A 288,358-nucleotide genomic window follows, 5' to 3' on the forward strand; every position below is an offset into this window, starting at 1 on the left:
AACAGCTGTGGGGTGATGACCAAAAGAAAACATAAAAGCAGTCTAAAATGGGAAAAGAGAGAAATAAAACTATTAAAATGACAGAGAAAAAAGAGGCCAGCAGAGTGAGAGAGTGCCAAGGAAAGCAAGTGAAATGCAAATAAGGAAGGAAAAAGGAAGCATGCAGGAAAAAGGGTACAGATGAACACAGGAAATAACGAAAAAAAGGTAAAAGAAAAGGAAGGAGGAAAATAAAGAATGAAGGGTGGAAAGAAGAAAAGGAAAGATCAAAGACATAAAAAAAATGTAAATGAAAGAAGAGAAAGAAGAAAAGCAGTCAAATATAATGAAATAACAAGTAAGTAATATGAGATGAAAGGATGGGGGATTGAAGGAAAGAAGAGGAAGAAAGAATTAATGAATTTAAGGAATACAAACAGAAACAATGTAAAGAAGGTGTTCAGGAATGCCAGGGGCAACATAAGAAAGAACTGATGTAAGGATGGATAGAAAGCTAGAAAAAAGGACGATGCAATGAGGGAAGAATTGACAGAAGGAAAGAAAGAATGAAATACACATACAAACAAAAGAATTAACAAAAAAGCATTAAAAGAAAGAAAGAAGATGGAAAGGATGAATAAGAGAAATAGGTCCATACTGTTAAATGTGTAGTTTCTGGCCAAATCCCTTTAAAAACATGATATAATTTTAATCATTTTGCACCATTATCTGCAAATATTAGGTTACACTCCTCATAACTAAGGGTGGGCGTAGTTCGCGAAGTAGCACTTCGCGAAGCTACGCAAAGTGAAGTTCGCACTACGCGAGCTACGCGTAGCACTTCGCGAACTGCGTAGTAACATGTTCACACTGTGCAAGATGTTGTTTTCAATGATTGCACAGTGCGGACAAGCAACCGGCACAGTGCAATCATTGAAGATGGCATCTTGCACAGTGCGAGCTGTAGTTTTCTGCTGCTCGAGTAGATTTTTACTCGAGCGGCAGCTTTCTCAGCGCGAACTGGTAGTTTCTCATCGCGAGCGGTCGCGAGCATACGCGACCCCTCGCAATGAGAAACCTGACCTCCTCGCGTTGGGAATCTCGCCGGGAGGTTTATTTTCCATGCTCGCGATCGCCAACTTGATGTTGCTGATCGCGAACAAGGAAAAAGTCTCGCCGGGATGTCATTTTGCTTGCTCACGGTCGCCAACTTGACGTTGAGGACCGCGAGCAAGCAAAAAATGACCGCAGCACTACGCAACACTAAGCTACGCGTGTTCGCACTGTGCTACGTGCAGTTCGCGTAGTGCGAAGTAGCGCGAACTTCGCAAACTACGCGAGCGTAGCGTAGTGCTTCGCCCAGGCTTACTCAGAACACCTCAAAGGAAGGGTTGAGATTGCTCATTTTACTCGCACATTAATTGCTATATATGGGTCAAAGTGGGGGGTATTTTATTTTTCTATACACTTCCTTGTGAGGCAGTACAGGTGTTTTGCAAGGTATGTAAGACTGCTTGGATTTGTTCTTACTACAGGCAATGTTTGGATAATATAAGGGGAATCAACAGTAAAAGCCAGCCCAGAAGAGCAAAAAACAAGCCCACATATAGTCAAAAAAAGTCCCACTCACTGCCCTGTCAGAGCAGCCATTTGGACACTGCTTTACAGTTCTATAGGCAAGTCCAAACCGAGATTTCAGTGTAATTGAGGATGATTTCCTCTTCTGATTATTGACCTCATCAGATCTTTGCCTATGGGGCTGATTAATATGTCGGTAGGAAAGGCTCCGACGGCATTCGGTTCATCCGAATCTGTGTCGGACCTATGTTTCTGACCTACTCTGTAACATTTCTGACTGACCGATTATGATACAAAGTGGTCAGCCGGTCATTCTGAATCGGTTCTGATTCTGACCGGCATTCGGAGAGTCTGAGTCAGTCGAAGCCGATTCGTAGAGCTCTATGGGCCTCGTTTTTGGCCAAATGATTACAATGTCGGATTCCAACAGCCTTTCTGACTCGGTCTGTCCTACACAAAAAGGCTGTCAGAGACTGACTTTGGGGGCTGCTAGCGGGCCCCCCTCACCCGGAGGTCTCCGAATGGACCCGTGGGGGTACCCATGGGACCCCTCTTTACGACCATGCACAGTGTGGCAGGCACCATTGGAGGCCCGCACAGGGTGCAATGTTTTCTGGGACAAACCCTTTTTTCAATGGGAGCCTGTGTTGTCGGTCAGAACACAGGCTCTCATTTAAGTCAATGCGAGTCAGACCGAACGGTGTTCAGACGCATCGTAATCGGTCGGTCGAACTCCCTGCACCCGAGTTGGTCGGAAGCATTCTGAAACCGAGTGCCGACCAACATCGTAATCGGCCCCTATGTGTCTATGAGTGTAAATAATAACCTTATTGAAGCTTCTGCATATGCAGGTCTACAGTAGAAGCTTGGGAGGGTGTTTCACCTGCAAAAATATTAAAAGAGGATGATGCATGGTACATGCTGGAACTCACATGTATTTTCATGGCAAAGGGTTGCTGGAACCTCATAATGCATTGTTATGATAGTACTATTTTCAAGTCTTTGATATTTTTTGACAAACATGAATGTGGAAAAAGACTTAGGGATGTTAGTATATCATAATACACAGAATGGCATTAGGAGCACATGTTGCTTATTTATCTTTTGAGGTTTTTGTAGTATTGGTGAAAAAGGTTTCACACTTCTTGTGCCGCAGCTTTTTTCAATTCCTGTTAATCTGCATCACTTGTATTTCTTATGTTCCTACAATATCGAGTATGATCTTCACCAGTTCCTCATAGAGGTCAGAGGCACTGCCTGGTGTGTGCCTCAATCTATTTCCTTTCAGATATTGCTGGATATTTTGTTAGTATACCCGCTCAGGTCTTGTCACTTCTTCCACAGTTCTTCAACATTCTTGTAGGTACCGCCCAAAAGAGTAACTTTATTCTGCATATGGATACAATTCTACGGGACTGTTTTGGTATTCTCTGACATTTTGTGAGAGCATTTTCCTAATAATGTTTTTTGTCCTCTGTGACCTCCTTAAAAGGGATATTTAGCGCATCCCTGTACATGAGTTAATTTTTTTTTCTGATCTTCTTTGGGTGTGAGTATCTTCACCTGTGACTTTATCTGCTAGGTTTATGCTTTATAAATCAATGTGCCCTTTGGGGTACTTTCATCTCCCTGGGCCTTCTACTGCTGTCACTATCTCTCCTTTAGCAGTTAGTGAGCATTCCTGTGGCCTATAGTGTTTTGAAAACTGTTAGATCCTGCCTTTAGTAAATTTGTTCAAGCACACAAAAGTTGATGGGAGTAATGCTTGCAATAAGTCTAAACACAGGACATCTCTTGGGGTAGCACTCCAACAGTAGGGAAAGCATTGGATTGCGAAGGGGTAAAATGTACTATTCCCCCTCCAGTTTCTGCAATATTAGGAAAAGCATTGGACTGAGGAGGGGTAAGATTTACTATACCCAGTCCAGTCTGTACAACAGTGCGGAAAGCATTGGATCACGAAGGGGTAAAAGTTACTATTCCCCCTTCAGTGTGTGCAACAATAGGAAAAGCATTGAACTTCAAAGGGGTAACATTTACTATTCCTACTCAATCTGTGAAACAGTATGCAAAACGTTGGACTCTGAAGGGGAAAAATCTACTATTCCCACTCTACTCTGGCAACAGTAGGGAAAGCGCTAGACTTCGGAGGGGTAAAATTGACTATACCCATTCTAGTCTGTGCAACAGTAGAGAAAGTAGTTCACTTCAAACCCATAACATATTTTAATAACTCTATTAAGGGACCAGACAATGTACATAACTATTTTTTGTTTTAAATAATTGATATTAAATGCATAAATAAATAAATATTCATGATTTAATTTAATTCCCACAGCATACTCCCACAAACCTTGCAACACACAATTAAAATATAATAAAATAAAAAAGTATAGTATGAGTAACATATTAGGCAATCAATAAAATAATTATTAATAAATGAATAATTAATTGCTAATTAATTATTGTCTAAATGACTGCCCAGCCTTTTCCACTACAAACACAACAATCTGCACCGAATATATAACACACAAAATATAATTATTAAATAATTTACATAATTATATATGAATTTAATATTTCAATAAAATGGCATAATTAAATGGTAATTGATTATGACTTAATTAACTTCAAATGCTATACCCCTACAAATCCAACAACCCTCACCTAAAATATAAGTTAAAAAAATAAAATAATTAAACAATTTACATAATTATTCATCAATTAAAAATATTTTAATCAATTAATAATTAATTAATAATCAATAATTACTTAATTTACTTCTCAGGCTATACTTCTGTAAACCCAACAACATGCACTTACAATATAACTCAAAAAATATAATTACACAATGTATATTATTATTTTCAGTTAAATAATTCATAGGTAATTCAATATTAATTAGTTATTTCTTAATTAACTTCCCAACCTATGCTCCTACAAACCGAACAATCCATGCCTAAAATATACCTTAAACAATAGAATAATGACATAATTAATTATCAAATAAATAACTAATAGTATTTAATAATTAATTAATTATACTTAATTAACTTCCCACCCTATACCCCTACAAACTGAGCAACCAACACCTAAAATATACTTGAAAAATATAATAATTACACAATCTACATAATTCATTATCAATTAAATAACTAATATGAATACACAATGATTGATTAATTAAGTATATTTAATTAACTTCCCACCCTTCACAATCTGCTTGGACACTATAAATTACTATTAACAATTAAATAAAAAATTATAAATAATTTAAAAATAAAAACTATATTTATAAGTATTAACAATTATACAAACAATATATAACATCTGCAATTAAAATAAGATCTAAAACGCTTAAAGGTAATTAAAAAACGATCTTTTTCACAACTATAACATTGTGAACGATATTAAAAACACAGATATTCTTGTAAACTAGATTACTTACCTAAAAATCTATATTTTTGACTGCGATATTTCTGCATCATGATATTAATGTGTCACAATATTCATGTAGCTCGATATTAGCGTTCCGATATTATGCCCAAATACCAGTGGAACAGGGCATTATATTGGTAAATAAATAATTTCTGCGAACTTCGCTGTAAACAAACCATTAGTACTAACAGAGTGTGAACACCTCGGATGGGGATCAAAGCATAACATGAAAGCTCCCAGCATGTCTTTAAGTAAAGCTGCAGGGTCCCAGGTCTCTCCAGCAAATAAAAGGGCCCTGAGGCATTGAGGCACATTTCAGTTGGAAGGGTTGAAGGCCTTGATGGCGCCACTGAAACCAAGCTGTCCGAGGCCATTCTCCTTGCTTGCATGAGGGCCAGTGACACTCTTGCTGAACAATTTTTTTCACAGCTACCATGCATGAGATCTGAGGCATGGGTGTCAATTAGCAGAATCTAACCACAGAAGCTGCTTTTTCTAGCTTAGGTCTTAGGAGGTCATACAACAAACAACAAGAATTTAGTACAAACTAAGGGGCCGACTACAATGGCGGACAGACCGGAGTCCGTCTGCCATTGTGGTGGTGGCTGGGACCACCACCTTTTTATGCATGCAGACCGCTCCGCCAGGCAATCAGTCCTATTGCCTGTGGCGGTTCCGTGGAGGGCAGTCTTTCTGTCAGCCACGGTCGCAGTCTGGATCCCCCCACCATCCAAATGTGGCTGGGGTAAAATCATGGTCCGATGGTGGAAGGACCGCCACCGCATGGCTGGCGGTGGCAGTCCTTCCGCCATCGTAATCGGCCCCTAAGCACTGTGAGCCTTGTTTGACTTCTGTAGTTTCCACCCCATGATCTCTCCCTGTCCCCGCAACAGTGACTTGGAGCATGTTAGAAGGCTACTGGTGGGAGAAGGTAACAACCCAGTGATGCCAGCGGCATGGGTAAACTGGTGAGTGTTGTCACTTCCACCACCCTGGTATGTTTCTATTGACAGCGATGGCGTAACTAGATAACTGTTAGACTCGACTAGCCAATTGACCCTAAAATATACAAGTGAAAAATACTATTAAAAAATCTATTGAAAGTTTCACATCTTCACAAAAAAAATGTCAGAATTTTACCATTCCTGTCATGTATGGTCACTGGCATTCCATTAGTTTCTGCTGAATGGGTTCAGCAGCAGAGTCCCTCATCATAATTCTTTCAATCCTCAGTGCTGCAAGGCTCCCGCACATCTCATTAGCCATTGCACTCAGTGTAATCAGCAGCGTTTTTAATATGCCTGCTACATATTCTAATGTGGCAAAAGTGCAATGATTGATTGGTAACCTTGGAAACCCACAGAGCCATGCATGCTAAATCGTTTTGAAATGCCAGATTGGAAGAAGGCTGAAGCACAATCCGCTTTCACAGAAGAACAATCCGAGCAGGTCCATAACCTTTCTGTTAGGAAACTACCCTCCATGCTGGATGCATCATAAATAATACAATTGGCTCCTTTAAAGACTCCCACGGTTAAATGAGAACGCGGCTCAACGTGAATGCTGAAGCGCTGTCATTTACAAAGGCAGAGGAGAGAATAATTAAGATATGAAAGATAATGGACCGTGCGTTATGGGGGATTACTCCGCAATGAATAATGAAGCAAAAGGTCAAAGGTGGATTTGTTTCAATTATCTCTGAAGCCCAATAAATCGTACAAAGCCCAGCCTATTTTAGCTAAAAGTTGCAATCCTATAATGGCAAAAGCCTACACCGGATTATGGAAAAAAGGCCACGCATTGTTTCTCTTTCTATGTTCCGCTTAATATTAGCACTAACTGCTTGCTATGTGATATAAATTATTGGTCGCTCTGTTTTATTTCAGCTAACACTGTCACACATGCTTAACCTATTTTTTTGACTTTTTATAATCTGTTTTGTCAGTATTTCGCATGGTCGGTTATATTGGTGACTTCAAAAACTGGGCGTGATTCTGACATGTATTTACAAACTACAGTTGCTCTTTGGATAGTTTTACGTACAGGGAAAAATGAACCAACATTAAGCAATTTTCTGAGTGAACTGATCTTACTGGGACATTCCATCAAACATTCACATTTTTGGGAATTCACAAACCTTCGATACACGCATTCCCTCTCTTAATAGGTTCACTGGAAACCTAAAGCTCCTCTGGCAAAAAATTTCCACCATCCCCTTCTCACGAGACCTCACGTAGATATGGCCTTAAGGACATGTTTAGATAATGGCAGCCCAAATGGCACTGAAAACAGCCCCTCATTGTGCAGTCCACCGGGAAAACATCAGTGACAGAATGGTCAGTTCGGCCCTGAAAAGTGGCATTTCTCACTTTAACTATGTCCATTGAGCATTTGGTTTTTGTGCAGACCTAGGCCCTACTCAGTTTTTTCTCTCCAGAAGATGGTTTCATGGGTTGATCCACTAGGAGACCGAAACACTGACTTAATAACCAACATAAAGCTTTACAATATAGAAACAAATACCACATGTATTCCAGGCATAGAGTCCTTATTTATTTTATCATGCCGAGTTCCTCTGTGGGGAACTTTTCCACACTTGCCCAAAAGGCGAGGACGCACTCGAGCAGCAGTTGACTTAAAAATAGCATTTATTCACTGAAACACCTGTTTGGAACCAAGCCTATGAATAAGGAGCAGGAGCTCTGAAACGCATCAGGCTGCATGAATCATCGAAATGCGACTGTTGGCTTTTCAGAGAATAAAGGCTGCTGCTCGAGTGCGCCCACGTCCTTTGGGCAGGTGTGTAAAAAACAAATATTTTATTATATAAAACATTTAAAGCTTGTTTTAAACTGCCACTGCCCGTTGGTTTTTACCTTAAATTTAGATCGCACCTTATATTTGTGCTTTCTTTGTTTTTAAGGATTGTTTTACCAACTGTCTATCAATGTTCGTTACTTTTATGTATTTTACTAAAAGTGAACTACGAATTGTCATGTATAGTATTTCCAATATATTTCTTCCATGTCTATCACGCCATTTATGCGTTAGCCAATCATGTTCGTTACATACTTTGCAGTTGCACTTTAAATTGCCCCTGCTCAGCCTCGGCGTCATGTGATCAAGGCCTTTCGTAGGCTGAAACGCGTCATGCAGGCATTGCTGTAAAATGAAAATAAATTAATTTTCTCACTTGCATCCTGGGTCAGTTTTCGTCTGTTCCTGCTTTCCCTCAGATTTCTGGTGCACAGGAGCACTCTTGACGAAATACTCCGTTTTATATATATATATATATATATATATATGATGACAAATGAACAGCAGGAGCCGTTCATCTATTATTCACTGCTTCTTGCGAAGAACGCCCCTTAAAATATGCTTTTTGGGGCCTCGTGGTGTCCAACAAATGGAGCAGAGGCACCGCCAAGTCCTTTTTCTAATGTTGTGGGGGGCTGCAGGGAGTGCAGCAGTCTCCCAGCAATATTAAAAAGTAAATCTCCTGGGTCATTAAATTCATGACCTCAGGAGAGCTTACCATATGTTTTTTAAAGCACTCTTAGCTGGAACTTTATGCTCTTCAGCTGGAGTGCAGAGGTTTCTTGTGGTTGGTTATAGAGCTGCAATTTGCAGCTTGAAACTTTTTATAAAAAGACTCAAAGACATGCTGATTTTTTAAATAAAACGTTATTACAATGTTTTAATGACAAGCACTTTTATTAAATATTGCACTGTGTAAAATAATGATATACATTTGATTATATAATTTTTGTTTATTTTTTGACAAAGATAAGAGGTGAGCTTTACATATTTTGATATGCAGACCATTCCTAATTCAATAGGCCCCCTTTTTATATCCTGGTGTTCTGACCCATTGACAAAAACAGTAAATCTGCCTTGCTAAAAATGACAACCTTCATATTGTTACATCACATAGCCAGCCATGCACACCTGCAAGGGTTTGGGAGTATTTGTGCCAGGCTCTGCGTCCAGACCCCCCCACCAGCTTCAACCCCCCACCAGAGGCCAGGCTCTGTAACCAACCTCCAGCTGTGCATGGCTAAAGGGCATGTGTGGTGTGGGGTTCGGTGCCATGTGGGGTTGGAGCAGGCCCTGTTCACAGCCATACACAACGTAGAGCCAAAGGCCATGCATGGGTGGGGGTTGTCTGCCTGCGTGGGCTGGCCCGAGCCTAAACTCAGGCACTGGGCCTGGCCTGCAGTTATAATTATCTCAAGTAACTATAACTCCTGCCCCAAAGCAACCATAACTCTAGCTCTGCCATGCACAGTGTTGTCATCAATTATGTAATTTCAGATGTTGCAGTGATGTTATCAATGAAAGTCATAGAGCATGTAATAAGTGATGTAATATGTGAGGTCATGAGCAGTGCCTGGCAGGGGCACGAGTTATATTTACTTTATGGCATGAGTCATAGTTACTTGAAATAAATATAGCTGGTGAATTTTACCGCCAGACCGTAGCACCAATTACAAATACCTGGGATGCTGGCTGGATGATCAGGGTGGTCACTTCACAGACTTAAGCTGATTAAAACCTAAAGCTGCTTCACTCTAATCTGCCTTCTACACCATCATCAATTGAACAAAACAGCCCTCCTTGGAGCCTCTACTGAAGATTGTAAAAGCTAAATATATTCACACTCTAGTTTATGGCCTGGAAGCTTTCCCAGGGATATTGGGCTCTACGGCCCAGAGCTCTGTTTTTAGATCATCATTCAATCTCCCTCATCAGAACTCTGCAGCCCAGAACAGAATGGAGTTCATGTTGTGTAATCAACTTTTACGTGTGGCAAACGAAAGTATTCTGAAGAATGTAATATGGCAGGAAGTTTCATCAGGGACCAATTTGCATCCCAAAGCCCCTGGAAGTTTGCCCTTTTGGATGACTTGGAGCTTAAAAATTATGCAACTTACTGGAACCAAATCCTCCCTCGCATTATAAACTTCCTGTAAACAAAGGGCTCCATAAAGAATCCTTTGAACAGGACAATCAGACTTTTAAGAACAGAAAGCATGCAACCCTTGTTTCAGGGAGCTGCGATAAAAGAGGTGTATAAAAATACATCAAAGATACATTCTCCATCCACTATAAAGCCAAGTCCTGTTCTATTCGAATGGGCAACTTCTCTGTGTTAGACTTGCTTCTACCTTGGTCAATATGCCCCTCCGGCAATAAGCGCCACCTTTGTGGTCACTTACAAGAGTCCTTACCCCACCTGCTGTGCATCTGCCCTGCACTAATCGACAACTGCAGAAGACTGCTCTATCATCTCTTTGTCAAAAAAGGGATTCAAACAATTCATGCAGTTTTGAAGTTTTTCTGAATGAAGAACCTCCTCAAGCAATTACTGGGGTAATAAACTTTCTGGAGATAGCCCCCCAAATGATAAGAAATCTAGATCCACCTCCAACCACTTCAGAATTGTAGGGTGCAGCGATAAGAATGCCTGCAGAATGAACTCGACCTATGAGCTTGAGTGTGCAATACTCTACCTCTGGACAGTGAACAACAGTATGGGTTGGCTGCTAGAAGAGTTCAGCCAGCAGGTCAGGATCATAAACTTTCCCTGCCAATTACTTCATGCTGATTCTATGCTGAAACTCACCTATTGAACCCCTTGATATCTCTGGCAAATGTGATTTGCCAGTTTGCAATTTTTACTTTTCCTATATTAAACACAATGCTCTTTTAACTTTAGCACAAGGCACTTTTTCTCACTCTCGCTGCTCTAACCTAAACTTCAGTGTTTTTCCACTCCTGTTTTATTCATGCGCTAATCAGCCGAACTTTCTATCCCACATTAAACTAGGATAATTTATACCTTATTGCCAACAAACACTGCCCCAGGTCATTCAGAGCACTTTGAGATGTATCAAACTAACAGACATGTGTGTAGGGCCCTACATGTACGACCCAACCTGGTCCTTGTAGGCTGTTGTACTCATATTGTCACAATAGCTGAACACTTTTTCAGATTTTTATCTGCACCGTAATGCCACATGCTATTGTGCCTTTAGGTCTAATCCTAATTATATCTGCATTATATCTGCATCACATGGTTCTCACTTTATTGTGCTTAATTGTCTAAATAAATTATTACTAAACTTGAAACCACAAAAATAAATAAATGCCACCCTTATGAAGAACAGTTTCAAATGGACACAACTTGAAATGTTGTGAAATAGAGACAGTGAGATAAAATGCCACTCCAAAAGGAATTCACAACACCATCAGCAGGAGACAGGAGCTGTGACCTGTGATTAACATGGAGAGCTGGTAGAAAGTGTCCTGCTATCTCATCAGACTCTAAACACAAAGGCAACACCAAAGTAGTAAAGTAAAAATGAAAAGACTGTCACTGAACAGAACAACCTTGTTTGCTGATTTGCTTCTTGTGAAAGTGGAAAATGCAGTTACTAAAAGTGAAAGTATCCATTGGCTGAAGAGGGTGGACTCCCTGTCCCAGGCTGTATGCTGTAGTAGGGGGAAGCAAAAGGTGAATGATACACCAACAGGGGGGCGTGGCTTGGAGCCCGGCGGTGATGGTGGTGCCGTGGTGAAGCTCCCGGACCGGAGCGGGAGAACATCGCCCATTCCGCTTCAATCTGGCCAGTCCGTGGAGTGTAATGTGGGTGAACTGATACTCGCAGGGATGCTGTGGCAATGGACGCGCTCCCGGTAATTTTCGCGTCTTTTTTCTCAGTCTGAGCGCATTGGCGGAGTCGCGCTATGCCGGCCGCCATTTTGTTTTTTTTTGTTTCTATTTGCCACGGATGACAGAACCCGCGTTTGCAAACCAAATGATTATTTTCCATTATATCTGCCTTCCTGAGCCTCAGTCTGGCCATTCTATCTTCCTGTGGTGGCATGTGGTGGCGCAGCAACCTAGTTTCACCCCGTTTCTTCTGGGCGCTGTGGTGATATGGATGTAGCCGCCATTTTGCCTTGCTTGTTATCCCTTCTGCGAATGCTCCTGAATCGCCAAGGAAAGCTCCGCTAATTTTAACGGCTGCTTCATTTACGTTGAGAGGTCAGCATATTTTCACTAACCAGTGACTTTCCAACTTAACAATTACCTCCTCAGGCAATGTGGACCTTCTCTCCTCACATATTAAATACCTCACACAGTCTTCTCAGACATTCAAAATATCATCCTGCGTTGGTGACTAAGTAGACTTCGGATCAAAACCAGGTCCTACTGCTTATTTTTATCTACTTTTCTTGTATTTATTTATTTATTTTTTCTTCCATTGCTCACCTCACGGTTCCTCCATATTCCTCGAGGTTTGGGTCTATATCCTGTATTTTTACCAACAAAGATTTATGGGACGCACAAAAGGTACCCCCTCTGCTACTTCGAAACCTAAACGCATTTTCATTAAAAATTCAAAAGTTTTTTCAGAACTTTCTCATTTGACTACTTCAGGTCTCCTTGCACCTGATTTGTGTAACGCAAGTATGGAACCTACACAGTCCGCCATCGGAAAGGTTAATATGAAGCGTCTAAAAAGAGATCCCCCGTCACCACCTAAACCGAATTCTCCGGTTTCCATGGAACTGCTGTTGCAGGAAATCCGAGCCCTCAGGCCGTTTATGGAGGAAACCAATACTAAATTACAAATTCTCTCGGATAATTGGTCACAATTGGACGCCAGGCTTACAACAGTGGAACAGAATGTCTCCTCTTTTCAGGACACTACCAAATGTGTTACTTCCTTACAATCTCAGGTATCCACGCTACATAAACAAGTTGAGGATCTTGAAAACCGAAATAGAAGGAACAACATGCGCATTTATAATCTGGCAGAGGGGATTGAAGGTACAGACCCTGTCGCTTTCTTCAAGTCCTTTCTTCCGAAGGTTCTCCATTTACCAGAGGACACCATGCTGAACATACAACGTGCTCACAGGTTGGGTTGTGTTGCCTCTACAACAACGTCCTCACAGAAACCGAGGGGTGTCATTCTCTACTTTTTGGAATACACAGATTTGTTAAAAGTTCTAGCTGCTGTCAAAGCTCGTCAGAAGATTTCCTGGTCAGGAGCTACATTATTTTTTGCGCAGGATTATTCCAGAGCTACGGCGTCGAGACGCAAGGCCTTCCTGGACATGAGACCGGTTCTTCGATCCATGGGCGCTAGGTATGGTTTATACCACCCTTGTCTGTTCAAAGTCACCTACAACAACAAAACCACTTCCTACGAGGATCCAGTGCATCTGCAAAGCTTCATCAATGCACACAAGATAGACTTAATGGATTCTTCGAGACCCTCCTCCTCACATGGAACTTGATTGGTTTGAAATCTCTTGTTAAGACTGTTCTCTTTTATTTATTTTGTTTTTTCTCTTGTTGATTGCAGGAGCTATGTTTAAATAATTACGTATTTTATTCTTATCTTAGAAATGGCTAACTGATTTCTTAATTTTCATTGTTCTTCCACAGTCACGTTTACATTATGGCGTGTTTTCCCATGATTCCGGTTTGAGCTTCACCGGATGGCCCGTCTGTTTCTTGCTGCTCCACCTTCCCCCATCTTCTCGTTCCCTAATTGTAGGTATGTCTTTTGTTTTGTCTTTCGTCTTTTGTCCAGTATTTCCATTTCCCCTTATTTTCGCTTTTGGTGTCCTATCTATTCCTATTAACTCTTATTTTCTGTCTTACTTACCTTTGTCCACTTTTCTACATTCTATACTTTCCCGTCTCTGGTCTCATTATCGTCCCCTTATCAATATTATTTTCTACTCTTTCCAGATTTTTCTCTTTTCTCCAACATTCATGCATTCTGATTATCCTTTTTGTCTCTTATCTAAATTTCATTCTTCTCTCCAATTCTTTTTATTCTCACTCATGTATATACATTGTTGTATTAATAGACTGGTTGTGTGTTTCACAGGTTTGGACTACTATTTTTTAAATTACTTATGTCATTGAGATTTATTTCATGGAACGTTAGGGGTATGAATTCGCCCATCAAAAGGCAGAGAGTTCTCGCTCATTTAGCTAAATTGAATGCTGACTTGGTGTTCTTGCAAGAGACTCATTTAACGGACATCGAGTCATCAAAACTTAAAAGAGGGTGGGTGGGGGACGTTTTCTCTTCTCCAGGTGATGGGAAGCGTAACGGAGTAACGATACTTTGTCGCAAGTCACTTCCAATCTCACAATTGTCGCAAGAATCTGATGGTGATGGCAGATGGTTGCTTGTCAAATTGTTATTAAAAGGAGTCCCAGTATCTCTTCTTAACGTTTATGCCCCTACTTCGGGTGAGTCCTCCTTTTGGTCCACATTGGCTAGACAGATTACACACGCTATGGAGGACAATTTTATACTGGCTGGTGACTGTAGCCAGGTTTTTGACCCTTTTATTGACAGGAATTCCAGATTCCCTTTTGTTCCTACCAAACAGCATAAGTCCTTTGTTCATACCATTAGCCAACACAAACTTCTAGATGCGTGGCGTTTGTGTAATCCTACTATTAGAGAATACACTTTCTACTCTCCTACCCACCACACCCAATCAAGGATTGACTATATTTTTGTATCCCATAACATCTCGCAAACACTTATACATGCAGAGATAGGCCCTATTTTACTTTCAGACCATGCTCCCGTTTTGATTGGCATTGATATCTTACCCAAATCCTTAACCCCTAGAAGATGGCGCTTTAATAATGCGCTTCTCTTAAACCCAGAATTTACTGCTTCTTTCACTGCTTTCTTTAACGACTATTTTCAACTCAATCACATTGACTGCTTATCGTTTTCAACAATATGGGATGCATTTAAGGCTTCGGCAAGAGACTTTATCATCCGTTTTGTTGCTAAGAAACTAAGATCTGCCCGTTTACATACCAAGAATCTTCTTCAAGACATCAAAAAGTTGGAACACTCTTATTACACATCACATTCAAAGCATTGTTTAACAGCTCTAATTAACGCTAAATTGCAGTTCAACAAAAAGTCGACAGATGATGCTTCCTTGTACTTGTTGAAATTTAGTGCAAAGTTTTACGGTGGCAAAAATAAGGCTGGGAAAATACTGGCTAATTACTTAAAAGTCAAGCAAAACAAATTGAACATTGATTCAGTCTACGATATTAATTCCAATCTAAAATTTAAGGATGTAGAAATTTTAAATGAACTCTCCCGTTTTTATCAATCTTTATATTCATCGGAAACGCAACCCACTGCGGATTCCCTCTCACACTTCTTTTCCACTATATCAAGACCAGACCCCTCTTCTCTGGATCTGTCCCCTTTGGAATCGGACGTTATGCAACAAGAATTGACATCTGCACTTCAACACCTTAAAAAACGATAAGGCGCCTGGCCCGGATGGTTTTACAGTTGAATTTTACCTCCACTTTTCCAAGATCCTTCTGCCCAAATTGTACCTTTTAACAGAGTCTTTTAGCTCTTCCAAAAAATCCTCTTGTTCCTTCTCTGAAGCACATATTTGTCTCATACCCAAGGAGGGTAAGGATTCTAAATTGTGTAAAAATTATAGGCCCATTTCCCTAGTTAACATTGATTACAAAATGTTTTCAAAAGCTTTGGCTATTAGATTATATTCTTATTTGCCAAATTTGCTGGGGAAGGAGCAGTCTGGCTTTGTTAAGGGATGTTTTATCACCGTTAATACCCGCCTTCTTTTCAACATTTTGTCTAAATCATCTCGGTTAACGCACTCCCTAGCAGCAATAGCATTGGATGCGGAGAAAGCGTTTGATAGGGTTGAGTGGACTTACCTGTTTTACACTCTTAACTGGTTTGGTTTTGGTCCTAAATTTATTTCTTTGGTTTCTCTCCTTTATTCTAATCCTCGTGCCGCAGTATGTGCTAATGGTTTAATTTCCTCCTTCTTTGATTTGGGCAGAGGAGTTCGTCAAGGATGCCCCTTATCCCCTTTTCTGTTCAGTCTTGCTTTAGAACCTTTCCTTTCCAAATTACGCCATAACCCAAACTTACACGGCTTTCAAACGTCTAACTTTCATATTAAACTGGCAGCTTATGCTTATGATATTTTGCTTTTTGTTTCTAAACCAAAGGAATCGATTCCTGCTTTTCTAGCTGAAGTCCAAGCATACTCCCTTATCTCTGGATATAAGTTAAATAATGACAAGTGCGAGATTTTACCCCTAACCAAATATACTTTCAAACCAGATTTTAGTGATTCCAACTTCACATGGAGCCCCAAACACATTAAGTACCTAGGATTGTATATCACACCTACTATTTCAGACACAGTAGCATTGTGTATGAGTAGGTGCACTCAGAAGCTTTCAGACCTGACCACTAAATGGCATCCCCTTTACTTATCCTGGTGGGGACGTTTAGACACAATTAAAATGATGCTTTCACCTATAGTCTTATATACTATATCCAATATGCCAGCTACGATTCCTGTTAAATCACTTAATAAGATTAACTCTATACTAGTTTCCTTTTTATGGAACAACAAAAAGTCCAGAATGTCCTTGCAACGGTTAATTCGCTCCAAAGATAAAGGGGGAGTTAATTTTCCGGATTTCCGAACGTATCACCAAGCATTTCTTTTACGCCAGGCATCTCTTTGGTTGCTTGAGTCCACGGGTGATTGTCCTTTATGGACTTCAACCGAACGTCTTTCTATATCTCCTTTTTCTTTTCAGGAATACCTTGCCTTCTCGCGTCCACCGCAGTCTATTTCTACTCCCATAATCAAACTGACTTCTAAACTTCTCCATTTATTGCATCCCCCTGCACAACTTGCTAAGGATTCCTTCCTCCAATCACCCATTTGGCATAATAAAAATCTTCTCATTCGCAATAGACCCTTTTATTGGAAGACTTGGAGACAGAGAGGATTACTCTGGGTTCACCAATTATTTTCCCATTCCGTCTTTTTATCTTTTCCCTCGTTTAGCCAACTATTTAACTTACCTTCTTCATTCATTACTAAATATAACCTTTTAAAGGAAGCTGTGATCACTGCTTACACCCAATTTCCCGATGCACCTAATCTTTCCAACAATCCTGATTCCCTTTCACAATTTCACAACATGTTAAAGAGTACTCCTAAAGCTTCTGCCATATATAGTTTTTTGCAGGATAATCACGTAATCAGGCAATAATCAAAACAGCATGGGAACATGATCTTCACACCTCTTGGCAAATTCCTTTCTGGAAGAGCATATGGATTAAGATACGTAAATCTTCTAGGGCTGCCAATATCACGCAAACATTGTTTTTTATATATAACAGGCTCTTATTAACACCGCATGCCTTAAATAAAAGTTTTTCAGATGTATCGGATGCATGTTGGACGTGCTCTTCCCCAAATGCTGATTTGTTCCACGTGTTATTTTCTTGTACGCATGTATGTGATTTTTGGAAACAAGTTTGGACTCAAATTAATCTAATTTTTGGCACTACATTTTCTTTCTCCTTTACTAATGTCTTCCTCGGCAGTCTTTCTCCTGTCTGGGAAAACATAATGTCCAATGTTAAAATTATTGATTTGTTAATTGCAGTTGCTTTTCAACAATTTACTATCAATTGGAAGGATTCTACAAAAATCTCCTATAGAGCATGGTGGTATGCTGTTTGCCATAACCATAGACTGGATACGGCTTTTGTTTACCCTGCACATTTGGCAACAAAGCGTCTGGCGTTATGGTCCCCTGTTACACAATTTCTTGATATGAATGCTAAACAGTTTTCTCAAATGCAACCATCACAACAAGAAGTTCTCAAACCCCCCTGAGCCCCTAACTGTTCCAATTTTTTTCTATAAGTAATGGATACTCAGATTTTATGTGTATTATTAATTTCTCATTTATTGTTATTCATTTATTAGTTTGTGTATTTCAGAATATGCTTATCTGGATCTGTTGATATGAGGCAAATGTTATGTATTCTTTATGGACACCTTTATGTTTCTTAATAAAAAAAACATTTTGAACTTAAAAAAATGATACACCAACAGAACAATGAATGAAGGCTACTGGTTGAAAACTTCTTTGATTGAGTATAAGATACAGATATTGTTTTGGAATATCAAAAGGTCTTAGCTAACACGAGAAGTACAAAATGCTTTCTGGTGCCCTTCCTGTTCCTGGGGCACCACCAAGCCACAAAAACTCAAAAAAGCACCTGCATGGCATTATGAAGCGCTCCTTTAAAGGAGCAGTGAATAATAAATGAGTGGCTCCCATCACTCATTTATTATTCCTTTTGATGTCTCGGGGCCCACCTAGGACACCCTGTTTATATTTATTAAGGGGGTGCAGGGCCCTTTGCATGTCACTGGGAGTGTATTTTTTTTTAAAGAGGAGGAGAATACACGGCCCCCCTCCCCGAGCCTTTGCAAGCTTCAGAGACCCTGTCCCCCGGGGCTACATGTTTTTTTATTAAGGGAGGAGCAAGGCCCACCTCACCAAACCATTAAGGGTCCATGGGACACCATTCCCCTGAGCCTTTTTTGTAGTTACGGGGAGGGGCCATGCGGCCCTCCTTACTTAGCCAATTGTTGTCCATAGTACTACATTCCCGGGGGCCAAAACATATCTGTAAAGGGGTTGGGGAGTGTGGCCTTCCTAAGCCAATACTGGCCTCAGGGACCCCATTCAACAGGGCCTTAAGTAGGTGCCCCAGTGCCCACCCAGGGCACCCATAGCACACTATGTTGGGGTCTGTGGTGGGAGCCCGTGGGCCCCTTTGGCCCCACTGGGTCCCCACATGCACTCATTCTGAGGGCTAACAGAGCAGGCATTGCTCCCGCCAAGCAAGAGCAGCTGTTTTTGCTTGCTCACAATTGGACAGAAAGCTAGATCTTTAGGCGTGTGTTTTGTGATTTGATGTATAGATATCTAGAGACACATGAGCCAGACAGATCAAAACATAAGAGCTGCCGTCAACATCAACAAAGATGTTTGGCAGTCATTTAGGACTCAGGGACTCAGTGCCCTTGTCGTAGAAATAAAAGAGAAAAAATATATGAGGGGCAGGATAGAGATACCATGACTGCCTGGGACTTATGAGAGATTGTGTTTTAAATATTATTAACCAATTGGGCGGTGGACATCCATGGGTCCCTCTTCCTGAACTTTAATATGCCCCTGAGAGCCACAATTTCCCTGGAGGCTGCTACATTATGAAAGGGACCTGGTACCTTCTACCCAGGACTTCATAAGCGGTAGCGGGGGTGTCCCCATGCATGTCCCACATTGCAGAGTGACCTCCTACTCCCCGTCACCGGGGCAGCATGGTGCAGAAAGTAAAACCATTTCCCGCTCACATGAACTGGGCAGGGCGCGGAAATGTGCTGGCTTATGCCCCAGCAGTGAGTTTTCTGGCAATTGGGGAGCTGGCTTGGCAGTGCAGGAGTGGGCTCCCAGTGCTGCCGCTATTTAAAAAAAAAATATATCTGGATGCCTCTGGTGGAACCCGGGGCACCCAAAATAGAAAGAAAAAGAGGTGCTGTAGCAAAGGAATGGCTTCCTCAGACTGCAATAAACAAATTGAGCTATGAATACCCCCGGGTGGGATCAGGGTACCCCGAATAAAACAAAAAGAAAATTAGTCGTGGCCATGCTGCTTCAGTATTGAAGCGGCGAGGCCGCTCATTTAATATTAACTGGGCTCTCCTGGAAGTGCTCCATATTGCCCTGCATGGATTTTGTTTTTAAATATTCTAGTTGTTGTGGTGTGCAAAGAAGGGCACACCAATTTACAAAAGTGTTGTGGGGGCTGCAAGAAGCACAGCAGACCCCCTGGAATGTTAAAACAACTGTAAGACTCCTGGGCATAACACCAGGAGAGGTTACCAATATCATTAAAGCATTCTGAGCAGGAACTGTATGCTTTTCAGCCTCGTGGTTGATCCTATGGGTACATTTTGAGGCCATAAGAATCTTTAACAAAGACTTAAACAAATGTATGGTTGTTTTGAAAAAAAAATACTTTTTTGAAATATTATTGTGATACTTATTATTATTGAGCATTACCTGGTATGTTTTAATAAGGAATATATTGGATCATGGTTATTGATAAATTACTCTGGTGACTTTTTGACAAAGCCAAGAGGTCTGTTTTATACAAGGCAATAATGTTCTGATTGATCCTCTGATAAAGCTGATTGGCCTGCTTTTTATATTGTGGTGTTCTGACCCTTTGACAAAGCCAGTAGATCTGCCTTACTTAAAAGTACATCACTTTATATGGTTATTTTATGTTTAAAAAAGCCTCAGGTATTCACTAAAAAAAAAACAAAGGTTAAAATTACGTTATAGTTAGGTATCGTACTAATACCTTACTTTACATTAAAAAGCCTCTGAAATTCCCTGGAAATGAGAAAGGCTAAAGTAATTTTAGGTGAAAATCTCAGTTAAAGCTTAGCATTACAAAAATCTACCACTGACATTTACCAGTAAAGTAACTATAACTTGCACCTTCACAATGTACAGCTCATGAACTCACATATCGCATCATTCATGGAATTTTCTATGACATCATTGATAACATCACTAATGACATCTGAAATTACATCATTGATGACAGCACCGTGCATTGCTAGGGCACAAGTTATAGTTACTTCAGTTAAATATAACTGAATTCCAGCGGTTTGTTTAGTTTAACTTGTTAGGTTTTTACGAGATTCTCACCTAACTATAGTGTCACTTTAACCTTTTTTTCAGTGAATATATATACACAAAACCTGGAAAGCATCCTGTTGTAAGCTTCACAACCATTTTATCATTATTGCACGCTTTGATCAAATCTCCCCTTATAATCGCCTCTGGCGCAATTCATTATCCCAGCAGTTTTACTTGGCACAAAGATTTTTTATTCTTTCTGAGAAGGTGACCTTTCTGGAGCAGTAGCCATAGGAACAGTTTTTTAACTGCTTACTCTGTGACACCGCTGGTACTGCAAAGTAGTTCAGCTGAGGGAGGATTGATGTTTTTGCCTCGGTCCCACAGACAGAAGATACATAAATATTTAGCAAATTTAAAACGATGGCAAAAAGAAAAAATATAAGACCATGTTTACTGCTGTCCTGGTAATCAGATTGCTATTCTCCTCTCCCACACCCAGCCAGTTGTCATCTCCATACCGCTAGCTGCCGGAAAAGGGAACATAAAAGTGATTACTTATTTTCAGCAAAATTGAAAGCCTGCTCTCACATCGCTTCTAAATTTAAAAATTCAAAGGGAGATGATAAGAGCAAAACCAGTGAGGGGTATGGCAGGGAAAATAGATTTTCCATTCTGATCAGTGGTGGCAGATGTAGCAGGAAGTCCCCTGTGTGCAAGGGGAGGGGGAGGATGACTCACCTCGCATGCTTTCCTATTCATCAGGTAAAAATAAAACTTGAAGAGCAAAAGGATGTGCCCAGTGCTATCACAGGCATGAGTTAACATTGCTATTGAAATCGATTTTTATTTTAAAAGTTTGCACCGCACATCTAAGTCTCTCATTCCATGAACACTTTTTCAAGGAATGCATTTTTTTCTCAGAACCTTAGAATCTAGCAGAATATTAGTTCTTGGTAATACAGAGAACAGTCAGAAAGATGCATAATGCCCTTCTACCTTTCTATATATGTGGTCGAAGAAATATACCTACCCTTCTTTCTCGCTTTAGTTCAATTCTTTTCCTAGTCAAAACCTTAATGTAAGCACTGTGAGGCTAAATTCAAAACAATCAATTTAAAGTGCCAAATTAAATCTTTCCAAGTGAAATACATGATGTTCTAAAACAGGTAAACTCTTAGAGCTCAACCAATACTATGTGTTTAATTTCTGTTAAATCCTTCAATACGTATTGTTTCATTACGAATGACCTGGTTTCCTACCATTGTAATGATCTACTCAAAAATACTGGGCACAGAAAGATTTCTGCAGCAGGTGCCTTAACCCGATAAGACATGTTAAAATGCAGTCTCTTTGTGACCAATTGAATAAGGCACAACAGATTTACAGTCACGTTTTCCCTTATTGCCAATGTCTTTGTGGCAGAATAAAAAAATATATATATGTTTGTCTGTCAAGACTCCACCCCTTGTGAATTCACCCCCTTTCTAATGCCACACCCTGACACCAAATGTACGGGTTCAAGAGTAAGCGCCTTATTACGAGTACGACAGCCCATTGGACTGCCGTACACAGTGTGGCAGTCTGATCACTGCCACACCTCAGGCACAGCCGCAGTTTACGAGTGTGGCAGTCAGACCGTTACAGGACCCCTGCGTCCATCAGGGATATTCAGGTGGTGCTGCTGCAGCACAGCTGAGCATATTCTGAGTTGCCTGTCCACCTTGCTTTTCATGATGGTGAGTCTGTCATGGAAAGGGTAGCGGAGAGGAAACTAAGGGGGCCCTAACAGGGTCCTTTGCTGCTCCTGGGCCTGGGGTTGTATGCAGGGGGGCACATGTTGTGCCACCCTGTAATTGCACCCCTGTCCCTGCATGGTTTGTGCAAGAAAATGCTGCAGGCGCTGTCACAGTGACAGACTGCATGTTAGGCTCTCCTATGAGCCTAACAGCTCACCGCCATGAGACTACTGCAGGACCGACAACCCACCAACCATTACAATTGTAATCCGGTGGGCGGAGGAGGACCGCCAAACTCATAATAAGGCCCTTATTGTTTTCCAATTTCAGCACTGTTTGCTGTAGAAGTATCAGAGTCGTGAAGCTCTGTTTTTCAAAAGCACACATCTTCCCTGTAATTTACTTGTATAAACCTCTATTGCTGCTAACATTATTTTTCACTTTAGCCTCAATTCAGGGGGACTTGAAGCAGGCGGCAAAAAGGCAGAAGAGCTCTGGAACCCAGCCATGTTTCCAAGGGGTTTCCAAGCACATGTAAGCCACATCCTTCCTGACTAAAAAACAATGGCTAACATGCACCTTTAAATTCATTTCAAACATTGCAGTTGGTAGCACTGTTTGTACTATGGGCTCTATTCAGGGGGTCTTGCAGCCAGGGTCGGTTTTAGAATTTGTGGGGCCCCAGATAGAATAGGAACATGCAAGGACCCTCTAAGATGTGACATCACAGAAAGTGACATCAATTGAACATTCATTTTGTTGTCATTGTTGAAGCAGCTTTGCAAAAAAACTACTACACTAGTGTGGATATCAATAAAATGGCTACAACTATAAATAATAATCCTAATAACAATAAGGACATATATTTTAGAGTTCTATTATGTGAGACTACATTACCTTAATCAAACTCTCTGAAAAAACTAGGGCTCCCCAAAACTGATATGATTACTACAATGTTAACGATTCCTTTCCAAATTAGGACATGCATAAAATTAGAAGTTAGATTGTCCCAGAACGATATAGTAGGACTTCAAGTGACCTCCTCAGACCTCCTTTTACGCTAGTGAAGTATGAGGTAAGGTATTTGGTTTTCAGCAGGCATGGAGATTCAACACAAACAGATACATACTAGATTGGGTGAGTGACCTGCAGAAGGAGCAGCAAACAACAGAAAACAGATTCCAAAAAAATAAGAAGACGAGACACAGGTGGGTTGGCTAATATATTGGCAGAGAGAAGCACCAAAGGCTGGTCCACTATCGTACACTGAGCGTCTAAACACAGCAATTACTCACAAGTGCCATTTTTAGGAGATGCAAAGAGATCAACTAGCTAAAGATATGCAAAACAGATGGCTAAAAAGGGAAACCAGGTTCTGAACAGGGATAAAAGACACTGCCAAAGATATACTGGGAGCCAAACACTAAAAGAGATATCTTAAAGTAACAAAACCAAAAGGGCTTACTATAGTAGAGTTTGTGCAGTTTCCAGCTATGTGGAAATGTAATGTAGCAATGTGGAACAGGTAGGTTGGGGGACTGTAGTGCTCGACTTGCAAAATAGCGTTAAAGTAATATCAGAGACTTATAAAACATTTAAATCACATGTCGCTAATATCCGAGAGCACACTTGCCAAATTACAAAGAGGCCAACCATGCCACTCAACTCATGTTTAGCTTAAGAGGTAATAGCAAATTTGGGCCTGCCCTCAAGTAGCAGCACACACTAGTTCAATTACATTTTCCCCTCTTCTACCGCCTTTAGGGATTTTTGCCAAATCTGTCCACTTACATCCACCTCTCTCTAAACATGCTCTACCTTTCACCTCTTATATCCACTTCACCTCTGCATTATCTCCACTTCATTTCTTATCAATCCCCAAGCATCTTACCTTCTCTCTCTGATTATGCCACTCTTACATCCATCTTCACCTCAATGCTCTACTCCTTTCCTCCCATCTTCCCACCCAGCCTCCCACTTTCTTTTGCCTCAACATTTTTGCTTGTTGTTTCCCCATTACATCTGCCACTCCCTTTTCCACGGCGTCTTCTTGCTGGTTCTGCACCTCTTACATCTGCATCTTCCTTCCACATGCTGCTCTTTACCACTCTACCCCAGCCTCTCACATTGTTTCAGCTGTTCTCCTCCTTTACATCCATCTCTCCCCTTACACCCTCCTGCTGTCTGACAGGTGTTTAAATTTTTGCATGGAATCAGCCACTCCTAACATTACTCTCTTGCATACTTGGGTGAGCCACTGAAAACTTGACACAAAGGCCTGGTTCTGTTCAGCTCAAGGTCGGCTTGGAACATTGAGGCCAAAATGAGACAAGCTTTTACAGGAGGCGATGTGACCTTGTGGCTACAACTGCTCACCACATACCTTAGCATCCTGTAAATCCCGGCAATTGTCTATGCTGGAAAATAATTCATGTAGTCTTGTCTGTTGTGAAGCACTCATATGTCCATAGCTGAGGTTCGTGCTATGTAAAACTGTCAAAAATACAATGTGAACCCTACCAGTCACCCTGGCTCTAGTCTCATCCCCCAAGAAATAAAGATAAAGCAGTAAGCTTTAAGAGATACCCACAAAGTGAATTAATTGCTCTGTGGGTAACTGAAAAATCAAGGGAAGTGTTTTATTTTTCAAACCTCCTTTTTTTTTCTTATCATACATCAGAGTGCATTCAAATACGTGCAATCAGTGTGTGTGTTGAATAACACCTCTTGTGTTTTTTGATGTAATAGACTATAATTTTGGTCCACGTTTAATAGGAATCTAGCCCACATATAGAGTACCCATAAAAATCTGACATGCCATTTAGTCAGTGCCACTGGAATTATGAAATTTGAAGTCCCAGTGTTTGCCGCATAACTATGGATTTTCCACATAAGCCATCTGCTGTATAATGTGCACCTTTTAACCACATACAATAATTCCTTTTTTTAGCTCAAATAGATCAAATGGTACTACAAATGCAGGAACACTTGTTACTGCACAGTGGAAAGCCCTCCTCAAAGGTTGGCTGGTCATCTTTCTGTTGCTTATTGCTGTATTTGGCTGTCAGACTGGTACCAATGAGATTAGACCTTTGTCCAGACAGTAAGACATTGGTAAAAATGAAAAAAAAACAATGAGTTAACACTATTACAGAATGTGCCACATTAATTACCTTTTCTTGCTTTGTAAGTTAGTAAACCCTGCAACATAATTTAGTCCTTTCCTGCCACATAATTCCAGTGGCCCTGCTCTTTGGACCAGATGTACAGAGCTTTTTTCTGGTCGCAAACAGACAATTTGCAAATTTGGGCCATTTGCAACTGCAAAAAAGCTTTTTACAATGTACATCGTGTTATTGAATCGCAGTTTGTGTTTGCTACCAAATACCGATTTGGAATTTGGAATGAACACCCCTTCCAAATACAAAATCAGAATTGTATGTATTAATGTTTTACGACCAAATTCCAGTCGCAAAACAGTACTACTTTAGCACCATTTAAAAACAAGAATGTTAAAAAAAACAAAAATTATTCCACGGACCACTGCCTACTATTAAAAAATTAAACTGCTAAGTTTCATGTTTTCTTTTTAAATGCATCCTGTTTTTCTTTAAGGAAAATGGGCTACATTTAAAAACGAAATGATTGCTTTGGTAAAAAGCAATTACAGACATGGTAGTCTTCTGACTTCAGCAGGCCACCATTACTCTAATGGCTGCAATTCATAATGGGTCGCAAATTCCGACCTACCTCATCAATATGCATAAAGTAGGTCTATTTGTGACCCATTAAGAATTGCTAATGAAACTGAAAAGAGTTTAAATATTAGGAATACCGATTTCCTAATAGTGGAAATAATCTTGGAGAGAATAGCAATTAGGAAATTAGTATTTCTAATGTGTATACATCTGGCCCTTTGTTCACTAATACCATTATCATCAGATTGGGGCAGTAATGTTTTAGTTCACGTTTAAAAACTCAGGGCCCAATTCACAAAGGCAAACTTAGACCCGATGTCTAAGTTTAGACCTGAAGTCTAAGGGCCCAATTCACAAAGGGATACTTAGACCTGAACTCTAAGTTTACCTTTGTGAATTGGGCTTTTTGACTTTAGGTCTAAACTTAGACTTCAGGTCTAAATTTACCTTTGTGAATTGGCCCATTAGACTTCAGGTCTAAACTTAGACTTCAGTTCTAAGTTTACCTTTGTTCATTGGTCTACTAAATAGAGCCCAATGCAGTAATATAATCTAATGTACTAAGGGAAATGCTTTTGCTTGTTAAATATGCTTTTTGAATTTTGATGCCACTGTCTCCCATACTACGTAACTAATTTCCATTGGTTAGGGGAATGATTCTGTCTTTATTGTGAGCCTTGCATGACACCCTTCTTTTCATTCATGCAGGGGCAGGGCTCACTTCACACCTAAGGACACTTCAAATACCCATCTAATCAATGTTATAATGCAGATGCAGCAATTAGATTTCTAAAGCCCTTTCAGCCAGTGGCTGCAGGAAGTGAGGAGGGGGTCCCTCCCTTGGGCTTCGCAACGTGGCACCTCTGCTGCTCATTGGGCCTTGTAAAACTTGTACCTTTTGAAAAGTGGTGCTCTGGTGTGGGGCTCCCTCATTTGTGACCAGGAGTGAAGGCCTGGAAAGCTGGCCACCACCCACTCCTAGAGCCGACTCTGCTTGCTCCTGGTCAGTTGAAGGCAGAACAGCCCTGGTACCAGACTGCGTGTACATGGCATGTTGACGTGGACTTAAGCCTCGTCCATCCTTACTACAAAAGAAAATTGCCTAATGTGCACAATAAGAATTTACTTGAACAAACCTTGCTGGCATGTTTTTATGCTTTGGTCTCAATTCGGGGGACTTGTGGCTGACGACTGGAGAGTAGAAGAGCCATGGAGTAAGGTTGTGTTTCCATGGTAAGTTAGACATGGGCGGTGCGTCCATTGGGGAGCTGGGGCATTGCCCCACTAATGCACATGGCCCCAAAGTGTCACGTATAATTAATAAGCAGCAGACGTACAGTATTAGTTGAATTCTGTGCCGGCCACTGACGATCACCGGGCCATGCCCGAGCACTCATCAGGACAAGGGGGTGGTGGTGACGTCGGGTCTAGCACACTTAGTGCGCATGTTTAATTCTGGGCAGGTTATTTTTCTGATCAGCCCGAACATGCGCATTAGCCTGCACATTAGAAGAGTGGGGGTTGCTTCATGGCGCAGCCTCCGGTCTCCTAATGGGCGGGGGAGTACCCCTGTCCAAGCCAATCCTGGCGCTGCTGGAGCAGCGTCTGGATTGGCTTAGTCAGAGAGAGGCACAGGATTTGGGAAGCATTCACTGTAGTACGACTGCTGCGCCACACACACGACGACGAGATGACGATGACACACCTCGTGTTCTGGTGCGAGGGCCAAGGCTGCTCCTACTGCTCGTTGTGGGTGGCTCGAGTCGTGCTGTGCTCCGGTAAAGAAGAGATTGGACGAGACTTCATAACGTAAAGTAGAGTAAGTATTTAATGTAACTCAAAGTTTGAAGATGCTGAGCTGATGACCATATATATACTATTTTCCTTTCACCCGCACCACCAAGCTGATTGTTGTAAGTAATAGTACATTTTAAATTACTTACAGCAATCAGCTTGGTGGCACGGGTGAAAGGAAAATAGTATATTAATGGCCGGCGCCTTGCTATTGGCCTGAGTGGGGCGGGGGGGACTCCCGCTCACTTGGAGTCATCTGAGGCAGTGGGCTTCTAGCCCCCACCTCAGGCACTCCAAGATCTCTCCATGCATGTCTTCTCACTGTATACTTCAGCCTCTTGTCATAAATCAGATATTCCCGGAATAAAAGACGACAAATTAAAGTCTCTCTTAACTGATGGCTGACACGCTTCTGAGGCATATTTGTGCACACAGAATGGTTTATAGAGACACTGCTTTGATTTGCACGAGATTCGTTTACAACTCTTTATATATGAATGTTTCATGGATTATTACAGGAGCATGAACACTCGTCCAATAAATGTAAACTGTTGTGTGTGGACTTTTATACAGGAAAGCGCTATCCGGGAATATATTTTTGATACCACGGTGACATGCATGGACACCGTGGTGCTGCCACACCAAAATAACCCACCAAGAAGTGCCTGTTGCTCTCTTGCTCAAAAGGTGTCCTGACAGCGTGCACACATTCCGCAGTACATTTGAATTGTGGCTATTTTCTGGAGAATGTTGAAGTGCCGTTTTTGCATAATGTTAAATTTTAGTGAGGAAATTTTACTTGGGGCACACGGGCGCCGCTGGTCAAACTCAGAGGTATATAGATATATAAATATTGAATTGATAATGTTAACGTTGCTATGCGCTCTCTAAAGTGCACAATCAAAGCTTGGGCATCTACCTTTCCGGTGTATGCGTTTTATGTGAAGACGCTTAACTTTGGTTATGCAGCCATTGCTAACACAAGAGAAGCTACACAAAACATCCAAATGAAATTAGACAAGAGGACCGATATTGTTACACCCAGATATTGCCTAAACGCAGCAAATCAGAACAACGGTAAATGCCAAATACAAAGTCTTACCATTCCCATTCTGACTCCTATATGATGGGTACCTCTTGAGTGTTAAGAGGCTCTCCATGTCATGGGTCACCAGATGTCAGCGTTATTTCCACATACCTGTTAGATATAAGTAATTTCAGGGCATTAAGTTGGCCGTGTCTCACCGGTGCTGAGCACTGGCAGTTTTTTAAAGGAGGCCTTGAAACTGCTCTGTTTTGTGCCCTGGCACAGGCGGTCCATTTTTTCCGGGCTGCAGTCACATCCTGTGCGCGTGCTCACACTGCTCACTTCTCACTAGTGAAGAAGTTACTGCATGAAGTCATGCCAGGTGAGCGTTGTAGGGGGAAGGGAAATCCTTTAAAGAGAGTCATTTTCTTTCTGGATTTCCCCTCTCTTTTTGAAACTCAGAAGCAGCAATATTGCAGTGATGTCACCAGGGCTTTAAGTGGAAGCTTTTTCAATACTATATACAACACAAAGTTGCTGCTTATTTATCTTCTGCAACTAACACCCATTGGCAAAGCCAATAGTCCAGACTTGTTGTTGGCATGATGTTACTTGTAGTATCGTATATCAGGATGCAATGAAAAAAACAGCAAGATACACGTCGGGCAGCACACCATGCTAAGCACAGAATTTTAGCTTACGTGTTTTTATGCCACGCCCTTAAATACAGTGGCCGCGCCTTTTGAGAGACCCCCATGTTTTTTCATCCCACTTAAAGCCCTGAGTAAGTTGCACATTATGCAAAAGGTGATGGCATGCATGATGTTTATGTACGATAACGTGAGGTCTTGCAACTTACACTCCCTCAAGGAACAATGGGATTCTGTCTCTGTGCGTTGTAGCAGCAAACCTAGCAATTCACATGTTCATCCTTTGCAATTCCATTTTAACATTGATCGTGCACATAACTTGCCCAGCCCATATCTACAAAAAGTGAACAATATGTTGAATGCTGCTAGTTTGCGAACTGTTTAGTTGTTGGTTAAATAAAAAACATCTGTGAGGTACTCAGAAATGCATTGTATCTCGAAGTCTGTTATGAAGGTCTGTGGTTATACTAAATAAGCAGCTACCTATGTTATATGACTTCTCTTTATTAATGTAATAACTGCACTCTCACAATTGCTTTATTTACCTTCCTGCTTTCTCAAATTTGCTTGAAAATGCACCATTTGTCCACTCTTTTTTCAAACTTTTCTCGGGAGGAAACCCCCCCTGAGTCTCCCTTTGATGTTTGGGCTCACTTACTATGCTCGCTCGCTACAGTGCTCTATGAAATTCATTTTCCGCCTCACCACTTCCAAATGTCACCAGCCGCCACTGATGTTAGAGCGTACTTAAGGCTTGTTCAGGGTCAGACTGGCCTATAGCACAATTTGGCAGCTCTCGAAGGGCTGGTGTAGCAGGTCAGTTTGTAGGTTGTTTTTTGGGCATGTTTTATGTCCAACTGGGCCGGTTTTTAGTGTTGATTTTGCTGATATTAAACTGCCCCAATTTGTAAACATGGGCCACTTTTTAAACTATCTAATTCACTTACGGAGGTACTTTTATTCTGGTGCCCAGGCCTATTTTCGGTCCCAGGTCAACCCTTGCCACACCTATAATGACTACAAAGCTCTTGATCCTGTTGATGAGGAGTAGCATCGTAGAACTATGCAAAGTGCATTGAACCCATCATCTGGACTGTTAGGTCTTTAGCCAGGTGGCCTGGTATTGATGTATCCAATGTCCACATTTTGGTCTGTCAGATAAGATCCAAAACACAAGCTGAGCCATCAAAGGATGTAAAACAAGAAATGAATGTCATGAAAAAATATTATAAAGTTTTTAAAATTAAAAAAATACGTTTTTCAAAGTTTGTCCCTTCCTCAAGTGCACACAATTATATCACTAAATTGAGTGACATTTATTATAAATAATATTTTTTAAACATGAAACGTTAAAGAATACCCTCATGCTCTGATGACATTGCCTCGAGTTACTTAATTTGCAACGCTTATTATTGTTATGAAACATGAAGCATGAATCACTGATAAGTGTTTTTTTTGTAGAGTATACATACAATTACTTCAAGGTGCTCTCAGACTGGATTGTTAAGGAAAATGATACATAATGGAATAAATCGATAGGCCATTGCAGCTTAGAGTTCACCAGCGAAGGATCAGAGAGGAAAACGCACCATGTCTTAGAAGATATAATGCTATTCTGCTCTCGCCCTTTCGCACAATGCAGCTCAGCAACTTTTGTCGCTGCACTGCGTTGCAGGATTTTTTTGTAAATCTGGGCCACAGTTTATGTCACTAGAATGAGAAACGACAACAAAACATCATCATCATCATAAAACTTTATTTGTTTTTTTCCAAACCATCAAAGTGTACAGAAAAAAATTATAATTTAAATACTTTTGTCTAACTTCCAATAAAAATAAAATTGTAATTCATAACCTCCACAAAACAATCTTAAATACAACAAACGTTGATGTTCTCTCATAAGAAAAGGTGCTTTGTGCATTATAAAAATAGTTTAATCACAGTTAAAATTTACAACAAAGAATAATGCATATGGCATTGGTTTGTAAGAACAAGCTTTATTAAATCTATTCTGCTACATATTAGTAGCTCTAAAATAGTGCTATTTGATGGGAAATAGTTATAAATAGTTTTGTAACATCTCATCAACACATCTAACTTTGTAAAACTCTAAAATAACTTTTAGATCAGAGGTCTTCAACCTTTGCTGTATTAAGAGCTACTTATGACCAATGAAAATCATCCAAAGCTACTAGTCTTATTAGTGTTCTAATGGTGAAAATATCAGACAAGATGACATTAGTAGCTACCATGTGCAAGATTACAAGCAACATTCTCCTGAGTTCATCAGGAAAAATTGCAGGTAGGAATGTAAAGTAGGCTTTGTCAATCTGAAATGCCGCTGGTCCATAATAGATTACAGCCATAACTGCAATGCCATCAGCTACTTATAGGTGGCTGGAGAGCTACCAGAAGCTCACGAGCATTTTGTTGGAGAATTCTGCTTTAGATACTGGTCTTGCAGCAGATGTCCATGTAAATCTACACCTTTACATATTCCCCTGGGCATATCTGCAGATTTGTGAGGTTTGGGAATTTAATAGCATTCTCAGTAGTATGGTTAGAATGTCGAACCCCTTGCAGGTTTCCAGAAGTTGTATTGGAAATGTTACTATCTCCCCAATGCAGAGCTGTTTCCCCAATGCAGAGCTGTAGGTACAGTACATCTCCATATTTGTCAGCCAATTGTGCAAATGCACTGCTTTATTCTTTTTTTTTTTGCTTCCTGGGGAAGAGAAAACTGATTCCCCCTGGAGAAACCCCATACTCTGCAAGTAAGTGTGTGCCCCGTCCCACTGTGGAAAGAGAATTACTCCACCCTTTTTCTTGTGTAAATCACTGGCCATTTTCAAGGTGAGAGAGGGTTGATGAGTTTGTGAGTGTCCCCAAACTCACTAGGTTGTGGTCGCTCACAAGCTATCAAGGCAAATCACCAAGGGGCATATCAACAAGGGCTTTATCTCTGCTTTTTTGGCTTTAAAAGCCAAAAAAGCAGAGATAAAACTAGCGCCCTATCAACAACAGGGTGCTAACACGCAAATTTGCATGTTAGCACCCTTTTACTCTACGCTTCCCCTTGCATCTCTAATGAGATGCAAAGGGGGCGTTCCAGAGTAAAAGAATAGGAGAAATGTCGCTAAGCGACATTTCTCCTATTATCAAGAATGTCGCTAACCCTGTTAGAGACAAAAAAAGCAGCGCTAACCGCGGTTTACGCTGCTTTTTTACGTCCGCTAATTTCCAGACTTAGCCATGATATCCTATGGAAGGAGGATATCATGGCTAAGTTTGCCTGTCCCTATCAGCAAGGTAACGTGTGATTATCGCTGGGTTTCCAGCGATAATCTCACGTTAGCCTGTTAGCGTGTAGATTTTTATCGCTATTGAGATAAGCGTTGCTAATAGCACGCTATCTCAGTGATAAAAATTCACGCTAGCCGGCGATAATTATCCTCACGCTAAGAGCGCTGAGCGATAATTATCGCCAGTTGTTGTTGATATGCCCCCAAGTGAGCCATCTCCTCCTCACCCTAGCTTGATGTTTCCTTTTGTAAAATCGCACGCTTTTGAGGCGTACAATTATGGAGTAGTAGCACTATTTACACCTGCCCAGTGTCCTTTTGTTGATACTGGACAGGCGTAAAGGGAGCCACGTTCGGTAATAAAAGGAGGTTTGTGGAATGCACGGCACAAACAATGGAACTGGAAGAGGAGACAGTGCTCAGACGAATATATTACTTATAAGAGGCCTTTATGGCTTCCACCTTGACACTGGAGAGGTGTAGTACTCCTTTACAATAGCTAGTTCTATATACAGTAAAACTCTAATCTGTATAGAATAGTTTCTAAATATTCTTTCATTATAAAACACAATCAGTATTCCATTCTTTCCTTAGCAAACACACATCTGGCAACAGACTGCTCTGTAAATCGGATAAATCTCGTGGAAAAGAAAATGAATGTCACGGCATGCAAGATCGGGCATTATCTGTGAATTTTATACTTAGGTATTTATTAGCCGCATTTTCTCGGACTAAAAATAGACACAGTGACGTCAAGCATATTTGAAAACAGCATTTGTGAAAATATGAATTTTAATTAGATTACATACTACCTCCCGAGCTTGGAAGAACAGTGGAATTACTTGTTGCCAGATTCAGATCTATCGTAAATGCAGACTAAGGTGCTGATTTAGATAGAAGCTGTCTCCCACCATAGTTACTGAATATCACAGCAATTATGACAAAAGAAATAGTTCTGCGGATTTTCAGCCGTGGCAGCCTTGTATGCTGTTGTTTATCCAATAACGGGATAAAACTGAAATCAAACGAACTTATCATTTTAATTGTGTTGATCAAGCCAGTGCCACAAGCAATCTAGCCAGTAGCGGAATACCTTTGCGCGCGCTGCATCGCAAAATGCGATGCAGCGCGTGCAACGAAATTCGTTTTATTTATTTAAAATGTGTACTTACCTCCGTTCATCCATATTCCGGTGTTTACATTCCCCCACCCTACCCCTCCCCCGCCCCGCCTCACCGCCCACGGAACTCCCTCCATGGACCGCTACTGAATCTAGCTTCCATTAGGTGGGTTTGAGTGAAGAATTTTCCTGATCGGAGAACATTTTGAAGACTGCATGGCCAAATGGTGCATTTTGGTGCTCAAATTTCACAAAAATTACATTTAAAACCATAGGGTTCCTTCTTTAGAGCACAAATTAAAAATTTCAGTCCTTTTGCGGTATTGTCTTCTCCAAACAACTATGAAAAAAAGTGGCAAAACGTTGGATTCTCCAGCATAATTGTCCTAACGTTTTAATAAAGGACTATAAATACTGCAGGCCCTTTTTACAAAAAAATCACAATGGCATCACAATGTACTTCACATCTTTTCCCGATACTTCATCATGCCTTTGACAAGAAGATTCCAGATACTGTGCCTATAACTGGAGTCTTCTGACTCTTCCAGAAACTATCAGTACAGCCATAGACCATGTCCTGATTTTTTAGGGAAGGGCTTCACTTATAGGGTGAGGGCCTTTAATCATTATCTTTAGGCCAGGAAAATTACAACTCTTTTGCCAACTAATCTCACTACATCAGTGGTCACAGCCTGAATTAATTTCCAAGTAATCTTTAGAAAGATGATCTGTTTGGAGCTACTACTCATAATATAGTGTTATAGCCCACCGTAGAAGGCTATAATGACCATTAAAGGCTCTTGCCAGTGTTAAAGGCCAGAGCCGAAGGGAAGAGTCTTTGAAAAGGGAGCAGGACTTTTATGATGGTATAGCCCAACTACGGAGGGCTATAAGGCAGTTAAAACATTCCTCCACCGAAGGGCAGAATGTTCTAATAAATAAAACAAAGGCCACATGGAACCAGAGTGGATTGAGATCCCCTTGAACTCCATGAAGCCTTTGTTCACAGCAACAGCTGTGAACCACAAACATTGGAATGTTGGAGCTCCGGGCTTCTACCAGCCATTAGAAGCCCGGAGCTCTCCAGTGTTTTCAATGGAGCTTCTCACATTCCAATTTTCTAATAGTAAATAAACGTCAAGCTGTAACCGTTAAACAAATTACACTTGAATTTCAAGACACAGGACCACATTTGTCATATCTGAAGACGTCATGTGTGCTCTTGAGAGAGCGAAGTTTGGGCGACAAAGAATAGGTACCTCCAATCTTGGAACAACAGGGACAAATCCACCAAACCCCAATACCCCAAGAATTGGTTTAAATTGTTTACAGGGCTTAGATGAAGACATAAAGTGGATATCATTATTTCTGAACAAAGAGAACCGATTGATTGATTGACTATGGTATTATTAAATGGTGGTTGAGATGAATTGGCAGTCCTAAAATGCCTATGATTGCCCTGTTTTATTACTGTTAACATAGCAGACCTCTCTGAGGTTTTTGTTGTCATGTATATGTGGAGAGGACGTCTTTGTCTGCAGACTGTCATTTTTTTGCACTTTATGCCCTAACATGCTTGTATGTACAAAATTCTTACTTGCTGATTTTTGTTGCTTATATGTGCTTTCATGGTCAACTTTGACCAAATAAAGATATTTTGATGATGACAGACTAACTAAAGGAGATCGCAAAATAATATAAGGCACGCTGATATTATGCCTAGCTGCCTCTGAATAGAAACACTGAAACATATTTGGTGACAGCTGGGGCTGCCCATAAATAACAGTGCATGTTTACCTAATTCCCTGTTACTATATGGCCAGGTATTTCAGAGTACCCTACCATGAGGTTGACCCCAACCCTCCCCCCCAGAGATCCAGGGTATTTTCCATCCCCCCCTTTTCCCCGAGGCACTGATAATAAATCAACATCCAATACAGATCTTGAAATAGGGGTTGGATAACCCCGGATGTATTTTGTGAAAATTAAAAAACTCATATTTAATTTTTTTAAATCATTTTCTTAATATGCAGAAAACCCACACATATTCAATAACTTTATACATTTCATATACAACGTATTTACACATCTTTATGGCTAACCTTAACACGTATCTAGTACATAGCCATACCTAACCTAAAACTGAAATATGTACAATTTGTTTTCTGCGTATCCTGGATGAGCCTGCGTGCAAGGTCATGACTGGTCATCAGCCGTGTGGTTGAGTACTCCTGGGACATGCCTGGCCCTAATCATCATGTTTAATTTTATGCATTGAAGTACAATCTCTTTTAACAAGCGATGCATCATCCTACAATTAGCAGACTGCTGATTAATGAACTCCACCACTGCCATATCTTCAGACCCAAAAAAAACTGACTGATTGCGAAACTGGTGCGGCCAAATGGTTAAGGCCACCAAGATGGGAAAATAATTTCAGACATCCAATGTTACCTGTTATACCAGTGTCAGCCCACCAAGCTATCCAATGTTGCACTGCCCATTGGCGGCCCAGAATGGCACCAAAGCCGTCACTCCCAGCAGCGTCTGTTATTAGGACAATGTCTGGGCTGGACCTAGCAGGGCTGGGTAACACTACAGTGCCATTGAAATCACACAGGGATGCCATCCAAATCAGCATATCCTGCTTAACCTTGCTGGACAACAGAGTGTGGTGATGTTTCTCTTTCAAACCAGACATTGCTTGTGGAATGGATCGCAAACATTGGCGGGCCATTGGAATGATTCTTAGCACAAAATTAAGCATTACTACTGTCTTTTGCAGTTGGTGTAAAGTGACCTTTTCTTTGCCCAGGCAATCTTCCAGTGCTAGCGTGAAACCCCTTACCTTACTCAGTGGCAGGTGTGATACACCCTCTACTGAATCCAGTCCTACGCACAGAAACTCAATTTGTGTTGCCAGTCCTACTGTCTTTCCTGGCGCCAGGGGGACTAAACTTGTGCATGAGTGCACAAAATGCTTCTAAAGCCCTGCCACACTCCTGGGACCCTGTCGCCCCCAACAACAGGAAGTCATCCAAATAGTGCATTACCCAGTGGTACCCAGTCACTTGCCTGAAAACCCACTCCAGAAAAGATTTGAATTTCTCAAAATAGGAGCAAGAAACAGAGCACCATGTGGGCATGCACTTGTCCATGTAGTACTTCCCCTCTAGCTGGAACCCCGAAAGATGGAAATCTTGTGGGTGAACTGGCAGTAAACGGAAGGCAAATTCTATGTCAGATTTTGCCAACAACATGCCTGGGCCAAGTGACTGCAGCATCACAATGGCCAGATCCAATGATGCGTTTCTCACAGTGCACAGGGCCCAGTGGCGTAACGAAACTTGAGGGGACCCCCTGCAAAGCACATGGAAGGGGCCCCCCTGGCGGCCCAGCCCACCACCTACCACTTTGCCCTACCACCCAGAAATCTAGTATATTTTGATTTGAAACCTCCAACATTTAAATGAAATGCCTCTATATTGTCTTTCTCTAAGTTCTCATGTGAAAGTGGGAAACACTCTTAACACACAAGCTATGCCATTTGTAACAATACTGTCAAAGGCAGATTATTTAACTAAGGCAGCAATCAGAACAATGCCAAGGAGCGATCCTATTGTCTCAGAAACACTATGTCTGAAGAACAAAGAACAACTATGAAGGGTCTGAAATTGAATTGACATTAATGGGCAATAACTTGAAGCTTTGAAAGACTGGTGCAACCAACGCCGGCTAGAGAGTGTAGTGCTGCCTGTGTGCGCTACAGCGCTGATGGGGTCCCTGGAGACTGGAAAGCGGGGGCTGCTGAGGGCATAGCTGTCATGGTTTCGGATTGCCATATGCGACTGTTGTTGATGTATGTTGCATGTATGTTGTAGAATATTTTGACGTGGAGCAAGTGTATGACTTGGTAGTCATTTCAAAGTCATCCTCGTGCATTTGTGTTGGATTAACATAAGTCAAGCATTAAACATGTAACGTCACCTGTAATAACGAGAATAGCAATTCTATAAATAGGACAACATTTCGAATTTTACTGTCCAGCCTAACCTACTTGTATATGCTTTGAGTAATTTACTATGACTCTGGAAAAACCTTTTCCATACTCTAGAGCTGATTAAAGAGTCTGTTTCAAAAACTGATTGTATTAAATTATTATTGTGTGAGTTTCAACTGTTCAAAGTCAAAAGGTAAAGCATGCATTGACTTACTATTTTTCTTAAACATGATGGGCCCAATTCACAGAACTAACTTAAGACAGAATCCTAAACTTACTGCCATTTTGGTATTCACAGAAGGCACTTACTCATTTTGGTATTCACAGAAGGCACTTACTCATTTCGGTATTCACAGAAGTTAGGACTCCTAACTTTAGGATGCCTAAATGCCTTCTGTGAATACCGAAAGTCTTAAAATTAGGATTTTTCTCAAGTTAGTAGTAGTATAGTTAGGACTCCTAACTTTAGGACTCCTAAATGCCTTCTGTGAATACTGAAAGTCTTAAAATTAGGATTTTTCTCAATTTAGTAGTAGTAAAGTTAGGACTCCTAACTTTAGGACTCCTAAATGCCTTCTGTGAATACCAAAAGCCTTAAAATTAGGAATTTTCTCAGTTTAGTAGTAGTAAAGTTAGGAGTCCTAACTTTAGGACTCCTAAACTGAGAAAAATCCTAATTTTAAGACTTTCGGTATTCATAGAAGGCATTTAGGAGTCCTAAAGTTAGGACTCCTAACTTCTGTGAATACCGAAGTGAGTAAGTGTCTTCTGTGAATACCAAAATGAGTAAGTGCCTTCTGTGAATACGAAAATGGTAGTAAGTTTAGGATTTTGTCTTAAGTTAGTTCTGTGAATCGGGCCCGATGTTTTAGTGGTAATATTGTATTATCATGGTAATAATTGAATATGCTTTTATGTATATGTAAGGGTTTTTATCAACTATGCATAAATAAACTAAACTCAAAGTAAAGTATGTTTCAGTAAGATTCCACCAGGGTGGAGGATTTCGTGTTTGAAAATGAATCAGCGATTTTCTCATATCTTGATATATAGACAGAAGGCATGCATAAATGTGAAGTCTTTGTACATCCAGTAATACTAATAGGTTGAGCTCACCATGTTTCTTAGGACATGTTATTTTTATTTTTATTATTAGCTTCAGTGGTACCATTAGACCACTATAAATGGTCCCCATAGGATCCAATAAATAGAGAGTTGGGTCTCTCATTTATTTTGGGTTAAAGTGTGGAGATTGGTCAATCCCTCCATAGATGACAGGTCGATGGTATATTATGGTGGTGTCTCATACATATTCCCTCATCTAGGTTTTCTGCAGAATATACAGGCCATCAGCTTCTTGATGCCATTTTGGTCCTTATCTCAGAGCTCCACTTCACCTATTATAAAGACAACAGAGATATAGAATGCAGCAACCAGTAAACTACTACAAATACACCTGCTTGACCACATCACTCCAGCCATTCAACTGGCCACATGCTCCTCCCTCAAGGCCCTCCGCCTTACACCTAGGACAATCTACAGCACTGATTCCTCCTCCATCCAAGTAAAACCTTGATAATGCTTGTGAAATGTCACCTTGCACATGACTATCATTCCTTCTCACGTCCTCCCCTTCAAGTGGGTATTACTGGTGGAACAGTCTGTGTTCTGGAACTCACAACCAAACACCTGACTGTTCCCTAACAGGTGCGACCCTTATGCAAAATTCAGTGACAGACACTGACTGTCCCACTGGGAAAGAATGAGTCAACCACATACTATGGTAAGTATGAGCAAATGTAGTTGTATCTCTCACCCCTCTTCCCTCCACTCACAACACCAAAACTCTAACAACATTGGCCCCACTATAAACCCACAATCTACCCACGAAGCAATAATGATGGGCATGTATTATCATAAGCGGGTCTGTCTCTCACTTCTCTTTAGGCCACTCTGCGCTTGAGCATAGGCACAACTATGTTTTTACTGAGGCATAACAGGAGATAATGCTTAATTTGAGCCGGTGGTTGCAGGCGGGGCCCACCAGCACCTATTTTTGGGGAGAGGCAATTATTCTTCCTCATCATGTGTTGGATTAGAGCAAGAAAGTGAAAAACACAAGGATGAAGAGATAGACCGAAAACAACATGACAAAGAGAGAAAGCAGAAACGTGCAAGTGATATAAATGGGCAGAGAGTGTCTAGTGGTGGATTAAAGACATTCAGTAGCACTGGCCATTGGTCTCTGAGCAAAACTCTGAGCCCCTGGACTTATTCTTTTACAAATTAAGCACGGACGGGAGCCGCCCACTAGTCCTCGAGCACAGCACCAGCATTATTTTCAAAATGATCATTATAAACTCATGCTCTACCAACAACGTCGAAGGGAGTAGTTTGCTACCTGTCCACCAGAAAGCACTTGGAGGCTTGCCAGGGGTATGATGTGCTTTATAAGTGTAACTGCAATGCAATACAACTGACTACAGAAGTAGAATGTAGTGATATGTGTTCATGCTCGTTCCTGTCACTGTGTATGAAAACGTACTTGTTGTTCTGATGAAGGTCTGGTAGACCTGTGCCACTTGGCAAAATGTTGAAATGTCAACATAAGAAATTGGTAACATATCAATTCCCTCTGGAACAAATCTTAATAATATGCCATCATATAAACACAAAATGAGAGTAAACAGCACATTAATGGACCCAAATTCAAGGAAAAAAAAAGAAAACATTCTTAACGCAAAGACTAAACATATATTTAAAAAAGGTATTTCTTTAATTAAAATTTCATAAAAATCAATAGATTCCCACAGGGACAGTTGTCTCTTGGTACATTCACTCTATTCAATACAAACTACACACAAAAGAGAAAACAAATTGACAGACTACTATCGTTAGTCTTTCTCTGAACACATCATCTAAAACAGTGAATAAATGGTCTGTTTCAAACTTCTATCTGTACAATGACACAACCAAATTCCAATAGAGATTGTGTGAATTAAAATTGCGTCGACGTGTTTCGATGGATTATTTCAACTTTTTCCATCTTTTTCAAGACAAAAGATATATACAGTTTTTTCAATTCTTTGTTTCCTAATTCTGCACGATCCTGCATAAGAATGAATATATAGACAATATCAACATAATGCTATTATTGTTGCTATATGTCATCATCTCTATATAGACTATCTTTTTAGTAACCTAAATGCATTTTCCACACATAATAAAAATATGTAACCCGTTATAATTAAAAACATATGATATCTTATTTAGTGGGCCCTTGTAACATTATGCTTTCGTACAAAAATCATTTTACGCCTATTAATTGACATTCTTTTGTTCAATTTGTTTGTTTGTATTCATATCTCTTTTCTCACTACTCGATACCTATCTAGTGTTTCACTCGCACCACCCTAATTCAGAGATTTGCCTTGTCTGCTCAATCGAGTAAGACCCTTCCCTATCTAGTTTAAACATGTCAAAACCTATTGAGTCGGTCCTTATGACATTATACTTTCATGTCAGCATTATTTTGCACCTATTAATTGCCATTCTTTTATTCAATTTAATTTCTTTATTTGTATTTTTCTTTACTCACTGCTCAATGCATATACAATGTTTCCCTCACACCCCCCTGCCTTGGAGATTTGCCTTATCTGCTCAAGAGAATAAGATCCTTCGTTATCTTGTTAATAGGTTTCTATGTATGACACACTATGCTTCAACTGATCACTCATATAGTTGTATATAGCTCGCCTTCACGTTTGTTACCTTTGTTAAGGGATTTCAGTTCCGATTCTGTTTTTTTACCCAATCGTCTGATATCTTCAATTTCATTCAGAGAGGATTAAAATAAAGACGGAGCTGGTGTGTCCTTGCGGACTCGGATATGTGGGCGAGACGGACAGGGAATTACGCATACGTCTGCTCGAACAGAAATCAGCTATCGGGACTAAAAAAGAGAATGCCCCTTTAATCGAACATTTCACAAAATTGGGACATAGTTGTGATCAATTTCAGTGGTTTATCTTAGAAAAAATCACTATTAATAGAAGAGGGGGTGACATTGAAACTAAAAGGAGATAGAGAGAACAATGGTATATCTGCCATCTCAATACGGTGGAAACAGGGTTAAATACGAGGGAAGATTGGATGAGAATAATAACTAAGTAATTTACAAGACGCAATTGGTGTGATCTTTTATAGTGTGTAGAGTCAAGTGATTAAAGTGATCTATGTGGGTAGGATTTTAGAAACATGCTATTGCAATAAAGATGAATACAGGAACAAGGGCTCAAACCTCAATAATACATCAAAACAATAATATTTTCGGGGCATGGGGGTCAACAAAGGTTATAATGCAGCATAAGACGATCGATATGAGTGATATATATAATTCACTTCATGCTACAGATGAACCATTAGAGATCCTCATGGTATGTGGTCCAGATTGAGATTATGCTGTATCTTAATATGGGTATGACGAAGCGTTTAGGGTTATATGACCATTGGGGTCCTTGAACACACACAATGATTCACTTCAAGTGTAATCTTGGCAGAACGAGCGCATTACAAGCAATCTAGAAAGTATAACAAATGTAAACGAAAATGAGGAAACTTTAACAAACAAGATTATGGTTTTACAACTTTATTTGAATATCATGACTATTGTCGTGTAAGTAAAAAAGAAAAAGAAAATCACCGGGGAGCCGTGATTATGTATCTATCCTGATTTCGTTCGCGTACACGCTACCGGGTCAAAATAGGCAGAGTCAGTACAAGAACTCGATGGGACTGCGACCAATTTTTGATATAACCAATGAGGAGAGAGTTTGTCTTTATTTAAACTCGACTAAATGGATAACCGGTTTGTCGAGAAAACATCACGATAGGAACGGACGTGCAAGACGGAGGCTGCACTTTTAATAGGTGAGTCTAGCAAAAATAGTTCATGGTAGTATAGGCCAATAGTCGCGGAGTGGAGTATTTATCAAAATAGTAGTAGAATTTGGCCCCAGTGTGAATGCTTAGCGATCTCTTCCTTGCTAAGGGCATTTGTGCACGAGTATGACTGATATATTAAGTCCACCACCGAGGGGTGATTGGGAAAGTGGAAATTACTCGTGTCCGGTATTTAAATATGGCCGGTAATTTTAGATAGGAAATTCAACATTTGGTGGTGCCATTACCAAAACAATATCGGTATTTAATTATGGTTGATTACCTGAGATAGGAAAGTAGACATTTGGTGGCGCCGTAACCGAAATTAAACCAGACGAGTATTTGTAAAAATAATCAATAAACTGAGAGCGGATATAACCGCTAAGTCGAAGTAGTAAGGGACACACAAGACCTGGGTTTCACAGTTTATATTTCATCCCAACAGCATACGGCGGAGGTGAATTATTTTTCTGTCTCCCGAGTTGCTCGCTTAACGTAGTCCCGTGAGTTGGAGTAACATCAAACCTTTCAAGGTATGCGACTATATTTGTTTAATCGAGGTTAACATACAAGTAACATCGATGTCTGGGTGGAGGACCCTGGATGTTATTTGATTTCCGTATTATTATATTTTCTATATATAGGATATTATTGAGAACATACAGGAAAGTGAAGAATACCTATACAAATACGGATGGTGAATAAGAATTAGGCAAACTAAAGAATAAGGTATTAATACAGCTATGACCACTACTAGGATTAAGTAATCGTTTTATTTGAAAATTGCAGAGGGAAATAAAAGGGAAATACAATTTCTTTTTTAGGATTTAATGAGGTGCCAGCTCCGTCTTTATTTTAATCCTCTCTGAATGAACTTGAAGATATCAGACGATTGGGTAACAAAACAGAATCGGAACTGAAATCCCTTAACAAAGGTAACAAAGGTGAAGGCGAGCTATATACAACTATATGAGTGATCAGTTGAAGAGTAGTGTGTCATACATAGAACCTATTAACTAGATAACGAAGGATCGTATTCTATTGAGCAGATAAGGAAAATCTCCGAGGCAGGGGGGTGTGAGGTAAACATTGTATATGCATTGAGCAGTGAGTAAAGCAAAAATACAAATAAAGAAATTAAATTGAATAGAAGAATGGCAATTAATATGTGCAAAATAATGCTGACATGAAAGTATAATGTCATAAGGACCGACTCAATAGGTTTTGACATGTTTAAACTAGATAGGGAAGGGTCTTACTCGATTGAGCAGACAAGGCAAATCTCTGAATTAGGGTGGTGCGAGTGAAACACTAGATAGGTATCGAGTAGTGAGAAAAGAGATATGAATACAAACAAACATATTGAACAAAAGAATGTCAATTAATAGGCGTAAAATGATTTTTGTATGAAACCATAATGTTACAAGGGCCCACTAAATAAGATATCATATGTTTTTAATTATAACGGGTTACACATTTTTATTATGTGTGGAAAATGCATTTAGGTGACTAAAAAGATAGTCTGTATAGAGATGATGACATATAGCAACAATAATATCAGTATGTTGATATTGTCTATATATTCATTCTTATGCAGGAATGTGCAGAATTAGGAAACAACGAATTGAGAAAACTGTATATATCTTTTGTCTTGAAAAAGATGGAAAAAGTTGAAATAATCCATCGAAACGCGTCGACGCAATTTTAATTCACACAATCTCTACTGGAATTTGGTTGTGTCATTGTACAGATAGAAGTTTGAAACAGATCATTTATTCACTGTTTTAGATGATGTGTTTAGAGAAAGACTAACGATAGTGGTCTGTCAATTTGTTTTCTCTTTTGTGTTTATGGATTGATGCCTATGTCTTTGTAAAAAAATATTTTGTGAATGTACCAAGAGACAACTGTCCCTGTGGGAATCTATTGGTTTTTATGAAATTTTTATTAAAGAAAAACCTTTTTTAAATATATGTTTAGTCTTTGCGTTAAGAATTGTTTTCTTTATTTTTCCCCTTGAATTTGGGTCCCTTAATGTGCTGTTTACTCTCATTTTGTGTTTATATGATGGCATTCTATTAAGATTTGTTCCAGAGGGAATTGATATCTTACTTGTTTAGAATACCCTATCCCTTTGGTTTTGAAGGGGTCTCTCTCTTTAATTCACATCATAAGAAATTGACCATGATAAAAAAAACTGTGAAAACAGGATTGTGTGGTGGAAATGGTCTGTCACAAATTCATTGAAGTGTTTGTTCGTCACACAATTGTTTTTAAATATTGCGCCTAGAGATGTAATAAGAGATTAGTTTAATATATGTGTATATTGCATCACATCATTTGTATGTGGAAAGTAACTGTGTATACACATATGTGATGGAAAATAAAATGTCTCTTTAATTGTTCATATGCCTGGGAGCTGGTGGCTGGGGAACACTGTCCAGATTGTTTCACACTCGTGGGAGCTTCTCACGATGTAAGAGTGAATGACTGAAGGTATTTTCCATGGGAACTGCTCGTTTGATGTCGATGTTTATGGTGACACAGCCAGTGCCAGGGCTGGGGACCAGGTGATTGATGAAATATTCACTATCATCCACCGCCAGGATCAGTCTACATCCCTATCTGGGAGGCTGTCTCTATTCTTCAATCCACAAATAGAAGAAGCAGAGTGGTTTCTTGTCCTCATACATTAAAGCACAACAGACACACTCTGTGCACACCCTAACCCACACACGCATGCATAGTGCAAATGCACTCTTTGTATATGTTCCCTGCAATCTACCCAGAGGCCCTTACTCTAGCTGTCTACAGGCAGTTGGCTTTATATTAAGAGGTAAGTACTACAGCTAGAAGTTTACAATCCAACATTAACAGAACGTGATGTGGTTAAGACTCTATTAGGGAGGTTTACTGCACTGCAATGGTTCAAACACCAGAGATTAGAACATAAAAAATGAAAAGATTTCACAGTTAATTACATGTTTTTCAAAATGGCATGAGAGGAGCATCCCTTCCTCTTTCCGATTCGTAGTGCAGTGTGCTAATGCTTTACCACCCTAGTTTAGGACACAAACTAGTTTCAGGTTACCATTTTCTCAAAGCAAGTGGTATTGATTTTCAAAGCAGAAGCTTCTCTCTCTGAATCACAGATGGGTCTGGGTGGGAACTTGGAAGGGGAACAGTGGGGCATTGGTTTTGCCAGAGTCTAACCTGCTCCCCCCAAATCCATTTAATGTTTTTTTTTTCTTTTTACCAGTACCTGACCTTTTAAGAGACTGGGATAAAATTTTAAGTAGGCATTCTGTGAATGTGAATGCAGGGCTGGTGCGTATGCTGTCTGGCACATCTTCCTCCCTGAATTCACAACCAATCGCAATGCGTTTTAAAAAGAATCCTGCTTGTGCATATTAATGAGTCCGGATTTTTTGTGATTCCTCGCAGGTGGTGGTTTTAAGCTGCAACTTATTTGTGTATCAGTCACAGAGCAAAACTGTGGCGAGTTGCAAAACCGTCGTTGTTTCAAAGCACTACTGCTTTGCAACCTGTCCTTACACATTGGGGTCTTTGTTCATTGCTTCAAAACATAAAGTGCAATATGTGGAAAAATGTATAGTATGGCAATCCCATTAATCTTCATGGCCCTCCCACATCCCGAATCCTGAAGTCAGGCCTGCTATGAATATTGACCAGTGGAGACACCAGGTAGTGCTTTAAATAGAACGGGACTGAGTAACCGGCACTTCTTTAATTTGAAAGCGGTTGTTAGGGTCCCGTCGGCACCTGTTTTTTAAAACTGCCCGGCAGGACCCGCAGGATGTATCTGGAGCCTGCCCCTGACACTGTAATTACCGAGGAGGCGGGCTGAGTCTGAACGGGCCCGGTCGCCCGCCTCCTGTTTCCTGTCACTCCTGTCCTGGCATATTCTGTGATGTACAGACTTGGGGTGCATACCCCATCAGCACACATTATCTTTCTAACAATATTAATATAGGCATCAATTAAGATTTGTTGATATTATTTAGATGTGAAAAATGCTATGAATTTACTAGCCCCAGCTACAAACACACCTGACTATTACAAGAAAAACGTCCTGCCGGCTGCCTGGAAACTTTTGGCAGTTACACGGGTTAGGTCTATTTGAAAAACATTCAAGTGAGTTTTACGTGTGTCATGGTTACCAAGAGCGAGAGAATGATAATAATGAAAAATAAAGTGTTTTTCTCGTTTTCAGAGCTCTAAATGTGCAAGTATCTCATTAGGGCAGCACGTGAAATCTCACATAAACTAGCTGGGGTGTGCAAGCACTTTACAAATAATGTTAAATAGAAGTAACTGTGCACACTGGACGGCAGTTTGTAAATTACATATGCATAGTTTAGGAAATTCGACACATTTATGATTTGTTGTCATTTCTTGTGTCTTTCAACTGCAATTAAGTGTCTCTAATAAGCCTCTTCCTGCATATTTCTTTTAAAACTGCTGCATTTACCAATGATCTCCTCATCGATCGCACCCCACCACCAGCCTCACTGAGACAGACTCCAGACAGACTCACCTGAGGCCTGGGAGGCTTCAGAGGCAGGCAGGCGCAAACACCTAGCAGGCAACCGAAGAGAGGGCAAGGCTGGCTAGCCAGGCAGCAGGGGCTAGTAATAATTAAATTGTGTCTGGGGGGAGCCCCGCATGGCCACGGTCTCTTTCCGACACTCTGGGCTCTGGCTTGGCTGGGATGCCTCACCTCACTCCTCACGTGCACGCACTTTTAATTGCGCTTCTGCGCAATGCGCATGACGATGGTATGCTCACAGATACCAGCTCCACCCTATGCCTCACCCGCGCAGACAATGAAACATCTGCGTGCGCGGCGCGCGATTAATAAAGAGCCTCAGAGAGGCCTGCCCGGGGTCCGGCAGACAAAATTGCCCATCATTTAATTAATTAAGACGCCTGGCGTGCGGTGTGCACCAATGCTATTTAATTCATTCTGCTGACTCCACCTGTGCTGAGTGAGGGGGCCCCGGGATGACTGCAGGGGCCCGGGGCCAGTGTTATGGCCATGCGCAGCTGCAGCACCTTTTAAGATTCATGAACTAAGAGCAAGCAGCCAGGCTTGCTTGCTCCGTGAGTGAGGGTGCCCCTGGAGCATGGGGGCCCCCCACAACACGGGGGCTGCGGGGGCCTGTGTTACACCCCTGACAGGGCCCCATTAAAAGCATCATTCAGTGATTGACCCCTGGGGTGGATAAGTTATGGATCAAGTGGAACTCCCCCGGGTCTTTTTTGGGCACCACCCCTAGCGGTGAGCAGACAAAATCTTTAACCGGTATTGTATCAATAGTTCCAGCCAGTCTCCCATAACTCAATTTCTTCAACACTTTAGCTAGTGCCACAGACTTGTTATCCCTCACTGATTGCTGATTGTGGCAGTAAGAGACCCCAGAATAGCCAGGTGCAGGAATCCTAAAGCCATCCCTGTAACAGAGTATGGGCTGTGATTGGGCAACATTGTTTATTTAACCAGGGTATCAAAACTATTGTTTTTATGGGTGAGTGCGCCTTGCTAAGCAACAAGCCCTCATTCCTGTCTTTTACACCTCCATTATTTGATTTCTTGAAACATTTAGATTCTGGGTGGGAAGAGTGGCCACAGAAGGAACAGACGGTCCTATTTTGATAGCACGCCAATTGCGCGCCTAGCCCGGGGAACAGTTCCACCATTGTCGCATGATAGTGGAAGAATGCCTTTATCCAATTTACTAAAGTTTCATCGATCTTTTTTCTGGTGGGCCAAATGCCCCATTCCCTTGGATGAGCTCACTCTCTCATCTTTTTTGCCCCCTCCTTCTCATCCTTATCAACTAACAAAGAAAACATGTTCATATATTCTCCTTTCCAGATTTTTTCCAGATTGTTTCCTTCACCTCCTGTGAAATGTGTCTCCCCAGATGCTCTCTGGACGATTGCAGCTCTCCCAAACATAAACTCTTGCACCATACGTGCAGTCGTGCCGTCTTGCATCTTGGCGTGCTCAATTCCTGCAGATTTGCCAGCTTTGGAAAGATCAGAACCACTCTTGTTGCTCACTGTGCTGTTTTGCCCTGTCCCACTGGTAACCCTAACAACTGTCGTCGGTGGGCCCATCTCAACTGATTGTGGCACCCCCTGCTTAGCCCCTTCCACTTGTGCTGCCAACTTCCTAGCCCTCCGAACTGCATCCCCCTCAGCTAGCAGTACACCACCGCCTGCAGAAGGGGTCACAGTCCCCACTTTGGATAACCATGGGAGAACTGCCACTAGAGTGGCTACCACATCTGGTTGTCCAAGCACACTACCCACCGGGGACCAACAGGAGAGTACTACTGGCTGGGTCGGGCCCCTCTGAACTGGGACCCCCTGTTGAGCCTGGTTGGCTGGGGCCCCCTGCACCCCATGGTGGGGTGACACCCAATGGAGCTGCACTATTCACCTCCTCTGGCCCAGATCCCCCTTCTGGGGCTGAATGCCCTGGGATCCCTGGATTCGGCAACCCTGGTGGTGCAGCCACTCCGCTTCCACGTTTGGGTTTAGATCTCAGGGTACTAGAGGGAATGCTACCCTGGGGGCTACCCCCGAATGCCTAGGATTTTCTCCAGCTTCCTTCTGTCCATCTACTCTCCTATGTAACTCTGACAAGGACTGCCCCATAAACCCCACGATAGGGTACTAACACGGGGTGACATTGAAAAATGGACTTGTACTAACTGCTGCTATCGCCTCACATGTGGCTCAGAGAAGAGAGACGCAGATATTCCTCTGAATGTGAGACAGACAGTTGATGCAGATAGTATTGGAGGGCCTGACCCACAAAAAGAGATTGAAGTCAGTCAATCACAAGTTTTAACTTATATTCTTTTAAACGTCCGTTCATTACACAAGAACAGTTATCAAATCAATGATCTGTTAGAAAGCCACTCTCCGGATATAATCTTCTTAACCGAAACTTGGAGCGATAATTCATCAGGTCCAGACTGGAATATCGCTTTACCTAGCGGATATGTGGTCTCCTCTCAAGACAGGATATACAAGAGGGGCGGGGGGATAGCGGTGGCTCATCAAACACACTTACATTTGCGAGTAGAAACATATCTCGATCTCCCAGCAGAAGCACTTTATTGCACTATATATCTGGGAAATGTTTTTAAATTTCAAGGGCTTCTAATTTACCGCCCGCCTGGGCCTAAATCCACTTTCCCCACAAGGCTTATGAGCCATTTGGAATCCCGAATGGATCCTCATCCTTTTATTCTCTTAGGAGATTTTAATTACCATTTGGAACTCATCAATCAACCAGAGGTAGCCTTACTACTGGGGAATCTGGCTGCTCTGGGTTTCAACCAAGAGGTTAAGGGTCCGACTCATATAAGATGCCACACCCTAGATGGCATCTACGAGTAATATGGATCTGGAAATCGTGAACATTATAGCTCTCCCCTGGTCCGACCATAGTGCAGTAGTTTTTAATATTAAAGCGAGAACAGTAGCTACTCCCTCCCGCTTTCGATCGCCAAAGGTAATAACCAGACTCTGGTCTCAGATGAATGCCGAACGCTTAATCACTGCGCTTGGCCAGTCACGTCCCCCACATAGCAGAGACAACTCTGAGGCAGCACTACCTTTTAACAAATGGCTGGTGGCTGCGCTTGATGAAGTAGTGCCTGTCAAGCGGCTTGGTACAAGTAGGACTAAGCCATCTGCTCCCTGGTACAACAGGGAGCTGAAGGTCTTAAAGAGTACATGCAGAAGGGCAGAGCGCCTCTGGAAGGGGGACTATAGTAGCGATGGAAAGGCCAGATATAACCATGCCCTATCTGTATACAGAGATGCAATTATATCTGCCAAAAAGGCTTTTTACGACTCTAAGATTAAGGATGCAGGGAATTTAGCTAAGCAGCTTTTCAAAACAATCACGGCCCTTTCTAAGCCCCTTTCGGATAATATCTATCGGCCAAACCTGTTAATGTGCCAGAAACTCGCCCAGTTTTTTCAAGACAAGGTGCAGGTAATCTACAGGGATCTTCTTAACCTGCACCCCAGTGTAGATAGCTTCAGCCAGTCATTGACAACTGGCGGGGAAGACAGTCCTAGCCTTAGTACCTTCCCTCTCATTACAAGAGAGGAAACATGTAGATTGATTACTCTCACGAAATCAGGTTCACCTAAAGATCCCTGCCCCCCCTGTTGTTATGCACCTTGCGGCAGACCTGATTGCCGGAGAGTTTTGTGCTCTAATCAATCAGGTAATAGAGTCCGGCAATTATCCTACAAGCTGGAAGAGGGCAACCATTAGGCCACTACTAAAAAACCTTCATTAGACCCTCTTACATTAAATAACTACCGCCCAATCGCCGCTCTGCCTTTTGCAGCCAAAATTATGGAAAGGGAGCTAAATAAGTCACTGACAGAATATTTGAGTGCCCGTAATTTACTCGATTCGACCCAACACGGTTTTCGGGCACAGCATTCCACTGAGTCAGCCCTTCTGGTGGCAGCAGAAGAGATCCGCAGCATTGTGGACAAGGGAGGCAAGGCAGTCCTAGTGATGCTAGATTTATCAGCAGCCTTCGACACCGTAAATCATACGGTGTTGATCCGGAGGCTTCGGGAGGTTGGTATCCAGGGGACTGCATTGTCCCTTCTCTCGTCTTTTTTGGAAGGGAGGGAGCAAAACTTGCTTTGGGACGGGCTCCAGTCAGACAGCTTTCAGCTGCCATGTGGTGTTCCGCAGGGCTCAGCATTGTCACCCACGCTGTTCAATATCTATCTGACTCCATTGGCGAAACTAATCAGAAAGCATGGGTTCCAGATAGTTTCCTATGCCAATGATTCTCAACTCATAATTTACGCCGCCAAGCAATCCAAGGACATCGCTTTTAAATTCCATGGTTATCTGTTGGAAATTATGAGCTGGATGCAGCAAAGTTTTCTCAAGATTAACACCGAGAAAACTGAAATTATGGAGTATGGTCATGGAAGTCCCCTGTGGAACAGATCTTGGTGGCCAGCAGGGGCTGGGGAGTGTCCCTGCCCCTTGCCCAAAGTAAGAAATCTAGGCGTGATATTTGACAATCAGCTGAATTTTGCAGCTCACGTCAATAGCCTGGCATCCTCCTGTTCCTTCATCATTAGGACTCTGCGTAAGATCTTTCATTAGCGCCGAAATGCGTAAGGCGGTAGTAGTAGGTCTGGTCTTATCTCGGCTGGACTACTGCAATGTTTTACTGCTAGGGACAAACAAAACATTGGTAGGAAGGTTGCAGACTCTCCAAAACGCGGGGGCAAGGTTATTATTGGATATCCCTAGAGATCACTCAATCTCAGGGGGAATTGCTGCATTACATTGGCTCCCTGTCCATTTGCGTATAGATTTCAAAGCTATCTGCTTGGTACATAAAGCTGTCTTTGGAGGCGGTGCTAGGGACGTCCAGAAGCTGGTTACTCCTTATACTACAGGCCAGCACTCAGAGTCTCATCAAAATCAATCGGATTAAGAAAGCCAGATGGGGTGGCAGAGCTTTCTCGGTTCGGGCCGCAGGGCTCTGGAACACGCTCCCCCATGCCTTGAAATCAATCCATAATCATTTAGCTTTTAGAAAAATGCTAAAGACACTGCTCTTTCGAGAGGTTAGTATGTGAGGAACACGTCTCCCTTTGTGTGGTACTAGCTCCAAGACGCTTCGGCGTTCGTTGCGCTATATAAATACATATCCTATCCTATCCTATCCTATCCTATCAGTCATCGTGCGCACCATCGCCTCCATCCACTCCTCCATCCGAGTGGGAACCTGACCCCTCTTCGCCTTTGGTGCCATCACTAAAATTGAACACACAAAAAACAAGGGTCCCCTGAAGGTATGACTGCTAGCCTAATATATTTTGACCGTAGCATGCCACACAGGTACCCCTAGCCTATGAAACAGCACTCTCCTTCGCCAATCACCTGTGGAATGCTGACTTAACAAATATATGCCCATTGCAACAATCCCCAAAAACTCCAACTGCTATGCCACGAGCCCAAAAATGCCACTCCCTATGCTGATTGAGTTGCAAACTAACCCAATGCATCCCCGGGGCCCAACACACTACTCTAGGTCCAGTTAGGGCATTGCCTAGCCCCTTACCTCCCATCCAAAATAACACCAGGTCCCAGTCTCGGTCGACCGCAAGCACTCCAACAGACAGAGCCGCTCCCACAAGTCCAATCAAGTGGGGCAGGTGAGTATTCACTCTAACCCACGTGCCTTCCAGCTATGGTGCAGTGCAGGTCCACAGAGGAAGGAATAACGAGGGCTAAAGCTGCTGCTCCCGGTTGCTGCCCATGTTCTCCTTTCGATCCAGAAAAAACTGCAATAACAAAGAGAATAACAGCCTGCAATAACACAGAGAGAAGGGTTAGAGAGTTGACCTCTGTTGCGTGGATGGAAGAGTGCAGATATACCAGCGGAGAAGTGAGGAAAAGACCGTGCTGCCCCTCTGTGCTCCTTTTAAAGGAGAGAAAGCCCAGGAATCCAGTTCTAACAGGTCCCGGCAGGATCCGGGACCTGTTCTACATATGTTGCCCCGGAAGCACTTGTTAGGCTTCTGGGGCATTACAGCAGTCCACCAGTCACCGCCCCGGGGGCAGGCGCTGGCAGCGTCATCGGCCGTGCTAACCCCGCCCCCCCAGGAAAAGAGTTCGGGGCACCAGCACAAACCGTCATAGTTGCGGCGGGCCCGAGTTCCTGGTGGTGCCTATTGATTTCTCTCTACCCTGAACAGCAAAGTGCAATTGAAGATCTGTTAAGTCTAAGGGAATGAAGAGTGTAATATATGGACATACAATACTCTGATTAGCTCTGATAATGCATGCCTCACATCAAACAGTTGCTGCTTCAGTGAAAGAATGCAATCAATGTGGCGGCAGCGCGCAAACAAGTTGTTGAAAGGAATGCTTGAAGTCTATTACTTTTCATCCACTATGGCACTCTAGTAAGAGACTTGCCATGTGCAAATCAGACTGGGCCCTGCTTCAATAGGAACAGCTCAGCCTAAACTGCCAGGCCATATCCCTTCACACAGGGAACATGAGCAACACCAGACAGGTCTGGGCTACTTATGCCTTTTCAGTAAGGTACAGCCTGAGTTCCATGGCACAGTGAACATAGGCATACCCGTCACAACCAGGGTGTTGACAGCGACAAACAAGTTGATCGAAGGAATACTTGAAATAATCACAGCCACTAGTGATCACTCTGGACAATATGCATACAGCCAGAGAGAATAATTTCCAGCAGTCCATTTTTATGTAGAATATAGAAACAACAGTTTGTCAAGGTCTGTCACTGAGAAGTGAAAGAAGTGTGGCTTTGACTGAGGGTCAGGAAATGTCTCTGACTAAGCAATATAAAAGCCAGTCCTATAGAGCAGCACATTACTTTAAAGTAATAATAGAATATAAACTCAGACAACTGTGAATGGATTGAAAGTTGCTGTTCACTTTAATAAACACTGATGTTCATAATCAGCTATGTCTAGACTACACGTTTAATTGTTGCAGTAAATCTTAATTCTTGCTCAAGCATAGAACATCTTAGAGAAATATATATGCTGCTAAAAATTAAATTGCCATATTACCATGGAAACATTACCTAGAGATAAAGGTTGTTTTGTTCCTATTTTAGAGATGCAAATGTTGGCTTCAAGTGAGGATCGTGATAAATATTCAATTTTCTCTTATTAGTAATTTGCATTCGTAGAACACTAAAGAAAATGGCTAGACTTTGTTCCTGTATAGGTCTAAAAGCAGAATAATTGCATTACTGTGGAAAGAAGAATATGTCTTGACCTATCAAATTAATTGCCTGCACAGATCAAGTGCTTTTCAAAGAGAAAGGAACTGGAGTCACCAAACCACTCAGCTGGTTAGACCATGTAATGTTAACTAGAAATGCCAATGGAATGGTTCACATCTATGTTGATCTATAAGACCTGGATGAAGGCATTTGGGAAAACCTATACACGCCACTCTAAACTGCAGAAATGCTCCATAAGGGTAGGGACATTAAGATATTATCAATACTTGATATATCTTCAGTTTATTGCAACATTTAAACCATTTAATCGCATACATAAGATCAGATGATGAGTTTACATTTTAGCTTCTGCTGGTTTTTAGCCATATGCTATCTTAAAGCATTAATGTAATCTGTGATACAGATCTGTTGGTGTATCAGTGATTTTAACATATAAATACTTGTGTGTGCAGCACTGTGCTTCAGGAACTGGGATGTACCAAACTGATGGTTAGCAATTTCATACTCTCAAAGCAAGAAGGAACAAGCATGCTGTGTCATGAGCAAAATCTACACCAATTGTATTTGTGCCTGCATTTTGTAGCACAGATAGTGTAAGAAGAGACCTCTGTCATATTTCAAAGGCATTTATTTAATACATGGCAGTTTGTTGACAGAAATAGAATATGAGCAGTTGCTAGTTACTTCAGAACACTATCCACTGTCCATTGCTATTGTTGTACATCATTATTTTCCATCTTTTGTGTTGGTTTATTATAACTTTCTTATTTCACTTAATTTTATTATTTTACTCAGTGAGAAGCATTTTAGATGTGCATGTTTCAATCAAGGCACTCAAGTAGCCACCTCACTTGTTTGACCTGGCACCATTGGCGTGGGTCTACCTTTCATTTATTCACTGTTGCCTCCTATGTTTTGCTATGTTTTTGCTGGTCTAGATGCTTTGGGCAATTTGCCACTGCTATTCAGTGCCAAAGTGCAAGTGCTTCCTATTGTAAATTGTTGTAATTGATTAGTGACTCCATGATTGGCTTATTTGATTTACTTGTCTGACCCTAGCACAGTGCACCATGTGTGCCCAGGGCTTGTAGGTCAAATGCTGCTAGAGGGTATGAAGCACTGATTGTGCCACCCACAGAAGCAGCTTGTAAAGTATGGCTCAGGCCTGCCATTGCAGAGCCTGAGTGCAGTCTGGGACTGCCATGTCGACTTGACAAGTGTGCACACTTGCCAGTCCCTAAACCTTCCCTTTTCTACATGTTGGTGACCCCTAAGGTAGGCCCAGGGTACCCCCATGGGCAGGGTGCATTGTATGTGAAAGGTAGGACATGCCCTGATGTGTGTGGCATGTCCTGATAGTGAATTACAGCCAATTTCACTTTTTGCTATTGCTAGGCTATCTGTTCCCATAGGCCAGAATGGACAGATTGATTATAACATCCTATAGTCATAACTGACCCTAGGAACAACGTAGGAAAATAAAGTTTAGTATGCCTGAACTCAGAATGTTAAAATACATCTTTTAGTGTGGGTGATTTTTACATTCTGTGTTTGAAAATACCACTTTTAGAAAGTAGGTATTTTCTTGCCTAACTATCCAGCATGCCTCTGCTAGGTTTGTGTATTCCATGTCTAGTTTGTGAGTAACAGGGGGCTGGAGAGGGCGTTTTGCTCCAGCAGTCTGATGGGTCAGGGCTGGGCTGAATAGGACCTGCATTGAATAGAAAGTGGGGGCGGAGACTTCCTTTCACTGACCTGAGCCCTCATAGAATAGAGAGCAGAGGGAGGAGATTTCCTTTCAGCTACCTGGGCCAGGTCTGCTTTCAACAATGCTGTCTCCACCTCCTGCCAGAAAGCTGCAAAGAACTGGTTTTGGCTGGGCACAAGCACCCTCTGCCTTCAGAGCACAAAGGATATTGCAGTATAAATATTGAGGCCCAGATCCCAGCACTTTAGATCATTTCTGGGAATCAAGACAAACCTTTGCCAAGAAGAAGAACCAAGAAAGCTGAAGGAAGAGACTGCCCCTGTGCTGTGCTATTTCTGGGGTTGGCCTACAGTGGTTACTTTATTTGCCAAGGAAAGGAGAAGAGGCCTTTTGTGAACTTTTCATCATCTTGAAGAAGAATCTCCAAGGGCTTGAAGTGTGCTTGCCTCCTGCCTGAAGTCTCAGGGATACAAGACTTTACCACCAGCTGCCCTGGATTCCCTTTCTGGGAATTCTACCTGCAGAGAGGTGCCTACTGTTGTTTGGGCCCTCTGAGAAAACTGCGTGTCACTGGGAGCTGGAAGCGCGACACAACGAGGAGAAGCGTGTCGCCGCCGCAGCAGTTGCCGTCTCATTGCCGAAGAAGCGTGCCGCTGCCACAGCTGTTCGCTGTCGCACCACCGACGAAGCATGTCGCATCACCGGAGAAGCGTGTCACCACCGCAGAGGTCGCCATCGCATCACTGGAGAAGCGTCTCGCAGGGCCTGTTGTGGCTCAGAAGTTACCGAGTTCGCCGACCGGCCGTCGGGCGTGCACGCATTGCATCCAACGTTGTCGCATCGCATCAAAGAAGCCATTTTGTCGCATCGCACCGGATCATCGCATCAAGGCGCCATCTTGTCCCATCGTAACCGGAACGCGGTAAGAAACCGACGCATCACCTCCTCTCTGGTAAGGAACGGACGCATCACCTCCCCTGTGCTGCAGTAAGGAACCGACGCATCACCTCCCCCGAAGCAAGGAACCGACGCATCACCTTCCCTGCGACGCTTTTGTTTGTATTGATTGACACATTCAAGGTACTTTGAGAGTAAGGTGTCGAATTTACCATCTACATTGAACTAAGCTATATCTACCATTTTAAAGTCTATTTTTCATTACAGTATTGTGGATTTTTGTCATTTGGTCTTGTGTTAGGTCTAGTAAAGATTACTTATTTTTCTTGGTGTGGTGTCCATTTGTAGTGTTTTCACTGTATTACTGTATGTGTTCACAAATGCTTTACACACTGCCTCTGAGATAAACCTGTCTGCTCGTGCCAAGCTACCAAGTGGGTGAGCAGGGGTTATCCAGGAGTGTACCCCCCTTTCCCTGACTACAAGCAAGGGCCCCTAGTTGGTCAAAGGTACCTACCTCTGCCAACTAGAGACCCCCAATTCTAACATCACTAGTGACAGAAACATTTAAAAGACCATTCTCTTCACCCGTTGCCATTGTTACTTTTTAATTTCTATACCTTGCCAATTCACAATTGGATGTACATGTGGATGAAAGAAATATTCAAAAGCAATGTATTAATTTAGAGTGCTGGTGACTTTAGCAAAGTATTTCCATTTTATTTTGAGATATTTAACTTGAGGGCCCTTACATATACCATGACCCAGTTACATTAAAACTAGAAAAGTGGTCATAATCAAGCAGATGATCCCTAGTCATTGAAATGCCTCTGCCATGGGTTTTCCTAGTGCAGTATCATCTTCAGAAAATAACATAGAAATATTGTCCTCTTATTAAATTGAGAGTAATGAAATACCCCTTTCAGAATGAGCAAAAAGTTCTTCTAAATATATCTTGGCTAATGGAGTTGCCTAACCTCTGGTATCAAGTAGGGCAGGAAGTATCTAGTAACTTGTTGTGAGACTTATGATGTTGGTGTCAATGAAGGTATGGGACACGGACTGCTTACATCATAGAGCAGAGCCCTTATCAAAGATCCTCTACGAAAAAATGTTCCTGTAGCCAAAAGAATCCAATGGGTCTAATGAGCAATCATTGTCTGTTAGGTAGATGAGCATAATGGACTGCAAAGTTTGTTTCTCTTCTAGTGATCTGTACTATAGTGTGTTCATTTCACCTGCGGCAAAACGCTTTCCCATAAGGAATGACTTTGGGGCAAGGTTATTTATGCCTCTCTCTATGATGGTCTAGGACAAAACATCTGGGAAGAGGGAACAAGTGGCATGGAAGAAATCAATGCAGATATAGCCATTATGGATACTAGAGAGGAATCTATAATCATGGACCTTAAGGTGGACAAGTTCCCAGGGATTAATTATTGTAAAGTCTTGAATAAGGTCTCTCAACAATATGTAGGAGGCTTTCCAGATCTGTCAGAAGCTGGTCAACAGGCATATTTCATGAGCATACTGAAAAGTCTTACAAGTAAATCAAACTTGAAACCATTAGGGTCATAAACAAATCCATAGGGTTGCACCCTAGGAAGAGATATTGGCATACATGTAGCCACCGGTTGGATCAGCCCAAGTTTTCACTACAGAGAGGGGAACCAATTTTACCACAGGATCGTTGAACCATCACACCATGATGACTTAGTTGTAGGTATAGGGGAAGGATTGAATGTCTATAGTATGTTTTGACCCAGATGTTTCTCAGTTAATCTGATTCTGAGAGATAAGTCTCTTTAATTAGGGCTATATCTGAAGACATGGGCAAGAGGCTGAAGAGAGCCTTCTCCCACTTGATGTAGTGGGGTAGGCCAAGTGTGTTCAGAGGGACGCAAAATAGTTCCTTACTTAAAGGTGGTATGATTTGACAGCGAGGATGTCCAGCATGAGTAGTTATAGACAGAGAAGGTGCCATGGTCACTTCAAAGACATCCAGGAAGTGTGGAGGTGTGCATGCAGGATAGCAGAGCAGTGAAGTTGCTGATACACCTGGATTTTCAGAACTTGATTTTTTGTGCGGCTGGAAATAAGCAAAATTGCTTGCTGGTGACTACATCCAGATCAGATTATGAGGTGGTGTGCTAGGAGTGATGAGCCTTATAATTTCCCAAGTGCAAGGGATTAAGGAGGTTTAGGCAATGATTAATTGTCAAATATGTGGGCAGTGGGCAAGTAGGAGCAGGATTAGTGGCAGTCTAAGGATGGTACAAAGGGACGGAAATAAGTCACTCCTTAAACTGCCACATAGTCTTCATCTTTAACCGTTGTGGAGCGTTGTCAGCGACCACATCCTGCATTCATATGAAACTGAAGATTGACTAAGGAAAAGTGGGGGAGCTGGACAGGGGTGTATACCCTGATTGGTGGCCAGATTCAGGGAAAGAGTTTGAATCAATTTAGAGTTTGTAGATAACCACGGACTACATTGCTACCCAAATACAGACAGGGGCAGGTGTTGAACAAGCAGTCATCAGGACAGCAGTATCAATATTTGTATTGTATGGTCTGTGCAGTGAGACACAGGCATTTTGCAGAATTTTGGGATGTAATAACAGTTAAAGCGGGAGATGGTTGTGGTGAGTGCACTATTGCCAGACGTGGAAAGGGTTGAAGAGAGAGAAGGTGGTGGTGAGTTCTCCAAACAACACTCCTAATTCTGAGCACTATAAAGAACAGATCAGAGAGGGGACTAATGGATTAGCACGAGGTAGGTTTTGAGTCACATTAAATTAACTGATTGAGGAGACTTTAAGGTAGAGCTAAGTATCAGCATGTAGCTGGCCGTTGATGTTGTAGGTGATTAAGGATTCAAGAGGTTCCATGGAAAGATTGAAGATATAGTGGTACACCTCATGATATGGTAGTTTATGGGGTTTTGTGGTTACTATCTCAACAAACTCTTGGGGGTTGGCAAAGTAGGATGTCGACTGATACAAAACGAAATTGGAGAAGGGCTTATGTCAAGATTTCATACTAAAATATTCTCTAACATAAATATTGTGTTCTAAATATTGTTTAGAAGATACTGTCCCACTCATGGTGGATTTTCTATTATCATCTCTAATTAAGCAATATTCTTATTAATGATATATAGGACATAATATTTATGTCATACAATATTCTGATATCATACCTCGAATGAAGTCCATGCACATTTCCTGGCTATGAATCTCTGCTTAAAGGTTAATTGAGTCAAAGCTTTGAAGAGGTCAAATACGAACAGAAGGCAGGGATCATATCTGTCATTAGTGTGGGAAGCATGATCAGCTTCTTAAGGGACTCTGTCTCTGTGTTACAGAATGGTCTGAATAGCCATATTTGTAGTACTGAAGAAGATTGTTCTTAATTATCTGCTCATGTATTTTGATGTATGCTGCTTTTTAGGTGACTTTTCCTATACTATACAGGTGAGGAGGTGAGTGGGCAAAGTTGCTGCATTTAGGGATAACGTCCAATAATGGACAAACTGTCTTGCTGTGAGGGCATCAGGGAAAGTTCCTAGAATAGATCAGTAAAGGTTCTTAGACTAAATAAGTAAATGGGGAGTTTGAGGGGATGTGAAATTTGATGATGTTTGATGATACATGTCATCTTCATATAAGTGAGTTTCGGATGTTAGTGAGTTCAGTGTTCAAGAGTTCACTGTTCGAGAGGAGATTAAAGGCTTTACAGCTGGAGATGTAGTAGTAGGGAATAGGAGGTAGTGTAGAAGTAGAATTGTTACCGTTGATGTGGGATCTAATTTTGATGATCTTGTCAATGAAGAATTGATAGATCACATTGCACTTTTCGAATGACAGTCTGATGATTTGATTCCGTTATTTGCTTAATTAATTACATTGTTTTAGAGATAGGCTGTGATTGAGGTGAAGAGGTAGCTGGGTGCAGAGTGGATTGAGTTAATTTTGGTGAGAAGCCTGCAATCACTGGTACATTTACATTTCTTTGCCTATCTGCCAATTACATGCTACCTGGAAGAGAATTCATAGCTGTACCAAGGTGCTTCAGGGTTGTGTTTACGATCATGTTTTGAGTAGGGCATAGAGTTCATCATGATTTTCCAGTGGTATTTAGAGTGTTTTGAGAAGTGCATTGACATCTGAAGTGGTCTGGAAGGTTTATGACAGATTGATGAGATGTTCTTCGAGGTATCCAAGAAAAGGTCTTCTAGGGAGTTGAATGAAAGTTTTTGTCTCAATTTGTCATTGATGCAGTAGTGTCTTGTGTAGGATTAGGAACAGGGTGGAAAAGTAAACTCTCTAGCCTGTGATGCAGGGGAAGTCTGCTCCTTATTGATCGTATGTAGGGTCTGCTCCTCTCTATGATGAATGATGTTGCTACACATTTTACTAACCCACTATTGTGGCTCTAGTGTTCACTTCTTAGCGTAACAGTATAGTTCATTTTCAGTGCCAAGTAGACCAGTTCATCATTACATTTTTGTCAAGGGTTCATAGGATTGTGTAGTCTGACTTGTGTGTGACAGTAGAGGAGCCAGGGCTGGTGTTAAGAGGTACCTACATCTGGGAGTTTTATGAATCCATGATTCCTAGATTTCCAACATTTTTGTTTGTAAATCAGGCTCATATTTCATGAAATAAAGTTAGACCCCTGATCTAATTTATTTCCCCCAGGCAACACTTGTATCTGAATTAGGGCCCTTATTTCCCAGTTTCCATCTTTGCTCTACAATTACATATTTGACAATTTGCCATGTACTGCTGACCTGACTTTCCGGTGAGCCATATAAATATTCATGAATGCACTTTGAAATCTGCATAAGTAGTATATTTCCATTGGAATTCCTGCAGCCCTAATCTGATTGCCAGTAATCAGTTTCATGCCCCAGCACCGTGCTATTGCTCAGGGTATGTACAAACAAATCACAAATAACGCTGCCAGCCATTTCATAGACAAGAGCTAAACAGATCACAGTAAAACTCTATGATCTACTTTGTTAATTGAATTTGATTACAAAAATGAGGTGCAAAACAGTGGACAGAGTAAATCTAGGGTCTCTTTTTGACAATTGAAACTCATTGGCATTAAAATACTACTGCATCCTAAGCATAAAAATAAATTCTGCCATTGAGGATGAAAGTGCTAATATTGTACGAATTGTTTAATAGATAAAAGGTGGATAAAAGAGTCAAATCTAACATCAGACCATAAAAGGTGCTTATTTTTATCACTTTGGAGACTGAAAGATGGGCTGAGATCAGAGTTACGAGGGGGATATTAGCAAGGGCCTTATCGCCGCTTTAGCGGCACTTTTTGCCGCTAAAGCAGCGATATTTCTATTGCCCTATTAGCAAGCTGTCGCTAACAGCTGTTAGCGACAGCTTTATGGCAAAAGCGACCGTGTTGGTGCCGCTTTGCATGTTAGCGATATATATCGCTAATGAGATGCAAAGTAGGCGTTCCCAACTTAAAGCGACTGAAAACAGTCGCAAACCCAGCTTCCTCCTATTAGCAATGCCCGTGAAGCGATAAAAATTTTTGCGCTAACCGTGAATATTGCTGGAATCTAACACCTGTTAAAAACCTGACTTAACCATTATAGTCAATGGGAGGTGGATTGTAAGGTTAAGTCCTCACCTGCCTATTAGCAAGCTTTTCATTAGCGCGTTGGATTTGGTTGTTCGTCCGTTTTGACCTGTGTTTTTATTAGTTTTCTCATCAGGATTAGAACAAGGTGATTCCTTCATAAGGAGCATATATGAACACATTGGTTACAAAACATGTACAAGTTAATAAAAATCATCAAAGATGACCCAAACATGTTGAAAAACGCAGTGTTCATGCATGACACCATATGGAAAAGGAACTTGGATATACAGACCGTTCCTATTAAAGTGAAAAAGAGGTCATTTGTAAAGAAAAGTATGATGCAGTGCTTAATTTTTGCCGGTGCTCAGCACCAGCTTTTAGTTCTAAACACTGGCACGTATTTATGACAGCCCACCAAATGGTAGCATTGTGTGTCTTTTTATTTTTTGAACGGAATTTCTCAGTGGAACATTAAACTATTCAATATACTTTTTAATAGCACATAGGTATTGCTCTCATTGGCATTTAGCAGCACTGTCAGGAGCTGTGGGTGTTGCCAGCTGCAGTGGATTCCTGAGCAATGCCTTGGGCCCTGGCACTTAATATTTTATCAAATATCAAACAAGTGGCATGGAAGAAATCAATGCAGATATAGGCATTATGGATACTAGAGAGGAATCTTTAATCATGGACCTTAAGGTGGACAAGTTCCCAGGGATTAATTATTGTAAAGTGTTGAATAAGGTCTCTCAACAATATGTAGGAGGCTTTCCAGATCTGTCAGAAGCTGGTCAACAGGCATATTTCATAAGCATACTGAAAAGTCTTAAAAGTAAATCAAACTTGAAACCATTAGGGTCATAAACAAATCCATAGGGTTGCACCCTAGGAAGAGATATTGGCATAAATGTAGCCACTGGTTGGATCAGCCCAAGTTTTCACTACAGAGAGGGAAACCAATTTTACCACAGGATCGTTGAACCATCCTAGTTAAATTCACACCATGATGACTTAGTTGTAGGTATAGGGGAAGGATTGAATGTCTATAGTATCTTTTGCACACAGATGTTTCTCAGTTAATCTGATTCTGAGAGATAAGTCTCTTTAATTAGGGCTATATCTGAAGACATGGGCAAGAGGCTGAAGAGAGCCTTCTCCCACTTGATGTAGTGGGATAGGCCATGTGTGTTCAGAGGGACGCAAAATAGTTCCTTACTTAAAGGTGGTATGATTTGACAGCGAGGATGTCCAGCATGAGTAGTTATAGACAGAGAAGGTGCCATGGTCACTTCACAGACATCCAGGAAGTGTGGAGGTGTGCATGCAGGATAGCAGAGCAGTGAAGTTGCTGATACACCTGGATTTTCAGAACTTGATTTTTTGTGCGGCTGGAAATAAGCAAAATTGCTTCCTGGTGACTCCATCCAGATCAGATTATGAGGTGGTGTGCTAGGAGTGATGAGCCTTATAATTTCCCAAGTGCAAGGGATTAAGGAGGTTTAGGCAATGATTAATTGTCAAATATGTGGGCAGTGGGCAAGTAGGAGCAGGATTAGTGGCAGTCTAAGGATGGTACAAAGGGACGGAAATAAGTCACTCCTTAAACTGCCACATAGTCTTCATCTTTAACCGTTGTGGAGCGTTGTCAGCGACCACATCCTGCATTCATATGAAACTGAAGATTGACTAAGGAAAAGTGGGGGAGCTGGACAGGGGTGTATACCCTGATTGGTGGCCAGATTCAGGGAAAGAGTTTGAATCAATTTAGAGTTTGTAGATAACCACGGACGACATTGCTACCCAAATACAGACAGGGGCAGGTGTTGAACAAGCAGTCATCAGGACAGCAGTATCAATATTTGTATTGTATGGTCTGTGCAGTGAGACACAGGCATTTTGCAGAATTTTGGGATGTAATAACAGTTAAAGCGGGAGATGGTTGTGGTGAGTGCACTATTGCCAGACGTGGAAAGGGTTGAAGAGAGAGAAGGTGGTGGTGAGTTCTCCAAACAACACTCCTAATTCTGAGCACTATAAAGAACAGATCAGAGAGGGGACTAATGGATTAGCACGAGGTAGGTTTTGAGTCACATTAAATTAAGTGATTGAGGAGACTTTAAGGTAGAGCTAAGTATCAGCATGTAGCTGGCCATTGATGTTGTAGGTGATTAAGGATTCAAGAGGTTCCATGGAAAGATTGAAGATATAGTGGTACACCTCATGATATGGTAGTTTATGGGGTTTTGTGGTTACTATGTCAACAAACTCTTGGGGGTTGGCAAAGTAGGATGTCGACTGATACAAAACGAAATTGGAGAAGGGCTGTATGTCAAGATTTCATACTAAAATATTCTCTAACATAAATATTGTGTTCTAAATATTGTTTACAAGATACTTTCCCACTCATGGTGGATTTTCTATTCTCATCTCTAATTAAGCAATATTCTTATTAATGATATATAGGACACAATATTTATGTCATACAAAATTCTGATATCATACCTCGAATGAAGTCCATGCACATTTCCTGGCTATGAATCTCTGCTTAAAGGTTAATTGAGTCAAAGCTTTGAAGAGGTCAAATACGAACAGAAGGCAGGGATCATATCTGTCATTAGTGTGGGAAGCATGATCAGCTTCTTAAGGGACTCTGTCTCTGTGTTACAGAATGGTCTGAATAGCCATATTTGTAGTACTGAAGAAGATTGTTCTTAATTATCTGCTCATGTATTTTGATGTATGCTGCTTTTTAGGTGACTTTTCCTATACAGGTGAGGAGGTGAGTGGGCAAAGTTGCTGCATTTAGGGATAACGTCCAATAATGGACAAACTGTCTTGCTGTGAGGGCATCAGGGAAAGTTCCTAGAATAGATCAGTAAAGGTTCTTAGACTAAGTAAGTAAATGGGGAGTTTGAGGGGATGTGAAATTTGATGATGTTTGATGATAGATGTCATCTTCATATAAGTGAGTTTCGGATGTTAGTGAGTTCAGTGTTCAAGTGTTGGTGAGTTCACTGTTCGAGAGGAGGTTAAAGGCTTTACAGCTGGAGATGTAGTAGTAGGGAATAGGAGGTAGTGTAGAAGTAGAATTGTTACCGTTGATGTGGGATCTAATTTTGATGATCTTGTCAATGAAGAATTGATAGATCACATTGCACTTTTCGAATGACAGTCTGATGATTTGATTCCGTTATTTGCTTAATTAATTACATTGTTTTAGAGATAGGCTGTGATTGAGGTGAAGAGGTAGCTGGGTGCAGAGTGGATTGAGTTAATTTTGGTGAGAAGGCTGCAATCACTGGTGCATTTACATTTCTTTGCCTATCTGCCAATTACATGCTACCTGGAAGAGAATTCATAGCTGTACCAAGGTGCTTCAGGGTTGTGTTTACGATCATGTTTTGAGTAGGGCATAGAGTTCATCATGATTTTCCAGTGGTATTTAGAGTGTTTTGAGAAGTGCATTGACATCTGAAGTGGTCTGGAAGGTTTATGACAGATTGATGAGATGTTCTTCGAGGTATCCAAGAAAAGGTCTTCTAGGGAGTTGAATGAAAGTTTTTGTCTCAATTTGTCATTGATGCAGTAGTGTCTTGTGTAGGATTAGGAACAGGGTGGAAAAGTAAACTCTCTAGCCTGTGATGCAGGGGAAGTCTGCTCCTTATTGATCGTATGTAGGGTCTGCTCCTCTCTATGATGAATGATGTTGCTACACATTTTCCTAACCCACTATTGTGGCTCTAGTGTTCACTTCTTAGCATAACAGTATAGTTCATTTTCAGTGCCAAGTAGACCAGTTCATCATTACATTTTTGTCAAGGGTTCATAGGATTGTGTAGTCTGACTTGTGTGTGACAGTAGAGGAGCCAGGGCTGGTGTTAAGAGGTACCTACATCTGGGAGTTTTATGAATCCATGATTCCTAGATTTCCAACATTTTTGTTTGTAAATCAGGCTCATATTTCATGAAATAAAGTTAGACCCCTGATCTAATTTATTTCCCCCATGCAATACTTGTATCTGAATTAGGGCCCTTATTTCCCAGTTTCCATCTTTGCTCTACAATTACATATTTGACAATTTGCCATGTACTGCTGAGCTGACTTTCAGGTGAGCCATATAAATATCCATGAATGCACTTTGAAATCTACATAAGTAGTATATTTCCATTGGAATTCCTGCAGCCCTAATCTGATTGCCAGTAATCAGTTTCATGCCCCAGCACCGTGCTATTGCTCAGGGTATGTACAAACAAATCACAAATAACGCTGCCAGCCTTTTCATAGACAAGAGCTAAACAGATCACAGTAAAACTCTATGATCTACTTTGTTAATTGAATTTGATTACAAAAATGAGGTGCAAAACAGTGGACAGAGTAAATCTAGGGTCTCTTTTTGACAATTGAAACTCATTGGCATTAAAATACTACTGCATCCTAAGCATAAAAATAAATTCTGCCATTGAGGATGAAAGTGCTAATATTGTACGAATTGTTTAATAGATAAAAGGTGGATAAAAGAGTCAAATCTAACATCAGACCATAAAAGGTGCTTATTTTTATCACTTTGGAGACTGAAAGATGGGCTGAGATCAGAGTTACGAGGGGGATATTAGCAAGGGCCTTATCGCCGCTTTAGCGGCACTTTTTGCCGCTAAAGCAGCGATATTTCTATCGCCCTATTAGCAAGCTGTCGCTAACAGCTGTTAGCGACAGCTTTATGGCAAAAGCGACCGTGTTGGTGCCGCTTTGCATGTTAGCGATATATATCGCTAATGACATGCAAAGTAGGCGTTCCCAACTTAAAGTGACTGAAAACAGTCGCAAACCCAGCTTCCTCCTATTAGCAATGCCCGTGAAGCGATAAAAAATGTTGCGCTAACCGTGAATATTCCTAGAATCTAACACCTGCTAAAAACCTGACTTAACCATTATAGTCAATGGGAGGTGGATTGTAAGGTTAAGTCCTCACCTGCCTATTAGCAAGCTTTTCATTAGCGCGTTGGATTTATCGCTGGATTTCTTGTGCTATTGCTGGGTTTCACCGCTATCGCTGGATTTTCTATCGCCTTGCAGATAACCGTTGATAATAACGCGTTATCTCCACGATGAAATCCAGCGATAGCCAGCAATAAAATAAACAGCGATAAGTGCACTTTGCGATAATTATCTCAATTTCTTGGTAATATCCCCCTTACTTCCTCTATTGACTTTCCACATCCTCACTGTTACTTTCATTTAGATTCAGTTTCTCCTGTTTGGTTGTTCGTCCGTTTTGACCTGTGTTTTTATTAGTTTTCTCATCAGGATTAGAACAAGGTGATTCCTTCATAAGGAGCATATATGAACACATTGGTTACAAAACATGTACATGTTAATAAAAATCATGAAAGATGACCCAAACATGTTGAAAAACGCAGTGTTCATGCATGACACCATATGGAAAAGGAACTTGGATATACAGACTGTTCCTATTAAAGTGAAAAAGAGGTCATTTGTAAAGAAAAGTATGATGCAGTGCTTAATTTTTGCCGGTGCTCAGCACCAGCTTTTAGTTCTAAACACTAGCACGTATTTATGACAGCCCACCAAATGGTAGCATTGTGTGTCTTTTTATTTTTTGAACGGAATTTCTCAGTGGAACATTAAACTATTCAATATACTTTTTAATAGCACATAGGTATTGCTCTCATTGGCATTTAGCAGCACTGTCAGGAGCTGTGGGTGTTGCCAGCTGCAGTGGATTCCTGAGCAATACCTTGGGCCCTGGCACTTAATATTTTATCAAATAAGAACTGGTGGGATGCCACTTGAAGTGAGAATGAAAGAGATGATTCTACTGGTGACATTTCTTACCGCTTGTCGTAATGCAAGAGATGTTCCATTTCTGGAGAAGGACTCTAGGAGTCGGTCACAAATGTGGATGGGTGATATGGTGGTTAGTGCTTTGGTACACTCAAATTGATAAAGACTCAGTAGATCTGAAAACGAATCACCATTCTGTCTTGACTTGGGACCATCCATTTAGGATACTGTAATCCTGATGATGCCAGAGTGAGCTAATTTATTTAACTCTGTCACTTTGCCTGGACTAGTGCTGTTGGTGCATAGCATCAGTGACGATGAATGGTGAACATTTTATAAGCAGTGCATTTTTAAGGGATAGAGCTGGATGTTTGGAGCTTTTTGTATTTTTTTCATTCAGCTGGGTCAGTAATTTGTAGTTACAAAGGGGGTGGTTTGCAATCAGCCAACTGGTTGATGGCTTTAGTAAAAAATACACATGGCCTGATTACGAGTTTGGTGGACAGGGATACTTCATCACAAACGTGACGGATATCCTGTCCACCAGGGCTTTAAGTGAGGTGAAAAACTGGGGGGGGTCTCTCGAAGGGGCGTGGTCAATGTAATTAAGGGCATGGCTTAAAAACACGTAAGCTAAAAATCTGTGTTTATCACAGTGTGCCGCCCGACTTGTATTTTGCTGTTCCTGTCATTAAGTCCAGATATATGATACAACAAGTCACATCATACCTTCAAGTCAGGACTATTGGCTTTGTCAATGGTTGCTAGTTGCATAAGATAAATAAGCAGCAACTATGGCTTGTATATAATATTGAAAAAACTTCCACCTAAAGTCCTGGTGACACCACGTCAATGTTGCTGCTCCTGAGTTTCAAAAAGAGAAGGGAAATCCGGAGAGAAAATGACTCTCTTTAAAGGATTTCCCTTCATCTACAACATTCACCACGTGCACATCCACGTGCCTGCTGTCACTGCAGTCCAGAAAAAAACACAGACGCCTGTGCCAGGGCATAAAATAGAGCCGGATGGAGACCTGTTTTGAGGCCTCCTTAAAAAAACTGCCCGTGCTCAGACCCGGTGAGACCCAGCCCACTGAAAGCCCTGCCGTCCGCCTATTACAAGTTCCATAGGATTAAATGGAATTATTTTTGGGCGGACGGGATTTCCGTAACATTTGTGATGGAGTAGTCCTGTCTGCCAAACTAATAATCAGGACCACAGTCTTTTACTCGTTCTTGAATCTTTGATTGTTTTGTTTGATTCTGAATTCATTTTCCATTGATGAGCTCTTTGGGTACTCAATGTTCAGGTTGGTATACCTTTTAGAAGTGGAGTGTTTTTAATCTCACCTTTAATTATCAAACACTGTAGTCCTCAGACTGGAGCGTTGAAGGTGGGCACGGTATGGCTGATAATCCAAGCAGTCAGCCCATAGTTAAAATGACTTGGAATGTTGTACAGAAAGGGTTTAGAAAGTTATGGGGTAAACTAGTGTTTGTTAAACCCATTCTCACAAGAGATTTTCAATTCTTACTTATAACACAATTATGCACCTTATCAGATCATTGCAATCACTTCTGCTTTACTTAGTCGATGTACCCACATTCCTGCATCCTTTTACATGCAAATATATATCCTGCTACAATCCTCTGCCCTCTCACAGTTCTCCTCATGCGTATCCACTCTTGCACTGCTCTGTTCAGCCTTACATCCACTATTATCAATCCACCTCTCCACACACATCTATCTATCTATATGAGGGGATATGTAAAGTGCAAAAGCTACTTAATGAGTGTCCCAGCGCAAGTAGCAAGTTTTAGCCTAATTCGCCGGGAAACAGAATTTGAGTCTGAAGAGCCAGGTTTTAAGATGTTGCTTGAAAATCAGAATTTCCACTGTGGTCCAAAGCTTCTGTGGTAGGGTGTTTTAGTCCCTGGCTGCAAGGTAGGAGTAGAAGTTACCACCCCATGTTTTCCTTTTGATTTTGGGAACCACCGCCAACAAAGAACTAGAGGAATGGAGTGATCTGGATGGATGATACTGGGTAAATATTTTGACAGGTATTGAGGGCCGGATTGATTAAAAGCTCTATGTGTGTGGACTAGACCATTAAACCTCACCCGTTTCTTAATCGGAAGCCAATGAAGTTCCGACTGGAAGGGGAGGATATGAGCCCTCCTAGAAAGTTTCAAAAGAAGTCATGCTGCAGTATTTTGAACCAGCTGCAGTCTTTGCAAGAGAAAGGCTGCCAGGCCCCAGTAAAGTGAGTTGGCATAATCCAACCATGAGATATTCAGGGCCTTTACCACTGTTTTCTTCTGTGGGGGAGGGAGAAGGTAGAGAAACATTTTTATGCTTTTCAGTAGGCTGCAACAGGTGTCTACTACACTGGCAACCTAGGGGCAAAGGTGGCAGCGCTATAAAATTTCACCCTGAGATTGCAGGCCACTGTAGAAGGGGCTGATGGGGGTAGGATCCCACTCAGCCAGCTGTACTTATCCCACTTGGAAGGAGGGATCCCAAAGAGCAGGATTTCCATTTAGTCAGATTTGCATTGAAGGTTGTTGTCCGCATCCATAAAAACACCACCGAGTTGAAAGCCTTGAAATTGCTCAGTACATTGGGGACCAATTTGCCTAGAGCAATTGTGTACAATTGGCATCCAAAACTATTTTTGCACCGTATGATTCTACAAGGGTTGCAAGTGGAGTCATATAAATATTGAATAGTGTGGGGTCAAGGCAGACCCCGGGGGTATCCCAAAAACCAAAGGTTTTTGTTCAGAGGACAATGGAGCCATCCAAACAGATTGATGTTTGCCAGTCAGGAAAGAGTGAAACCATGCCAATGCAGTTCCACTGATGCCTATGTTGGCCAAACGTTGCAAAAGTATAGTGTACGAGACAGTGTCGAAAGCTGTGGATAGATCAAGGAAAACCAGGGCCACCTGACTCCCCCAATCCACCGCTAGCTTGATGGTGTTGGCAACCTCCAGCAAAGTAGTATCAATGCTAAAGCCAGGACTAAAGCTCGACTATGAGGGGTGAAGCAACTTTGGCTGTTCTAGAAAACTCAAGAGTTCTCAAATAATAAGTTTCTCTAATATTTTTCCAAAGGCCAGCAGCAAAGAGATTGGTTCTAAACCTAGGGACATTGTTTTTCTACCTACACCTGTGCATCGATCCACCCATTTTCATTACCCACCTTCACCCACACACATATCCATCTACCCTCATCAAAGCTATATATGCACTATCATTCATCCAGATACCATATTTGCATTCATAGTACTTTGCAACCACACCCATCCACTTTCCCACTGACTCACAATTGTATGCAACCAAACCCATCCAATCATCATCAAAATCATCAAAATAGCTTTTATTTCAGTTTTTTTTTAAAAACATAAAAAGCACATACGTCATTTAAAACAGTACAATACAGTGCAAACTCGCATATCGCTACAAAATACTTGCAGGTCAAAATCAACCTAAAATTAAGTGCTACTTGGAATGAAACATGTTAAAAGCACGATAAAAGTCATATTAAATAAACACATTTAAAATTTCAAGCCCTTCTTATTCCATACTAAACTCACAGCAAAAAGATATATTCAAAGGCCAAAAGTTGTGAGCTGCAACATGTCAAATTTTAAGTTTCTCAATGCCTCTAAAAATGTCCTGGTCCCTATGTTACAACATAGTGGTTTGATCCACTTCCTTCTTGGGTTACTAATCGCCAGACAAAAAAACAAGACGTGCAAGATTCTCTTCAGTGTATAAAGGGGGATATTCTCAAGAATGTGCGATAATCATCACCAAAATAGATTAACACAATGTTTCATATCTCCGTCTATCGCGGGAAAATAACTCTGTGTTAACGTCGTATTCTCAACACGGCGGTAATATGCGATAGTTCCCCGATAACGCGTCAAATGTCCACGATAAAATTACTGGGAGGGCGATAAAAATCTAAACCCGAATGTGAAAAAAGTTGCGATGTGCCCAACTGCGATAAAAAATTCAGCGATAAGCAGCACCAGGCCTGCAAGTCCCCCAAGTCAGGTAGGAAAAATCACTATAAAAGCGGCAACAAAAAACACAAACAAAACACAAACAACTGCGAAGCACCATGGAGGTAGCCGGAGCAAGTACTGAGAACCAGCCCACTCTGCTTACGCTTACAGGGGGGACGACAAAGCTACATGACCGGGGTCTTCTCCACTGCCTGAGGTAACATGGTTGTGTCCACTGTCCACAACACTACAAACACCAGCAGTATATGTCCACATGGAAATGTCTATGCTCTGCATACTGAAGTCTGTCCAGCACATCACCGCCACACTTGGCATTATGTACATTCTTATTCATGGGTGACTTGCCTCCTTCACACATACTTGGTTCCCACCTCTACCCACATCCTGCAATTGTGTGGCTGAGGGGCCATGCCGTTTTCGGAGGGTCAGCTGTCTTGTTCTGGTGGTAGTGCGGGGAGGGTTCCGGGGGGGCCTGGGGGTGGTGGCAGTGGGTGTTGTGGCCCTCTTGGGTCTCCGAGCTGCATGATCAGTAGCTCCATGACATGTGTTGGTCTTCAGATGTGGCTCTGGGCTGGTCTCCCTCTCATACTGCAGGTTGTCATCCTGCTGAACACCAGTAAAAGGCAGGTGTTAAATCCCGGCTGCTAAAGCGCCATATCGCCTGTTTTTGGATCGCATCGCAGATCTGGCTGGTCATTGAGAATGTCGCGAAGTGGTGTTTTCATGTGTTTTTGCACGGGAACGCCTACTCTGCATATCATTAGCTTTAGTTGTCGCACTCATCCTTGGCAATGTTTTTTGCGGCAGCTATCGCTGGAAAACTGGCGATATCGTCAGTTTGCTCCAGCTTGAGAGTAGGGCGATAAATCTATCGCCACTTTTGCGGCACTAAAGTGCCAATAAATCGTCGAGAAGTCCTTGAGAATATGCTCCAAAGTGTATAGTGTACAATGTGTTCTCCCCAGCAGTGGGACTAGATGACCATCTGGCCGTGTGTGAATTGATCTGAAGAATATCAAAATGAAACTTCATGAAAAGCATCTTTGGTAGTTGCGGTTGTACAATGTCCATATAAAGTCGCATGCTTGGAAACGGTTTAAAAGTTAAAATTTGCGCTGAAAGCCTTCCTAAACTAGGATAATAATGGATGCTGTTTAATATGTGTTCCCAGTAGGTTTGTTTCAAGACCTCCTTGGAATGGATTGTTAGTGAAGTAGGGTCATTTCAGAAGCAGCTCAAAACTAGCTTGTTAAACCAGGTCTGTACATGGTGAAACCATGGAAAAGTGACATGCATCAAACTCCAAAAGTTCCCTTAGTTCCTCCTTATACAAGTGAGTTCATGCCTGACCCAGAGTCTTACCCAAAATAATAGGGGTCTTAATGCAGCTAGATGTTCTAATCTCCTGATATATGTGTTGTATACTGGTATCATTGGTGTGCACTTAGGGGGGAAAGTAGCATCCCTACAAATTTATTTTCGCCCACAGTGATTGTATCCATATTATACCCAACCCACAGTACCGCCCCATAAAAGGCTGCTGTTTGGTCCCTATATTTGTTTACCGCCAAGGCTGGTGGCTATGCCTTTGATTTGGTGGCTTGGTCCTTTTTTACAATGCCATGGAATTCTGGAGCATAACTAATTTGTTTATTTGGGGCTTTCAGGACAATTTTGCATCTATTGTAATATCCAGATAACTAAAACTAGTCACATACTTCTGTTGTTACTGGTGGACAGCATTATTATTTCTAAAGGTCTTGTGTGCTCTGATGGTCATATATTTTGTCTTATTAGAGTTGATTTCTAGACCTTTTAATTCACAGTAATCTTTAAAGCTATCTAATAGCCTTTGAAGCCCCTGTGGTGTCTGAGATAATGAAATAGTATCATTCACCGGCACAATAATGCAGATATTGGGACCCCTGGTTTCAGAGACTTGTGATTGCACTTCTGTAAATATTGCACAACGTCAATGACGTATAGTGTAAAAAGAGTAGGTGCCAACAGGCATCCCTGCCTCACAGCCCTATTAATGCATGTAGCATTTGTGAGTTCACCTCCAAGTCCCCAGTGAACCTTAGCATCCAATCATCTAGACATCATTGTATGCAGCCACACATCCAACAATCCATCCGTACAACCAATCAACATCCACTTGTATCTGCATGTGCCTGTTCGTATGTTGTCCTATTGCATGCATGGTGGCTGTGTGTTGTTTGTGCAACTTGTGTGTGTGTGTGTATGTGTGGAAGGGGTGTATGGTTGTGTGTGGGTGTATGTATGTGTGTGTGCATGCACATGCACCTTTGGTGCTTATAGTGTCTGTGTATGTGTGCTTCATTTTGTGCATTCTAAAATATCACACAAAATTCACCCACGACAACAAAAAACACATAGACCTAAAGCAGCCTAGTCCTATTGGCATTTACAATGCTTGCTTTATGTGGGGATGAGTTGTATAATGATTTTTTAAATTTTTTTACAAAGATGTATAATATGAAGTGCAAGGATGATAGTCATGGCTCTGCTGCCATGAGAGAGGGCAGGATTTTGGGGAACTGGCAGTTGGAGGCAACAGCTTCAGAAGAATGCCACACATGGGTTGTGATCTTCATCAGCAAATATATCTGGAAAATAAAGTATTATTGTTAATATCTTTGCTTCCACATTTGTTCAACTTACAAAGGGACAGCAAAAGGAGAACAGAATGACTAGCTACAGTACAGTACCAAATCGGGTGCATAACTTCCAAATATTGTGAAGATTGCGTAGCGTCCTCTCAAGCCCAGGTACTTGCCAATGACTATGGCACACATGGAGCTTATTATGACATGTCTTTATTCTACTGCGTGTAACCTTGTACTCAACATTATAAACCTGCATTCACTTCATTATGCTCTTATTTAGGTCACAGTTCTACTGAGTCCATCAGGAGCCACAATGGCGCCAAGTCACACAACACTACACCTCCCTCTCTGTTAAATAAAACATAAAATGTCTTTACAAATATATCAAACTAGAGCTCTTCATTGAGCTTTCATGGTACTTGGATCACACGTATCAACCGTGCCTTTAGAAACTGGGGACAGGCACCAAAATGTCCATTACTGCCATTGGCAAAGAGAGAAACAGCAACAGTCAGGAGTTCTCCACTTGCCTTTTCAGACCCAGTCTCTACAATGACATCAGTGCCTAATGAGTGATGACCCATGGTGGAAGTGCGAGGAGTGTCATGTAATGGACTTACCAAGACGTTGGGCAGTCACTATGGGTCCTTTGCTGGTCACAACATAAAATGGTTCAGCGCCAAAAGGAGCATCAGACTTTAATTTTCTCTTTTTGGGGAACAAGCACTCGATATCTGCTAGTGAACAGGACACCTTTTGCAGTTTGGCGCTTGACTGCATATGCCTTACTTTTGCTGTTATGATCCAAGTCTTTGATGCATGTCTCTTTTTCAGTATTTGGTCTTCTGTTGGTCCATTGAGGTAACTTGGTCCTCATGGCTCTTTCAAACATCCAGAGCTTTTCCCTGTAGTCGAGTGAGGGTTCGAGCGGTAAGCTCTAAGTGTGGAATTCAAGACAGCGTTAATGTTGTGCTTTTGTAGTACAGTGCTCTGGACGGCTTTCTTTAGAGTACTCATTAACCATTCAACAAGGCTATTGGCCTGTGGTCAAAGAGGGGTGCTCTTCTGATGCTTCACATTAAGGTGATTTAGAAAGTCTCTAAATTCTTGACTGTTGAAAGGTAGGCCATTGTCAGACTTTTAGATCGCAGGAACACCCCTGGTTGCAAAGATGCTGTGTAATCTCTCAATGACACATTCTTGAGTGATAGATGAGAAATCTTGGATCAATGAAAAACAGGAATATTCATCAACGAAGACCAACAAAGTCCACTGCAATTCTTTCCAATGCATGCATTGGCAACTCTGACATGTTTAACAGGTGTTAGGTGGTTTTCAATGCCAGGCAGTTGCATAGATAGCAGACCTTTAACTCTCTTTCAACTCTCTTGTCAAGATGTGGGAACCAGACTCGGTCTCGGAGATCTCATTTGGTAACAACAACTCCATGATGTCCTTCATGGGCCACTTCAATTAGCTGTTGTTGAGACCTCCCGGAATGACAAATCTCAAACCTTCTATTGAAACACCTTCCTGTATAACTAACAGTTCATCTTCCTTAACCTATTGATATTTGGTTTATTTAGCGGTGGTGCCCTACAGTGAGCGCGGAGGTAGCGCTGCAGCGGGATTGGACACGGCTGTGTTCAGAACAATAGTCCACATTGAGCTGTGCATGAAACAGCACCGTGACATTTTATGTTCTGGGGAAAACTCCATATTCCCCCGAGAGAAGAAGCTCCTATGGTAAGTGCTGGACCCGGGGGATAGGGGAGACCTAACTAGTTCAGTTGTTTCTCCGTCCATGTTTGGATAACAGGCTCTCTGTTTATTTCACCCCTTCTGCAGGGCGCCCACAAGGCAAAGGTTTCCTGGATTTGCCAATTATTATTGGCGCTTTATAAAAGACTTTTCCAAGGTGATACACCCCATTTCCCGTTTATTGCGAAAGAACACTCCGTTTGTCTGGGACCAAGAGGCCGACCACTCCTTCCAGGAACTAAAGAAGCGCTTCACTCAGGCTCCGATCCTGCTCCACCCCAACCCTGGCCTGCCATTCGTGGTGGAAACCGATGCGTCACAATACGCCATAGGTGGCGTGCTGTCCCAAAGACACCCCAACACCGGACAACTTCATCCTGTCGCGTATTACTCAAAGAAACTTTCCCCTAGTGAGGTGAACTACACCATCACGGATAAGGAGCTGTTAGCCATCAAACGGGCCTGTGAGGAGTGGAGACACTACCTTCTGGGGGCTTGCCACACAATAGAAATGTACACAGATCACCGCAATCTTTTGTTCCTGAAATCCGCTAGAGCCCTCACGCCACATCAACTGCGATGGTCCCTGTTTTTCTCCAATTTCGATTTTCTCATCAAGTATCGGCCTGGACCCCAGAATGGCAAGGCAGATGCCTTATCCCGTATGGAGGAACCTGCAGACAGGGAAAAGAGCACACCACCGGAACCACCGTCCATTCTCCCTGAAAACGCTTTTCCGCACCAAACCCTTGCATTGACCTCAGCGGGAGAATTCCTCAATGACGTAAGGACGTCCTTAACCAATGTAAATGGCCCAGCCTGGATACAAGAAAACCCAGATCACAGAAACATGAATGGAGATTTGCTGTTTCAGGATCATGCCTTGTATGTTCCTCAGCAGTCACTACAGCTGCAAGCAATGGCATGGGTACATGACTCTACTTTAAGAGGTCATCTAGGAGAACACAAGACCATAGCCGGTCTTGAAAGGTCCTTCTGGTGGCCCTCATTACGAACAGACACCAAGGAATACCTGAAGAATTGTGCAATTTGTGCACAGAGCAAGGCCAGTCATTCCAAACAAGTGGGACTGTTACGTCCGATCCCCGTCCCTCCATCCCCATGGCACACTGTGTCCCTGGATTTTATAGTCGAGATGCCACCCTGTGAGGGTTATACCACCATATTGGTGATAGTCGACCATCTGACAAAAATGGGAAACTTCATTCCTCTCAAAAAACTTCCTACAGCAGGCGCACTGGCTCTTGTATTCCTGCAACACGTGGTGCGAGCTCACGGACTGCCTAAAGTGCTTATAACGGACCGAGGAACCCAATTCACCTCTCGCTTCTGGAAAACATTGTGCGAGTCGATGAGAATGGAGGTCCGCTTGTCGACAAGCTATCATCCCCAAACGGATGGGAAAACCGAAAGACTCAATCAGTCTCTAGAGCAGTATTTACGATGTTTTACCCTCCAGAACACCATAGACTGGTACCCTTTGATCTGGCTGGCTGAGTTTGCATACAATAACGCATATCACGTTACATTGGGTTGTTCCCCTTTCTATTGTCTCTATGGTTTCCACCCTAACATGCTCCAGTTCGAATGGCCTGTGGTCACCATGCATCCTACCATACAAGAACACCATACTCACCTTAGAATAATATTACGAGCGACAAGACTCCACTTAGAGGCCGCACAGAAAAAACAGAAACAGTACGCAGACAGAGAGAGAGCTCCAGAACCCGAGTATCAGGTGGGGGACAAGGTGTGTTTGGCCACAAAACAGCTTCATCTAAAAGGGGTGGGTAAACTTGCTCCCAAATATGTAGGACCTTACAGCATCGAACATGTCCTTAACCCAGTAGCAGTGAGACTGTCCTTGCCCCCCTCCTGGAACATACATCCCGTCTTTCATGTTTCCCTAGTTTGGCCCTGTCCCGCAAGCATGAGACTGCCCACAACACCCTTACCGCTAGAAGTGGACGGGCAAGAAGAATACGAGGTCCGAGCCCTATTAGATTCCCGGCTAGTAAGAGGACAAGCGCAGTACTTAGTGGATTGGAAGGGGTACGGGGCTGAGGAGTGAACCTGGGAACCAGTATCCAATCTTCACTGCCCTGAGTTATTAGAAAAATTTCATACCAGATTCCTGAGTAAACCAGGACAACCGCCGAGACGGCGGTCCTCGAGAGGGGGTTCTGTCATGATCCTCGCAAGTATCCTGGGGTATGTGGGAAAGAAGGCCGGCACTCCCCATTGTGGCCCGGATGCGCACAGTAAAAAGAGCAGCAGCACCCTGCTACAAATCCCAGAAGGCCTTGGAGCGCAGATCGCCAGAATACTGGAAGATCCGCCTCTCGCGAGACCACGACTACAAAGCCCCCCCCTTCCATGGGGCAGGGCTTGACAAACTCACCGGCAGTTCCAGGAAGCGGCGCTTAGCGGATGGTAATCCCCGCTGGAGGACGAGCGCTCGCTAATCCTTGTAAAGACTCCATTCCTCGACTCAAGCGGGAGTATCGAGCCCGTGTTTCTCAGCGGCATTCCGACGGACCTTCATCTGGGATATCACGCTACGGTTTCAGGTATTTAGGTGCTCTTGGTGGGAGGTGCGGACGTGCTGTTCCTACGAACATAGCCGTGACAGTGCGAACAACTGTCTTGTGCAGCTTCCTTGATTTCTCTCTGCGGTGTGGCCCGGTAGGAAACGCTGGGAACGTGCTACTCCTACAGACATAGCCGCGACAGTGCGAACAACTGTCTTGAAAAGCTTCCTTGGTTTCTCTCAGTCGTGGAGCTCTTTGGTAGGCGCTGGGAAAAAGTGCTGCTACTACAAACATAGCCGCGACAGTAAAGGTAACTGCCTTGGGCGGCTCCTTTGGTTTATTTAGCGGTGGTGCCCTACAGTGAGCGCGGAGGTAGCGCTGCAGCGGGATTGGACACGGCTGTGTTCAGAACAATAGTCCGCATTGAGCTGTGCATGAAACAGCACAGTGACATTTTATGTTCTGGGGAAAACTCCATATTCCCTCGAGAGAAGAAGCTCCTATGGTAAGTGCTGGACCCGGGGATAGGGGAGACCTAACTAGTTCAGTTGTTTCTCTGTCCATGTTTGGATAACAGGCTCTCTTTTTATTTCACCCCTTCTGCAGGGCGCCCACAAGGAGCTAAAGCCATAGAACAGTTCTCTCCCGGGGACAGGAGACACCGCAGGGCACGCACAAATTCGTTTATCTTCTTTATTTTCCTCTTTTTCCCCCGGGGTGCCCCCTTAACGCTAAGGTGTCTTGTTGTCCTTGGCGTGGGGTTGCACACGGGAGAAGCGGGGAACTCTCTACACGCCATCGTTCCTGCTGGCAGACTCACGAGGTTGGTGGCTTCCAAGTTCTTTGGCTACTGACAGCCTGACATATTTGCTGTCACTGGTAAAAGGTCAAGGGTGCTCACATCAAGACTAATGTGTAATAATGTATCTCATTTTCAGCATTTTACTATCTCGACTTGTGGCAGTGACAATTATTTCCAACAAAATGGCAGCTGAGGTGCTTGATTTCACTATAAAATTTATGTAAGCTTCAGGTACCTGATAAGGGTTGCCGGGGCATTGTAGAGGGACTCGTGAGAAGTAGTCGGCAGGGTTCTGATCTTTCCTTGGATGATGCACAATGGTGTTATTGTACTCTTGTAATCGCAGACCCCAGCGTTCAATGCGAGGAGGCATTTTTGCTTTTGGATTTTCAAGGATAGTCAACAATATTTGATCAGTCACAAGCGTGTAGGGCTTCCCATACAAGAATACATGGAAATGTTTACAAGCCCACACCACTGCTAAGCTTTCATTCTCAGATTGTGAATAAACACGTTCAGTTTGGTACACATTTCGGCTTGCATATGTCACAATATGTCTTAGAGTATTTGGGTGTCCGCTGTGCTGCACAAGGATAGTGCACAATCCGACAGGGTTAGCATAAACAAACAATCTCAAAATTAAGATTTGGATCAAAATGTGCCATTTCAGTAGCATTCTCAATAGCTTCTTTGATTTTCTGGAAGCTTTGCTCCCATTCATGTGACCAAAGAAAAGAAACATTATTTTTAGTCAAGTCTTTTAATGGCACTCTAAAAGTGGGAAAGTATTGTATGTATCTATAGCAATAGCTGGACATGTCAAGGAATGAACATAACATGGAAACATCTTGTGGGGGACTGGCAGTTGATAGTGCTTGCACCTTAGCTGGAATTTGGTGTCATGCCGCATCAGAAAAGATATGACCAAAGAATTTTAACTTTGTCTTATGGAACTCAGATTTCTTGTCAATCAAAGTTAAACTAGAATCAGCATGCAGCTGACACACTTGCGTGAGAGCTTTGTTATGCTCCCTCTGTGTAGCTCCAAAAATGCCGTACCTTGCACTACATGAACGGGTGCTTAAACCTTTGTTTTCCTATGCTTCTTCGTAGCTACAATTGAACCTTGACTCTTAAGGGGTGACAATGCAGCTCACGTATACACTTTTGTTTTCAATGTTGTAATTCAAGGCAATGAAGACAGTTAATTATATTTCTCCTCAGGCATAATATTTATTGATGCACCAGCATCGATAATGAAAAGTATTGAAGAACCATCCACTTTTACTGTGATCTTCAGAACAATGTTTGAATGACTTTGGTGCTTTGTCATGTCCAATTCTCTTAGACCGGTGTTATTCCTCAGAGGCGGCCAGTCCAACATGCGCACGCTTCTCTGAGGTAAACATCAACATCGCACAACCATCTTCTTCACTTTCACTAGATATTGATACAGAAGAACTGTTTGAGAATGAGGTAGATGCCAATCTACTTTATTTGGTGTCGATTTGCCTCAGCTGATGTAGTTGCTTGGCCTAATGGGCATTTTTTTTTACTTCTTTTATGCCTTCACAAGCAAGATTTTTGAGATACTTGATAATCTTCTTCTTATCCGCGTCCTCAATTGCATCAATTAAATCATCAAATGTCTCTATCCAGGCAGTCCATCTGGCACCAGTATTCAACTTATTGGCAGCGATGAATGCTGGTGGCAGTTTGAAGAAGGTGGCAGCATTGTAACCATTTACAAGATTGGCTGACACTGAGGGCGGAGTTCCTTCTGACATCATCTGGTATCCACTAGGACCTGCTTCATCCATACCACCTCAGCGTCCCTGTCCTTTGCTGGCCTTGGGATCATCTTGGACAGCCCACTGAACCTGGATCTATCTCTTGGCCTCCATAGGAGTCCTTTGCCCTTTAGGAGACCTGGTAGTTATTCTGAGCCACCACCTGGCAGATTTAGTGATGGGCCGCTTCAGGTATGGACAGCTCCACAGGTACAACCATGGGTGCTGTCTCTGGGTTTGCCTCCCCCAGCTCTGGGGCAAAACAGCTCTTTTCGTCCAACTCTGGTGAGCAGCGGACTATTTTGGTATTTGAATTTCATTGTTTGTAAGCATCTCTTTGTGCCGTCAGACACCTGGTTGATGTCTACCTCACAGCATTGCCACTCCGTATGAATGTATGGTTTTGAATTACGTAGTAGCCTATTGCCTTTTTGTGTGACTTTAACAGAAGGTTCTCAACCACCGACATGAATACTTTTCAGGGAAGCTTTCATTAAGTTCATTTTTTAAATATTTTTTATTAGAACCTCAGGACAAACAAAAGATTACTCTTTATACAATACCTCGAATAATTGAGGTCCAAGTTATCCACACCCTCCCCCCACCCCGGTGGATCCCGACAAAACAATACAATACAAAGAAGAAGAAAAAGAGACAATTTTGCACATCAAAATACATATACTTTGGCCCTTTGGTATTCTAACATACCACGGGGTAAAATATCTATTTATCCTCCTGGATATTAATCCATCTCGTTAAAGGTTCCCAGATCTTTAACCCCCTAACCCTTGCCCTAATACCCCTTCTTCTAAACACCGAGGTCTCCCATTTATAAATAGAAAGTAATTTACCAAACCAGACATGTGCAGAAGGAGGATTCTGATCTAGTCATCTCCCCCGGCCAGACATAACCCAAATACTGCCATTGGTATATAAACCAGTTTCCGATCGGATTCTGCCGTTTCCTGGTTAGAAATCCCTAATAGAATAGTTTGGGGGGTAAGTATAATGGGATAACCCAGTATAGAGTCAAGAAGTTGTCCAATTTCGATCACCAGTTGGGTGAGTTTGGGACAGGTGGCGAACATATGAATACTATCTGCCGCATGAAACCCACATCGAGAACAATGTCTCCCTGAGATTCCCCCTATCTATAAATTCGGGCCGGGATAATATAAAGATTACACCATGTCCTAAAGCATTGTACTTGCAAATTTGCTGCGATACAAGCCGTCTGACTAAGCTGAAGAGAGTCTTCACTCTCCTCCTGTCCTGCTAGTAGCTTCTCTTGCCACCTATCTAAATGTTTAGCCATATCATCCCCCATCTCTTTATTTATCAGCTTATATAGCGTAGACAATGTAGATCGGCCCCCCAAAATCAAGTCCAGCACGGGACTTCTGTTACGAGAGAGTAGTTTTTTAGACAAGAAGTCCCTTATCTGTAAGTATTTAAAAAAAATGTTATTACCAATCCCAAACTTTTCCTTTATTACATCAAATGTGGATATTTCGGTATCAGACAGTAGGTCTTCTATAAATAAAACCCCTTTCTTATTCCAGTTTTTAAAATATTCATCCTGAAATATTTCCGGGAGTAGCTTGTTATTGTCGAGAGGATTATATCTATTAATCCAACCGATCGTAAACTTTTTCCGGACAGTGGTCCAGACCCTGAATGCACCCAACACCACCTTGAACTTAACCCTCTTGAAGTAGGCATAGTCTATGTTGCGCATAAGTAATCCTTTGGCTTCCACCCCACAAATTAGGCGAAAAATAGATATTTCGCCATATCCCGAAGTTTCTCCTTTCAATAACTCAGCCATTTGTTTCAGAGCTGATGCCCAATAATAAATTTGAAAATTTGGGATTGACCAACCCCCCGATCTCTAGGTAAGGTCATATATTTAAGAGCCCTACGAGGACGTTGTCCGGCCCACAAAAACCATGAGATTAACTGGTTAAGCTTTAAAAACCATGTCTTGCTTATCCAGCGGGATTGCTCTCAAATAGTAAAGAATTTTAGGTAAAAATAACATTTTGATTACATTGATCCTCCCCAGTAAAGTAAGGTGTAGGTTATTTATTCTGTTAGAATCAAGCTTTATCTTTTGTATCAATGGTTTGAGATTGATATCAAGACTATCTTCCACATTCAAGCTAATCTCTATGCCCAGATATCAGGCACTTTGAACTATTCAATGGTCATCTAGGGTAATCTTTTCATTTATTACAATTTGGGTTTTATGTTCATTAAGATGATAACCAGAGAGTTTACCAAATTGGATAGTTAAGCTATTTAGTTCAGCCAAGACATTGCAGGGGGCAGTTGTAATGATGGCTAAATCATCAGCATACGCTAAAGTTTTTACCCCCCCTTAGCGCATCCAGGTCGAATTCTTTGATCTTCCTGGATTTTCCTGATTAGGTAGCACATAAAAAAGGCCAGGAGACCCTATCAAATGTCTTTTCTGCATCCAGCAGAATTAGCGCCATAGGGTCTCCTGTAACCTTTATGTAGTCAAAAAGGGCGATTGTCCTACGAATATGATCAATAGTTTCCCGACCAGGGTCAAAACCATGTTGATACGGGGAAACCAGTTTTTTAATAACCGATGCCAATCTACTCGCAAAAATTTTGGAGTAGATTTTCGTGTCATTATTGATCACAGTAATAGGTCTGTATGACCCAGGGTCAGTTGCGAGTTTGCCTTTCTTCAGGAATACTACAATTTTGACAGTTTTCCAGGAATCAGGAGGTGCTTCACCACCTTGCACTATATTAAAAATCTCAAACATTAGGAGAATTAGTTGAGTCTGAAATGTCTTATAGAATTCACCGCTTTACCAGGGGGAAGAGATGCTATAGCTATCTGTATTTCCTCCAGTCTCACTGGAGCTTCTAGCACAATTTTGTCCTGGGGGTAAGTTGTTCAAATTTACTCGCTTTGAGATATCTATCAATCTCTTTTTGTATCCCACAATTATCTTCTATATCTTCAGTATATAGCTTTTGATAAAACTTTTGAAATGCCAACAGTATAGCTTCTGGGTCGTTAACTAAGCCAATATCTGGATCCAAAATCTCAGTAATATGTGTTTGCGCCTCTTTTACTCTAACCCGTACTGCCAGAATATGTCCCACCCTTTCATTACTCTCATAGAGTTTCGTCCGCCAAGCCAGGTATCTGCCGGCTGATTTAGTTAGTGAGATTTCGGTTATAGCAGATTTGGCAATTGCAATCCTTGTTTGTGCAATATCAGGTCCCCCACCCTCAGATAAAACCTTAACCAAATGAGTTTCAGCCTTCCCTAATGTGTCATATAATATATTAAGTTTATTTTTTTCCTCTTTTTGGATCTCCCAGCCGAATTTAGATGTTTCATCCCTGACCGGCTTTGAGATTATCCCATACATTTTGAATATTGGTACTGCCCAGGTTTTCCTCTATAAACGTAGGGATCCATCTCTCCATATGTAGGATATAGGAGTTGACATTTAACAGAGCCCTATTAAATGTCCAACATGAAGCTCAAACTTTACGTTTGATATTGATTTCCAATAGCAGAGGGCTATGATCAGACATTACTTTCAAAAATTTGGAAATTTTACTGCCTTTAACCAAACATTAAGAGACCAGGAAATAATCCAGTCTTGCATGGGTTCTGTGTGGTTCAGAAAAGTATGTGAACCCTGAGTCATCTCCTTCTAATAATGCCCAAACATCTGTTAATCCATGAAGCTCCTTTAATTGGGGTAGAGATTTATAAACTTTGGGCTTCCTCCCCAGATATGCTATCTCAGGATGGTTAGAAATCGAACAACTCAAGTTTAAATTAAGATCCCCACAAAAAATTATTGGTAGAGGCCAGCCCACCAGTTCTGTATTCAAGCAGTTAAATAATGCTGGGTCATGTAATATCGGTCCGTAAACCGAACATAATGTAAATGAGTTATTATCAATTATGCATTGAAGAATCACCCATCTACCAAATTTATCAGCAAAGGAAAGTGGAAAATTAGCAAGACCCTGCTGGGCAAATATTGCCACACCTCCAGTTCTTACGTCTTGTGTGGTCCATGAGATCAATTGGTACCCATCAAAATTCATTACCTTGCTTCTACCGACTTCTTTGTGGGTCTCTTGAAGGCAGATGATATCTGCCTTCAAGAACTGAAGATCCTGATTGATCCGACGCCTTTTAGCGGGATCATTTAGCCCACATATGTTAATAGAAGCAATTGTAAGTTTCCCCATCAAAGTTGAAAAACAAATCCAAATTCATAAACACCATATCTAACATTTCTCGAGAATCCAAGGGAAGAAAACCATTTATTTTTTCACCGTGCAAAATTCCCTTATATAGTTCAGATCCACCCTCCCTCCCCCACCCCCATCCCCACCCCTAACTAAGGCAAAAAAGGTTCTCAGACCATTGAGATGCCCCCTGCATTCCGCTGTGCTCCCATGTCACTCCCTGACCCACAATACAAGAAGCCTAGATGCTAGAACCCCATACGTAATATATTAGCCTCTTTTAACAAAATAACCCTTTTTAGCCACCTTTAAATTCCTTCAAATAATTCTGCGCTTGGCTCTCTGAGGTAAATACCCTAACATTCCCCTGATAGATAACTTTTAAACATGCTGGGTTCATTAGATATACTTCGCAGCCCTGGGTTGGGAAGGGATTAATCATTTGATGAAGCCTCCACCTTCTTTCTACCGGTGTGTGGCAGAAATCCGTCCGTACAAAAAAAATGTGTCCCTCAGCCGCTATTTTGGCATCTGGTCTTGCTTTTTCGAATATTGCCTGACGCAATAAAAAGTTCCCAAAGAAAATTAAGATAGCATGAGGTTTCGTATTTAATCCAGATTTATTTTTTTTAGCATCAACGGGAATCGATGTACCCGCTGAAGATCAGATTCCCAGTTCCAATGTGATAGTTCGGGGAAAGCGGCTTTGAAGAGTTTCAACACAAACCCACGAATCTCATCCCCTTCTGCATTTACTTCTATGCCCAGCAATCGTAAATTGTTTCTTCGTTGCCTATTTTCAGATTCTTCCAATTTTCAGAGTATGTCAGCCATTCTAGCTTCATTTGCCGAGGTTTTCTGTTCCGAGCTCTCTAGCCCAGCCTCTAGACCCACCACACAGTCCTCCAAGGCAGAGGTTTGTTCGACAATTTCTGTACAAACTTACGGATCGATCCCTGAATTTTCTTGTTCGCATGCTGTGCTCTTTTATGCTCTTGGCAGGCCTCTACCTGCATTGATTTAAGTGTGGCATAAATTAATCCCATAGAGGGGGCCAGATCAGTCTTATTGCCAGTAGTTTTTGTATCCTTGAACTGAGACCAATTTGTGCATTCTTCCTCACCTCCTGCCTTGAGCAAGGTGGCAGAATAGTCCCATTGGAGATGCTCATGCTGGCTAGTATCAGAGTGGCAACTTCTACTCCCTAAACCATTAGAGTTCTTTCTCTTGGTGCGATTGACTACCCTCCTCAGAGAATCTGTTGTTGTAGGTGGGCTGTCACTTTCATCCCCAGAGGCTTCAAATTCAGTGTTATCAGGATCACTGCCATTGATTTGATCCAATTCATCAGTTAATGAAAAAAGAATCCCCATCGGGTGTGCCTGGGACTTTATCTTCTACCATGGCTGTAATGATTAGGTCGGTACTATTATCATTAGTCTCTGCCCATGCAACCAGATCCATATTATCCGTCTGAGCTATATCCCTAGGTGCCATCCCCTCCTGCTCCCCACCTTCATTGAGCCCGGTATTATGAACAACCCTCAACTGGGTATTGGGAGCATTGGGGGCACTAGAGACTTCGGGTATTATATTCTCAGGTGGTGTCATTGGTAAATCCTTTGCAGTATCTAGATCTCCTTCCCGCACTGAGGGTTTAATTACCTAAAGCAAGTTCTTAGCCTGCCAGCCACTTGCCCCCTTTCCGGAGAACATCCCAGGCATCGTCTGTACCTTTGGTCTCACTATCACCTCGTCGAGGCACTGCTTGCCGCTGGGAGTGCTGTCGATACTCTCCGCCCTCTCCTGGTTGGGCGTGCGAGTAGCATCCCCCTTTAGAACGGTCGGTTTCTTGAGAGCGGGAAGAGCAGGAAAAGCCTTGATACCGGTTGCTCCCTCCTTTGCCACGGATTTCCGAGGGGCCATCCCGCTCAAGCGAACCCTCAACGGAAGTCTCCCGGCAGACAGAGCCCTTACAGCTGACAGGTACGTCTGATTTTTTAAAGCGCTGAACCCCGTTGGCAAAAACCTCCGCAGCTCGTCGCAGTAGCGCTTTGAAATCCTGCTGCAAACTCATCCAGGCTCCGTATCAGCTTTCACACACAGCCTTTGACATGAAAGTTTTCCTAAACGGCTTCGGCAAGGGTTCACAGAGTTTTCAATACATAGCGGTCAGGGAGTGACTCTCGCAACGGTCATGCAGCTGCCATCTTGCCTGTCTCCTGAGCAGCTTTCATTAAGTTCAAATGCTCTACACTGAGGTGGGGCTGCGCTTCGACTTCACATACGCCAAGCATCAAGTCTGTACTTCAATGGAGGCACAGGTGGTGCACACAAGCAATTTGCCAGACCACAGCAAATTCTCTGGGAGAACACTGTTGCTCTTCGGGTTACTTATCCCCCATCCTGGTCACCAGTTGTAGCATCCTCCCCAGTCCAGGTACTCACCAATGACTACACCACACACAGAGCTTAATATAACACGTCTTTATTCTTCGGCGTGTAACCGCAAACTCAACATTCTAAACCTGCATTCACTTCACTATGCTCTAATGCTTATGGCACAGTTTTATAGAGTGCATCAGTAGCCACAATGGGTCCATCATTACAAACTCAATCAACGCTATAGATAGGTATACACAGGTAAGTAATTTGATGACATATATTTTCAATGTATATAAATGTGGAGTTAAGAATAGTAACTAAATATATTTACCTTTATATACTTGCAGTCACAATATTTGGGTGGTACATATTTTTATTTTTGCTACAATATTTTGATGGGAAAATACTTTTGTCATCAAGATTCTAACTAACCTAACACAAAATAATTTTCCAAAACGTCAAATTTCTCCACAGGACAAATTAGCCTTCAAGCACATAGAGCACTTAGCCACCTCCGTCAATCCCGGCGCTCAGTACCCTTAGCCCCTTTCATAAGTTGGGGGGCATTCACAAATACAAAAACTGGCACTGGGAACTATGCAAAAACACACACATCCTTTAACATAGGATACACATGGTGAGAAAGGAACATGCCTTGATTTGAAGAGCTAGAAAGATATTTCCAGAGTACCACAGCCTTATAAATTTCACACAATAATGTAAAGAGTTGATGCAAAGAAATTTGGAACTATGAGTAGTACGTACAAAAATAAATGAGGATTCCTAACAGCTATGGTCCGAGAACCCAGTAGCGTTTTCATTGGGAGTGGCTCTCTGTGAGTTTTACCTGTAAATGCATCTGGAAGTTTTCATCCACTTTGAGAAAAAACAATTAAATATTCTCAGCAGATTCACCAAACCCATTCCTGGAACCGGCATGTAAATCAGGAGTGATACAATAGTAAATCCCTGCAAAATGTTTGGGAACCGGGCCCTCACTGTGTTTGTCGAGTATTTGTTTTATTTGACTGAGCTGTGCCATTTGGACAGAAGCGAAACCATAAAAAATTGTCCAGAGAAAGATTTCTGGTAGCAAGAAAAAGATCAAGCAAAGCATGTAGCTAGGAATTATGTCCTTAGGGGAATATTTATGACTGGGGTTGCGTCACATTTGCATTACGTAACATGGTGCAAGCGCGACATAAGCCCAGAATGTGATTTGTAAAGCCACACAAGGCCACCTTGCGTGGCCTAGATTAGCTTTAAAAATCCAGGGTAACACAATGCAGCAGCAGCACAAATCGCTGCATTGCTTCACTCTGCCCTGGGAAGGCATTCCATGCGTGTTGCGTGGGTGTTCCAATGCAACTGCTATGGATTTTGATGCACTCCCAGATTTACCACTGCTGGTAGACCAGGCAATGCAATACAACGATACAACTTCTCAGGTGAGGCGTAACAAGGAGAAATATGTTTATTTCCCTTTGTTACTTCTCACTGTGTGCTGCATTCTGCAGCACATGTACAAAAAGGAATGTGCCTCTCAGGATTGTTTTTGTGCAGGAAGGTGTCACTTCTTGCACAAAAACAATCCTACAAGCAACAGAGGCAACCTTGCACCATGATGCAAGGGTACCAGTGCATGGACAAAGGGAGGAATGTGCCATATATATAGAATGAATAAAGCAAAAAAATACACATTACATTTACATGAAAGAACTGCTTTTTAGACCAATATTCTTTATTAAATATTCTGCATAGGTACACTCAGATTTGGCAGGTGGGTTCCTAATTTCCCCCTGGAACTTAATACCTATAACAATCACAACCCTAGTCTCAAGGACTTACCAGCACACACTATTTCAATTGTTCTGAGATGTTATGAATAGCATATGCAGGACAAGATTTAGAAATGGATTGTGTTTCCTTTGCGTCACGCAGGGTGATGCAAGGGCAATTTATTCCTTGAGCTAGAATTACCAAGCCATACAACCTTGCGTGGCCCTGCATGGCTTGGCAAATCTGGAGTAACACAAGGCAGCACATGTCCCGAGTGGAGATTGGGTGTTCCCACGCATCCATATATGTATTTCGGCCTCATTCCCAGATTTACCAAGGCAAGTACACCTGTGAATGAGTAAAAATTGTTCACATTCTTGAAAGGATTGTAATATGGAGAAATTTCATTATTTATCCGTGTTTTTCCTCTTTCTAAGTGTACTGCATTTACAGCACTCCTATTAAGAGGAAAACACCTCTAAGGATTATTTGTGGCCAGGAAGGTGTTCCTTCCTGCACAAAAACAATCCTGCCTTCAATACAGGCACCCTTGCACTATGGTGCAAGAGTGCTTGCATTGGTGCTAGGCAGCCTATAGTGGGCCAGCACAGTGAAAGAGCAGAAATGCACCATATATTAGAAAATATGATGTATTCCTGCTCTCTCTCAATTTGACGCTGCTCAGCAAATTGTCATGCTGAGTTGCACTGTATCAAATATTGATGAATTTGGGCCTCAATTTTTGATGGTTTCAGTAAGGGTCCCACCAGTGTAATCACCAGATGCTCACTATCCAACTGCCATGGAGTAATTGTGGGCATGGCTGACACATAGTGCATTCCTCATGCCAAAATTCAGCTATGACGGGGAAGAAGGAGGTCCATTTCCAATTACATAATTTCATAATGACTTGCAAAGGGAAGAGGTGGGTTGCCACGGCCAGGGCGACTGACTCCGGAATCTGGGGATCACGGTTCGATCGCCGGCAGCAGATTAGCCCTGCACCATGTGACTCTGGGCAATAGCTTGCTTAATCTTCCCGACGGCCCCCAGCGCCTAGAGACCCTTACGGGTGATTGTTCGCGCTTTACAAACGTGGATATTAACATCTGTTGAACATCATTCTCTCTATCAGTGTAGCAGTCATTAGCAGAATTCATTGTTGATTCACAATTGAAGGATGCAATTGTCTATGTTTATTTTAAGTTGCTGACCTAAACCTCGCTTAATGGCATGGGTAGTTAATTTGTATTTACTTGTTCAGGCAGCTTAATAAATGCTTTAAAAATGGAAACACTACAGTACCTGGCCTACAATCCATTTTAATCTGTGACTGAGTCAAGATCCATGGGTGGATGCATGGGAATGCCACTGTTCCATGAACCACAGAAAGGACCGTTCCTAGTTGTATATAAGAGATGCCCAAACTAGTGGGGGCAAATCACAAAAATTGACGGACTGGCATCACACACCACCAGCTGTCATGCTTCATCATCTGCCAGTCCTCGCCCTCTAAAAACCGCGTTTGATAGAGGGTGGGCATACACCTGGAGACAGGGATGCACTTCTAAACTAAGGGGGGGCCCAAACAAAAAAAGGAGTGAGTGAATTTAAAAACCATCATCATAGTATACCTGAACGATTTTTTATTCTATGGGGTTACTATGTGGGATTAAAATATATAAGTGCGGTGAGTGGGGACCTTATCATCCCGTTGCCGCTGTGAATTAGTGATTGTTAAGAGGGGGTCAACATGTTTCTGCCTGTATTGTCCACTTGGGTACGTGGCATTCGTCAGGACCTTAGATATTGGTCTCCAATCTTACCACTGGGGGCGTAGGCCTATAGCCAGCTGCCACCTGTTTAAAGATACCTTTAAGATAGAGAGAGGGTGAGACAATCATATAATACTCAAAATGGTTGTCATTCGGTAGAACTTGATGTATCACAGTCACGCTCCATACTTGCTGCTCTCTCCTAAAGTGAAAAAGGTGAAAAAATGTATATGAGTGTCAGGCATCTGTGTTCACTCTGACATTCATGTGAATAAAATGGAAGTCTTACCCTATTGGGAAAACCTATTTGCCCCATGGGAGGGGTAGGGGGGAAGTCCCTGTAGCCACATTCTGGTGGGAGACGGTAATAGATGAAGACAAAAGGGTTAAAAACCAGACAGGTTAAGAATGGTATATGAAGGATACTTAGTTAATTAGCAGAAAAAACCGCCAGGGCGTGCTTGATCAGCTATAGTATCAACCTGTTGGAAGAAAACATCAGAACACAGACTTACAGTTCAAGGTGTACTCCCTGCTAGAAAACCTAGCGCTGCATGCGTCCAGCCTCCTCCCCGGTGACAGTAAGTGTTGTGCGCAGCAAGCTTTTATACTATGCGGGTGTGGGAATAGTGGCATGCAATATGGGTTACAGGTGAGCATGGCGCACAGTGATGATGCCGCGTTTCCTGTGTCCTAAAAAGAGCATGCAGAAAAGACTGCACGTTGCCTGTTTTTTGCCTGACCCTCGTGGGGGTGTGTCAACACCTGGCGCTGCTCTATGACACGCCGCTTCCTGTGTCCCGTCTTTACTTTAGATTATTGCCTGGGGTAGGGCGGATCATAGGGAAGGACCGGCTTTGGTCCAATGAAAACATTCGCTTTGTGTGGCTAATTAGCCCGCCTACCATAGTCTATGGAGAAACAAGGGAACGATTAAAAATGTGGACGCGCTTTAACAGAAATGTGGGAAACATGAGCCCTGCTCATGACTGTTATTTCATGTCAAGAGCTGTTTATTAAGCATTTGCACAAAAGAAAGAAGACAAACCCAGATTATATACAGTCAGGGTGAAGGTGTGGTTAAACCCACAGTTAATGTACAAGTCGTTTTTTTACAGCTACCGCATGATTGCGGATCAAGGTGATTTTAGGGAGTAAGGAAAGCTGCGCCTGGGTCTATTCACGTGTATTACTGTATCCATTGTTTGTGTTTCTTTTGTCATTTTTTTGAGAATGTTAGATTGTATGTTTTGGTGAGCACGAAAGAAGTTACTTCATTTGTAGCCATGGGATGTCATCGTTCAATCCGTTTTTCCATGTCCCAAGGCGAAACACCCAGCGCTGTTCTCTAACATGTAGGACATGTGAGAGGCAGCCATTGCGTTTCTGTTCTACTTCCAGTACTGTCCATCTTAGATCTTTATCAGAGTGTTCTTTCTCAAGGAAGTGTTTTGTTAATTTGGTGTTAACTTTCTTCCTTCTGATAGTGCTCCGGTGCTCACTAATTCTGGTCTTTACACGCCTAGTAGTCATGCCAACATACATGAGTTGACAAGGGCATTTGAGTAGATACACTACATTCTCTGTGTTGCAGTTAGAGAAGTTCTTCTGAATCCATGGTCGCTCAGTACCTACGTCCACTTCTTTTGTGGTGGACGTGAATTGGCATGATACGCAATTGCCACAGGGGTAATGTCCAGTTGGTCGTTGGTGGCCCCATAGTGTCAGTTGGTTGTCATCTCTAGCGGCTGGTGGTTTGGTATGGACTAGTTCATCTTTGATGTTCCTCCTGCGTTCGTACGCAAATAGGGGCTGGGTCCAAACTTTATCGCTGGTGTTTAATATGTGCCATTTCTTTTGTATAATGTTCTGAATTTTGTTAGACGCAGGGGTAAAGGTGGTGACACACACCATCCGGTTGACCTGCTCCTTTGGCGTGCTTTCCAGAAGAGCTGCCCGGTTGTTGTTTCGAGCTCTTTTTTTGGCATTCTTGACCAATTTTTTGGGGTAATGTCTTGCCCTGAGTTTCATTTCCAGGGTGTCTGCTTGTTCATGAAAGTCTAATATTTCTGAACAATTCCTGCGGATACGCAGGAATTGTCCTACTGGGAGGTTTTGTCTTAGAGCTTTAGGATGGAAGCTCTCAAAGAGCAGACGGCTGTTTTTGTCAGTTGCTTTGTTGTGAACTCTCGTGCGTAGGCCTTCTGAAGATAGGTTGATTTCAAGGTCCAGGAAGATTGCTCTTTCTTTGTCGATGGAATGCGTGAATCTCAAGTGTGAATCAATGCTATTTACCCATTCCACGAATGATTGTGCTTCTTCATTGGTACCCCTCCAGACGATCAGGACGTCGTTGATATACCTCTTCCACATTTTGATTTGATCAAGGTAGGGGTTAGTTTCCTTAAAGATATGGTCCTCCTCAAATTGGTGTACGTAGAGGCACGCCAGACTGGGAGCGAATGTACTTCCCATTGAAGTGCCTTTGATCTGGTGGTATATCACGTCCTTGAATTAAAAAAAAAATTCACATAGCGCCAGTTCTGCGCATTCCATTATGAAGTGTTGTGGTGTGACATAGTTCCAATCCTGGTTTAGAATGATTTGCTCTACCACTTGTAAAGTGAGCTCCTGTGGTATACTGGTGTATAACGCTTCAATATCCATGGTGACCAGGGTGTCTTCGATATGATTAATAGGCATGTCACGTAGGAGACAGAGAACATCCTTTGTGTCCCGTATGTAGGTTCTTGAATTTTGGACAATAGGTCTCAGGAACCAGTCACAGAACTGGGAGAGGGGTTCCAGTATTGAGCCGATCCCTGAGACTATGGGTCTTCCTTGTAGTGGGACCCTGTTCTTATGTATCTTCGGCAAGGTATAGAACCTGGGCATCCTAGGGTTCTCATTAATGAGGAAGTCTGCTTCATGTTGTGTAATCCAGTTGTTAGCGGTGGCTTCTACCACGATGGACTTTATTTTGGTCATTAGGTGTCCAGTAGGGTCAGTCTGATAAACTTCATAGCTAGTTACATCGGCTAGTAGTCTCAGGCACTCTTGATCGTATGCGGTTGTGTCCAGGATCACTGTGGCCCCGCCTTTATCCGCTGGTTTAATCGTGATGTCTCTGTTGGTTTTGAGATTTAGCATTGCGGATTTTTCTTCCCGAGTTAGGTTTTGGAAGCCTTTTAGATTGTGAAAATCAATCTTTTCAATTTCTGCCAATACTGCCTGCTCAAAAGCCAGAACCTGGCATGGAATAGATTGTGTAGGTGGACAAAAGGTAGATTTATTTCTTAAATCAGTGTGTCCATCGTCCTTCGGTTTGTTTATTTCAGTGTCGCCAAAGAAGGACCTGAGTCTGATTTTCAGAAAATATGTGCCAGTTCGGTGTGTAGGGTAAATGGATCATTTTGGGGAGTGGGTACGAAACCTAGACCTTTCTGTAGTACTGATTGTGCAGGTCCTGATAGTTGGTAGTTACTCAGGTTCACTATGTTCATGTCTGTTTGCTCGTTGATGCAGTGGTGCCTTTGCCCCTGCTCCTTGTCACTGCGCCTAGTTGGTCTTTGACGGCTTCCTCCCAGTGTACTCTTGGTCCTCTCCATTGTTTCTGTTTTCCTCTCCCTCGTCCCCTGCCCCTGGATAAAAAAGGTTGTGGGCCAGGAAAATAGCCAAAGTTAGGCGGATAAAATGGTGGTTGCTGCCAAAATCCATACGGATTCATTGGAGGGGCGTACATCTGTTGGTTATGGTACGGTCTTTGTTGTTGACCTTGGTTGGTAGTACCTCCATTTTCTTCTTCGCCGCTTTCTGATGTGCTGCGCTCATCTCCTGAGCTGCAAGTCCAGTTCAAGGGAGTTGGACGGGGCGTTGTTGCTGCTGTCGTCTCCTTGTAGAATGGGGTTCTGGAGCCTTATCGTAGAGTTCATCAGTCGTATAAGGGTATACTGTATCCCTATTGAATTTCAAGACGTCCTTTTGATGTTTGGTAATCTTTGACTGGGTGAGGAATTTCTGGTATTCTTGATGGTCATTGTTGATATTGTCTAATTTTTTCTTAAAAATTTTGATATCAATAGTCGTTTTAAGTCGACTCTCGCTCTGCTGGATCTCAATAAGAAGGGAATCCACCAGTTGTCTTGCCGTGTTAATAATGAGCGCCAGCCAGTCCTTGGTACACTTCCAGGCTATACCGGACCAGTTGATCCTGAATTCTTTAATGTTCAGGAAGAGCCTGGGTTCGTTGGTGACTATCAGGCCCCTGGGAGCGGTGTTCTTCCTCAGGTATTCTGTCATAAAAGCTCCATGAAGAGCTGTTCTTATCTGTTCTTTCTTCTTGGTAGTTAGAGCTTCCCATTCATCAGAGTTTTTTACGGTGCATGCTACTACTGTTTCTGCCAGTAGTGAGGGGGTTCTCAGTATTTCTGTAAAGGTGTCTTCGTCGAACATGACTTCCGTCTCCATTTTTAAAGAAAGAAAGAGGTGGTTTGTGGCTACACCACGGACTTCCAATGTAATTTATAGTTTCTGCATGCTCCTTTTAGGACACAGGAAATGCGGCATCATCACTGTGCGCCACGCTCACCTGTAACCTGAATAGTATAAAAGCTTGCTGCGCATAACACTTACTGTCACCGGGGAGGAGGCTGGACGCATGCAGCGCTAGGTTTTCTAGCAGGGAGTACACCTTAAACTGTAAGTCTGTGTTCTGATGTTTTCTTCCAACAGGTTGATACTATAGCTGATCAAGCACGCCCTGGCGGTTTTGTCTGCTAATTAACTAAGTATCCTTGATATACCATTCTTAACCTGTCTGGTTTTTAACCCTTTTGTCTTAATCTTTTACCGTCTCCCACCAGAATGTGGCTACAGGGAATTCCCCCCTACCCCTCCCATGGGACAAATAGGTTTTTCCAATAGGGTAAGACTTCCATTTTATTCACATGAATGTCAGAGTGAACACAGATGCCTGACACTCATATAAATCTTTTCACCTTTTTCACTTTAGGAGAGAGCAGTAAGTATGGAGCGTGACTGTGATACATCAAGTTCTACCGAATGACAACCATTTTGAGTATTATATGATTGTCTCACCCCCTCTCTCTCTTAAAGGTTTCTTTAAACAGGTGGCAGCTGGCTATAGGCCTACGCCCCCAGTGGTAAGATTGGAGACCAATATCTAAGGTCCTGACGGATGCCACGTACCCAAGTGGACAATACAGGCAGAAACATGTTGACCCCCTCTTAACAATCACTAATTCACAGCGGCGACGGGATGATAAGGTCCCCACTCACCGCACTTATATATTTTAATCCCACATAGTAACCCCATAGAATAAAAAATCGTTCAGGTATACTATGATGGTTTTTAAATTCACTCCTTTTTTAGTTTGGGCCCCCACTTAGTTTAGAAGTGCATCCCTGTCTCGAGGTGTATGCCCGCCCTCTATCAAACGCGGTTTTTAGAGGGCGAGGATTGGCAGATGATGAAGCATGACACCTGGTGGTGTGTGATGCCAGTCCGTCAATTTTTGTGATTTGCCCCCACTAGTTTGGGCATCTCTTATATACAACTAGGAACGGTCCTTTCTGTGGTTCATAGCTTTGGTTGGAGGCTGACCGATTTCTAGTGCCCTAACGCCTCTAGTTCCCTCCCCGGGCCAGACCCTGGGTGTAACTGTGGCCCAATGCCACTGTTCCACCCATGTAATGCCTCCTTGGTGCAAGGTAAAGCAGGGCAGCACATGGTGCTGCCTTGAGTTAGTTTTTTTTACAAAGCAAAATAGGTGCCACAATCGGCGCCTATGTGGATATGTAAATCCCTACTAACATTTTGCATTGTGGCTGCGCCAAAATAGGAGCACAGCCACAACTCAAACTGTAAGTGAAACTCCCCCTAAATTTGGCAAAGTTTGATATTTACTCAGAAAGTGTGCTAAGGTAGGCCAGAAAACGAGTCAAAAGAGGCAGAATAAAGAACAGAAATTAGCTGAAAGAGGCAAAAAAGTCAGAAATGAGCAGCAAGAGGCAGAATAAAGGTCAGAAATTAACAGAAAGAGGAAGAATAAAGGTCAGCAATGAGCAGAAAGAGGTAAAATAGCGGTCAGAAACGAGCAGCAAGAAGCAAGATAAAGGTCAGAAACGAGCAGAAAGGGGCAGAATAAAGGTCTGAAACTAGCAGAAAGAGGTAAATTAAAGTCAGCAACACACAGAATGAGGTAAAAAAAAGAGGCCAACAATGAGCAGAAAGAGGCAAAATAGAGATACATCAGCAACAGCAGAAAGAGGCAAGATAAAGGTCAGAAACAAGCAGAAAGAGGCAGCATAAAGGTCAGAAATTAGCAAAAAGAGGGAAAATAAAGGCCATCAATGAGCAGAAAGAGGCAAAATAGAGATCAGAACCAAGCAGAAAGATGTAAAATAGAAGTCAGATATGAGCAGAAAGAGGCAAAACAGTGGTCAGCAACAAACAGAAAGAGGGAAAATAAAGGCCAGCAACGAGAAGAAAGAGGCAAACCAGAGATCAGAGACTAGCAGAAAGAGGCAAAATAGAGATCAGAAAGGTGCAGAAAGAGGGAAAATAAAGGCGAGCAACGAGTAGAAAGAGACAAAATAAAGGTCAGCAACGAGCAGAAAGAGGCATAGAAAAGTCAGAAAGCAGCAGAAAGAGGCAAAATACAGATCAAAAATGAGCAGAAAGAGGCAAAATAAATGTCAGAAATAAGCAGAAGAGGCACAGTAAAGGCCAGCAACGATCAGAAAGAGGCAAAATAAAGGTCAGAAACAAGCAGAAAGAGACAAAATAAAGATCAGAAGTGAGCAGAAAAAGGAGAAAATGATCAAGGAACAAGCAGAACCCACTCAGGCTCTCAGATACCCACTCACATACCAACTCAGACACTCTCACATCTACTCATTGACCCAGTCAGACAGTCTCATTCATACTCTCTCTCACCCACTCATAGATCTATGCAGAGACTCATGCCCTGACTCACACACCCACTCAAAGACTCACACAGCCACTCACAGACCCATTCAGAGACTCACACACCCACTCAAAGACCCACTCAGACACTCATGCTGTCACTCAAAGACTGACTGACATACTCGTAATCCTACTCAGACACTCTCACACCCACTCACAGACCCACTCAGACACTCTCACACCCACTCACAGACCCACTCAGAGACTCACACACCTACTTACAGATCCACTCAGACACTCATGCATCTACTCACAGACCCATTCAGACAGTCACACACCCACTCACAAACTCAGGTAAACATTCATGAACCCACTCACAGTCCCATTTAAACACTCATGCACTCACTCACAGACTAACTCAAACACATGTAGGTACTCGCAAACCCACTCATATACTCCCACACCCACTCACAGACCCACTCAGACACTCATGCACCCACTCAGACACTTACAAACCAACTCACAGACCCACTCAGACGCTCATGTAACAACTCAAATACCCACTCAGACACTCACACACCGACTCACACACCCAGTGAGATACTCAAGATCTCACTCACAGACCCATTAAGACACTCATGCACTCACTCACAGACTAACTCACACACATGTCGGTACTCGCAAACCCACTCAGACACTCCCACACCCCCTCAGACACTTACCCAGGCCCTCATGCACCCACTCAGACACTCACAAACTAACTCACAGATCCACTCAGACACTCATGCACCCACTCACACACACAGTGAGACACTTACGCAGCCGGTGAAGAGGAATCCACTCAGAGGCATGATGGCGGCCGTTGCAGCGGCCGAGTGAGCTGGGTCCATACTCCCCGCGGCGAACCCCACTACTGATTATGCTACTGCAATGATTGTGCTCGGAAAATGCCTGATTCTACAACTTTGAGGGAACAGTGCCTACGTGTACAGCTGGGTACTCGATCTCGGCGATGAAAATACTCACTTTGGCACCTGCAGCTGTTTGGTTCCGTGGAGGATTTTGGCGCTTTCATCCTTTTCACCGGGTTTGCACGTTTACTGTCTTGTCTCTTACCGCTAGCGGCTCCTGTGAGATAGCCGTCAAAATGCCACCAAAAGCAGCTCCAAAGGCTCCGGCTAAGAATCTGAAGTCCCGCGGTGGCAAAACAGCGGTGAGTGTGGAATGTATTGCTGGGGGACAAGCGAAGGTGGCGGTTGAAGGGGCTGGGTCGAATGATGCCTCTGTCTCCGGATTGCCGCCTCGCTCCAAAACCCCTGTTGGCAAAACCTGCATTCCCGCTAGCACTCCACCCGGTGTTAAACACACGGCTCCTTTGTTTGCAAAACGAGTGACTAAAGCGCCAGTACTGCTTTCGGATAAACCTGCTGATAGCAGGGCACAGCAGCTGCAGGCTTTAGATACAGCCCATTCCCCCACTATGGAAGGAAACAGATTGGCGGACCCGATGGCTGTAATACTGGTAAATCAGGGTATACAACCAACGATAGAGAATGCCCTAGAGAATGCCTTAGACTCTGTGGTTGAGGCTTCAGAAGTGTTGGTTGGTCCATCAGGAAGCATTCTGGGATCTGTAGTCCTATCTTCTGTTCCTATTGTGCTCTCAAAAACGCCGACAGTTCAAGACACTCTAGGTGCGGGCCAAGATCAGGCTGGGTCTAATACAGATAATGATCCATTAGACAACTTTTTTTCCTAATCAGATTAGTCTGCTACATCTGACGAAGATGAAGATGTGATCAACCGGGATTGGGCAGGGTACGAGCAGGGTGAGAACGATGGCTGTATAATGGGTGGTTACATGAACTCTGCCCCTGGTGGAACAGTCCGGAGAAATAACAAGATTTTGTCTGAGAAGGGACAGGACACTGGGGACAATTTACCTGATAACACCCCTAATGCTTTAGGAGAGAACTTGGCCTGGGACTACTCCTTCTCCACTGTAAATCCTTCCGATTTAAACCAAGCAGCAGGCTTAGGAAGCTCCGCTATGCCTAATTCATCTGACTCTCCTAAACCTATCACGCTAGAAATGATCTATGAGACAATGATCTCACACAGAGCTGAGACTCGGCTTGAAAATGCCAGAACACAAAGTGCCTGCCGTAAACTACAAAATGCCGTCAGACGCATAAATAAGTCAAACGCTGAGATAGGCATTAGAGTCAATGAGACTGAAAATCGTATTTCAGCTCTGGAGGATGAACTATCTACACAGAAAGAAATTGTGATCGCATTAAAAAAGCAAAAAGATGATGCCATTTGGAAAATATCTGAGCTTGAAAACCAAATGCGACTGAATAATTTACGCGTGCTAGGTGTGCCAGAGGGGGCAGAGCGTGACGACGCACGACAATGTATCATACAAATGTTTACAGAAGCCTTCCCGGAGCTTTCCCAGTGGGATTGGGGGATAGAGGTTCAGCGAGCCCATCGATTTCCTTTCCATAAAAAACAGCAAGCCAACCACACTGGATCTGAAACTGCATTCCCTCGTGCCGTTTTGATTTCAATCAACAATTTTCTAGCAAGAGAAGCTGTGTACGACTTGGCATGCCCCAATCGTAAAAGACTGGCTAAGGGGATCCATTTTTTTGTTAGACCAGATTTTTCCCATGATACAGTCTCTCGTAGATGGCACCTTCGCCAATTAATACCTATGTTTCAAGCAAAGGGTGCGCAGGCGTTCCTAATAAATCCAGCCAAGCTAAAGGTCGTGGGTCAGGGACAAAATAGTGTTTTTTCTTCGGAGATTGCAGCCAAGGAATACCTGCAATAATTGGCACCTCTGAGCTGAAGATAATAGTGTGATTAGGGTGGTATTTATCCCCTGCAGTAGTTTTGGAACTTTTCTTTTTCTCATGGATATGGGGATACCGCGGGGAGGGCTCTCAACTCCCCATCACCAGGACCTTGGTCCTATTGTCTCTTTTTTGGGTGGGTGTGGTGGGAGGGGGGAGGTTGGATAGAGGGGTGGGGGGGGCTTAGTAGGGGGGAGGAGGGGGTGGGTGGGGAGTGGGTGTGTAGGGAGAAAAGGGGAAAAAATATGCTTCACAACTGCATGGTATTTTTGTATGTTGTACTGTTTGATGCATGTATGATTAGAATGACTACAGAGCGTCTAGATTTTGAGCTTAATGGCTAATTTGAATTTAAAGATTGTCACTTACAATGTCTGTGGTCTCAATAGTTACGAGAAACGTAGGAAGATGCATAATGAATTAAAACTTATTAACCCCGACATTGTGTGTATTCAAGAAACACATATTTCGTGGTCGGTACGCCAGAAGTTAGACGATTTGGGGTATGCTATTCTGGTTGCCTCTAAGCAATCTGATACAACGCGGGGGGTGGCCATTCTGGCCCGCCCCTCTCTAATTACAACTGAGCGGACCTTGGCAGATATACATGGCAGATGGGCTATTCTCGATTGTTTCATTGGAGGCATGCGGTTCACCCTCTGTACCATATACGGATCTAATTTTGATGAAGCAAATGTTTTTGATTTTTTAAATGGTGAGCTGGCTTCATGGCCTTCGCCAGTCGTGTGCTGTGGGGATCTCAATATCCATCTAGATAGCGATTGGGCAGGCTCCTCTTCTGTGCCTTATAGGGGCCGTAAACCCAAGGTTTTTCAGGCTTTAAAGAATTTGATGGCTGACCATGGCCTGGTTGATGGGTGGAACTATCTATACCCACAAACACCAGGCTATACTTTTTTCTCTTCACCACACACCAAGTTATTTCGGTTGGACTATTTTATAATCCCTGTCGCCTGGGCTTCCGGTTGTCAAATTCAAGTTTACCCGAGACTTTTATCCGATCATGCTCCTCTATCCATCTCTTTCTCCAACGTGATTATTACAAGATATAGCAAGACTTTTACCTTTGATAGGCAGCTGTTGCTTGATACTTCTTTCATAAACTATATGAAAAAGTGGATCCCAGATTTTTTCCATCTTAGCCGCGGTTCAGCCGAACCTGCGGTAGTCTGGGATTCCTTTAAGGCCTGTTTCCGAGGTGAGGTCCTTAGCTTTGTTTTACACGCTCAAAGATTGCGTAAACAAAATCTGTCACAGCTTTATACTCACTTACGGAACGCTGAACTTGATCTTATAGGACAATTACAGACAGCTGCTGATCCTAAGGAAAGTCTTGATAGATTAGCTCGCTGTAAAGCCAAGATTAATCTTGTATGGGCCCAAGAGACTTCGCGTAAATATCACCTCTATAGGAAACAGATGTATGAGTTTGGAGAAACTGCAGGGAGATGTTTAGCACAAAGGATTCGGGCAAAAAAACAAATTTCTAATATTAATTCTATTTATAATGACCAACAGGTTTTAGTCATGAACCTGCTGCTAATATGAAAGTTTTCCATCAATTTTACTCTGACTTGTATAGCCAACCGGATGTAGGTGATTTTCCACTTGACCTCGGGCTACCAGCCCTAGAATGGGACAGACTTGATCCTGCTGTGGCAGATAGATTGGATCTCCCATTTTCATTCGAAGAAATCGAGCGTGCATTGTGTAAATTGCCCTCGGGGAAAGCGGCCGGCCCGGACTCTCTTCCATCAGAGATCTATACGACTTTTTTTCCAGAACTCCGTGAGGATTTGCTGAATACTTTCCAGGCAGCTAGGTTGGGCTTCCCACCTCAATCATGGGATGCTGCCCATGTAGTTATCTTTCCGAAGAAGGGGAAACCTCCCGATCAACCAGGGTCTTACCGCCCAATATCGCTGGTCAACTGTGATGGTAAATTATATGCCAAATTGTTAGCAAATCGTATGGCCCCACTTGTTGCGGGGCTGGTATCACCACAACAACATGGTTTCGTGCCTGGGCGTGGGACGGTGGATCATATTAATCGGGTCATTGCACTTCTCGACGTTGCGCAGGTTGAGCCCAGATTTCAGGGTCTTGTCCTGCTTGACGCCGAGAAGGCTTTTGACCGTGTGTCCTGGAGGTTTTTATGGAAGGTCATGGCTCGCTTGGGATTTAATCCGGGCTTTCTTCGGGCTCTTCAGATTTTCTACCAATCGCCTACTGCAAGGATTTGCGCTATGGGTCTTAAATCAGAGGAGGTTCAGATCAGTAGAGGGACTCGGCAAGGCTGCCCCTGTTCCCCTATCCTTTTTGCCTTCTATATCAATCCCTTTTGTCAAAATGCTCGATCTTAACTCACAGATTCCTCCTTTTATAGCTCATGGTACACACTATAAAGTTCTCGCTTACGCGGATGACATTGCTGTTATTACGTCCGACTTAAATAGTGCATTACCTTCCATAGAATCTTTAGCGGAGTGTTTTGGTCAATACTCCGGGTATAAACTTAATAAAGCCAAGACACAATGTCTATGCATGGATCACACTTTAGCTTATGATAATAGGATTGTGGAAGAAGTGATTTATTTGGGCATCAAGATCAGACCTAATTTGGACAAATTGGTCAATGCCAACTGGGCTGAGATACTGGAAAAATCCAGAAACGTGTTGTAATCATGGCAGAGCCTTCATTTAACCCTGGTCGGCAGAGAAAACCTACTCAAAATGATTATATTACCTAGAGTACTTTACTTCTTTCGGGCGGTTCCCTTACTGATCCCTGAGTCTCAAATTCGCCAATTACAATCAGCATGTGAAAAATATCTTTGGGCCCCAGGAAAGATTCGTAGAGCTTCACGATTCATGACGCTCCCGTTTGATCGTGGCGGTTGGGGAGTTCCGGATTTTGCTTTGTATCAGATTTCATGTTTACTTTTAAGAATGCGCATTCTCTTGACTGGTGAAGATACGCCTAATGTTGCAGAATCACCTTCAATCTATCAAATTACGCTAGGCCCGCTTGCAAAAGAATGTCTGATTTCCAACTTTGATAGCAGCTATTACAAACGTACTCGGTTTAAAACTATTATGTCTGCTTTCAAAGTGTGGAAAGCGGTCAGGAAAATGTGTAATATACCCAAATTTACGATATATACTCCACTCAGGGCTCCCTATTTACTACCCTCAATATTCGCAGATTCAGTCATACGATGTTGGTACTCTAAAGGTATTACATGTCTTGGTGACTTTATTTCTTGTGAGGGTACCCTTGTCTCTTTTGACACACTTAGACAGCAATTTGAGTTATCTAATAATCAATTCTTCAAATATTTACAGATCCGTGATTTTCTTTACAAACGTACCAGGTCGCTGTCCCCAATTCGTATTATTGATGTTATGAGACTATTACCACCTATCGGACCTATTTACAAGCAGCTTATTGCATGCCGGATAGACGACATGGTCAAAACTAATGAGAAATGGTTAGGTAGGCTCTCATATACACCTATTAACATTCAAGAATCTATTAAAATGGCCCATAAGGTTCTTTATTCTGCGTCACTAAAAGCTCAATTATACAAAACCATTTTTAATTTATATCACACTCCGGCGGTGATGATGAAATGGGGTAACTCTTCTTTATATTCCAATTCGGGTGAATGTTTCGGTGCAAAGCCTGTAGAGCCGATATTGTACATGTGTTTTATGCTTGTCCGTCTTTAACACTGTTTTTCAATCAAATTTCAAATTTTTTGGGTTTTATCCTTGGTAAACCTGTCCTATTGTCATCCAATTTAATTCTATTGGGTATTGGAGAAGAAACCACTCAAGGACATTCTCTTTTTGATTATCGTTTTTTTCTCTTTATTATTGCAGCTACGATTCGGTTGTCAATAGCTACAGCATGGCTGCAACCACAAGCTCCAAGTTTCGAAGTGTGGCGATCTAAGCTGTTTAACTTTTACAACCTTGAAATCAGTATGTATATGTTAAAAAAAACACGTAAGAGACTATTTGGACTTACTATTTGGCGTCCGCTAAGAGACTACTTTGATTTTGATGAGTAAATATATTATGATTAGCTTTGTTACAATGCTATATATGCTTTATATGGATGTACTCAATTTATTTACTGTAAAGGTTGGGTTGTGGAACATTAATAAATAAAAAAAAAAAAAGAGAGACACTTATGCAGCCACTCCCAGGCCCACTAAGACACTCACACACCAACTCACATACATTGAGACATTCACACACTCACACACTCACTGAGACACTCATGCACCCAGTCACACACTCACTCTAAAACGTTACAGGTTACAGTTAGGAAATACAATTAACAAACCTTAGACATTCACTTAAAAACAAAAGGTTACAGGGACGTTACAGTTACAGTTAGGTTATGAAATGTAAACATCCTTAGAAATTCACTTAAAAAAAACAAAGGATACAGGAATGTTTTATTCAGGAAATAGAATTTAAAAAACCTCATAAAATCACTGAAAAAAACAAAGGTTACAGGGACATTATAGTTAGACTCTGATTTCACTGATAGAAAACCAGTAAAATTCACCAGTTATAGTTAACTGAGCTAATTATACCTTATGCCCCCACAATGCACTTTTTATGACCTCACCTATTACGTCACTCATGACATGGTCAGGGGCATCACTGATGACATTACTGATGACATCTCAAATGACTTCACTGTCGACATCACTGATGACATCATCCACAGAACCACTCAGACACCCACTCCCAATGCCACACATCCCTTCACATAACCATTCAGGGACCCATACCAGTACTCACACATCCAATCACTCATCCATAGAGACATTCAAACATCCACTCACTCATACTGCCACTCTCACCCCTACTAACAAACCCATAAAGCCACTCATGCACCCACTCACTCACCAATACAGTCACTAACACATCCCATCATACAGATATACAAACACTTATATACTCACTCATGTACCCTTACAGCCACTCACACACCCACTCAACCATACAGGACCTCATATAGCCACTTGCATGCCCATACAGGTACTCACACAGCCACATACTCACCAATACAGCTCCTCACACTGCCACTTACTCACCAATACAGTTCACACAGCTACTCACTTATCCATACAGCAACTGACAACACAGCCATTCACTCACCCATACACCATTCCCACACTCACTCACATATTCACAAAACCACTTACATACCCATCCCCATATCCATACAACCACTCACATACCCACTCGCTCACCCTTACAGCCACTCACACAGACATTCACTTTAAAAACCAGCCATTATTACCCACTCACTTACCTATACACACACTCAAACAGCTACTCACTCACCCATATAGCCACTCACCTACCCACTCCCTAACCCATACAGCCACTCACACACCCATTCTCTTACCCATACAGCCAATCAGACAGATACTCACTCACCCATACAGCCACTCACATACCCACTCACACACCTATGCAGTCACTCACACATCTACTCATTCTCCAAAAGTCACTTACACAGCCACTCACCCACCCATAGAGCTACTCACATACCCACTTACATATCCATACAACCACTCACACAGCCACACACACACCCATATAGCCAGTCAGATACCCACTCACACACTGATGATATAATCAGTGATATCATAAGTGATGGCATTTGTGATGTCATCAGTGATGTCACTGGCCATGTCATGAGTGATGTAATATGTGAGGTCATAAGCAGTACATTGAGTCGACATAATCTATAGTTAGCTCAGGTAACTATAACTAATGAATTTCACTGGATTGGTAGGAGTGAAATCTGAGCCTAACTATAACATTTCTGTAACCTTTGTTTTTTTAAGTTAATTTCTAAAGTTTTTAAATTTCATATCTTCTCTATAATGACCCTATAACCTTTGCTTTTTTCAGTGATTTTTGAAGGTTTTTTACATTTTATTTCTTAACTATAAAGTCCCTGTAACCTTTGTGTTTACTGAATTTTGAAAGTGTTTTTAACAGTATTGCCTAACTGTAACCTGTAACCTTTGAGAGTGGGTGTGTGAGTGGCTGTATAGGTCAGTGAGTGGGTGTGTGAGTGGCTGTATGGTTCTGTGAGTAGGTGTATGAGTGGTATTGTGGGTGTGTGAGTGTTTGTGTGGTTGTGTGGATAGGTGTGTGAGTGGTTGTGTGCATCTGTGAGTAGGTGTGTGGCTGGCCGTATGAGTCTGTAAATGGGTGTGTGGGTAGCTGTCTGGGTCAGGTCCTGGGTGTGTGAGTGGCTGTATGAGGCTGTTAGTGGGTATGTGAGTGCCTGTATGGGTGTATGAGTGGGTGTGGGAGTAGTTTTGAGGAAGTGTGAGTCTCTGTATTGGTGTACAAGTAGCTGTATGGGTCTGTGAGTAGGTATATGAGTAGTGCCTTTATGGGTCTATGAGAGGGTAAGTTAGTGTCTGTATGGCATATGAGTGGGTATAAGTAGTTTTGAGGTTGTGTGAGTGTGTGTGAGTGAATTTATGAGCCAATGAGTGGGTGTGAGTGGCTGTATGGGTCTGTGAGTGAGTGTGTAGGTTTGAGTTGGTATACACAGACACTATATGAGTGTCTGTGTGTGTGTGTCAGTAGCTGTCTAAGTGATTGGGCCAGAATGGAACCTTACCTGCCCATTTATTCAAAAAGAGTCCACTGTTTTGCATAAAATATATACCCAACTGGAGTACTTTATATTGATTAATTAGTAAATGCTAACTCATTGTGCAAATGTCTAGTGCATATTCCATATTCCATCTGCATAATTGACCATGAGGAAATATCTCCAGTCACCTTTTGTGCATTTCGGCAATGTGATTGTTCCTTGTGTGTCTTTATTCCTAAATCTGTGATAATATGAATCTTCCATAGAGAAGACAACGATATTGCAAAGAAGTAAATCTCCACCAAACAAGAATACTTCCTCTTATCTATATGGTGTAAGTGCTTCTTTGTTTAGTGGAGATATCTTCATACTGTTTGGCATCACCAAAATCGTCTGGAAATGCACTGGGGGATCTTTTGGAAAGCTGTCCATTATCCAGGCAAAATGCAGGAAGACCTTTGCATACTACTAAGTTGGACAGTTTGGGTCCAAACGGGTGAGGCTTCCAGGTGATTTGCACAATTTCAAACTCATAGTAATTTAAAAGGAGAACGATGAACTTTGTTCTCACCAGATGAGGCCAAGAAAAGACCCACTTCACAGTCACTAAAGATTGTGCTCCAATAGATCAACAATGTATTCACCTCCACAAAGAAGTTCAGATTGTCTTTCAATGTAGAATTGCAGAAAAAACACACCAGCTTTGCCTTTGTCAAACACAAGAGGCACCTGCTATGTCTATGTATGTAAATGCTTCCCGTTGAGGGTTTAATTTCTATGAAATGAGCATCAGGGCCATCCGGGCCCAGCCAATACTTGATGGAAGTAGGGGGAAAATTGTGGCCCGAGGACCCCATGCCCGGGGCCGGGTCAAAATTCAGTGGGGAGATGGGGGCAGTGCGCTCCCCTCCCCAGGCCAATTTCGGTCCTGGTTACCCCATACCCCAGGCCCTGACCTTGTGCATTACAAGGGCATAAGGAACTGCGGAACTTCACTGGTTTTGAATGAGTGAAATGTGGGCCTAACTGTAATGCCCCTGTAATCTTTGTTTTTTGCACTGAATTTCTAAGTTTTTTAAAATTCTATTTCCTAACTAGAAGTTCCCTGTAACCTTTGTTTTTTCAGTGGATTGCTAAGGTTTTTTAAATGTAGTTTCCTAACTATAACGTCCCTGTAACCTTTGTCTTTACGTGAATTTCTAAAGTTTTTTATATTTTATTTCCTAACTATAACCACTAACCTTTGACAGTGAGTGTGTGACTGAGTGCATGTGTGTCTCATTAGGTCTGTGAGTGGGTGTGCTAGTGACTAAGCAGGTCTGTGAGTGGGTGTGTGAGTATCTGTATGGGTCTGTGATTGGGTCTATGAGTGTGTGAGTAGGTTCTGTGAGTGGATGTATGAGTGGGTGTATGAGTGCCTGTGTGGGTCTGTTAGTGGATGTGTGAGTGCCTTTGTGGGTCTGTGAGTGCCTGTATGGGTCTATGAATAGGTATCTGAGTGGTGCTATTAGTTTGTGAGTGGGCGTGTGAGTGGCTGTGTGTGTGTCTGTGAGTAGGTATGTGAGTGGTGCTCTGGTTATTGTGCATTACTTAAGGCATTTAAAAGAGAGAGCCATGGACTCTGCTCTCAGCAGCAGATGGCAAGAAAGAACCCCCTCGTCTCAGTCACTACCTGATATATTGCGATTGAAAAAAGCAAGGACGCAAACACCTCCATCACGGATTACAGATTACTTTTTACAGTGGAAATGCTGAGAAAACACACTTACTTTGCCTTGGCCATGCACGCAAAGTTAGGACGATTAGTACTTTACAGAAGTGGAGCTTCAACTCGGGCACCTGCTTTGTTTATATCGGTAAGTACTTTCAGTTGAGGTTTCATTTCTGTGGAATGAGCATCGTGCAGAATCAATCCTGCTCTGCGTATTTATCCAAGAAGAGCAGACCGATTTGTGCAACACCTCTACCCAAGTGGAGAACATTCTACTGGCTAATTAATAACTGCTACCTTGTTGGGTAAAAGTATAGTGCATATCCTACACTACAACTGCAGAAAGGATGCCAAGAAAATATCTCCAGTGACCTTGTGTGTCTGTAACTTTGCCAATTTCATTGTTCCTCGGGCATCTTCACCAGTTATCTTTTCAGTTGTGGAACTGCTGAGACAACAGTACGTAAGTAAGTGTCTTGTGGAATGTGATTGTTTTCCTAGGCATGAGGAACGCGTCTCCAAAATAGGCAGGAAACATTCTGGGGGGGTTCTTTTAGTAAGCTGTCCATCATCCTGAGAAAAGGGTGGGAAGATTTTGCATACTGCTAATGCATACGGTGTGGGATTTGTAGGCAAGTTTGCATACTTTTAGTTTGTGAAAGTTTAGAACATGATCTCTGGTCTCAGCAGCAGATGACAAGAAATACCCCCTGAGGGGAGCTCCCTGGGACCCAAGATGGTTCTTAGGTAGGGGGGCTGCATGCCCCCTTCTCTGTTAAATTGTATTTGGCCCCAGGAGATGGGGTCCTCGGGCCTTTTAAGGCTTGGGGATGGGTCCACACTGCCCTCTCCCATTTTTATTGGAACTGGCCATGAGGAATGGGGCCCCTAGGGCCAATAAATGCTCTGGTTTTGGGGCTGCATAGCCCCCTCCCCTTAATATATATGTTTTGGCCTCAGGGGTTGGTGGTGCCAGTGCCCGAAGGCCAATCCTATGCCATGCAAGCAAAAAACAGTGCACATCATGGGTTGGGCAGCCTGCTGGGGGACTGGACACAAGGCCTGGTGACAGGCCAAGCCCTGTGCCCAATCCCCTGCTGCACACGGCCAAAAGCTGAGTGCCACATGGAGTTGTCAGGTTTTTGGGGGTTTGGCCATAGGGCACTGCAAAAGCCCAAGCACTGATGCCAAATCCCCACTGCACACGGCTGAAGGCCATGCGCAATGTGGGGTTAACTGCCTGTGGGGGGGTGCTGAAGGCCATCTCTGATGGGGGTTGACTTCACATATGGTGATAAAATATTACTTTACACTAAAAAAGAAAATAAATTCACTAAAAATAACCAATGTTAAGGTACCATTATGGTTATGTGTGATAAAAATATCTGCTTTAGGGTATAAAACCTTAGAATTTAACTGAAAAAAAGGTTAAAGTTATAATATAACTTGATGATTATGTCAATGACAACAGTAATATTTGGAACAAAAAATAACATAGAAATTCACTACTTATAGTTAGCTCCGCTATATTTTTCGCCCCTGTCATGCACTGCTTATGACCTCATATATTACATCACTCGTGAAATGTTCTATGAAATCATTTATAAAATCACTGATGACATCTCAAATGACATTATTGATGGCATCACCGATGACATCACAGATCATATAATCAAATGAGGGTGTTAGTTTGTTTTATAGTTTACATAGTGGTTGATAATTACCATATTACTTTTCTACCTAATTTTGTACAGTTTTTGTCCAGCTAATGGGTGTACATGTCTACAGAACACATGTGCTACTAATGCATTATATGTGTGTAGAAGTATTAAAAAGTTATAAATCTTTGTATTGAAGAGTAACTCTGTGTGAAGGTGACAGTTGACGACTTGTGTTTGGTATGTTCCACACATGCTTTTTTGCTCTGCAGAAAAAGTTTCCAATAGGTCACAGATTCTACCTACTACATACTTGGCAGCCTCATTTATGAGAAATTGGAGTAGGGCAGTGCCGCAAGTCTTTTTGCTGTGCTACCCTACTCCAATGTGCAAAGGAAGGAATTCACTGTATTTATGAAATACTGTGCATTCCTGTCCTTACCCCCTTTGCTGGTGCACTATGTGCAGCCTAGCGCTAATGTAGGCACCCTTGCACCATGGCGCAAGGGTGCCTGGGTTGCTGGCAGGATTGTTTTTGTGCAGGAAAGGGGGTGCATGGCAGGTCATCCCAGTCTAACGCTATTTCGGCTCTCTTAATGAGCCTTATTCATGGAAGGGCTTTCTTGTTTCCAACTTTACCTTTTCAAAAGTGACCACACCTGTTAATGGATGAATGACTAACATTAGCATAGAACCGAAACCCTTTGGACTGGAGCAATCTGCCATGCACCAAGATTGGTAATAAAGCACCAGTGTTTGTAAACTCCTGGAATCAGACCTAAGCTTTCTTCTGTCTTGGAGAGTGCTTTTATGAACTGTGGGTTGCCACTTCCTGTCGCCGATGCCACCCTCCTAGGGTTGTGGTTTTCCAGATACATAGAAGTTTTGTCTGGAGTATAAATTATGGGAAGCCTGACCCACCTACAGCTGCAGGAAAAAGTTATTGAGACAGTACTCGAATCTGGATTAGCAGCAGTAGTGGGCAATGGCTACACAAGGAGACACTATTATTTCTTACTTATGGATTCCAGAGAATATGGCGCAATGAGAGGGGCAAGTAAAATTTGGATTTTGTTTGTAAATTTCAATATAATCCAAAAAGCATCATCACTGACACATTGAACCTATGTCAGATCATCCACAAACCCACACACATCTCTGGACAAATCCAAGATGTCATTTTGCAAATCCAGAAGTAGTTACCTTTCAAATAGTTACTCCAGTCACATGGTGAAACCACCATTTGCTAGCTTTCCAACATAAAACACCACAAAGCAACACACCTAAAACAACCTTACATGCATCCACCTATGGTCCGTGGAACAAACTCAGGGCCTCATTTATGAAAAGTGACGCATCACTGCGTGAAAACAGTGATGCGTCACTTTTCACTGCGCCCTCCCTGCGACTCCAATGATGCGTCATATTTACAGTATGACGCATCATGTCGCAAGGAGTCACAGATACGTCAGTATATCTGACGTATCTGTAGGCGCAAAAGTGACGCATTGCTGGAGTGTGTCACAAAAGTGACGCAACTCCAGCAATGTGTCCCTTCACATGGGGCAAGCCCCATGTGAAAGGGCCTGTGTCAGTCTTACGCCTGCTGTGAGGCAGGCGTAAGATATTGACGCATTTGCACCCTAGAAGTGGCGCAGTGAAATCTCGTAGATTTCACTGCGTCACTTCTACGATGCTTACTTATGTGGGAACGCCCACCCTGCATACATTATACCTGACGCAGGTATAATGTAGCGCAGGGGTTTACAAAGTGACGCATCTAGGTAGATGCGTCACTTTGTAAATATGGCGCATCATGGCGCATGTTTTACGCCACTGGTGCGTCACAAAAAGTGACGCACCGGTGGCGCAAAAGTGACGCAGAGGCTCATAAATGAGCCCCTCAGTTTTGAATACTTACAAATACAACTAACATCCAACACATATCTAGACACAATAAATTCCATTCAGAAACTTTATAAGTGGCTGCAGTAAGCTTTTGATAAACTAATACCACTCAGAACAACAAGACAGGACAAAAGAAAGCAGGCACCTTGGAGAAATACAGAACTAAAAGAGAGAAAACAGCAAATTAGAAAACTACAAAGCAACTGGCTCAAAACAATAAGCATTTAAGACACACTTAACCTACAGACACTTAAAAGATTATACAAGTCAGCAATCAAAAAAGCTAAAAGAGGTACTATTCAGGCAGAATTCACAATGCTAAATTTGTAAATAAAGGATTTTATAAAATACTCACAGATTACAAAAGCCTAAATACATAGAAGGAACTCATTCCATTACTTAAGAGCTCACAGAAAAACTGTGAAATCATTACAAAACCAAAGCAGACACGTTGGACAAACACCAGCACTAACCCACTTCCAAAATTTCCCTCCAAAAGTAAGCTAACTTAGGCTCTCCATTCCTTAAAACAAATATCAAATAATGAATTATTGAATCTGTCAAATTAAGCAGGCCTGCCGGCAAGCTTTGTAACCCTTGTCCACCACAAATATTCAAGAATATTCTTCTAACTACCTCTGTTGCCACACCAGTAAGAAGAATCATCAATAATTCCTTAACTACGGAAATCTTTCCAGAAGACCTAAAAAACACATCAATACCCCCATTTAAAAAGCAAACTAATCTGGACCCGCATGACCCCGACAATTACAGACAGATTACAAATTGACCTTGCCTGGGCAAACTGATAGAAAGAGCAGCATTCGCCCAATGGCCCAATTCATTGAAGATAACTCCATAGTTTCCAACTTCCAAACAGGATTCCATCCATGAAGAGGCACAGAATCTGCCCTCCTCGCTATCTGGGATGACCTTAAAAGCGCAGTAGACCAAAGCAGGGTTGCTGCACTGCTTCTCTTGGACCTCTCAGCTGCCTTTGACGCAGTTCACCATGACACTCTGAAGACTCCACAAAGCAGGCATAGAGGGGACTGCCCTCGACTCAATCACATCCAATCTTCAAAACAGAACAAACTTCATCCATTCACCACCTTTCTCATCGAAAGCGTACTTCATAAAAGCAAGGGTCCCACAAGGCTCTATCAACATCTGCATGAAGTCATTACCGGCAATCATGAATGAATTTCGGCTCACATGCTATAACTATGCAGATGACACACAAATACTCTTTAAACTAGAAAGCGCCAAAGACATTGAAAACTCACATATTTTCAGTTACCACAGAGCCATTTATCAGTGGATGACATGAAGGCTTCTTAAGTGGAATGATTCCAAAACAGAAATACTCACATGTGGTGATAGGAAATATTATGACCTACTCGCCACCTGACGATCTTGGACCACCTCCTAAAGTATCTAATGTAGTAAGAAACCTTGGAATGACCATGGAATCCAATCTATCAAAACAATGAATGACTAAGTGGACAAATTAGCAAGATCAAGCTTCATTACTATGAAAACTCAGCGATGCATCTTCTTCAACCCTGAGATTTCCATACAAGGTCCAGGCTGCTATCTCTCTTGTACTGTCTAAACTTGATAACACCAATGGCCTCTACCACGGATCATCATTATCAACTATGAAAAGACTACCCTGGATTCAGAACTCTGCTGTCAGACTACTCCTACATGTAAAGCCACGAGCCCACATCTCCCCATTCTTGAGGGCCCTACATTGGTTACTGGTTGCCAGAAGATCCATATTTGAGCTGCTTTGTATCACCCACAAAGCAAAACATGGAACAGGGCTGCTTTTCATCAGAAATAAAAGCACCAAATACATTCAACAAAGAAACCCCTGCTCCAGATTGGCACCTCACCTCAAAATCCCACCATATAAGAAAAAAACGATAGGTGGCACATGCTTCTCTGTTCAAGCAGCCGAACTATGGAACTCACTACCCACAAACATAATATCCGTGGATAACTATCTTATCTTAAGAAGACTACTCAAAAGTTGGTTGTTCCCAACATAACCACTGCACTCAAACACAAATGAACAGCCTATTCCTGTGTATATAAGCATTTCATTGGGTTATATGTATGTATCTAGATATGTGCATTTCTCTGTATAAATTTGTATAATACTATGCTTATAGATATTGTTTAGGTCTGTTTAACAAATGTATATATTACTTATTGTTATATTATTCTATGCTTAACATGTATATAGGTCACTGCATAGTTTTGTACACTTTATTTGATTAGATGCTTATATATCTCCATTTATTTATCTATCACAATATGAACATTTTATCATAACTATTTATCTACAATTGCTTCACCATTAAATTATTGAAAAGAGGAAAACACACACAAATAAATTAACTTAAAGTACAGCAACACCTGAAAGTCTGAGCTTATTACATACAACCTAAATATTGATATAGTACCTGCCTTATACATGCATACCTTCCATGTACTTATATATCTATGTATTTATTACTTTACTGCTACTGTCGTTTTTGAGATATTTAAGTTTAAAACATATAGATATCTGGCGATGCAAATCTCTGCAGTGGACTCGAGGATCCTACTGATATTTTATTGGCTGGCCACACTTCAATCAGGAAGTGTTAGCAGCTATCTTGGGACTGGGCTTGAAGCCGAGTCCCAAAAAAAAAGTAAAAAGTTAAGAAAAGGGTCAGGGTAGCAATACCCTGAACTCACAGATATGGTGGGGGGACCCACAGGGATCCCGCTGGAGGTTAAAAGTATTTTTTTAATTTAATTTTACCGCAAATTCAAGGGTGGACCCGTGGATTTTCAGCAAAATTGAACAAATTATGTGCAATCTCCTGCACGTCTTTATAGGAAGCCCTCAGGTGGGCCAAATCCTGGAGGCAGTGTTTTATATCTATTTGGGGAGTGCTCATGCAGCACCCCATGCGTACCAGGTACTACCACCTCCACAGAGCAAACAATAGTAAACTGATGCAGGGGACCTGCACAGCCCACCCCTGGGCTATTTATTAAATTAGCAGCCCCGGATACCAACATTTCTTCATGGCTTTATCTACAAACAAAGCGGGGGCACGCATACCCCCCGGATCCACTTGGGCGGCCTTCTTCCTGGGGCTTTAACTTTAAATATTGCGGGGGCCACATGGACCCCACAGACCCGGGGCCACCACCTACCTATGGCAAATACCATAGAAATGGGGGCCCACATGGCCCCCCTTCAGCCCCAGGGACCTCCACCTTCCTGGAACTTAAATAATATAATGGAGGGGGTCCGTTGCGAACCTCCAGCCCAAGGGACCGCCACCTCCCCAGGGCTCAATTAAAGATTGGAGGGGGCTGGGCTGCCCCGTTCCTGGAACCAAAGATGCTCAAAGGGAATCACAATTGCTTTCACAGAGAGGGAGTTGCATGTCAGCATCTCCCTCTGTTAAAGCAATGCTGGCTTCCGCAGGAGGCAGTAGACCAGCATTGACCACGGGGTCCTTCAGGCTTCCCCGCAGTCCCCAACATTGCTAAGTGGGTGCCCTAGGTGGGACAAGGTCCCCCACACTAGATCTGAGCCCTGAGGATGTAGTCCCAGGGTCTGGAATCGGCCTAGAAGTGGGACTGCGTGGCCCCCCTCCCCTTATTCTTTTATTAAAAAATACATCAATTACAAAGGCCGGGCCTGGGGGATGGGGTCCCCGGGCCAAGCTTGGGAGAGGAGGGCGCTTGGCCCACCTCCCTTGAATGTAATTTTTTTTAATGACAGGCCCTGGGGCATGGGTTCCTCAGGGCCAAAATAGGCCTGGCAAAGAAGGGCCACGCATCCTCCTCCCCTAAAAAAAAAACGAAAAAGAAATGACAAACAGCGGATGCTTTGCCCCCTTTCTCCACCAGTCTGCAAACGTGCCTCCTGGCGCACTGCTGGCTGAGGGATGAAGTTACCTTAGCTGAAGAGGGTCCTTGGGGGGCAACAAGCCCTCCTGTTATCTCCAGTAAGTCCCACACAGCGGGATTACTGAGAGGTGTTTGGATGCAAGCCCCCATTCTCTGCCACTCTGCAAACATGCCACCTGGTGCACTGCTGATTGGGGGATAAAGTCCCCTTGGCACCAGAGCGTCTTTGGGGGGCAACAACCCCTCCTGTTACCTCCAGTAAGTCTGACACTGTGGAATTGCTGAGAGGTTGTTGAAGGTCCCACCACCTTACTTCACCACTCTGCGAACACACCTCCTGGTGCACTGCTGGTTGGAGTACGAAGTGCCCGTATCTCCATATGGCAGCCAACTACCACTCCTGTTACCTCCAGTAAGTTCCACAGAGCACGATTGCTGTGAGGACTTCGGAGGTCACACACCCTTTCTCCACCACTATGCAAACCAACCTCCTGGTGCAATATTTGAGATGTCATCAGTGATATCACTGACCATGTCATGAATGATGTAATATGTGACATCATCAGCAGTGCATTGCGGGTGCGCGAGTTATAGTTAGCAGAACTAACTATAACGGAGGAATTTCTATGGTTTTGTACGAGTGAAATGTCCAGCTAACTATAACACCCCTGAAACCTATGGTTTTTTCTGTGAATTTCGAAGGTTTTTAAATGCTAATTTCTAACTATAATGTCTCTGAAACCTATGGTTTTTTCAGTGAATTTCAAAGCTTTTTTAAATGCTAATTTCTTTCTATAATGTCTCTGAAACCTATGGTTTTTTCAGTGAATTTCAAAGGTTTTTTAAATGCAAATTTTTAAGTGTAATAGCAGTTATACCTATTTTTTGTACTGATTTTCTTCAGTTTTGTAACTGTTTATTTATAAATATTTTATTCATTAAATAAGATTATATATTTTTCTGAAAAATGCACAAAAAGAAATTTAAAAAAATTAAAACTGAAATATTGTTTTTTTTAATTATTTTATTTTAATATAGTTATATTATTTTTTTTTAAGAAAATGTTCAATTGTTTTCCGGAGTCGCGCACCCAAAGCGTACACGTTACGGTGTGTGCGCGGATTCTAGCTGCCATTTTAGAAACGTCATGAAGGATCCGCGTACGGTGTGCGACGCCTGCGTGTTTTTCAGTTACATCATATACATTTATTATTACGTGATGTGCGCGATTGGTATGCGACCAGTTCGCGACTCCTGCTCCCGCGCATTCGCGACACATGCGCATTACGGTACACGATGCTTGCGCGGTGGCGGGTCCCGCGTGACGTCATATACGTGCTGGGGTGCGCGACTCCCGCAAATTTTTTTTATGTTCTAAAATGATATGTATGTGTGTTTAATATACATATTAGGGCAAGAAACTATCTAAGATATTCATAAAAATAATATATTTGTACTTATAATAAACTTATAATATTTTTAAAAATATTTTCGCGAAGTCGCATCGGGTGCGTGCTTCGTGAGCGCAGAGTGTGCGGATCCCATGTGACCTCAAAAAAAAAGATTTAATTGGTTCATAATATTTCCCACTGTAACTATTGAAGGACCCCACCCATTTTAATCATTCTTGTTGGAGCATCTTTAGAGAGACATCTCTATTCCTACAAGAACCCTTTTTGCTTATTCTTTTGGGTGTTTTCCATAAAATATCAAACAAAATGGCATCTGGACAGCAGCAGCAGCAGGAAGAAGTATCTTCTGAAGAAGAATTCTTGCAGGAGGCACCACGTCCACAGAGGCCGGAATCTGTAGTGTGGAAATTCTTCACTTTTCCACCTGGAGAGAAGAAAGTAAATGCGAGAAAGGTGACGTGCACAATTTGTGACCGAGTCCTGTCAAGAGGCAGTGAAAAAAAAATACTCTTGTGGCACTGCTTCTATGTTCAAGCATCTCCGGACCACACATCATCTCAATCTTGCTCGGGAGGAAATGAGGCGAGCTGCTTTGAACCCCTCACCTGCTGTGGCAAGTACATCTGGAGCGTCCTCAGGAACACCTGCAATGGACATTAGGCCAGAATTCGCCTTTCTCGAGCAACACTGCTTAAAGTGTAAGAAGTGTAAGAAGTCGGTGGATGCAGTTTGTGCTGCGCAAGGCAACCATCGTTGTTAATTTTTTTCTTTTTTTTCTTTTTGGAATGATAAGTAATTCCAAATGTTTCTTGTTTTATTCGTTCTTTTTTTTGTTCATTTTTTAAAAAAACAAAAAAAAATACAAAATTGCGCAAACAAATAAAAAAACACAAAAGAAAAAAGAAGAAAAAAAAAGTTCTTATCAGAACTACCATATCTGGTTAAAGAAAGAACTATAATTGCAAGGTAATGTGTGAAAGTTAGGTTGAATATCTGTATACAGCATGGTTGACTGAAAGAATGCATTAGTAGTGTAAGGTGAATTTATAGGTGAAGATTTATGAGGAAGTACTGCAGCGTGACACTGCAAGCTCTTTAGCTGCACTGCACGGTGGCACTTCCGAAGCCCAGGGATGTGACATATGTACATGAATATGTTGCAACTCTGTGCTTCCCTCTGCACTGCTGCACAAACTGCAGCCATGCGGTGACACAGGCACCCTTGCACCATGGTGCAAGGATGTCTGTGTCGTGTGGAGACTGTTTATGTGCAGGAAGGGACACCTTCCTGCACAAAAGCAATCAGTAAAGGTATTTTCCTCTTTCAATGTATGCTGTGGAATGCAGCATGCATTGAAAGAGGAAAAAATGAGGAGAAATGAAACCAATTCTCCTCGTTGCGTTTTGCTACACCAACTCTAGGATGGCGCAGCATTCACACACATCTCCAGATTTACGATTTCTCATAAATGTGGAGATGTGTCTTGTTCTATGGGTGTTGCGTGGGAACACCCACAGCAACACCTATGGGACGCCCCTTCAACGTAAAGTTCTGTGTATGAAGGGGTCGTATTTACAAGGAGAGGAAAAAACATGCAGGGGGGCTTTTCCTCTCCTTGTAAATATGAAGGAGTGCCTGGCCCATCACTACGTTACAAAAAGTGATGTACTGGTGGCGCAGGGTGCTTGTAAATCTGCCCCATAAGTGCTTAGGTATTGGCAGACTGATACAATAAGAACATAGTCCTGGATGGGTGATTGAAGAATTGCATGAGACTGACAAGAGGTATCCTACGCTGCATGGGTACTACTTCAGTATTTAATGGAGTGGACCAATAGTATGCATCTGCTCAGAGATTTGTAAGGATTATGCACAGAATATTTTATGTGTACTTGTGTTGGTGCCTAGGTCATTTTATAAGAATACCACTAGTAACTGGAATGATGACAGTGCTGCAAACAGAGTGAACACGTATTGGTGGAGTGATAGGATAAGTTAATAGTGGTAGATAAGTGATTAAAGAAGTGCATGGGGGAGACTGGACGATTCCTACACTGCATGAGTACTAACTGGGTATTTAGAAGAGTGTATCAATAGTATGTAGCTAGTTATAGGTCTGCTTGGAGAGTGCACAACATATTATAGATGTACTTGTGTTAGTAGCTAGGCCATTCCATAAGTTCATGACTAGTAACTAGAATAATTACAGTATTACAAACAGAGTGTATAGTGAATTTATAAGTGCTTAGTTATTGGTGGAGTAATAGGATATGTAGATAGTGCGGGATAGGTGATTGGAGAAATGCATGGAACAAACAGGGGGATTCCTACACTGCATAGGTACTAACTGGGTATTTAGAAGAGCGTATTCAATAGTTTGTAGCAGGTTAGATGTGTGCATGCATAGTGTATAAAATATTGTACCTGCACTTGTGTTTTTGACTACGCCATTCCTTAAGTATACGCCTAATAACTGGAGTAATTTCAGTGTTGCAAAGAAAGTGCGTGCTGAATTTATAAATGCTTAGGTATTGGTGGACATATTTTCTGAGTTTTCAAATAGCGACAAATCACTTTTAAATTATTTGTTATCTTTATGTTTTTTTATCCAGTTGACCACTTGATTAAATGTTGCACTTAGGGGAGAGGATGTGGTGTTACTTCCAGAGCTGCAGACTTTGCAACTGGGGAACCAGGTTGGAGTTTCTGCTTCAGCTCGACATTCTGTGATTCTGGTCAAATCACTTAATCTCCTCATATCTACAACCAAAATGAATTTGTTCTTGTGTGATGCACACTTCTGTCATTGGGCTACATGTGGGCTACATCTGGGTGATATTTGTGCTGCATTTGGGCTCTTTTGTCTCTGTTGGCCATCTTGGGAGATTTATTTGTTATGAAGTTTCCTAATTTCCTCATTTACTGCAGTCTCTTCAGTAGGAAATGCTTTCAGTTTTTAACTTTGATTCCATCAAGAAGGTATTCAGATATGTCACACATTTGCCATAAATTCTGAATGTTAGCACTCTAGTTGCTCATTACATCACTGTAGTAAAGCTACTGCTCACCACGGAAGTCTGCTGCTGGTATTAAAAGTGCATGTTTCAGTCTGCATGTCAGAATATTTTAGTAAAAATAGAAGAGGATTTGAGAAGTCACTCAAAATGTGCCCTACTTTTTCTTTCTTCAGCACTAATCATAATTTCTATGGCAAAATGAACCCCCTCATTTTGTTCCTTTGAAAATTAAATGTTTTAAGTGTTACCAGTTTATCCCAATCAAGATGGCTTCAGGTGTGCCATACTTTTGTCATTAGTAAAAAGGTAAGCGCTCTAGTTGTTCTTAAGAACACTCTGGGACATTCTGTCATTGGGCTATACTTGGGCTACATCTGGTTGATATTTGTGCTACATTTGGGCTCTTTTGTCTCTGGTGGCCATCTTGAGAGACTTATTTGTTATGAAGTTTCCTAATTTCCTCATTTACTGCAGTCTCCTCAGTAGGAAATACTTTCTGTTGTTTACTTTGGTTCCATCAAGAAGGCTTTCAGATGTGTCACACATTTGTCATAAATTCAGAATGTTAGCACTCTAGTTGCTTATTAGATCACTGTAGTAAAGCTACTGCTCATCAGGGAAGTCTGCTGTTGGTATTCAAAGGGCATGTTTCAGTCTGCATGTCAGAATTTTTTAATGAAATAGAAGAGGATTTGAGAAGTCAAAATGTGCCCTAATTTTTCTTTCTGCAGCACTAATCATAATTTCTATGGCAAAATGAACCCCCTCATTTTGTTCCTTTGAAAATTAAATGTTTTAAGTGTTACCACTTTATTCCAATCACGATGGCTTCAGGTGTGCAATACGTTTGTCATAAGTAGGACTGTTAGCGCTCTTGTTGTTCTTTAGAACACTCTGGGAAGCTGCAGTAGAACACAAAGGAATCAACTGACAGTCTCTGCCCTTGTTGGATGTGCATGTTTTACTGAGAATGTCAGACTTCATTCTCACATGACTGAGAAAGATAATGTGAATTTACAGAAAATGTGCTCTCAGTTTAGCTTATAGATCACCTTCCAAACCACTGTGGGAAAAGCATGAGAAAATAGTTTTCTCTCAAACAGGATTCATGATATCCCAGCAGAAGGCTTTTTCACATGGTAAAATCACCTTAGAACACACCACAATTCCTAAAATGAGTATGGTACCATCAACACATGATTTATAATGTAACTAAAGTCTTAAAACCTTCTATTAACTGCAATGCTTTTTAATGAGGTGATATCATGTATATTGGTCCCAAGTTGGCTGCCAACACTTCTTGGATGAAGTGCTGACAGCCAATCAGATCTCATGATGAGATGTGTGGTTAGGCTCCGCCCAGATATATATGTGATTTTACTTTTGATTTTCTCAGGAACTACTGAAAGGATTTACACCATTTAAACAAAAGGCACGACTCTGAACCAAGGACTACCTCTTTGCCAAATTTGGTGTAATCCCAGTCAGCAGTTCGGGCTGCAGCTGCGGTTAAAGGTTCCTATGGAAAACATGTTTTGCGACCCACCTTTTTTCTTGGCCCCCGCTTGACGAATCACCGCTAGACTTTCAGGATAGGAGCGGACCTGAGCGCCCAACCAGTTTTGAAAATTTCACGAAGATTCGTCAACCGGCGCCAAAGTTATTCCAAATAGAATGTTGCGGATTTCCTATGGATAATAGGTCCTAACTGTAACTACCTACTAGTGACCGCCAGTAGGTAATATATATATATATTATAACTGGAGTAATTTCAGTGCTGCAAAGAGAGTGCATGCTAAATTTATTAGTGCTTAGGTATTGGTAGAGTGATAGGATATGTAGATAGTGCTGAATGGTTGTTTGGAGAAGTGCATGGGACAGACAGAAGGATTCCTATATTGCATAGGTACTAACTGAGTATTTAAAAGACTGTATCAAAGCTATGTAGCTGATTAGAGGTCTGCATGCATAGTGCACAGAATATTGTAGCTGTGCTAGTCTTGGTGTGTCTATGGTTTCGAGAATGGTAGTATGTATTTTAGGGTGTGAGGAGGTGCATCAGATGATCATGTAGATGATGTCATCAGTGATGTCATTTGAGATGTCATCAGTGATGTCATCAGTGATGTCACTGACCATGTCATGAGTGATGTAATATGTGACGTCATTAGCAGTGCATTACTTCAAGCCAAAAAGCTGGCGGCCATATTGGCCTGGTCACGATGTGAAAATTCAGGAATTGATACAATAAAGTAAAGAAAAGAAGTGTTAATATGCACACAATGTCATTTCAGCATATCTTGCCCCGTGACCGCCATACCTGTATGTTCGTCAACGTGACTTATTCATAATAAACATACTTAGAATTGCAAACATCAACATAAACAATGGACTACACATTACTTTAACCTCTTCAGCGCAGCGCGGATTTCCGCGCCACGCTGAAGATTCCGTGCGCGGGCGGGGCCATGACGGAACGGTTCCGTCATGCGCACAGCGCAACCGACGTGCATGACGGAACCGTTCCGTCATGCGCGTCGAAAGGGTTAAAGTGAAAGGCTATCGGCCATATTAACCTGGGCACGTTGTGCATTATAATGTTTTTTTCACAGAAGTTAGGAGTCCTAACTTTAGGACTCCTAAATGCCTTCTGTGAATACCGAAAGTCTTAAAGTTAGGATTTTTCTCAGTTTAGGAGTAGTAAAGTTAGGACTCCTAACTTTAGGACTTCTAAATGCCTTCTGTGAATACAGAAAGTCTTAAAGGTAGGGTTCCTCTTAGTTTAGGAATAGTAAAGTTAGGACTCCTAACTTTAGGACTCCTCAATGCCTTCTGTGAATACCGAAAGTCTTAAAGTTAGCATTTTTCTCAGTTTAGGAGTAGTAAAGTTAGGACTCCTAAACTGAGAAAAATCCTAACTTTAAGACTTTTGGTATTCAAAGAAGGCATTTAGGAGTCCTAAAGTTAGGAGTCCTAACTTTACTACTCCTAAACTGAGAAAAATCCTAACTTTAAGACTTACGGTATTCACAGAAGGCATTTAGGAGTCCTAAAGTTAGAACTCCTAACTTCTGTGAATACCGAAATGAGTAAGTGCCTGCTGTGAATACCAAAATGGTAGTAAGTTTAGTATTTTGTCTTAAGTTAGTTCTGTGAATCGGGCCCAAGGAAGATAGAAAGAGAGAAACAGTGTGAGAGAGAGGAAGAGAGAGAAAGAGTGAGAGAGGGAGGAAGAGAGAGTGCGAAAGAGAAAGAGAGAGAGGAAGACAGAAAGAAAGAGGAAGACAGAGAAAGAGTGAAAGAGTGAGAGAGAGAAAGAGAGAAACAGTGTGACAGAGAAGAGAGAGAGAGAAAGAGTGAGAGACAGTAAGAGAGAAAGGGTGAAACAGTGTGAGAGAGAGGAAGAGAGAGGGAGAAAGAGTGAGAGAGAAGAAGAGAGACAAAGAGTGAGAGAGTGGAAGAGAGAAATATTAAGAAAGACAGAAAGAAAGAGTGAGATACAAGGAAGAGAGAAAGAAACAGTGTGAGATAAAGAGACAAACAGTGTGAGAGAGAAGAAGTGAGAGAAAGAAAGAATGAGAGAGAGAGGAAGAGACAGAGAAAGAGAGAAAGTGTGTGAGAGAGAGGGAAAGGAAGAGATGGAGAGGGAGTGTTGACACTGGAGAAAATCTCTGCAGCTCACCTTTGTGTCACCGGTGTGTCTCCAACCATGTGCCGGAACATACTGCACCCTCAAGTATAGTTATCTGAAAGATAGTATAGAATTAGTAATTGCAGACTATATGCAACTGCACATGTGTAATTCTCTGTTTCGGCTCTGTGCACCCAGGCTGCTGCATCCCATCCAATTTCACTGCCCAGAGGTGTCTAACAGCCACTGCGCACCCAGGGTCACATTATCAAGAACGGCGATAACATTATCGCCGCTTTAGCGGCATGGAAACTGCCGCAAAAGCAGCGATAAGGGGCTTGATGATATGCCCTTGTGAATTCCCATAGATGCCCAGGTTTGATGTCCTTCACACCAGAACCTGGGCTTCTATGGGAATTCTCAAGGGCATATTATCAAGCCACTTATCGCTGCTTTAGTGGCAGTTTCCAGCAGCTAAAGCAGTGATAATGTTATCGCCGTTTTTGATATTATGGTCCCCAGTCTGCTGTAGCCCATACACTTGCACTGCCGAGAGGTGTATAACAGTCGCTGCGTACCCAGGCTGCTACACCCCATGCACTCCCACTGCCATTGGCCGGAGGTGAGTGCCAGCTGCGCAAACAAGCCTCTCTGCTCACCTTCCGCCACCGGCGTGTGTCGAAGAGAGTTGGCACGTGCCGAAGGAACCTCCTCAGCCTCAGTACACGTGGTCAATGGAGCTCACATTTCAAAATGTGTGTTGATTGCCAGGATAGCCACTCATCATCGCAGGTTCTACACGTGTTCAGCTCTGGTGGCGTTGGGGGGAACGTCAATTTGTGAATCAGAGTCTGTTAGATAAAAAGCAAGATAGGATTGTGCATCATGCGTCCATCAAAGGAGAGAGGAAGAGAGAAAGAGAGAGAGAGAGAGAGAGAGAGAGAAAGAGTGAGAGAGTGACACTGGAGAAAATCTCCGCAGCTCACCTTTGTGTCACCAGTGTGTCTCCAACCACGTGCCGGGACATAGTGCACCCTCAAGCTCCCACATCTGAAAGATAGTACAGAATTAGTAATTGTAGGAAAGACCAGTATGCAGGAATGAAAAGACAGAGACGGTAATTCTCTTGATGTGGTTTAATCCTCAGAACATGTTTTGTAAGCAGCAAGTATAAAGCAAGAATGACTGAACCCCCATTAACTCCTACCTCCCAACCTTCTCACATTCAAAACATAACATTCCCAGAGTGTGGCAGCCACGAGCTGTGAGAGGATTGTCTTGCTCGTGTCTGCATGCTTCGATGCTCCCAACACACCTTACCTCTTTAAAAAAAAAACAGAGAAAGGAAAGTTCGTCAAAATTTGATGGTAAATTTAAGGGTGCAAAGTATGAAAAAAGAAATACTCAACTACTTTACTCCAGATATGGGAACAATGGACATTTGGCTGACTGTAAAAACTGTCCTGCTATTGGAAAACTTGTTAAAAATGCAATAAGAAAGGGTAATGGCAGGGTATATACGACTGCGTATGCCTAAATCGCTGTGCAGCCTTTCTACATTCAGGCTGCTGCACCCCATCCATTCCCGCCACCCAGAGGTATCTGCCCGCCGCTGCGCACCCAAGCCTCACTGCTCACCTTTTAGCGGTGACAGCACCCTCCACATCATGCAGCTCCGGTCTGGAAGGTAATAGGTCTCACATTGGGTACTGAGTCTTTATATAGCCATGGCATAGGACATACTAGTGCACCTATCATCATCGCAGGTTGTACACCCGCTCAGTGCTTGTGATGCTACTAACTCAGTGAGAAGTGAGGGCATGTACTCTAAACTCTAAAATGGCGTAGTGCACGTGCGCCCGGTCTTTTATATTAGTAGGGTCACATGTCCTGTGACGCCTGTGCTGGATGGGTGTGGTGTGGGTGTATACCAGCCATGAGGGAGTGGCTGTGGCATCAGTGTTGCCAGATTGGGCTAGATCACCCGCAATTGGACTATATTTTTCCAGTTTCGTGGTAAAAATTTGGTTTGTGCTAGTTGCCAGATTATAAATATATACAACGCAAAGTAGTATGTTGAAGCGCTCTATTAGACAAATATTTACTTGGCATACTGCTGCAACATCAATTCCAATGAATTCACCGCCTGTTTGATGACGTCCCTGCCCCTCCTTCCCTACAGTAGCAATATTGGGCTAGATTGGGCCACTTTTTAGTTGGCTTTGGGCTATAGAAAGCTTAAAAAATCTGACAACACTGGATGTGGGTGTCCGTGTTGGAGTGCGACCGTCGCCAGGGTTGCAAAAGCCAAAGTGTCACTCTGTGAGCCAAGTCCCACAATATGGCCAACATGGAAGGTAAGGGGAGTTACTGACCCTATATTCATCCATAGGTCTACACAAGGAAGATGGTGGACATGAGATATCTGTGTAGATATGAAGTTTATTGCACATTCAGTGGAGTGTTGCAGCTGTAGCAATACAGGGCCATGGAAAGTTGAAGTTTCAGTTTTTGGCACATGGAGGGCAGCCAATTAGAGACAAGGTAGTAGTCGGAGTTAGGCTGCGCCAACATATGTACTTATACAATCACTCCGAAGATCCTCACACACTTATAAATTCAGTATACACTCTCCTTGCAGTACTCTAATGATGCAGTCTCTACGTACATACTTGTATAATGACCGAGACAAAGTTACATAACTAAAGTTTTGCCTCACTGTCAAAGGTAAGATGGTTGCACACACTGTCCAGAGCACTATGTAATGTGGTAGGGCCTAGGGGCAGCATGTTCCATACATAATGAACACACGGACACAGATAGATAATGGAACTGGGTACGGGCATGTGCGCTCAACTCCTTTTTATTACCAGGGTCACATGTCCAGTGACGTCTGTACTGGATGCGTGTTGAGTGAGTGTAAGCCAGCCCTTTGGGAATGGTTGGTGCTGGCAACAAGTACAACAGTAATCATTGGATCACACACAGAGATTCAATCATAAAGGGTCCATGACTTGTGCTGCACTGAGGTAGGGGCAGAAGATCTGAAATCATACACAAAAGATTCTATCATAAAGGGTCCATGAGTTGTGGTGCACTAAGGTAGGGGCATCAGAAGCATTCAGCGTGTGTGCAGCCAGCGATGATGCGTTGTGCGGGCCGGCCACACTTGGAGCAATGTCTCTTGCCTACTGGACTGCGTCATCTGCAATCGCGACTTGATCTGAATTGTAAGCCTTGCTGTCCGAAGTGTAGATCGAAGGCAGTAGTCAGCTCAGACATCGAGGAATGCTTTTTGTCACTTCCTCCTGACAAAATCGGAGGACATAGAGTACAGTTCGCTCTGCAATTAATAAATCAAAACTGAATTTGAAATATGAGCTCTGCTGTCCGCAGTGTAGACTGCCATTCAGTGTTCATTTGGACTTGCAAGATGAATTTGGTCATTGTAGTAAAGCTATAGCTGATATAAAAGAAGTTCTTGAAGCAAGGATACTAAAAGGATATTGTGTAGGTTTCAAGGACACTGTAGTTAGTTGCCTACTGGACTCTTGCGATGATGCGTGGTCCGGCCGGGCTGCACTGGTAGTAAATTCTGCCTTAATAAGGCCACCTGGCATTGACTTGTGGTGCACTGAGTTAGTGGTACCTCTGGCGCTCAGTGTGTACGCAGCCTGCGATGATGCGTGGTCTGGGTAGGTCGCACTGGGAGCAATGTGTCTTACCTACTGGACTGCGTCATCTGCAATCGCCACTCCATCTGAATTGTGATCCCTACTGTCCGCAGTGTAGATCGAAGGCAGTAGTCTGTACAGACATGAGTTTGCGGTGCTGTGCTGCTGTGTTCGCAGGGGGCCTGTGTCGAGTAAGCCCGTGGTCATGGCGGCAGCCACATGGCAGGGTGAGGGCCGCTGCTCTGGCAGATGCGTTGGCCTTTACACAAGTGAACCACGCCCAGAGTCCTGGCCTATTTATTCACACTTCTACATTGGAGTGATGACGTATGTTGGACCAGCCCACTGCGCTTCCACCTCCAGGGGACGAGGATACAGGTACATGACCGAGATCTTCCCCACTGCCTGAGGTAACATGGTTGTGTCCACTGTCCACAACACTACAATCACCAGCAGTATATGTACACATGGAGAGGTTTGTGCTCAGCATAGTGAGGTCTGTCCAGCACATCACTACTTCACTTGGTATTGTGGGCATTATTATTGTTGGGTGACTTGCGTCCTTCACACATGTTTGGTTGCCACATCTCGCAACATTCAGATATTGTGTGGCTGAGGGGCCATGCCGTTTTTGGAAGGTCCACTGTCCTGTTGTGCGCTGCCGCGGTGGTAGTAGGGGGTGGTCTGGGGGGAGGTCCTGTGTGTGGTGGCAGTGGGTTGTGTGGCCTTCTTGGGTGTCAGAGGTGCATGATCAGTAGCTCTATGACATGTGGTGGTCTTCAGATGTGATTCTGGGCTGAGCTCCCTTTCACACTGTAGGTAGTCATCCTACTTTACACCAGTATAAGGCAGATGGTACATTCCTACTGCTAACGCAGCTTATCGCCTGTTTTTGGATCGCACCGCAGAGTTGGCTGCTCGTTGAAGATATTGGGAAGTGGCGTTTTTGTGTTATTTTTGTACAGGAACGCCTACTCTGCATATTATTTGCGTTAGTTGTTGCTCTCATTTGTGGCAAATGTTTTTTTGCGGAAGCCTTTGCTGGAAAACTGGCGATATCGCCTGTTTTCACTAGGTTGAAAATGGAATGATAATTTCAAATCACTGAAAAAACCATAGGTTTAATGAACATTATAATTAGAAATTAGCATTTAAAAAACCTTTGAAATTCACTAAAAAAAACATAGGTTTCAGGGACGTTATAGTTACAAATTATTATTTTAAAAACCTTTGAAATTCACTAAAAAACCATAGGTTTTAGCTATGGTATAGTTACAAAAACCTTTGAAATTTGCTGAAAAAAACATAGGTTTCAGGGACGTTATTGTTAGTTGCACATTTCACTCATACAAAACCATAGAAATTCGGCTGTTATAGTTAGTAGAGCTAACTATAACTCGCGTCCCGCAATGCACTGCTGATGAAGTCACATATTACATCACTCATGACATGGTCAGTGACATCACTGATGACATCACTGATGACATCTCAAATGACATCACTGATGACATCACTGATGATATCATCCAGTGAATGTGTGTTTTTGTAAACTTTAAATATATTTTATATATGTTAGTGCCAAGGTGTATTGAAGAATGAGTTGGTGTATAAGTGTCTGGGTGGAGGATTTATTAGGTGTGTGACTGACTGTATACGTTAATGATTAAATGTCTCTCACTGAATGCATGGGTTAGTGACTAAACTGTGTGAATGTCTGTATCAGTCTGAGAAGTTGTTATATAAGCTGCTGCATGGGTTGATGATTAGGTACATGACTGTCTATATAGCTTACTTATTGGTAGCATAAGTATTAGTATGGGTGACTCTGTGTTTGGGTGGGTAGGTGGGTGGGCAGTGTGTAACTTTCTGCCAACATGTGTGAGTGGCTAATTTACTAGGTGTATGGGTTCAATAGTGCATGTGGAAATAGCTGTGTTGGTGAGTGTGTGTGTGTATCACTGTGTTGGAGAGTGAATGTATATCTCACTGGTATATGTGTGAGTAACTACATATGTGAAAGGCAGCATATGTGAGTATTGGAGTATATAAATGACTATGTGATAGTGAGTAATTGTGAGATTGGCTGTATAAATGAGTGTGTGCGTGCGTCAGTGATTGAATAAGAGAGTCAGTATATGTTACTATTTGTATGAATAGGTTAGATACTGAATGTATAACTGTATAGGTGATTAAACATCAGTGTTATAGATTTTTTACATGACTAGCTACGTGTGTCAATAACTCTATGGATGAGTGACGGTGTATGAGTGTTTGTATAGGTGTATGAGTATATAAAATAGTGCTATATTGATGAGTGACTGCATAAATGAGTTACTGCATGGGTGAATGCATGAATGTGTGTGTATAACTAGGAAGTAGTCAGTGGGTATAAAGTAACTGCTATTGATTTGTCTATGGTTTAGAAAATGTTAGTTATTTTAGAGTGGGTGTATCAAAGGTTATTTTAGGGTTGAAGAGGTGCATCAAATTATCACGTGGATGATGTCATCAGTGATGTCATCAGTGATGTCACTGACCATGTCATGAGTGATGTAATATGTGACGTCCTCAGCAGTGCATTGCGGGGTGCGAGTTAAAGTTAGCTCTACTAACTATAACGGCTGAATTTTTATGGTTTTGTACGAGTGAAATGTGCAACTAACTATAATGTCCCTGAAACCTATGTTTTTTTCCAGTGAATTTCGAAGATTTTTTAAATGCTAATTTGTAACTCTAACGTCCCTGAAACCTATGGTTTTTTCAATGAATTTCAGAGGTTTTTCGAAATGATAATTTGTAACTATAACGTCCCTGAAACCTAGAGTATTGTGAAAGTGTGTTAAAAGATGTATATGTAATGTGGCAGGAGAATAGATTAATTGATATAGATGGTATATTTTGGTAGTATGTGTGAAAAGTGTAAGCAGTGTTAAAGTTGTTCAACGGTATAGTGCAGTAACTTTGCATTATACCGCGGTTCATGTGCAAGATAAGTCAGTATGTAATTGGCTAATACCTGTGTTCACCATAATTTAAAGGCATCCATGTTGTTTTCAGCACATTTTGGCTGCGTTCTGCATTTCACTGTCTTCTGGGTTAGGGTCTTAGACCTAGTTAAGTAATAGTTTTTTTGTTGTTCCCCATCTATCACCACTTTATGAAATTGTTAATAGGTATAGAAATGTATTTAGGGAGTACTGTGTATTTAAAAAAACATTTAAGATGTGTGGTGATTTGTAGGTTACTTTGTAGATGATTTTGCGAAGATTACAATATGTCAAAAATACACTGTAGCATAATATATGTAGTAAAATATAGGGTACTACAGTGCATTTTACATTTTTTAACATTTTGTTTTTTTTAAATTTACATTTCATAATTTGGTACTACCGGGGCAGCACCGCAGTACTTAGTACAATTTTTCAAAAATAGATTTAAAAAATGTAATATTGTCACCTAATTATTTTTACTTTCATAACATGGTAAGAGGTAGGGCAAAAATATCAAAACTAATACTAACCTACATCCAAGGGTGAAATGCAGAACACATGCAAAGTATACCCAAAAGCAACATGGCTGTCTTTAACTTTTACAAAGGCAGTCATTTGTCAATCACATAATGACTTGCTATGTACCACTGTACTCCCGCGAAATACTGCGAAATTTTGCAAAAATAATGTGACAACAGATATCACTAAGCTAAAATACCTTATAACTTAAAAAATACTTACCCTACTTACCTGAAGTGCACTAAAGGATCATCTGTGCCCCATAATGTCTAATCCTATCAATTTAATATAAATCCGTTCAGCCGTTTTCACGCTATGCAAGATGCAAAAGGCTATGGAAAATGCATTAGTGGAAAAACAGGTTTAGGGACTCCCCTTTTAAATTTGCGCCCCCCTTGACCAATCAACACAAAGCTTTATATCATCCACCAATGTAGAAAGAAAAATAGGTCTGCAAAGTTTAATTGAGACTTGCCAAACAGGTGCAAATCTACATATAGTGAAAAATCAGCGGAATTTGAGGAATTCCTATTTCTGGTAACCCGAATTAAAAATACAAAGTGGCTTATGCGGCTTATACGATCTCCAGTGGGTAGTTATGGTTAGGATTGTTCTTCTATAGACAGTGTCCATTTGTTTGCTATAAGTTTGGTGCAATTTGGTGACTCTTAACAAAACTTTCTAAATAAATAAGTTATACACCTTAGCCTGGGATAACGTCAGAGTCAGAACAAGTGGGTCTGCCGGAGGAACCGCAAGAGGTTTACTACCATCTGACTAACATCCTGAAGAGATGTCCAAATCAAAAAAAAGGAACAGGTACTAAGAGATCTGACTCCTTACACCAAGGGTGGTGAGTACACAATAACCGCCCCCAGAATTCACAAGGTGAGCCCAGCAAAGCTCCCCTTAATCTACTTTGGTCCAGACGAAAGCCTCTAGACTCTGCACGAGGCTGAAACATGTAGACCAGACCTCCTAAAGATTATTGACAGTGCATTAGACCAATAACTAGGTCTTCACATGCACGTTCACGATTTTAATTTCCCAAAGTCAAATATCTCAAGAATAAAGGAAAAGAGTTTTGACAACCGGGTATTTTATCTTCAAAATCACTTTTTCACTGAGCACGAGCACACCCTCTTTTTATCTCTCTGACCACTACTGTAGAACCAGTTGGTCTTCCTCCATGGGGAGGCAAGCATTTGGACAAAAAAAAGCCCAATGATCATGCTATTACGACACACGAAGGCGGAGAACCAACATATACCGCCCCAGACTTGTGTACGTATATGAGGGTTTTTTAACGACAAGCATCCACGTTAAATGAGACCCTGGTACACAGGACAAGTGGTCTATTCCCCCCCTCATTGTTGATTTTTGTACAGTACTTTCCCTGCCAACACCAGCGCGGGCAAGGAAACCTATGTTTGCTCCTGGTATGCGGGTGCATTTTTTAATCTCCCGCCAGTTGGAGCAAACATGAAAGATTGCTCCCAGCCAGCAGGAGCTTTAAACATTCTCCCACCGGGTGGGAACAGACTTCTGTTCTGTTTCCCTTCCCACACTTTCCCTGTCCACACTCAATAGATTCTACGTTGTCAAAGAACTGAACACTCTTCATATTTGAATTTTCGGTTCTTCTAAGTGAAGGGTGATAAAAGATTATATAGATAATTTAATAACTTTAAACTGAAGTTTGAATAATTATTGAAGTTGCCTAACAAAGATTTAATGTGAGTGATGTATAAATGTATTGCTTATGTTTCCCCCTTTATACCGATATCTGAAATAAGTATAGGCTAAGAGAGATTGTTCCTATTTCTCTCTATACCTCTTAGAATCAGATTCCTGAAAATAACTGTTATTCCTCCCCCATGCCTGTCTTCACAGTCACACCTAACAATGGAGTACTGAGGGAGTAGAAGGAGGTTCATTATGTTCTGTTAGATATGAGTGAGCCAGATTTAGTTAGAACAAGAAGATCAAGGTCAAAGGTGATGATACTATCAGACACCCACAATCTGTGCTTAGCGGCGAACTGACCGTTATGCAGCATATGCCGCAATAGGAAATAAACAATTCTGGAGAAAGGATTATTTAAAGGTTTAATAAGGAATAATAACAAAGTGTTAAGCTCAGTGTTTTTGACAGTTGTTATGAGGTCTGAAGTTTATGACTGTGGACATGGGTAAGGAAATTGAGGCCTGGTCAAGGCTAAGGTTAGGGATGGGAGACTTGTGGATGTAGCTCTCAAAGTGTTTGGATTATTCCTTGGTCTTGTTGCTGATAAATGCACTACATTAGCATCAGGGATTTTTCAGCAGCAGTTGTGTGGAAGGCAGATGTTGAGATTGACAGTGACATGTGATATCTAAGAAGGTCCATTTTCAAGAAAAGTTGTGCCAAAGAGTTGGGGTTTTCTTGATTAAGATATGAAGAAAACTCAGGGGGCTGACAAACCATATGATGAACTAGAGTTTCAGTCAGGAGAAGAAGAATTAGAGTTATCAAACACAGTATGAGTTCTTAAAGAGATGGGAGTAGGTGGAGGGACATATTGGTTTGAAAGCAAGGGAGCATTCTAATGTATTTTCTATTCAGACCTCCTTCTGTTCTTGTTTTGTCTACAACTCGAGTAAGTAAGTAAGGATCCATAGGGGATGGAGGGCAGAGATCAGTGAAGGGAGTAGTAGGAAAGATTTTTGAGTAAAGAAAGAAAATAAAACTTGGGTGGACGGAGGGGAAGAAGTGTAGGAGGATGAGTATTTTATTCCCTAAAGAGCCAGAAGTGAGAGTATATTGTTCACAGTGTTGACAACAAGAGTGAAGAAAATAGATGTGACATATTGAATAGTTGAATTCAGTATCCAGCAGAACAATATCAAAGTTGACTATCAGACTAAATGTCGCTGGAAACTTTCAGTATGGATTAGGTTTGACTTGTACAGAAGCCACTTACAAACACAGCTCCGAACGTCTGCCTTATAAAAAAACAATGGAGATGCAGGGAAGAGAATATGAATTGGCAAAAGAAGAACTGAGGTATGAACATCAAGTCAATCTTAAGTTGTTCGCTGTAATGGATACTGGAATAGGGCTAATTCATTGTGGTGAGACGGACCAACCAATTTACGGGGTCTAGCTAAAACCCTTGCTATAGCCAAATGGAAGTCCTTACCTTTCAAAATCCTGGTTACGGATTCAATATAAGTATAACTGCCAATGTTGCAAAACTGTTGACAATTATAAAATTGTTTGGTCTCTCAAAATATTAATCTGAGCAGTATAAGAGAGCAAAACATAAGGTCAACAGAATTTACTAATCGAATGCTCCAAAATATCCTGTGCCAAATGAAACACAAGGCAATGTTGCAGTGAAACGAAAATAAATCTTTATTAAATTGTGGTTCCATATCACATAAATTGAGCACTGAGGGCTTCATTTATGAAAACGGTTGCATCACTGTGTGAAAACTGCGATGCAACAATTTTCACTGCGCCCTACTTCCAACAGGATGGATGCGTCGAATTTAATATACGGCCCTCCATGTCGCAAGGACTTACAGATACATCAGTCTTTCTGACATATCTGCAGGTGCAAAAGTGGAGCATTGCTGGTGTGTGTCTGAAAACAGACTCAACTCCAGCAATGTGTCCTTTCACATCAGTCTTAAGCCTGTTGTGAGGCAGGCGTAAGATATTGATACAGTAGAGTCCTAGAAGTGTCGCAGTGAAATCTCATAGATTTCTCTGCGCCACTTCGACTACCCTTTACTGCAGGGGAACACCCACCCTGCATACATTATACCTGATGCAGGTAAAATGTAGCGCAGGGGTTTACAAAGTGACACATCTGCTTAGATGCATCACTTTGTAAATCTGGCGCAAGATGGTGCATTATATTTACCGCCGCAACATCACAAAAAGTGAAGCATTGGTGGCATAAAAGTGTCACAGGCCTTCATAAATAAGGCCCTGAATGTCTTAATTCAAGACAGATCTCTGCTACAGTTTTGAGGTGAATGGTGTCTTAAATTGTTGAAGAGCTGGAGCAGTGTAGGACCGCCTTAAGCAGTGGTATCTTGTCGCAGGAGGTGCCACTTTGGCTGGTAATGTAGCAGCAGATGACATCACTACAGTAAACAACAGAACATATCAACATAACACAATACAGAGCACAATAACAGCACAAACCTTAACAGGGACCAGCACAAAAACAGTACAACACAATATCACATTGCAATAATGCAGCACAAAAACACAATAAATGAAAACACCACCACAACAAAAGGTAACACACAAAATGTGCAGATAGCCCCGTAAGTTCTAGTCCCACATTGTCACATTCACAAATTACTATCAAAGCAAAGTGGTAAAAACTGCTTGCACCAAGGACATCTATTTCTTACCACTATGTAATAGCGCCAGACAGCACTGTTTTGTGATCGTCGCACGCACCTTTTGTAGTGTTTTTAAAGAATGAATCCCAAATGCTAATTATTCTCATCAGCAAAGTGTGAGTGTTCAGCAGGGACCTACACATCTGTCAACTGGAGAATGAGAGTAAGAGTGTTTGGGGCTGGGAGGAATTATAATATATGTTAGAAGCAGCTTTCGGCATATAATGCCACTTACCCGCACTAAAAGCTAAATCAGACAGCAACACTTCGTAGCAACTGTTTCCAAGATACAGGAGAATTGGCCACATAATTTAAAAGAAAAACAAATCCGAGAACATAAATGCGTTGCAGCTACATTTATGTACCACTTGTCAACACCAAATTGCGAGAGTCTTTTTTTATTGATGTGCTAATGAGGCCTCCTCTTTAAAACCAGTCACACGCTGGAATTAGACAATCTCATTAGGCAGAGCTTTATGGCAGGAGAAGTTAATCATTCAGGAAGCATGCTGTGCGTTTTGTACTGTATGAAAATTTCAGTAAGTGGCAAGAGACAGCACAATGACTGCTGCTTGTTGTGACTCACATCACTGCAATCTGCTGCAGCCATTTGGAAGATGTAGGTCAGTGAAAATTGAGGCGTTAAGGGAAATGAAAACAGTTCTCTTCGGTGGGAAGACTTTTCCATGAAGAGTGAATGTTCAGATCCCATTAGGGGCATGAAATTAGATGTAATGATGGTTGTTACCTGGAAGCCATAGGGGGTCTAGGACTAAGAGCTATTAGAAATCCGAACATAGAAGTCTTACCTCATTAGGCTGGCCAATAAATTTGCCCCACGCCTTCAACACATTCATGAGGCGCTCCTGTTTCTTACAGTATTTTTCAGTGTAATTTCACAATACAATACAATTCAGCGTCGAAAATAATGTTTTCAATTGTGTATAATGACACCTAAATTAGTCTTCAGTTTGGTAACTTACAATTTAGCCGACTGAATACTCCCTCAAAACGTGACCGTTATCCTGACAGTCTTCGTAAGAGTGCAGTAGGTGTAGAGTCTTGGCGCGGGCTCAGCAGCGTGCTGCGGTAGGTGATCAGAGCACATGCAAATCAGACACGCACACTTGTAATAAGGTCTGTGTGGAACTGCCCCCAAGCGGGCACACCCCTGCCTTTTATTCGGCGCACTCCGTCTGCCGACGGAGCGTGTGGGTGCGACATATTCGGCGACGGCCGGCAACAACTAGACTGTGGCAAACGTTACATCCCATCCCAACCCAGTCCTTTTTCCTTCGGCTGGAGGTTGGTTTCTGCACCACCTGACAGACATAGTTTTTTATTTGGGAGCTTGGTCTAGGATTCCTCCTTAGTCCGTACCAGGGGTGATCACCCTGGGCAGCCTGTTTGGTCTCCGGTTGCTCAGGGCTCATCGTCGCCGGCATGCCTGTACCAACAGGCGAAGGTTCCGGCCCCTGATGTACCTCGCCCGTGCCGTTGGATTTGGGGGCGGCCCGGTGTCCATCCAGGGCTACTCTTGTTCTGCCCCGTCATGCCCCTCGGGACCTTGGGAGCAGTCAGCTTCTTGGATGGAGTGGGGCGCGGGCACTGTCTCGAGCCAAGAGATGTTCAGTGTCACTCTCTCTCCTCCTCTTGCCACCGTCACCATGGTCCCCTTCATGTTGACCACCATCCAGTGGAAATCCTACCTTTTCAGGAGGGTCTGATTAATTTTCTGTATAAATTCAGTGGTTTAGCACTCTTTATGTTATTGGTTTGGACTAGTCCTTAGCATTACTTTAATAGACTATCAGATTTATTGTTTGATACGTAAATTTGAGGGGATGTGATCCAGTTTAGTCTATAAAATATCCCCAGGGCCCTCACCACATTTTCTGGTTTATCGATGCTCACCTTCTCCCATGGGGCCTTGCCATGTGCCTCTGTCTGTATAGGTGCTAGTCTCTCCGCCGCACTTGTCAGCTGGCAGGCTGGGCATCTCTTCACTGTTTCCTCCACATGAGCCTCCAGCCCTTGAAACCACACCTTTTCTCGCATTCGGGCTTACATTCTCTTGACCCCTTGGTGTCCTCCGTGGGCTAACTGATTTGCTTGGTGCTGTAGAGAGGATGGTATCACTATCCTGGACCCACTTAGCAGGATACCTCCTTGAGTTACGCTGAGCTCATTTCTGATTCTCCACATTTTCAGAAGACATTCTCTCTCAGGCCCAGCCCAGTCGTAGGCCGATTGCAGGAATTTATGCCAGGGCCCTCCTTGAATGGCTGTCCGTACCTTGGACAGTACAGGGTCTCCTTCTGCAGTGGCGGCAATGTCCTACAATGTCAAGGCTTTTGGCACGTTTTCGTGGAGAGCACATTGAGGTGAGCTTCTAATGCATCAGCAACGGCGTCTTCCCCTTGTTCGTCTTGAGGTGCTGGGTGTCTTGAGAGGAAGGCGGCAGGGTTCTTAGTGCCAGGGCAGTAGACCACTTCCATCTCATACTGCTGGAGCCTGATGGCCCACCGTTCAATCCTTGGGGGTGGGTGCGGTGCCGATCCCTTGAACAGGGGCACCAGAGGTTGGTGGTCGACGACCACTCTGAATGGTTGCCCACAAATGGGCAGGTGGAAATGATGGCACGCCAATCTGATGGCCAGGGCCTCTCTCTCAATTTGCGCATAGCATCCCTCCATGGGTGAGAGTGCCTTGCTGGCATACGCTAGGGCCGCCCACCTACTGGGTTCTTGCTCCTGAGTCAGTACTGCCCCTAAGCCCACAGGGCTGGCGTTAACAAGTATCTCCGTTTGTTTGATAGGGTCGAAGTACAGCAGGGTGGTGTGGTAAAGGAGGGCGGTCTTAATTCTCTGGAACACCGTTTCTTCCAGGGTTCCCCACTTCCACATTGCGTTGGCCTGAGTGATGTTGCAAAGTGGTTCTGCAATGGTGGCCAGGTCGGGGATGAACCGGCCACAAAACATGATCATCCCCAGAAAGCTTCTAACTTTGGATACTGTCACTGGGGCCGGGGCTTCCTTGATTGCTTGGAACTTCCGGGGGTCCACTTGGATGCCTTCCTGATTGAACAGGTACCTGAAGAATTCTATTTGCTTCTGGAAGAAAATACATTTTTCTTTATTTAGGGTAACTCCGTGGTCTTGGAGACACTTCAGTGTTGCTCTCAAGTGGCGGAAGTGTTTGTCAGCGGTCTCTGAGTGGATGAGGATATCTTCACTCACGTTTAGTACTCCTGGTAGGCCTGTTATGATTTCCCTCACTGCGTCCTGGAATACCTTTGCTGCAGAATATATCCCAAAGTTGAAGCATTTATATCTCCTCAGCCCAAGGTGGGTACTGAACCTGGTTATGTAGCGGCTTTCCTTGGCTAGGACCAGCTGGTGATAGCCTGCATTCAGGTCCAGTTTGGAAAACCAGCGAGATCCTTTATCATCAGCCATTATGTCATCCATCGTTGGGGTGATGTGACGTTCGTGCTTTATGGCCTTGTTGGTAAGACACATGTCTATACATAGCCTGAGCTTCTCGGTTATCACCATAGGGGATTCCCAGGGTGTAGGTCCCGAGACCTTTTCAATGAACCCTTAATCCTTTAGCTTTTGTATTTCTTGTTCTACTAGAGGTCTGAGATGGAAGGGGATCCTCTTGTGTCATAGCGCCGTCGGTGGTTTAGACCGGTTGGTGTGTAACTTGACGGGTGCTTGCTTGATATGACCCAATCCTTGGAACAAGCTTGCAAACTGCTCCAGGAGTTCCTTGGTTTGGTTCGCTTGTACTCTCCTTGCGAACATGACTAGTCCCAAGTCTTCCGCTGCGTGACTGCTTAGTAGGGTGTCCACTTCTTGGTTGATGATGTAAATATCGGCTGTGATTTCACTGTCTTCTGCCTGGATTGGTACTGTCATTTTGTCTTGGATTGGTAGGGGTGAGTCACTCCCATATGCAAATATTTTAGTCTTGGATGATCTGAGCTCGGGTTTGGGCCTTAGCCAATTATATTGTTTGATGCCCATGACACTCATCGACGCGCCGGTGTCAATTACCACGCTTACTTCTGACCCGGCAATCTTCACTGTGCACGTGGGCTGTGGCCTTCTTCGTTTCTTCAGTCGTCGTGTGAATTACACAAGGCACGTTTTACCGTCGTCCTCCTTGGTGGATGAGTCTTCAACCTGGTTTGTGGATCGTTCATTCTTCCTTCTCCTTTGAGATGATGCCAGGGACATGCTCGATAGGAGTCTTGCAAGTTTGCGCACTGGCTTGGCTCCTCTGATATCCTTCTTTGGGCCCTTCTGCCGGTACACAGATGCAAATTGGTTCAGAATTCCACAGTTGGTACACATTTTCGCTTGTGCGGGGCACTTGTGAGGCGGGTGTTCCTCGTGCCCACAGTACCCGCATTGGCTTCTTGTAGCCTGGGCTGGGTGGTCCCGTGGCCTGCTCCTCTTGTCTCGCGTCGTGATAGCGTTGGCCCTTTCTGTTTGGAGGACCCGCTCTTTTCAAACGTGCACGTCAGCGCCAGAACCATTTCTTCAGCTTGCGCCCGGCAAGTCATGTGACCGGGCCATGATCAGGATATCATTGAGGGGTATGTTCGGCTGCCGCAGGATGAGTCCTCGCAGGATCTTGCTGTGCACCCCCTGCATAAGCTGGGCTCGAATCTTCTCCGCTGCCCTCAAGCCGACTAAATGGGTCCTCGATGGTCTCCCTCAATCTTGCGTGGAAGGCGTCGATCGACTGCTCTACCCGCTGTCTCGCTTGTCGTAACTTAAAACTCTCATAGTCTGGATTTAGTTGGGGGTCTAAGTGTGTACGTTGAGCGTGGCGACTGCTGCGTCATACTCAGTAGGGCCCCCAGTGTTAAGGAGATGCTTGAAGAGTATGTACACTTTTTCTCCAGCATAGTGGAGTAGGAGCAAGCGCTTGATGGCTTCATCCGTCTCCCTGGTGGCTATGAAGTAATTTTCCAGGCTTCCCAGCCACCGTGGGGACACCGTCATAGGGCCAGCCGCCTCGCTGAATGGAGGCAGCACCCCAGTGGGCACGTGCTGTGTGACGATGCGGACTTGCACTGGTTGGCCATCTGGGTTATCCCCCATGTCCACCTCAGCATGTGCGGCGCGGCTGGTAGGCTGTGTACACACCAGGTGTGGCAGGTGCTACGTGCTTCTACACCCATGGGGTAGTGCTGCTGCACTGGCAACTCGTGGGTTGGCACTGGTGTCCACAGTGTGGTTGTTCTATGCCCCTTCCCTCTGAGCTTGTGCTGTGCAGTGGCTTTGCTTGTCCACCGGTATGCCAGGCGCAGTGGTAGAGTTTGGCCCGTGTGCACAACGCACTCAGGGGCAATGTGGGCAGTCCAGGGAAAGAGAGGCTGCAGTGTGTGGGCTCCCCTTTGTGGCCGATGGGCTGCGTCTTACCAGCAGTCAGGAGAGGTGGAGCTGTGTTCTCGCTGCAGGCCTAGTGCTGAAGGGCCCTTATTGAGCCTGGCCCGTCCTGGGCAGTGACCACGTGGCTGCAAAGGGTGTGGTGTCAGTAATCGTCTGGGCCGGGTGCTGCCGCTGGCGGCCCATGACGATATGCAGGGGAGGGAGCGTGAGTTCTGCTCCCCTCGTCACCAGTGTAGCGTCTTGGCGCAGGCTCAGCAGCGAGCTGTGGAAGGTGTTCGAAGCGCATGCAAATCAGACATGCACACTAGTAATAAGGTCTGTGCGGAACTGCCCTTGAGCGGGCATGCCTCTGCCTTTTATTCGGTGCGCTCTGTTTGCCGACAGAGAGTGTGGGTGTGACATATCCGCCGCCGGCCAGCAATAACTAGACTGTGGCAAACATTACAGTAGTCTTTAAGGTACGTGCAATACAGTGGAAGAGACATTCACCGTGTTTGTGATGGAGTATCCCCTCTGCCAAACTGTAAAGAAGACCATCAGGGACTTATTTATGACAGGCTTGCTCCACCAGAGCATCACTTTTATTAATGCTGCGGCAGCGCACGCCTCTCAATCATGCCTATGAGGCCACGCAAAACCACTCTGTATGGCTTTGCTTGGCCTCATTGATGTAGAGTAAGACAAAACAGCGCAAGTCGCTGCCTTGCCTCAGTCTGCATCAAAGAGGCCTTCAATAGGCGTTGCAGTGGGTTTTCCAATGCAGCACCCATGGATGTTGACCCTGCCCCAGGTTACTTAATCACATACAACTGGGGCAGAGCCAATACCTTACGTTTCCCCATAGCAGGCGTAATGAGGAGAAATATTTTTATTCCTCCTCGTTTTTTCTCTTTCCATGTGGGCTGCTTTCCAAGATGCCCCTTCCTGTATAAAAATAATCCTGCCTGCAATGGTGCTAGGGTGCCTACTCTGGCCTTAGGCATCAAATTGGTCATCAGGGCAGTGGGAAAGGACTGGAATGCACCTTATTTTGTAAATACGGTGCATTCCTGCCCTTTCACATTGGCATCGGGCAGCTCAGCCAGAAGACTTGTGGTGCTGACGACCGACAATTTCTCATAATTGAAACCATTAATATTTACCTAAAATTTAATTTTTAATATGGGTCCTGTAAGTAATATTTAATAAAAATGTTATGTTTCTTACATGACACCAAAGTGATAATGTTATAATCGTTGCATATCACCATAAACGTTAACAAAATTATCATCTGTCATAAGTATCATGTCCTAAATATCATTTACACAATTATCACATTTCCTGTAGTGTTTAAAGTATCAACTGCAAAATGTTCTTGTAAAGCAATATTTAGTCTATGATATTCTGGTACCATACTATTATGAAACTCCTTCACATTTGATTTGCATTTTATAAAATACTCACTGTAGAGGCTTTTATCTGGATAAAAATAGGAATATATCCGGTTTCACAATTGCTCTTGTTCCTACTGGCCTATGGCTGTGCGCTCATATGGATTTGAAGAACAAGCTGACTCTTGAGACCGGGATAAATAAATGTTTCTAACCATCATATTATTCCTCATTGAAGAAATATATAATGGACAAAGTCCAATCCACAATCTGTGGGCAGTTCTTCAAACTGAGCTGCCTGATCTTCCAAGTTCAAGTACAGATTGGCAACACACAAGAGTAAAAGAGTGTAAATAATTTTGGACCAGTCCCAACAAAGCTAATAATACAGGGCAACCTGTTAACTTAACCGTAGGATAATACTGCCTTGAGAAAGCCTTGTGAAAGCACCAGTCAAAGTATGAAACATTAGTTGGGTACAGGTTCAAAATACGCTGTTAGCACCTAATTACATTTCTAGAGCGATTTAAATGATTTATGCATGTCTTAATCATCGTGGAGAAAGGGTTAAGTATTGAAAAGAATTTCGTAAAACTAATTATTATCATTGGATTGCACATTCTTAAATTCTCAGCTCCCTAGATCAAAAATTCTGCCATTGAGCATCCAAGAAAAGCATTGCATCTATTTTGCGTTCAATTAAAATAAGCATGTAATACGAGAGGGGCATTTTTTGTAAGAGTCCTCTTAAATCACTGAGGGCCTGACCCATAAAGGTAAACATCACTTTTGTGTAAGTTTACAATTGTGTGCTATTCACAAATGGATTTATGAGTAGTATCTTTTCAAGTGCCGAGTACTGCACATTTTATGCATGGAGACTCCAGATTCGTAAACATATGTGCTAGACATGGCATCCTTGGCGTAGTTCTCCCTGACTTTTTTTAAACAAATTTATTTTCAAGTTTTCAGAAAAGAAAAACAAACAATACACAAACTAAAACAAAATATGTTTCTGCCACGAGCAAGTAGTACATAGCAATAGGAAATCATAAAAACAGTAGTACAACAACGGGTGCAAGTGGCAAGCCCCAGGCAAGTCGCTTCACAGGAAAAAAGAGCAAGAAACCCCCAAAAGACAATCTCCATCAATTATCACACACACCCAAAATATTCACACCTCTTCACCATCCCCGGATTCCATTCAGCTCCACCCCATCACGGCCCACAACACACACTATGGCCACTTTCTATGCCTTCCGACTTCCTGCTTTGCTTACTTCATTTTTACTGGCCTTAGTATTCTGGGCACTTTACCATTGCTAACCAGTGTTAAAGTGCATGTGCTCTTTCCCTAACAAATGGCAACTTTCCCATATCCACTACTGACACATTTAATTTACTCATAAGTCCTTAGTAAAAGTGCACTTCATGTGCCCAGGGCCTGCCAATAAATGCTTCCAGTGGACCTGCTGGACTGATTGTGCCACCAACTCAAGTAGCCCTTTAAACCATTGCAGAGCCTGTGTGTGCAGTATTTAACTGCCATTTCGACCTGGCAAGTTGACCCCCCTTTTTAGGCCCATACCCTCCTTCTTAATACATACAAGACACCTCTAAGATAGGCCCTGGACAGTCCCAAGGACAGGGTGGAGTGCAGTTAAAACGTTGGACATGTCCTTTTTAGTTTTACACATACAGTTAAAAACTCTTAAATTCACTTTTCACTAATGCAAGGCCTCCCTTCGGGTAACATTGGACTTATCTTATTACATTGTGTAAAAGTAACTTTCAATTGGAAAAATATAGAGATTTTAAGTTTGGTGTCTCTGGACTCACAATTTAAAATCACAACTTATGGTAAAATTGGATTTTAAGTTGCAAGTCTGAAAATGTAACTTTTAGAAAGTTAGCTTTTCTTACTTTAACTATTCTGTGCCTCTGCCTATGTCTGAATACATGTCCGGGGTGGGTGACAGTTGGGCTTTGTGAATTCCCTCCAGACTGACACACACAAAAAGAGCTTAGGTTTTCTCGTTGTGCCATTCACATCCTGATTGATCATTACGAGGCTGATGGGCCATTCTGGGCAGGATGGGAGGGAGGAGCTGACACTTGCAGCTCAATGGGGCTGTGCCTGTCATCATGATTTATTTTACCTCAATGCTGCCGCAGAGGACAACTCTTCGCCGGCTTCTTGGATAGACGCATCACCTTTATCAAGAGAGGTTCGACGAAGACGTTTCTCTGACAGCGTGGATCTGCACCAACGCATCGCCTGCATCCAAAGGCATCAGCATCGCCTCCTCTGCTCCATGCATCGGGTCTTTGACATTGACGCATTTCCTTAATCGAAGATATGTTCACAGCGGGACAAGGTTGGTCCATGTTTCCAACCCTACCTCCATCACAGTTGGTCTGAAATTTAGCCCTAGTTGGATCTTCATACTTCTAAGCACTATATTTCAAGATATTATTTAAAATTCCTAACTCGAGTTCTTCTTGTTGGATTTTTGTCATTTGGGTCTTGTTTTGTCCATTAAATTAAGCTCTATTTTTCTAACTTGGTGGGGATTTTTTTGTGTGTTTTTTCACTGTATTACAGTATGAACTGTTGCACAAATACTTCACATATTGCCTCTTAAGTTAAGCCTAATTGCTCTGTGCCAAACTTCCAGTGGATGAGCACAGGTTAATTTAAGGTGTGTATCAGACTCACTCTGACTAGGATTTTGGTTCGTACTTGGACAGGGTGCATACCTCTACCAACTAGAAACCCAATGTCAACCAATACTACTTGTAAATCCCGGTGAAAATAGCATACAATTGTACCCCAATTGTACCCCTACATGAAAGTGTACATTTACCTTTGCATTGTGTTGAGTTTATTTGTGTAAATTTAAACAAGGTCTCTGTATATTGTGTAACTATTGCTGTGGATTATTATTGTCTAAAATGCAACATGTTTCTTCTCCGTTATTTTTGTCAACTCCCAGGGAACCATTAATTCAGAGGGAGAAATGGAAAAATGTATTTGCTAGATATACCAGAGTATGTGACACTAATTTGACTGCTGAGAGGAAGTCATCCCTACTACTGCACTGTTTAGGACCAGAAAGTCAAGACATTTTTCATCATCTTCCTAATCTAACTGATAAAGAGATTGATGGTATGAATGAGTATGAGGTGTGTTTGAAGAAGTTGGACTTCAGTGAAAGAATACATTATTGTATTACGGAAGTTGGCTTCAACTTGTAAGTTTGTTCAGTCTGTTGATGAGCTCAATTTATGCTTGGCTCAATCAATGATAAGTTACATGAAGCATTGTAGTTCGGGGATGATCCCTCTCTTACTAAGATGATTAATTTGGCTAAAAGGCTTGAGCACAGTTTAACATGGTGGAGGTTTTAAAGAAAAATGTCTCTGAGAATGCTGCAGGGGGGAACGCTTTCTGTTTTGAATAAAAAGAGACTTGAGTGACAAGGACATGGAAGGACAAAGTGAAAGAGCTGTGAAAGGTCAAAATAAAGTGAAACAATATACAGGAAAATGTTTTAGATGTGGGACAATTGGGCACATGGTAAATGACAAGAGGTGTTCAGGTTGCAAAATACTTACAAGTTGTGTTTGCGGAAAGGACATATGAGCAAGTTGTGTAAAAGCAAATGTAATTACTAGAAAATCAATTAAGTTTTATGGGATTCGGATAAATGCGAGGAGATAATTTTACAAGTGTTCAACAAAGGAGGTGATGGTCCCCAAGATGTTGTTATTGTGGAAGGGAAACATTTAAAATGCTTATTGATTCAGGGATAAAATTGACTATTATTTCTAATGAATTTTTTGTGAATGGGATAAAGAACAAGTTGCAGTTGTGTAAGCCAGATGCCAGACCTACAGGATCTGGTGGAGAGCTCATTAAACTTGCTGGGATTTTTCAAGGTATGGTGGAATATTTGAGAAGAATGGCTGTTGGCAAGATTTATGTTGCTGCCAAGGATGATACAGTTATAAGTTGGTTTCACCAGCGTGATGTGGAAGTCATATTGGAACCAAATTGTGATTGGGCCATTAGATTGAGGGATGAATTCAATGTCAAAGTGGTGCATCATAGTAAAGTATTCAAGAGTCATTCTAGTACATTTTAAGAGGAGTTTCCTGCAGTGTTCTGTGATTCTCTCGGGTTTCTGAAAGTATACGTACACAAAATTACGATAACCGAATGTTCCACACCTGTGGTTAGCAAAGAATAAAGGGTTCCTTTTGAGGTAAGATATGCGGTGCTTGTTGAACTGGGGAGACTGGAAAGAGCAGATGTTATTGAGAAGGTTGAGGGCAGAGAATTGTTGAAACCGGTGGTTGTGGTGGTGGAGAAACAGTGATATTGATTTGTGTGTGGACCTTAGGATCTTAACAAAGCGGTTGTGGTAGACAGGTTCCTATTCCAGGGATTCGTGAATTGGTGTGTATGCTGGGGAATGCAAAGTGGTTTTCCACTTCAGATTTTGTCTCCATATGCCACTAGATAAGATTGCATAAAGAATCAATGGACCTCACTGCATTTATTATTTTCATAGGCACATACAGATTTAGGAGGATGCCGTTCGGTCTGATGTCGGCAGCAACTGTTTTTCAAAAAGCCATGGAGAGTATGTTTGGTGGATTATCTGGGATGAAGGTGTACCAAGATGATATCCTAATATTTGGTGATACACATGAAGAGCATGATGAGAGAGAATGGCAGTGTTGCAGAAGTTACATGAAAGTGGATTGACACTTAAGGTTGAGAAATTCAAGTTTGATACAAATTAAGTTGAGTTTCTAGGTCATATGTTGATGAAAGAGGGTTTGAAACCTAAGTTGGAATTGGTAATATCTATCACTGAGATCACTGTTTCTCAGAAAAAAGAGGAATTGACATCATTTTTAGGGCTTCTGGAATTTTATAGTAAGATTGTGAAGAAGTTTTTTTTAAAAATCCTAAAGTTTCGTAGTTTACTCAAGAAGAATATGGAGTTTAAATGGTGTAAAAAGTGTGTTGAAGTAGTTTTTCACTTGAAGGAGAAGTTGCATTGTGTTCAGAATTTGTGGCATTATTGCGCTGATCAGGGGAATATTATTTACACTGATGCTATTGTGCAGGGTTTGAGGATGACATTTATTCAAAGTGGTGAAGGAATGGAAAGAATTGTGACTTTCATTTCACGTGCTTTAAGACCTGCAGAAAGCAGGTATTTGGTTATTGGGAGTGAAGCTCTTGCCATTTTTTGGGCGGTGAGAAAGTTGAAAAGTTTTTTTGTGAGGCAGGAAGTTTACCAGGATGGACCTCAAACCTTTGAAGGAGGTGATCATGAAGAAAATGGTAGATAATGTGTCTAGCAGAATTGCTAAGTGCGTTGTTGCATTGCAGGAATATGAATATCAGGTGGTGTATATCCCTGACGAAAGGAATATGGTTGCGGATGGTTTATCAATGATGGTGAAGACAAAATAAATAGACTGTGATGATGAATGTATGGAGGATGTAAAGGTGTGTGTGGTGACTGAAGGGGTGATTTGTGAAGAAGATTGGTGAAAAGAAATTGGTAAGAACAGGGTGTTGCATAGTGTGGTTGACAAGTTAGTGAACGGCTTGGATGACAATAAATTGTTGGAGTGTGAGGTTAGGTCATATTGAAGTGTGAAGGAAGAATTGTCCAGTGTCCAATGGTTCGGGTTCAATGGAACCAAGTTGTTGCCTCCTGAATTTGTGTGAAAAAGGTTACTCAAGATGACACACAAGGGACATTAGGGAATTTCTAGATCTAACGATCTGTTGTAAGCCGAGTATTGGTGGGGGGTTGCATGAGTGATAAAATTTATATGACGAGGGAACAACCCATGATATTGGGAAATGTACCTAAGGAAGCATGGGATGGTGTGACAGTGGATATTTAAGGACATCTTAATGTTAAGGAACAAAAGAAATTAATCAGTGTTGTGTTGGATTTTTATTCTAGTTGGCCAGAACTTATGATCGTAAATGAGATTACATCACAGAAGATGATGGATGTAAGGAAAGAATGATGGAGAAGGTGATGGCGAGGAAAGCATGTACCGATAAATGGAAAGCTGCTAAAACTGTTCATATAAAGGTGGTAGATGTTTTCAGGGTAATAGCTCCTGTCAAACATGGTTTGTTTTCTAAATACAGTAAGCCCATGAAGATAATTAAAAGATTTAATAATGCTGTAAAAACTCATAGATGGACATCTCTGGTATCTCAATAGAGTTGTTAGAGTTTCTAAAGAGAAGTCAGAAGAAGTTACTGAAGATAAACAACCAGCGCATGGAGAAGCTGTGGATGAGAAAAATGGAGAAAAGTTTACTGTTTGTGGGAGGATTGTGAGGCACCCAGGAAATTTAAAGACTGCCTAAGGTACAGCTAAATAGGTGTATAGCTTTTATGTTTATCTTGTATTTTTTTATTGTATGGTAAAGGGCAGGAGATGTGTGGTATTCAGGCATGAGTGGGAGATGCAATGGAATGTGGAATGTAGAAGTGAGAGTGTTCTTTTGGTGTTTATTCATGGTTTGTAGAAAGTTGGGAAATCAGCTGGTGCTGGGATGTTGGAGGAGCTTCTATAGCTGTGGGTGTAGTCTGTTATTTGGAATAAACCTATTTCCCACCTAGTACTACTGTATTGTGCCTCGTTGGAACACCTTAAATACGCATACAAAAATGATGCAGTGATTTTTGACAAAACACAGAAGGATCTGCACAAGCAACTAGATGATTTGAGACACCAGCCCAGCAATATTTCCCTGGCTGTAAGCTATGTCAAATGTAAGGCCACAGCATTTGTCAGGAACAGGTTGAAACATGTATTGAATCCGCAGGGAAGTGCCCTTTAAAAAGTCTGGAAATATGGCTTTCTATGGAATGACCTCAGCCAATGGTAGTTCTTTGTCAGAATAGCTAGCAAATAAGAAATCAAAGCATCTAGTATATTTAGGGACAGAAGACAATTTGTCCATTTGCAGGAAATTCAGTTGAAGCAACTATCTGTTTCTTTAAGGCAAGGGATTGTACCCCAATTACTATACAAAGCAGAAATAAGGAATTCCAATGGCCACTTCTCGGATATAATAGGAGTGTGGGAGTGTTCTCTTTTTGCCAATTAAACATGTTGCAAATTCAGCTTATGCTAACCTAGATTGTGTTTACAATGTTCTCTATCTTGCAATGAAATCACAACAGATAATGTGATGACTATCGCTGTCTACTTGTTCTAAATGAAGCAATGCTAGGATCCACACTAACAACTAGAGAGTGTTCCCAGAGACTTTCTCTTGCCTTACCCAATCAAGGACATTTCAGTCTATTGCTATATAATGTAATGAATTGAATTACTGGAATAAACTGTGAGAATTTCTGCAAACCCAATGTATTGCTACCATGAGAGAATACATCTTCAAATGCATTTTTCGTAAATTGTTCCTTCTTGTTTGTTCTCTATTTGTGCATATCCTTAGAACCATGTTCTTGTGTAAGATGTATGAATATCTTTGTCTACAGCCCTATACAAGGAGATGCAGATTTCTATGGGGAGGGGACCCTTTCCCCTCCTTTAGAAGGGCAAACATATGCTGGATTTCACTGGGAACTGTACTGAGTTCCCTGTACTTATAAATTGTATGTTTTGCTGCTGAATTTACTTATGGCATGTTCTACGTAATCTGCCTATTACTCCTTTATAAAGCTTTAAAACAACAATCTGTGTCTGTCATTTTTACAAGAATGCTACAGTACTGAATTTGAACTGAAACTAATTGAAGTAATGACGGCTCAGGTCGGGCAACACAAAAGTCTGTATCGGGACTACCCCGCTCCCAGCTCTAGCTGTTGGCATGCCTGGTGAGTGAATTTTAGAAGACCGTAGTGTGCCAATGTTGGAAATGGCCCTTTTCGTAGGTTACGCCAAATGTTTGCCTTCTTCCTCCTTTTTTTCCGACCTTATTTTTGTTGACCTTAGGACTCTGAGCACTTTACTACTGCTAACGAGTGGTAAAGCGCATGTACTTCTCCCCTAACCATGTTGACATTGGCATATACCTGGTTGGAATACTTAGTTTACCTGTAAGTCCCATGCAAAGTGGTATACCATGTACTCAGGACCAGTAATCTAAATGCTAGTAGGGGGCCTGCAGCACTGATTGTGTGACCCACACAAGCAGCCTTTCAAGCCAGTCTCAGGCCATCCATTGCAGGGACTGTGTGTGGAGTTTACTTCCTCTTCGACTTAGCATTTAATACTACTTGCTTAGCCTCAATCGCCCCTTTTAATACACCTAAATCACCTCTACGTGATCCTAAAGGAAGAGAGCTGTGTAACTGAAAGGTAGGACATGTACATCTAAGTTTTATATGTCCTAGCAGTGACAAACAGCTACATTTGATTTTCACTGCTGTGAGGCCTACTCCTTCCATTGCCTAGCATTGGGAATTCCTTAAAATACCCTTTAAGCTGTAATTCCTGGGAGTTGTAGTAGGTGCAGTATGTTGAAATGCACTGGAAGACTTTCCAGAGCAACTTTTATGTGGCTTTTATTGTTAGGAACAATAGTTATTGTATTTTTGATGAAATTCTTAGACTTTTGAAAGGGATGTCTGGGTTATTATGCATATATGGTATAGAACTAAAGAGAGGTACCTCAAGTTAGAACTGTTGAACTTTCTTGCTAGATGAGTTGTACTGTGCAACACTAACAGATACACCTAGCGGGAGACGTAATCTTTCCTGCATGAATGTACTAACTGAGCGCAGTGATAGTTAGTTCCTTAGTGAAAAGGAGGGAATTCACTAAGTATAGTGACTATCACAGGTCAAGGGCTCACTGGTGTATGAAAGTAGGTAGCTTTCTTATTGACATAGAAACCTTTGCATAGACAACCGGGCAAATGCTGAAAAAGTCATAGGGTAGTCTGAAGTGATCTGGTGGTACTAAAGCATTGCATCATTGAGGTGTCGTGCAGGGTTTGGCTGGCAGATGCCATAGACGCTTTGTGATAGTGTGACCTTTGACAACATGGTATTGGTGAACGGATTGTGAGCTTGTCGGTATGGAATAAGTGAGAAGTTGAAACAACGAGTGACTGAGACTTTGTAAAAATGGGGAACCCCTTGTCAAAGAAAGATAGGAACATAAGTAAGGAAGAGAAGTTTCCTCCCTAAGGTACTCCAGCTAGGGAAATGGCAGCAAAGAAAGGGCTGCACATGGGCATATGGCTTAGCCAATGGCACAAGTCTAAAGAGGGGGAACTTAATTTGAGTGGAACTTTTCACATCCTGTGAATAGAGAATTTGAGGAGAAGAACGTGCAATTTAAAACCACAGTCTAGACCTTCAATATTTGAAGCCTCAATCCTTTGGGATTAAATGACAAGCAAAAAGAAAAGAAAAAAGTTTGAACTAAAAATCCTCAGTAGGCCTTGTTTATGGAGTGGCATGCAGGATGAGGTGAGGCAGGGAAAGTGGAGAGAGGAAGTCATTGAGACTGTTAGGGCCTATCCCCTGCTAGAAAATGCAAAGAAGGAAAAGGAGGAACCAAAGAGGGAGACAGAAGCAGAGAATGAAGAGGAAGACATGTTCATAGATAAGGTCCTTAGCACCAAAACGCAGAAGTCCATGAACCCCGAGTTATACAGAAACTCCAGTCTCATCCTTTGCTCAGAACCCCATGTCTGTTGCAATAAGCACCCTGCCTTTTTCAGGAATCCCAATCAATTCCCCAGCTGAGACATCTGTTAGTACCATACAGGTCAACCTAACTCGCATATATCCCAGGACTCAACACCAATGCTTGGAAGGATCGCATTAGTTTCTCTTCAAGAAGCGAACACAGTCATTGGGGGGATAGGAGGCCAAACAATCAGCACAGACCTATCAGTTACCTTGACAAGTGTAAGGCAAATTCCACAATGACTCAACCTAACACAGCTAAAGACCACATTTGATAACATTGACAGGGAAAATGTGGGAATGGATTATGGGGAAAGTAAACTACTTGATATGAGCAAGGAGCAGAGAGAGTTGCAAAAGAAGTTCATGCAAGATTGGAGAAGGTGGTAGAAGAATGAGGAATTGACTTAACTCAACGAAAGAAGTTGCAAAAGAATACCAGGATGGCAATGAATGTGAAGGAGCTACAGATGTTGAAGTTGACAGAACTAAGGACACATGTGAGGGAATCAATTGAGGACATTAGGGGATGGAGGGATACTGAGAAATCCAGAGAGTTGTGGTCCAGGAAAGAGAAGGTCAAGTTTAAGCAGAAGAGAGAGGGATCAAGGGAGGGTGTGGAAGGAGTTGTTGGAGGAGTGGTAAAGGTATATCATTTATGGTATGTGCAAGCGGGAGGTTATTTACATGTCCCATCGTCATGCTTGGACCTTTTCCATTTTACCAACACCTTTCCAAAGCTTAGAGAGAATCCCAATAAATGGTACACCAGATAGAACAGATAGTGATCATCTCCAAAGATTTGTGAGAAGGCCTGGATGTAATATTCGTAGTGACATTCTCAAAGTACCTGTGGGCAGCCTCTTAAGTACTGGATGGCAAACTATGGTAAAAAACATTAAGCCTGCCATCGGTAATTGGGTCTTCAGGCCTTTACTTGGAACAATGTATATTCGCCCCCTTATTATGATGAAAGACTCTAAATAACTCAGTTTTGGCTTGCAAAAGAGATCTTCACAGAATGGTGCATTGGAGCAGGCAGCTGTTAAGCTTCTCAAGAGAGAAGCAGGACTGGCACCCTTAAATCATTTGCTCAGAATGTATGGCCTGGAAGTACTGCTTGAAGTTGAGCTCAAGAAAGTTTCTAAGACTATAATATGTTAGATTGCGTGATCTCCCTATAATGTATTGTAGTCGATTGTCTTAAATCCTGCACGTTCTGGCGTAAGAAAGTGCTCATTATAATAAAATGAGGCACCCAGTCACTTGTAATAAGCGTAAGTATAGTAAATTCTAACCTGCATACCCACACTTTATCAACTTTAAAATATATGATAACTTTCAAAATAATATTACATTAAAATGTACTTAACTTACAAACATAAAATAGAACCCCAAAAAATAAATAAATAAACAAAAGCATTTTTTTAACATAAATAATAAAAAATACAAATAATTTGAATTATAATTACAAACACTAACGGGCTCATTACAATGTCGGGTGGAATCACTTCAGCCTGACACCGACTCGGTCATGGGACTGACCGTCACCTGGTCATCGGTCCTGTCCGCCCTATTAGGATGCGACCAAACACTCTTTGGTCGCATTCCTGTATTTGACAATGGGAGCATGCATTATGGCTGAAATCGGCCCTAATGCATGCTCACATAGTGAAATGGGAGGTGCAGTTCACCCCTGCACCCCAGGGCAGACACCTCAAGGTGCCTGCCACAAGGTGCAAAGATCAACAGTGGAGCACCATAGGTGCCCCCTCGGCCTCCAACTCGGCCCGCTGGTGGCCTCCAAAGAAGCTTTCTGACATGATTTCCATGTCAGACTGGCCGGCATGGAAACCATGTCGGAAACCGTCATTGTAATCTCAAGGGCAGAAAGACCTATCCTTGAGATTACAGGTCAGATTCCCACTGGCCGACAGGCTCTTCGAGGATGTCAGAAGCAAGGTGGAATGACCGGCAGGTTTCCTTCCCGACTGCCTTCATCGTAGTGAGGCAGTAAAAGAGGATACCGAACAGCCCATTACAATGTGGCTGTAAAGGCTCCGACTGTAAGTTGTCCCTAGATATTCAAAATAAAAAGTATACAATAACAAAATTCAAATAAAAAATGAATGAATAAAAAAAGACTAAAAATATCAAATTATAAAAACCATTACATGTTAAACACTAACTTTCAAAATAAAAGCAAAATGAAAAGAAAACTTATATACACACACACGCACACAGACTGTTAAACAATGCAAAGAAATCAGGAAAAACGTGATTTGACTTGGAGTGGTCAAATGCACTACTGCCACCCCAACCTGACTAACAGTAGCTAAAATGTTGGACTTTAGCAAAGTCAGATATACTATAACAATTCAAACATAAGCAACAGTAGGGAAAGTGTTAGACTTTGAAGGGTTAGATTTCCTGTTCTCATTCCTACATATGCAACAGTATGGACTATTTTAGACTTTGGAGGGTTCAGATTTACTACACACAAACCAATCTGAGCAGCAATAGGAAAGGTGCTGGACTTTGGAGAGACAACATTTACTCTTTCCTCTCCAGCCTGAGCAACAATAGAGAAAGGGTTGGACTTAAGAAAGCTCAGATTTAAATTTCCCTATTCTAGATTACAAAATATCCAAAATCACTCAAAATAAATCATGTAAATATTAAATAAATAAACATAAAATATATTTCCATGAACATATATAAATAGAGTTTTAATATTATATACTTTATATAAAGAATCAGAATAAAAAAACACAAAATGAACACATGGAAGTATACGTTGAAATATATTAAACATACATGAAAATTAAAACATTAACAAATAGATTTAAACACTTCCCACCATGCTACAACAAAATTCCATCAACCACAACAACAAATTCAATTAACAACAGATTATTGTTTTTAAATACACACATTATAAAACTAATTGTTATACCAAACCCCTAATTCACAATTCCATTAATATTCAAATTATTAAAAACAAGTAAATATTTAGCACAATCAATTATCTAACTAACCAATTAACAAATACAATGCATTACCATATTTACCATAGAAGTATCTAGGAAATAATAAAAAAATAACATACTTAATTATAAAAAAAATAAAAATTAAAACATATATAATCAATTAAAAGATAAATATATTTAAAACGTTTACCCTATTCTCCAAGAAACCCAACAACCCATCTAAAAAAAAGGAATTGATATACAATTTAAAAAAACACTTGAAATATATTGCTAAATTCAAAAATAAAAACACACTAAAAATAATTAAACCTGCTTAAAATAAAAATATTAACAACCTATAGCACAAACACTAATACAATTGAACTAAGTATATACAAAATGTACAGTGTGTACAACTGTTTTTTTTAAACTCTGTAAAAGACTTTAAAAATGTATTCTTACCTCCCATAGTCTGTCCAAGATATTTTTGACATCATAATATTCTTGACACAATACATTTGCCTCACAATATTTTTGAAATACTATCTTAGAGGAATACCGTTACCATTAGTGAGGTTTCAAACTTATGACCTCTAAAATATTGCTATTATCAGACATCATTGTTCAGCTCAATGAATCATTATGAGATTGTGAATTGTGAATTGTGAATGAATGATTAATGAATGATATTTGAATGTGATTCAAGAGTGCATGGCGACTGGTGACTCAACAGTAATTGATGAATCGGTACTGCAGAGTGAACCGTGATTGCATAGTGAATGACGACTGTCTGCAAGTAAATTGTGACTAAAGAGTGAATTTTCAATGGTGATTGAACGGTGAAATGTGAGTAGTAACTGCTGAGTGAAGCAGAACTGCATAGGGCTGCAGAGGGAATGGTGTTTGGTGAGCTGTAAGTGCTAAGAAGGAAGGTGGATACAGATTGATTAGTCAATGGCCACTAGCTACCACATTGCAATTGGTGACAGTCGAGTTAATTGTGACTCCTGAAAGAAGAGTGACTGGCAACTGCATAATAATTAGCGACTGGGGACTGGAAAATAAATCATGACTGCATAGTGAATGTGTTATAGCCTTTCTAGTCTCTCCCTGTAATTAGTTCGATGTTTCTATGATGCCACTGTCATGGTTACGGAATGTGTATCTTTCAATACTGGGGGGCAGTTACTGTTATCCCTGAAAGCTGTGGAGATGAACAGATATTAAACATAGTGTTTCCACACTTACCAGCCTCAGTGTGATCACTACAAAATTGGTGACAATTTGGTCTGTTCCTCTCTCCACCCACATGTGCTGCACTCTCCCTGGTTGTGTTCCTGTTTTTTTTTTGCTGTGGTTACTCAGTTTTTCTCAAGTTCATCTTTCTAGTCGTTTGGTTTGAATTGGAGTCTTCTTCATATTGCCTAACATCGGACTGTCTATGGACTATGTTGGACTTATGATTCTTATCATCTGCTTGACCTGGCACAACCTTTGTGTTTATGAATTTCCTACCTGCAAAGCGATGGTCTGAACTGTAAGTTAAAGTAGCTCTGCACTACCTTCTTTTTTCCTTCTTTATCTTAATCAAAAATGCAAAACTTTCAGCCTCCTCCTCACCTTTTTACAGCTTTCAGGTGATCCACCTGTTAGGTGGAAGGTGTGGTATAGTGTGGTATAGTGCATTTGTTAAATATTTAGGTGACATGGGGGGACAAGGTTTAGTGCTGAGCGTAAGAGATTTATTTTAGAGCAGAATTTAGGTTTTGAAGCTGTTCTCAAGCATTTGCCTCCTCTGGATCTGGTCGAAGGTGAGGATGAATTGAATGAATTTGATCAGGGGGTAAAAATGTTGGAGAAGCAGTTTGACGTTGAAGGCAGATTAGTGGTTGCTATAGTTGTGAACAAAAAAGGGGTACCCCTAAAAATGAAAATTATTCCTAAATCAGGGAGAAAATTACAATTGAGTACAAAACATTTAGGAAATTAAATACTAAGTGGACCTGGGAGATTTCTCTATCAATGTAACATATACCAGATGCTATATAATACAAAATTGTTTTTTCCTTTTTTCATCATTTTGTTGTTAAAAATCTGTACTTATATTTCATTTTTCATGTTCAAAAATGTAATACAGCGCATCTCATTTCATCCATTAGTGTTATTCTGTTTTAACCAAATCCTATCCACACTCTCTTTATATATACACTATTTATCTGACAATGTGATTTAGTAAAAAAATTAATAGCATGTATTGTATTTTGAGGCAAACCACTGTTTGTCCAATCTTTTCATTACAGATCAATAATGATTAATGTTACACATAACTCAAATTATGGCCTAATATGGGATCTATAACCATTCAATAAGTATGAGGTTTCACCAATAGGAATGTAGCCTCTGTTTCAATCGAAGCTCGGTAAGCAAGGGAATTTTGCCAAGATGTGTGGTTCCCATAGGAATATTAATGTTGTTTATTCTGAGGAGGATAAGAGTGACTCACTCAATGAAGTTGTGAGTTCTTTGACTGATGTTGTTGTGGTAGTCAAAGACGATTCTGAAGGTTGTGTTGATTCTGTGGTGGATTTCATTGTGGATGGTCAGTGTGATCAACTATTGGTGGATTCAGGAGCACGCATGGCGATGGTCACTGATGAATTGTTTGAGTGTAACCACTTCAACCACCAGACAGGAGTCCCGTTTTTAATGAAGACAAGAACATTGAATTGAGTGTTTTTTTTAGACCACCCTTATTTTCAAGAATAGATCCATTCAGGGAAAGGTTTATGTTGCGAAAAAAGGTCTCAATATTTTGGTATGGTACCACCAGGGTCTGTTTGGAATGACTCTTAGGCCTGGAATGTCTGTACAAGTGTCAGTGGTTGGTGATTCTGTCCAGTGTGAAAGTCTATCTTTTTGGTCCCACAAGTTTGAGAGTGTTTTTGCTGTTAATTTGGGATGCATTAAATGATTCAAACATATCATTAAAGTTAAGGAACATGTTGTGCCTCTCAAGCACAAACTTAGGAATGTGCCATTTAGTGTGAGGGAGAATCTGTCTGCTGAGCTGAAGAAGATGTGTGAATCTGGTGTCATTGATCCCATTCAGTCTTCCCTTTGGTCATCTCCATTGGTAGTTGCGTGCAAAAAGGATGGAAAACTAAGAGTTTGCATTGACTTGCGCAGTCTAAATAAAGAGATTTGGATTGATTAACACCCCCTTCCCTGTATTGATGGCATTCTAAGTTCTCTGGTGCTAAGTTTTTTTCTAAAATTGATCTTGCATCTGCCTACCACCAGGTGGAGTTGGATCCTTCATCTAAATATCGTACCGCTTTTGTTTCTTTTGTGGGTACTTTTCAGTTTAAAAGGATGCCTTTTGTGTTGGCTTCAGCAGCCTCTGTATTTCAACGTGAATGGAGAAAGTGTTGGAAGGTGTGAAGGACACGGTTGTTTTCCAGGACGACATTCTGGTTGCTGGTGATTGCAAAGGGATGCATGACAGAAATATGTGTGAGGTTTTGATTAGGTTGCAAGGAAAAGGGATTGTGGCAAAGAAACTTAAGCGTGTGTTTGGTGTTGAGTCAATTGAATATTTGGGGCGTCGCATTTCCAGTGATGGTATCGAACCAAGAGATGGTCGTGTTGAAGCCATTGTGAATGCTCCTTGTCCCACCAACAAGGAAAAGGTTTCTTAATTTTTGGGTGTTTGTGAATTTTATACTAAATTCATTTCTAACTTTGCTGTGAAAACTGTGCATCTTAGAGGATTACTGAAGAGGAAGGTCTCTTTTGTTTGGGATCAATTGTGCCAGGATGAGTTTTTGCACATAAAATAAGAGCTTGATTCCTGTGGCATTCTCACCCCTTTTGATCTTCATGTGAAGTGTGTGGTGTCTGTGGAAGCCAGTTTGGATGGTTTGTGTGGTATGATCAGTCAGTTCAAGAAGGGCATTGAGCATACTGTTGGTTTTGTCTCTCGTGCCTTACGAAAATGTGAGAAAAATTATACTGTTATCGAGAGGGAGTTGTTGGCATGCTGCTGGGCCATGGAGAGTTTTATGTGTTTTTTGTGGGGTAAGACTTTTAAATTGCTTACTGATCACAAACCTCTCATTCCCATTCTTAATGGGAATATTGTCAAAGATCACACTCCTAGAATTGCGAGACTGCGCACATTTCGGGTGGAAAGAATACAAGAGCAGATTTTCCTCACCTTTACCATTGGATGAACGTGATCGTTCTGTTCAGAATGCGGACGAAGAATGTTTGATTGCTGTGGTTGACGCTTGTTCTGTTGGTTGTTTTATGGAACAGGAGTGGTTTAGTGCCATGGAGTCTGTTTCTGGACAGTGACTTGCAAACTTTCGTTAAGCTTAAGATTGCAAAGGAGCTTACTTTGAAGGGTGGTGAGATGATCATGTGTGGGGATAAATTTGTTCCTCCTTTTGCCTTGAGATCTCGTATTATTGACTATGGGCATGAGGGTCATCTGGGACAAACCAATACCAAAAGGAGGATTCACAGTGTGTACTGGTGGCCTTCTATGGATTGTCATGTTAATGATGCTGTTGGGGGGTGTGTAACGTGTTCTACCAGTGATAAACTTATTAAGATTGTCAAACCTCCTGTCCAGAGTGTGGAGTTGCCTGATGGCCCATGGATGAAATTGGCAGTTGATTTCATGAGTCCCTTCAATGTCCTTCCAAACAAATACAAATTTGCATTGGTTGTGGCTGATTATTTCAGCAAGTGGTGGGAGGTTCAGTTCATGACTGATCCTAATACTCAAGAAATTGTAAGATTTTTTCAAACACTTTTTGCAAGGGAAGGTATCCTCCAAGGAGATTGTTTCGGATAATGGGGTTCAATTTACCTTTTTATCTCAATCTGGTATCATACATTGACGTGTAGCTTTATATCACCCACAGGCCAATAGTTTCATTGAGCGCACTAACCGCAGTTTGGTTGAGTGTTTTCAGTGGGCTTTTCTTCCAGAACCGAGATTAAAGAGGCTGTTCAAATCATGTTGTGGGCACATCGCACCTCTCCCAATCCTGTGACAAGATCCACTCCTATCGAGCTTCTTCGTGGGAGGATTGCCACTTTCAATATGGGTCCTGCTTGGATGAAGAAATGTGGTTTACGTTATAAGAGTGATGTTCCCATTTCTCGTGTTGGGGCATGTTGCAATTCGCCTGTTTCTGATCTGGATGAGTTTGCTGCAAGTGTCAAAGTGGGTGATTGGGTTAGAATTATGTCACCCCATAGTGCGGCTAAGGGTCTTTCCAAATTCAGTACTCCAGTCAGAGTGGATGCTACCTCTCGTTTTGTTGTTCGGGTCAATGGGAGGAGTTGACAGAATCTTTCTAGGATCTACAAGGTCCCCAGGAGAGTTGTGTTGCAATTGAGGCTTGAGTCGGGTAATGCTGGTCGAGCTCTCCAACATTCCCTTGGGCACAGTTCACAGTCACCTCAGAGAGGCAGGATTCCTTCAGGTTCTCAGCCTCACAATTTTGCTCTTGAGTATGTTTCTCCTGGCAGGAGTGTCAGAAGAGTAATTGTGCCAAAGCGCTTAGACCTGTTATTCTTTCTCTGTATAGCTGTCCACTTTGATTTTTTTGCTATGCTTTAATTGTTTGGTATTTTTATGCAATGCTTTTATAGTGTACTTCTCTGTTTCTTTCTGTCTAACCTTTTCTCTTTCTGTTCTAGGAGTCCATCTCTAGTCTTTTTTTTTCACTGCTTTTCTTTATTGTGTGGCGAGAGAGGAGATGTTGCAGTAGCCTTTCTAGTCTCTCCCTGTAATTAGTTCCATCTTTCTATGATGTCACTGTCATGATTACGGAATGTGTATCTTTCAATACTTTGGGGCAGTTACTGTTAACCCTGGAAGCTGTGGAGGTGAACAGACATTAAACATAGTGTTTCCACACTTACCAGCCTCAGTGTGATCACTACAGAATGATTCTGAGACCATTATTTAATTATTATTTAAATGCTTGAACTGCACAGAATGAATACAGTAAGAGTGTTTTTTTTTATAGTCTATGGTGTACTATTAGCTAGCTATAGTGAAGTGTTACGGTGTCTCTGGAGCTGTTGCTTCTGGTTCCACATCTGTGTGCTTTTGTCAGAAGGAAGAGAACATGTTAAAATGCTTTGAACTTGTGAATGGGTATTACTGCACTTGTTTGTGAATGTGGGTGTTAAATATGCACAGGGGTATTCCAGTTGTGTATTACAGATGCTAGAAATTATTTTTATTAATGTGAAATTAGTTTCATTTATACATAATTTTGAATGTCTGCAACCCACAAACTTATGGCAGAGACGTGACAAGAAGACAGCTTGATTTTCAAATAAACATGACACACCATCAGGCTAACAAGATGGCTCAATGGGAAAGCGGGCAGATTTATCAATCTTTCACGCAGCGCAATGCAGCAAGCCACCGTACTGCGTTGCATGAAAGGAAATGAAAAGGGCAGGAATGGGCTGTATTTAACAACATACAGTGCATTCCTGACCATTCCTAGCACTGGTGCTCTTTTGGCTGCCTCGCGCCAACGCAGGCACCCTTGCACCATGTTGCAAGGATTCCTGCATTGTAGGCAGGAATTATTTTGTGCAGGAGGGACACCTTCCTGCACGAAAACAATCTGGAGAGGCATTTTCCTCTTTCGACGTGTGCTGCAGAATGCGGCACACATTGAAAGGGGAAACAACATGGAGAAATGAAGATATTTCTCTTCTTTACCCCTTACATGGGAAGATGTAGCATTTTGAAACATTCCAAGTGCTACCACTAATGGTAAATCTGTGAATACACCAAAATCCATGGGTGGCTGCATGGAAACACCCACGCTCCACCCATAGAAAGCCTCTCTTAGGTAGAGTAATGCAAGGCAGCGATTTGCCTCATCCGATTCCTTACACTACTCTAGATTATTCAAGGCATGCAGGGCCAAGCAAGGTGGTCTTACATGGCTTGATGAAACTCACTTAGGTGTTACGTCGCCCTTACGTCACCCTTCAGCCTTCTTGCGTGGTGCAAGGGCAATGCAAAACCTTGATAAATATGGGCTTGAGTGCTTAAAGTTTACATTTGGCTTGACATGCAGGCCCGGCGGGCTCAATTCAGTCGAGACTCAGGAGGTGGAGACGAAGACTAAGGCTGATGAACATCCAGCCTAAGCGACACATTTGGGGTCCATGCTTGTAATGTCCTCTTTGATACTGGCAGCTTAAAAGTACCAGAAACCATTGAGAGAGTGCCAACTTTCCCAAACCCTGAGGATCAAACTTAGGACCTGATTATGAGTTTGGCGGTGTGGGAGCAGGGCAGCACACCACTACCCCACTACCACATCACCAAACCTCACCACTGGTCGCCCACCAGATTAGGAGTTTTCTAGTGGCCTGGCAGGCAGTCCTGATGGTGTTCCCGTGGTGGCGCCTATTAAAAAAGAACCACAACGGGAACGTCAAAGCCCATTTCTGCATGGCTTGGACTGTGCAGTCCATTCCATGCCAGAGAGAGGGCACATGGAGACAGGGCGGCACACCATGTACCCCCCCTGCATGTATCCTCAGGCCATGAGGGAGCAGGGGGCCCTGTAGTGCCCACTTAGTTTCCTCACTGCCACACGTCTCTTGGTGGCCTCACTGCCATAAAATCTGTGGCAGTGAGGAAACTCATACTATGCTTGGCCACCAGCATATTGCGGCCCTCAGACCGCTGCACCACAGCCAGGCATCGTGGATCCCTGGCGGTTGCGGTGGTCCTATGGCTGCCAGACCACCGTCGTTGAAATACGGCAGTCAGACCACTGGTGTGGCAGTCCCCGACCACCACCGCACCTCCAGCGATCCTATGGACCGCCAAACTTGTGATTAGGCACTTAATGTGGAGTCCACACGGGCCTTCTTGGCACTTCTTCCAGAAAGAGAAAATATGGCTTCTGGCATTATCAAGTGGAATGGCCACATAGGCTGAATCATTTATACTGAACATGGCAGAATTCCTTTAATTTGCAAGCATATAAATACATTTTGCTACGAAGAGAGGGGATCAGGAAATTACAGGGCCTGGAAATATTGCCCCTCACAACCTCACCTTGCCCCTGTGCTGCGGCAGATATCATCAACACCCAACAAGAGGGAGCGTCGATGGCTATGGTACACTAGCATGGAAGAAGATGAGAGATTGCAAACCCCATGGTGCATGAGAGCCAGATTGAGAAACAACAAAGAAGGGAGAGAGATACAGCATGATTCCTGCTTCATGATCCATACTGGCACCTCTCTCAGAATTACTTGCACCCATGTGGATCACAGTCCTCCACAGACAAGAGGAACTAAATGCAAATAATTCTATGCACAGTGTGTGGCTTCAGTAGTCTTCTTGCTGCAATCAAGTATCCACCTTGTATTAACAAGCGTTATCAAAGCCCATAGTGTTCCCTTTTGGTCGCAGGAACAGACCCATTGGCTTTGGCAATGTTTTTCTTCTTCGCCCTGAGCTGCCATTGTGCATTCATGTGAATGCATGGTGGCCATTTTGTAATGGAGTTTAGAAACAACATAAGAAACCTGATTACATTATACCTTCGGTGATTGTTCAGCCATTTTTTTATATAGTTTCTTATGCTTTTTAGAAACACCATTAGAAGGTGGCTGCCTATATGCACATGTGTGCACAGTGTCCATTTTAGAATAGTTTGGCTTTACCCAGGCAAGTGTAAAAATTCATTAAGTAATCTCAAAGACAAAAGAATGGACATGCTGTGAAGATAGGAGAAAGCAGCTGGAGTGTAGCAGGACCACATCCTGCCCTGTGGTAACAGAGACAGCTTGGAGTGCCAGGACAGTGGAAGCAATGCCACAGGTGACTGCTTAAAGCCTCATGTAATCTTCCACAAAACGTAATAGCTTTAAGGCTCCCCCACCCAGCCGATGGTATCTTCTAAAAAAAGCCAATAGCCACTGACTGAAGAGGGCTCACAAACAACTCACGTTTTTGCACTATATGTATGTATTTGTGTGCATGGATATTGGCAACCTGAGATCCATGCCCACCTAAAATTACTTATTTAGCAGCACAAACCATTTCAGGCCATCCAACGATAAAAATGTATCTAAACGTCAGGAAAATGTCCCAGTGTCTGGAAGACAAAATACATCCTTCCTTATCTTGAAAAAGCTGATTTAGATCCCACAGATCCTGGTGATTATCAGCATATTTCCAGATTGTCCCTTCCTGTCAAAATAATCAAAAAAGCCATCAACTCTCAGTTGACAGCTTTCATTGAGGACCTGAGCCACTTAGACCCCTGTCAATTTGGTTTCAGGAAACATCACAATTAGAATTGGCTCTGATAAGTGTCTCGGAACAGATCAGACTGACACTGGCACAGGGTGGCAGTGCAGTGCTAGTCTTGTTAGATCTATCAGCAGCATTTAACAGTGCAAAGCACAAAACCCTACTGAATAGGTTGGAGGACACTGGGGTAAAAGTCAAAGCCCTAGCTTTTTTAAAATCGTTTCTGTCAGGCAGAATTCAGTTTACCGCAGCTGACGATTTTAAATCGCCCTCCTTTTCTCTCCTTTGTTGCATCCCCCAGGGTTCATCTCTTAGCCTGACCCTTTTTAACATGTATGTGGCCCCATTGGCCAAACTTATTAGATCTTTTGGGTACTCTGCAGTTACTTACATAGATGACATTCAATTCATAGTTTCAGTATCTTCCTATCTTACAGAGACAGCAAAGCGTTTTCACAGCTGTATGCAGGAGATTGGAAAATAGATGGCCCAAAATTGCTTAAAATTGAATTCAGGCAAGACCGAGGTATACCTTTCTGGAAAGGATACCTCTTTTAGGTCCCAAGATTGTCGGCCACCTGAACTTGGCCAACTTCCATCGCCAGTCACAAAGGTAAAAAACCTTGCAGTTATCTTTGATAATCAACTGATCTCCGAAAGGGCATATAAATGCAATCACATCTGCTTTCTTTTTTACCATGAAACTGCTTAGAAAAATCTTCCCCTTTATTCCGAAAGATCGCAAAAAAAGGTAGTTTCCGTGTGCCAACTTTCAAAAATAGACTACGCAAATACTCTTTTCATGAATATTAGAAAGAAAAGTCTCAACAAGCTACAGATCCTCCAAAATTCAGCTGCTCACTTTCTACTTGGCATACCCAAAAGAGAATCAATTTCAGCTGCCCTTCTGCTTCATCACTGGTTACCCATTAAGAAACGTACACAGTTTAAGGCCCTGTGTATTGCGTTCAGGGCTCTTCATGGTTAAGGCCATCAACGTTTTAAGCTTAGTTTTCATTGATACATCCCGCCAAGATCCCTCCTCTCAGAATCAGCATTTGATACCATTGTCCCTAGAGCAAAAAGAGCACAAAGGGCGGGAGAAGCTTCATAGGCAGCACTTCCCGTCTCTGGAACAACCTCCCCTTACTCTTAAAAAAGGAAACGGACCTCCTCTCTTTCAGGAAAAAACTGAATAGCTTTTGTGCAGGAAGATATCCTTCCTGTACTATACTGACCACAACACAGGCACCTTTGCATCGTGGAACAAGGATGCCTGCATTGTGGTTAAACCGACTCCAGTGCACCAGCACAAGGAGAGATCAGAAGTGTGCATATCTGCTCCCTTCCTTTCATGCAGCTCAGCGCAGAAAGTTCTCTTGGTGTGTGGCGTTGCATGAAAGTTTAGTAAATCTGGGTCTATATTCTTACACTGCACCACATAGAATTGCTACTTTTCGTGGTGAGGTAATTTTTAGAGTAGTTTGAGATACACTTTGGTACATTACGGTGAATAGTAGGTCCAGATGTGGTTCATTGAGATACTAAATAGCATTAACTGTCACACTTTTTGTACTTTTTCATATTTAGTAGAGTAGTTTGTGGTACTTTGTGATACTAAATAGCATGTTCTGGTGAAACTTACAGTATACTTTGTGGTAACTAGTAGCATAGTGTAAAATCATAATCATGTATTCTTGATTGCTTTAACGTTAATGTCCTTCGGCATATGTATATCTCAACATGCACCGATACATTTATAATCAAATTTGGATATCATTTTTATATTAACCTGAAGTGTTCATTAGCTTCAATATGTGTGTTAAGTTTTATGATTCTAGTAGACTTTGAAATCATTTTATTCAAGGTAGTACAATTATTTGCACATTTCTTGCTAGCAATCAGAAGTGTGATTGAAATTAAATAATGATCTCAGGACATCTCACATTTTTCTAAGTGAGAAGAAAACCACCTGATTATTAGATAAGCTTCGCTGAAGTAACACATTTCAGGATGAAAGCCATCTGATCATTAGATAACTTTCACTGCATTAGCACGTTTTTTTGCCTGCTTACAACTGAAGAGTGTATAAAAACTGTCCAAAATTGCACAGATGTTAACATTGTAGGTTTCAACTGAGCTTTGTAGGAGGGAGCTTTAGTTAATTGAAATGACAATTGTCTCCCAATTAATTTCTGTGCTGCTTACTATTTTTTCTATAAACAATGTTAGACTTTTGGGTTTCCTGCAGTTTTGTGCTTATTTTAAACAGTAGATTGGGGTACTTTGTGGTATATGTGACCATAGGCTATTTTTTGTATGTTGTGTTAACTAGTAGAGTTAACACAACACATGTGTTAATTATTAGGGTCATTTGGGGGTACTTGGTGTAATTAAGAAAGCAGAATGAGGAGCATACATGTACTTTGTGCCACTAGTAGTCTAGCTTCGGGGCAATTACAGTTTTTTCTGGCAATCAAGAGGGTAGTTTGTTAATGTTTGCATTTGTTTTTGACATTTGAGATAATAGCATGGTGGTAGAATGTGGTTGTTTTGGTATTTGTTGGAGTTTGTTGCTCCTTGTTGGACTTGGCCCTGATTGGTAGAGTTTGTTGCACCTTGTTGGACTTGGCCTTCTCTGCAGGGTCATCCCCAAACTGTTTGTCTTCACCACTCCTGTTTTCAGAATTCATTTTATTGCCATCAAGACTTTGTGCACTTAACCACTGCCAACCAATGGAAATGGGCTTGTGCTCTCTTCCTACTCTTCCTAAACCATGTTAAAATTTGCTTACATCTGATTGGCACATTTAATTTGATTATAAGTCACTAGTATATGGTACTACTTGTACGCAGTGCCTGTAAAGTGGATGCTACTAGTGGGCCTGCAGTACTTCTTGTGCCACCCGGTGAAGTAGCCTTTTACCTGTCTAAGGCCTGCCATTGAAGCCTGTAGGAAAGTTTTAAACTGTCAAATCAAGCTGGCAAAATGCACCTGTTATGAGACCCTAACTTTCCCTTTTAATACATATGTCACCCTTAAGGTAGGCCCTAAACCAACCTCTGAGTAGGTTTGTATTGTATTCAAAATGTGGGCCATGTTGTTTTAAGTTTTAGATGTTCCGGCAGTGAAAAACTCCTAAATCCTAAAGGCCAACCTATCCCATAGGATAATATTGGGTTATCCTACTACATTTAATAAGTGCTAACCTTCGTTTGGGATCTGGTAAAAATGTGATAACTGGACTCAAATAAATTGTAATTTAAAATACTCGGAGGGAGGAGCCTAGCGCGCAACCAAGATGGCCGCGTAGGTGCGAGGCTCCCGAGGACCTCCGCGACCTCCTAAGATTATCCTGAGCATATCCTGTCCCAGATGAGGGGACTGTGTTGGTGAGCCTGAGCTGAGGTGGCACCCGTTTTCCGCTTCCAAATCGGACCTCGGACACCGGCTTGAGCACCGATCGAGGTTTGCGGCCTTCTCCTAGCCGAACCCCGGATTTGCGCTGTGGGGCGATCCAGTGACAAAGTGAACAACAGCGGCGGGCAGGGCTTGGTGGCTCGCGTACCTCGCACTTTCACTTTCGCTTTCGCACCCCCCTTGCTGTCTCTGCGAGGTTGGGTCGCGGGGCTTTGTGTGTTGGTGTGGCCTCGCCGGGGGACCCTGCCTGCCCGCCGGCTGTGATCCGCCCCGCAGATCTGAGGTGGCCCCCCCCCGGAGCCCGTGGACCGGCTTGCCTGCCCTTCACGACGTGGCTGGTGCGACCGGGAGACTGGGACCATGGCCACGAAACAAGATGGTGACCGTGCAAAGATAAAATCGACCCGGCGTGGCGCAGTCCATCAGTCCAACAGCATGGACCGATATACCCTCCAGAAGGGATCTCCCGAGGTACCACGCAGGTCCCCTGAGGGCCCTACTGATGCCCCCGATCTGCCCACGGATCTGACTCTGCGGGATGTCATGGGCGCCATCGCCGAGATGAAGGCCTCGGTGGGCCAGCGTTTCGATACGCTGGCGCAGAAGATCGACTCGGTCCTCGTGGATGTTGGCCTGGTAAGGGCCGATCTCTCCAAGACCAACGACCGAGTCGATTCTTTGGCCCACACCGCATCGGGCCTTACGACAGATGTGGCGGCCCTACAAACGGAGGTGCGCCGGCTTGCTCGGGCAAGTGCGCTGATGGATCGCCGCCTGGAGGACTCCGAGAGTCGGGCCCGGAGGAACAACATCCGTATCATCGGGGTGCCTGAGGGACGTGAGGAGGCGGCGGCGGACCTTTTCGTGGAAGACCTGATTGTTACCCATCTCCAGCCACGGGGGCTGAGTAAATTCTTTGCTGTGGAGAGGGCCCACAGGGTTCCCGGGGGAAGGCCTAAGGTCGGAGCCGCGCCGAGACCTCTCATTGCCCGGATTTTTAATTTTCGGGACAGAGACGCTATCCTGCAATCCTCCAGACTACAGGGACCGATTAGACTTGACAATATGGACATAAATTTTTATCCTGATTTCACCCCAGCGGTCCAGAAGCAGAGACTGAGCTTCCTCGGTGTCAAACGCCGTCTCCGGGACCTAAACCTCAAATACGCCATGCTTTTCCCAGCTAAGCTGCGAGTGGAGGTGGATGGTCGCACGCACTTTTTTGATCGTCCCGAAGCGGCCGGGGACTGGCTGGATACTCTGTCTGGGGATCGGGATCGGGGGGGCGGGGGGGGAGCGGCGGGGGGAGAGGGCTCGCCGGATCAGGACTGTGGGACTAATATTAGGCCTCGCTCGAGACAAAAATGATGCCACTTTTGACCATACGTCTGTTCGCTTAAGTTCCCCTCCTATGGAGGTTGTGTGGGGTTTCTTGGGGGTTCTCCCTCCTCCTCTGGGGGTCTAGTTAGTTTAACTATCTATGGGGCGACAGGCACACTGCACGTTGGGGGGGCTGTTCGGGCTCATGCAGGGGTGCAGGGAGGGGGGAGTTCTGTTGGGGTGGGTGGGCAGGGATGGGGTGTGGTTCGTTATTATCACAAGGCAAACTTATTTTTGTGTTGGTTCTAAGGTGCTCTCGGGGGGACGAATGATGGTTCCTGTGTATGATGGGGGGTAGGGAATTAACTTTGTTGTCTTGGAACGTTAATGGACTGGGGGACAGGATCAAACGAGGTGTGGTCCTGCAGTTTTTGAAGCGACTCTCGCCCGATGTAGTCTTTCTGCAGGAGACACACCTTATTGGCAATTCCTTCTGTGCCATGAATCGGCGTGGCTACCGCCTCGTGGCCCACTCGGGCTTCACGTCAGGCTCAAGGGGTGTGGGTATCATGGTAAAGAACTCGCTCCCGTTAGAAATTGATGAGGTGCTCCACGATGATAGGGGACGTTACACTGTCTTGGTGGGGAGAATGGAGGGCAAAGTGGTTGTCTTTGTGTCAGTGTACGTCCCACCGGGGCTGCAGTCGACCACCTTTGCAGACCTGGGGCACCTCCTCCTTGGCCTTCCGGGGGGGCTTCTGGTGGTGGGGGGGGGATTTCAATGCGGTGGTTTCTGGGACTGTGGATCGTCACCCCCCTAGGGACCTCCCCCGGGCACAGGCGTGGCTATCCGGCCTCTTGGACATAATGGGATTGGTGGACTGCTGGCGTTTAAAACATCCCACGCAGCTGCAGTACACTTTCCACTCGGGGGCCCATGGTAGTCTCTCCCGGCTTGATTATGTCCTTGTCCCGGCGGCTTATGTCGGGAGGGTGGGGGAGGTGCGCCATTTGGCACGGGGTATCTCGGACCACTCCCCGCTCCTGTTGCATTTCGATGTCTTTCCGAGGGGTGAGGGCAGGGTGGTCCCAATCAATTCCTGGTACCTGCGCGACCCCACCATTCGCGCTGACTTGAATAAATCCCTCCAGCGATATTTTGATGAGAATGTGGGGTCAGTGCCTTCGGCTATCTCCCTGTGGGAGGCCTTCAAAACAGTACTCAGAGGGGAGGCCCTATCACTTATTTCCCACGCCCGGAGGCGCGAGCGGGAGGAGGTGACCCGGGTGGAGGCTGAAATAGCCGAGTTGGAGGGTAATCTAGAAGATGGGGTGACGGATGCTGCACTACATGTCCTCCAACTCAAGCAGGCGGCTTATAGGGCCCTCGTCGCGGAGGCGGCCAGGGGCCTTAGTAGAGAGCAACAGGGGCGACTGTATGATGTGGGTGATAAGGCTGGTAAATTGATAGCGTGGTTGGATAAAAAGGAGAGAGCGAATCGTGTGGTCCCGCTGATTGAGAAAACGAATGATGTGTGTGTAACTGAGCCAGAAGAAATTGTCTCCTGTTTCGCGGATTATTTCCGCGAGGTGTATTCCCCGGTCTCTTCTTGCTCTGAAGAGGATTCCCGTGCCCTGCTCAGGGATATCGCGCTGCCGTCCCTTTCCGGGGAGGACAGGGTGTCGCTGGACGCCGCTCCCACCTCCGACGAAATCGCCCTCGCCATACGCTCGGTCGCTTCTGGCAAGGCCATGGGCCCGAATGGTATCCCTATCGAGTTGTATAAGTTGCGACCGGATACACTGGCGCCCCACCTCCGCGCAATGTTCCTGGCGGCCCACTCGCTGGGCTCCCTCCCGCTTGACCAACGTCTGGCTACAATCGTGGTGATCCACAAGGAGGGGAGACCTCGGGACCGGGTTACTTCCTATCGGCCTATCTCACTACTGAATGCGGAGCCCAAAATTCTCGCCAAGGTACTGGCCAATCGGCTGGTCGGGGTGGTGGGAGATCTGGTTCATCAGGACCAGTCCAGCTTTATTCCCCACCGCAACACAGCCCTTAACCTGCGGCGTTTGCATGGGGTGCTCGCGCGCGTCCCATTTATACGGGAACCGGCCATTTTGGCGTCCTTGGATGCCACCATGGCGTTTGATACGCTTGAGTGGCCATACATCTGGGCGATGCTTGCGAAGTTTGGATTTGGCCCAGGATTCATCAGCTGGGTCAAATTGTTGTACTCGGCCCCATTGGCGCAGGTGGTGGTGAACGGAAGAGTATCGGCCCCGTTTGAGCTGGGCCGGGGCACGCGACAGGGCTGTCCCTTATCGCCGCTTCTTTTTGCGCTTGCCTTGGAGCCCCTGGCGGAGTGGCTGCGGTGGGAGCCTTCCATCCGTGGTCTCCGTTGGACCCCCGAGTATGAGGACCGCGTATCCCTATACGCTGATGACATCCTTCTGTACCTAGCCTCCCCACGTAAATCACTTATAGTGCTGGTTGATGTTTTACACTCATTTGGTCGTAACTCCGGTCTCGTCATCAACTGGGCTAAATCGTGCGTGTATGTTCTCTCTGGGGAGGCTCCTATTCTCCCGCGGGGCTGTCCGATCCAGATCGCCCCGCAGGGATTTCGGTACCTGGGTCTCTTCATTACTCTGGACCCGGAGGCCCGGTATGAACGCAACCTGCTTCCCCCCCTCCAGCGCCTGCAGGTAGATGTCGCACGCTGGCGGCGCCTGCCGCTTTCGCCGCTCGGCCGGGCGGCATTGTTCAAGATGATGTCTCTGACGCGTTTCCTGTACGCTTTGCAGAACACTATGGACTTAGTCCCGGCGCGCTACTTCCGTGAGGTGGAGAGTCTGCAACGCCGCCTGTTCTGGGACGGGAGGCCGCGTATTGCCCTGGCGAAGTTGACGCTCCCACGGTATGACGGGGGGGATTGCCCTCCCGGATATTAAACGGTACTATTGGGCCCCCCAGCTCGCTGCCATTAACCATGGCCTATACGGGCCCGCCTTAAACCCGGCATTCGAAATGGACAAGATGCTCCTGCCAGGTGGCGACTATAATCGAGCGCTCTATTCTAGCGCACCCGACGCTCGTCTGACGGGCCCCACGCGTGTCATGGTGCAAGTGTGGCACGCAGCCAATGCAGCTATGGGGTGGAAGGACCGTTTGACCCGGGCGTCACCACTATACGCGTCTGAGCGGTTAGGCTCCCTGTGGACCTCTAAGGGCTTTGAGAAGTGGGACATAATAGGTATCAGTAAAGTGGGGGATCTCTGGACGAGGGGAGGATTTAAAACGTTCGATATGCTGCAGACGGAATTTCAGTTGCAGGGCAGTGAATACTTTCGGTATTTGCAGGTCCGTCATGCGCTGGGCTCCGTCTTCTCGGATGTTGCCTCCATCCCGGAATATTCCCCCCTGGAGGATAGAATGCTGGATGGGCACGTCCCGGACAGCACGATCTCACTGATATACAAAAAGCTCATAAATGACCGCTCGGGCCTGTTGACTGCCCTTCACGCGGCTTGGGTTGCCGACGGGCTGGAGTTGGACGACGAGGACTGGACCTCCGCGGTGGCCTCCCCGAAGGAGGTGGCCATACCGGCTCGCCTTCGCTTCGTCCAGCTCAAGATACTCCACCGGGTCTACATGACGGGGCCAAAGCTTCTGCGTATGGGCTATGCTGGAGATGGGTTGTGTAAGCGTGGGTGTGGTGCTTTGGGGACCTTTTTGCATATTTTGTGGGAGTGCCCGGAGGTGGAGGGGTTCTGGCGTGGTGTACATGAGGTGCTGCGACTGGTTACGCATGTGGCGCTGTTGCCTGAAGCGAGGAGATGCCTGTTGAATGTGTGGGAACCGACTGATTACTCGGCGCCGCAGACGTGGTGGGTGACTCTGGGATACATGATAGCCAAGCGTGATATTGCTCAACTGTGGGGATCCCAGAGGCCCCCGACGGTCTCGGCCTGGAAAGAACACATGGACTGGTGCATGTTTCGAGAAAAGGTGGTGTATGTGGCGAGGGGTAAGCCTGGGACATGGGTGAAAGTATGGGGCCCCTGGAACGCCTACCGCGGGGGTATCTGTGCACCACCGTTGCTGCCTGATGCCTCACCAGCCCCATCCCCCCAGTCGACTCATTCCCCCGCTGCCGGGCATTGGGTTCCCCCAGTCCTCGCTCTGCTCTCTTCCTCCTCTTTAGACTTCTGTGGATAGTTGGGATCCCCCCTCTAGGGGAGCACGTGCTGCTATTTCCGATTGTGAGTTGCCTTGTGGGTGTGGTTTTCTTGTTGTTCTTAATTTAAAATGAAACCGTATAGTGGGGTCTGGATGATGTGGCTTTTGACGTTGTTACCTCCTGAGCATGCTCCTCCGCAACACCACGTGTTCCATAAATGTATGTCGTATGTTCCTGTCATTGCTAGCGGCCGGCCGGAAGGTTGTAGGCCCATACTCTTGAGACTTGTAATAAACGGTTTCAAAAAAAAAAAAAAAAAAAACTTGTTTAACATGAGTAGATTGTTTAAATTATTGTAAGATTTCTTTATTAATTGATGTTTGTAATATTTACAGCCTTGAAGAAGTTACTTTCGTAGCTAAACACGTGTCGGCTGTTTTTTTCCAATCGCTGTCAACGACGGGGCCACAGGGTCTCATCTCCTACGTTTTTACGATTAAGAATCGAACATATGTCAAGAATCATTTGATTGAATCCTGTATTTCATCACAGTTATTGGTCTTTATACCTTGTATACAACGTCTAATTTGACATTAAAAAGAATGTGCAACTTCAAAAAAAATAAATAAAATAAATAAAATAAAATACTCTTTAACCGTAAAGTCGTATTATAGATTACAATTCTGAAAATTCCACCAGGCCTTCTAAGAGTTTCTAGCTGCCTGGACCTGTTAGTGGCTCCCCAGTTAACAATGCGTAATGGGCCCAGACAGTGAACAATCAGGGACTAGTTTGGGCATGAAAGGCATCCTGCCAGGATGGTTGGGGTGAAGTTGTTTCCCCCCCACATATTTGCAAGGGTTTGCATCCAGCACGCGAAAAGGGACCTGACATTAGTCTTTTGTCACCTCAGAGGAGCCTTGGCAGGGGAATGGAAGACCTTTTCCAGAATCATATGTGGGAATAGGAGCCTAGAAACCCCTGCTTCAAAGGATGACACCAGGTATAAATATTGGACCTCCTGAGCCACTATTCAGTACACTCCTGGACCTGCAGACATTACAAAATAAGGACTGCCTTGTTCCCCAGAGGACTGCCCTTCTCCTTGAAGCCCGCCTTGTTTACATAGAGGACTGCCCTGCTGCTATCAGAGGACTGAAGGGGTTCAGGCTTATGACATTACCTTGAAGATTCACAGGGTCCCAGGGGAGGAGTGGGGAGTCAGTCTCTGGAGACACATTCCCAGAGAAGGGAGGAATATATTATTGGCTTTAAGGAAGGTGGACGGGAAGGGGGATAGGGAAGGGGGACAGGGTGAGATATCCTCTCATGTAGGAACGTACGTGTCAGGAAGTAGGGTTTCACCCCTAAGATGTATAGGCAGACATTTAGGCAAAAAGCTGCCCCAACAGTCCTGGGTGGATTTTGAGGATCACCTTTGCAAGGGACTGAATGATTGGGTGAAAGGCAGTGATGTGAGTGACTACAAGGTACTGACTAATTTGATGGGCAGAAAGCACATGTTTAGCAATTGTTTTGCAATGCTGCACCAACGCATAGTGGATAGAAGGCTCACTGCCCCCGGGAGTTTATCAAGAATGCTGGCTTTGCATCACGGTCCATAAGAAAGTATCACGGAATTATCCCATGAAGGGTGGTTCAGGTTCTTCATAGCAGAGTGAGGGGGAGGTCCAGGGTGACTCAGTCAAGTCCCTGGGTAAGGTGTGGGGAAAGAGTTCCCATTCCCCTTCTGAAAAACAGGGGGGAGGTTCTGGTAGGTGGTGATGCAGGACATCCAATCTCCAACTCCACTGCTTTAAGTGTCCCCAGTGAGGACACAAGCAAGGGGACTGTGTCTGTCCTGAGAAACCACCTACGGTGGGAACTCTATAGGGGGACATGGCCTTAGAAGGAAGTAGCACCAAGGGGTAGGTGGTAGAACATGCCCTATCTTCCTTAAATGGGAGATGGACTTAGAGAGTGGCTTGTGATACTTGAGGGTGTAAGTCATCACTTCTACCAAGTCATATTGAATGGGATCCCTGCCACTGCTCTGAGGGATACCAATTCCAGCCAGACCATGGTAGTGGAGAGGCTGCTTTTCCTAAATCAGTATACTGGATCGGTGTGTAGGGTGACTCAGGGATATTGTAAGAACTTCTTCTCTTCTGCCCTATGGTGTTCCTGGAAGAGGGAGGGGAGGTGACCCAGAGGAGGGTCATAATCAGCCCGCTGATGCTATTGACTGCATCCTGGGAAATGAGTTTTTACTGCTGTTAAAATAACTGGAAAAAGTGGCCATAGAGGTTTACCTGAAAGCTCATGTTTCTGGGGTACCACTCCCAAACAAAGGGTTCAGAGGCCCAGATGGAGGGGCAGGGAGTGGAAAGGCTTGCCTCGACCCCTGTTCATCTTCAGGGTAAAAACCCTTGGTAGGACAACCAATCTTAGGCTACCACCCCTGGACTGGTGGGAGGGAGAGTGGAGGTAAGGTGCCTAACACCTGGGGCTGTTGGCCACCGCCCTGAGAAACCTCTGAGGCCTGGGGAACCTTAGGAGCAAGGAGGGAACTCCTTGTCAGCTTGAAGACTGGAAATGAAGCCTACCTGAGGGTGGTCCCACTTGGAGCTGCCACCTTGCAGTAGATGACCGGTGCCTATCTCTTGACACTGAAAGCTGTTAGTGACCTGTGCCGGTTGTTGTCCTTCTGGGCAGAATTTTTCTTGGTTTGAAACAGAAACTGTAGCAGTCAAATTCCTTTGCATGTGCCAATAGGATCGTGTTTATTTGACTGGGATAGAAGTGTACAGCAAAACAAAGTACTTGACTCTTAACAGTGCTAGTGAATTAATCCCCATGATTTTGTGTAGGGGTAAACCTTTGCATGAGAAAGACTAAGGGCCTGATTTACATCTTGGCAGATGGGTAACTCTGTCACAACAGTGACATATATATACCTTGTCTGCTAAAATACAAGGAATAATGGCATTTATATTTCAGAGGACAAAATATTCGTCACTGTTGGGACGTGGTAAGGTTTCTGCCAAGATGTAAATCAGGCCCTTAATATGATATGTGCTATTGATGCATTGCTATGGTAATCCCCCCCATTGTTTTTATGTGTTACTTTTAATGTATTTTATTGTAGTATGTTATATTTTAGTTGTTTAGTAATTCTTTTTTTAGTGTGCTTTGTTAATAATTGAATGTATTTATGCAAATTTGGTTTTAAATTTTTTAGTATTGTATATAATTCATGCTTCTGTTATTATGTTAGAGGGGCGGTATGCTGGATTTTTAAAGGATATGGTGGGGAGATTTTCAAAATGTAAAAATGTAAATGTAGTGCATTTATATAGCACTCCGCACACCCCCGAAAGGGTCTCTTGGGCGCTGTGCACATACCGCTGTGGAACCCTTCCTGGCCTTTCCCTGTGAAATGCCCACTCATGGGCACCCCCAAGGTGAAAGCCAGGCATCCTAGCGCTTTTGGGGCCGTTGTGGAGATTAAGCAAGCTATTGCCCAGAGTTGCAGAGTGTGACCCATGATTAGAATAGGCACCGAGGCGAGAATTATCGGGTTTGGGGAAAATGAGCCCAAGACCCGCCGAGGGAGGAATTGAACCCTGGTCCGGGCCAGACCTCTGCCTCAAGGTCTGCTGCTCTAACCATTGAGCCACACTTCTCCTCTGGGGGCCTGACATCTCTGCCAGGGAATTTCCACCACAACTTTGAAGGGGAGCCCTCTTTTGCTTGGCTCCAGATATCTAGGCTTCCTACTTTGTTCATTGGGCCTGGGCTGTCTCAACCATGGTACAGTGTGACAGCAAATTACCAGATGCAGATTTTCCTCCCCACCCCTTCCTCCTTAGTAGCTGAATGAACCACTGTTAATTTCTCCTTTGCTGTGGGCAGGCCTTTGTTCCCTCTGCTGGGGAGCAGAGTTTTCAACTTGGCCCACCACGAAGATAAAAGGCCTGGAATTGGATCCTGAGCTGAGACAGAGAAATATAACAATTCTGGACGACCCATAGGGTGAACATGTAGGTTCTTGGGACCCGCATATTTAAACATGGCATGCATGTTTCACTACAGTTTGATGTCTCAATGGACATTGTATGCCTAAGGGAAGCGAAATTCCAATTTAAGGCAGATTTCCCCTTATATATATAATACAGCGACACTGCAGATAAACCAGTAGAAACAACTGAACCTACCCACGATTGACCACTAATATTATAAGGCCTACCTCAGCCCAATTTCTAACCTTGCAGAGTCCCTTCTGCACCAGGCTGCCTGTGTGCAAGTACTGGGCTGCACACAACAGAAATCTCATATGCGCAGCCTGCACATGTGTGCAAATGCATGAGTACACATGTTTGCATGTTATCAGCCAAGATCCCCTTACTCTTGCTGCGTCATTGCGAACTTATCTGAAAAGGAAGACACTGACGGCATACATGCACAGTCCAATTACCTTGTGATAACCGTGGGTGAGGCTCGAGTAGTGAGGCTCACCCACAGTAAAAAGTACAAGAACTGAAAAATCAGGGCTGATTGAATAAGCAAAACAAATGTTGCTATCAGAAGGACGATCATGGAAATTCCAACTATTGAGCCCCAATACACTGAGATACTCTCATTACGGCAGTGTACGGGGGCTCAATAGGTGAAATTTTCACGCTTTTCCTTCTGATGAATGTATGACTATGAAGGAAGCATCCCCCACACTTTTGCCATGATGCCATTAGTTTAATATTACTAGGGTGATGCTGTATTAGCAAAGGGACCAATAGGGTTGCAGTTTTTACCCTTGTAGCATGGCTTGAACATATTCCATAGCTTGATTACCCTGACAAAGACCCTAGACCTTGTTAGGCCATGTAAGAGGTTGAAACATGTTGGTAGTATATTTAGGTCAAGAGATTTATTATCAATAACCAGCTGACTGACACCTTCCCCACATTCTTAAACATACCAGTGGTACTCACTAAATAAAGGAATCCTTTCAGTAAACATCTAGGTATATTTTATAACCACTTTTTCTTTTCCTCAAAAAAAGACAGGACCAAGTGCTTTGTCCTGACCACAGATTTATAAGAACTCCCAGGGGGAGATGAGCTTCCTCTAGTTGAGTCCGCTAGGGTGGCATTGTATCTACTCTGGTGTTAGAGGTTGGCAAATGATGAAGCATACCCCAATAAGTTGAGGGTGAGACGACCTCTCAAAAATCTTTTGATGACACATACTCCTAATTAAGATTTTTAATAAACATTAGGTTTTTGATGACCCCAAAAAATCCCTCAAGTGACCTTGTATAGATTTTGGAGGAAACAATTGAGGTGGTTCTCCCTCCTTCGGGGATCTACTTTAATATTTTATTGTATTTTATTAATAAAGTTTTGTATAGCGCAAACAAGACCCACACGTGTATCAGAGCGCTTCACAAATTAGATGGGTAGGAAATAATAGTGGGAAAGGATCAGTGTTACTTATAAATGCAAACCCGAACAGGTTCACAGAGGGTATCATAGTACATAACATTTAGAGTAAGACATATACTGTATTGGAAAATTATACATTACTTAACAGTGCATTTCAGGTGACACTGGGATTAACAGGTTTACATCAAGCTAGTAAACAATCAGGGGACGGTCAGTAAGGAGTGGAGCTATGGCTGGTTAAGGCAAGATCTTGTTCATTAGGATTATTTTTAGTTCCTGTTTGAAAGAAGCCGTGGAAGAGATTCGACGGGCTTCTGGTGGAAGAGAGTTCCAGATATAATATATCTGACTGCGATCATTAGGGCAGCTATATAACACATTTTAAAGTGTATTCTTCTAAAATTTACTATTTAAATTATATACTAATAAAAACTAATAACTACCAGCTTTAGGTGATTTTTCTAACTTATTTTAATGTCAGGGACACTAAAACTACGAGGGACCTGGTAGTGAAAGCTATAGTGCTAATAACATTATTGGAAGATTTTTCCAATGTATTTAGAATAAAGTAGTTGATTATGAAGAAGGGGGTTCTTTGTTTGACTGTGTAGTGTGATAATTAGTATGGGTATTTGTAACACATAATGGTAGGCAGAGGAGCATTTAGGAGCTATATTGTGATATTTTGAATGGTAGTTTGTGGTTAATTGAAGCACACTATGTTCTTACCTTGAACCAACTAGCATTGCTACTTTGGGTACTATGTGGTTAATTTTAAAGTAGTTTGTGACAGGTTATGGTATATTATAGTAAATAGGATGGGCAGTCGTGGATCTTTAGGATATTACATTTCATTAAGTGTGATCCCTTTTGCAGTTTTTGTAATTAGTAGAGTAGTTTGTTGTACTTTGTAACTCTAAATATCATAGCCTGGTGTAACTTGTAGTATTTTGTTGGATCTAGTAGTGTAGTGTGGAAACATGATCATGTATTCCTATTGCTTTAACATTAATATCTAGATGCATTGTGCACTGATATATTTTATAATCAAATTTGGATATTGCCTTTGCATTAACCTGAGTTGTTCATTAGCCTCAAATATGCATGCTAAGTTTTATGACTCTAGTAGGCCTAGAAGTCATTTTATTGGAGGTAGTACAATTGCACACTTCCTGTATCTCATAGTAAAGATAGCTATGTTTTCAATGTTAACAACCAGAAACGTGATTTAAGGTAATTATTTAACTCAGCGGAGTAGTCATGCATTTGCATCTTAGCTTCAAGGACGTCTTGTGTTTTTCTAAGTGAGAAGGTCATGCCACCAGATCATTAGAAATGCCTCACCAAAGTAATACGTTTCTGTCGTACTTACACTCCATTGACTTGTACATTGGGAAAATGCACTGTCTAAAATTACATACATATTAGCATTACATGCTCCACCTGACCTTTTTGAGAAAGATCTCTGGTCTGTTGAAATGACAATTGTTTCCTGATTTTGTGTTGTGCTGCTTGCTATTTTTTGCAATAAACAATGTAAAACATTAGGTTGTTAATCGAGGGGGGCAAGTATCTGCATCAAGTAATAATCACAATTCTTGTCAGGGTGAAACACCAAACTCACAAAGTAAACCTAAGCACAACCCCCTGGTAGTTATAGTAGAGAGAAGAAAGGTTTAAATTAATGGCAATATGGAAAGTATTTAAGGAGTATGACAACAGTAATAAAGTCAGAGTTCAATGCAATAAAAATCCCAACACCAATTAGAAACAGAGAAGAAAATCTAATAACCAAAATGACACCAAAAGTACAAAAATCTAATAAGGGGAACCCGGAGATATACATTTTAAACTTTTTAAGTAGAAATAGCACCAATAAGCACAAAGTACCAATGAGAGTCAATGGTCATGGTAGAACAGAATTCAGGTACAATTTGCTGCTGACTGTCCTGGTCAGAGATTTTACCCTCTGACTTTAGTCCTAGAGGCTCCAATTCACCACTGAAGTACAATTCAAATGCCCCCCAGGACCTCAGCGGAGGCACTTAGAAACTCATACACTGTAAAGCAGAGGCCAGCAGGAGGTCCAGTCCAGGTCCAGTTACCACTGGTATGCTGGGCAGATGCGTGAAAAGGTCTCTTTTAGCTTGTTGGGGTCAGCCCTATGACTTTTGGAGTCTTCTTCTTTGTCCTGGTGCCAGAAGAGAGAGCAGGTGAAGTTGTCTAGGCTCTTCTCAGGTCTCACAAAACAGGTTCAGTCCTCTTCTGATCTTCCACAGGTCCAACAGTGCTCTGAAATAGGTTTCTGGAGATGCCACATTTGTGCCTGGCATAAGCTAATGCAAAGGAATGACCCCAGGGGATAAAGATTCCTGTGGCTAACTCCACCGACTTTGTGCATGATTTTTCAAGGTGGCCAAAGTCTTCAGCCATGCTAAACTTTGACTCTGAGGCCTGGTGTGTGTGTGTATGGGGTAGTGTGCTATATTTATCATACTGTCCTCCCACATCTAACATTAACATCTAGTTGCCGAAAGCCCCTGTTCCCCCAACACACTCAGAGATAGAAGTCTGGTAGAATAAAGCTAACCTTTAAGCAACCAGACAGTGAATGCACACAAAATATGTTGCCATTCTGTTTCCCACCTTTAAAGTGTGCTACAAATGCCATATGACAAACCCAAGCAGATCTCTCAAGCCGGTCTTGACACACAAGTAGGATCTGACACCAAGGCCTATTATGATGAAAACTAATTTGGTTATGGGGACAAAAGAAGCGCAGACATGGGTGTTAGCTATACCTCAGCACAATAAAAATATTCGAAGATAATAAAGTCATTGCTGTTGCTTATCTGTTTTTGACTTCTTGGAGGAGAAGGTCATCAAAAGATATTTGAGAGGTCATCTAACCCTTAACGCATCAAGGCATACTTCATCATTTGATGACCTCTGACACTGGGGTAGGAACATTTGCCACCCCAACAGACTCAATTGAGGGAAAAATAAAAAATAAATGCCCTGGGAGTTCTTATAAATTTGATTTCCGGACTCGGTCTTCTTCAGGGTTTAAGGACTTCTACGCTTTGGTATCCCATCAAACCATGCAGAGAAAGGTAATAATTAAAGCCTTACTGCTCCCTCATTTGGATAGGTATAAACATGTGTTACACAAAACTACAGGCACTATAGCTGAGTGCAGGGGATGTCTCCTTCATAATCACACAGTTGTCAGAAGTTAGACGTATCTAGTGCCCCCCCCCTCCACTGTCGTAATGTGGAGATTACACTCCACAACCGGAGTGGAGGCAGATTCCACTCTGGGTGCAGAGTGAAATCTCCACACTCAGGGTGGAGATTCTGTCCCAAGTGCAGAGATTCCACCCCAAGTGCAGACTTAAAGATAATACTCGTAACTTACCTTTGTGAAAACGAAAGACGTATACTTAATCTTTTGGTCTAAGTTTACCTTTGTAAATACCAAAAGTTGTAAACTTAGAATTTTGGTCCAAGTTTACCTTTGTGGATCGGGCACTCTGTCTGTGTCATGTAGAGGTTTGTCTGAAGCAGGTCTCACCTAGCCTCTCTGACAACACAGGCAGCCCCTCCAGGTAAGAAGTGTTTTCACCAAGTTCAGTGTTGAGGTGCTCTTTTCTCGGAGTTGGTAACCCCTAAACCACTAGTCTTCCAGTTGTAGATGGCCTCCACCTCCTACACCTTACTCTCTATCTGGGCCTCTGCATTATCCATCTAGACAGTGCCCCCAGATATTTTTTGAGGACTTGGGCATCCACCCCACCAAGCTCTTATCTCATCCATTGAAGTTCATTGCCAAGGATGCTGTCAATGGCCATCTTGGGACTGACAATGACTCTCTTCTGGGTCAATTCCTCCCTCCCCATTCCAGCGTACCAGGTAATAGGGCAGAAAAAGTCCTGCCCATGAGTTTGGGTTACCAGACATAGCTGTCCTGGTAGACAGTGCTGTGGAGAAACAAGTGTTTCTACCACCATGGTCTGGGGGTGTCAGAGCCCATTTCCGATGGGCATGGGGCAAGCAGGAGCTTCTGAGCCCAACCATGGTGATTGAAACTTTTTACTCCAGATATCCCATGGCCCAACTTACTATGAACTCTGAGCAATTGGGCCAAGTACCTCTTCAGCCCTTGAGCCTCAGTGGTAGTTCAGGTTGAGAAGTCTAAGGTTTTTCTGGGAGGAGGTAGGTAAACACAGACTCACAACTCAAAATATATAAACTAGTGCCCAATAAATGATTATCCAGTCAAATACCTGTTTTTTTTAAAAAATAGAGTATTTATATACGAACACAAAGTACACAGTTTTCTCAAGGCAGACCCACTAGCTTTCCCCACACCAGCTCCTTAAGTCCCTCCTCCTCGTCTAAGGTCCATTGTTATTCCTCAGTTACATAAGGAAACATCCAAGCATGGCCCCACCATTGATCCCAGGTCTTAGAAGTTTCACAGAGGCTTGGCGAAAATCAAAGTTTCTTCCCGGCGTAGCACGTAAGTCAGAGTAGGGTCCCCCAAGGCCTGGAGGCCCGGTATTCAGTCTCACCCACTTTCGCTAGTGTGCCAGGGTGTTGTGTCCAAGTATGCATCTGCTGCCTGGCAGCACACAGAGATCTGGATTCTGCAGTGAGAGCAGAAGTCTTCCATTGCATTCCTATCACACAGTAAGTAATCTTGAATCCTGTGGCAGGTCTTGGGCGACGGTCCGTTCAGGTCACAGCACTGCACAGGGTGACAGGTTCCCCAACTGGCATACAGTGTTTGGGAGCATTACCAATAGGATGACCTTTCTCCTCATGTCACAATGCTGAATACAGAGCAATGGCCCGATCAGTCAACACAGAGTGGCACTAAGGGCGATGACCCTTATTCTTTACCATTACCCCTACCTGGCATAATGGGCTCCTGACAGTGAACATAGGCAGAGACACCAATGGACCTAAATTTCACACTCCCCTCTTGAAATCCACATGTCAGGATTTCCACTGGACCTCGTCTCTTCCAGGAGATCTCTTTCACCTCACAGGTTTCTCTGGTCTTGGGTCAGGCAGAGGTTGGTGCTTCAGGCTCTAGACTAATGTTCTTTATTCTACTGGCTGATGTTTCCTCGCTCAGCTTGGGAGACTGGGAGACCCCCGGTCCACAGTCCTAGTCACAAGTGTAGAACTTGTGCTAAACCTCTCTAAACTGAAGTATAGCTTCAGCTTGACAATTTGGAAGTATCAGGTTTCCCTTTTCATAATGCCTTTCCAGACACAAATGTGATCTATTGTAGTTGTCTTTGAAGACCATGTTCTGGAAGTCCACCACTTTACGGTGGCCACTCTTCTCTTGTGTACTTCCTCCAGGGAGCAGTTTATCACAGAGGGAAAATAACAATCTTGACAATACAACACAGGCTAGGGGAGTGACTAGGGGTTTAAACCTGGATGTCAGCCTCAGTGGTAAGTGCATCAAAATGTTACCAAAGGGCTCCAGTCCTACTCTTTACAATTCCCTTATCTGCCTCATCTGCTTCCTGAGATATGCCCAAGACCTCATTAAACAGTGAACTCTTTGTGAATCAAAGACCCCTTTTTGAAGTGAGCCTGGCTCCTCTTTCCTCTAGTGTGTGTTCCACCCAGTTCTCAGAGAAACAGCAATCCACAAATCTGCTTGGGGGAATCCTCTACCTCTTTATGTTCCTCCAGCCAATTCCTGAGGCTCTCAATGTGAACCTCCAGGCAGCATGCACTGTATGACTCTCTGTCATGTGTGCATGCTTAGTGATGCAAGCAAACCTGCATGTAGCTTTCCATGTAGTGCTGCCACAGGCACATACACATAACAGCCTGCTGTCTAAAAACACGTGTCCCGGCCTATATGCACACTTGGCACAGGCACATGTACATAACAGCACACTGAATAAAGGCATGTACGCAAGTCTCCATGCATTGCTGATACAGGCACACATACCAAACATGCTTTTCCAGCCATCCCAGAGGAAGGCTAGGGGCAAACTAAGCACACAGCATGGAACTTTGAGTGAGTCATTAGGCAACACTTCCACGATTCAGGTAAACCAGGCAGGCCATTCTACTAATTACTTTACCTTTAAAGAATAGTATGCGGCTGCCTACATGCTTGGGCTTCGTAGTTCTTGGTATAGGGTGTAGCCCTGCAGCATTATGAGGGTAGTACATTGTGCGACCATAGTGCAAGTTGACTGCCTCTTATGGATGAAAGAGAGCGACATGTCCTGAGGGTAGACTAGCTGCGCTGCCTAGATTTCAGGGTCTATCAGGCCAAGATTCATGGCAAGGGAGACATGTCTGGCTAACTATTGGCCTGGTTTCTATGCATTGCTAGTTGCTCTGCTCCAGTTACCATGATTAGCCAATCCCCAAACTGTACTGTTACATATTATAGATCACTGTCTGGTCCCCTGCCACTGATCATGCTGCCAGTATACAGAACTTGTTTGAGGGCCTCTCTCGACCAACTGTCGACCCATTGACCCATGAGGATCTACAGCTACCCATCACAGAACAAGAGGTCAGAGCAGCCGTTCAGGGATCGCTACAAATAAAACTCCTGGGCTGCATGGCCTTCAAGTCGAGTTTTATAAGGCATATGAAAACCTATTAGTCCCTACGTTACTGGGGTTGTATCAGGCAGTGCTGAAGTAGGGCAGCCTGCCCCCAACACTATGCAAATCTCTTATAGTTTCCCTAACGAAGCCCGACAAGGACCCGCTGGAAGTGACATCTTACCGTCTTTAGTCCATATTAGGGGCGGATTATAAGTTACTTAGCTAGATCATTGCAAGCTGTCCCCTGGAGAGTATGCCCCAACTAGTCCACACAGATGTGAATGCTATTTATTACCAAGGATCCAGATATCACCACAGCTGGAGCGCTCCGGCAAGGGGTACACAATTATTACTATGCAAGGGACTATTTGTCCCAGCAGGCTGCCAGAGTTATCACTCACTGCTATGACCGAGACCCCATTCACTGTGATCTAGTTAAAATTATGACTTCCTCCTTCTAGGACCACCAGCTTAACTGCTCTCTTTTATCCTGGACCTTACCCTCTTTCTGCTGAAGGGGACCTGAACCACCCTTCTTGGGGTCACTCTTAGGTACCTTTTTGGACATTCTGGTGCTGATCCAGACGTCTGTTCCTTCCCAAATTCTCTGGGTTCATTGAGCCTAGAATCAATTAGGGTCCGGCGCAGCTCTACAAAACAATTCCTCGGTATGTGCTCCTTTCTCATCAAATTATGTAGTCCCTCATAACCATTTACTTTGCCGACCATCGCCTAATCATCCAGTGCCTCACTTGATGAATCAACAAAATCTACCCACGAATGTTGTTGTGACTGCTTCTAGCTATCACTGAACTTCAGGGTGTAAACCAAACTTCGCAACAAGGGCTTCCTTCATGGGGGCATTTAATAGTAAGAGGAGGAGAAGTAGCAGTTTATTTGTATTTGATTAATTAAAATTGTTACATAATATAGAAATAAAATAGTAAAACTCTATTGTTTCTTTTTAAAATACAAAATATACAACATACAATTATGTGTACATTTTTAAAATACGGCTACAACAAATCCAACTGCAACAGTCTCCAATTCATCAAAAAGCATGCTTATTAATACCACCCTTTTTGTGTAAGCGAGCTAATCCAGTATCCCCTAGTCCCAGAACAATTATCGGTTCCTTACAGTATTTAAAGTAGATGATCATTCGGCTACTAGGCTGTAGCGTTTGTGTATGAACAAGTTATGTTGTTAATTTGAGTGGTTCAGTTAGTTCCAGGTTTTAAATTTAACCAGCATAATTTTAGCAAATTTCCCAAATCAAAACAATACAGCCTGTACTGACTGTGTCACAATATCTAGTCCAGTCATTGGCTGATCTAAGAAAAATTTCATTTTATACCATTGCATTGTTTATCTGGCAAATTCCAATCATATCTGAGCCAGGCAGGTATTCTGTGGTAGTAGGTGGTGCAATGTATCTTATCTAATGCTGTATTCATTATGGATGGGAAGGCTTGTTCACCATATTATATATTTTATCTTTTACTACCCTTATGATCATTTCTGCAGAAGGGCTGTGTAAATTCATGTTTAGTCGACAGAGGGCAAATATAAAACAAGTTGCTTTTTTTACTTGATAGGAATCAAGTGGGTTAGTGGTTTGCTCATGTTGAGGAACTTCGATTTTCGATTACGATCGAATCAACCCGCCATTTTGTAACCCGCCGCCATTTTGTGTTGCCATCATTACACCTAGTAAACCTGTAGGAGTAATGTATCATTATAGATAATTTGTGCCACAAGAAATCGGCCTGTTTTTCCCTTTCTCACTTTATCTCTTTTACTCATTTGTGGTGGGACTTTCATGTCTGCGTTTCACGTTAGAGGTGATGGACCTGTACAGTGTAAGGCGAGCTTAGAAGGGTTCGCAGAATGTATATGTTATTGTAGTGTGCTTCTTTTTCATGTAGATTGCTGCTGCTTTCCTTGTCCTGAAGAAGCCAAAAGGAATTGATTGGCTGAAACGCGACCGCGTCGACATTTTGGTTTCACAGAGGGCTCCTAAAAAATTGGAATGTGTTGGGACTTATGAGTTTTACATTGCTTTTGAACTTTTGGAGATAATGTTTTTCCTATGCAATGTATATGCTCTCATGGATGTCCACACTATTGAAAGGTGGATCCTTAATTGAATACTCATTTTTGGATAGTAGCGTACTTGCGTTTTTTGTATATAGGTTGTGTTTTGTAAATATATGTCTGTTATACATGCTCAGCAAAAAAATGAAGAATGAGATGTGAATTTATATACACACAAAAGGATAATTAAAAGTATCCTTTTCCGAATAATTTTGGCTTATTTGTTCCTCCATACAGCTTTATCTACATTGCCATCACTCAGACAGCACGGCAAACGAAGTATTTTCTGCTTTTCCCGTAGCTTGGTGTCAAAATACGTCCTCGGCCTTGTCTACGAGGCTGGTGTTTGGACTAGCCGAGTACACTAATCCGTGTCTGCTTCCCTAATCCCCGTTTCAACTATCTGTAGGCTCACACCATTCTTTCCCGATCATATCTTATCGACTGGCCTTCACTGTCTCCTGCTAGCATTCTCTTGTGTCATGCCTAACCTCCAATACACACAAACGTATCTCACCACCTGCAAGTCAGTTGTAATCTGTTAATGAATTAGTTCGGGGGTGGGATGACAAACACAGTTAGAGGAGAGGTCTCTTCGAGTCATCTGATCTTTCTGTTTTCGAACCCTTCTTACTGGTTCCGCTTTGTTTTCCACTTACCCTATTGGCTCTTTTCTTCTTTGCTTGGGGCGTGTGTTCTGTTAATAATTTCATATTGTATAGTATTTAATCTGATGCGCCACAGAGTGAAGTGGCAGTCTCCTGAGAACCTACTTTGTGTACTTCTAGGGTAACTGTACTAGCTGCAGCTAAATAAATCCAATCTTCTAACGCCGACAGAGTGTCCCGTGTCTCTGTGTATCGAAGCAGGTGAACCCAGGAGACGGAGGGCGTGCCCTGCGCCACCAGGTCCAAAAGGTTCTGGTTCTTCAATGTTCCCTAGGCAAACTCCCAATTAATTAAATAATGTGGAAGTGTCAATCTTGACTGTTCTTAATTTTCACAGTCTCTTTGATGTTTCCTCATATTTACCAAAGGCCATTACTTTTATTTTGCCTGCATTTCCCACTAGCTTGTTGTTCAAGTTTTATTTGTGAACTCGCCCAACACTGTAGTCCAATTTTTGTTTGACCCAGAATGACTAATTGATCAGCATATTGTAGAATCAAGATTTTGTACAGGCCTATTCTTGGAGGAAATCATTTTGCCCTTTTTAATGCGGAACACAGATCAGAGGTCGCTAAGTAGAAGCGGGGCCAATATGCAATCAATCAATAACTTTATTTGATACTTTTTAGTAACATAAAAGTATAATACAAAACAATTAAGAGCTTAAAATATTAAAAGGATGTTAAAAGTATGACTCTTCATATATACACAAATCAATTATAAGCAAACAGGAAGATATGCAATAAAAATGGGAATCAAATTCATCCATTCGAGTAACTCATTTAAAGTTCAGAATAGTTATCATGTGAAGTGCTTTAATTATGGGAAGATCCCCTGCCGGCTTTTCCTTATTTGTAGTACATACCAAAGGTAAGAAGTCATTATGCTGCAGACATCCGGGGAATATAATTGTTGTAAATATAAAAGTGTTGGTCTGCACTGTCTAAAATTAAGTTTTTAAGAGCCAGCAAAATATATCTCTTACTAGTGGTTTCAAAGAATTTACAGAAGAATAAGATTTGTAAATTGGTTATGGGTGTCACACTGTCACACGCGCACAAAGCTAGATCTGACAAAGAGTAGCAGTTATTTGGAAACCCTACCATCAGTGACAACATATTTTCCCTGAATCAGGTCAGGATATACCTTTGTTGGTCATTACATACCAAGGTCAGATGATTTCAAGCTCTCCTGAGGGGCCAATCTCTTATAAGTGACTGCAGACGGTTTTGCTCCCTCACCTGCCCATCTTCTTCCCATGGCGTTGTACAGGGCGTGTTGTTTCCGCTATTTGCAGGACTCATGGTTAGGAAAAAGATCAGGTAAACCGATCTCCTCGCATGTAACTTCAACATATCTCAACCACAGGATTTCCATCGCATGATCTAATTTTATTGCATACCTAAAAATTGATTTGTTCAGTACCATTTCTTTGCACAACCTGATTGTGTGCCGAAGCAATATAGGAGCCATCTTTAATCTATCAGACATGTACGGGTTCTCAGTTAGGCTTGAGCTATGTAATTCGAGCAGCTGGAGGAGAGGGTAAGGGTACATTTAAGAAATGAGTCATCAACCCTTTCGATTTGCAACCTTGTTTGATCATGCTTGTTTGTAAAGATCTTTTCAGACTCTATGGCCCAGCTTGACAAGCACCCAGGTGTCTGAATAAAGTGCCATGATCACTTTATCAATATTTGGGGTATACCCCAGTAGGCTAATTTCCTCCATAATATTTGAAGACCTTCCCCACCGAAAGCTGCTGAGTAGTCTGCAAAGCAGGCACAGACGGTAACTTAAATGGTCAATTTGTATGGTAAGCAAAATACAAAAGTGCAGCGATGTTATCTATGGTTGAAGCGTTCTGCCTAAACCCAGCCTGATAGAAGGTTATTAGATTTTCTTTTTCAACCCATTCTTCTAGCTCAATCAAAAGAATTCTCACATATGCTTTAACTTCCACATTTAATTGGGCTTCTCAGCATATAGTTTGCTGGATTGTTTATGTTCCCCCTTTTTATATATCGGATGTAAGATGGTTCCTTACCAAGATTGGGAAACCTGCATATGAATGAATTAAGCTTGGTACAATGGTGTTAAATACTAGGCCCAAAAGTCAGATTATTTTCACTCCTAGATGTATACTACCTGTCCTCCTAGATGTATACTACATGTCCTCCCAGGGCTGAGTAATACAGATGGGCACCTCTCCGACTCCATGCTCTTAATGTCGATACCCCACGGAATGAATGTCTTTGCTTCACTCAGTACTTAGTTTGCCATCACTTTTGAATTCCATGTTATAATTGTAGACTTGATCCCTGGGATGCATTTTTGTGTGTCAATACGTATTCTTGCAATGCCTTCTGAATTTAAATGACTTAATGTTGTTACATACCGAGATATGCGTAGTATGCTGGTCCTGTTTAGTGTGCATTGCCAAACTCTCGAAATCTAAGTGAGCGTAAAATTGTTTTCATATTGACAACTTTACATCTCCTTCCTGGTACCATGTTTGCTTGGTATTAAATCTTGTTTTTGCAACAGTTCCTGTGGTTTATTCATTGGTGAGACACTGCCCAGATTTGTGTTTTCACCAGCATTTCTGTTGGGGGCACCTACTACTTAATTTCACGTTAACTTGGTTAATTTAAATCCAAGGGGTGACCAGGGTCACAAGTCAGGAGATTGTCCCTCTGTTTGAGAAGGGATTTATCTGCCTTTTCTTCTGCTTTGATCCTATTTTGATAGCTATTTATTTGTGATATATTTACCGCCTTGAGTTCGGATCATGCTTGGGTTCTAGCTTGTTGTTATATTCTCCTGATAGTAGATGTATTACCTTTGTATTTACAGCATTATTATTAGCTGCTTCCAAGGAATCTGAGGTATGATGTGTGTAAGGAAATGCCTCTTTTTGCATGTTCACCCCCACATTTTTGGACTGCTAACCAGACTTGAGTGCCAGTGTTCTAACCCTGTATGAAAGCTATTTTAAATTGTATACATATATATAGGAACTATATAAATTGTATAGTCCTTAGAATATGGTGCTCAGGCAAGGCAGAGTGTTCACCCAGGGCTGCAGCACTGTTTGTGCCACCCTGCAAGTGACAAGAGACAAAATGGATACCAGCTGTCACTGCAGACTGAAAGTGTTTTACACTGCTACTTCGACTTTGCCATTACACCTAATGGCAGAGCCACCCCTGCCCTTAAGGATGCAGTCACCCCTAAGAAAGGCCTATTGTCATGTGTCCCGGTTAGGCCTAGAATGAAACGTTGCCCTTTTACATGAACACAGGTCTTTCCTAAAGTTGTCTATAATTGTCACATCAACTTTTGACACACATTTGCATTCATGACACTTTGGGGTTAATTTCTTGGAAACACTGACCTTGCTTACACGAGTCAACCTCCCAAGAACACTATCATATTGCCCCGACACTATTTACAAGGCCTACACATATGTTGTGCAAATGTGTTTGTTATTTTCGTCCATATAGTGACACAGCTATCTGTAGCACCCAAAAAATGGCAGCCTAATCACAATCTCAGTCCAAGGCAAGGACACCTTTTCCTATAAATAAACATCTGTTTCCAGGTATAGTCAGGGGAGGCAGTTCTGCTGACATTGAGAGGTCTCTACAAGCTAAAGCTTTTGCACAGCAGCTGACTAACATCTCCTTAAGTGGTGTCCAGCTCGTGACCAAGATGAGGTCCTACACTGTTACTCACCAAGTAATGGGGTTGGATCATCCAGTAAGGGGATTCTTGGCAGAACATATACATACAGCCTAGATACGCAGGTTAGGGCCCGCATGGTAGGAGTACGCCAGATTGTTATGTTATTTCAAATGCTTGCATATATGCCTTGTTTCAGCAAGATGGTGGTATTGTTCACCATCTTGATGCTTCTTCTAACTTTCATGTGCTTCTGTCTATTGATCATTGCAGCACATATATTGTATACAAGAATCACATTGGTTCAATAAACATTGAAAACACCCCTTTGTATATTCTTTGTATCTTTCTCTTGGCAAAAGAGAGCACAAGTATATGAGCAAAAGGTTCGAGGTCAGTCACACTGGTTACTGAGGGAACAGGGTTGTCATGTTCAGTGGTTGCCAGAACTACTCACTCCCCGTCTAAGTTTAGGGGGGCTTATGGAGGCCCTGTGAACTAGCTGGTCTAAGGGACAACATATCCTGTGGGGCGCAGTGAATCAGTCTGGCACCATCCAAAACTTTATGACATCCACAAACGTGCAGTTACTACTGATTATTGGAAACTACACAACACTATGTCCTATATGACAGGGGGCTATGTATTAAGTATGAGATATGATACTCAATCTGTCTTTGCAGCAACACTTCCAAATTGTCGTAATACTGTGGGAAGGTTAAGAGCCCAATTGGCTAACATAGGTTTACTGGCTGTCACCCTAACCTGGCTCACTGCTGAATGGGACTACCTAACAAGGTATCAAATTAATAGTGGCATTAAATCTGACCCAATACCCAGGCCAGATTTAAAGTCACTATTAAAGTTAGCAACTTTAAGAAAGGTGCCCACTCTGCACTCCAGCTAGTCCAGTGGCCTCCCAAAGGCACTGACACATAGACAGATGTATGACCCCCTGGGGAGACATGTGAACAACTCCCAGGCTCAGGAACAAAGTCAGTTGCCATAGAGTGCGGTGTCCCCTCCTCTACAAGGATGGCCGCTTAGGGTGTTGGCCCTAAGGCAGGCTTCAAAGAAGCAGTGTTGAAGGGCTGCTTGTGACAACATTCCTGAGCAGGATGCCCTTTGTTCCTGCAGACAATTAGAAGACAGAGCCAAGAAAGGGGAAACTGTGCCAAATCTGGGTTTCCCATGGGCATTCAGCCCACTGGTAGCCACACCTCTAGGGTGGGCTACCCTGCTCCTCATGACCATGGAAAGGTCATGCATCTAGAAAGGGGCAATAATGGGACACTCTGGGACAGCTAGATTGCACACATCACAGCAACTACGCCAATAGGTAGGAATGGAGCCAGTAGCCCATTGGCCTGTGAACGGGTGGTCCCCTTGGGGCCTGTTTATTGAACAAATATGGTGCCCCCGGCACCCTGCCCCTCAGCTCACACACTGTAGAAGAGAAGGCTGGAGAAGGACAACCCTGCTGCCTTTTACCAGCACAAAATGAGGCTGCACCATTGTGAAGACGATACCTACTGCACTTTTGAGCTAAAGAGACTAGGACTGTGCCTGCGACTCTTGGCACAGCACAAAGTAAATTTCCCTCCTTCACCAACAGCAGCATCTCTAAGGATCAGTCAGCTGATCCCCTGAAACCAGCTCCAGGGCTACAAGAGTTAAAAGAGCCCAAACCAACAAGTTGATAGCCAACACAGAAGTTTTGCTGCTGCCAGGTGTCAGACATGACAATAGACAAATCTGAGCAAGCAAAACTTGCACCAGTGTCCGTCGGATCCAGTAGTGTTATCGGAGTCCAGATTTATCGTATCCAAGGGACACCAGTCTCCACCAAAGAGTTTTCCTCCATCTACTGTGCTGCAAGACCAGTAGAGCAGCATTGGCTGTCCAACTTCTGCAACATAGAGGACTTCAAGGGACCCTGGCTCTCACAGACCACCACAGCCGGAGCATCCTTTTGAGCATCTGTGCCTGTTTCCTCAGCATCAGGACCACTTCATTGACTTCTATGGTGGTCATCCTGTAAAGTTTGGACTTTGCCCGCAATAACTCTTTCACACTTTTGAAACTTTTGTTAGAACAATGCTTGTTTGAGTTTGCATTTTAAAATAATAAAATATTCAAAAATTGTTTCTCCAGAAGCCTTTGATGGATTCTACTGATCAAGGTCTCTGAATATTCATACAAATATGCACTATTTTTATAAATTGTTGTTTTGTCTTTTTATTGGTTTGTGATTTTCTTATTTCATTGTTTGGTGCTGTTAAATGCTTCATGCGAAGATCCTTTGCCAAACCTTTGAGCAAGGCCAGCAAGAACTGAACCTGAGAGCCAAGAGGCTTCTGAGTTCAGTGAAGATGGTGCCAGTGACAGTAAAGTGCCTAGAACCTTTGTCTCTACCAAGGCAAAGGCGGAACATTTCTCCTCTAGTGCCATCTCTGCTGCTGTCTTCTTCTCTTCTGCAGCCAGTACTTATTTTCCTACAGTTTAAGGGTTGCCAGATGCAACTGCAGAACCCTCTCTGCTAGTCTGTAGTATATCTCTGCCAGGGTCAGGTTATGAGAAGACCCACTACTACCTACTGTGAAATAGGCAGGTGACCTGTATATGAATGCTGCCCCTTCCTCTGGTACTGGGGCCACTGCTGGGCATCCCTCATTACTCCACCTCTTTCACCTCATCCTTTTCCTCATCATGCTCTTGCTTTTGTGGGGTGGACTGTAGAAGGTGAACTTCCTCACATGTTCTGAGGGCTATCTGGCACTCCTCCTTTTTGGATTCCTTTGCCAGCTTCAATCCTGTCTCCTCTTCTCAGCTTTCTCAGCTCTATAATGCTGAGGTTCTCAATGCTGCTAGTATGCCATTCTTTAAAAAGTCATAGGTGCCAAACAAGGAACTAGGAATTAAATTTAGGAAAAATAAAAAAGTGCCCAATTAAAAATTAAAAGTCAATTTAAAAATAAAAAGTCAATTTTTTGTTTTGTTTAATAATAATAGTTTTCAGAAAAAGGTCACATATAATAATCAAATGAACACATTATGAATAATATTACAACAATTAATTTGAAGAGAAAATGTGAGCAAACAAAATTCAAAAGAAGAGAAAATAGAAAAGAGGTAGGAAAAGAAGATAGAGAACCAAGAAAGAAGAGGAAAGGAAGAGATATAGAGGAGAGGTTAAAGGAAAGGGAGAAAGAATAGTAAGAGATTAAGATGTAGGTGCATGTGTAGAGAGATAGGAAGTGAAAGGTAGCCAAAGTAGGTCGGATTTAATTTTCTGAGAAAGAGTAAGAGGAGAAACAGTAGCTATTCTGTTTTCGTCGCAAACAAAGTTCCACCACATTAATAATGATAATTTAGAATTATCTTTCCAACAGGATAAAATAACTTTAAATGCTATAGCAATACATAAATCAAACAACAAAGTAATATGATTAGAAACATCAAAATCAGGTGAGGTAGAACCTAGAAAAACATTTTGTATAGTTAATGGAATATTACTTTTAAATATTGTCATACATTTAGACCAGATAGATTGCCAAAACTTTAATACATTCAAACATTCATAAAGTTAATGAAGTAAAGTCCCAGTAAATTCAGAACAGGACCAACAAAGGGAAGAGGAAGTAGGGGAAAACTTGGATAAATGAACAGGGGTAATAACTGCTCTACTATAAATAAAATAAAGGGATTGAGTAATGCGTGCGGCAACAGAGGTTATAAATAGCTTGAGCCATAATTTATCCCAAGAGGAAATTGAGAGAGATATAGATAAGTCAGTTTCCCAAAGTAATTTGACAGGGGATTTAGAGCGTTCAGTAACATTAGATAACAACGTCTTATAAATGAAAGCAGCCTTAGGTTTATGCTCCTGAGAGACCTTATATAATGGTGAGGGTGAAGTGATAAATGGGGAAGTTAAAGGGCAGTTATTGGAAGATAAATAAGACTGCAAAGCTGTTGATATTAAAAGATATTCATTAAAAAATGAGTCAGGTAAATTATATTGAGACTGTAATTCCAGGAAGGGAATGACAGAATTATGTTGGATTAATTGATGAATAAAAATAATACCCTTCTCCTTCCAATGCTTGTAATAAAATGATTTATGTTTATATTTGATAAATTTGTTATACCAAATAGTGGAAGACAAAAAACATTGATATGGATCTAATCCATCAGTAAAAATATTATATATTAATTGTCGAGAGTATTTTAAAATAGGATTGTCTGATATGAAGGAGCAATTGGACATATATATTATATCGCGAAAAGAAAAATCTCTTAATAGGGAATGCTCAAAAACAATCCAACGGGGAATGGGGGTAACGGAAGAGTCATTGGTTAAAGCAAAAAATTGACGAATTAAAAATGCAGAATGATAAGATTTGAAATCTGGAAAACGCACACACCCCTCCGTTTTGTGACGTTTAAGTTTCATAAGAGAAATACGGGGGTGTTTATTATTCCATGAAAATTTTGTACAAATAGAATTAATCTGTGAAAAATACGAAGCAGGAATTCGAAAAGGTAACATGGATAATGTATAGAGAACATGGGGGACAATCATCATTTTAATAGTATCTAACCTACCCCACCATGACAGATAAAGGGGAGACCAAGAGAGAAGGAGTGATTGTATTTTGGTAATAAGAACATTAAATGTATAACTAAGGGTGGTAGATAAGGTAGCGGAAAACCAAATACCAAGGTATATAATTTTTGTGGGACACCAGGTAAAAATAGTATTATTAAACATATATTGATAGCAACAAGAATTTAAGGGTAAGAATTCTGTTTTGGAGAAGTTCAACTTATAACCGGAGATATTAGAATATAGCCGAACCTTCTCCAAGAAAGGGGGGAGGTAGAGGTTAGGATCAGACATATATACCAGGGTGTCATCAGTATAAGCTGACAATTTGGCTTCAATAGAATTATGTGAAAAACTGGAGATTTCTGAATTAATTCGAATACGTTCAAGAAAAGGTTCAAGACATAATACAAATAACAGGGGTGATAGGGGACAACCTTGGCGTGCGCCTCTATGCAATGGAAAAGATTTAGAAAAATGGTTATTGACAAAAATACTAGCACGAGGAAAAGAATATAACAATTTAGCATAAGAAATAAAATTTGGACCAAAACCAAACCATTTGAGTGTATTGAACATAAATTGCCAATTAATACGGTCGAAGGTCTTTTCAGCATCTAAAGACAATGCCGCAAGAGGAGATTTGTACTTTTTTCCAAAGGAAATAACATTAGCAAACATGCGAGCATTATCCGAAGCCAATCTGCCCTTAACAAAACCAGCTTGATCAGTTTTAACCAAAAATGGGATGATATTCTCAAGGGGAGTGGCTAGGATTTTTGCAAATATCTTACAGTCATAATTGATTAAAGAAATAGGGCGATAGTTTTTACATAGGGAGTGATCTTTATCAGGTTTGGGAATAAGGACAATCAAGGCCTCCATGAATAAGCCAGATGCTTTAGAGTCAACAATGAATGAGTTAAAAAGGGCCAAAAGTTTGGGTGCAAAAATAGAGGAAAAAGTAGAAAAAAACTCAACAGAAAGACCATCGGGACCAGGTGCTTTCGATTTTTTGAGGGATTTGATGGCTTCTGTTATCTCTTGAAGAGTATCCTCACTTTCTAGTAATTCAAATTTATCAGAAAGTAAAGGAGGACTAGGGAGGCCCGATAAAAAGGTATGTAAATTTTGAGCAGAGGGATTCGTATCATCAGAATATAATGATTGATAATATTTATGAAAAGCAGAAGCAATGTCTTCATCAGAGGATGCCAAAATATTAGTGGATTCATTTAGAATAGGGCCTATATTTTTACGTTCAGATTACATTTTTAAGTAATTGGCCAACATCTTACCAGCTTTATTTTGACCACCATGATATGTAGACTTAATTTTAAGAAGAACATTACATGCATCAATCGTGGCAAGTTTGTTAAGAGCAGATTTGTCTTTAATCAATTCATGAAGAGCAGAGGAGGATTTAGAAGAAAAATAGTTATGTTCCAACAGTTTAAGTTGCTGTAATAAAATATCATACTTGGCTTTAGCAGTTTTCTTCTTTTTTGCTGAGTATGAAATAGCAAAGGCACTGAAGGAAACCTTAAAGGCATCCCAGTTATTAGTAATGCAGGTGTCCAAAGGGTTATTAATAGTGAAAAATTCATTAATAAAGGTAGTAGCTTCAGTAACAAAAGCAATGTCTGATAACAAAAAATTATTACGTTTCCAACGACTAAATTTTGGGGGGCTAAGTGAGAGGTCAAGGGCAGAAAAAACAGGGGCATGATCAGAAATAAAAATAGATCCAATCTCAGAAGATTGAATGGAAGGGAGTAGTGGCCTACTGACTAAAATATAATCAATTCTAAAACAAGTATGATGAACATTGGAGAAAAGGTAAATTCAAGGGTATCAGGGTTACATGTCTTCCAGACATTCTATAATGAATGGGAGGCAATGGCAGATTGAAAGGATTTATGAGTTTTCTCTGGATTAAATTTGCATTTGGGATTGTCTATCCGAGAATGGGTCTAACCATTGATTAAAATCTCCGGCAACAATAATATTTGGAACATCAATAGAGGATAGTAAGATCTTAATGTTATTCCAATAATCTGGGTCTGGTTTGACAGGGCCATAAATATTCAGTAAAACAAGTTCTTTGTTTTGAATAACAACCTTAGCCATTACCCAACGTCTATCACTATCACATTGCATAGATACAATTTAAGCATAAATCGATTTATGAAATAAAATAGCAACACCACCTTTCCGGTTGGAAGCAGGAGAATAAACAACTTGACCCACCCATTGTCTTTTTAATTTAAGTGATTCTACATCATTACAATGCGTTTCTTGAATAAATGAGACATGAGAATTCAATTTAGATAAATGAGTGAGTACCTTTTGTCTTTTAACAGGGTTTCCAAGACCACAAACATTCCACGTGACAACATTACAAATAATGGAGGGAAGGGAGGGAAGACGTGAATGGAGGTGATACACTGCAGGAGAATAATTGGAAACAAAAAAACACAACTTATTAGGAGAATACAGAAAACAAAATGTACAACAACCGTTAATGATAATAGATATAAACAGTAAACAACAAAATAGAAGAAAAAAAGCACCCAAAAGAATATAATGAAAGACACTTATATAAACAAAAGAACGGCAATGAAAAAGCATCAGAACAAAAAAGTAGCAAAACCAAGGGGTAATAGAGGAAGAAAGAAAGAGAGAAAAGAAAGATAAGAGATAGATATACAGAAAGAGTAAACAGATCAAGGAAAATAATCCAGATCTGAAGAGAGAACAGTAGCCAGCAAGAGAGGAGCATGATGACGCAGAAAACAAGAAACGGCGGATGGAGAGATTAGGTAAGAAAAGACCACCTAAAGAAAAAATAAATAACAAAGAAAACAAAAGAGAAGTGGAGAAAAAATAGTAAAAAGAACAGAATAATGTAGATAATCAAAGTATATTAAATAGGATAAATAGTGAAGGATGTTAGGAAGGTAAAGAGGGTAGAGAAATAATCGAATAACAGAGCATATAAATCTTTAGAACAATAGATATCAGCTTGTTGCAAACGAGAGAAGTTAAGCGTTAATATTCATGTTACGAGAAGAGACGTTGTTTAGAAAGAGTCTGAGTTTCTCAGGATCGTCGAATGAGCGAGAGCTTCCCTCATGTGTAATTTTGCAGAGGCAAGGATGGAGAATGCCATATTGGATATTTAAGTGTCTCATATGTGGACGAAGAGCCAGGAATTCTGTACGGCGAGCATTTGTTGCATTGGAGACATCTTGAGAGATGAAGATATTGTGGCCCGACCAAGTAAGACGACGTTTAAGTTTTACAGCCTTTAAAATATGCATGAGTTCAGTGAATTCCAGGAAGAGCATTATGATACCACGCGGCTTGTTGGAGTTAGGGTGAATGCGACCCAGACAATGTGCGCGCTGTATATTCAAAGGTGATGATGACTGAAGACCTAAAAGTTCTGGAAGAAATTTCTGCAGGAAACATACCATGTATGAACCTTCAATATTTTCCGGAAGGCCATAAAGACATAGGTTATTCCTTCTATTACGATTTTCGAGATCTTCTGTGTGGAGTTTCAACTTGTGGATTTCCTGCTCTAATACAGGAATTTTAACAGTGACATCTTGAAGATCTCCCACATGTTGTTTGAGTTCCAGCACCTTTCCCTCCATAACAATCCAGCGGTCTTCTATTTGCTTTAATTTCTCCATTGTAGTGGACATAAAAGGTTGGAGACCGCGCACCTCATCTAGAATAGAATCTAGAACTGGGTTTTGTGAGGATAGGATAGGAGAAGGTGGGTAATTTTTTTTTTTTTTGGGTTTATCACCTGTTAATGCAGCTTTAGGATGCTCAGTGGCCATTGTAGGCTGATGGAGAAGTCGACGTGTCATAAATAAAGCAGGACGAAGATGGCCCATACACTAATATAAAAAATGCAGGAACAAAAACCACTTCTTGATGTGCTGATCAAAAGGACTAAGCGTACAAATCACTGGAAAGGAGCCCACAGCACTATATTCAGATAACAGCATCATGTTACGTAGGTTCACTTATTCAAAGATGAAGCATGACATATAATCCCCTTGTATTAGTAACAGTCATTGAGAAAAATATTTCAGCATAGTTCTGAGAGCCAGTCACTATATTAGGATGTCAGCAACATATTTAGCAGGCTCTCTCAAACAAAAATAGGAACATGACAAGAGAATTGTGGCAAAGAGCACTAAAAAGGGACCACAAATGATATTTCCTGAGAGAGACTCCTGTATACAGGCATGGAAGTTCATAAAAACGACTTTGTTTGTCAGAAAAATGCATGAAGCTTACTTTAAGACACCAGCAGGCATTATGAGCAAAATCTATGAAGAAATCCCCACATAGGCATTATAAATCACTTCAGGAGTGCATTTATGTTCAGAAAAACGGAGCACAAACGCCGCAAAAACAAAGTGGCGGCTGTTCGCGATTTTCTGAAGCGATAATTACCGCTGCAGTTCCATGGCTCCAGGACAATGTCAGAGGATTCACAAGTAGCGTCCCCAATTCATCGCCACTTCATTTCGGCGGGACAGGAGGCGTAGGATCTTTTTGCGCGAATTGGAGGCACTTTGATGAGGAAAACGCACCGCGATCGAGCAGAGCTAAATTGGAGCCGCCATCTTGCTTCGGCGTCCGACCGGAAGCCCCCATAAAAAGTCAATTTTAATGTCAGATTACAAAAGAAATGTTTGCCTATCACTGGTTGGAAGATGTAATGTCCTAAAAATGAGTATTCTGCCAAAAGTTTTATATTTCTTATGAGCGGTCTCCCCAGAACTTAATAAAAATCAGCTTCAAAGACTACAGGGAATTTGCTCCAGCTTTTTTTGCAGTCGGAAAAATCTCAAAGGGCCATGAAGTACATGACCTTTCCCAAAAATCGAGGTGGATCGGCAATTTTACACTCTATTACTGGGCTTCTATTTTACAGGATATGGGCATTTTGATAACCGGTGAGGACACTGTAGATGCAGCTGAGGCTCAATCCATATGTCAAAAGTTGCTGGGGACAGCAGCAAAGGGATGCCTGTTGAAGAATGTGGAGCCTAGTTACTATAACAAATAAGCAGATTTAAGGTTTTGATAGCCACCTACAAAGTCTGGAAGCAAGTCAGATCATCTTGTCAGCTGGGGCCAATCTGCTATTATACACCAACGTCAGCCTCTTTAGTATTGCCCCCCCATCTTCTGGGTTTACAGTGATGGGAAGATGGAGGTCTAAGGGGATAAGCAGATTAGGTGGCTTCTTTACTGACTCCCAAATTAGTTCCTGCTCAGAGTTGCAAAACAGATTTAGGCTTTCATGATCTGATTTTTGTAAGTTTCTACAAGTGAGGGATTTCTTGATCAGAAAGAAAAGTTCCTTGGGCATGATGGTAAAGACCCCACTAATTGAAGCAATTTACATGAAAAACAGCATAGGGGTATTGTATAACTGGCTCTTAAAGGCACAATTAGATGATTAGGAGATCCAGAATCAAAAATGAATCAAAACTTAATCTGGAGGGAATGCTACTCCAGGATTTGAGTGACATGGCAGATGAGACCTTGCTCTCACCATATCTTTGGGGACAGCATTATAAAACTATCTTTAACCTGTATTACACCCTAGCAATGACAGCTAAATGGGGAGGTAAAGCAGATGGGAAATGTAAACGCTGTGGGTGTGAACAGACGGAGATTCTTTATGTGTTTTTTTCTGTGCCCAAGATTCGGACTGTAAATCAGGGACATAGAGCATTTTCTAACCGATACTATCGGTACACCTGTCATCTTTACACACTCTGTGATGATGCTTGGTATTATAGAAGAGGCGCCGTCTAATCAATCGTTATGGGAAGGAAGGTACCTCCTATTGGAGCAGCTGCTGTGGCCAGAATATGTACTGCATCTAATAGGGTTAATAGAGAGCCTCCGTCTGTTGAAATGTGAAGGGCCAGATTTCTGGCAATCTATAATCTAGAGTTCAGTCTCTATACCCGGAAGGGATACAGGAAACAGCAACTAGGGAAAAAAATCTGGGGGAACTTGTGTGAACGAGTGAATCGGTAGGAATGTGGCTGCCATTATGAATTTGTTAGTAGTTTTTTATGATTCTCACTGTGATCTTGTATTTTATTTTTAATTCTTCATAGTAGCTAATGAAATACTGCTTACTTGTTTATAACCAGATGTTTTTCGCCATTATGCTCTGTATACAATCTTTCCGTGTAGGCCTCCTTTCTTTGTACATTTATCTGCTGTTCATTGTTAACTTCTGCGTGGCGTGTTCCTAATAACTTATGTTTTTCTTTCTCATGGAATGGCTTAGTATTAAAAAATATATATGAAAATAAAAAAAATAAAAAAGAAATGTTGACCTTTAACTTAAATCATTTATGGTACTGCAAAACACAAGCACTGGGCCTGCTGAACTCAAATGTAAGAAATTAGCTTATTGGTTGAAGAGAGGAATTATACACTTCAAGTAATAACCACAATCCTTGTCAGGGTGAACCACTAAAATCACAAAATAAACATGAGCTCAACCCCCCTGGTCGCTATAGCTCACAGCAGACAGGTTTAACTAAGAAGCAAAATGTTAAGAATATATGCAGTACAAAAAGGTTAATGTAGTTCAAATGCAAGACAATTAGACCTAGGCAGAAGTTCAATTATGCCAGAGTAATAGGAGTAATTCCACCATACTCTCTTTGATGCAGAATTACCAATAGTAACACAACTATGCCCGCTAGTGTAACTAAAAGGGGGAAAATTCCTAATGCGAGAGCACAGTTAGTGAGCGCAAGCAGCTACTTGTAACTCGCTAATCGTGTTCTGTTGCATTTAGTGCTATTTCTTAGCGTAAAATGCACCCCAGTGCCCAATTTGGATGCAAGGGTGAATTTTGTGCTATGAAACTAGCGCTAAATGCCGGGAGTATGTTGTGGGGAAAATTCTACCCAAAGTACACATTTAGCGGGTGCGAGCAGCTGCTCATGCTCGCCATTCATGTTATGTTACATTCAGCACAAATTCTAAGCACAAAATGCGCCCTTGTGTCCATTTTAATAAAATGTGTATTTTCGCTTTATGTTGCCGAATATGTGAGTAATTTTGCATGATTACACTACACAATACTTTTACAAGTTACATCAATACCTTAACATAATAAAAACACCAAAATGAATTAGAAAAATAGTGTGCAATTTAATAAACAAAATAACAGAAAAATGACAAAAATTCCGAAAAGGGTAATTTTTGAAGTTCTAAGTAGAAATAGCACCAAGAAGTGCAAGTGTCAATGATAGTCAGTCACCAAAATAGAACAGGATCTAGACACAATATGATGCTGGCCATTATGAAGCATAGGTTGAATACACTAACCAGGTTCTTGTTGGTCAAATATTTTACTTTCTGACAATAGTCCTTTAGGTCCCAATCCACCACAGAAGTACATTCTAAAGCACCCCCTGAACACCAGGTTAGGCACTTAGAGACTCAAAGAGTGGCAGGTAGAGGGTAGGAGGGTCCAGTCTAGATGCAGGCTTCGTTGCCGCTGGTTAGTTGGGCAGTTGCAAGAAAAGGCCTCTTGTAACTTTTTGTGTCCCTGTAGCTTCCACAGGAGGTCAGCCTTAAGACCTTTGGAGTCCACTACTTTGTCCTGTGTTCAATAAGGGAGGGCAAGTCGAGTCTTCTAGGCTCTTCTGAGGTCTCACGAGGCAGGTTCAGTACTCTTCCACTGGTCTAGTAGTAATCTGAAGTGGGTGCCTGGAGATGCCACATTTATGTCTGGCAGGAGCTACTGGATTGGAACGGTCTCTGGCGATGCCCTAACTAATAGGGTAAATATTCTAGCAGCTGACCCTCATCCACTCAAGATATTTTCACGATGGCCAGAGACCGCAGCCACTCTAAACTGGGGCTCTGAGGGCTGGGGGTTTGTGAGGAATGTACATGGTAATCCGAGTGTCCTCCTACATCTAACACTAAATTCCAGTTTTAGGCATTGCCTGTACCCAAACAGTCTCAGAAACAGAAGTCGGGTAGAACAAAGCTAAGCTTTCAGCAAACACAGAGTGAATACACACAAAATATTTTAGAGTTCGGTTTCCCTACTTTGAAGTGTTGCCCAAATATTGTAAGAAAAACCCAGACAGCCATATCAAGCAGGTCTTGACACTCCAGCATGATTTGACATAAGTCTTCACAAAGATGGCCACTGTGATGGATGCTGGACAGGCTCAACAGACAAAAGAAGGCTGTAGGCCTGGGTGTAATCAACATCTGCGTGTAACAGCATAGGCCTCTAATGTTAATCAAGACATTGGGACCAGCCCACTGGCAATCATGTCAAGGGTACTTCTTTTCAATTGCTAATTAATGGTGGGCAGAAGTGGGAGAACAAAATACAGATGTAGCTTCGAGGGACTTCCAGCAGGGCAAAGGTAACTTTTAAGAAGTTGTCTTTCCAAAATATTTATTACAAATCTGATGTTATCAGTGAATTGGGATTTTAATAAATATTCCAAAAAGTCCAAAATGTAAAGTGTGGATGTTTCCTAGGCAGAGGTAATATTTATTAACTTTAATAATATATCTCCATTTTTTTATGGAACAGTTAACCCTGCTCCAATGTAAATAGCTTTTCTGGCTTTTTCACTGTATGGAAATCTTTAAAATCACAGCCAGTCTGCAGTGGTAGGCCTGGAGGCAGGTTTTACAGTGTTGTAGCTCGTGGCACAAGGAGTGCTGCTTCCCACTAGTAGCCTTCATTTTACCTGCCTGGGGTACACTTGGTACCATATAACAGGGACTTATGAGTGAAGTAATTGTGCCAATTAGGAGTATGCCAATTTTACCATGTGAAAGGAGGAGCAGAATCATTTACCTCTGGTTAGCAAGGGTAAAATACCTAGAGTTATATAGCCAGCAAAAATAGGCTTCAGAAAAAAGGCAAAATTAATCCGGGTGACCTTTCAGAAAGAGCAAATATCCAACAAGTAATGTTAGTCTTTTGGGCTTCCTGAAGTGTTGTGCTTTATTTTACCAGTGGATTGTGATACTTTGTAGTATATGTGGTTATAGTCTTTTTTGGGGGCACTGTGTCATCTAGTAGAGTTACCACAAAGCATGTGTAAATTATTAGAGCCATTTGGGGTACTTGGTGTGATTGGAAGAGTAGAATGAGGAGCACACCTGCGCTTTATGGCACTTAGCAGTATAGGCTTGGGCAATTAAGCTATTTTCTGGCCATCAATAAGGTAGTTTCTGAATGTTTTCAATAGTTTGTGACACTTATGATAAATGAAAGGTGGTCAAATGTGGTTGTTTTGATAATTGGTAGAGTTGGTTGCTCACCTTGAGGCTCTTTGTGATAATTAACAGGATCATTTGCAATACTATGTATAGTACAGTAGTGTCTGCTACTTTTTTAAATGAGAAGAGTAGATTGTATGAAATAGTAAAGTAGGTTGGGGGATGCTGTTGAGAATAATAGTGTAGTGTGTGCTACTTTGAGGACTTTTGTGCTATCACTTCACGTGCTCAGTACTGGTACTTTGTGGTATGTTGCAGTAATAAGTAGAGTTCCTGGCTAATGAAAACTACTGTGGAAAATTGACATAAAAAAAGCAATGCAGATGGAGATTTCCTTTACGAGCATACTTTCCAAGAGGTACTGAGCAGCATTTTGCACTGACACTGATCTGGCTGGAAAACCAACAGGAAGGCTCGTGATTGGACATGCTGCTCCACTTCGAAGCAAAATATCTCTTGTTACCTATATTTAACGTTTAGGAGAAAAACGTGTTCAGAGCACACAATTTTGACAAATCTAAAACAATGAACCAATTGCCCTCTTTTTTGTTTTCGTGGACATTTCTGAAAAGCTGTGAGGCTCTTCATAATTTAAAACATGCATATTCATACAGCAAATTGAATCACCAATCATTTTAAATCTGCTAGAATTGCATTGCCAAATATTTTTGGGCGAGAGATCTGAATGTTCATTTATACATTTGTAGAAACTGAGGAAATTGTATTGGCTTATGGTCCTTGCATATATTCCAATATTTTAGAAAGGGAAAGGGCTGCAAAATAAATCGCAGTGATATATTTTCCCAATTGGCTTCTATACAAACAGTGGAGATTTTAAGTGGGAGACAGCAAAAATAAAGCAATTTTGGCTTCAGAAACCGGGAATCTCCCACCAGAATCGACCCCGTTGGCATGTATGCCCTTGTTGAAGCTAAGATCCTCTTTTAAACACTAGGCTTGTGCTAAAAGTCACACTAGTGCCGATATAGAGTTGGGTGCAAATAGCACTAAGTTTCATTTTTCCCTACACATGAAGGCATGTGGTAATGGCTGCTTGCAAAACGCTCTAAAAACATTTGTATATGTTGTTGGCTGTGTGCAGGCGATCAAACATAATGCTATATAGCTCACAGTGCAAGACAGGTAATGGAGGAAGCTGGCTGATTCCTTGCCTCGTGCTGTAGGATGAGGTGGGCGGAAAGAAAATATGATTGAACACAGGAACTGACCAATGAATGAAGAGGGCTGACCAAGGCTCCTGTATGCATGCATGTACATGTATTTCTATGATTTTTGAATTCATGAGGCTGGCCAGAGAGCTCAAGCGGCCCTTTTGGTGAGACATAAACGTGATTCTAAGTACCGAACTCAACTAGCTGGCTTGTTTGGTTTTATTACTTTTTCATGATATAGACAAGGGGTGTGGCGCCGCGGCCAGGGCGACTGACTCCGGAATCTGGGAATCACGGTTCGATCCTGGTGCCGGCGGCAGATTAGCCCAGCATCATGTGACTCTGGGCAATAGCTTGCTTAACCTTCCCCATGGCCCCCAGCGCCTAGAGACCCTTACGGGTGATCGCTCGCGCTTTACAAATGTGGATTATTCTTATTTGCGAAAGTAAGAGTGAGAGTCTGTAATCACAAACACTGTGGGGCAGATTTACAGGCCCCTTGCGACACATTTGCGTCGCCGTTGCGTCACTTCTGTGATGCAGCGATGTCGTAAACAATGCGCCACGTTGCGACCTACTTACAACGTGACGCATCTAGGGAGATGCGTCACGTTGTAAACCCCTGCGCCACATTATACCTGCGTCAGGTACAATGTATGCAGGGTGGGCGTTCTGTCACAAGAAAGCCTCCTAAAAGTGACGCAGTGAAACCTACAAGATTTCACTGAGTCACTTTTACGACGCCCCTGCGTCAAAACCTTACGCCTGCTTGAAGCAGGCGTAAGAAGTGACGCAGCACAATAAGTATAGGCCGCCCCATAGCATTGCTGGAGTTGCATCGCGCTTGTGACACGACTCCAGCAATGTGCTGCCCTTACGACAGAAGATGCAACACACATCTGTCTGTCCTTGCGCGACGTTGCGCCGCATTGTAAATGCGACGCATCCGTGATGACGCAAGGGTATTTTTGCGTGCCACATCTTTACTGGCGCATCCCTGCTAAAATGCAGATATGTGCCAGTTCTTGTAAATCTGCCCCTGTAGGTGCAAATGCTGGTGATTTTTCTGCACCTAACATGTAAATCGAAGGTTATGATTTTTATCAAAATAAAATCAGAGAAATGACGTGTCATTTACGTTGTGCTCGCTTTCAGAAATAAAACGTGACGCTTTGAAAAAAATTAAAGTCACCTTATAGTTTGAGATTTACCAAGGGTTTCTTCATCTCTGCTGAATTCACAAAAAAACAGGAATATGCAGGCAGCATGGGTTGGAGTGAAGTTTAGTACAAACCATTAATCACATCCTGCTTTAAAAGCCAACCTATAAAGCGTTGAATATATCATTTTAAACGCTCCGTACTCTTTCTTTGTTACAAGTACAATTTACTGGCATCTTGTAAACACGTTTGTTGGAAATCATACCGGCATTTTTGACAGCAAGCCATGCGCTGTAATTTGATTGGGATACATGCCATCTCTGTGAGCAGATGGAGGCAGCTAGCTGTATGTGAGGAACAAAATCCTGTCACAAAAGCAAAGTCAGTACAATTATCGCAGCATCTGGCTCAAGCTGGCAACTCAAAGGGCTGCCTTGCCTCAGGGCCTGGCCCTCAATCAGATTGTAGTCTTTAGCTACAAACACACCCTCTCAAAAGATTACTTTTTATACATTTCAATTCCAGAAAAATAGAATCAGTTTTCAGAAATAGGGGACATCAAGGAACTGGAATCCTTTGTCAGCTTTTCCTTTTAACTTTCCAAGTCAGTAAGTTATATGCCTTACCTATTCATGTGTAATAGGAGCATCTCAAATCCATTTAGCATTTCATGAATGAGATATAGAAACTTTTTTCTTTTCACTTGAACTGCTTTGAAAATAATTCATTCTTGTGCCATGAACTTCCTACAGTCTGAGAATGCAGTAGTACAATAAATTATTCAACTTCAGATCAAGAATGTTATCCTACTATCCAAAAGTATTTCAAACAAATTCAGTACCCTTCAGCTATTAACACGAGTAGAAATGTTAATGTAGTCTATTATAATAGGCAAATCAAATGTTGCATGTGGACTGTATCTTAAGCATTTTGCATGATTATGTATGGACATAATTTTGTAAGGTGGACGACATCCAATGCTAGCTTTTGAGAGCTAGCTTGTAAGGAATTTGAATTTTTGGGTCTCATTTAGAGCTCTGTGTTAATTCTGCAACTTCATGCATTAATACTATTACCGCATTTGGGAAGTGTGGTAATGCGTATTTGTAAAGTGATTGCACAAAGGGTAGTGTGAGAATTGTGTGTAATAATGCAGTAAAACTGATGTTAATACCCTATCTAATTTGCCACGTGATTTATCATAGATTCTAACACTGTCAAAGTGGTAAATTGAACTGACAACTGCAACAACAATGACAGAACATGTTCCAGTGTCCGCAGAGCTCATTACAACTATCAGCATTAAATGAAGCAAATATCAATTGTTCTTTGTTGTGTTGCTTGCCTGAAATATTGCCCAATTAGAGGTTCTACTCAATGCTGCTTAAATAGAAATATAGTCTTTGATAGCTTGCTCAGACTGCTGGTTCCTGCCCCATTCCATTGTCCTATATCAAACATCCGGGAAACTTCATTGCTGCTGTCCTCATCATAATCCCTAAAATGAGTCAACTCATTACTTAACGCTTTTTCCAGCTCCACAGATTGAATCATGTTGTTCTCTATTTTATATTCTCTCATAAAGTTGCTGCGTTTAGTTCTTTCATTTCCTCTAGGCTTGACTAAGGGATCAGCATATTTCTGGACTTTCTCTCTTGTCCCATCTGTAGACCACAAACTTTGCAGAAAATAGCTACCAGAATTCAAGGGTTAAAGACATCTGAACAAATTACAACATCTTTACCCAGCTTTCCTTGATTGCTAGCAGAGAGACGTAGAAGGAACCGGCGAGGAGCATGTTGCACTTTATTCCCTAATCCCGTACCAGGACACCTCAATTGAGCACGGAGCACTTTTGAGCAGCTTCCTTGGTTTGTTGCTGGCGAGGGGAGGGGCTACGAACGGCATCACTGATCGTGTGTAGGAGCGCTATTTAAACTGTTGAGTAGTCCAGCAGAGCGGGACGCGGGCGGGGCGTGCCTGGGCTAAGCCTGGGCGAAGACCGGGCCAAGACGGGCCCGTCTTAGCCCATCCTAGAGCGAACAAGGCCGGGCTGGGCCATACAATTAACATCCTCTGGAAGGACTACAGCTCAGGAGGGTGAGTCCCCCAAGCATCGGTTGTGTTCAACTTAGGGTTGCTCTTTAACTATAACCTTAAAGCCGTGAGAGCATCTGTTTTCGGCTATAAGTGAAATCAATTGGACCAGTGAAGTTTGGTTCGTTGTTAAAGAAGTGTGCAGCTATTGTGTCACCACCATTGATTTACTTGTCTGATTGAACCACAATTAACTCAGAGCCTCATATCTTCTGACATTTTTTCTTCTTCATGCCTCATAGTGGGCCTTACTTATTTGGACTGTGCTTCAAAGTGCTTGTTTATTTTTCTTGTTATTGATTCTTTAGGTTATAGGTACTACTAGTGTGGGGTTATAATATAATTGTACAACCACAGGGTGGGACTTTACACATATAGAGTTGGCCTGGGCTCAGAAGGAAGCAAATATGGGAAAAAGGAAAGCAACTCCTTAATCAAGGTACACTTCAAACATTGCTTTTGCCTAATACTAAGCCACCTCATATGGTTCCCCCTTTGCTCAAAACGGCTATCTTGTTCTGGAAGCGGACGCTACAAAATACTAAGCGAGCCTCCCCGTATTCACCCAATATCTCCTTGCTGGGGATACCTATGGCCAATGGACTGATCACTATCCGTAAAATCACACAATGAACACAGGAAGGAGTAATGACATTTGGAGCACTGTTTATAGATAAGGCACAAGCAGATCATGGAAATTTCACTCGTGCACATGGTGTCCCCCAGGTATGATTTATTCTACATGCCGCCATCTCTCATAATATTAAAAGACACCAGTCCCCAGATGGAGTGGAGCCTTCCATTCATGAACTAATACACGCGGTACATTTAATGGGTGTAGGACGACACCTTACCCGCTGTTTGTATAAAGGCATGCTAAAATATTGCTCGCCTCTCTGCGCGCAAAGTGGGTGGGAGACCTGGGCAGGAATTTTACTGAAAAAGAATGGGCAACTATATTAGAATTTCCTAAAAAGGTATCTAGGAATGTTAAATTTAAATATATACAGTGTATGATCTTACATAGGGCATATCTTATGCCACAGCGTCTTAATAGTATGTATCCGGAAGCTCGACTCTCTTGTCTAGCCCCCGATGTCAAGAACCTGACGCAGATATACTCCATACGCTGTGGGAGTGCCCGTATCTGAGGGGATACTGGCACAGCATGGGATACCTAGTACAAGAACTGATGGGCACGAATGTCTGGACAACACCATAGAGTTGCCTATTGGGGTTATATCCTTGCCCGAAAGGAAAGAAAGTACAATATAGGTTTGCGGACATGGCTATTCTTATAGCAAAGCGTGCAATTACTCTGAGATGGAAATCACATTCCCCCCCACACCACTCACCTGGCACGCAGAGATGACTCACTGGGAGGCGCCGAGAGTGCTATAATACGTAAAGAAGAATCTAGAGGCTTACGTAAAATACCCATATCTATGGAATGGGATCAGATGCTGGAATCATTAAAAGCTGTTGATCCCTTGGAACGCCCAGTCTCCCAAATTGCAATCCCATTTTCCCTGGTAACGCCTGCCAATGCGAATTTGCCTGATTAGGGTTATATATATTGAGAGAAACTGCAATGCTTCGACGCCATTAAAAGATACATTATTGCCAAATCCTATAATTATTCACAAGATCATATACCTTACTACTAGATGCAAACATGGGTGGCGGCCAGAAAAGTGGGTGGGGGGAATTCTTAGCTGTAGGACTGTTACGTTGTATTGTTGTGAGTAAAAATGTATCATATAAAACATGGATTTATGTAGATTGTGATGTCATCTCACGTGGAATAAGATGTATCACTTGGACACTGATGAATACTGAGAGATTATAATGAAGAAGTGCCTCCGCATATGTATGTACCATCAAATGACAATGACATTTGTGTATCATTTGTTTGTGATAAAATCAATAAAATTGTGTTTAGAAAAAAATGGGAAAAAGGAAAGCAGAAACTACACCCAGGGTGGGAGGGGGATCACATAGCTCCCTCATGAAGTATCTCTCTGGGGCAATAGGAACTATTGAGAAACAAATACACACAGTGGAAGTAACACTAAACCAGGGTATTAGAGCAAGTGGGGAGGGTATGGGACCTATAAAACCTGAGTACATAGATCCATGCCCCCCTCACACGATACACACTCCAATCCAAAATCTGGCCATTCATGCAAATGGGTGTGTGCAGGATGTGTCAGATCACATATATGCATCTGACCAAGAACAAGAGAATCACCCACCATCTAAGCGCTCCAAAAATCCAAAGACAACAGTAGTGTCCCTGGATTCCAATGTATATTTAATTTATCCCAAGACAAGAGGGAAAAAGCGGAACAAAATCAACACTAAATCCAAATCTAAGAAAGCTGAAAGGGGGGAAACAGGGCCTTCAATTTTGACCCCCGGTAAAAACAGTCATAAGGAGGATTATGAATAAATCTGCCTCAGGCTAGAAGGCCTTAATAAAACAGTTGTAGAGCCCTTAGAGAAACTGCTGAATAGGGAAACAGCTATTGAGGACTTATTAAGAAAGAGCCATGGTATATGTCCCATTAATCCCCTGAATCATCTCCCAAATTCCATAGTAGAACTAGCAAAGGGTGCCCCGCATGTTCAGGTTGACATTACTTGAGGTACAGCTAAAACACCTGTAGGCAACAAGTGTAAATCTAGCCTAAATTATAATGGTGCAACTAGATCAAACCAGCCCCTGATTCCACCCAATGTAATGCGTATGGATAAAGAAGGCCCTAGATGGAATCTGCCACAGGAGGCCACCCCATATACTATAATACTAGCAAATGTCCCATGTCCATCCTCTCAGGTGGATGAAACTTGGGAGGCACTGAGAAACATGGTTCTCTGCTGGCTCGGCACTAAAACCGGGCTAACAGAGGTTCTGTTTGGAGTGTTCAAGATGGCGAGAAGAGTGGGATGGGTGGGGAGAAGGGATAAAACACTTGCTGGTGACTGTATATTTCTTACTTACAGAATGCCTAAGCTGATCAGTGAGATCCTATTTAGACTAGGCAGCGATCTTGTTACAAACAGGGGAATTAATGTACTGCCCCTTGGCTATTTATATCCTCCAGTGAATCAAACGCAGAATTTCCTACAGCGGAGAGCTCTAAATTTTGGCGCATTACACCAATTCAGTTTACCAACGCAGAATAGATTCAACATACTTCCATCATTAGAGGATATAGATTGACTTACCACCGTGTATAGTCCTGTAGATAAAAATCGGATTAATGTCAAGTATCATCCTGACCCTGAATTGATATTCACTGACTATAAGGAACTCTACCATATAGAGATAAGCACAATAAACGATTCACATATTAGTTCTAATTGTCACAATTCAAGGCCACAAGAAGATGATCAGTTAAATATCACAGCTGTAAGAGATACCACTGAGTACAGCAATAAAGAGAAGGAAGCAGATTTGTCAACTACAAATACTGCTTACCCTTACACATTAAACAGTGTTGTTCATCACTCTTGTGTACCTATTACAGAACTCAATTATAATATTAACAATAATCAAGGAGAGAATAGAACTAGCTTAAGTAAAATCTTATTTTGGAATGTGTCGGGTCTAACTACTAACTCCAATCCTGCATGGCCCGAATTTGTAGACACCTGCAATATATTGAGCATTCAAGAAACCTGGGTGGACTCCGCACAACACATTATTGGGTATAAAACATTTCTTACACCGGCTGGACCTTCTAGTCATGGGAGAAATAAGGGAGGCTTATGTATCTACATCTCTATAGGGCGAATGCAAGAAAATTAGATTTTACGGCATCTAATACCTACTATCAGGTCTTAAAAATGCACATTGATAATTCTCATTGCACTGTTCTATTAAAATGTTATAACAATTATCCTGCTATACAAACTGAGGTAGTCCTGTGGCACCTACAGAAGGATTTAGAAAAAATACAAAAGGAAACAAACAAGGATATTTGTGTTATTTGGGGAGGGGATTTTAACATTGGCATTTGCACCCACGCTGAAGAAGGTTACTGCGGTCTAACATCTGAAGGCGAGAAACATATTTTTTCATTTCTCGCACTACCTCCTTGGGGACCAAAAAATCAAATTAAATATTCTATGGATTTGGGCTGAATTAGGCTCACCACCCACACCGTTTAGTAGCACATTTAGTGGACGTGGGCTGAGTTCAACCATAGACTATGTGTCAATTTCAAATAGATATGCTGATAGAATACATAATTTTACAACCCACACTGCTGCCTTCAGTGATAATTTTCCCATTAGTGTTACCTTAGAAATGTCAGCTAAAGGGTTAACTAAAAGTCACTTGGCCATCCACCCCGTACAAGACATTTCCATAAACAGAACGAATGGATATACAATTAAATGGTTGGGTGTGAACTCACTAAAGCTAACCAAGTTGCTCCTAAGCTGCTGTAAAACCAATTCTGCAGTCTGCCTTGATGAGATGGCCGTGGATTCTAATATTCTCAATTCTTTTAAAAAAATATCACAGGCCATATAAAAGGTACTTCTAATAGAACATAAAAAACCCTATTAGCAAGACAGGCTGGTTTGATATTAACTGCAGCAAAGCCCATCCAGCTTTAAAAACCACCCTACATAAGTCTTTGAGAGATCAGGCTGAAATAAAAATGGCAAAAACAGCGTATAAAATGTTACTTAGAGAACGTAAGGAGCCTATAAGAACTGAACTATGGCGGGCTCTCCAAAAAGCGATGGAATTAAAAGATACAAAAGGTTTTTGGAAGACTATGAATGCCCCGTTTCTGGCCCCCCAAAACAAACCCACCATTGAGATTACCATTAGGGAGGCCCAATGGGTGACTCTCTTCTCCAAGCTATATTGTGACAATGCCGACAAAAACCATTGGGCCCGATTCACAGAACTAACTTAAGACAAAATCCTAAACTTACTACTTTTGGTATTCTCAGAAGTTAGGATTTTGTCTTAAGTCTGTCTTAAGTCTGTCTTAAGTCTGTCTTAAGTTTGTCTTAAGACAAAATCCTAACTTCTGTGAATACCAAAAGTAGTAAGTTTAGGATTTTGTCTTAAGTTAGTTCTGTGAATCGGGCCCCTTGTGCGGATCTTAGAATAAGCTCCTTGCATTATCTCCCAATTGATATTGATTTAAATGTGGAAGAGGTGATTATAGCCATCAACTCGAGTGTGGGAGGAAAAGCCCCTGGACCTGACAGTATACCTGCGGAATTATATAAATCCAGCCCCCTGTTGTGGGGCCCATTATTAACATTGGTCTTAAAGGCCTGCTGTAAACAAGGCTTTATTCCAACCTGGGCGGAATCCATACTCATTCCCATCTTTAAAAAAGGTGATCGTAACGACCCGGCCTGTTGTAGACCTATCTCACTTCTGGATTTCTTTCGTGAAAGTGGCCGGGCGAGGTATTTTAAATAGATTGCAAATGTGGGCAGAGGACACAGGAGTAATTTTAGAACTACAGTATGGATTCCGCCAAGGACTATGTACTGTAGAACAGGGCCTAAATTTAAGTCTGATATGCGGAAAATATAAACAAGCTAATTGCGGGAATCTCTTTTTGTGTTTTGTCGACTTGTGTTCGGCATTAACATTGGTTTAGCCACCGGAAACTATGGAGTATTTTAGAGTCCATGGGGGTGGAAACCCCACTTATCAATTTCCTACGACAGTTGTACCATGAAGCGTCCGTTACCGGAATGCAGGTGAGCGCAGCCCCAATTTCCCTGTTAGTAAGGGGATAAGGCAGGGGTGTGTGCTAGCACCCTTCCTCTTTACTTTGTATATAAACAGTTTGTGTGCTAACCTATCGAGGGAATGTCAGGACCTACCCTTCATTGGAAAATGGCCAATTGGAGCATTCTTATATGCAGACGATGCCGTTCTTCTATCCTGTACGCAAATAGGTCTGCAAAAAACAGTTTTGAGCTTTGTAACCTACATGTCAAGTCTAGACCTTAATGTAAACATCACAAAAACATTTCTTATGAAATGTAGCAAGTCAAGCGTAAAGTGTCAGGATATCCTTATTAACAACATAAAACTTGATTTTGCCAATTATTTCTCATACTTAGGAATTGTTTTTGAAAGAAGGGGATCATGGGTAAATGCAATTAAAACAAGAAAACTGTTATTCGTCAAAGTCATAGGAGCTATGATAAACTTTGCTATGAAACTAGGAAAGCGCCCTATTGGTGATTTGCTAACAATCTATAAAGTCAAATGTACATCAGTAGCAATTGTACCGAGCTGGAATATGGGGACATGCAAACGTAGAATGATGGCAGCAAGTCAAAAATACGTTGTTTTTTTTAAAACATGTTTTATTGGTTGATTGCACAGATGTTACAGGACCCTGAATATCAGAGTCGTCAACAAAATCACATTGCAGCATATCTCTAAAGCAATCTATTTGTACGCTTGCCATCCAGCAATGCCACTGAAATATATCTCGAACAATAACAACCCCCCCCCAATCTCCCCCCACCCCATCCCCTGCGTCACACCATATCTATGGATTCCCCCCAACAGCCCTAAGGCCCCACAGCCACGTCATATTGTGATAAGATGGAACCCCCTCTCTTCCTCTCTTGCCTGGCGCCCCCCCTGCTCGACCAGTCTCCCTAGGCATCCCCATAATTAATCCTCTTCTTCTGCTGGTGGCTCCAGCCACAGCCCCCGGTAATTCGCCCACCTTTTCCATATTTTATAATGCTTGCGTGGACATCCTCGGGCTACAAATATGGGCTGTTCCAGCCCCATACAAAAGTCTAGGCCATTTTTCCATGCTGTGATCGATGGAGCTCTAGGCGCTCTCCACGCTCTGGTCATATCCCGCTTTGCTAGTGTAAGGCCCAGCCGTAGCAGGTGCCACTTATATACGTTGCCCCCAATGCCCTCCATGACATGTAGTAATGCAAATCGTGGCGTGCGCGGGATCGCCCACCCCAGCACCTCGGACAGACAGGTAATTACCCCCCTCCAGAATCGGTCCAGCGCTGGGCAGTGCCAAATAGTGTGAATAAATGTCCCCTCCTCCTGACCACACCTGAGGCAGTCCGGAGCAGCAATCAAGCCCGCTCGGAACAGTCTGGCCCGGGTAAAATAAACTCTATGCAGATATTTAAATTGTATGAGGCGCAGTCGCATCGCTATAGCCGCTTCCCTCGGGGCTACCAGGGCCTCCCTCCAGTCGTCCTCATCTAAGGCACCTACGTCAGTTTCCCAATCTCCCCGCAACTTCTGGAGCTTCGTAGAGCAATGAATCACCAGGGCCTGATAGATCCTGGAGATCTTTTTGGTCTCCAGATCCCCCATAAAAAGTCTCGCTTCTAGCGGGCTAAACTCTGGAAGAGATGTCAGGCCCTCCAGGCTGGGGGACAGTGCATGCCGCAACTTCAGATATATGTAGAACTGTGATTGGGGCATAGAGAATTCCACCAGGACTCTCCTTGCCCTATCGACGCCAGCACCTCGCCGGACCCGCTGCGCGGGTCCCGCAGCGCCCATCAGGATTTGTGGAAGCGGTGTGGAGTGGGACTGACCTAAGCCGGGTGAGCGTCAGCTGACAGGCCTGCGAGCAGCAGGAGACTCCATTGTCCAGGAGCCCCTGCGTGCCCAATAGCCTACACCTGGGCAGCTCTCCCTGGAAGACACGCCCCCCACGCCCTCATACGCATCTTATTTCAGGGCTTGCTTCCCCGCAGCGCGGAAGCGCGCGGGAGTGCCCGGGGCTAAGCCCGGGCAAAGGGCGGGCCGTCTGAGGCCGTCAGAGGCAGGAGGAGGCAGGGCTGGGCCCACTCCCTAAGACCTGTTTGCCATTACTCCATCCTCTGAGGTACTACTCGTTCACAAGCGCATGTCAAGGGGCACATACTCACTATTTAATGTAGTCGTTGTTTGCGGGCCACATGATATAAAACCCACGTTTGTTTTTTTATATTTGTGGTGTAATTTTGCCATTTGTAATTATCGGTTTTGGCCATTTGTCCGCCTACTAATATGGCTACTTGTACCCCATCACGTAAATTATCCATGCTGGGAGGCTCTGTCAGAGGCACGTTAGATAATTTTATTACAAGAGCTGCCTCCGTCCTGGAAAAGGAGATAGCTATGGTAGAGCGACGTCTATCGGCCGAATATTTACAATCTAAAAGATCTTCGCTCGGCCCTATCCAGCTGGTCGTCTCACCATCGCCGGCCCCACCTATCTCTTGTTTATCGGACAGCCCCATTGCCTGCACATCTTCTTCGATTGCTTGTGTTGGCAATCTAACGTCACTTTCTCATATACACCCATCTTTGTCTGTTCCTACCCTCCTTAATAGTCATTCCAGGGTCTCTACACCACCGACCACACTTGTTCTTGGGGCCATGTCTAATTCTAATGCTGCCAGCCCGCAAAAGCTGAGAGGCAGAAGCAACATTGTAGCCCCCCCCCCCTTCTAAAAAAAGGAAGAAGGGAGGAAAAAAACGAAATAAAACAAATCATTTGGGCAATGCTAAACACACTGCGATGGGTAATATCGCAAACAGTTCTATCCCAGTACCCAAGCAGTTAGTAGAACAAGTTACGGAGTCAGATCACTGTAAATTCGAACTTTTATCAAACAATATGATGTCCCAAATTGAGAAAGTACTTAAATCACTTCTTCTTCCACTAATAGAAAGGATAAAGAATGTGTCAAATCAACTAGGGCTAATAGAGCAGATGATCCAGAAAAATACCGACAAACCAAATGAGAAATTGCCAAAGGTTTTGGCACCATTAAATAGTACCTCTGCTGTCAACCTATGTCCAGCGTCAGATGATAGGCTAAGCAGATCAGAAATTATTAATACTAAAATTGTCCCACCCCCACCAAATGTACTTAACCTACCACCCACCCGAAAGACAACTGCTACCTCCCCTTCCTCTAGAGGCCCCCACCCTCCCACAAACAAGGCACTCACCTGCACCCCTTTAAACAAAAAACACGGTGGCAGTCTTGACCACATAGACCTTCCACCAGAGGCAACTCCCTATGTTGTACTTATGACAGGAGTCCCTGCATTAGAGGCAGGTAAGAAAGAAGGTTATTATGACTTAAAAAACAAGGTCCTGCACTGGCTGGGGAAGAATAGGCCGTTACCCCTTAATATAAATGGCGAACTTTTGAATGTTCGTAGGCTTGGTTGGGTGGGCCCACGGCCTAAGGACATTGAAGGCGACGTAATTGTTGTCAATTTTAGAGATGTTAGAGCTCCTAGACATATAGTGAATTGGTCCCAAGCTCCATACCAGAGCTCCATTAGAACCCTTGATCTAACCTATTTTTACCCGCAGTCGCTAATTAGGAATCCTATCTATCCCAGCACTTTAACTCGGCCACAGGCAGGATTATTCTCTTTTAATCTACCCACTTTTAATTGCTTCTCCCCACTTAGAGGATTAGAGGATGTTGATTGACGCCCCCTAGGACATTACACCCAGCATCCCCCATGTGGCCCAACGAAGGGACATTTACTCAAAGACTACTCCCCCCTATCTCTGACAAATGTTATACCAGATAGTGGGAAGGACAATTCGGGAACAATCCAAATACTTTCGTGGAACATCGCAGGCCTTAAGAAACATCTGGCTAATCCGGACTGGTCTGACTTTGTCAACCAATATGATATTTGCATGTTTCAGGAGACCTGGAGCTTAGACCCCCTTCATATGCCCGGTTATTCTACTTTTCATATTCCGGCAGTCCACCAGGGTGCGGGCCGACCTTCGGGAGGCCTACATATTTGGATTAAGGTCGTACTGAATTTGGACATTAAAACCCATAATGCCAAGTCAGTAGATCTTCTTCATCTATCTTTCAAACGGCCCTGGAATGATTCTAGAGTTGACCTTCTCAATGTATATGCTAGAGGAGGTCCTCCCACTCAAAACTCTACCACCATTTCCATTTTGGAAAAAGTCTTGTCAGGTATCCCGCCACTCTCCAATATTATTTTAGGCGGTGACCTAAACTGTACGTATGAACCACTAAGAGATGCTGATCTTTTAGGGCTCACTGAGGAAGATAGTAAAAACTGTATCCCCCTTTTAAATTTGAGTCCCACTATGAGATGGTCAGCGAGGGCACTTCAGATGACCGGTCTCACTCTGGAATTCAACCTCCGTGCCCTAAATGGAAGAACTCTCTCTGATCTACATGGGGCTATGACCTTTAATAGATTAAATGGGCCATCGCGCATCGATTATATTATCATAGATGCAAAATCCTGGGAGCACGTGGTTGACATGAAGGTAGAACAGATGTCAGATAGCGACCATAATCCCCTCTGTGCAATTTTTAAATGGAATTTAAGGCCAAATTCCTTAAATCTGAATTTGGCCTCAAAAGTAGTAACCCCCACAAACTGCAATAGAAGGTTGAAATGGCACAAAGTATCAGGTCATGAGGACATCCTAACCTCCATAAACCTCCAAGTGGCCTCTAAGGCCGGAGAATTTGCTCTCCTCAATGCCGTGTCGCTTGAGACAAATTATGCTAACCTTAATAATTCTTATAAAACACTTATTGAGGATATAGGCTCTTATTTTATAATAAAAGGACCAAAAGCTGGTATAAATCTCCCACCCAAGAGAGGCAACCCATGGTTTACCAATGAATGTAGAATTCAGAGACAGGAGAACACACTTGCACTTCGCAAAAAAGATCCGGTAGCTGTTAGGTTGGCTAGGCAAGCTTATAAAAAATCCATAGTAGCTGCTAAACGGGCATGGGAGGAGGAACATTGGCAAGCACTAAAGAGCGCAGCCTTTTCAAAAGACTCTAAAATCTTCTGGACTTTAATAACTCAACTAACCAGAAGAGACTTTGAACCAATCCCCAGCAATATAACCAAACAGCAGTGGTCTGTGCACTTTTCAAAATTATATTGTAACGAGGTAGAGCCCGACTACCTCGCGTCTGATAGTCCAGACCCTAACCCAACCTTTTTACAGCCTGATCTAACAGACTTCTTTACATTTGGGGAGGTTCAGATCGCCATCAAAAGTATAGCTCCCGGGAAGGCGGCAGGCCCTGATGGCCTACCAGGCGATTTGATCCTCCATGATCCTCTAACATGGGCAGAACTTATCACTAATGAGATGAACTTACTGCTTAGAGGCCATGCTATCCCTGCCTCATGGAAGGGTGCCGAGGTGGTCACAATCTATAAGAAGGGGGCGAGAGAGGACCCTGCCAACTATAGGCCGATAAGTTTAATTGATGTCATCCAAAAGGTGGTTGGCAGGGTTCTCAACTCGCGAATGTGGACCTGGCTTGAAGAGGGAAACGTTTTATCACACTTACAAGCAGGGTTTAGGAAGAAAGTGGGTACTATGGACCAGGTGTTTAGATTTCTAGCCACGTACTGGAAGACTGTCCTAATTGGTGGGGGATCTTTATACCTGGCCTTTATCGACCTCAAAACTGCATTCGCTCTCGTTCCCCGGGTCAAACTTTGGCAGGTCCTACAAGGAATGGGGCTACCACGATACCTTTTATCAAAAGAATGCATGAAGGCACATATGCAAGAATTAGATGGGGGAGTGAAGGCCAATTGACTGACCGTATTCCTGTTCAGAGGGGGGTTCGCCAGGGATGTGTGATGGCTCCAACATTGTTCTCCCTCTTTATTAATGGGGTGGTAGACCATTTGAGGGAGGACCCAGCGGATGCCCCTGCCCTGGCGGGGGAAAAAACACCTACCCTCCTCTTTGCAGACGATACACTCCTCATGTCTAAGACTCCTATGGGTCTTCAGAAACTGTTCGACAGGTTCAGTGCCTTTTGCGACAATCGTGGACTTACCATCAACACCACTAAGACCAAATTGATGGTATTATCCAGAAATAAAAAATACAAGAAAACCACTGTCGCACTAAATGGCACCCCATTAGAAGAAGTGGATGCCTTTGACTATCTGGGGGTTAGGATAAACTCTAGAATTAAATGGGATTCCCATATTGTCAAAATGACTTTAAATTTAAAGAGAGTGACAGGAGCAATCCTTAGAGACCATCGTTTATCCTCTACCAAGCCCATTAGTCCTGCTTTATTAGTATATGAGGGCAAGGCACTGTCTGCTGCTACTTACGGGTCTGAATTGTGGGGATCGGAAAGAGTTGCAGACTTAGTCTCTGTAGAACACAAATTTATGAGAGAATTAGTGGGTCTTCCAGTCTCCACCCCTACTAAGCCGTTACTTTATGACTTGGGACGTCGTTCCATCAAAGACATTGTTGGTCTCCGCCCCGTTTTATTTTGGGTCCGGCTCAGGAGGACCCCAGAATAATTATGCAGCCGTCCTCGACGAACTTATTGCTTTAAATGATTCCAGACTGATCCCATGGCTGAAAAATTTGAGGGACATGGTAATTAAGCTAGGGCTAAAAGAAGAATGGCTCTTGCAGCAGCCTCCGCATAAAAACATTATTAAGAAATTATACTGGTCAAGCGTAGAGGGAATGGCTCTGACAGATTCAAAGTTGGGCACTTTAACTGACGTATTTATGACCTGCAAGCCAGTACCGAAGCTGGAACCATTTTTAGATTTCATCTCTTCACCAAGGGACAGAGCTTTGTTCCTCAAAATGAGGTTTGGCACGCTACCCCTTAATGTTTTCACAAACAATTGGAAAATTTTTAAATCTAATCACACAGCTTGCCCGGGATGTTCCAACCCTACTGAGTCACTGGGGCATTTCCTGTTTGCCTGTAAGGCGTACAGGGCACCTAGAAAGCGCTGGTTAACCCCAGTTTGTAGTAATCTGGGAACCAGGCAGTCATCAGTGGCCCTCCGTATCCTAACAACGGATACTACATCCATGTTGGTAATTTGTGGGGTAGCTAAATATCTTGGAAAAGCATGGAAATTACGATCTAAGCTGGTTGAAGTAAGCATCGCTTAGATTGCCATTTTGTCTCTCCATACCATCTATATGAAACAATTCTCTATTATTGGACATGTATCCCTTGCTTACATTCTCTTACTCCTCTGTTTTACTTAATTTCCCTCTTTTACAAGTTTTGTATTTTTATGAAACTTTTAATGTATACTTCTATATGTTTTTATTAATTCCTGTGGTCGTATTCATGTTGAATTGAATTGTAATTACTTTTATGATACCTTGTTATCGAATAAAGTATATAAATCAATCAAATTCTCTCTGCAAGTCCCGAAATGATTTAAGCGTCGTGCCGCTCATAACGTCTCCCAATGTCCAGATGTCTATGTCATCCCATCCGTGGAAACCTCTTAGCGCGATCATTTCTGGGAGGCGCCCATTGCTCCAGAGGGGGGTCTCTTCGGTGAGAACATTCCACCAGCCCATCCGACGCAGTGTCTGCCGCCAGATCAGGAAAACCACTTGCGTGACCGACGGCAGGCTGCTGCGCACTGACGCCGAGTACAGGATAGTGTGTAGTGTATTAGCTCCCATAAGTAACCTCTCCAGCGCATACGTCGGGTCTCCTCTATCCCCATACCACCACTCGTTGAGAACAAGGAGGTGCGAGGCCTGATAGTAAGATAAGACATCCGAAGACGCAAGTCCTCCGCAATACGAGGATAGGAAACACGTTCTAAGGGCCACTCGCACTTTACCCCCCTCCCACGGAAACTGCCCCAATACTGAGTTCACCTGCCGGAACCATCGAGGCGGGATCGGGTATGGATAGTTTTACAGTTGGTATAGCAGCTTAGGTAGTGCTACCATCTTAAATATTGCGGACCTGCCATATAGCGTCAATGGCATTCAAGACCAAGTTTTGAGATCCGAGCGGATCCTCTCCCACACTGGCGCTACATTGCGGCTCCAAGAAAGCTCCAGAGCCTCCGAAAGGAATACCTCCAAGTATTTCAATCCTCCCACCGCCAGCTGAATATCTTTCGCCCACGAGCAATCCCCCAGGATCCACAGTGTGGATTTGGAGGGATTCATATACAGTCCCGACGTCTCTCCAAAGATCTGCATGATCCGTAGGAGTCGCGGTCCCGATATGTCTAACTCCGTAAGGAAAAACAGGACGTCGTCTGCATATAATGCGATTCTGTCTGACACCCCCGGAGACCACTCAAAACCCCGGACCTGCACATCCATACGCACCCACGCCACCAGCAGCTCCATTGCCAAGGCAAACAGGTATGGGGACAGGGGGCATCCCTGCCGCGTGCCCCGTTGTATGGGAAAGACAGTAGATTTCACCCCCGCCACCCGCACCGCCGCCGTCAAATCTGTATAGAGGAGCTGGAGATAGGAAAGGAAGCTCGGGCCCAGATTGAGTCGGCGCAGTAAGGCAAACAGGTATACCCAGCTCAAGGAATCAAAGGCCCTATCCATGTCTGCCAACAGTAGTGCCGCCTTCTCGCCGGTCTGTCGAACCGCCCCCACCGCTACGTGTGCCCGCCTTATATTGTGTCTAGTGGCCCTCTTGGGTATGAATCCTGCCTGGTCAGGGTGTATAAGAGTCGATATGTGGGGCAGAAGGCGGTTGGTCAATGCTTTGGCCAGGACTTTCGCCTCCACATTGAGGAGGGAGATAGGACGATACGAGGCCCGTTGATCCGGGGGCCGGCCGGGTTTGAGAAATACCACCACTTCCGCGTGTCTCCAGTCCAGGGGAAGCATGCCCCTCTCCCTGGCCTCCTCCACTACGGCTCGATAGTAAGGGGCCAATTGTATGTTATAGCATTTGAAAAATTCGCTCGGAAACCCATTGGGCCCAGGCACCTTCCCTGGATTAAGCTCCCCCAAGGCCGTGCTGAGCTCTTCCTCCGTCAACGGACGCTCCAGACGATCCCGCACCTCATCCGATATCTGTTTATGGGGTAGATCAGCTAGGAATCGCTCGATGGTGGCCGCTGGCAGGCACTCCCGGGGGGGCATAAAGCTCCGCGTAATAGGCAGCAAAGCTTTTGGCTATAAGGAGCTGATCAGTGATCGGAGCTCCTGTATTATCCACTAAACCCGGAAGGGCCTGGGCGTGAAAGGCGCCCTGACAGAGCCTGTAGATCATTTTCCCGGACTTGTCCCCCCACTGATAAATCCTGCTACGTGTCGCCAGCCAAGTCTGGCGAGCTTCATCCATGAGAAGGGCTGCACATGACTGTTGGGCCTGGAGCAAGGGCCGCACCCACCGTCCCCGCCCCTCCTCCCTGGCCTGCCGCTCGAGTGCCTCAATGGAGGCCTCCGCTCGTGTCAGCTCCTCCCTGCGCTTGTGGCGGGACGCCGAACACCAGGAGATGTCCACCCCACGTAGAGTTGGCTTCAAGGCCTCCCACAGGGACCCCACACTCGACACCGATCCCTAATTTGAAGCAAAGTAATGGGCAATAGCTTCCCTCATATGAGTACTATAGGCTGCATTCTGTAAATGCCACGGCGACAGACGCCATCAAAATGACTGCCGCCCTCTGCCCATAGTCAGCTCAAGGGACACTGGAGAATGATCCGATAGGCCGTGGGGGAGGATCTCCGTGAGCACCACTCCACTAATCCGCGCCCGGGGAAGAAATATATAATCCAGTCTTGAGAAAGGGGCATGAACCGCCGAAAGGTACGTGTATTCCCGCCTATCCCCGTGGGTCCACCGCCAGACATCAACCCAGTCAAGACTAGTCACCAGGGAGCTGAATTTCGTGGGGCCACCTCTCCGCTCACCACCCTCCCCCCCACTCCGGTCCCTGGCCAAATCCATGACATCATTCCAGTCCCCTCCCACGACAGAGAGCATATCCGGCATATCCGCCCAGAGGGCCAATGCCTTCTCTACAAAAGACCACTGTAAGGGAGGGGGGGCATACACACTGCCCAAAATCACGGGGACTTTCCCAACCGTACCCCTGATAAATAAATAACGGCCCTGTGGGTAAATCCACTACTGCGCGTGTACATATGGGACCCTACGATGGACCAGTATCGCTACCCCTCTGGACCCCCTCGCAAATCCCACGTGAAATACCTGGTGGTACCCATATTGTTGCAAACATGGGGTCTTCGTACCCAAGAGGTGTGTTTCCTGCAGCATGAGAATATCCGCCCGAGCCCTTTTAGCCTGATGTAATATTGCCCCTCGCTTAATTTTATCTAGGGTCCCCCTCATGTTCCAGCTTATAATTCGGAGGGTACCTGGGACTCTTGTGTCCCCCAGCCGTGCACTAGCCATTGGGAAGGAACCTCATCTCCCTCACCCATAGAGGACTGTGGCTAGATGTAGGACTAAAGTCAGGAGCCCACCTGGAAAATGCGACGCGGAACCAATAACAACTCCCCCCAAACAAACCTCCCATACTTCAAGAACACTGAAGCATCTGTCGCGGCGGGGCGAATACCCAACTCCCAACTGGGGAAGTGGTACTGCCCCATCCAATGGATCCCAAACTCACAGCCCATGGTCCTCAGGCCAGATCCCGACCCGGACAAGTCCGGCAGAAAACCAGCCCACTCATTCGTTCCCCCGACCGTTGGATGTATGACGTTACAACGCATACTTTTACAACGCATGCACTTACAACGCAAAATCCACTACAACGCATACCATTACATCGCATGACACTACAACGCATTTTTAAAAACTACCTTTACAACGCATTCCATTACATCGCATACTACCTTTACAACGCATACAATTACAATGCATAATATTACATTGCATTTAAGGTAAGTATTGGATAGTATAGGGGTAAAAATTACTATTCTAACTCCAGGGGGTGCAACAGTAGGGTAAGTGTTGGATAGTATAGGGGTAAAAATTACTATTCTAACTCCAGGGAGTGCAACAGTAGGGTAAGTGTTGGATAGTATAGGGGTAAAAATTACTATTCTTACTCCAGGGGGTGCAACAGTAGGGTAAGTGTTGGATAGTATAGGGGTAAAAATTACTATTCTAACTCCAGGGGGTGCAACAGTAGGGTAAGTGTTGGATAGTATAGGGGTAAAAATTACTATTCTAACTCCAGGGGGTGCAACAGTAGGGTAAGTGTTGGATAGTATAGGGGTAAAAATTACTATTCTAACTCCAGGGGGTGCAACAGTAGGGTAAGTGTTGGATAGTATAGTGTAATATTATGCGTTGTAATGGTATGCTCTGTAAAGGTAGTATGCGATGTAATGGAATGCGTTGTAAAGGTAGTTTTTAAAAATGCGTTGTAGTGTCATGCGATGTAATGGAATGCGTTGTAGTGGATGTTGCGTTGTAAAAAATGCGTTGTAAGTGTAGTGCGTTGTAAAAGTTGCGTTGTAAAGGTTGTTCCCCCCGACCGTTTCATCTCAAGGACTATGATGAGCACATTGAGGGCTTGAGAGACCTCCCCCGCCCCTAACCAACCCCAAACAACAGGATACCAGAGGTCAATGTCCATGTTCCGGGCCACCCCCCGTGGCAGCCCCATCAGACACCGAGCGCCTCCTGGAGCGTGACCGCCTGTCCCCCAACCGCTGCCGACTCCCTGCCAGGCGGCGTAGGCACTCGCATCCGCACAGTTTCGTCAGTCCACTTGAATACCTCCTCCGGGGTATCGAAGAAGTGAGTACGGGACTGATACACCACCCGCAGGCGAGCCGGAAACAATAGGGCGTATGGTAGCTTAAGGTCTCTCAAGCGGGCCTTCGCGGCCATGAAGGACTGACGCTGCTGCTGCACCAGGCGGGTGTAGTCGGGGAATATTGAGATGTGTACATTTTCATATTGCAGCGGTTCTTTAGCCCGGGCCTGTTTCAGAACAGCATCCCGGTCCAAATAGTTCAAGAATCTCGCTATCACAGGCCGCGATCACGCCCCCGGCGGCGGCTTCTGCATCAGCGCCCGGTGGGCCCGTTCTACCATGAAGCAGCGTGATAGCGCATCCGGTGGGAGCCAACTTTCCAGCCACTGTGTGAGGAAGCGTTCCATATTAACCGCCTCGCAGCTCTCTGGAAAGCCCACAAATCTCAAATTGTTCCGCCGGGCCCGTCCTTCTGCATCTTCCACTCAAAGCGCCAATCCCCGCTGAATCTTTTCCATGGATGCCATTGTTTGTTTCAGCGTGGTAACATCGTCCTCCACCCCTGAGATCCGGGTCTCCGCCTCTGTGATGCGAGACACTGCGTTGCGCAGATCTTGACGCAGCAATGTGACATATGACCCAACCGCCCCGATCTTGGCATCTAGCATGTCTCTGGATTGGGTTATGGGCGCCATCAGGGCTGCATTGTCCGGGATAGTCTCTGACGGTCCCCCGGTCGCGCCACCTGCCGCTCCGGGGCCAGTAAATTTATCAATTGGGCCATGGCGAGCGGAGCCACCGCCTTTGTCTCTTGTCATGTCCTCTCGCAGAGACCCCCCACAGGATCAGTTGCAGCAGGGCCAAACGCAGGAATCCCCTCCAGGGGGCCGAACCCTTCGATCCCACGTAGGAAGAGATCCACAGAATCAATCCAATCCTGCCAGCGATTGGGTGGCCTCTCTGTGCACCATAGGCGCCGACTGACCAGGATCTGCCTGACCAACCGCCCTCAATGTAGCTGTCCACCAGGCCCAAGGCCACGATTCTCCACTGCACTTCGGCCGATCGCACCACCAATTGCACACCGCTAGGGCGTTCCGCCGAGTCCCAGGCGCTGCCCTGCACATGCCGGGTGCCCCGGTGTCGTCACACTCTGCTCCTTTGTCTAGGGGCTGCCCTCTGACCCGTCGCGAGTATCACTCCTCCGCCCTGCTCACCTCCACGGCCCGGTCCGGCCGCCGTGTCATCAATCGCCACCCCGCCTAGGCCGCAACCTCGCGTCCAGAAGTAGGCCCTCGCCCCTGGCCCGCTGCAGGTAGCAGCCCGCGTGTGGACAGCCGCATGCACGCAGATGAGGATCGGAGCCCCGCCAGGTACCGCCTCCGTAGCTCACAATGCCAAGGGGGCCCTCACCACCGTCACTCCGGGCCGTCCCTCTAATTCTCCGGCACTCGGTCAATGGGACCTGAGTTTGTTGGCTGTGATGGCTCTCAGCGCTCCCTCACTGCCAGTCCTCAGCGTTGCAGCGTGTGATTCTAGGGCCAATCCCCTCCGTCGGGCCCTCTACAACAGCCGCCGCTCTTTTGTCGCCGGGCCGGCCCCACGCAGCTCCTCACCTGGCCCCCGGTGGCGCGGTAGGCCCTGTTTATTCCGCTGCTGTGTCCCGCAGGCCGCCAGCCCCCAGCATCGCTTCCATCACTTGCCGTTAATCACAGCCACTATGGTTCCGCTCGGGGCCATGGGCACCTCGATCTGCCACCGCCAGGGGCCGTCCGGATGCAGCACTCGACTCCCCGGCGTCAGCAGCGTCTCTGGGCCCGATCCGCGCGACTCCACCGCTGATAGCGCACTCAGGCTCCCCGGAGCTCCGTCGGGTGGTTGCTCGGAGGGGCAATGCCTCTACACCCCCTTCCGACCCAATGCTTGGTCGGGGAACCAGGATATTGCAGGATATTACCGCGGGCTGGACGGAGCTCGTCTAACTCGCGTCCGCCATTGCGGCTCGCTTAGCCACGCCCCCCACAAATACGTTTTTAAGATATCCTCTAGCAGTTTCAAACAGCACAGCCATGTACATCTGTCATGCTAAATCTGGAATGTTATATTTATCTGATCTAATTAAAATGCAGCCGGTCTTATTATGGCACAAGGTATGGACGAGTACAGCGACTGGTCTCAATCGGGATGTGATAAATGATTGTTAGAACTTGCAACGGGAATCCTGCATCCCTTGGCTGATTTATGTTAAAAATGTCATGGCTGATCTAGGTTGCCCCGAATATTTTTTCAATCCTGGTAACCTGACCACCATCACAAGGAAGGAATTAGAGACATTGTGCATGAATTTCCTGGAGACAATAAGATTTTCTAACAATAACAACAAATCGTCTGTCAGAGAGAATCAACTGCTTCTGACACAAGGTGGGATACTATACTAATTAATAAATGTACAAGGGTGCCATGATAGGTTGCTGTTGACACACCTACGTTTAGGCAACTTTCATAATTTGGTCACATTCCCAAAGGAGAACGACTGGTCACGCCCTTTATGCCTATGTCCATGTGACGAAATATCCGCCCAGACTACTATTTATGTCATGTTCTTTTGTAAGTTCTATACCCTAATAAGGAAAAGATGGATCTTGCCCATTCAAAAGAGCAAGGTATGAGACAATGTCACCTGCTTTTTTTAAACTACAACTCTTAGATGAGGACATTTTTATTGACTGTATAGCAAATACATGAAATTGGTGGTTAGATGCAGGAAAACAATGTAATGCTTCCTCGCTTGTACTATTCATGTAATCATGTATGTTATTGGATGTGTTAGACCTGTCAGCCCTAGAGTGGTCTTACCCCGCATTTTTTTCCCTTTCTTCCTCAATTTTTACCACCATTTTTTGTTGGACATAGGACTCTGGGCGCCTTACCGCTGCTGAACAGTGCTGAGGTGCAGGTGCTCTCTCTTGACAATATGGTCGCCGTAGGCCCCTGCTACTGCGGAGTGGCCACTGTCCTGCTGCACGCTAGTAGTTGGGATCAGGCTGGGACATAATGATACTGTAACCCCCAGCGCCCTGCCTCTTGTCACCAGAGAAGCCACCACAGAGTCCCCAGAGCCTCCTAAAAACTTCCAACCCCCCAGGCTGGTGCCAGAACTTGCCGCCTTTTTGTAGGGTCACATGACCTAGGGGTATAAAGGTAAAGGAGGGAAACCTGACAGTCAGTTGGAGCACTACTGGACCTGGGGACCCTCCTCTGGAGTATAGGCTGTTGGCCAGGGGGAAGCTACACTACTGACGCTGACTGAGCTTAGGCCCTGCTGTCCCCAAGATAGCTGAGTGATCTTGCCAGCCCGCTGACCTTGCCCAGTGTGAGCGGAACCCGGGGTGCAAACTCCAGTGTGCCTGCTCAAGCCTTCCATCCTCCCAACCACTGCTGCTAACTTCTGCCACTAATGTTTGTCACTTACTGCCAGTGCTGTGAGAAGAAGCGCTGGCTGCCTAACATCTAGATCACCCCAACTAGCGCTGTGAACCCTAAGCGCTGAAGGGCCTGTGAGCGCTGCGGCTGTGGGGAAACCACGAGGTAAGCGCTGTGTCATCTAAGCGCTTTACTGTAAGGACTTGCCCCCTCCTGCTAGCGTTGTGTCCTCCAAGCGCTACATTTCAAGATTTTGCCACCTGCTGCCAGCGCTGTCCCCCAAGAAACTGCTACTGCCTGCTGGGGCGCTGCCGTGGGCCCAGGACTGGTTTGTGCCCTGGGCCTGAGAAGCGCTGTATGCCCCCCGATCACTGCCGCAGCCTGGGTACCTCTGAGAAGCGCTGTGCCTGAGAAGCGCTGTATGCCCCCCGATCACCGCAGCAGCCCGGGTATTCGCCAGCCCATGCCGAGTCTGCTGGAGCGCTGTGCCCATTGAGCACTGGAGGCCAACGATCACCGCCGCCGGCCCGGAAGACGTGAGCAGAGCTGCGCGGGTTTCCCCCGTGACGTCGGGGAGCCGCGCTGACATCGCTGCACCGGGAGAATAAGAAGCGCTGCACCGAGGGACTCCGTCGTGGCCCCCGAAGCCTAGGGAGGGCCACCGCGGTGTCTGTGAAGGGTACGCCAGGATACATTGTCATGATGGAAAAAGGATTACGTCCATGTCTGTGGCTTGGGATTTGGCATGAAGTCACTGAGCTAGATGATACTTTGCAGTTCCCTTGTTACAGAACATTTAATTAGAGAATTTAAGGAAAAGAATGTACAAAATGAAAGATCCTGTTAGAGCCAATGTAACTGAGGTTTAAATACCTGGGAGCATTTTGCTCATCAGAAAGACCAGGAGAAATTCCAAGGTAGATATAGATGAAATATGGACCATTACACAGAAGCTAGATGGGTTGCACAGCAGAAAATGTGGAAAGCAGATGTAATACATGAAACATGATGGTATCCAGTACTAGAGGTTGAGGAAGATGTTAAGGCCAAGAGAAGAGAGAAAAAAACATTTGGAGACAGACATAATTGATACAGAGAAAGAGGGAGAAGAGAGCAACAGAGATGCCAAATTTTTGAATGATTTATTGATGAATCGTCCACCACATTATAATAATACACAGACTGGAGACTTGATGAATACTAGTTCAGCTGAAAAATAAAATGCTCCTGTATTGCCTGAGATGCCTAAGGAGTCTATGCTTATCTCTCCTGTAAGTAGAAGAACAGAAGTGTCAGCCCCTATGAACTTGATTGATTGAAGTACTCCAGTTGAATTGACTGTTCCCATTACTATTGGATCTGTTGTCCCCCTGACAAGTCTGGGTTCCAGATAAGCATAGTTCATAATTTGACTGTTCCTACTCGAGTAAATACAAAATGTGGAAGTTCTTCAGATCTGATAAGATCACTGCTTCATACACCTATGGTTCGGAACCGAACGAATAATGCTGTACATATGAATGTTATTCAGAATCAGACACAATTTGATGAGACACAAGGAATGGTGCAGAGGTTTCCACCTTTTAGTTGCCAAAAACCGATTGGACCTCCTGAAGTGAATTATCATACTTCTGACAAGACTGTGCCAATGGGTATTCCAGCCCCAGATCCAGCTGAACTAAAATTTGTCAGCGGATCATTGCCTCTGTGATAAATGGAAGTGCTGCAGATTGTCTAATCAGAAAGGGCCCAGTACGGGTTAGAGTAGTAAAGGAGAGTTTTCGCATAATAAACATTTTACAACTCTTACACTGCAACAAGAGTAAAAGGAGTTTTACCTTTGTCTGCTACTGGATCCTATTACTAAATGTTCAGTGCTAGTGCAGATGTAGAGGGCAGAGATCAATAGAGGGAAGTACACCCTTCAAAGCAGCTGCTGTTCTTCAATGTCTTCAGGACATACTCTACTCTTTTGTAATTCAAATGATAATCTTTTCTCTTAGGACTGGTGAACTGGGCCACCATGTCACTCAATGTGTTTTTCTTAACATAATATGCGTCCCCGTGTGCAAATATGTGTAGGATCAAATGTGTATTGTAAAGCAAACATCATACTTAGAGGTTCATTTAGGGGCAGATGTACAAGCCCCTTGCGCCACTTTTGCGTCACTTTTCCCATGTTAAAAATGACGCAAAAGTGGCGCAAGGGGCTTATAAATCTGCCCCTTAGTGTTTAGTGGAATGAGAAAATTGGAGTAATGCCAATCCTCCTGCTTCACCAAACCTTCAGTCCCCCCACATCATTTACAGGTTGGGGAACTACCAGAGTTCTGATGGTGAGCATCTGGCCCCATGATTGAAAACTTTTGACTAGTTGCCCATCAATAACAGCGCTGGAAAAATAAATTTGGAAAGCCCACCCATCTGTCGGCAGGCCGTGTGACATTCAGTTTAAACTATTGTCTAAAAGGGCATTACATTTCTAAATGCAGATTAGGATGCAAGGCCTAATTTAGAAACTGAGCAGTAGTAATAGAGCCTGGTCCACAAGCAGAAATTGCACATCTGCCATATCAGCAGTGGAAAATATGCTCTGTTTAGAATTCATTTAACTGTGTTGTACTGCCGGAAGCTATTCCAGTTTAAGTGTACCTCGGGATTATGAGAAAATATGGCAAATAATTCTTACCAAGAGGTGTGCTGTCATCCCACCTCCTATTATAGCACGTTTTCCCTCCACTACACCAAGAATGGCCCTCACCCCTATCTTGCCTTGCTTGTAAAAGCAAATATTGTGTAGATTGTGACTTAGGGCCAGATGTATCAAGATAGCATTTTGAGATTCTATAATAGCGGATTTTACTGATTCGTTATTATAGAATTTCAAAATGCAATGTATGTAGGTTTTGGCAAAAAAATTGCGATTCCTACATATTCCTTAATAGTGAATCGCTGGGGGGAACATGGCGGCCAGCTAGCAAGCTGGTCGCGAGTCGTCCGCCCTCCAGACCTCCGTTATGGGTTTTTGGGGCTGAATTCTCCCCAAATTTTTCTGAGTTTGTGCATACCTCCGGCGTGGGACCGTTGCTCTGCTACTGGGTGTCATTTTCGGCATCTTTCCATCGGATTTTGTGACTTTGCGGGGTTTGCCGAGTTTTGCCTCCTCCCTGTGTGGCACAACTGATTGCAGTGGAGTAGCAGAGTAGGGCGCGGCTGTGGTTTTGCTTTCTCAGAAGGTCACAGGCAGTGTGAGTGATGCCTTCGGCTCTCTGTAGCCTGAGGAGGTGAGGCACTCTGGATAGCGAGGAGCGAGGATCGTGAAACGTTGGTGTGGGACTTCGAGACTTTCAAGATAAGAACCTGGAAGGTCACCGCTCCCGCGTGGTGCGGTAAGGGGCAGGGGAGGTTAACAATATTGTTTGTCACCTGCCGGGTTCTGGATGTGTGCTAGTTCAGTTTTAACGCTACTCAGGGCAGCGGGGGCGCTTGCTGAGTGCCTTCGCGCTCAGCGCTTCTCATGCAATCAGTCTTCTGGTTACATGCCGATGTATTGTAGAGGCAGTCTCCTTAGTATATCTTGCCCTGTAACGAAGTCCCCTACTACTTTCAGGTATTGTTTAAGGCTCACTACAGAGCCAGGCACTGTGTTAAAAGGTACTCCAGGAAGGAGTTATTCAGTGACTAGTTGTGCTACATGCAGGCCTCAGCCAAATACAATAACTAAATTAAGGTATGAGCCTGCCCTTTATCACATGGAGTTAGTTACACAACAATCTGGGCAATCCGAGGAAAAAGGGAATCAGCCGATCAAAGGGGGTCTGTTAAATCCAAATAAATCAACAGCTGGAGTTCCTACTACTGAGGTCACACTGGGCAAAAGATACAAATTAAGATCACAAACCTTTTTGGGAGGAGAACCTCTTGCGCAACAACCCATACAACCTTGCAAGACACTGAGACCCTGATAAATAGTCACAAACATAAGAAGCCCCTCAATAAATTTGGGAAATCTACTCCTGCGAAGGGCAGGAAGAAAAATAAAAACCAAGTTCTTTCAAAAGTAACTCCCTCACTTAGGTCTTATTTTATGGCTAATACTCAGGGCAACAAGGAATCTGTTAAACAGGCAAATCCCTGGAATTAAATCCTGCCATTCCACTCTCTAATCGATTCTCTCCGTTAAGTGAGGCTGCCTCTATGGCCTCTATGGCAGGGAGGGCCAGTCAAGATGAGCAAGATGAGTTAGGGGATATGTCTTCAGAGTTAGCAGCACAGAGCCCGGACACATTACACGGGATGTTAAGGCAGCTATCAGCGGAGATTGGAGATTGTTTCTCCACCTCCGAAACATATCAGAAGATGATACAAGACACTTGCACCAGCCTAGAGGAAAACCTGTTGGCACTGACGCATCGGATGGAGGCCCTTGAAAATAAAGTGGGGAACTAGGTTTGGAGGTTAAAGATAACACCCAGGAAGTGGTTAGGCTGAAAGAAAGAGAGCGGGACTTGGCGGAGAGATTGGAGAGGCTTGAAAATATCTCGAGAAGGAATAACATCAGGATTTTAGACTTAAAAGAAGGGCTGGAAGGTTACAACTTAAAAGCATATGTTATAGACATTTTGACTAAAGCCTTTCACCAGGTTGCTGCTGCATCAGTTTGGGAAACTGAGATTCAGCGAGTCCATAGGGACGCCTTTAGGTTGGATCCCGCTCGGAAAAAGCCAAGGAAAATCCTAGTATACATCCAATCCTATCTTCTTAAAGAGCAACTTCTGGGGGCAGCTCTTAAACTTAAGACTATACAGGTTCACAATGCCTCCTTTAGAATTCGGTCTGATATTTCCCGGGTTACAGAAGATAGGAGATGGGAACTGGGGAAGCGAATGGATGCATTAAGAGATCAGGGAGCCCAAGTACAGCTACGATTTCCAGCTTTTCAAAAAGTTGTATAGGCTAATAAGATGTATAACTTTAGGTTCCCGGAGGAAGTGGACAGCTTCTTGGCACAAACTAAATCAGGTTTATAGCTTATAGATTAAGGGAATTCAGCGTCCATCGTTATTTTGGTCTCTTTTTATTTTATTTTTTGTAGGAGGCTGGAGAGCCTCGGCTCAAAAGGCAATAGTTTATTGCTAATGGGTAGATGGATGGTAATGGAGAAGTGTGGCTCAGGGGTTAGAGGCGGCAGACCCGGAAGCTGAGATCGGTCCTGGACCGGTCCTGGACCAGGGTTCAATTCCCCGCCTCGGCGGGTCTTGGGCTAAAAATTCCACGGACTCGATAATTCTCGCCCCGGTGCCTCCTCGACTCACGGGTTCACACTCTGTGACTCTGGGCAATAGCTTGCTTAATCTCCACAATGGCCCCTCGCGGCGGGATGCCTGACTTTCACCTTGTGGATACCCTGCTATCTCACAGGGGAATACCAGGACGGGTTCCCTAAGCAAGCGCCGGGAAACCCACAGCGGGTAGCTGTGCGCTATATAAGCTCAACTACATTTACATTTACATAGACAAGGAGGGTTCCTGTGGGAGGGTTGGGGGGGTTGGTGGGGTTTGGGGGGTTTGGGGGTTTTCACGTTTGTTGGTGGGGAGCATTGGGAAAAAACTAAAAAAAGTAGACGTAACAACAATTTCATGTGACATAACAACCTCCAGTAGCTACAGCAAAGGATGGAGTCAGGGCTATGATGGAGGGAAGACCTGCTCAAGGAGGGAAATGGCATCTAGAATTTTTAAGTTGGAATGTTAACGGTTTAAGAGTTAGAGGAAGACAGCGTCTGATTCTCCAGTACTTAAAAAATTAGCTCAGCTAGGATACTTATGATTCAGTAAACCCATCTTCTGCAATCAGAGTGTAAAGCATTATTCGGCAAACATAGATGGGTTAATATGAACATAGCCTCGGACCAGCAATGCTGCTCGAAGGGGGTTGCCATTACCCTAAAGCAAATTCAGGGATCAAGCTTATTAAGTCCCAGGTAGACGATAGAGGGCGCTGGGTTTTTGTGGAAATTAAATGTCAGGAGTCTAAATACACTCTAGCTAGTTATTATGGCCCTAATGAGGATGACATAGCGGCTTTAAATAATCTTTGTCTTGCCCTGGCTGATTATGAGGCTCCTCGGATATTGGGAGGAGACTTCAATGTGCTCTTAAATAACAAGCTAGACAGATTCTCCCCCCGAACACAGGTAACAGCTCCACATGTTAAGGCCCATCTTTTGACTACACTTAAAAACTTTAACCTTTGTGATATATGGCGGAAAAAAATGGGGGAGACTAGGGAGTACTCCTTTTATAGTAAAAAGAACTCGCATTATTCCAGAATTGATTACATATTCATGGATCACTCAGAGCTTGATAAAGTAAGCTCAATTGAATACTTGTCCATACACCTTTCTGACCATGGCGCCATAGCCCTTAACCTAGTTCTTCCTCAAGAGTCTCCCCTGAGGAGATGGACTTTAAATAGGAGATTTCTTCTGCAATGTTCAACTCCAGGCTTTCTGAGGTTTGAAACAGCTAGCTTCTTTCAAGACAGCTTGGGGTTGGCACCTTTGTATATTGTGTGGGATACCTTTAAGGCCTGTCTGAGAGGGACACTAAAATGGGCAGTTGTGGGCTGGGCTAGGGCAGAGAGGGTAGAGCTGGCTGACCTGGAATTAAAGATAGCAGGGGCAGAAGCAGATTTAAAGTTTAGATGTCCTCCTGGTATAGAGAATGATAACCTAATAAAGAGAGTAGAAGAGTTAAAGCTAAAATTCAGACTTAAGTCTGAAGAGATTTTACTTAAGAAATGGGAGGCTAGTAAAATGAGGGATTTTGAGCAAGGGGAGAACTGTGGCAAGCTTTTAGCCATGAAGAGTAGAGTTGATAGATCTTACAACTATATTAGTAGAATTAAAATTGGCACATATATCACAGAAGATAAAGATAATATAGAACAGGCTTTTGCGCAATTTTTCCAGGAGCTATATCAAGAAGACCTTCAGCTCGTGGAGGAATATATTGATAGTTGACTCATGGAGAAACAGTTACCTAAAATGATCGAGGATAGTCAAAAAATACTCACATCAGAAATAACAGGGAATGAGATATTAACTGTTTTAGCTAGAGCTAAGAAAGTGAAAGCGACAGGCCCTGGCATGATTCTGATTGAGGTTTATTCCTTATTGTGGGAAGAGGTTATCCTGGCCTGGCTGAAGCTGTATAATGAGATCCTAGATGGTACCTCCCTTTTGCCTGACTCCTGGAGTGATGCAGTTATTGCTTTGATCCTGAAGCCCGGAAAGGGTCCAATCCAGTGCCAGTCATATCGGCCAATCTCATTATTAAATGATGATTACAAGGTCTTTGTGGGTATTTTGAATAATCAGCTCTGTAAGATCATAGGGCCAATTATCCACGAGGATCAAAAGGGTTTTCTTCCGGGTGAGCAGATGTCTGAGTTGGTATACACTTTAATTTGGGCGGTTGATCTGGCATCGTCACAGGGTCTTCCTCTTTCAATTATTACTGTTGATTCTGCCAAAGCCATCGATCACGTGAATTGGCATTTCTTGGATAGGACTTTAAAGGTTTTTGGCTTCGGTGACGAATTTAGGGAAGTACTTTAAAAAATATATAAATCACCTCATGCTCAGATTCTGGTTAATGGTAGTCTTTCTCCTATTGTTAAAATAGGGCATGGTACTAGGCAAGGCTGCCCATTGTCCCCCATTCTTTTTGATTTATATATATAGCCTTTTGCCCAGAGTTTAAGACAGAATAAGAAGATTGCTCCTTTTCCAATAAATGGGTTTGTGAGGAATCTAGCGCTCTACGCAGATGATTTGATTTTGTTATCCTCAAATGTCAACATTACACTTTCGGAGCTTCTTGCTGAAGCACAGATTTTTGGGAAATTTTCAGGATATGAAATCAATAATGATAAAACTGAGATTATGGCATAGAACATCATTGATCAGGAGGGATTTTTCGCCAGGGAACTTAGATATCTTGGAGTTATAATCACTCAAAGTCCTGGAAAAATGCCATAAACTAATTTAGTCAGAGTCTCTAAAGAGGTTGATGTTTTACTAAAAAGACGGCAGAGTATACCGCTCTCCCATTACGGATGGGTTAATTTGATCAAAATGTGTGTGCTTCCGAAATGCACTTATTTGTTTAATAGCATCCCTCTAGAATTTGCAAAAGTGCATCCGCTTAAAATTCAGGGCAAGAAATCTTCCTTTATTTGGGCAGGTAAAGGGATCAGGCTGTCCTGAAAAAAATTAAGGCGCAAATTATTGCATGGAGGTATGGGTTTACCAGACTTTCAGCTATACTGTTGGGCTTACCAATTAAAAAACTGCAGGATGTTATTGCTTACTCCAGATGACTCGTTAATTGGTAGCATGTTTAAAGCTATGCTAGTTGGTGTAGAGAACCCAGGATTCATGTACAAGCTTGGCTCCTCTAATTTTTTTTAAAAAGTTAGTTTGAAGCCGTTGCGTATGGTGGCCAAGTTATGGTTGGACTGTCGAGACTGCTTGGGACTTTCTTATTATACTGACTGGGCCCCAGTGTGGGGCTTCCCTGGAACGTCGGAGTGTTTACTGGATGCTCTAGCCCGTCCGTTAAAAGAGACTGGATTCTCGCATTGAAAGGACATTGTAGTGGGAAATAAATGTTATCCTAGGGATTTTTGGAGCCACACCATGAGAGGTACTCTTTCGAGGTTTAAATTATATAAGATTTCATCCTGGTGTAAGAGTCAACGCTGGTCCCTTTTGGAAGATAATCCCATGGAAAATACAAGATCTGGCCCAGAGGAAGAAAGAAGTGGCTCATTGGTATAATCATCTCCTGGCTGGAGTAGACAGAAAGATGGAAAAGCCATACCGGGTCTGGGAGAACTACTTGCCGGGTGAGGAGCTGAAAGATTTCTGGCAAGTATCTCTAGACCTTCTTTACCCACTAATTAAATCTGCTGCACTCAGGAGAAACCACTTCTTTACACTCCACAGGATATACTGGTCCCCTCTTAAAATATCCAGAATAAAGGGAAGTGGAGAAGCTAGATGTCTTAGATGTCGTCTCCCGAGTGCAGATGACATCCATGTTTCCGCTTCTTTCCCCAAGATACAAGAATTTTGGAAAAAATGTGGGTAAGACTATCTCCAGGGTCCTGGGTATCGTTGTGGAGGTAAGCCCATCTCTTATCTTATTTGGTATTGTTTCTATGTCTGGGGGTGCATGTCCCGATGGGTTTGCAATATAAATTGGTGTTTTATTTGATCCTGTTGGCCAGCAGAGAGATCTGTAAACTCTAGCGTCAGGTGGTACCCCTACCTGGAATGCCTGGTGGAATTCTGTAAGATATTTTAGAGCTTTAGATCAGAGGGCAAATGTATATAGAGAAAGGCCAGAGATTGGGTTATTTTGGAACTTGTTGAATGACCTATCGTTTGACTGGATTAGATTAGATCAAGGTATAGGATAAGTTCCAATGATTAAAACCTCTGGGTCAGCTCAGGTTATGTGCAACAGGCGCTCCCCGTAAGAACATCAGCTGAGATTGGAACCACCAAGTTATAAGCACCGGAGGTGGATCAGGTCGAGAGGTTGCTATGGCTACGGAGGTCATACGAGGGGGAAAAAAATAGTGAATGGCAAATTGCGATTCACTATTAAGGAATGCCTTCCCATTCATTCCTATGGGCCTAGAGGCCCATAGGAATGAATGGGAAGACATTCGCAAAACACGAGTACCAAATAGGTACTCGCAAATTGCGAATGCAATTTCAAGGGCGATAGGGGGGCCAAAAGGCTACCCTGATGCACCCCCAAAAAAGGTAAATGTGCACATATGGGGCACATAAGGGCATGTATGTGTGCCACACGGCACTTAGAAAAATGTGAAAAGGTGCATTTTTCTAGGAATTTTTAAATTACCACCAACTAGAAGTTGGTGGTAATTTGCGATTCCTAAATGCAAATTCGCAATTTGCGATAGCTAAAAGAATTGCATTTGGGGAATGGCAAATTGAGATTCCCTAACTGCATTCGCAATTTAGGTAATCGCAAATAATTGCAATTACCCATATTGCGAATTCAAAAATTTTGATTAGTTGAAAACCCGAAATGCATTGGGAATTTCACAACTAGCATAAAGAAAGCAAGCTTATTGGATGTAATTATATGATGTAACACTGCATGTCTAATTTATGGGCAGGCCACAACAGGCTACATAAATGTTTTGCACAATTTATTATTTGTTGTCTATCATGTCTAAAAAACTCAGAAAAAAGAAAAAGTTTGTAATCGAACAGCATGAATAAAAGCGTTAAATATTTTACAAAACAGCAATAATTTTGGTTCATTTCGAAAGACTCCTAGGGTTGAGAGTGGTGAGCATTGCGTTGTGTGCACAGCTTTGTGCACCTATCTTTAGATATTCATGTTTATAGGAACATGAGTGGGTCCTATCACAAGGCAGCACCAATTGAGTAATATTAATTAAACGTTTATCTCATTTAGAATTCAGAAAACACTTGTGTGCAGGCAAAATACATAATTTTTCAGGATATGTTTAAGAAGCCTCATTAGCCTCTGGGATCTTATAAAAGATCATTGCATGCAATATTACAATTCAGTCGCCCAGTTTTGTGGTATTTACTTTTTTAACATTTCAACCTGTATTTATCCATGTTTAATTTTGTCATCATATTTGCATTTTTCCATATTTATTTTGTGTTTTGAGACTAAATGGAGAAGTAAAATTGTATATTTCCGCATTTATTTAACTGATAAACATGCACTCATTCTTTGATACCTGCCACGTTTTAGCTAATTAAGTAGGCAAATATAGCAAAACACTAGACCTACAGGTCAATATTAGCATTACATGCAAATATTTATTAACATATGACTGTATTTGAGACATTTAATGCTTTTTTTAATTCTCCATGATGCCTATCTAATTAACTGTTGGTCTAGAATTCCTGATAGCATGGACAGTCACTCATAAGAAGCACATTTTTCTGTATTTTTCCCCTTTTTAAAAATAAACACAGACAGGAAACACATTGTTTTCTGTCAGTATTTAGCTGTAAAACTCTGTAAAAACGGAAAGTGGAAGCCTTAATCATGATCTTGCAATGAAACACATCCAATGTAGTATTCCAACACCAGGGAGCTAATATTGTACTATGGTACCTAATCATCAGAGACATGGCTGGTTGGCAGCCTATCGTATGTGCCAGAGACTGGTTAGCCAGTAAACTGAAAAGATTGACTAACCTGAGATCCTGGGTCCTTTGGGAGCTATAACCGATGCCTGATCTCCAGTGCCCAACTATGGTCTCCTGGTAAAGCGTTGGATATGCTTAATCGAAGACAATGGCAAGGGAAAGGGGAAAGATAGGATGAAAGAGAATATATGACAACTGTGCCTGCAAGTGGCTGTGCTGTTGTGTTCCTTAACACTGCTCTGCTTTGTGATGACCCTCACTGCATTTAATACCCTGCCTCTCTTCCTTTCGATTCAATTGTTTAGATGTATCACTGCAAGGATAAAAGCCAATGTTTACAACACCTCCCTACCACTGGAATGCTCAATCCCGTTTGTTGCTTCCCTTATGTGTGCAAAACATGCCCATACCTTGTTTTTCCTTTGAGCCTCTCTTAGCTGGTGGGCAAAGTATGAATGTCCAAACTCAAAGGTTTTTCAACTGTAGATCCGAACTCTGGACTTGGTGCTTTAGAGTTTGCCCAAATGTGCCTTAGTCTCAGAGGGCCAGATGTATGACCTATTTTGCGTCCGCAAACGGGAGATCCTCCTGTTTGCGAAAGCAAAAAAGTGTAATGGCATGTACAAATGCTACAGCATTTGCGACTCCCGCTATTAGGAAGGGGCGTTCCTTCCTAATAGCGAGTCACCATGCCATGTACAATAGTTTTGCCACCGCATTTGCAGCCGCAAAACACTCGCAGTTTACCACCTATTTCAAGTAGGTGGCAAACCTCTCACAAACAGGAGAGGGTTCCCAGTGGACCCCTTTCTTTTTGTGAGTATGTGAGGACATATTTTTTAGGAGCAGGCAGTGGTCCGAGGGACCACTGGCTGCCCTTAAAAAATGAAACTGAAAAGTTTCATTTTTCTTTTTTTAAATGCCTCCCATTTTCCTTTAAGGAAAACGGGCTGCATTTTATTTAAAAAGCAGTCCCAGACATGGTGATCTGCTGACCCTAGCAGGCCACCATCCCTGGGAGTGCTAGCCATTTCTAATGGGGTCACAAATTGCAACAGTCTTATTAATATTAATGAGGCATGCAATTTGCTACCAGATTGGGAATCGCATACAGTGCCTGAGACACTGTTGTACATCCCAATTTGCAAATCGCAAATTGCGTGTTGCAAATGTGACACAATTTGTGAGTCGCAAATTGGTGGGTCGGAAATCTGGCCCTGGGCACCTAGAAGCTTGCACTCTCAATCGCTCTGTTGTTATCTTTATTCCGTTCTTAGGACCTGTTCCTGTTACAGTGACACCCTGAAACAATCATGCTTAGCCTCACGCACTGTCTCTCAAATATTCTCTTAAATCGAAGATTAGTCTCTCCTATTTCAATTTAAGCGATATGTTTAGCATGCATATTGTAGCTTAGGATGATTTGTACTCATCTGAGTATTTTATTTTGCAGGTTTTGTAGTGCTGTTATCGGTGAAGACCAGGGATGCTAGGATGCTGTCCCCCGGGATAAATGGAGATTAAAGACTGGAGGTTGCACCAGGAAACTAAACATGATTGTGCTGGTAAGTCTGACAATGAAACAGGAGCTTGCTTCTGCTGCTGCTGAGGTTCCCATTGATGAGCAGGGTATGGCTGAAGGGCTTGCCTTTAATAGGCTCTTGATTGAAAATGGCCAAGAAGATTCCAGAGGATCTAGAAGATTCTGGACTTAAAATTACCACCAAGAAGATTCCAAAAGTTTCCAGATTAAAAAATGGCTGCCAAGAAGATTTAACAAGGTTCCTAAGGTAGGTAACCTAGTGCCAGTGGGCAAAATTGGATTGGTGGTGAATTCTGTGGACAGATGGCCCTTTACAAACTTGATAATTTAAATGCTATGATGTTAGGCTGTACCAGTGTGTGTGCCTTGAGCTACATGTGTGACTAATGTGTTCCTGACTGCTCCTACTAGCCGTGACACTACCCCCTTGTGTTGTGTATGACTACGATGTTTCAGGGAGCCTCAGGTGATCTTGCACAGATAGATGCGACTCAGGGCAAAGCCCATTAGGGGGCTCTGGGTGGTCATAACATATGCCAGCACCAATTTACATCTGTGTTTGAGGTTGTAAGTCTCATTAATATAAGATAATAGGTGATCACATGTGGAAATGATCTCTAACTTTGTAGAAGAAGCATTTGGACTTCCGGTACAGTTGTTTTTCCAGGGTGTTGACCATTTAGACCCTCATTATCAGGGAGCCCAACAGCTTTGGATAAGTAAGGTAATTCTTCTTACCGAACATTTCGGAGATTGTGCATTTTTTATCACTGTCCGTACATACTGAGTGTGCCAAAAATACATCCCCAGATAAATGTCTGGTATTAGTGATGAAGTAGGGTTCAGAGAATTAAAATACAAAAAATTAGTGCGTCTTCAGTGACTTGAGGGTAGCGTACTTTGGGATTGGATTGCCTTCAGAGAACCAATAATACTCCTACAACAGCAGAAGTCAGCAGGTGCAGAGCCCTAAAACCCATGGACGTTATTTAGGGATTGCCAGTGATCGTAGTTGCAACCCTTGACTTATCCTTTGTGACCTCTGGTGTGAGAGGTGGGAAAATCAGTGCCACAAGCACAGCTCTGCATTCCATATTTTCTGCCCATATTGCATTAAAATTATAGTGAATGTTGGACTTAGCCCTTTCTGCATGGTCATCCCCAAATGTTTTGTTCGTTTTAGGACTCTGTGCACTTTACCACTACTAAAGTGCTTATACTGTCTCCCCTCCTTAACATGGTCAGATTGGCTTATACCCAAATGGCACATTTAGTTTACTGGTAAGTGCCTAGTAAAATGGTAGAATGTGTACTCAGGGCTTGCAAATTAGAGCTACCAATAGGCCTGCAGCACTGGTTGTACCACGCACCTAAGTAGCCCTTTAAACACGTCTCCAGTCTGCAATTGCAGCCTGTATGTGCAATTTTAAACTGCAATTTCAACCTGTCAAATTAAACCTTTTGCCATGCACTAGCCTTCCTTTTTTAAATATATAGGTCACTCCTAAGGACAGCCCAGAGAGCAGGGTGCAGAGTATTTAAAAAGCAGGGCATGTCATTTTAAGTTTCACATTAGCTGGGTAGTGAAAAACTCTTAATTTAGTTATTCACTACTGCAAAGCCTGCCTCTCCCATAGGATAACATTGGAGTTACCTAATTACATTTAATAAGCTGGAAATTCCAAATGGGAGCAGGTACCCAGTTCATGTTTGGCGTCTTTGAAAATATAATCAAAAATGATTTCTCATGTCAAAGTTGGATTTTGAATTTCAATTTTGAAAAGGCCACTTTCAGAAAGTTGACATTTTCCTTTTGTAGCCATTTGGTCTCTGCAGTCTGTCTCTGGGTCAAATGGGCATTGTGTATTCCTCCTAGACAGTCACCTACAATAGAGAACTCAGTGTGCCTGGGTGTGCCATCACTGGCAGGGCAAAATGGTGGAGCTGGGCACAGCCCTACTTACATTTGCATAGACTGTTTCCTGCCTCCACACAAAGGGCTCCATACCTGCTGTAGTTAGTCTGGAGCCAGGACAGAGAAGGCATGATGCCTTTGGGCTTCAAAGTAAAAGCTCTAGAAGCTTCTCTCACTTTAAAAGAAAACCCAGTTGAAATATTGAACCCCAGACATCATCTCTTCAGCACACTTCTGGACCTGTGGACTCTTCCAGGAAGAAGGACTGCCACTCTAATGGACTGCTGCTCTGAAGGACTGCTGACCTGCTGTGCTGACCTGCTGCCTGCTGTCCTCTTGCCTGGGTGAGGACTGGACCAGCATTTTTTGAACCCAGGACCACAAGAGAGTGACTTCCAGCAGGGTTGGCCATAGCGCTGGTGGCACCTGGTGCGAAAATGTTTTTTGGTGCCCCCCCAATGACTATCTCCACCACGGTTTATCTCACTACCACCCTTTAACAGTACCCCTCACGTCTCCATAAACACTCTCTCTCAGATGCATTTAATTAGATTTATAGCGCCACTCATACCAGTGTAAGGTGTCAGAGCACTTTGCATCACACACATATTACACAGAGACAATCAATCATACGTGTGTAAATCAGTGTGTATGAAATGTTACTTTAGACAGAGGATTGGCAGGTGTAGGAGTCATTTTTAATCCATACTGCTAGGCAGTATAGTTTAAAAGTGCTTGGTCTGGAGAAGCACAAACTCAGAATTTAAAAAAGTAACACCATGGTTGGGGGGTTACTTTAATAATGAGAATTGATTTCCCCCCAAATGAACCCTTTTTGCAACATTAGGATAATGAAAGATTAGGTAAATAAAACATAACTCTCTAATCTATACCTTGTAGATGTCATGCAGCTCTCTGATGAAAGTTAATAGCTCACTGTTGGGACAGGTAATAAAATGTCAATAGCAGTAACCCACTGACCTTTTTACATTATATGCACTCTGTGATCTGCATGGTACATGTTTTTTGCAAATGGCATATTAACCCTCTGCGCTATCTTACTTTCACTAGGTAAAACTCCTATCATTCTCCAGGAAGAACATTAATCACTGGAGTTATTCTTACATTTTTATTGTTGCCTCAGAATTGTTGGAGGCCAGGAACGTGGCAGCAGGTGCTTTTAAATCCATAATATGCTTTTAAAAAAGACGCGCCCACTTGAAGTCAGCGCCCAGTGCCTTGGCACCGATCGCAGCCCCCATGCCTTCAAGAGTTAGTTGTCAGGCCTCCTGATTCCAACCTCAGGGACAGAAGATTACAACAACCTTGAACCCAGCACCTGGATCCCCCAACCAAGCTGTGGTACCAATCAGGTCTGAAGTGATGTGAAGCTCCACAAAGCCTTGCCGTACAGCTGGCAGCCTCATCAGAATCGACACAAAGTGATGCAACTCCCTGCTAAGCTATGCCACACAGCTCATCGGAACTGACACAAAATGACGCAAAGCCTCAACACACAGCTCCAAAGCCAGATGTCGCAAAGTCTTGCAAAGAACCGCCACACAGATCACGCATCAGGATTTGAGGAACTTTGTTCAGCCGGCCCAACTTTAACCCTGTAGCCGGCCCACACTCTATTACAGTTGGCCTAAACTTATGACTGAATCCCGATTCGGAGCCACCAGATCACCATACTTGGCACGTTGTGCTTTCATGCTCAATTTCCTGTAATTTTAAAATTGCATATCTCCGTTTCTACTCATTGGATGTTTGTTACTTTGCTCTTGTTTTTTTTATTAAAAATAACTCTATTTTTCTAACTTGGTGTGGGATCCTTTTTGTCTGGTGTTTTTCACTTTAATAATGTTTGAAGTGTTGCACAAATACTTTACACATTGCCTCTAACTTAAGCTGACTGCTCTGTGTCAAGTTACTAGAGGGTTCAGAACAAATTAATTTGGGGTTGGCTTGTGATTCACCCGTACAAGGTTTGTAGTTGCTGCTTGACCAGGACTCACACCCCAGTCAACCAACAACCCAATTTCTTGCAATGAACAACCTATTATTCACTATTAATCTAATAAATATGGAGCACTCTTAACTGGAATGGGATCTTTGGTGGCAGCTGTGTTAAGTAAAAAGTCTTTGAAATGTATGTTATGTGTGTGCTTGCAAGTCAAAGTGTGTTTATGTGAGAGTGACCGTGTGTTTGTGCCAGCATGTGGCCCTGTATGTGTAAGCATGTGTGTGTAAGGGAAAGTGAGTGAGCTTCAGTGACAGGTAGTGAGTGAAATTGAGTGTTAGTAAGTATGAATGAGTGTGAATGAGCGAGTGAGATTAAGAATTAGTGAGAATGAATAAGAATCAGTGTGGGGGTGTAAAAAAGTGTGAGTCAGAATGAATGAGTGAGAGTGTGTATGTGAAAAAAGAGTGTGAGTGGATGTGAGTGTGAGCGAGAATGTGATGTGATGCTGCTAGATTGTTGTTGTGCCAGGCACACTGATGGGAATTATTGTCTTATAGAGGCACTCAAAGCAAAATTCTGGGACTGATACACTGGGGGTCATTCGTGGCTTAACAGGCACCAATGGTAAAATACCGGTACTGGCATTCTAAAGGTAATTCGTGGCATATAGGGCACCTATGAAAATATACTGGCATATAAAGGTCATTATTGGCATGTGTTGACAGCAGTGGCAAAATGCTGGTACGATCACACTGGAGGTAATTCATAGGATAAAGATGAACCACCTGCAGTACGTTAGGGTGTCACCCATGACAAAATGCTGTTCGTGACATACTGAGGAAATTACTGACATAAGGGTCGCCTATGGTACATGAATGGCATAATTGCTAAATTCAGGCACTGGCATATTTTGTGTTGGTTTAGTATAGAAGGGGGACCCATGAAATATGAGGACACCCATGACAAAATACCTGTCACGGCACAAAGGAGGTCGTTTTTTTACATGAGGGCACTAATAGCACATTAGGAAAAAAAAGTGAGTGCAACTCTTGGGGAATATCAGATTTCATTGGCTTGGCAGACCACGAAAGGATTTGAATATTTAATGAGTGCTGTTTCAACACATATTGCATTTTCACATGTTTACGTGAAAATGTTGCTTTAAAATGCACTATTTCATCACATTCTTTTTTCTCGGAGAAGAAACACCCTAGAAAGGGCTTGGCTTACTTGCTTAACTCGTTCACTACAAGGCAGGGTAAGTATTATGTCCCAGAGCTTTCAAAGATGAAGCCAACACTGTACTATAGGTGGCATCTAAATTAGACATTTGTCTGTGCTATATAATCAATCTAATCATGCTGTGATTACGAAATTTCGATAATGCCAATTGTTATGTATTAGGGTGATGTGACACACCTTCCTGGCAACAAATCAGTAGCCACGGTCATATGAGGTTACTTCCTGTGATGTTGTTATGGTCAAATGGTATGTGATGTCACTGCGCTATGCCTGACAATTTGGTGAATTGGCACCAATGCCAACACTCCAAGCCTAGAGTCACTATGTCCTATATGTTCTCAGAGGTATTGAGGGATGTGTGATTTGGCAGAATATGACATTCTAGGAGCCTACCATACCAGAACATGTTGAAGTGCCATAAGTCTGTAGTCTCACCTCACCTTATCTCTTCCACCAGGATCAAGGATTGTGTGTTAGAGGAATTCCTTGAACAGGTTTTACTTTTAGCCACTGACAGGAACTGCACTTGCAGGTCATCATCCCAGCTAATTCCAGTTGCAAAACATAGAGGAATCAGATCGCACCATGAATGGTCTTTTTCATGGCTCTACCTCCCTCATTTCTTGAAGGGGAAATCAGGCGACATTGCTCTTTAGGCAGTTGCGGCTGTTGTCTACGGGGGTGGGGGCAAGTGAGCGTAAATAAGTTTAACAAAAAAAAATAATTAAACATTAAAAAATGAAAGCACCGGACCTCTTCTGTCTTTAAAATCAGCCTGGCCATCAGGGAAACTCCCTTGACCAATCCTGGCCCTGCTCTCATGCAGCATGAGAGCAGCACCCTGATTGGAGGAAGTGGCTTCCCTTGGCACTCCACAGCGCTCTGGAGCTGTGGAAATGTGGATTTTCCTGATCAGTTATGTCCCCTATCTTGGACCCCAACGATTCTATGTGCATGTCACAAGTACATGTATGTTCCCTCCAGTTCCAGTTTCCAAGACGCAAACATATGTGTGTCTACCGTCGACATGTTCTCTGTCAGATCCGCCATCAATGGGCTGGATATTCAATTCCTAAGTATGAAAAGCCACCGACTTTATATGGCTAAGGTACTCCATTTTTACAGTTCAGGCAAGTAGGCCCGATTCTTTCCTCAAAGCCTTTCCCTGCTCTCTGTCTCTGACAGTTTCAGCTTGAGCTCGCATCTGTATCCATGAACTTTGTCCTACTCCCTGTGCAGCTAACGGTGCCTGCCTCGGCCAGTTTTCGCCTGCCTGCCAAGAAGCTGTATTTCACCTTCGAATTATCTATTTTGCTCTTCAGCCGATGCATTCCTGTCTAGTGATTTAGGTAAACATTTCCTTTAGCTCACAAGCAAAGGACTCAGCCTTTCCGTCCTCCTGCAAGTGATTCATAGCCCTGTTGCCATGGAAAGTTTTCTGCCCCTCGCTTCTCATATAGACACTTAGACGCTTGTACACGCACATACAGTTAGTATAGAATAGATTCTGTCCGAGAGTCCTTCCTTGTGGATAACATAGTTCTCTAAACATAGGATGTTAGATATGATTTGGGATTAGGTTGACATGACCCCCTAGACTTCTCGTCTCCACATGTAGAGCTAAATATCAAGTCCCCTTCACCCCCTAGTTGCACGTCAATCACACGTCATGCTGCTGCGCACGCATCCATGTTAAGTATTATCGTATAGATCCACCTATGTAAGATAATGAGAGCCAATCATGTTTCTTTTTGCTCCTTATTACGCCTAGTTTCAATTACGTATCACTATGTTAATTTATCTTATCAATTGTTACGCCTTTTTGCACTTGTTTCATTGTAAATGTATGACCTATAAAAGTTACTTCTTGTCAATAAAGTATTGTACTTCACTTCCTGAACCCTCGTGGTGACGGAACCTGAAGGCCGCGACTCGAGTCGGCCATTTTGGATGGAATAAAGCCCATTTAGAAACCTCTTATACCACGGATTTCTGCCTCTTGTTATTCTGAGCTATTTTACTTTATTTTAAGGATTCCGTATGAAATTCAGTTTCGGTAAAAAGAATATTTACCACATAATGGCGCCCGAACAGGGACACTTTCTCATCTCACGCGCCGGCGGTGCGTTGCAGGCCCGGTCTCCTGCCAAAGCTGGACGGACCATAAACGCGTACCAGCAGGATTTCCTGTAAGCTCCCTCCGGTCAAGCGGGGGCGACTGAGGCTGCGATCAACCCAGACGAGGCGGTGAGAAGTGCGAAGTATCCCGACCAGAGCCTAGCTGAGAGAGCAAGATCCGAGGTATACAGAAGCCCACCAGGTTTTTCGAAATCCCGATGTCCAGAGGGTCCGCTATCCGCAGTTATCGAGTCCTGTCCATTCTCTGAGGCCTTCCGTTTCAAGGAGCTACTCGGTGAGTACCATCGCCGAGGAGGCGTGTTGACGCGCACATAGGTTGTGCCGGTCAAGACGGATTTGGGTACACAAATCCGGTCGGCACTGTTTAGCAGTGTATATGTACTGTTTAGCAGTATATCAAGTATTCCGAAGTATTCAGTTATTGTCAAGAATTCAGCGTGGTGATTAGTTAGGCAGACTGTCATCATTGTCGGTTATTGTTAAAATGTTTAATGTTTAATGTTTAAAAGTGTTCAAATGTCTTGCATATTGTGGTATGAATGATTGTTCTTTGTTCGCTGTTCATTATTGTGTTTTTCGTATTAAGTGAATTCAAGAGTAAGTATCAGATCAGTTGTCAATATGCCGCTCTTCTCGAAGTTAAGACAGATTACTACCAGAAAAGGGGTGCTTGAAGAAGCAGTTCCTATTCCTCCTAGGGACACTCCAGGGCATTTTATGTACCACAAGCATGGCTTAGATGCCATATTGTTTCTTGATCTATGGGTAGATTATACCAAGGGATTGCCGGAAAGTCAAAGGTGGCCCGCAGCGGGAACCTGGGATGCAGAGTGCATCATGAAAGTGGAGGAAGAGTTATGGAAAAGAAAGGTCAGACAGTCACAGAAAGACGCTGTTGAGTTATGGCGTAAAGAATCTCATAGACGTACAGAAAAAGCACGTAGACAAGAAGAGAGGAGTAAAGAAAGTTCAAATAAAGTTCAAGAAGATCTATTAATTGAGGAAGGTATCCGAGTGAAGTCAGAACAAGTAAATAGACAAAGAAATGCTCTTATGAATGGTATGTATCCCCTTCTAACCGAAGGACTACCAAAGGCTGTTCCAGGGATGCCAAAAGACTTGCCACCCCCGTTATTTCCAATTAAGGTACATCAAAAAGGGCATCCCAGAACCGCAGAAGATGTTTTTCTTTCCTCATATCTAGACGACACAGCTCCCGAGTATACTAACGCCACACTACATAGACCGTCTGGCGGAGGGGTTCAACGTCAGGATCAGGTATCCGACCCCGTGCAACAGCAAGTCCCGATACAAGCTTCGGCAAGCACATCTGTCCCCGCAGTCGATTCTACAGTGGTATCGACACCCATAGTTGCTGTGTCACGTTCAACGAACCCATTCACACCCGATGCCCCAGATGGGGCCACGGGAGGTGCTAGCAATACCTTTACACCACCCAGAATAAATAAACTTGTCTTTCAAGAATCAGCGCATTCACGTACACCTAAATTCGTAAGTGAACGTACGTTTAAGGAACTCCTTGTAAATTGTAGATATGACCCGGTGGTTGGTAAAGAGGACGAAATGGTCCTGGCATCATTACGCATCAGGCGAGCCGCAGAGTATTTAGCAAGGTTACCAGGAATGACTACGCATCTAGATAACATATACCATTTTGTTCAAACAGGACGAGATCCAGGATGTATTAACAGAGCTATGGAATTCCAGAAAGTAGAGATACAGGGGGAACTGTTACGTTTCCTCATAAACTGTGTGATCAGAAATCAAGACCGTCCGGGGGTAGACCCGAATGCAATGCTTATTCTTACAAGATGGAGCCAGAATATATCAGAAGGGAGACACGATAAGCAAAATTGTATAATAGCCATGTGCCGAAAAATCCGTAGAGAAATAGAGCGTATTCATGAAGAAAGATTGGGAACAGACGAGTTCGAGCAAGATGAAGTGTCCGAATCAGGGAATTCCGCAAGACAGTCAGAGACCATAGCCTATGTAGGCAGAGGAAGATCCTGTAATAATGCTAGATGTTTTTCTGATCCCATACACTCTGTATGCCCAAATAATAGCAGAACGTATCCGACGCCTGTAATAAATCTGAAGTCTCCTGAACATTTGTTTCAAGCCGCAGATAAAATACTACGAGAACGAAGGGGTTACCACCTCCTCGATTCCATGGATGAGCAAGAATTAGCCAGATCAGCTGTTCACTGGATTGACAGTCCTGAAATATACGGTGATGAGACCGTAGCACACACGTTTTTTAATCTCAGTGCAGATGAACAACGTTTAGCTGGAATCTATATGATTCAGCAACTCCTTATATTATATAAGAGCCAACATGCTGACCCTGGTCCTTTACCTGATATATTAACGGAACTACTCACGAACAGATGGAGAGGTTCTAGTAACAAGCTAATTAAAGAGGTATTAGTGTCACGTAAACAGTATGTCCTTTTTGTAAATCCGGATTCTCTCTCGCTGCCCCACAGAGAAAGAACGCCGTACTATATGGATAGACAAAATCCTTTACGAGAAGTGCACCCAATAAAAGGCGAAGACAATGAGTTTCACCGTGTATTTGTTTACACACCCATATCAAAAATGGAATTATTAGAAATGAAGAAAGTAGTACCTAGTCATGACAAAGACCCAGCGGGTTTCCACCGAGAAATTAAAGACATGTTACTAATGGGAGAGTACACCTTTCCTGATATTATGACGATATTAAAGGTGCTTTTGCCTGCTGGCATCTATGAAAAACTGAAAGAAAAAGAGTGGGAAGTGGGAGACCAAAAGATAGACTGGACAGCATTAGCAGAGGAAGAAAGGGCCCGAACTGCAGGTTCAGGGCTCGGGGATAAAGTTAAACTGTTACCAGGTTTACTAGTACAGGTACTGCCACGTCTATTAACTACAAAAAAGGAAGATTGGGGTGCAATCACAGCCTGCAAACAAAAGCAAGATGAAGACACAAGCGATTATTATGCTCGATTTGAAAAATGTTTTGGTATAAACAGTGGTATAAAAGCAAGTAGTGACTCATATCCACATTTATTTGTGACAAAATTAGTGGAAAATGCATTGCCTCCAGTGAAGAATAGAATATTGAAATTCGAGAGTACCTGGCAAAGTAACACTCCGTCACAAATGCTACAAATGTTACAGTATCATCACAATAGAATTAGGGATGAACAAGAACACGAGCATAGACGCATGAAGGATACAAAAATGAAAATGCTAGTTTCTCAGACAGTACCAGCAGAGGGTCACAAAAAGGGTGTGACACATTCTGGTGATTCTGCAGCTCCCGTAAAAGGAACCTGCAATTACTGTAAGCAACTAGGCCATTATGTACACGATTGTCCAGTCCTGAAACGTAATATAGCTACAGGTATTGCAAAAGAGAGACCACGATTAGTTAGACAAGATCAGAATGAACAAGGAGCTATGCAGCATGGACAGTCCATGCCAGTTCAGCAACAGTCCATGCCAGTTCAGCAACAGTCCATGCCAGCCTCACAGCAGCCCATACAGTTTGTGCCAGCTGCACCACCGTTGCCTGCTACTGCCACACAAACCACAACACGACAAATGTATCAGACTGCACAATATGAATATCCTGAGTATCAGCGTTACGCATGAACAAGCCTAGAGAGGGAAGTTGACTTACCGCTCATCGAGATTCCTGTAGATCAAGAAGGACCGTATGTACATAGTGAATTGCTAGGTCAAGATAGAAAATTCTTACTCGATACAGGGGCAAGTCGAACAACTATAAAACGTAGTGAAGTTCCAGGGGCACCCCTCTCAGGCTCTCAAAATGTTTCCCTTGGTTTTTCAGGAAAACCTATTGTTAATGAAGTATCACAGCCTCTCCCACTTACGATAGGACCTTTGACACGAACTACAGATTTATTGCTTACTAAATCATGCCCAGAAAATCTGTTAGGAATTAAAACTCTGAAAGCACTAGGAGCCATAATATGTTGTTCTCCGGAAGGAGTAAGGTTGTTTCTACGTGATTTTAAAGGTCACTATGTGTCTAGGGACATGGATCCCCGACTACAGACTTTACCAGTACATCTATGGGCACAAGGCCCTACGGATGTTGGCTGCATGAACATTACACCATACCGAGTCACATTGAAAGCAGGAGTGGTACTACCACGAATGCGACAATACAAGTTGCCACATGATGCTGTAGTGGCTTTGCTGAAAATTATTGATGAGCTAATTGCCCAGGGAGTAGTTGTAGAAACAGACTCCAATGTATGTAATTCACCGATAATTCCGATTCTTAAACGAACTGATCCTACTGCCCCACCAGTATACCGATTGGTTATTGATTTGCGTGAACTAAACAAGTGCATTGTACCACAATTTCCTGTGGTCCCTGATATATCATCATTATTGACAGCAATTGATTCCGAAGCAACATTCTTTACTGTAATTGATCTCAAGAATGCCTTTTTCAGCGTCCCAATAGATCCGGAAAGCCAATATTTGTTCGGATTCAGTTTAAATGGGCGCAGCTTTAAATTCTCACGCGCTCCCCAAGGATTCACAGAAAGCCCCAGCATCTACAGCCAAGCACTGAAACGAGAACTTGACAGTATCCACATGCCAGTCAATACTGCACTGCTTCAATATGTCGATGATCTGCTGATCACCGCGAGAAGCGAACGTGAATGTGAAAAGGCTTCTCTGACAGTTTTACATTTTCTAGCCGACAAGGGGCACAAGGTGTCTCCTTCTAAGCTGCAATTCTGTGTCCAGCGAGTTATTTATCTTGGTCACTCGCTGTCCAAGGAGGGAAGGCAGCTTACACCAGATCGCATCCAGTTAATTGCTAACATGTCAATACCCCAGACACAAAAGGAAGTGCGGGCTTTTATAGGCCTCACTTCATATTGTAGGCAGTGGATCCCTCAGTACGCATTTCTAGCAAAACCACTCATTCAGCTAACCACACAGGAGGCAGCCACATCGACTGTTCTCCCTTGGACTCAGGAACATACACAAGCTTTTGAAAGCCTAAAGGAAGCTTTATGTCAAGCACCTGTTTTAGCAACACCATGTTATAGCAAACATTTTACACTTTTTGTTACAGAACGTGAAGGTACTGCCTTGTCAGTACTCACTCAGGATCAAGCAGGATCACGCAAGCCATGTGCTTATTTTTCCAGTACATTAGATCCCGTAGCTCAGGCTTTGCCTGCATGCCTGAAATCAGTGGCGGCGACAGCTTTAGCAATCAGACAAAGCGATGCCATAGTATTAGGACATCCATTGACAGTACAAGTACCACATGCAGTAGAGGTTCTTGTGAACCGAACACAAACACAACACTTGACCATAGCAAGACTTACCGGTTATGAACTGACATTGTTTCAACCACACATAGAGATCCGACGGTGTAATACATTGAATCCTGCTACACTATTACCTGTAATTGGAACAGACCCACTAGCTCATGATTGTGTTGAAATCATTGAAATAAAGACGAAACCTAGACAAGACTTGACAGACGTTCCATTGTTAGATCCAGACCTGACGTTGTATGTAGACGGATCGTGCATGAGAACAAGTACAGGAGATTTAGTGGCCGCGTATGCAGTCACCACAGACACTGAAGTTATTGAGACAAATTGTATAGATACTTTGTCAGCCCAAGCAGCAGAACTTATTGCTCTAACACAAGCCTGTATTCAAGCCACAAATAAGAAAGTTAATGTATACACTGACTCACGTTATGCATTCGGAGTTGTACACGACTTCGGCGTACTGTGGCGAGAGAGAGGTTATTTAACCTCCCATGGTGCCCACATTCAGCACGGACCCCTCATTCATGCCTTGTTAGACGCAATACATCTACCCACTGCTATATCGATTATGAAATGTAAAGCACACACGAAGGTTACTGATATCATTTCTCAAGGCAATGATTTAGCTGACAGAACAGCTAAACAGACTGCTCAGAATCGCACATTAGACATGACAAAGCCAATAGTTCAGACACCAACACAGTGTATGACAATTAAGGATCCCGCACTTGACGTAATTGACATACAGACACATGCTACTGCAGAAGAATTAAAGAAATGGACTGAACTAGGAGGGATCCAGACAGATCAGGGATGGATGACGAAGGAGAAATCTGTATGGTTTCTTCCTGACTCTATGGTCCAAGCCATTATAGCTACAATTCACAGCCCGGCGCATTTAGGAGAAAAAGCTATGCTAGATAGCATTCAACACATTTGGTTCAATAAACATTTACGAGCAGCAGCTAAACAAAAGGTCCGTACCTGTATGATATGTTGTCAGTTCAACCCGGGAAAAAGTGTTCCCGTAGAACAGGGTGGATTCCAGACTCCTGATCATCCTTTTGAAGTGCTCCAAATGGATTATATCCAGATGGAACGATGTCGAGGATTCAAATATGTTCTTGTAGTTGTCTGCGCTCTCTCCCGATGGACTGAGGCGTACCCAGTATCAGATTACACGGCCCCGACTACTGCCAAACAGTTAGTTCGAGAATTCTTCCCACGGTACGGGCTACCACGTGTTGTATATTCAGATAACGGCCAGCCTTTCTCATCCGAATTAATGAAACATGTCTCACTTTTGTTGGGATATCAGTGGAAGTTCCACTGTGTCCGACACCCCGAGGCAGCAGGTCTCGTGGAACGACATAATCAAATTTTGAAAATCAGATTGTCTAAAATATGTAAGGAGAAAGGTGTTGACTGGATAGTAGCCTTACCAGTTGCACTATTTTACATAAGAATGGTAGCACACTCTCGAACAGGGCTATCCCCGTATGAGGTGATCTTCGGAAGGCCACCAAATATGTGGGGGACGCCTGTACCACGTAAAATAACTGATGTTAATTGTAATATGCTGACAGATTACCTGGCTTCCTTGATGTCTGCACTACGATCTTGTCGTTCACAGGTAGCTGCAGCTTTTCCTGACAACACTGAGGTGAAACCCCATGACGTTGCTCCGGGGGATCTGGTGTTTGTGAGGAATTTCGATCGGAAAACCCAATTGGAGCCCAGGTGGAAAACACCGAAGCTAGTCCTGCTGACCACAAGAACAGCCGTGAAAGTGGAGGGCCGCAAAGGATGGATACATTCCAGTCACGTTAAGAAATTTCATGGACTATCCTCGGATATAGACACTGTGCCCTGCACTCCCTCACAGACTGATTCAAAACTTCCCTTTGTTGAAAGGAATGACTCTCAGAACTATAAATTAAAACTTAGGCCCAAACAGTCGAGCAATTTGATTGTTTAAGTCCTCTCCAAGGTGAAGCGGTTGAATTGTCTCTGACATGTATCCCTTGGACCTGAGTAGAGAAAATACCAGAGAAATGTTGAAACGACAGGCGTATTGTAAATCACTGCGTAGCTACTGTGTGAGGACATTATTAATTCTGTTTTTATTGAGTGTTTTAATAATCATTACGAGTGTGATTTTGCACATATATCATCCTATTTCTAGACATGTTTATAATATTACTGCTGAACATTCTTTTAGTGACCTACCGCCACATGAACTATCTTATAGACTTGCGCTGCGCAATAACACCTTCATTAGTATGTTACATCATTCCCATCAGACTAGTAATGCCACCAATTGTTGGGTGTGTGGCCGACTCCCTCCCTATCAGAATAACAAAGGAGTTCTGCCTTTCTTTCCACATCCGTTCACACACAATGGCTCCTGTGGAGCATGGTTTAGTTTACTAAATTCCATAGACCCAGACACAGCAGTTTATCAACAACATTGGATATGGGGAAATCTGAATATAGTTTTATTCAAAGTCTGTCACCCTAATAAGGAAGGTCACCCCAGTAGAACAGGAACTGATTTAGAAAATGAAGTGTATAAATTAGGTAATTTTACGCCTAACCTCATGATTTTGAACGTCAAATCCGAAGTTGAATTAATTCTGCCCACTATGTCAGTATTTCCAGTTAAGGGTGAATTATGTGTGAGAAAAGTTGGTTCCATACACATGGGCCATAGCAAATGCGTTACTACAGTAGAATATAGTGATCAAGGGAAATCTTCATTTAGAGCTTCTCGCCATTCTTACTTTATATGTGGTCAGACGGCATATATGCGTCTGCCTCTAGATTGGGATGGTACCTGTTACATAGCATTCCTTTTGCCACCTGTTTTCCTAGCTCCCCCTGATTATTATCGAAATGTTCATTTAGTACACAAAAGAGAGCGTAGAGATCTCCCAGTTGTCGATTATACTGAGACGGCATGGGACAAGTATGTAGATTTCAATAAAGGTATCTTTCCCTATATAGGTACTATATCAAATAGTAAGCTGATACGCAGACTCACCAAGACTCTTGAAGCTGTAGTAAACGAGACTATAACCGCCCTAGGCAATCTGACAGAGGAACAATCAGTGATGAGAATTGTTGTTCTCCAGAATCGTCTTGTCCTTGACGTCATCCTGGCCGATAGGGGCGGAGCTTGCAGGGTCATCGGATCCAGCTGCTGCATATTCATACCAGAAAATTCGCCATCTGTATATAAAGCTATAACACGCCTTCATAAGATTGTAAGCCAGATACACGAGAATCCAGGCACTTGGACGTGGTCCGGGTGGTTTTGGAGTGTGATATCAGCCTGGGGATGGAGAGTTCTATCCTTCCTAGGTATTGGCCTTCTTATGCTCTTTAGTTGTTGTTTATGCCTGCAATGTGGACCAGCGATTTGTGGTCTGTGTGCCACATCATGCATTCCATATCAAAGTTCTCGTTCAAAATGCCGGAAAAAGAAGGAAGAAGAAATGATGCTCCATGAGCAAATCGATGGAATAATGAAGATTGATATCTCTTGAAGGGCAAGTAGGGGACAAGGAGGGAATGTGGAAATGTGGATTTTCCTGATCAGTTATGTCCCCTATCTTGGACCCCAACGATTCTATGTGCATGTCACAAGTACATGTATGTTCCCTCCAGTTCCAGTTTCCAAGACGCAAACATATGTGTGTCTACCGTCGACATGTTCTCTGTCAGATCCGCCATCAATGGGCTGGATATTCAATTCCTAAGTATGAAAAGCCACCGACTTTATATGGCTAAGGTACTCCATTTTTACAGTTCAGGCAAGTAGGCCCGATTCTTTCCTCAAAGCCTTTCCCTGCTCTCTGTCTCTGACAGTTTCAGCTTGAGCTCGCATCTGTATCCATGAACTTTGTCCTACTCCCTGTGCAGCTAACGGTGCCTGCCTCGGCCAGTTTTCGCCTGCCTGCCAAGAAGCTGTATTTCACCTTCGAATTATCTATTTTGCTCTTCAGCCGATGCATTCCTGTCTAGTGATTTAGGTAAACATTTCCTTTAGCTCACAAGCAAAGGACTCAGCCTTTCCGTCCTCCTGCAAGTGATTCATAGCCCTGTTGCCATGGAAAGTTTTCTGCCCCTCGCTTCTCATATAGACACTTAGACGCTTGTACACGCACATACAGTTAGTATAGAATAGATTCTGTCCGAGAGTCCTTCCTTGTGGATAACATAGTTCTCTAAACATAGGATGTTAGATATGATTTGGGATTAGGTTGACATGACCCCCTAGACTTCTCGTCTCCACATGTAGAGCTAAATATCAAGTCCCCTTCACCCCCTAGTTGCACGTCAATCACACGTCATGCTGCTGCGCACGCATCCATGTTAAGTATTATCGTATAGATCCACCTATGTAAGATAATGAGAGCCAATCATGTTTCTTTTTGCTCCTTATTACGCCTAGTTTCAATTACGTATCACTATGTTAATTTATCTTATCAATTGTTACGCCTTTTTGCACTTGTTTCATTGTAAATGTATGACCTATAAAAGTTACTTCTTGTCAATAAAGTATTGTACTTCACTTCCTGAACCCTCGTGGTGACCTGAACCTGAAGGCCGCGACTCGAGTCGGCCATTTTGGATGGAATAAAGCCCATTTAGAAACCTCTTATACCACGGATTTCTGCCTCTTGTTATTCTGAGCTATTTTACTTTATTTTAAGGATTCCGTATGAAATTCAGTTTCGGTAAAAAGAATATTTACCACAGAGCCCTGCCCTTGCTCTAACTCAGCTGACATAAGGCAGCTGGGCTAGAGATATTTAAAGTGCACATGTGTGGTTGGCCGTCGCAAGCTGGCCAGCCAAAAAGACATGCACACTTTAAACAGTGCACTTACAGCACACCCTCCTACCTGCTGCAGTCACACAGCAGGCCCCTCCCCGTCCTGAAGCTCTGTTCCGGATTGGGATAAAAAATAAAATGGCAATGAATTACCCTTGTATTTTTCAACTCTGGGGCTTTGGTGGTAGTTTAAGTGGGGTGACACTCCTCCGCTCCAAAGGAGGAGCACCCCTGTCTTTAGGATAAGGAATATCCCTATGTAAATTTAAGCAAGCAAGCCAAGCAGTGAGATCAACATTACAGCACAAAGTGCAGTGGAACGGGAGGGACAAAAGTCTGTTCACCAACAAAGGGATCTAATTATTAGTAAACTGGATTGGGGTGAGTTATTTACTGTAGTGTTACGCTCTAGTGTTTAGCGCCCCAGTGCATGCTGGGAAGGGGCGTGACTTCGCGCGGTCGAGCGCGAACATAGCGGCGCGAAGGCAGTGGGAGACGGGAGTGTTCCCGGCGCTCGGTTCAATCCTACATAAATAAATAAGCATTAACTAACTAACGGCGGTGTCCTGGTTATTAGAGTGTGGCGATATCATCACAAATGGCGACGAGGTCGGGATGAGACCTGCACAGAACCCAGGCACCTCGTGAGGTAACCGAGCGTGGCAGAGGCACACCGGCACCCCGTGACACAGGGACAACAGCCAGGAGTGCCACTGGCATCCCGAGGGCGCAGAGCGCAGCAGCGACGACGAGCAGGGCAGCTGAATACAGGGAAGGAGTGAGAGCCAAAGGGGGAGACCACAAGCACAGGAGGCCTGGCTGGGTAAGCGGAAGCAGCATACTGACCGGCACAGGGCGCACCTAGCGAAGGGGCCACACCTGGGGAGAACCATCACCCGGCTGCACAGAGGCCAGCTGCACAGCAGCGCCCCGATCGACAAAGGAAGCGGGAGGCAGGCTAGAGGCGACTGCACAGCACAGGGTGCCGACAGCAGCTACCCGGGTCCTACCGGGGAAGACAACGACAGACCTGGAGACCCCAGGGCCATCGAAGAGGGGGCAAGACAGCCTTTCGCCCACGCAAGCAAGCAGCTCAAGAGAGAGACAAGCTCTAGGGAGTCTTCCAGGGACAGACGACAGGAGAAGTGCAGCCCAAGACGAAAGGGGCTGGATGTGCGCGCAAACAACGTCCCTCACCAACTTAGTGCTCTTCCTACCTAAAAGAGGAGACCCGGCGATGCCGTGGGAGGACTGGAAACGGTATTTCCTGAACTATATTGAAGCCCTAGAAGAAAAGAGCGAAGGGGAGTTCTCAAGTGCAAGGAAAAAGAAAATACTGCTGTACAACCTAGGCCCGGAGGGCATCAGGGTATACGACAATTTGGTGAAGGAGACCAGACCGGCGGCGGACACAGAAGTGTTTTGACACGCGCTGGAAGACCTAGACGCTCACTACAGACCAGTGGTGTGCACGGCCAACGACAGATGCAACTTCTTCCAGAGAAAACAGAACAAGGGTGAGTCTGTAGATGAGTATGTCGCGTCGCTACAGAAAATGGCGGTAACCTGCAAATTCGGCACACTTCACGACGAACTTATCAGAGACCAGATTATCATGCACACCACCAACACGGCCATTCAGGAAAAACTATGGGTCAATGGGGATGCTCCGCTAAAGGAAGTGGTAGCGTTAGTGAAGAAGGCTGAACTATCTAATCGGTGTGCAGAAGCGGCCAAAAGAGAGGGCAAGGACCGCACACCAGTCTGCAGAGTAACAGGCAGTGACAGACCACACGCTTCGAAACAGCAGGCTCCAAGCGGCACAAGGTATCAAAAGAGGTTCCCGCAGAGGACCATGAAGAACCATAAGCCATTGGAGGAACGGAAAAATAGGTGCTACAGGTGCGGCAGCCAATCACATCAAGGCAATGACAAAGTTTGCCCCGCGTTTCGTGCCAAGTGTGCATACTGCAAAATTATGGGGCACTACGAAAAAGTGTGCAGGCGCAAGCTCAGCAGGGCGAACGTGAAATACGTGGAACAAGAACCGGAGGGGGAAGAGGAGCCCCAAGTAGAAGTAGACAAAGAGGACGAGGTCTTGTGCATCGACGATCAAGTGCTGGGAGTGAATTGCACACGGACCAAGAAACCAGCGCTACAGATGAAGATTGGCGGGTTACAAGTGCACATAGTGGCGGACTCAGGCTCCCTGTATACGATCGTCCAGAGAGCAGTATGGGAAAACAAATTCGGGTCCAAAGTCGGGGCCAAGCTACTACCCACCGACATTCATCCGGTCACGTTCACCGGAGAGCCCATACCCATGGTAGGATATCGCAAGTTGATGTTCGAGTTCAAAGGATGCAGAGCAGAAGGGAAGCTGTACGTGGCAGAGAAAGGACCCTCCGTACTAGGGTGGATGGACCAAGGGAACTTGGGAATACAGCTCAACCCAGGCAACATAAAGAAGAAGGCAAGTGGATGGAAGAGTATCTCGAAGTGTTCAAGGGAACCATTGGGAAGATGACAAAATTCACACACAAAATACGACTCAAGGAAGGAGCTAAACCAGTGAGCCACAAAGCCCGAAATATTCCCTTTAGATGCAGGGAGGCCGTCCAGGAAGAATTGAGGCGGTTGGAAGCAAACGGAGTCATAGAGGCGATTGAGAGCGCTGAATGGCTGGCGCCATTGGTGGTAGCCCAGAAACCAAATGGGAAGGTGCAACTATGTGTGGACCTGAGGGAGCTCAATAAGAACATTCTAGTAGATAAATTCCCGCTACCCAGGATAAATTAAATGTTGGCGATGACCAAGGGAGTCAAGTGGTTTTCCACTATAGACCTCACCTCAGCGTATCACCAAATTGCGTTGCATGCCACCTGCAATCATCTGACGTCGTTCATCACGCCATTTGGGTGTTACAAATTTCTCAGGATGCCCTTCGGCCTGGCATCGGCAGCGGCGTTTTTCCAAAAACTGATGCATAGGTTGTTCCAAAAAGTGGAAGGGTCCAGTACTTCCAGGACGACATCCTAGTGATGGGGAAATCCCAGGAAGACCATGACAAGAAACTACACACGGTGCTGGCGATCCTAGCCCAAAATGGACTCACAGCGGAATGGCAGAAGTGCAGGTTCGGAGTCAACTCGGTAACCTACCTGGGCCACGCGATCAGTGGAATGGGCATAGAACCGAAAAGAGCGAACATGGCAGCCATAAAGGACGCACCCACACCGATGAGGAAGGAAGATGTTCGCTCCTTCTTGGGCATGACGGAATTCTACAGCAAGTTTGTCCCGCACTTCGCGACCAAAACGCACCACATAAGGCAACTCTTGAAGGAAAATAATGTGTTCAGGTGAACGCGGGAGGAGCAAAATGAATTAGAGAGCATAAAACAAGACATCTGCACAGCTATTCCCCTGGAAGGGTTTGATCGAGATTCATTGTCCATACTGACCACTGACGCTAGTGACAAGGGCCTGGGAGCGGTCCTGATGCAGAAAGCCCGAGGTGGAGAGCTCACCACCGTCAGCTTCGCTTCAAGAGCGCTAGCGGCGAACGAGGAAAAATTCAGCATCATAGAGAAGGAGATGCTAGCGACGTGGTGGGCGATGGAACGGTTCAGACAGTACTTGTGGGGCTCGAAGTTTCTGCTCCGTACCGACCACAAGCCACTAGTGAAAGTATTGACCTTGAGTGGGCATGCGCATGCGACGCCTCGCATTGCAAGGATGAGCTTGAGGCTGCTGGACTACGTGTATGATTTGGAGTACATCCCCGGGTCCAGAAACAAGGTGGCGGATTTCTTAAGCAGGGCAGCCGCCATGGAGCCCGCAGGTGGTAGAGAACCTTCCGAATGGGAAGAGTACGTGGTGGCAGTTACGCAGGACCATGAAGGAGCGGTCAGCATACAGGAATGGGAAGAGGCGTACACAGCGGATGAGACTACGAACGCAGTGAAAGGCTATGTGACACAAGGGTGGCCCGACAAAAGGCACCTGGCTAGCGAGCTGAGGAAGTACTGGGAAGTCCGAGAAGAGCTGTCCATTGGAGACAATCCCATGTTTCTATTGACGGGTGACAAGGTGGTCCCTCCGACCTCACTAGTGAGCCATCTCTTAAACATCCTACATGAGGGACACCTGGGGATCATGAAAACTAAGGCGAGAGCGAAGCAGGCATACTGGTGGCCAGCCATGGATGCTCAAGTAGAAAGACACGTCAGGACATGTGAACAATGTAACAGGGTGGATAAGACGCAAACCCTACTACGTCCACCACTGGGAAAATTCACAGGGACGTCAAGTCCCTGGGAAATGCTGTCAGTGGACATCCTGGGCCCAGTCCTGAATGCGGAGGAAGTACCCAAGTACCTCATAGTGGCAGTGGACAGATACCATAAATGGCCAGAGGTAGATGTCTGTGAAAGTGCCGTCACAGAGACGGTGTTAGCATTTCTCACGGCCACGTTCCTGAGAGAAGGAATACCCAAGGTAATAACGTGTGACAATGGCCCACAATTTGTTTCGGAACGATGGAACGCCTTCATGTCCAGGAACGGAATCGAAGTCAAACACACCCCAATCTACCACCCGGCGGGAAATGGTCTTGCAGAAAGATTTAATCGAGTGATAATGGGATCCATACAAGCGGCTATCAGTGCAGGGCTGCAGTGGGAGAAGGAACTCCAACGCATGCTCTGGGCGTACCGAATCACTCCGACCAGCATGGGATACAGCCCATTCAAGATATTAAGGGGGCGAGAACCCTTCACGAAGGACAATGTCGCGTGGAAACACCTTATGGTACAGAGCAAATGGTCGCCGGCGGTGGTGAGGCGCAACCTGGACAAAGCACAAGCAATATACACAGAGTACTATAATAATCGCCGGAATACCAAAGGGGTGACCCTGGAGAAGGGAGTGTGGGTAAGAGTAAAACAAGCCACTCTGAAAAGAAAAGGAGAAAGTAAATTCAGCCCGCCGCTGCAGGTCATAGAAACATACACCAGGTCAGCTTTATTGAGCGACGGGAAGGTATGGTCGCAGGACAAAATGGCGAAATGCAATAGAATTGTGAAATGGGAAGACCCAGAAGACAGAAGAACACCGGGCCCCACGAATGAAGGGGAGCCGGAAAGGAAGGAGAGTCAAGCCGAGGAAGAACCAAACTCAACATGTCCTGGAAAAAGGTGGGAGATTCAGAGCCAGAAGACGTTAAGAGGTAGTATAAAACATCGCTTCACGAAGGCAGAGAATCCGGTGCAAGGAGAGGGTGCAATCGGAGGAGAATCCCCAACTAGAGAGGAAAGGGTGGTTCCGGAGAAAAGACAGAACTGTACGAGATCGGGCCGAGAGGTCAAGATGCCAAGAAAGTTTGAGGACTATGATACGCAAACCAAGTAAGACTGAACTAAGGGGGGGGGGGGCACCGTTTGTGTTGTTTAAAGACATTAAAAGGGGGAGATATGTAGTGTTACTCTCTAGTGTTTAGCGCCCCAGTGCATGCTGGGAAGGGGCGTGACTTCGCGCGGTCGAGCACGAACAGAGCGGCGCGAAGGCAGTGGGAGACGGGAGTGTTCCCGGCGCTCGGTTCAATCCTACATAATTAAATAAGCATTAACTAACTAACGGCGGTGTCCTGGTTATTAGAGTGTGGCGATATCATTACATTTACTGCACCCACTAAATGCCGATTCTGCTGGGTGAGGTATGTATCAAGCGTGGTAAATACCCCATACTGATGGTTTGAAATGAGTAATTACATCCGAAAATAGATGCTTACAGCATCTTTTTTTACACGTATCAGAGCTTTTCTGCATATTTTCCCTCGGTCAATTTTAGTAGTTGTTCCCAACAACATTTAAACCGTAAAATTGCGAGAAGTGCTGTAACCTTGCCCACAACGTACAGGAACCGGAAATTAACCCTTCCTTGTAATCAAGTGCTCTACTTCCTCATGGAAAGGTAGGATGTCTCCGACGATAGCCAAACATAGGTTTATTGGACAGAACATGTTTTTGCTCAAAAATATCCTTTATTCGAAAAAGTAATATGAGGACAATGCACGTAATATATTCCACAATGTTTTCAATAAGAAAAGCGAAGTGTAGACGTATAGATTTGTCGCCAGCAAGTAACGAGCATAATTAACAAAATAATCTGTTTTATTTCCGACATATACAAGCCCTGTCTGCTTTGCTCGCATGAATATCACATGAGCTTGGTGCGATGCCCAGACAGTTGGAAAAAAAATCTATCTCGTTACTTGTTAATTGCATCACGTCACTTCAATGTTTAATGCTCTTGGTATAATTTTACTCTGTTGGGTATGATATACAATTTTAATAATCTAACAGGTGGTGCTAGATATAGTGTCACATTTGCACTGTAACTCCAAATAGCACATTCCACCGTGCCTTCAGGGAGAGGCTGGAATACAAAAATGAGAATGTACCCTTGTGTTCTGTCCCAGTGAAGCTATTTCCACTTGGAAAATGGTTTGTCGGATGTGATGTATAATAGCCAGGAGGTATGCCACATTATGCCTTGATTAAACATATCAAATCTGTTGTTTGCTCTATTGTTTGTATGGTGGTGCGGCAAGTGTTTCATTTGAATACACGCCAGCCCAACAGATAAAATCCGGACAGGTTCTCTGGATATTGGCAAGGGATATACCATTAGGCGTCTTTCCACATAATTTATTCAATGTAGAGTGCATGCAGATGTGTAGTCGTCCCAAAAACTCCACTATCTTTGTTCATAATTCTGTGTCAACGAGTCCAGGCCTACAAGTGAGGGGGCCGACTTTAATAAAGGAAGGGAGGACAAAATCCAGTTTGATTGCTATCAGTCTGCATATATATTTACACTATTACAATGTTTAATAACTTATATCTCAATAACGATCACTTAATTAGTACATTAGCTATGGAAGAAGATATGTTACATACATTTGCAAATATCCTTTAGAGCACAGACGTATATTGACCAGATAATGGAAATGACATCAAACAAACTTTTATTTACTTATTTATTTATTTACTTATATAGGGGTATATCATCAACGGCCAGCGATAATTATTGCTGGCCGCTCTTAGTGTTAAAATGTTTAACGCCGGCTATCGCAGATAATTATCGCCATGCTAGCGCTGTATTAACAACGCTCAGTGCAATGGCGATAATTATCCTAGCAATAGCGATGTTTTCCATGGAACATTGCTGGTTTTCCAGCGATGTTCCATGGAAAACGGCGATACCCTTGATAATAGGGGCCTGTGGTCTTAGCCACACAATCCACCCCCATGTTAAGTATGTCTTAGTCTGGAATTTAACAGACGTTAAATTTCTGCGTTAAGGCATACTTAGCGCGATTTAAATTCTCGCTTCCCCGCATTGTAAATATCACGAAGCTGCCTTCGTGATATTTACCCATGTTGTTTCCACAGACACGCCTACTTTGCATCTCATTAGCGATGCAAAGTTAGGCATGCTGGAAATGGGAGCAAAATCAGCAAAACACGCGATAGCGTGTCTTTGCTGATAAGGCGATAAAATTATCGCCGCTCTTCGGCTGAAAACCGCCGCAAAAGCGGCGATAATTTGTTATCGCCGCATTGTTAATATGCCCCTTCGCGCTTGAATCGACCCCAGAAGGGGTATCTCTGCGCTTAGGATGAACCGTGAGGATGTTTTGCAGCACCTGCAGAATCAGGCGCAGAAAAGAGTGATCTTAAGCAGGTTCCTATATTGTAGGTGGTCAATGCATTGTCTCAAAAGTATGGGAAGCTCGTTCCAATATCGAGGGTAAAGATGGGAGAGGGCTCTTTCTCCTAATCTAGCCTTTCTTACTCGAGGAACCACAAGAAGATGTTTGGCACCCGAGCAAAGCAATCTGGAAGGCACATATGGCGTGAATTTCTCCGAGAGGTAAGAGGGGCCTAAATTAAGCAGTGACTTGTGGATAATGCTGCAGATTTTAAATCTAACCCGTTGGCAGATAGGGAGCCAATGCAGCTGCATAATAAGAGGGCGAGAAGAGGTCCTAGGAGGAGCATTGAGGACCAGTCGCGCCGCCGTGTTCTGGACTACCTGCAGTCTGCTGATCGGGCATCATCGGCGGAGATCAGCAGGCCGTTACAGTAGTCCAGACGGCTTAATACAAGTGCCTGAACTAAAGTTTTCCGGGTTGAGTCAGGGAGCAAAGGGAAGACTCGACAGAGCAGGCCTATTGTGTGGAAACAGGAACCTGCAATCTGAGCAGCATGCTCCTTCAAAGTGAGGGCTTGATCCAGACGGATACCCAAGTTTTTAACCGTCAGCTTAGGGGCAGGATTTTGAGCCCAGTTTAGAACTGTGCATAAAATGCAGTGATGTCATAAAGGCACAACAGTTATGAAAACTGATAAATGTGTATGTAGTTATCGCATTTCTTTTCACTGAAGTGTAATCCAGATATGCTAGGGGCACTTCTATCATTTATCCAGATACAGCTTTTAAAATCCGAAGACGTTCACATACTAATGCAGTCTATAACGCCTTGACAACACAAGTGTATTGCATGGCATACAGCAGCATTCCAGTTATGTACACACTGGCATTTGTCAGTAATTCCTAGAATTCTTTACACAAAAAATGCTTACATAAAACATGTAGCACAGTGCCTGATGTTCTCAGGAAAGACAGTACCTTCCCTTCCTGGCAAGGATTCTGATCTGATCTGCCTAGTAAAGCTCCAAGACGCAACACACATAAATTCACCTTTAGGTGCCCAGCCTTTGTCTAAATGTTCACGCTGTTCTCATATAAGTGAAGTGAGGCAGAGGGCAGTATAAATAGTACATTGTCCAAGATAACACAGTCATGTCGATGAACATGTAAAAAATATATATTTGGGCTTTTTGATTCTAAAGTTAACTGCTACTTGACCACTAGACCATGGTGCACATGCATCAACATAGACAATAGCGATTCTTTAATTGCGATTATTAAGGAATCGCGATTAAAGAATCGCTATTGCCTATGCATGTAGGAATCCCAAAATAATTTACGATTCCTACAAATTCCTTCATTGCGAGTCACAAATTACGAGTCGAAATTAAGGAATTGATTCCCATTCATTTCTATGGGCCCAGAATGGGAATTGCAAGCGCAATTTGCGAGTACCCGATAGGTACTCGCAAATTGCGCATGCAATTTCAAGGGTGCAAGGGTTCCAAAAGGATACCCTGTTGCACCCCTGAAATTACAATTTATCCACATGTTGCGCACACTCTTGCCCCAAGGGCATGTGTGTGTGCAACATGTGACTTTGAAAAATGCACTTTCGTGCATTTTTCAAAGAAATAGCAAATTACTATCAACTTTAGATTGACAGCGATTTGCAATTCATATTTGCGAAATCACAATTTTTTGTTTGTTCAATGTGTTGCATTTAAAGAATTGCAATTTGTGATTCCTTAAATGCAATCGCAATTTAAGTAATCGCAAATTTAGCGATTCCTTAAATTGGGATTTTCCGCATTTGGGATGATGCATCACAAATGCAAAAATACCAGTCCAAAGGGGTAGATTCTGCGAATCTGCCCATTTGTGACCGGTTTTAGGTTGATGCATGGGGCCCCATATCTCCTCCCGAACACTCAGGATCATTCCAATCACCAAGAACCTCACAATCAAAAAACTGCCTGCCCAGGCCAAGCAACCATCTCCAGTGTCTTAAGTGCTCCTGTGTCCCATTTGCATGATGAAACTGCATACATTTAGCTGCTCACTATCCACTGTGCCCAATGGGCCCCTAATGCATGTCCTACATGGACCAAAGGTCAGGCATGGCCAGGTATAGCACCACAGCCACCCAAAAAAGTGAAACTCATGTAGTTGTTCAGCAGTTTTCTAGATACTTTCCATTATTACAACTAAAGGAGAGAAATTTGGAAAGGGACTAAGGGCCTGATTTATATCTTCGCGTATCTTGTCCTGCCAGCACTTTTTCAACGGTTTCACCGCCCACCTACTTGGCGGTCCGCCCACTCTATATACGATGTTGGCGGTCTGTGGACGAAATACCGTCCGAGTTCCTCCGACTCAACAAGGATTTTTCTTCCGCGTCAATTGGTCATAGGCAGAGGTGGCTGTCGGCGGGTGTCCAGCCAAGATTAGTGCCGGGGAATCACGATGTTCCTTTCTGTCGAGGAAACTGTGGCAGGGATACCTCTTATTTTGAGTTGGCGGAATTGAAGGAAATGAAACAGAAATGTACCTTACTTTTTGTTTCCTATTTCTGTTTCCATCTTGAACCACATTGTCCGGTTACTTCCTTTGCTGCTCCTACTTGACCATAACGCTAATTAACTCAGTTATCGCTGGGATCTTTATTTACACTTGTGTTACTATGAATCACGTGTTGACAATGCCTTTAGCCACGTGCATTTTTACATTGCTCTTGCATGCAATTCTTTTCTTATGTATAATGCATTTGTGTTCATTTTACAACTTATCAAGGTAAAATGAACACACATGTATTGACATTAAAACAATTAAGTTGTTGTGGTGCTGATGGGTGTTGTGCTTGTGGTGCCTGTGGGTGAGAATTTAATAGTGTGTGAGAGTGTTGTTTGTGTGCTATGCAATATATAAAAAAGAAGCATAACACATTACCTACATACATTTTGAAGCAATCACAACATATATATGCAGTGACACATTAGTAAGTAGTAGTACCAGTCTCCACTCCACCAGGGACTCATTCCGTCAGGAAACCACCATTAGAACAATGTCAGCACAACAGGGAAATCTAAATGGGCTCGGAGCAAAGTCGCCATCCTTACGGCGACGTTGTATTGTTAGCCAGCAGAGGAGTCTGCCGCTTCGTCGAAGGAGCACTGCTTATGCGAAGGTAAACAGCCTGTTGATGCGGACGACGGTTCAACCAGCCCACATCTAAATACGTCTGGCGGGTCTCCATCAGCTCAATGGAGTACTTGTAGCTGCTACCACGGAGGGACGATGGAGTCCCGCCTTGAGCTAAATCAGGCCCTAAATATCTAGACCATGGTCAAGGTATAGGAAGAACTCTTTGGGCTTTTCCCTGATTAGTAAAATAGCAGCAGCACACATGATATAAAAGAACAATTACATTTGTACCCAATAGTCTAGGATTGTGGTACATGGGCTGTGCTGACTGTGAGCCTCCAAAGCCTACTTTGGTCATTGGGGTAGACTGGAATAATAGTCAAGGCCTACCAACAAGGAAGTGGTGTGGATGTGGAAGCCAGCTATAGTATAACCCAAGTGATGCCAAATTATGGAGTGGGATATCCAGCCACAATTACTCCATGCTTGAAAGAACAGTATTTTAATACCATATTAAGTAAATATATATATATAGGTATATATATTTATAACCTCACTCGCGAGTTGATTTACGTTAACTTGATTACTGATCACACAGTGAATAATCTCAACACGTTTCAGTCCTGCAGGACCTTGATCACGGGCTAAACAAAGCAGTCCCTCCTCACTGTTAATATTACCTCACAGTGATCCGCTGCATTTATGGTTTGCCTGTTTCTTCTTTGGGTCTTGTATTTCCCAATTCACAAGTGACCCAGGAGTGAAAGGGTGCCCTCGGTTAAAAGCAATGGTTGTTTCATGCAGTGTTCTGTTTCACCAGTTTCTAGTTGCAATATTTCTAGTTACAATTCACATTAAATAACGTTGCATTTTTCAAGATCTAGCTGTCTAATTATTCTTAACACATTGCCCCTATAGGTATTTCGTAGACATGATGTTTGTATACCATAGTTGATGCATGTATTTTTCTTCTATATAATCGGTCGCTATGGAGACATTTTTCAGCGCATGGTGAATTTGTAGCTTCATTTTATGGTTATTGAATTTGTGCTGAAAGTTTCTGTAAATTGGTGTTGCATTTTACAGGTACAAATTGTCAGATTATTCTATTTTCATTACCTCAAATGTGCATTTCTGAGACGTGACATTAATATACCAAAGTTGACATCTGTATTACTTTTGGAAAATGTAGCCAAACCCTTATTTAAGAAATCCAACCTCAAGATCAAGGTAGAAAGCACCTCTATCTTTGCCCTTAGTTAGTGTCACTGACTTGCATTTTTTTGCTAATATTACAGCAAAATGCATCCTTCCATCAGAAATTTACACAAAGATGCAGTTCACGCTAAAACATAGAACTAAACGACAGGTTTGCCTTTCATGCAATTTTGTACAACTTTGTGAATTTTTCTGAAAATGTGTGTAATTATGAAATAGCTAATTATTTAGCACACCCATACATGTGATCATTATCATTCATTCATTCATGAAACTTTATTTCGGCTATTGCGGCCATAAAAGTACATACATATGCACAACCACTTAAAATTAATATCTAGAAAGAATACAATGTCGTAAGAACCACTTATTATAAAATAGTACACGCATAGTTAGCAGTAATAATCATTCATTGGGAAACAGGGGAATAAAATGATAATCATCTCTATGGGAAATTTAATCAGTGCAAACCAATCATTAAACATATAAATTAAGCAAAAAAAGGTAAAAGGAAAATCACAGCCTATGTTTTTATATAAACCTAAGTCGCAGTAGCAGCTAATTAAAAGCAGGTCTTAATAGATCTCGTATGAATTGTGTGATAAAATACCTATGCTTACAGGCTAGGTTTTTGCCAAAACTAGGGTCACAATAGTTGACAAGTGGGAGCGGGTATTACTAATTCTCACATTGATTTTTCAATAGATACCTTCACTTACACCACATTGCAAAAAGAAACTTAGAAATTGCAACAACAAAAACAGGGTTAGTATCAGATATTAAAACCCTGTAGGATTCTTTATAATTTCTAACACCTAGGTTCCTACACAGTTGAGTAACACCCTTTAACCTTGCCCACTTATGTGCCAAGCAGAAGAACAACACATGAATTACAGTTTCCTCCTCTACTAGGCACCCCGGGCAAAGGTGGGTGGTAGCGCCTGCCCATTTTTTGGTAAGTGCATGGAGCGGCAGCGTCCCATATCTAAATTGCAAAAACAGTTTTTTTGCTGTTGGCGGTTGAATAAAATCCAACACCTGCTCCAATTTGTATTGCTGTTTTATGTCCAGGAACCCATAGGTTAAACTAGAAGAGTTAGCGGTCTGTAAAATGCGTGACAATTTATACTCCTTCAGTACACAAACCAAGGATTTTTTTGAAATAGCTGAGCTTGACTCCTCAGGTGCCGACCATAGGTCCTCCCTTCCTATCGCACGGAATGAGTCTCTTAAAAAAGGAGAACCACGGGATACTACCCGCCCCCAGAGTGGACATTACAGCCTTTAATTCCTCTCTATAGTGTCCTAGCTCTGGCGTACTCCACAGCCGTCGCCAATAAAGCAGTGGGCATGAAGCAATTAGGTCTGCAATGGGAAGGATGCCCAAATCCATCCTTAGTGGCATTAAAGGAGTACTTTTGGGCAAACACAGGATTTGTCTCATAAAATTATTTTCTGTTATAGTGAGGGCATTAACTAAGCTATGTCCCCAAAGTTCGGCCCCATACATAGTTGGCCCCCTAGCTTGAACCTTGTAGATTTCTACAGGCGGGCTTATAACCTTTAGGACGCATCTCTTATAAACCTTTAAAATCCCCCCGACTGCCTGAATTAGCTTTAAATTAGGATTATTGATTTGGGGTCCCCACCCCATTTTGTCATTTAGTGTGAGGCCCAAATAATCGAAGATAGGAACCCTTTCTAAAGGTCCATCATCCATTCTTGGGTGCGGACAGTTTATGGAGTCAGCGTTGAAGACCATTTATTTTGTTTTCTTAATATTTACTATCAAATTCCTCCATTAACAAAACCGACTAAATTCCTCTAATACACGCTGCATCCCCATAGGTGATTTCGAGAGGAGCAGGGTGTTGTCCGCAAACATTAGGGTAGGAAATTTGCGGTTGGCTAGTTTTGGGGAGTCAATGTCCTTAACGGCAAGAAGGTTTCCTATTAGCCCATTGAGAAAGAGTGAGAAAAGGGTTGGTGCAAGCACACAATCCTGCCTCACCCCCTTTCCTACAGGGAAAGGAGCCGTTAATTTCCCATTCTTGCTGAACCTTACCCTAGCAAATGTTCCCTCATGGAGGTGTTTAAACTGGTGGCAGAGGTATGGTGGTACTCCCATATCCAGCAAGATTCCCCACAGCTGATCACGATCCACCATGTCAAACGCCGATTTAAGATCCACGAATGTAAGGTACAGACTACCACCCTCCAAAACTATATGCTTCCAATAGATCAATTGAAGCCTAAACAACTGATCTATAGTAGATGTTTTACATCTGAAGCCTGCCTGTAAAGGAGTTAAAATATTAAGGTCTTCCATCCATTCCTGGAGTCTTCCCAGTAAGACTCTAGCAAAAATCTTTAGAGTTACATCGATGAGGCTGATTGGCCTGTAATTTGCCGGTTCTATCGGAGACCCTTTTTCATAAATAGGAACGATCTCTGCCCCGACCCACGTAGGGGGGGTGACATGCCATAAAGAATGGCATTAAATAATGTCTGGAGGTATGGGGCCCAAACAATCTGTTCATTTCTATGCAGGTCCCCGGGGATTATATCCAGCCCAGGAGCTTTGTTTGGCAGTATTTTGGCTAAGGCAGTTAATACCTCAGCCAAGGTACATGGAGGTATATCCCCAAGGGAATCAAAGTTATGACAACAACCCGATATCCCACTCTTGCTAGGTCCATTATAGGGGCTTGAATATAAATCTTTAAAATAAAGACGCCGGGCTTCCTCAGCAATATTAGGCTCGAGGGTAGACCTACACTCTATTTTCCCGGTGTGGACTAAATTCCAGAAAGCTCTTGTGTCTTTAACGTCCATGGCATTCTTAATGGCCTGCCATCTTTCCATTTCCCATTCAAATTTCACAGCTAAAAGGATTTTTTTTTAAAACACCGTTGCTTCCCTTATTTGCATGCTATCCCCCCCCCCTCAGGCTTCACAACAGGGCTCTCTTCGCATCCCTGCATGACCTATTGTACCAGGGGTTTTTATCTCTGCGATGGTTACTCTTATTGGGCTTACTGCTATAAAATAAATCCGCCAGGCATGCAACCATATCAAGGTGGATTTTGTCTAGATCTTCATCGGATTCTAAATTAGCACTACTTCCAGAGACAAGACTTGCTTTTTCTAACAAGGGAATATTGCTAGTATACATATCCGCCATTACTTCTGGAGCTTGGATTATTGAGCACCAGCGTATTCTTCTCCCTCCTTCAACCACTATCAAATTGTCCCAGGTCTTGCCCTACTTCCACTACATGGCTATCTAGGGTTACGACCAATGAATTGTGGTCGCTTTCATCACGGGAGAGGACAGAAAACTTTGCAACCTTATGCCAAATTTCAACATTTTTTAAAATATAATCAATTATTGTTGCCTGTCCAGTTCTATCGAAGGTGGGATGCCCAGTATTATCGTCAGGGAACCGACCATTACATGCCCTCAATGAATAGGTGAGGGTAAGAGAGATTAATTGCAAGACTAGTGGGGTCCACCCCCTTATCGGGTACGCGTTAGACACAGGAATTGACCATGATGAATCCTCGTCACTGGTAATAGGTGTTGACAACCCGCTGAGGGGTTCAAAGTGACAATTAAAATCCCCACCAATTAAAAAATATGCTTCCCCAGACAGGTAAATTAAGAAGAACAGCCAAACAATCTAGCATCGGCGAAGTTTGCCCATATTTAACTGGGCGAGAGTAGACATTGATAATGGCCAGCTTTGGAAGGTTTCTATGGGTGAGAAGAATACAGAAAATGTCAGGTGAATGAGTTTCTATTCTCTTCACCGTACAACCCAAGTGGGTACCTACCCAAATACACAAACCCCCCTATGGTCTATCCCATGGGCCCTTCACTGCCGCTTCACAATATGCTACAAAACCTACTCTATATAATGGTCTTACTGCCCAAGTTTCTTGGAATAAGCAAATCTCGTGGGAGTCTATGAAATCGCCCCAGTCGGGGAAATCCAATCTGGACATTAGGCCCGCAATATTCCACGACAGGATCCTGGGGCCATGTGATCTTGCTTCCAACTCACTCTCATAGGTCACTTCATAAAATCCCCTATTTATGACTTCTAGGGGCTCGCAATTGTTATCAGCAGTCCCGAGTGTTTCGGAGTTTAGTGCCACCTTACTGGTTGTAACAATACTATTCTTGGGTGCATCTAAGGATTTCCCCACCTCCCCACTGTTGCTGACTTTAGTGGTTTTGCTTGTCTCCTCATTCACCTTCTCATAGCTTAGGACGGCCTGTTGGTTTATTACCTCAGCCCCCATACCCAAAGTACTATTACACGGCTGTTTGTCCGTGATAAGTGTGCGGAAGTCAGTGGGGGTCAGTTAATCCACCTGGTCTAAGACACTAAATCTATTGCTGAGGGGGATACTGGATGCAAATTAAATACCATCATTCACTCCTCTATTGAATGCATTATCTAACTGGGCTCTCCCTTCCCAATTCTTGCCTGGATGTCCAAATTTCTCCATGGTGGTTGGGGGAGGATAAAAGTAACTTTAGTCAAAAGACTGGATACCAGTTTTTGTCCTTTGGTGAGACCACTCGCATATATGTTGGACCACCCGTCTGTCTCTAAAATTAATAACAATACAATTGCCCGCTAAGTCTTTCACTCTTTGACCCACCCAGCTTACTCTACGGGCAAACAAGATTTGACTTTGCACATTCGGCGGGAGAGGTCTGTTATTATTCAGCCAATTAATAGATTTATTTTTTAGTTCATTGTAAGATTCTACACAACATTTGTCTAGTTCAGGCACCCCGGTCAGTACGACGACATATGGTGAGGAATCAGGGGGTAAATCAATAAATGGCAAAATATGCTTAGACTCACTAGGATTAGATCTTTCCTTTAGTCCTCCAAGCTATTTTTGTGCCAAACCCCCTCCCAAAGATTGCTGTACTGCTCTTTCACCACGGGGACAGCCTGTACTTCGTTGGGCCACTACACCGCTATAGGAGGTAGATCCGGCTACATCACTCCCACTAAGTGAAGCATCCGCTGTGTTAGATGTAGTTAAGGTAGGCAATGTGTGTTTAGAGACTACAGACTCCCGAGTTATATTCGTCATCACTTCGTTAGCCTGGGCACTCCTCCCCAGACTACTCTTGATACAATCAAAATTAGTTACTGTCGACTGTTCAGGTTTTAACAATTTATCCTCAATTGATAACAACTTATCAAAAAAAGGCTGCATGGATGAGGTTATGAGGACCCCTACTTTTAACCAAAATCCATCTTCAAATGAGGGCAAGGAAGAGGCAACAGAACCCATAGATGAAGTGTTTAGTCCGAGAGAAGTTGCCTGGAGCGCTTCAGAACATATAGGGACTGTGGTCGCCTGGTCACTGTTCTTATTATTATTTTTAGGCGCCTTTGAACTTTTTTCCCTCTGTACGCCCCCTCCTCGCTTCCTCTTAGAGGCCGCTCCCGGTGCGAGGTCCGTTGGTTGGGGCAAAATTAGAGGTGCGAGCCTTGTGGTTGCACGGGTAGCTGTGCCGCTATCAGTGCATGACGGGGATGTATCCGTGAGTAAATCAAAAGAGCCAAGCTCCTGGACCGTAGGTGTATTCACAGGTTCCCGAGGAATTAGGCTACCACTTTGCTCCAAATCCCCAAAGTCGGTTTCTATGGGTATGGGCTGCTCCGGAGAATGTGCCAACATCAGTCCCCCCAGAGATGACCTTTTGGAAAATACCGGATCCAGTGAGAAATGGCGCTCGGTTAATGCAATCTCATGCGCCAATACTGATGTTGCTATTGTTATGAAATGGTCAAGAGTCCTGGTAACAGTAACAATCCCACCCATTACAGCTTTCTTCCCCTTCCCCTTCCCTTCGTGTACGGACATCGCAAGTATAGCACTATAGTTTCCACCAAGTGTCACTCCTCTCATCAACAGTTAACAAGAGCAATTAAACCGTATGGCTGACCTTGCGTTGCTGGGGATGTCAGAGGCCCAGTCTCCGTCGGTCTCCAACGGGCTCAAACGGGCCCGGGCTTCGCCGCCGGAGCCCGTGAGCATCTTTAAGCGCCTCCCGGTGCTTTCACAGTGACGCGATGAATGGCGCCACAGTGGGGGCACTGGAGGTTGTTGTTTTCGGCCCCCGTAGAGCTCGTGGGTGGCGGGAGCTTAGCGGGAGCTTGGAAGGAAGTGGCATTGCAGTCCCCTTAGACTGTATCCAAACTCGCCAGTGAATGTCTTCACTTGTCTTCACTGTCTTCACTGTCCCTTTACTCTTGTTTGCATGGCACTGCACTGCAGCTTCACCACACCACTCCTGCAGTGTTCTTACTGCTTCAACCACCTTGAGCGGACCCCTGCGGTGTGTGGGAGCTGCGACGGCGGTGCTGACCAAGCTGTGGTACTCGAGTAACTGACTGCAGGCACGTGCTCGACCCTCCTCCCATTATCATCAGATCTTTTGGACTGCACTGTATGTCTTTTGCTTAGGAAACTCACCTTATCTTCAGACTAGATTTCCGCATACCATCCAGTCCTGCTTTTTGTGATCCAAACTTAGATGCGCACTAGCATTCTTAAAGTAATGTCAACAAAACTGATCTGAGATATTAGCTACCTATAGAATGCTATTTTCTGGCTCATCTGGCTGGGCACAGTCCTTGCTTGACTGGCCTTGTTAAGAACCTTGGCTTCCGATTTGACATGGAGCTCCTTTTAACAGAACAGGTCAATTCCATAGTATTGGCAGGTTTTATTCTTCTAAACCTCCTGAGAACGATTTTTCCTCTTATTGTTAATGAGCGGAGAGCACCGATGGTTGGTCCTGCCATCTTCTACAGGCTTGAATACTCTGATACATGTGACCTAGGGCGCCCCTCTTATACTACTGGCAGATTACAGTTTGCCCAAAATATGGCAGTGAAACTGTTTTATGGACTATCAAATTTGATCATGTTATGGAGACTCATCGTAAACTACATTGCCTGCCTTTAAAGAAGAGAATAGGCCTTCTTCCTGTTGGATTCACAGACTCGAACCCCCACCATGCTGTCACATGATTACATTAGGCCTGGATAGAAACGCCATTTTACATGCTCACATTCTTAATTACAATCTCTCCTTAAACATGATTACATTTGGCACACAGTCATTTGCGTGCAAATTTAGGATAATATTATTGGAACTTCACTTTGCTTACACTTAGTAGGCACACCATCAAACACCTTGGGTAAAGTTCATCACGCAAAATGTTGTTATTTGTTTTGGCCATTTGGCAACAGAGCTATTACAATGGAATAAACAATAGAGGCATGATTGGTTCATCAGCATAGTTACATGGATGATGTTATTATACATAAGACAGGGGTCGTTTGTTAGACAGAGGAGCTGTTCGCTGGCACTGAGAGGCCGACCCGTGATGGAACTCCCGCTCATCTGATTCCTGTTTACCTCATGTGGGGGATGTTGCCTAGCCCTCCACCAAGACAGACAGCCTGATGACACTCACCCACAGGAAACTGGGTGTTAGATCACCCTAAAAGGATTTGGCAGATTCACACACACTAGACATGCTAGGTTAGGATGCGCTAGGTAGGAGAACAACATATTACAGTACTTCTATGCAAGCATATATTCTCTGTAATAAGCCACCGAACACGGGCCAACAGCTGAGCATGGTTCACCATGTCAAACGTGGCTGAGAGATCTAAAAGGATCAGCGACGACGATTTCTTCTTGTCGGTTGCAAGCCTCAGCTCGTCCAGCACCGAGAGCATCACCAGCTCATGGCTTTTGTGGGCCCTGAATCCGGCTTGCAGTGCATGTAGCAGCTGATGTTCCTCCAAAAAGGACAAAGGTGCTCTGAGCACATGCTGCTCAAGTACTTTAGCCAGTAATGGAAGTCTGGAAATAGGTTGAAAGTTCTTCAAGTTATTGGTGTCCGTCTCTGCCTTCTTCAGCAGTGGAGTCACCATAGCTTCCTTAAATTTTTAAGGATTCTTCCCTGTTGCCAAGGACAAGTTTAGTAGGGACAGCATCTCTGGCCCTACCACAGGGAGGGCCACTTTGAACACCCTGGGAGGGCAGGGGTCTTCTGGTGACCCTGATTTCACTTTGGCCATAATATGCGCTAAACCGTTTTAGTCTAGAGCAAGAAAAACGGAGAGAATACAGCCCTGAAAGTCCGGTGGGTTTACCACTGATAGAGGGCCAGGGCTTATGCGAGTGTTACCTATTTCTATAAGGATATCTTGAACTTTAGCTAGGAAGAAGTCCTGAATCTTGTTGCAGTCATCCAAGTTGGCAGCTGTCCTCTGTTCCTTCTTTTGACTCAACTCCCTTAGTACATTGAAGGCCTCCTTCTGAGTATACGTGGTCTCCTTAATCGTCAACGATCAATGATTGATGTTTTATAGAGGGCTAGTTTTGCTTTGTATTCCTCCCGGGCCTTCGGATCGTCTAATTTCCACCAATGCCTTTCACACTGTCATAGGGCCTGTTTTTCCCCTCTTAATTCCTCTGTATACCATGGAGCACCCTTCACTCTATTCATTATCCTTTCCCTCTGGGCAGGAGCCATCTTGTCAATGGCTGTCCTCAGCCGCCATGTAAATTTCTAGTACTCCATTCCCGGGTCCCCGGACTGTTTCTCTGGGTGCATTGTCCCATATAATGCCTCCCTCAAACTGGCGTCCTCTATCTTGTGTCAATTCCGTACCATCCTCCACACTGGAGGTAGGAGGTTTGGTCGACTGGGCCCAGGGATCTCAAAACTGATCAGATAGTGATCTGACCAGCTACATGGTCTACACCAGGGGTACTCACAAACTTTCTCTCGGGGGCCAAATTTACAGTGTGGTTTGTGGCCGAGGGCCGCACCGGTGGGGGCGGGGTCAGTGGAGGAGGGGGCGGGGCTAGAGCAAAAAAAACCTGTGACCATGAGGTTGAACACAGGCCCCTGCAGCAGACGCCTTCGTCCACTGAGCCACCAGACCCGGCATTCACACATCTCTATCTATCTATCTATCTATCTATCTATCTATCTATCTATCTATCTATCTATCTATCTATCTATCTATCTATCTATCTATCTATCTATCTATCTATCTATCTATCTATCTATCTATCTATCTATCTATCTATCTATCTATCTATCTATCTATCTATCTATCTATCTATCTATCTATCTATCTATCTATCTATCTAGCTCTGTCTCCCTCCCTCCCTTTATCACTCTCCCTCTATCACTCTCCCTCTCCCGGTCTCCCTCCCTCTCCCTCTCTCTCTACCTCTATCTCTCTCTCTCTCCCTCTGCCTCACTCACTGCGTTTGTCTACCTCTCTCTCTGTCTCCCTCCCTTTCTCCCTCCCTCTGTCTCCCTCCTTCCCTCTCTCTCTCTCCCTCCCTCTCTCTCCCTCTCTCTCTCTCCTTCCCTCTCTCTCTCCCTGTCTCCCTCCCTCTCTCTCTCTCCTTCCCTCTCTCTCTCCCTGTCTCCCTCGCTCTCTCTATCTCTCTCAATCAGTTCCTCATTCCTATCTGTGGCTCTCCCCTGTGCTCTGCAGCTCACTCATTCTCTGCAGCTCACTCATTCTCTGCAGCTCACTCCTCCTTCCTTCCACAGCCCCAGAGCAGGCCGTTGGAGGGAGCTGTGGGCTCGGTGTGTGCCAGGCTGTAGGATTGGTTCGCAGCATTGTGGCGACATTTTTACAGGCTTTGCACACTATTTGCTTTATTTAATATTTTCGAAGATGTTTAATTTATTGGGCAGACGATTTTCTTTGTTTTATCTTTCATCCTCTTTTTTGACAATGACAATTGTCACCAGAAAGCTGTGGAAACGAAGTGACATGGAGGACATATTTAAACATAAAACTTAGGAGGCATTGTTTTTTTATTAATTTGGAAGCTCCCCTTCCCGTATTACCAGACACTAAAGATTCCCCGCCCCGAGTAAACTGCATTAGTCACTTGACTCGAGAACTGGTTACATTTTGTATGTTAATACACCATGTCGAATGAATATGGATTTCAATAGTGCACGCTTGTGCTGCAAGTGTGGTTGTCTGATTTAATGATGCTTGCTATCAACTTCAGAGGAGTGAAATGCTGAGGTGGCTTGTATTCAGATTGAGGACTCTCCTGGTCCGAAGCTTTCACGTGATGTTCAGATACTGAGTGCACTGACATTTTGTATTAAATATTTGGTATTCTAACTGAAGGGATTCATGTTCTTATTATACACGACACAGACTGGATGTGTGTTCTAAGAGCTGGAAAGTTCTCTTGCCACTGTGTGCCCTTTCAGTTGTACACCCCCCCCGCCCCCTGTCCGTCACCTCACCCCGCGCTGAGTCAGCTTCCCCGGAACGCACACAGCCGCCCCACCCAAGTACTTCACAGGTCTTTTAAAGACCATTCACTTGTTAATGAGGCTTTGTTGTATTTCATCTCTTCATAGCGCCCCTGCATCTCCACTCATTCAGAGGGGAGATGCAAGGGCGCTAAGAAGAGGTGAAATACAACAAAGCCTTATTAACAAGTGAATGGCTTTTAAAAGAATCACCCGGCCCAGCCCCCATAGCTCCACGCTGCTGCAACCGGCGGTGCTTGCACAGGTACGATGTCTGCAAGGTCCGCGGGCCGCCAAGGAAGGCCTGCTGGGCCGCTGGCGGCCCGCGGGCCGTACTATGAGTATCCTACACTTTTTCAGAAGTGTAGTGGGAGATGTAGTCCAAATGAGGTATAAGGTATGACCCTTCTCTTGAGTGGGGGTCTCCACAATTTGTTTCAAACCCAGCATGGTCATAGCCTCTCCAAACCTACTGGTCACGTGTTCTCTTGGTGTCTGATCCCAGTGGTAATTGAAGTCCCCCATTACTAAAATCTGTTAGTATCTAGAGCATAGATCACTAACCACTTCATTGAACAGATCGTTAAACAAAGGAGTTGACCAAGGTGGACTGTATGTTACTACCACTATCAGGCAAGAAGCTTTAAGTCCGATCTTAATCCCTAAGACCTCCGCCCCACCCAGGCTCTCTTCTACTATCGTCTCAATGGTCAGGGTCCTGTGGCAAAATACTGCTACTCCTCCCCCTCTTTTCTTCCCCTGTCGATTGTATGTCAGGACATCATAGTCTGGGGGAAGGGAGGCCACTATGTCGGGCCCTGAGGCATCCTCTAACCCCGTTTCCATTAGTGCAAGGATTACTGGCTCCTTCTCCTGGAGCAGCATAAAAATTTATTGTCAAGCTTTTGTCAAGCACCGAAGTCATGACCACCAGTTCTTCGTCTTGAGGAATGTTCGTATATAAACTTTCGATGTTGAATGAGACCAACAGCTGTTGGTCTCTATCGAACATCGAATGTTCTATTTTGGAGATAAGGTCCATAGTATCTCTCACAAATGCTTTGGTTTGAGCCACAAATGGTTTTAAAAACACATCAATGTACTTCGCCAAAGGTTCCAACATTGAGCCGCACGCCGAAATAATCGGCCTGCCCGGCGGTTGTGTAGCATCTTTGTATACCTTTGGGAGTACATATATGTTTGGTTTTTTTTGGGTAGTGAAGTTTAAATATTCATGTTCTTTCTTACATAAATACCCAGACTCTAGAGCCTCCGTAGTCAAATGCAGGATTTGCGCTTTCAATTGTGCTGAATGGTTGTCTATGATGTAGTGATAGTGTTCCTGATTACTCAATTGGTGCATGATTTCTTCATCATATTTATTACTGTCCCATAGCACAATCCCTCCTCCCTCATCGGCCGGTTTAATTACCATAAGGGGATTTTCGGCTATTGTTCATTTTTTGAAAAATTGGATTTATAGGAGATCCGCTTGGTATTCAGTGTATCTATTTCACGTAATATCGGATCTTCAAAAAATATTACCTCATCCGGCATATCTGCTTATTCTGGACAAAAGGAGGATTTTTTCTTGAGGCCACTAACATCTCTTTCTAAAACTTCATTGAATTCTGAGAAAAAGACCTTAAGTCTGATTTGTCGTAAAAATTGAAGGACCTCTGTCTTTGTATCTACTGGGTCTTGTACCCTACTAGGAACAAATGACAATCCCTTTTGTAGTACTTTTATTTCACATTGGTTAGGGGATGTTCAGTTAGATTATAAACTGGCATCAAGTCAGTATTAGTTTGTTAAATTTGATTCAGGTGTTCTATCGCCTGTATACTCTCTGCCTTGTCCTGAAGTATCCCTGCTCCTAGTTTTGCTGTTGTGCTGGTGCTCTCCATCCCCCTCTGAATCCCCGGCCCCTGTTTCCACCTCTGTCTAAAAAAAAGAAGGGCTCTGGGATAGCGATAATATGGTTGGTACATTGGGTATGGCTGATAATACGGACCAGCTCCCTGGTCCGAATCTGAAGAGGAATCTGAAAAAGTCAAAAATTTAGTCCGTGATCTACCTCTATATTGTAAATTAAGACTGCTGGGGTTGTTATTTTTAAATACATCTTCTTTTAGATATGGGTACACCAAATTTGAAATTTTTAATGTCCCTTGTCACTTTAGAAGTTTTTAAATTGACAGCATGAGTCTTAAAATCTACCAGTGTTTTCTCTATAGTTTCCAATAGGAATTTTGCATCCACTATGGCGGTGTTACCCCCGATGTCCTCCTCCAATTTCTTGATTTCTTTAAGTTCCTCCTCACTGATTC

This window comes from Triturus cristatus, chromosome 5_2, assembly GCF_964204655.1.
Source record: "Triturus cristatus chromosome 5_2, aTriCri1.1, whole genome shotgun sequence".
NCBI classification, from domain to species: Eukaryota; Metazoa; Chordata; class Amphibia; order Caudata; family Salamandridae; genus Triturus; species Triturus cristatus.